The following is a 283,865-nucleotide window of genomic DNA, read 5'->3' as shown; positions in this document are numbered from 1 at the left end:
CTCCTATAGTCCTCATGAATTTCAAACCACCAGAACAATCCAGGGGAGAATTAAACAATTAGAGTTGTTGTAGTTAACAATTAAAATTTGCAAACTCTTAATGACAAAGACACTGGACAGCAGCAGAGGGCTAAATTTTGCAGAGCAGTTATGACACAGACATGTGGACGGACAGATAGATAAATGAGAGTTGTACCTCCCGAGCCCAAGTATGCTAGTAAAATCAGTCAAGTTGCTGCCGTGTGAAATGAAAAAAAAAAATGTTGTAATGGCTACCCTGACAAATTGCTAGATTTCAAAATGTCATTATAAATGAACTGCTGGTTTTCCAACATCTTGGACGGCAAGACAATATGGGTAGAACATTACATAATTTTTTTTTTTTTATTATTCAATACACGTATTCATGAAAATGGGTCCAGGTCCCGTGAGAATTAGCTTGCTTTCAAGTGAAGAATTATTCTCTCGGCTCATAAATTTTGTTCATGATAGGTAAGTTAAAAATGGAGCCTTACATTCAAAGTTGCAACGGGATCATAAACTTCGAGAATGGAACAGAATGGCTGGTGTACTTTCGCCCCCACCGTTCTTATGTAGCGCAATTTCTAGGCATTTTTGAGCATCCCAAGCCTACCTCGCAAGGATTAGTGCAGCGGCACGACGTGCATCCGCTGCGGTCAACAATTTCAGTCTTTCCAAGAGGACACCTTAACTCATCGCAGTTCGATGGTGGACACGCGGAAGCAGGCGATGTTGACGAGGGTACAGATGGCTGTGTCACGGCTGCTGCAGTGGTCAGTCTGTCGACATGTTCATCAGGGTGTGGCTCCTCAGGCACTTCCAGCGTTTCTTCCATTTCTTTTTCTTGCTCCAAATTCTCTGCGGCACTCACTACAGAGACGATTCCATATATGATTACAACACAACTGCAGACTGTCAATTTACGTGGGATGTTTAAAACAGACACCATAATTGTAGAGCCTGAAGTCTTAGGGTTTTACGCGATTCTTCCCCGAATTTGCACCCGGAATTGAAGGTTGCCTCTTTAGGGTGAAACCCGATTTTTTCCCGGCACATTGCCCTCACTTGGGATGTCTGTAGGAATGCACCGACTTACTTGTTTGGCTGAAAAATGCAGTTACATCACCATTTGTACCAAACCAGTGCAGTTAGTTTCAGTAACTGAGCCCGATTTCTCCCTGAATTTAGCATACTGGAATTTTTTTCGCTCGAATTGGCATGAATTTAGTGCACATGCTTGCTTACCCAATTTTTAGCCCTCGAATTCAGAAAAAAATATTTCCCGAAAACTTCAGGCTTTACATATTTGCTTGCACAATTAACACACTTTTTTTACTCCAAAAAAAGAACATGGCATCATATTGGAAAGTGGGGGCATTGACCGTGTGAGAAAAAATTATAGCTCTACAGTCTATGTATTCAGAAGTGTTGTGGTCACCGTTTATAGAACCATGTATGCTAGATACATGCGTGGAGTTAATGCCATTTCGGCGCTCAACTTGGAGGTGCATTAGTTATGTGAGCACACACAGTATGTCGGTATTTCGTTATGGCAGTGAATGGTTTGAGAATACTCTGGATAGTTACGACATGCTCACAGGTTCCTGCTGAAGAGTGAGCGCCATTTAGATTTCCTTCAACTCACTTGTCACTCCAGAGCAGAATTTCATGCAGACCTCTGAGCTCTTGAAACGGTTTTTGTTGCCACCGCATCCGCTGTACACGAATGGAAGGCAGACACCGCTCTTTGCGTCGTAGAACCAGCGGGCACGGCTTTCCTGGCAAGATCCGGGATCGGCCATTCTCTTGCACACTTCTGAATGTTCACGTTAGTTAGGACAAGTTAATCAAAATGAATCTGCGCAATATACGTGTTAGGGACAGAAGAGAGCAATATATGTACAGCAATCAAAGTAAAGCGCATACAACAATGCTTAATATAGCAGAAAAAAGTCATTGCTATAATAACGGGGGTGGGACACAATCATGTCTGCAGTACGTGGGGGCGAATGGGGAATTTGTGAGTGTTGTTGTTATTGTTTTTGTTAGAGTCACTGACCAATAATTTGGACTCCGAAAATTCTGACCTTATCAGTTTTTCGGACAAACTGTTGGCACAGTCAAATGCTCCAAACCAATGTATATTTCTGCATCCAATAATATGTACCGTTCCTCGGAAGACGTGCTTGATTATGAATATGATAAACGTATTTTTATTCGTGACATTAATTTTTTCATGAATCGCGCATTCAGTCATTTGTGAATTTATTTGTATTTAATTTCACGATTCCAAGGCTATTTCCTTTTGGGGTATAAATGTTAAACTGTGTTCGCAAGTAGAATTTTTTGCAATTTTTGAGTGGACACACAGTTCGCTAAAATTAATACATCGCAAATAAAAATATGTTTACAGTATTCGTACTCAACTCGCTTCAAACCTGCATGGTTTATGAGACTTACTCTGTTATTGCATCCCCGTCCACAGCGGCAATTGTTGCTGTGGTGACTACACTGATGATTACCGCGACTGAACAATAATTTACATTAATTTCGTGGCTCCTAGAAACCCGAAAAATTGGTCGGCGAATGAATTATGGTAGTCATCATCACCATCATCTTTGTCCAAATTCTAGAAGCCAATTTTTGCAAGTTTCTGTTAAGAGTTTCAGCTGCAACAATAAAAGCTTATTAGGCAAGACTTTAATAATGAAGGCACGCAAGTCTGCAAAACATTCTGCAAGCCTCGAAATAATCTGCATGTTTAGTCCTAATGCAACGTGTAAGATTTTCATGATTACAGTTGAACCTCTATATAACGAATTTGTAAATGCTGGCTCTTTGTTTCGTTAAATCGAGATATTCGTTAAATGGAACACGCCAAGTTAAACAAAGATGGCCGCCGCACTACCAGCGCCGCGCGTACCGCAAAACGTCATTTGTCATAAAACAGGTACTAAGGTAAGAAGGGCACAAAATATCAAGCTTTATTCATTACATAACGCTAGGTAACGCGTAATTTGTGCACAATATCGTTCTGAGCATTCATAACCTTCGTAACTCCGGATGACCTCGACTGCTTTCTCCTACGCGATCGCGTATCGAAGTTTCGTGGTTGGTTCACTTGCACTCATGACGTCCGGAAAGAACAACCGTACACCGCCGAAAAGACCGAGAAACGGGTACATGTCACGTAGACGTCTGCGCCGATGGAACCTTGAACGGCAGCGGCCCATTTTACCACCGTCAGCATCAGCGGCGCGAACAAAAACAAGTAATGAAAAGGCACAAAACCGCAACGTACTGTCGTCTTCATCAACACAAGCAAATTAGACTTCGCGAGATGTCAGCAATGCATGTTTTCTTGTCCGAAAACAGGTGCAAAGAGACCCTCGCGCCGGTTTCGAAACAGCGTCGGCGCAACGATTACCGGCGGCGGAGACGCACATGTCGGCACGCTCGTGCCTACAGCACGTGACAACCGAAGTAACCAATGAAAACTCGCGTAAGGACAACAGAGAGGGAAGGTTTCTCCTCCTTTTCTTCGTGGTGAAGGGGAAAGACACGCGCAGAAGAGCCCAGAGATTTCGTTAAATAGAGGTGACCAAACGAATGTATTTCGTTAAATCGAATGCAAAAATACATTGGCGTCTATAGGGATGCGTTCGTGCAACGGAAATTTTTCGTTAAACAGACGATTTCGTTAAATCGACGTTCGTTATTGAGAGGTTCAACTGTATGACCATAGGCCTTGGGGGTAAACAGGTACAGCTGCAAGAACTTAAGCAGCTGAAGTATATGCATAGGCAAAAAAGAAGATGAAACGGCAATTATAGCTTCCTGAAGAATCTGCACTGCACAAGCGACAGTTAAGCAGAGTCAATCTAGCAGGGTACAGATCCCGACAAAAGTTCAAGGAACACCAGAGCTAGGTATTTCTTGAACTCAGGGTCACCCTAGCCACGAAAAGGGGTGGGCACACCTACAAAGAGGTACGTGGTCATAAGGACCTCAGTTTTCCGCGGTTCAGCGATTCCATGAAATGTCGCGGATCGGAATAAATCACGGAATCCTTCATTCAGCACAGAATTTCACGGAATCCCTTATTTTTATGAGTGCGCGGTTATTCGAGTGCTCGAATTCGAATCGAATATTAGAATCACTCGGAGTATTCGATTCGCGAATAGAATCCCTTATTTTTATGAGTGCGCGGTTATTCGAGTGCTCGAATTCGAATCGAATATTAGAATCACTCGGAGTATTCGATTCGCAAATCGAATACCAAATACGCGGTTTTCCGAATATTCGACTATTCGCCGAATATGAACGACACCTCCCGAAAGTGGGCTTCACCTGACGCTTCCCTGCTTGAGGTGAAGCATGGTTTACAAAATTGAAGCCTGCCTTACGAAATTGTCCATGCTGCAGGACAAAAGATTGTAGTTTAGCTTAAGATAACGTTAACCCAAGTTTATTGTGCATACTTTGCCTAAGGAAGGTGTGGCGTCCCTCCGGTGTGCAGTTTAGCGGTGGCAGTGGGGGATTTTGACTTGTTGCCTTCAAAAAGTTAAGACTCTTAAATAATGCCTACAGTCCAAAAACAAAAAAGGGTGTCCTCAAAAAGCAACTTCCCCAGGGCTTGTATTGTAAACTCCTTCCTAGAGAGTTCCTATAAACTCTGTTGATCCTGAAAGATCTTTCCGCAGGTATGATTGTAGGTGACAGACAGCGTCAGAAGAGAACACAAGATATAATATTGAGCCACAACAGTGCTTTGAATCTGTAATTTTATAAAATATTTCTTGTTCCCACATTGTCCAAGAAAATTAATTGTTTCCTATTTCAAGCAGCTGTTGACTGCTGTCGGGAAAAATCGCAGAATTTACAAGTCGGTGCCGCGGAATTTCGAATTTGCCACAGCAGAACACCGAGGGCCTTATATACCTAATCACCTGTCTGTAAGTCTATCTGCTCCTGTCTACCACAAGAGTATCACTCCGATGACTAAACACTCCACTCCAGTGTTCCGTGAACTTTTGTCAGGACCTGTACATCGTACATAGCAGTTCTTAACCCTGCTCGTGTGGCATGTTTTTAGTTTTTAAGCAAGGTTACGCAGAAAGTGCAAAACAACTTTGCCAAGTTTTGTTACTCTATTTATCATTTGATTTAATGTAGACTAATGCAAACTATAATGTAAATTCCTGCAATAGTGAGCATGTGGTTGAGAACTGCTGGATTATAATTGTTGGGCAGACCGCCACCAGTGTTACCTTTGTTAGTGATGACGTGCTTATCAGGTTTAGGTCGCCTCTCAGGCTTGGGAGTAGCTGAAGATGCATAACAGAGTGAAACAAAAATTAGCAGGTATCATTTAGGCCACACAGGGAAACCTTCCATAACCGGGGTACAAAAGGGTACTGACACTGTGGCATAGATGCAGGGCGAGTGGTGAAAAAACTTCACAGTGCAAAAGCCTGTGTCTGGACACCAGCACAAGACTCGAGTCTCAGTGTCATCATAAGACTGAAGACGCAGTGTCGCCCTTCTGTTTGTGCTCAGACAAAGGCTTTCGCACAATGGGGTACAGTGGGTACGCCCTTCATAGCCAGTTAGTCGAACTCACGTAACATACTATGAACTGAAGGATTAGCAAGCAATATCAGCATGGCTGTACGCAGTACATTACAAGCTTGATAGCTAAACATTACTTCTGCTAATAAGATCTACGTTCTTTGACTTTTTTATGGCAATTTAGCTCGGGAGTTGAGAGCTGGAGCTGAAAATTGGGCTCAAAGAATGCATGGAGGAACTAAAAACATTCACAGGCTCTTTTCTTCAGAGCACCGTGAGCTTCAGGCCTCCCATGGCGAAGAAATATGCTCATAAATTAACACTGCTATTCGTCCTTTTACCACATTTATATTATAATACGCAGCTTAGAATGGTCAACAATGATATGTGATAACTTCCAGAAAGCACACATTCACAACAGGCCACAGCCCCGTAGTGTCCCTGCTTTGAATCCGCGCTTTCTCTGAGTTGTGACGCATTAACCAACAAGCGCAACTTTGTACTCTCTTACATTTATACATTTATCCTATTTTGTATTCATCTCTCTCCGTTAGGCTTTTTTACTGCAGCATCGTTAGACGGAGAGATCAGATGCAGTAAGATAATACGTCATATAACATATTTTGTCTGAGCACAGAATGTTTTAGGGGAAACTAAAAAAGGCAAACCTGGCATGTCCTTGTGGCAGCGTTGTTCACAGAGTGCCTTAGACTCAAACCTGTTGTCATTTCCTTCGCATCCACCATATTGGAATGGTTTGCATTCATTGTCTTGCATATCGTAGAACCACATCTCCAGTACTCCATAACATGGTCCAGGTTGTTTGGGTTGTCTACAGGCATCTGCGTGATAGGTGCAAATGAAGGGCTCACAGCCTGCTCCATATTTAAGGATGGTGTTGTGCGCTACAATACTTGCATAAAATTTTGGGTCATTAATGTTACGATTTCACGGCTGTTTCCATACGTGGTATATCTGTTGTTCTGCTAGTAAATATCGTGCACATAACTCCAAGGCAAATGCATTCCCAAGTAAATACTTCCTATTTGACTCACAAAATTTGATTGTTATTTATTTTGTTTTAGCTGCAGCCACGTAGCAGCGGACCTACAGGCAAAAGGTAATCTTGTCACCTGACAATGGCCCAAGCTCCTGATAAAACCATGCAATATGTAATCACAGTTAAAACACACTGGCTAAAAAAAAAAATTTTTTTTTTCTAATTTTTTGGGGTTTACAGATCGGGTAAATAAACATGTGCTCTAAATTCATGCAAATTCGGCTGGAAAAGCTTTTCTAAATTTGGGGAGAAATTGAGCTCAGTTACTCAAACTAACTGTACTGGTTTGGTACAGACAGTGATATAACTGCATTTGCCGCCAAACGGCTTAGGTGTGTACTTAGGGCAATTTGGTGGGTAAAAACCGGGTTTCACCCTGGAGAGGCAACCTTCAATTTGGGGTGCAAATTTGGGGTAGAATCGGGTTAAACCCGACAACGTCAGGCTCTAATATCTGTAGAGCTAGAGCTATTGCTTCAGTTAAATATAATTTTGCAATTTGTGTAAAAAGCAGAGACAAATAACACTGCAATTAAAAGCACAGCTTACTACAAACACATCTGTACAAGCCAAACAAGGCATGCGGACACAAAAGGGTTGATACATGACAGTCTTACCCAAATGCGTAACTGCACTGACAGGTGGTTCAGTGGGCCGTGGTGCACCCTTGCGGCACTGGGCTTCACAGCCGTCCTTCTCATTGAAACGGTTAGCGTTGCCCTGACAACCACTGTAATCAAATTCGTGACACTCGTCTGTCTCCATGTCATAGAACCACTGCGTAAAGTGACCTGAACACGGTCCCTTGACTCTCGGTAGTGTGCACAGATCTGTGTTAAGAAATTAAATTGTTAATTAGTTATCTTTTTATTGCATATCATCATATTTTCTTTAATTGAAAACAAAGCACACTTGTCCGTAACCTCCCGCTCATGGTGGGATGATTCCCTATTGGCAGTGTCATACACAAAGGAGGCTAGTATACCAAAACCAACTTGGAGGTGAGGTCAGCACAGAGTAGAGGAGGCGTTGCAAGCAGACGACACCCAAATAGTATACTTTTCCAGTTTGGTTGCACAGTGCGACGCACGGTACTGCATTGGCTCTCACTGAAAACGATTTTAGCTGTTTCTTCCAAAGATGCGCCAGGTCCTCCTGTACTGTGTGTCACACAGTGCCACCAATCGTGAGAGTAGGCTGCCTGCCTCAGTGGTGGATCCAGGGAGGGGGAAGCCAGTTGGGCGATCACCTCCAAAAATAATTGAATGAAATTATTTGGTTGAGCATTAGCTTTCCCCGTTTCACTTCCCCAGTTATGTGCTTCAGCAAAGAAACCCTCACCCCCCAAAGTGAGGGTCTGGATTCGCCACTGGTCTGCCTGCAACATCTGCACTGCCTCTACTGTGTGCTGGCTTCCCCTAGGAGTCGATTTAGATATAGCTGCTTTGTGTGCAACGCTGCAGATATTAATCATTGCGCCACGAGTGTGTTGTGCGTCACAGACAAGTGTGCTGCAAGCAGTACCAAAACTTGAGCAAACCATCATCAGGTACACCTGCCAATGGTTCACTCAGGTTGATGTACTGCTTGCAACACACTTGTCAGTGTATGCTCCTACTGAAAGAAATATCTCGCTTCCACGCTGCTGCCCTCCCATAAAACACTCACACAGAGTGAGAGTACGGCAGTTCAGTATTACAAAATTGGAGCACAACGGTATGGTTAAACACGTGGCCTTTTGTTCTTACCCTGTGCACGTCCGCACTTGGTTTCACACTCCCGCCTTGTACGGAAGCGGTTTCCGTTGCCGAGGCATCCACCATAATGGAACTCTCGACACACTCCGTCAGACTTATCGTAGAACCATCGGGTTACTGTGTTCAGGCACGGTCCTGCTTCACTGGGCATGAAGCAGAACTCTGCGTAGCAAAAGTACTTCTATATTAAAAATACTTCTATAAAGTGCTTCTACAGGGTGTCCGGTGAGAAAGTGTGATTAAATTTCTAAAAATACGTCTAACTTCAGAAAATTATGAAACTACTTGGAATACACACACACATACTTTTGCCACAGATTCGGGCCTTTTGCATTCGCGTCACACATTAATTAAGCTAATTTTGCTAATTGAACTCGAAAATTAGCCAACAAAAGTTAACGTTTTTCTTGATGAATTCGGAAGCCCATGGCCATAGCACACTATTCCAAATGAAATCACATTTTTTTTCTGAAGATTTGTACAAAAATTTGACAGCCGCAAAACCTCGTGCGAGGTGCGCTTGCTGACATTTACGTTTGCGGAACTTTTCGCTCCATCCAAATACCCTCCCTCCTATGCGAACAAGAACATAATCACGCCTTCCGCCCTTATCAACGTGCATACCGCCAGTCCCAAGCCACTGATAACATTGGTTACTGCGGTAATGCCCTCGATCGGGTGTGGCCGTTTCCACTTTGTCTCGATAAAGGCAGAGCCAGCATTTACGCACACGCAAATTTCATGAAACACGCCTTGCCAAGTGACAGTTTTGCGGCTCCCAAATTTTTGTACAAATCTTCAGAAAAAACCTGTGATTTCAGTTGGAATAATGTGCTATGGCCATTGCCTTCCGAATTCCTCAAAAAAACGTTATCTTTTGTTGGCTAATTTTCGAGTTCAATTAGCGAAATTAGCTTAATTAATGTGTGACGCGAATGCAAATGGCCTGAATCTGTGGCAAAAGTATGTGTTTGTGTATTCCAAGTAGTTTCATAATTTTCTGAAGTTAAACCTATTTTTAGAAATTTAATGACACTTTCTCACCGGACACCCTGCATATTTTAGTGCTGTATATTCACCATGTGTGAAAAATAGGTTTACCTGTCCTGAATTCTTCTTCAGGCTGCTCTGTGGAAACTGGATGACCACATCGTTGCTCACATTCGATATGAGAGCCAAAATTGTTTTCGTTGCCATCACAGCCTCCGTAATAGAATCGCCTACACCTTCCTTCTTCTGCGTGGAAGTACCAGCGTTCGCGGAATTCCACGCAATTGCCCGGCTCTTGTGGAAGCAGGCAGATATTTGTGTCTGCGCCAAAATTCGTAAACTGTAAGCAAAATGAGCCAGCACGCTTACAGGTATGTGTGACGCTCACGTACCTGCTTTTGAAACACACGCTCTCTCGCAGTCCCGCCTGGTTTCAAAGCGATTCGCGTTGCCCTCGCAACCACCATAGTAGAACTGCTCACATCGTCCAGCACCCATGTTGAAGTACCAATGCAATATGGCTGCCTTGCAGGGGCCTTCTTGCTTAGGCAGTGAGCAGACATCCTTGGTAACTGGGAAGGCAAAAGAACATCAAGATCCTCACCTTTGCCAACCTGGGCATATTACTTTCTTTTTGTTTTAACAAATGTATTCCATCTTTATTTGATGATGATTCCGATTTAGACACTTAGCAGATATAGCCATCTCTTCGGCATTGGATAAAATGAGATAAGATACAATAAGAGATGAGGTACAATGAGAGGGGGATGAGATGTGATAGGAAGAAATACAATAAGAAAAGATAAGATATGATAAGTATAACTTCTGCATAAGGTAATAATAAGTAGTCCAAACTTAGAGCCCTGTGTTTTAGGGTTAAACCTTGTAAAACCCATTTTTACCTCGGGTTAGCATCATAGCTACTTGGGGTAAAACCCGGAAAACAAAACTCGCAAAAGCGTAAATTCAGTCGCCCTTACATGCACTAGAGAACGGTAAACACTTCGCACTCGGCACTGCTGTTCGGCAAACCACTCAGCCTGTCTGAAATGTGACAAGCACTCTTTTTATTTTCCACTGGAGAGTCTTCTCTTTCACATGATATTGCCTGATTTTACCCTATTTTTCAACTCCTGAAAAAAATGTGCAAGTTTTTCCCCCAGATTTTCAAAAGACACAGAACCCCTGGAAACACAAGGCCCTATCTCTACTAAATAAACTTACCAGCAACTGTGGTAGAGCCACACTGGCGTTCACATTGCTCACGAGTGTCGAACCTGTTTCTGTTGCCTTGACAACCAGTGTAGGTGAACTCCTTGCATTGACTGTCAACGTAGTCGTAATACCATTTTTGTTCACGTGCCAGACATGTACCTTCTTCCTTTGCCATGCTGCAAATCTCTGTGGAGTACATTAGTAATCACTTTTAGGGCATTAACAGAATTGATCTCAGCAAATTTTAGACTATCAACAGCAATGCAAAATGTGGCATTCGCAATCACTTGCTGGCCAGCTAGAAAACAGCCTCACGGGGAAATAAATTAATCACTTGCGCTTCGAGAACGGTGTGCTTTTAAGGCTCGTAAAACATATTTTTGCAGAAAAAATAAAATTAAATGGCTAGGGTTGGCACATAAAATGTGCCAACTGAATCTGCAAATCCTCGAATCCTAGACCGGGATTCAAGATTCGGGAATCCGAATCCCAGTGCCCAAAACGACGAATCAAGTCTTTCGAATCCACCAACCACGTTTGTTTGTTTCTTTTTAAAATTGGCGCCGCCGAAGGCCTGATTGGCCAGCGGATGTTTTCTTGTTTATTTGTTAACATTGCTCTGGACTGAAAGAGTTGAGGCAGGAACTCTCACATTACAAGCTTAACAGTAACGTGGATTTGCTCTTGATTTTTTTTATTGTTTCTTAGTTTTATGGGAACGATTCAGACATAGGAATTCATGTGTTTCATGTGTTTAAAAAGAGTATACGCACAAGTTTTCTCCTGAAAGTGAAGCATTATTTCATTTGTTCTTCATTTAACAAACATATCAGATTCTGCTTCAAAACACCTTCCATTAGAAGTGTTCGTTCCCCTACAGTTTTAAACATTTTTTTTTTAACAAAGGGTTCAAAAGATCCGTAAGATTCGTGGACAAAATTCGTAAGATTCGTGGATTTGCGGAACCTTCCTTGGATTCAGATTCGGAAAATTTTGGATCCGTCCCATCTCTAAAAAGGACCTACCATGTGCGGGCAGAGTTACGCAGCGCTCAGAACATTCGTGGTCCGCTGCAAAGTTGTTCGCATTTCCTTGGCAGCCCCCAAAGATGAAAGGTTTGCAACGGTTCTCGTATCGATCATAAAAGTAGCGTGGGAAAGAGCCACGGCACGGACCAGCAACGACAGGAAGTTCGCATGGATCTACGAAGCAAAAAAAATATGATGAGTCAATCGGAGACTATATAGGTGTGATCCAGGTTGGCCGACTTACTCAAATCCTCCTGATGAATACACGTCTGTTCGCAAAGCTGCTTAGTTGTAAAGCGATTATTGTTTCCAAGGCAACCGCCGTACATGAACGACTCGCAGGACCCAGTTTCAGTGTTGAAATACCAGTGCTCGTACTGGCCCTCACACGATCCAACAACCTTGGGCAGCCAGCATGCGTCTGCAATCACCGAGACATCAATCACCAGGAAGAAATCACAAAGAAGTCACAGAGTGATAAGGGAACTGCAACTCCGCATTGTTCATGCCCCTGCCATGCTTGTTAAGGTATGTGCAGCAATGGTATTTACCTGGACCTTCGGGTTTTGTGCAGCTGTCCTCACATTCCTCCTGTGACTCGAACCGGTTTTCATTGCCTTCACAGCCACCATACCAGAACCTGTTACAGCGACCATCTTTTGTGTTGTAAAACCATTTGACAGTGTAGTTCCTGCATGGTCCCAGATCTTGTGGGTGGCTGCACACACCTGCAAGTTGCCACAAATTGTTCTATTCATTGAAGCACATTCCTGGTTCGAGAGTAAAGTTCGGTTTGCTACAACACCACGGTACTCAATTCTTCAAGACTCACTTCCTCTTCTGCTAGGGGGAAGACTAGGAATGACAGTTGGAGCATCACGACACCCATCGAAGTTGGGACCCCTGGCCGCAGTGCGGCCGTCTGGGCAGCAGCCGAATCGAGTGGTAGCACATGTACAGCCTTCTTGGTTGGGACCTCGAGCAGGGGTGCGTCCGTCCTGACAGCACCCGTAAGGTTGGCTGTCGCAGGGGCAACCCAAGTTATTGGGCCCCTGAGCAGGGGTATGGCCATCTGGACAACACCTGCAAAGGTTTCCACACAAGTGAGCTAGCCTTACACTGATCCTCAAGAGTTCGAGTAGTATTTCCGAGCGAGAGCTAAATGCCGTACCCATAAGCCATCCTTGCACAATCACAGCCCCTGCCTCCAGGTCCCTGTGCTGGCGTTCTTCCATCTGGACAACAGCCGTATTGGAGCCCCTCACATGGGCAACCGCCAAAGTTTGGACCACGTGCCGGAGTAGTCCTATCTGGGCAGCACCCATAGGGCATCGTCTGGCAAGTGCATCCCTGGTAGTTGGGGCCAAGAGCAAAATGCCGGCCATCTGGACAGCAGCCGAAGTGGGACGTGCCGCAGTGGCAGCCATAATAGTTTTCACCGAGAGCCATCGTCTTGTTGTCAGGACAGCACCCGTAGAGCATACGGGAGCAGATGCAGCCATACAGGTCAGGGCCTGCTGCGGGCGTATACTTGTCGGGACAACATCCATAGGGGTAGTGCTCGCAAGTGCATCCAGAATACCTAAACAATTATGAAAATGAACGGTCGTGGATCACGGGGAAAACCTATTGTTGTGGAATCTAAGTTTTGATGAAGAAACACAGCTCCAGACCATTTTGAAAAAGCATCCAACAAAAATTGTGCGCAACAGTTATAACTAGAGGAAGTTCAGTACTGAACAGTAGAAGAACTACTAGAACTACTAGGAAGGGAGTTGCGTCAGGACAGGAGCCGCCGATATTTCGAACTGAGACTGTTCTTCTTCTGGGCACCGTCCTCATCATTGGCAGGGTATTTAAAGGGTTAGGTGTGACATGTTAAAGGTTCATGCGAATTGTGGGTCAACAGCCCGGAGGAAAGAAAGTGTCTGTACCGGCCTCTACGGCCGGAGTGAATGGCTGCTTTGTTAGAGTGCGGAGGGGATTATGTGAACGGAGTGATCTTGGCTCCAGACCGGTTACAGAAAAATGGGAGGTTCACGAACACGTGGACGAAACGGGACAACAGGCAAGAATTGGTAAACATAGCGAAAGATAAGGAGGTTAGTGGTTACGTGGGGAAAATTCCAGAGCGAGCAAAGTATTTTATATATATATATATATATATATATTTGTAATACAAAGTTGTGGCATGCAATAAAGAAAGCAAAAAGTAGTGGCCATGCAGAACATAACAGATGATAATGGGGATAGAAGGGAAAAGAATATTTTATTTGTGAAGTGTTTCTAGGGTTCCTTGTGATTTGTTGATACCGGACGGGTGAAGAGTGTTGAACTTGTATATGAGATAAGACTCCCTATCCCGTCTGTCACGTGTGGACCTAAACCCGGTTTCTAGAATATATAATATAATGATGTCAAAATTGTGACCAGGAACGTTAAAGTGTTTGGTGACTGCTTTGGGGAGTTTGTTGGATGTGTCGGTTCTGTGTCCGGTAAGGCAGTTGTTCATTTGTTGGCCGGTTTCACCAATGTATTGCATAGAGCAGTCGACGATATGTAATTGCTCGCAGTAGAGCCCTGCGCGGATGAGATTTTTGGCATCCGCATCCGACCCGCATCCGCGCACACGTTATCCGCATTCGATCCGCATCCGCTGCATACACGACCGTTTACATCCGCATCCGATCCGCTGAGTAAAACGCAATATCCGCATCCGATCCGCAAAATCTGCAAGTTTCGAAGGACGCGTAAATACCACCGGAAGAATGTTGATATAATTTCGGATGCCTCCATGCTGTCACGGAAGGGATCACGACGATAAGCAAAGGTAAACCTTTCAACAAACGCAATATGGAGAGACTTCTGGAACGCGTGGAACGCTACCTCGTCGGTGCTCGCGTGGACGCTACAATGCCTCCTCTCCCGTCTTGGCCGTGCATGGTCGAAGGTGAACCTGAGCATGCGTTCGCTGTCGGCTCGCAATACAAATAAATTGCTAGTGGAAAAATTACAGCACGCGGTATATCCGCATCCGATCCGCTACCGATCCGCTGCCTTCGCATCCGCATCCGATCCGCATCCGAGCTCGAGCCATCCGCATCCGATCCGCACACCGCAGAAAGTGATAAATTTTCATCCGAATCCGCAAGTATCTTGCGGATATCCGCGGATATCCGCTTCCATCCGCGGATGGTGCAGGGCTCTAGCTCGCAGTGCTTTTGATGGAGTTAACACGTTGAACGTGCTTGCATGTTTTGCAGCGCGGGAGGTTGCAGGGTCATGTTCCAGTGTACTGGGTGCTCATTTTGCTGATTTTGGCATTGACCAAGGAGTCTGCTAGGTTTTTTGCACGTCAGTATGTCACCAGTATTGGATGGGTGAATATATTGCTAAGTCGGTCACTGCTTTGGAGGAAGGGCTCGTGCTTCTGTAGAATGGCTTTGATGTTTGGAAGTGTGTTGGAATATCTTGTGATGAAGCTTATTTGGCACGCGTCAGGATCTTTTCGGTTTTCCAGAATCTCGTTTCGATCGAGTAAGAGTGCCTTGCGACAGAATTCGGTTAGGAGGGAGTCTGGATAGTCCCTTTGGGCAAGTGTACTGCAGAGTTCGTCAAGCAAGAAGCTCATTACTGAACGATAGTGTATGCCATGTCTGTGTCAAACTTTACACCATCCAGGTGCAAGATTTTGACACATACCTACTCCACTGGTCCACCCAGACATGCTAATTCAAGAAAAACTTGATTTTAGAAGAGAAAGACTCAATTTAGGAAAAAACGAGAAAGAACAAACCACCATATACCTTTGTTTTACATACTATGTCGAACAACTAAAAAACATACAAAAGAATATCTGTGACTATAAACGCCAAAACAGATTACACCCTTTAGCAAAAACTGAGACGGAAAGCATACCTGGGGCCGATGGCAACTGTCTTATCATCAGGACAACATCCGAAAGGTGTGGTATGACAACTGCACCCTGCAAAGTCTGGACCCAGAGCTTCCGTCTTGTTGTCTTGGCAGCATCCAAACTCTGTGTGGTGGCAGCAACCTTCTGCTTCAGGTCCAAGTGCAAATGACACATTGTCTGAACAGCATCCATAGAGTGAAACAGTGCAGTTCTCGCAACCTTCAAAACCCGGGCCCATAGCTGGCGTCATGCCATCGTGGCAGCAGCCAAATTCAGACGACTCACACTTTGGCACACAACCTTCAAAGTTCTCTCCAGTGGCTGCTTGTTGACCATCTGGGCAACATCCGTATGTTGTGTTGGTGCAGTTGGCACATCCGTCAAAGTCAGGTCCTGTTGCCACAGTTAGGCCATCTGGACAGCAGCCGTACGTTGTGTTTGTGCAGTTGTCCGCACAACCCTCAAAGTCAGGTCCGGCTGCAGGAGTTACTCCGTCTTCACAACAACCGTAGGTGGTGTTGGTGCAATTGATGGCACATCCCTCGAAGTCTGGTCCAGTTGCTGCAGTGACTCCGTCTTCGCAACAACCGTAAGTTGTGTTTGTGCAATTGATGGCACAACCTTCAAAGTCAGGTCCGGCTGCGGGAGTTACTCCGTCTTCACAACAACCATAGGTGGTGTTGGTGCAATTGATGGCACATCCCTCAAAGTCTGGTCCAGTTGCTGCAGTGACTCCGTCTTCGCAACAACCGTAAGTTGTGTTTGTGCAATTGATGGCACAACCTTCAAAGTCTGGCCCAGTTGCTGCAGTGACTCCGTCTTCGCAACAACCGTAAGTTGTGTTTGTGCAATTGATGGCACAACCTTCAAAGTCTGGCCCTGTAGCAGCAGTCACCGCATCTTCACAACAGCCGTATTGTGTAAGTGCACAATCAACAGCACAGCCATCAAAGTTTGGTCCAAGCGCAGTGGTGACTCCATCCTCACAGCATCCGTAAGTTGTGTTTGTGCAGTTGACAGCACATCCTTCAAAATCAGGCCCCATAGCAGCTGTTACGCCATCCTCACAACATCCAAAAGTTGTATTTGTGCAGTTGACGGCGCAACCTTCAAAGTCTGGCCCTGTTGCTGAAGTGACGCCATCTTCACAACAGCCGTACGTTGTGTTGGTGCAGTTGGTGACACAGCCTTCGAGGTCTGGTCCAGTGGCAGCCGCGATACTATCGGGACAGCAACCGTAGAGCGTATTCTCGCAGTCCGGCGGTTCCATGCCACTGCCTTCGATGGAGTCTTCGTCACATCCCAGATAACCAGGTCCCATTGCAACTGTAACATTATCCGCACAACATCCGTACGTCGAGTTCGCGCAATACTCGACCGTAAGGGGCCCTGCGATGTCCCAGCAGCCTTCGTTACCTGGACCCGTTGCTTCCTTTATTCCATCCGGACAGCAACCGTACTCAGAGTCCATGCACGAAACCACCTCGCCAGATCCTTCCAGGCAATTTAGTCCGCCCGGCCCATCAGCAGCGGTCGTGTTGTCTGGACAGCAGCCGAATCGAGACTCCCAGCATTTCGCGCGGATGCCAGGCTCGCAGCTGGTGTCATTCTCGCTCTGGGCTGGAGTTATGCCATCAGGACAGCAACCAAACTCTGTCTGTGCACAGTCATCAGCGGGGCAACCTTCGTTGTCAGGGCCAGTAGCAGTTACATTGCTGTTGGGACAGCATCCGTACAGTGTGCCATTGCAGAAGGCAAATTGCTGGCAGCCCTTTCTGTAAAAGATACAGAAAAACATGACATTCTCCAAGACATATCACAAACAATGCAATGGCTGTCAAGGAAATTGGGTCTTTTATTCCATGAGGATGCATTTTTCTGCCTTAAAGGAGTACAGAGGGCCATCCAAAAAAATTTCAGATTAAGACGTCTGATGAAAGTGTGTGTGTCATTTTACCGAATAGCATGAAAGGTTTTGATGTGTGCAATTTGTTTCCCAGAAAAAGCTCACATAAACATGGCTCCGCGCGTTCACCCTTAACTCGCCACTCCAGCTATAACGAGGATGAGGAGGTATGATGCCACGTCACCGATGACAGTATAAGGAGACTCGTTCTGGTTCGCCGGTCAGTGGGGGCCAGCACCCTTTGCCGCCGTAAACCTGTTTTGCCAGTTTTCCTGGAGAATTGGGGATAGAAGGAGCGGCCGAAGCATTACCGAGCAAGGAGAAAGGCTTTATCAGAACCCCGAACAGCGGAGTAGCAGACAACATTTCTCTAGGCCAATCAGCGAGCGTTCTCCTTATAGCGTCAGCGCAAGGTTACAGGCAGATCACAAGCTGGTACTGCTCTTCGCCACTGTTGCGCACGGTCGCTTTTTGCGGCATATTTTAAATTCAATTTCTGCGATAATTATGACTCTGTGGTGTAAATTACTTCGCATGGTGCATCTTACTGGCCTACCTAACAGTTTTATAGGAAGAAAACTGGGTGTTAAAAATGACTTCTGTGCTACTTTAAGGCACAGAAACAGTGAAAAAAAAAAAAAAACTGTGCCATTCAGATCTGTCCTACAAATGAGATACACATTTTTTTCTGCCTACTTAAATGGCCCGTAGGCAGGTGTCACACCATCAAGGCAGCAGCCAAACTCAGTGGCGTCACATCCGCCATCTGGCAAGGGTACAACTGGGCATCCTTCGAAGTTCGGTCCCGCTGGGGTCATCCCGTCTGGACAGCATCCGTGTGCACTGTCCTTGCATCCTCCCAGCACCATGATTTCATCTTGAACAGAAGGTAGGGATTAAAACGAAACTTATCAACCCCTCCAAACTCACAACAAGTCATAAAAAAAATAATGTCACCACCTGACAGTAGGGTTGCCACCTTTCGGAGTGAAAAACACCGGCTGATGGAGAGGAGGTGGAATAGAGGGAAAGGACGAAAGGCTCGTGGGAGAGGGAAAGTGGGTGAGGAACGTTGTAGCTGGCTCGACACAACCACCAACAGCTTTGCACAACCCCTGCTCTTGTCCCATCCGAACACAAGACTTAATGAATAACAATGATAATAATAACAATGAATAATTAAGAAAACGACTGGTTACTGCGGAGTTGGGTCTGTGCTCCAGATTTATTCAAGCTGTAGTCGAATGTTGAAGGCAAAACACCACAAAAGCCCCTATGAAAGGTCTTGAGCCACAAATACCGGCAAAAGGCTGCCGGTATCACCTTCCTACCGGCAACCGGCAGAGAGCGCAAATAACCGGCCGTGCTGGTATAATACCGGCCTGGTGGCAACCCTACCTGACAGTCAATAGTGCTAATGCTAATATAGTGTTGTGTTCTGTGCGGAACATGTGACGCTCGATTACCAGCATTCCAGCGTCATACTCACAATGAAGATATGACCCTCATAGCGCAGCTTTAAAGGGACAGTCCACTCTCCGAGCATTTCCGTTTCCACAGGTAATGCAGTTCCTTATTTACAGAGTCCCTGCTTCGCCCTTCGCCAACTCAAGAGGTATAGGGTAATTTATTGGCGGCATTATAACCAAGGTTCCGCATTTTTGCCACCCCCCAAATATTTTTTTAAATATTCTGCATGATCCAAAAAACTCCCAAGTTATATTCTTCCATACGGTGGTGCATGCCGAAAATGTCAGTACCCATTGCATTTTTCTTCCTCCGGGGCGCCACATTTTCATTTTTCTTTCACCTCGTTTCTCTTCTGCAATGCATGGAATATCACCCTGCAGAGCCGCTAGCTTCTAGTTCAGGGAAAACCCTTCTGATGTTGCTGAAAAACATAACCTGAAAAAGTCAGGCTCTAATTATAACTAGAGCCTGAAGTTTTAGGGTTTTATCTGAGTGTTCCCCGAATTTGCACCCCGAATGGAAGGTTGCCTCTTTAGGGTGAAACCCGATTTTTACCCGGCAAATTGCCTTCACTGGGATGTCTGTAGGAATGCACTAACTTACTTGTTTGGCAGCAAAATTCAGTTACATCACCGTTTGTACCAAACCTGTACAGTCAGTTTGAGTAACTGAGCCCGATTTCTCCTTGAATTTAGCATACTGGAAGTTTTTTCGTCCGAATTCGCATGAATTTAGTGCACATGTTTATTTACCCAATTTTTACCCCCCAAATTTAGAAAAAAATATTACCCGAAAACTTCAGGCTCTAATTATAACTCATTGGAATCTAGATAGTTCCGACACTTCCGTGCGGAGAGACGTATGTGCGTTGTCAGTGCAACGACACGGGGCATTCCTTTTCATGTGGCCCCAACAGTGGAAACGATTTGCTTCAGTCACTCCTGCAGCAAAGAATACGTGAAGACGAAGCTCACACCCTACTCAAGCCCTTAGCTTTCTGCGGTGGAAAATTCACATTTCCGCGAAGTGGGTTTTACAAATCTGCGGGTTTTTGCAGGCAAAAGAATACAAGCAAAAAAATGCTGCAGCATTCTCCCAAGATTGTTTACCAACTCGCCCCGCACGCTTTTCCCGGACTTTCATAACTTTTCAGTGCACAAAGAAAATCAGACTCAACTCTGACAATATGTCTCCGGGTGTTCCAGTCATTAAAATTTCTTTCAACGTGACTTGTTCAGCCATGTAAGTGCTAGCAGCACCGGTCATGTCTTGTGTTGCAGTTGCGACTGATCGAGTTTAACTAGAGCTCTGTGTTTTCTCGTTTTATGTTGTTTGAAAATTGGGGGGTAAAAGTCGGTTTTATTTCAGGAGCTGTAAAACAGGGTGAAACCGGGTGATACTGGGCGGAAAAGTATATCTTCGGGTGGAAAATAACAAAAGAAGAGCTTCTTTTATACGAACACAAGATGCAGAACTACTGTGCTCAATGCAGTCTTTAGTGCTCTCCAGTGCCTGTACTGGCACTTTGCCAGGTTCATTTTCAGGTTTTTTCCAGCTTTTACCCTAAGTGGTGATGATGCAAATCAGGAGTAAAAATGAATTTTACCAGGTTTTACCCTAAAACACAGGGGCCTAAGTTTAACCTGCAAAAATGTTGCAGACTGATTGAAACTCTTACATGGTTCTGTAACATATAGAATAATCTGCAGAAAAACACACGATTATGCTGGCTCCTTCCCGCAGGTGGCGCCTGCTGCTAGCTCGTCCAATAAAATATATACACTATAACTCTGGAAATATGTCAACTTTGAGTGAAAGGGCAGTTGGTTGTGGTCACATGCTCCTGCCAGACATATGCACTGGAGAGCAAACTTTCCCTTTAGGGATCAAGCGCACAATATATCGAGCAGCTTTCTGGTTTCCACACTCATAATAATAATAATGTGAAATGTCACATATCCTCTCCCTATAAATGGCTCCCCATTCCCCAACATTCCCCTATTTCGATATTTTTACCCCCCATCAAACCGCATACCTTCGTCGCACGCGCTCATCTTGCACGGCTCATTGTCGAAAGGCTTGCTCGCTGATTCACACTGGTCATGCGGGCCCGGCTTTCCGCCGACGTAACAGAAAATTTCCCTCGAACGAGTTCCTCCACCACAGGGCGTCGAACACTGCAGCGTTGAAAAGCGGGGACATTAACGAAGTCCCGCGTGGACGAGGCAACAATAACAGCTTACTCTGTCCCACGGTGCTACGAGCCAAGTACCGTTGCACGGATCCAGGTCGCACGCTTCAGACTCTGCCAGTTTTTCCGACGCGTCGCAGTTATCCTCCGTGACGCTTCGAAGGCCGTTTTCGTCCCATGTCCCGCAGAAGACGTTTCGTGTTTTCATGCCCTTGCCGCATCCAACTGAGCACTGTGAAACATACACTTGGATTCTTGACATCTGACACTGTCACGTTTATTATTCAATATCCTAGCAATTTTTCAACAAAAAATGGAGAAGAGTAAGTAAGCCCATGCCTGCTAGTAACAGAAACGTGGGGAAATTCCATCATCCAAAATCGAAAGAATAACGGCTAATAAAAATGCACGAAAGAATTTTTGGGTTGAACCAAGAAGGAAAAGGAACAGAAGCAAGATAAATTGCTTAAGTAGAGACCAAGTATGTAACTAGCACTGTTCCTAGATACTTTGAATATTCGCATATCTAGATATTGATTGGCCGCACATGAGAAGCATTGGCTGGTAAGAAGAGTACAAACAACAACAACTTTATTTTAATGATGATTGGGGATTTTCATCACCAGAGGTGATACTGTACCCCATTGCTGGCAATAATATGGGTAACGTGAAAAAATGGAATAATGGGTAATGTGAATGTGGTAATGTGAAAAAATGGAATAATGGGTAATGTGAAATGGAATAATGAGTTGGCTCACAGTGAGGACCGAAGTCCTACGGCGTCTAAAAACTTTAAAAGTGCCATCACGGCGAAGCGTGGGCTGGATTTGGCCATGCCGCAAGCAATTTTGATATAGTGAGAGGGCGAGAGTCTAGCTGATGAACTGCTAGCTGAGACACTGAAAGCATGGATCTGAAGCAATGTGTTACACGATGATGCAATTCAATGTTCAATTGCTGCTAAGAATATTGTCTCGTACTTTTCAAGCGCCGAGACCCAATAATCAACAACAACATAAAACATGCAGAATGTCAGAGTAGTCAACAATGGGAACAGAAAGTCACAAGTAAAGGGCAGGAAGATGAACAGAAATCAGGAGCAATTTTCTTTCCCACCCAAAAAGGGTGAAAAGGGAAGTGATTCCCTAACAATTCACTATTCATCCTTTCCTAGCCAGTTCTCACAATCTCTTACAGCTACCTCTACAGTACGTGCAACAGGGCGTATACAACGGGACAACGTCCCACTCACCAAGCTCCACTGTGACGCGTACCACATGTAATCACAAGGGATGTGTAGACCTCCTCCTTGTAAATCACAGTTTCGTGATGTCTCGGGCTTCGAATTTGCATCGCACTCGTCGTCTGGATAGACTAAGCCATCCTCAGACACACACATGGCTTCTCTCGTTTCAATGATGGAGCCACAAGGGCCTTCACACTAAAAGCAGACAAAATGAAAATTGGAGTCGCATACAGTGCAATGGAACAATTCAAAGCGTCCATCAAAGCACTTACCCCTGACCACTCGGACATAATCCATTCGACACCACTGCACGGCTGCGCGAGACACCTCGTCTCATTTTCAGGTTTAGTGCTTTCATCGCAACCAGACGGTCTGGAGCAGTGCACTTCCCGGGACTTCATACCTTCACCACATCCCTTGTCACACTGAAAAGTGAATGTTCAATGTGAGCGTGATTAACAGGCAGCCGGGAAACGATAACATGTTGCAAACCTGCACTTTAGTCTCAAACATTAGGGCTTTATCAGTAAAACAAACGTTTTTGTAAGTGAGTGTAAAACCCGAAGAAAAAAAAAGAGAACTAAACTCGCTAAAATGCAAATTCAGCCGCTCATACAGGCAGCAGAGAACGCTGAATATTTCCCACTCAGTGCTGTCTCTGCAGATTTTTACCACATTTTCAAAAAACATAAAAACCATAAACGCCAGGATCGAAGAGTGAAACACTTCACCTGCGATCTTGATTGGCAGTTTCCTGTTTTTGTGTTTTTTTGTAACACATATTAGTGGCTATAGAGTGAACAACAGTTTGTAACTCATCCAACTTAGCTATACTTACATCTGCCCATTCGGATACAATCCATTCTGCTTTGTCACACGTCATTGCACAGCTCTGATTGGCTGGAGGTTTGAAACGCTCGTCACAGCCCCAGCCCTCTCGCACTTCTGCTGACTCTTCGCTGAGAGACTTAATGCACTTAACTTCACGGGTCTGCATGCCGCTGTCCAGGTCACACTAGCATAGCACAGAAAAAGTTAATGGTGCAAAAGAAGTATTCACTACAATCGTGGAAGTGAAACTTAATGATATCATAAACCATAATTAGAGCCTAAAGTTTTCGGGAAATATTTTTTTCTAAATTCGGGGGCTAAAAATCGGGTAAATAAACATGGGCACTAAATTCATGCGAATTCGGGTGAAAAAACTTCCATTATGCTAAAATCGGGGAGAGATCGGGCTCAGTTATTCAAACTAACTGTAGCGGTTTGGTACAAACGGTGATGTAACTGCATTTTTCTGCCAAACAAGTAAGTTGGTGCTTTCCTATACAGACATCCCAGAGAGGGCAATTTGCCTGGTAAAAATCGGGTTTCACCCTAAAGAGGCAACCTTCAATTCGGGGTGCAATAGGGTAAAGAGAAGGGAAGAATACGGTAAAACCCTAAAACTTTAGGCTCTGACCATAATGCATAATGGCCTGCCTCGGCTGCTCCAAAATGCTCGCAAAGTAGCTCACCTATCAAAATGAAATGAAAAGCCAAGCTATAGTGAACCTCACCTCACTCCACTCACCGACTTCCCAATTGGCACAGTCGGTATCAGCACTGCAGGGACGTAGAAACTCGGGTTTGGGACCGACATCGTCCGTACATATGGAGTCGTTTGCAAAGACGACACCATTCTCCGTCACGTGGTGGCAGAACACCAAGCGGTACTGTGTTCCATTTCCACACTGAATGTCGCAACCCTCCCAGGGCCCCTCATACCACCTACGGAGGAGACAGAAAAAAGCTTTAGCCGCTGCGTTATTGAAATTTTAAGTGTCTAGAATGATTGTCCTGACTCACAAAACAACAAATCCTGCGTAAAACATTATTAATTTTCTTTTTAGACATCCATAAGAATATTTACAAATATGTATACCCAACCACGCCTCAGGGTATGCATAATTGAATTCCAAATGAACAGTAAAGACGCTTATCAGGCAGTTTAGTCGATAAGATTTCAAATGCTAGTTTTTACAACAATCAGCTCAGCAGCGTTATTCAATGTCTTAGTCAAATAGTGCTTGTAACGCATGAAACTGGATTCCAGCGAAATGCACAGTGATACCAGCTTAGTGGTGTTGAAAGCATATATGCTTTGAATTATAGCGATTCATAACACAGAGATAAGCTATTCTTGCTTCGACGCTGATAAAATAGCTTCCAAATTTAGTTTTACACTCTATTGAAGAGACTCCTCAATAGGGCAAGAGACCTGTTCTTATCCAAGCCGTCCACCGCATGTTTGAATCGGCAACTGCGTTTCACTTTAAGATAAAAAAAGATAGATGTAAAAGATAAAGAGAGCTACTCACGAAGCAGCACAAGCCACATTATTGCACGGCTCTGTTGTTTCCGGCTTCTGTTTCGGATCACAAAGCTCGTCTGAGACAACCTCAAAGGTCTGCTGACTTTCGCAGTACGCAACGCGGGTCCGTACACCTGGATGAACAAAATGCTACTGAGGTGAAAATTTTCAAGTAGCGCTTGACAGGGCACTTTCTTTGTTCCCCCTTTTTGTGAAGGAACAAATCCAGTACGTTAACGTTCTCCAAAATTAGCGGGTATTAAACGAGACTGACATACCTCCACCACAAGTTCGGGAACATGCCGCAAAATCTCCTATGTTCCACGTGTAGTTCCCGGGTAGCTGTGTTTTATCGCCAGTGGGTATGGAGTACTCGTAAACAATTCCCTGGTTTTTCTCTTGAAAGAGTAACTGAAAATAAATATGGAGTGCAGTTAAAAGTCATTGCTGGTTTGAGTCCCGTCCCTTGTACTCCCCAGACTCCAGAGTCGTTTAAGGGAGAGTTTGGCCATTAGGAGGAGCCTAACTTGAAGCGCGTCATGCGACGTCACGGCTAAGCCACCTCCCTCGCCGTGCTCTACTGTTGTCCCGTTGTCAGCCGGTCGCCGACGCCACATTGATGCTGATCGTTGTTTACGATGCAAGGAGGGAAGACACGTGCGTACATTGTCCTTCCAAAGCCCTTCGTCCTTGAACTCTTTCAGTTTGGCAACAAAGCCCCCCTTATCACAGGTGGCTGTGGGTCATAAGCCGGTTATTCCTGTAGATTGCATTCATTGCGACAACAAAGCTGACGGACAGCATCAATATGGTGCGCACCAGGTGGCTGATAAGCGGATTCTGCTTGGATTCAGGCTTTTTGGGCGGTGCAACGACGACTCTGACGTCAAAATAGGCTCCACCCACGAGGCGGCAAAAGATCAGAGAATGGCCAAACTCTCCCTATAAATGGCTCTGCCAGACTCAGGGAAATGTTGCCCTCTACTGGATTACACAAGCTCGCTCGCATTCAGTCATTACGTTCAACCGTATTAACGAGGCTGCACGTTTACTGCCACGTCCAATCAGCGTCGACAGACCTACCACAATGAGAAGTGGTTCGGTCGTGGGGCCGAGGGCGGCCAACGTCTCCGGAGTGTTGATCCCGTGAGTGTCCCTGTCGTACTGGAAGACGGTTCCAGCGAATTTCAGATTGCGGGGGTACTCTATTCTCCAGTTCCCATTGAGGTAGTAATGGCCGCTCGAGTTTCTCACGGCTGAAACGCAAAAGATACGGCAAAACGATAGTCAAACACACGTCGCAACGTGGCAGAATGCCTTACCGAGATAATTGTGCGTAGGCACTTTTTCTTCTATCCTGATATTTGTCGCGCCAACAGGAATGAGCAGAATGTCGTGGTAACCTGAAAGTGCGCAACATATATTTCTTTTTGCATGCATTCCGTCCGTGCACGGTGCACACTAACAGAACAAACCTTCCTTATCTGTTGTTGTTGTTGTTTTTATCAGCATACCATAATTTTCTGTGTATAACATGCGTGTTATATACGAAAAAAATTGGAAAAATAGGCCGTGAGTGTTATTTGTGAGTGTGTGCTAACATCGATACAATTCCACATAGGACCGCCAGTATATAGCCTTGTATAACACGCAGGGTGATGACGGGCCAAAATTTCGTTGCAATTAACGGGTGCATGTTATACACCGACAATTACGGTATTACTATCCTATTTTATCTTTATCAAGGTGCTCTAGACAAAGTATGGCCAATTTGGCACGCTGTTTGCTTCATGAACAGTTCCCACAACTTGAATTGGTTTTGGCTGGATGTGTTAGACAAATCGCTCAAGCTCTCGAGTTCATGTCGACTTGTTCGAAATGTTCATGTATGAGTTGGTTGGCTTCACATTAAGGCACAGTCACGTAAGAAATAGCACCAGTGCATCCTGGAAACTTTGCTGTTATGACATCACAGCCCGCCTCGCTGCCACGCGTGCTGCAGCCTCCTCTCACGCAGCCTTGAGAAAGGATGCATGAGTCAGAGAATTAACAGGGTCGCTTATACTCCGACGCATTAATTGATTAGGAAGGGTGAAGTCATTTCTCCACGGAGCACCATGACCAAGAGGGTATATCTTGTTAGGATTCTGGTGAATACTTCTTGTTAACTAATAAACGTTTTCTACATTGACTGTGCATGAAACAGTAAAAACAAACACTTTTCCAGTTCAGTTCCCAAATCTCTTCTTTGTGCAAATGAAGCTAAAAGCACTGAAGAGCGAGATATCGCTGGCAAGAATTAGAGGGATATAAATAATTGCTCGTTTTTTCATTGCAATGTACAACTTACCTACTTGCAAATTTTCGTCTGTAAAGACGCCTTCTATGGTTTCGCAAGATGAGCCGTCTCCACGACACTTGCGGCACTTGTCTTCCTTTGCATCTGAGCCCAGCATGTGGTCGCATCCCACAGGCTATATGCACACAGAATACGTATTTCAAATTATTGTTAATTTTCCCACAATGTTATGGACAGTAAACCAGCCCAAGGCCAAGATTAATCAGCAATGCCAACTAAGGACTGCTTACCCCAAGCAGCACAACATCTTGGCCCAATATTGAACCAAGATTGGACCAATATTGGACCAATCTTGGATCAATATTGGACCAATATGAATTGAATTGAATTTATTCAAGATATGCGAATGTAATTACACAAGTGATGGCCTAAAAGCAGCAAGACTGCTGCTTGACGAGGGCACACCCTCACAATATTGGGCCGGCATTGCCAATATTGGTCCAAGATTGGGCCAAGATGTTGTGCTCGTTGGAACATGTTAACCAAATAAGCCTTTAATGAATTTATTAACTTAATAATAAGTGAGTACACGTTACTACACAACTCTTAGAACTGATTTATGCAGAGTTTATGCAAACTGTGGAGGAGAAATGGACAATGTGTTCAGCCGGATAATTTGAATCAAGGGTTAATGTGTTTAGGAGACCATCTTTTTATACAAGATGCCCAACCATCAAAGTAGTCTCAATTCTCTCACCATACACGCCCCTTCAACGCACACATCGAGACTACCATCGTCGTAGCAACGTGTGCCGTCAATCGCTCTTTCGGAATGTTGGTAGAAGAACCTCTCCTGTCGAGGCTTGCAGTAGAGCTTGCATGTCTCCTCGACTGGTGACAAAATGGTGCATGTCGCGCGTGAGCACACAAAACAGGCTATGTTTTGTAACATTATGTACCTTTATAATATGGCACCCAGCTGTAATGTTTACCGCCAAAGGCAACGCTGTTGAACCGGGCACATTGCTCTTCTCTGAAGTCCTTTGCATCAAAGGGACATTCCTGAAGAAAGGCAGGATTTTAGTTACACCTACCATGTGATACAGCGGAGAGATCAGCGCCAAAAGTTGACAATACCCACTGATCGACTATAGCAACATCGCGTGGATGTGATAGATTTTGTATACTTAAATGCCGACACCAGTGATGGTACAACACATAACATAACACGGCACACAACATTAGGTACCAAGAGCTGTGAATATTTCATGTACTCGCTGCGGGTTATCTTATCGAGGCTGCGATAGGGACTAAAAGAAGTACCCGCTGTGTCTAAATTGCCCTCCAAACAATTTGAATTAATCTGAGATTTTAAAAAAAGCATAGAAGAGTAACTGCACTTGAACACACATTTCTAATTAGGCAAGAATCACACACAAATTAAAAGGCAGAAAAGTTTGCAAACATCTCATACGCAGCTCAGGTCTACTAGAACCGTGTTTTACGAAGGGGTATTACATTTGTAACTTTTCTTTTCTGAGCATAAAAGTAATTGTGCAGACACACAAGGTGACAGAAATGGAAGAGACCTCCTTTATTACACCGATGTGCTAGAAAAGCTGTCACGAAACAGTCGTGAGAAATTCCAGTCACAAAAACAAACAGGGTTCGCTAGCCTTCAGCTCTTATGCACTTTTCACAAAGCCTTTCCACGAGAGGCAGTTAAAAAAGGATGCTAAAACGTGTAAACCCATCCCCATCACTTCTTCCCCTTCTTTCTCTTTTTTGTCCTCCCTTTGCCGATACCGCTGTCGTACTCCGACACCTCCACCATTTTCTGCCTCCGCTGTTTTGGCTGCAGCATAGCCTTCTCTTTGTGACTACCATGAATTGGGGCCGACCTGTCCGCTCCGAGTACTTTCGGAGCCTCTCTCAAACAGTATGCCTTCGCCAAGTGGCCCAAGTGCAGCTGCTTGAACAGCACAACTTCTCTCATTGCCTTTGGATACGAAGCGTACGACCTGACGTGGCTCAGGTATCCCTTCTTCGCCATGCCCAACAGGTCCTTGTCGGTGTTCACTTCATGCTCAAAAATTAACTGCAATGCAGTCACGTAGTCTTCCATTGATCTGAGCTTGGCTCCCTTTTCGGTCCTTGCGTCTAATATCTGCTGCTTTATGGCGAAGACGCCCTTTAGAACGTCCGACACGTCCATCTTCTTCAGGGCTATGTGACGGTCTGCCAGGACCTGCAGGAAACGTGTTTCTGACGGCAGAAGCATCATGACGACTTTCCCTTCTGCGCCGATACGTGCGGTCCGACCGGCACGGTGGACGTAGTCTTCCGCCCGCAGGGGAACGCAGCACTGCACGATGAGGTCCACCTGCGGCACGTCCAGGCCCCTCGATGCGACGTCCGTCGTGAACAGCACGCCAGTGCTGGCCTCTCTGAATTTCTTGAACACTTCTGCACGGTCGTGTTGCGACATTTCGCCGTGGAGTTTAAAAAAATTGATGCGACGACCCGTGTCCTCAAACATTGATCCGAGAACAGCCGAAAACGCGGATTGCTCAAAGTCGACTACGTCCTGCGTCGCCATGAAGACGATTATTTTGCTCCTCTTCTGAGCATCTGCTACGCAGGCTTCAAGCACGAGACATGCTAAAGTCATCAGCGACAGTTTTATAGGGACTTGTACGTAAAATTGGCTCAGACCGGGCGGCAGGACTAGTTCTTCCAACTCCGCAGCACCGGCTTCGACGGCGACGTCCAAGGTGACCGGGTCGTTGAGTGCAAGTCCAGCGAGCCTTTCGACGCCCTTCGACAAAGTTGCGGATAAAAGCACGGACGTGCTGCACACTGTTGCTTTCTGTTCTTTCCAGACTGTCAGAATCTTGGCTACGGATTCTTCGAAGCCAAGTTCCAGCAGTCGGTCTGCCTCGTCGATAGCCAACCAGGTGGCGTTGCGAAGCGTGAATGATTCCGTGTGTTCCAGATGATCTATGAACCTGCCGGGCGTGCCTATAACGATATTCAATCCTTTGCGTATACGAGCTTTTTCAGATTTCTTCTTTTCGCCGCCCATAAGTACGCCCGGTACAATCCATGTGCATGCCTTCGTGAGTTTCTCAAAGCATTCGTACGTCTGCAACGCGAGCTCTCTCGTGGGTACGATGACGACGGCGTAGATGCCTTCATTCCGTGATAGTTTAGGTCGAACTTCTTGCAAACGTTGAACTATGGGTATAGCGTATGCGAGTGTCTTGCCGGACCCGGTGTGAGATTTCACCAACGCGTCTTTGCCTCTTAAAAGAACTGGTATGGTTAGTTTCTGAATTTCCGTAGCTGTGGTGATGCCAAAACGGTCTGCCAGGCAGGAAACGATGTGAGGGTGAATGTCGAATTCTGTGAACTGCGACGACGAGAAAACAGGTTCATTCTTCGTATCAGTCACTTCAACGTCCACGTCTGGTAGATATGTATCGTGATCGAACAGTGACGAAAACTTTTCTTTCTTGCGCGGAGGACCGTCGAGCTGGTCCCGTCTCCTAGAATCGTCTGCATCATAAAATTCGCGTTGACGCTTTTTGATCGGAGGTTTTTCAGTAGTACGATGGTCAGCTGACGTGGATTGTTTCTGCTCACTCTTTGCAGGTCCAGCTTTTTGCACCTTGCTTCCCTTGTCGTTTGGAACAACGCTCGTATTTATGTTCAACACGAGGTTTGGAGTGTCCGTATCAGCATTCATTGCAGTGTGCGCAGGTTACCACACAGACGAGATACGTTCCGTAGACAGGCGGATCACTTGTGTCAGCCAAATAAGAAACTACGATCCTTCACATTGGTTTTGTCTCCGTTGGCACAGTAAATATTAAGCGCGAGTAACGAACACATTTCTGAAACGTCCGCCAAAGTAACTAGCCACACGACGCACACGAGGCTTAGCCGGAAGCAGAAGTGAGAGCCTTGCAGATTGTCTCATAGATGGCGGAAATATCGCATCCGTTTCGTGGGGCTCATGGCGCTGCGAAGCGGCGCAAATACGAAACGCGGATTTATCATTCGAGTCTAAGCCGCACAATCACCTCTCTTTCCGCTGTGCTTCCGCTGTTCCGCTGCATGCAATTGCATGGATTGGTTGTAATATTGAAGTTACAGTTAGCAGTTGAAGTTAGAATGTTGAAAAGACACGTCAAGCTACATAACGTACTTTTTTTTTTAGCAGCCTGGAGTCTGTTGTTTCCGCCCGTAATTTATGTGAGCTAAAATGAAATCCAATGAAAGTTTGAAGTCTTGGCAAAATTTGAACACACCACTATACTATCACCGCGCCGTTACGTACTCCAAGACAAAGCTTGGCCCGTACGCCAACTACGACGGAACGCTTTCGTGTTTCCACAGACAAGTTTCGCAGGCTGTCTATATACAGATACAGGTCCGGTAACAATATCACGTCTGTCGATAGGGAGCACTGGAACAACATAACGAGGACCACCCACGACACGCTCATCGCTTACGTCAGGGTCATGTCCTTCAGATGCAAAGCAGACGCTTCCTTATACGCCTGTTAGTACTGTGTTAGTATTCAATCTCACGCCCAGCACAAAAAATACTATTACCTTGATGACATCATTTCCGTGCAATGAGACGGTATACATTCTGTCCGCTCCTTTGTTATGCTACTTGCATCACATCCCCGCAAAGGAAGAAAGCGAGCGAACTAAACAAACTGCTCCGTCTGCCTTTTCTGTCTCACTTTACCGCTCTTACGCATATTTGCGTCTGGCACACAAATTACCCTGTCACTTTCGCTTTGACCTGCCTCAGCTTCTCGCGCAGAAGGGCGTCAGCAGACGGAACACCCGCGGGGTGGCAGCACCTGCCACACGCATTAGCCACCAGACGACGCGCTTTGACGAGCAGACGACGATGTGTGAAAATATGCAAAAGCATTTTATACGCTACAAATTTTTTTTATTTGTGTTCTTTCTTGATATTCTTTAGTCCCTCGTCTTGCTGTAACACTGTTGCAAAGTAATAAAGAAGTAAAAAAAATTGGTTTTCCAGTTACGCGAGAGTGAGAAATGACCGGCAGCCCCACACGCTTTTCGGCGCAGACGACCTATGATTATCTACGCCGGTGAGAGGTGTCAGGCTGTCTGCTTCGCGGTGGGCTGTTATGGTTTCACTGGAATTCATATCCGCGCCGCTGAATGACCGGCATCGCGTGATCTCATGGAATGTGACCGATAAGAAGAAACAAAAATGCTCACCTCGATGTTGCAGGAGAAGTACCTCTTCGACGGGCCGACGCAACTGTGCGTACCATCCGCCCTGGAAAGTATGGCGGATATTTCCTTTATCTTTGACGAGACGCTCCCTTCTCTCGGAATGCACCAAATTAAGCGCTTATTATGCAGCACACGCAGATAAGGTAATTTATAAGCAGGGTGAGTACGGTACTTTCTAAATGAAAATGGTACGAATCAGGGTCATTATCAGCACCCTCATCATCACGATCGTCATCTTCGAGATGCTAGCATATGAGTTCCTCGGAACTGGCACAACACTTTAGGCCACAAAGCACACCGTTCGACCTCTTTTACTGTCACCATTTCATACATAACGATATGTAGAACAAGCCTTAGATCGTGCCACAACTTCACAGCGTCAACCCTCTTCAAACTATAGCACATAAAGAATGTTAGACCCAGAGGCTTGCCCCACACTTCGAGGCATAGAGGAATCCATCATTTCGCAATCTTTATCAAGATCAAATATGTTTGCGTATTATATTTGCACGCCTCTTATCTCTGCAAGAGCATCGTGTACCACAGCCCAGTGGGATAAAAAAAAAACAAAAAAACTTGAACTTGACACGGAGGGGGGCTTTCAATACATACATCGAGACCGCATGCGGTGGAAAGTTCGTCAACCTTGGTGTTCTCATACTCAGATGAGATTTGGAAGGGGCAAGAGGGGTGCGAAATTCAAGGAGCGAAGAGCGATGTATCGCGACAGGTTCAAGCCCACCCCCACCCCCTTCACGAGGGGCCCCACGCAACACACGACTCCCCACACATGCACGCTATTCTGTCACGTGACACGAGCGACGCTTACTTTCACCTTCGCTGTTATGTGAAAGCCTCCTACGGTGGCTGTTACGAGAATGGACGGGAAAGACAGTAATGAACTGTATTTGCGGAGGAAAAAGTTGGTCACATGGAATAGGATAGGCAGTACGTACAATGGATAATGGCTATTTTCAGCGTGGAAAAAAATAAAAAAATCCGTGCCGACGAAATGCTTGAACGCTGATGCCACAGCGGGACAAGAACTGTAAACTGTACAAAAAGACTTTCAATGATGGCATATTACCAGAGCAGTCCCAAGGCGAGCTCCAGCCTGAAGCAGGATAAACGTAAAGTCCCCCCCCCCCCCCCGCGCCCCCATGAACGATGTATGAAATTTAACAACAAGAAGAAAGATGATGGCAATTGATGTTCTGAAGCTGGAACACAGAATAAGGGACAACAACACAGAAAGGCTCAAGCATCACCGGCACATACGAAATTAAAAAATAATATTGACTCAAGCTTTATTGTCCAACTTATATAATTCCTGAGCCCTGCGCAATCTGAAGCACACAGGCACCCGTCGTGTGATGTTGCGTATACAACAAAGTTGTATACGCCTCCTCAACTCCCTCAACGTAGTACTCCTCAACGGAGCTCGAGTAGAAAAGTCGCAGGAATACGCGTCATGATGAGCGCGACTCCTCTTTCGGATGGGGAGCGGCATTTTTAAAAAAAATTTTACGTTATTTCCAAATGAAGTCGACGTACTGCAGCTCGAATTGTATGCGGTCGTTCGCAAATAGCTTTTAAAGTTCCGACAGCCAATGACCCGTAGGATATCCTTCCGGCGACCGTGATGGTCAACAGGTGGTGGAAATGTGGGCCATGGTCGTCGGTCACTGTGGCAATAAGGTAATAGACTGAAAAAAAAATCAATAAACAGGACATATTCTTACTTGACGTCATCGCAAGTCCTGGCCTGAAAGGAGACTCCACCTCCACAAGACCTGGAGCACTCGCTGGCCAATGTCCAATCACTCCATGGCCCGGATTCCCCCTGGATCGGTTCAAGACCCAAGGAGATGTTCTGAGGGAAGTGGTACTGCCGCCGCTGTCGTCCAGGCCTGACCTGCTGGTGCCGGTGCCTGTGATGCCGACCCTAGACACACGGGTCAAACTCAGTCTCCTTTAGGAACACAGATTACGTGCGGTTCTTCAAAGCGTAACCGTTTATGTCAGTCTCTCTCTATACTGACCGAGAGATGTATAAAAACCTCCACAAAGCGAACGATAATTTTGATAAATCTTGCGGTAGACAGATAAGGGCTTGCCCTCTCGGTCCTGTTTCCTATGTACGAATTCTTTATTGTAATGAATAAAAAAAAACAAAGAAAGGGTATGCGGAAGGTAGAAGACACAGGGTCGAAGTGCTAGGGGAAACGACAAGGCAGAAACTAATATCCGACGCCTTGATAATATACTTTAAAAAACTTTCGAAAAAAGGATAGGTAAATTTTAGAAATAAGGGTGTTGCTACTGATTCCTCCGTTGTACAAAAAAGACGTGGAGGAAAATTGGGCCCGCGTCTGTTTCGCACGATTACTTAGCTAAACAGGCCGCAAAAGAAAACACGAACACACCGCTAATCCCCATCCCCCCCTTCAAAAATAAATAAATAAATAAAATAAAATAAACACGACTACCAGCGACGAGAAACTACTATCGTCTTCCATTACTCAATTTTTTGACAACCGAATCTCTCTAACGAGCGAACAAACATTATCTACATAATCTTCCTGACCGCTAGTCGCCGCAGAGGAAGCATCCATCAAGAAACGGCAGGTAACAATGCTGCATAAACAAAGAGCGGTGACCCAGTGCTGTAGTACAGCGGGGATATGACTCGCGAAACGTAATAAATAGCAATCGCCGGAACCATTTTGTACGTATATACATTCTCATTTTGCCACGGGCCTTTCTGAGGCATATATCCATGGCAATGCACGGTGCCCATCATTAGGTGCATCCCACATCATATACGGCTCCGGCATTGGCTAAGTACGGTGGCCATCATGATCCACTACCATTTAAGAACGCATCACCGCTTCAAACAGTGACCGCTGCCGAAAAAGGCGCACCGCAGGTTTCTTCTCTCACCTTCTGTTCTTCTTTGCGAACGGCTGTATACATCCCTACAGTGTTCGGAGAAGGCAAAGAAAAAACAATATATATAAAAAAAAAAGACAGATCCCGACGAGAAAATATACACGTTCTCCTTCGCCCGTGGAGAAATAAATAAAGAAAGAAAGATAAAAAGAAGTTGCGGTATTTGAGGCATTCCACTTCTCCCCGTGTTACGCCAACCAACGTGAATATTACTCCTGTTGGCGAGAGAGAGAGAGAGAGAGAGGCAAAGAGAACAACAGACGTCTCTGTACGTCCCATCCCTCCCTCCCACACCCCCCGAGAACCTCAGCACCACAGAGCGCATGCAGTATTTTTGCTGTGAGAACATACATGTATAGGCGTCGTTGAAGAAGGTAGAAAACAATAAACCGCGTGTTTGTGCACGGGGCATTTTTGCGGATGTAGGTCCGAGGGGAGGTGTATATTTTAGTCTCGCGGCGAATCATGCGTCATTTATTTATATTTATTGGTTTTGGGTGTCCGCGGCGAACGCACAGGAGATTTTGATTTCGTACGTGGGTCATCGACGTTGGGAGTTTTGTTTTTTTTACTTTTTTTTATAGACTCACAAAACATAGCTTTGGATTCTCTAACAGTGGATGACGTCGTCGAGCGCTAATAGGACTTTAGCGTCTGTCGCCTAGCAACATCGCCGCGCACCTTCCCGGTCTCCGCTCTCCGTCTCACGTTGGAAGACTCCGAGAATGCGCCTGCAATAACGTTGAGAAAATTCCCCAGTGGTGTCCTCAGTATAGCTTCGATAGCGCTTCGGGCACGCGCGCTACAGTCCTCAACGCTGCTTGTGCGAAGTTACTGAGGAATTTCCTCAAGGTCGTCCTGATCCGCACACTCTAAAATATCCTCAACTCCTTCGGAGGGCCCGTAAGAGGATGAGTGAGGGTGATCATCGGATGGATCTCATGGATCTCTCACAACTGCTCGCTACGCAGCTCCTACGTCACACTGTGCCTCTGACGTCACAGCAGCAAAATGGGACTTTGTTTTCAAGGTTACGTCGCTCCGTGCGGGGCTGTTCCAGGGGACTTTTTGTAAATTCGAATTGCGCAGTCATAAGGCAAGGCTCGGAGAAAATATTTTGCATGGTTCTTCCTGATAGGATAATTGATTAATTAGGCAGGGTTCCGAGCAATTCTAAATGCCATTCCACTGCTCCTTTAATAGTCACTCATCAAATTTCATTCGTGTTGCGTGATTGTCCCGTCGTCAGTATGACGTCTTCCGCGCCCTCCACCCTATTGGTGCTATCTTACAGAACGATTCCCTAGACCAGAGGCCCTGAAGTCGGCCCAGGAGGCACGGTAAGGGCCCTTTCCCCATCTATTATTCCTGCTGCCTTTTGTCCCCCTGTCCAGGGCTGTACAGCGCTCCTAGCTGCAGTTGCTTCGTGGTGCGAACGTTGTCCAGGGTTAAGTTCATCGAATAGGTGGAACTTTAACCCGAGCTCAACTTAAGAACGGCAAGAAATGTAGTCCGTCAGCCGTAACAAAGTTAATCCGCCGGCGAAATTTTTCTAGAGTTCCGCCTATCGGGCTTCACTCGCCGCACTACTCGTCGCGACGCAGAGTGGTGCGACTAATTAACAAGCGAAGGGCGGGGCTCAAACGTCCTTAGGATGGGTCCTTCCTGGGGTCCTTCTGTGTCCTTAGGATGATTCTTTTTAAATACCGCGCGAGCGCCGCGCAGCAACCGTAACTACAAGCGGCGTCCAGATGTGGACACATGGTGACGCAGGAAGGAGTGTGGGACAGGGGGAACTGCGCCGACATTCGTCCGGAAATTCTGCCGGAAAAACCATGGAAAACCTCAGAGAGCACAGCCGGTAACGGGATTCGAACCCGCTTCACATCAGAGTCATGGCGGGGGAGGCGATCATCCTAACCACTACGCCACGCGAGCTAGTCGCTATAAACCTCACCGGGTAACCATAGGGTAATCAACACGCATATAAATTGCATAACACCAAAATAACACGCATCCAAATTCATTTCTTCGCTTTGCTAAACAAGTCCAAGACGAAAAAGAATGCGTGGAACCTAGTGATGCAAAACTATACTATCAATAGTAAGAAAACTGTCGATGGCACTTTCGATAGTAATATCGAAAGTACACTAACGGAAAACTATCGGGAAGCAGATGAATATAGAAAGAGAAAATGCCTCGCTCCTACAGGTTTTACTCAGAGCAGCTTTCCCTCCGACGCTGACCCTTATAGCTTCTCATGGAGCTCAAAACACCGCAAGGTCACGTGATACTATGCACTGGATTGACTGTCATTGCAGTCTCATGAGTGCGTGCGGTACGATTTTACGACGAGCATCTTCTTTCGCTGCTTGCAGTGCATCATTCATACATTCAAACGGATAGAACTTGTGTTGCACGTGATCTGTTTTCGTTGTCATCGTGCCAGCACAAAAACGAAGACGGGAACGAAAGCATCCATAATGACAACCAAATCTAGCTATCGATAGTAAAGAAAAACGAAATAACAGTACTACCGATAGTCAATTCTCGTAAAACAATCTACAGTTTTTCAACACTAGCGATAGTCGACTCATAGTCGATTTATCGATAGTTTTGCATCACTAGTGGAATCGAGCATATATACCCGAGAAGAGGTCAACCGCTTGGAAACGTTTACGTAAGCCACCTGTGTAACCGAATCTACGGAAGACGTTAGTGACACCCCGCTATCTAGCAACCCGGAAGGGCGGGAGGCTCCGTACAAGGTTCTTCAAAACTGAATACATAGTTCAGACGCGGTTGGGAGTGATAGCTTTCACGAAACCGGACGAATTTTTGTGACTTTGATGTGGTTCGCCTGTTTATCGTCCGCTTTTCCATTTCCGCTCAAGTTGTATATATACGTGGGCCTGGCACAATTTGGTATCGGTACCTCTTCAGTGCGCGGAAGCCATAAATTCAATTCGGGATTACGTCCGAAGTGTCTAGCAAAATTTCGACGTGGCTGTGGGCTCAAGATTAAATCACTCTCACGGAGATAGTACTGGGATAATTGCTGAATATCGTGTAGCGGTAAGCGGAGAACTCGGAATTAATTTAATTAATTTGACGCGAGGCTAGACGAGAGAGATTCGGGCTGTACTTTGTTTTGAGTGTCGCCACAGCGGAGAAGCGGAGCTCGCGTAAGTACGTTGTCGCGAACGGAAGCAATATTTCCGTGGCTTTTCTCGTCAATGGCGGGTATTCATTGACCAAACCTGCCCAAAATTCCGGAAGTGGTTATCGCGGAAACTGGAACCTCAAACTTCATTCTGAACTCAGGTCCATGTACTGCTCTTCGTCTGCTGTACTAAAGCCCCCTCGGAACATGTCGCCACCCCCCTGAAGGTCGCGACCCACAGTTTGGGAACCATGCACTGGCGTATGGTACGTGTCGCGTGGCAGAGTACATGCACTCTAAGGGAAAAAAAGGAGTACTTTTACTCCTTTTGGGGACTAAATGCATTGCCACAAAAAATAGTCCCCTTCGGGAGTAAATGCACGGGAGTAAATGAATGTCACAGAGTGGAGACTGCATTTCACGCGCTGTTGTAAGAGTCCCAGGTACATAATTCGTGTCCATGCATGAAAATACTTTGAACCAAACCGTCAACCGTGATATAGCGAGTTATATAAAATCTTGCGCCATACATAGGGCACAATTTGCGAAGAAAGATGCGCTAACTGTTTCTTACTCTGTGTGGCTGGAAAATTGCTACGTTGGCTGAGTTATACAGCCTTATGCCATCAAATTGACCAATGGCACATATTTACGTAGACTGTTGCATTCAGGAGACCATTCGCGAAATTGAGTGACAATTTGCAGTCCTGGGGAGCAAATCCCGGGACTAAATATCGGGTTAAGGGACTAAAATGGGGAGTAATTGCAATCTAGGGGAGTAGAAGCTGCAATTACTCCCCGTTTTACTCCTTTTTTTCTTAGAGTGTGGAGGCAGTGGCGTATCCAGGTGGGGTGTTGAAAACCCCCCGAAATCCTACCTTTGGTAGTGCATTTGGGAGAGGGTAACAAGGACAAAATTCTCCTCCCCATGTAAAGTCCCCATTGAACCCCCCCTTCTCCCCCCCCCCCCCCGCGAGATATTTTTCTGGCTACAAAACTGCATGGAGGTTCTACCCAGACTTCTTGCTCCCACCTTGCACCTTCCATGAGAAGTTCCGGCTGGGGGGGTGGGTAAGACGAAAAGGGAGAGGAGGATGGGCACAGGAATTGGGGAGGAAAGTATATATATATAGAGAGAGAAATATAGGAGAGACAATGGCGGAGGGCGAACGGAGAGGAAGCATATACTGTTTGTTCCGTTTGGACTGATCAAAGTTATACGAGGGGCTCACGGAATTTCCCTTCCGGTAAAGGCACGCGAAACGCAGTGTCTTTGTTGTTCCTTAATGGTTCCCAGACTTGGTACGCCATCGCTCGAAAGGCAGAGCATGAGAGTGAGCAGCACAATGAGCAGCGTTTCACTTTTGCAGAACCAGTTAGTCTGTATCCGTAATGGTCAGGCGTGGTGCCCATGCGTTCAACAGAAAGAAGAAAAGCAGAAAGTCAAGCCAACCCAAGCCAACTTACGAGTTTTCTGGCGTTCGCCGCGGTGACTGTGACGACGAAGAATATCGCCAAGAAAAGAAGGGTGGATCCCCTGAAAAAAAAAAGCAATACATTCAATCAATTAATCCATTTATATCGAGGGCATTTTGATCACTTTCGATATTTGTCTTTTTCGAGGTCACAAAATGATGCCGACAGAGACCTAGAAGTATCAGCGATAGAATTTAAGCCCACGAGGATTAACAGCATGCAAAAACATAACACTGATAAGGCAGAAGAAAGATAAATTATGCAAAACCCCCGATAATCTTCACCCCAAAGACACAAAGTACCCCGAGTCACATATGAACGACGAAAAATGATCATAAATTACGCAGGAAACAAATCCCATGATGGTCGTGTACAATTTGATACCCTTGAGAAGGAGCTTCATACGACCAAAAGGAATTCCCCAGAAAAAACATAATCCAAAAGCACGCAATCCGAAAACCGCAATACCATGGCATTCTATCTCTTAAGATTTCAGCTGCCAGTTGGAGCTGCTTCAAAGACTAAAGCGCCGCCAAAAAAGTTGATTCTAAATACAGATAAATAAAGAGATAAAAATAAGTCTCGTTAACAAAAATGACACCTATAGACAAGACGGCGAATACGAATATATGTATATAAAAAAAAAAGTAACTAAGCACAAGAGAAGAAAAAGCAGATTTAAAAAGAAAACTGTAAATGCCGCTTATCACGCAGAGCCTCAAAGGTGAAAAAGGTGAAATTCTTCCTTTCAGAAGCCGTTCGGAACCAGTCGAAGAAAGTCGGATGGAATATATATGGCAGACAAACTCCAAGTAGGTCAGCGTGATTTTTGATGGCAGTCGCTTGTTATGCTTCATTTCGTATGGTTCCGTTTGTGGCGATGCGCAGAAAAAAAGACACGCGTTTTTCTTTGTCTTGTTTTGTCTTCTTTTTCTTTTTCGTGTAAGATACCAAGGCTGATTCCTTTTACAACGTTTCTGGCATGCCGCGCGAACCCTCAAAGCCAGCTGACGGAAACAAGCGTGCACATGTACACTCGATCTGCATGCATGGCATAGTCCCATTCTGGACTAAATATAGGGAAGTCTGTGCGAAGTTTAAAATGCAGTTTAAGTTTTTATGCCGCCGCATTCCGACCTTTAAGTTGTATGATTATAATAGTTTGTTGAACCATTTCAGCTTGCTGCCACTGACTTGCACGACGTAATATTGCTGATGCTCAGTTCACTTATAAATGTGTAAATTCATAAATTGATTCTTCGTTTCTTTTAAGTCGTCCGATTCTTCGTCTTCCCAGAGGTGCGTTGCGTAATAAGCCTTCATTTTATCTAAATAGTTTATGATCCCACTGTACGTCGTCAGATGTTGGTAAATTCAATTTCAGTGTCATGCGATATCTTTTCTCCTTCGACAGAGAAATTACCAAGTGCCTATCGTAACAACTGCTACTCTTATGTCTCTTTTTCGTACATTTTTTTTTAATTTAACATATTTTGTGTGGATTTTCCTCTGTATTGTTTATAACTTTCGTTTTATTCATTTCTCGTACTTTGTTGTACGCTGTCGTCTGTGTATGATATTGATGTGCCTGATGTTGTGTATCGCCGATACTAAGGCCCTTGAGGCTGTTCTTGGGCACTAATACAACGCAATCTTCACTCTTACACTCACTCTCTCTCACACGCTCTCAACGCTCTCTTATTTGCAGTGTTTGGGATTAAAGTGTTGAGTACGCAATTAAAATCCCAGAGTGCTTAGCGCCGCTTTGAACTGTGGGAACTTGCTTATCAGAAAGGAGGAGAGGATCTCGATTTCCCCCTCTCTCGGTCCACGCCGTGTCAAGGTCAGCGAAAACGAAACGTGCAGTGCCATTTCCCTCCCTCATGACAGTTATCTCCCAGGATGCAACGCGCGTGCGAAAGTAGCGCTGGGATTTGCTGAAATCGGGTAATTTGCTTCTTCTTTTTTTTTTCTTCCTTATTGTGTGGACTTTCACTCGAACTCGGACTGGTTGAAAAAAGAAACAGCGCGCAATTCGCCAACTATTAAGGCTTCGTATATTAACAAAGTTCGCAGTAGTGTCCATCTTCGTGGTGAGATCCATACCAATATTTCGCCACCTTTCTCACATGGAGTTGTGTACCCGAAGGTTACACGGCCTTGCGGCATGCCCACATTGCATGAAAATGATCACTCCAATCACTCCAACAGATTCTTGTTTTGCCCACACCAAGCAGACGATCTGCTGACTGACTGCAGCGCCACCGCAAGAGTGTGACGTCAGGCGCGCAAACTGGTCTATGCACGACAGGAAGGCGACACGAGCCTTCGTACGTCACGTCGTTTTTCTGTTGCGTCCATAACGCCGGCTATCCCATAGTATGGATTTCGTCCATCATCTTGCCTGCCTATATATGCCACCTTATCCGTTTCGTGCTGACAGAGAGCCGTGAAGTTTAGTGGATTATTCAGCAACACATATTTGCAGGCAGCACTGCAGTATTGACAGCTTCCTCGACAACCGCTTATGACATCGACTTGGCAAACACGGAGCGCGAAGACCTCTTTTGTGCCACCGTGCCAGAAACGACCGCAAATCTTGGCGGGACGACATCATCATCTAGCAACCAAGGCCATATCATCATCTGCCGTACAATCGCGCGCGTAGCGGACGAAAAAAGAAACTGCGGGTCGTAAATTTTTGGCCGGCCACGCGAAGGATGGAATGAATGATGTACTGTGGCTTTATTACGTGGCCTACATAGCAAAGCCGCAAAAGCAGACGATGGGGACGTTGAAGTCGTCCGGATAATGATGAGTCATAAAGGCCGCTTTTTATTGGCTGCCAACTCGCAAGGCGTAGGCTGCCGTTCGTTGACTTTGGTCCTTGGCAGGCTGTAGGAGAACCCTTACAATGCAAGGAACGAAGCAAAGCAATTGGAAAGCGGAGTTCTATGCTTCCTCCTCACTTGATGGCACAGCGTTGCCATGAGTCGATCTTTGAAGAGTTTATAGCAGTGCTCTCTACCTAAGAGCGGCACGTTTAAGCTCCGCCCTACGCTCGTTACTATTGGCTGCAACAGCTAGTCGCGTCACTCTAGGTCGCGACAAGTAGTGCGCCGAACTGGTGGACGAAATTCATACTAAAACGCGATTGAAGGAATGGGCGCCGCCATTAGTTCTGCCACCCCGTCGTATAGTCACAGGAACTGTGAACGTGTGGACCACGACCATCTAGATGGTCGTGGTGTGTCCTGCCGTTTGCCGAGTTGCTTAATTTTCCCGTGTGTGTTTTCATTCATTTTCGGGTTCATTTCGTGCCCGTTCATTTTCTCGCGCTCGGGAACCAGTGTAGAAAAGATACCGCATCGGCCAGCACTCTTCACGTGAACAACTGCGTAATCGCACGCGGAAGCAAGCAGTCTTCTTTTTCCTTGGTCTTTCGAACGTTGATACGCTACTCAGATGTTTACCGGATGACTAGTTATATGGAATGTTACGTTATCGTCAGTCATACTCATTGAAGACGGCGGTCACCAGTATTCATTCCAATGGGAAAAGCGATTTTGGCAGTCCACCCCTGTTGTGTCGTCGCTGGGAACGAGGTTAATTAGCACACGGAGACTGGTGGTTTTAAGAGTAACGCGACCAGGTCTTGTAGACCTTGTCGCGTTACACGACACTAAGGCCCAAAGAACCGGTATTTAAGCCTTTGTGTGGTGTCGTTTCTTCTGTTGTGCTCACAGCATCAGAGTCCTCTATATTGCGTCTGCCTTTCAGGAAAAAGAAAAAGAAGAAGAAACTGGGCACAGTTCTCTGTGAAATCGACGCACGACGTACAACCCCACCCTCGTTGCAGACCGTCATCTATATACGCTCGTTATCCAAACGACGCACACCAGCACCGTACTTTTCAATGACGGTTATTTGCGGGGTTGCGGAGTGGGTTGGAATGACTCCGCACTCTAAGAAAAAAAGGAGTACGTTTACTCCTTTTGGGGATTAAATGCATTGCCAGAAAGAATAGTCCCTTTCGGGAGTAAATGCACGGGAGTAAATGAATGTCACAGAGCAGAGACTGTATTTCACACGCTGTTGTAAGAGTCCCACATAATTCGTGTGCATGCATGAAAATACTTTGAAGCAAACCGCCAACCGTGATATATCGAGTTATATAAAATCTTGCGCCATACATAGGGCAGAATATGCGAAGAAAGATGCGCTAACTGTTTCTTACTCTGTGTGGCTGGAAAATTGCGACAGTGGCTGAGTTATACAGTCTTATGCCATCAAATTGACCAAGGGCACATATTTACGTAGACTGTTGCATTCAGGAGAACATACGCGAAGTTCAGTGACAATTTACAGTCCTGGGGAGTAAATGTCGGGACTAAATGTCGGGTTAGGGGACTAAAATGGGGAGTAATTGCAGTCCAGGGGAGTAGAAGCTGCAATTACTCCCCGTTTTACTCCTTTTTTTCTTAGAGTGCGGGATCATTCCTCTTTTATAGAGCCCGGAATGGAATGGAATGGCAACAACGAAATTATTAGTGGAGTGGGAACGGAATCATTCCGCTTTTTCACCGGAATGGGAATGGCCAGGGTGATCCTGTGAAAGTCTTCCGGCGCACGTCAAAAGAACCATAGGTGGTCCGAATTACCCGCAGTCCTACCCTGCGGCACGTGCCGCATATCGCCACACAAATAGGCGCTCTGCACGTTAGTGACTTTAACTTGTATAGTGACTGTAACGCCACCCAATCCTGCACTGCTCGTCTGGCAAATAATCACGCTATCTTACTTACTTCATTTATATCGCCTCGTTTATTCTTTCCAGAATTGAAGGAATGAAATGGGCGCTGCTAAGCCATCCCGGGAATGGGAATAATCGACCGCACAGCTCTCCATTCCTAGGTATTAGGAATGGAATTAGCACACATCTCCATTGCTCGGAATGAAATTGGAATGGAATGGGCCACCTAATTTCCTGTTTGGGACACTGTTCTGATTTTACTCTTGCCATTTTCAAATAGTGGCGGTGGCGATGGAACTGGTTGCCGTAGTAGGACATTCTTAAGCGGGTAACGTAGGACTATCGCAGAGGAGGGACAGTGCGTCCTGGGCCGACTTCACAGGGAACTGTACCGACATTTGCGTCAAAGCCTTTCAGGCAAACCCAGGTAAAACGCCCAGACAGCACAGCTGGGCGCACGACCAGCATAATGGTTAGGATGACCATTTGTCATGCCGAGACTGCGGGGGTGGGGGGGAGATGCGGGTTCGAATCCCATCACCGGCTGTGCTGTCTGGGGTCTTCCCTGGGTTTTCCGGCACACTTTCCAGACGAATGTCGGCAGAGTTCCCCTTGAAGTCGGCCCAGGACGCATACTAACCCCCCTGTCCCCCACTCCTTCCTGCTGTCCTCTCTCCCTCTGTCCACGTCTGCACGCCGCTCATAGCCACAGTTGCTTCGCGGCGCTAACGCGCAATTAAAAATTCAATTCAGAATGCAATGTGTTGCTTTTAAATTACTCCTAAGTGTATTCCTTTTTGTTCCTTTTAGAGTGTGATGTCGTTGCAGCAGCAGCAGATTTTCCAAGAATTTTTTAGTTGGCGTATAGCAGTGTATGGTGCTAAAAATAAATTCGGTTAGTATTTCACCCGACCCCCACCCAATGAGGATTGCATAGGATGGGGGGGGGGGAAATAGATATTTCCGCCCGGATATCAGTTCCTCTACCACCTCGTGAGTGAGGGCAAGTATGCGAAAGAAAGACAGTACCGCCATTACACGTCAGATGTGAATGGCGTACGCAATGGAAGGCCATTCACTCCTGAATCACCCACGAGTATTTCCCCGAGATCTTACGCCCATTGGCTGAATTTGTAGAATCGGTAACCTAGATTGATAAAGAAGGGCTACGCATGCCAACAGGGGGCGTAACAACGCCATTGACGACTTAGGCACAGCCATTGTGGAGTGCCAACCGGAAGCAAAACCTCTAACCGGATATCAATTAGCAGTTTCCTGGCTCCGGAAGTGGATACCCCGGCTGTGAAGCCCGCGCGCTACTTGGTATCAATACTGCATGACGTCAGAAAATGCGGAAGCCCCATGAGCAGAGAGCCTGAGTACTTGCGACACCAAGTGAAATGGACTGTGCAGAAGATTCTATAAAGTATTACACGTCCTGTGTGAAATTCTATGTAACTCGTTGCAATGTTCCATAACTACAAGGGCCGTTCGAAAAGTACACACGGTAGGTCCCTGAGCCCTGACATACAGACACGCCAGACACACCGTATTACCGTACCGTACCGTACCGTACCGTACCGTACAGACACACCCAATTATTTGGCACATGAAACGACCACGTGTCCTTATCATATGACACTCTCAAATACACGACGCAAAAGTAAATACAGAGTTTCTGTTGAAGAACAAACATCGAGACAGCACCAGAAAGCACTTAAACACGTGTGCACGAAATGGAAACTAACGTTATATCACTTCATCTGCTCAACTAGGTGAAAAGCGGGAGGAAGAGAGAGAGAGAGAAAAAAAACGAACACAAAAGCACCACTCATAAGTACCTATCTCAGCCCGGACCACCAAAACTTAGCGGCGGGTCAACATCAAATAGAACCCTCCCTCTCTCCAGCATTCTCCCACTTTATTTACTTTTACATATTTACTTTGAAAAAGTAGCCTCAAAAGAATGTTGAATATGGGGAGACGCGGCATCTCGAGACAGGTATCTCGTCTGTTAGGCTCATTCCAAGAAACAAGCGCCATTTTTACACCCTCTCTCTCTCTCTCTTTCTTTCTTTTATTCCCTGGTATTAATTCCGCTTCCTGTCCGTAAAAACGCACAAGAAAAATCCAACTTCGTCCAACCAAACAAACTGTCCAAAGACTGACCACCCCGCCTAGTCCATGAAAAATGATAGCAGGTGAGACCGTTGCAGACGATGTTTTCTTTAGCAGACGACGCACCAGACGCGGTGTTTGTACAAGCCGGCACACGAAGGGACGTTTTGGCCCGGGAAAATTACAGTTAACTGCCGGCTCCCGCGTGATACTTCAAGTCATTAAGGGCATAGAGATAGTGAAAGTGTCCGGCAGCAGGTTTGGGGGAAGATACTGAAAGCATCACGTGGCTGGGACGAAGACCTGGGGGCCGAAGATACGCACGAAGGTAGAAGAGGAGTTGCAGACGACGAATCTCGTATGGTGCAAACACTGCCGTTCTGTTTACTCTTTCTTCTGCTTTCTTACCTATATTGCAGAACAAGACAAGTATAGAAAAGAGGCCTATTCCTGGAACGCAGTATAACGTGCGGCTCTATCGTAAATTTCGGGATTCGATCTTGACGCACCACCTTATCAGGTCTTTGATTGATGAAAGCACATTCTAACAGAGTCAGGTTCGTTCTAACCCAAGTCAATTAGACGGAGTCCCACAGACACACTTTACCGATTTATACGTAAGATTAAAGATCTCTTCAATTCTCAATTACCAGCACCTGCGTGCACTTGGGCCCCCTTACTGGATAGGCCCTGAACTTCCTCGAAACAGGTCAACCGATAAAGATCGACGTGGACCCACGAAATACGAAACTTTCACTGCAACTACGCGAAATATCCGGTTAATAAATCACGGCAGTCTCGCTACTTCCAAACGAACGCCCGGTATCAAAGCCATTTGCACACCTCGCTTCACCTGTGCGAGGGAGAGTCAGGGCGCCGGGAATACACATTAGACAATACACCTTCCGATTGCATTGAAAAAGTACTGTATGTATTGTTTTGCGTGTAAAAGTATTGGACGAGAGGTCCTATGCACGCTAAAACCGCACGCGTGTCTTTTGTTTGTTTGTTTTTGTGCAGTTTCTTTGAAGCTTTTTTCTGTTACGAAAAGTTGCAAACAATACAACAAAACCAATCCGTGAGACAAACATTCTGAAGAATATAGCGGTAAAGAGAACTGAACCTTGAATGTAAATATATATAAAAAACTAATGACTGTGGGAAGGGAGAACTGAATCACGAACTCGGGTCACTATTTGCACAATACAAAATATTCCAACCACGCAAACTCTCAAACCCCACCACGCACAAAAAATAATTAAAAAAAACGAAAAGCAAAAAGGACGGAACACCCTCCCTAAAAACGCAGCACCGAAGTCACGACACCGAAGCGCTATGCTGTACACGGTGTCACATTATGCGACGTCACATTAACGGGAATGTTTACAATGGACGAGCAGACACAGGCGTTACGTCAATTACAGCACCCTGCAACGACTACCAATCCTCTTCTTCTTTCTCCCCTACTACGCTTGATTCCTAATCCTCGTGTACAGAACACGTATTTGCGTATCGTTAATACTACGCCACGGATATTATACCGAGAGGTGCGACGTTGGGGCCTCAAGGCGTCGCTTCACGCTCAATTTTAGCGGAGGCCATCACGTATCGTTTGGGACGCGGTCCGAATGCATAAACAGGAAGTCTTCGTATCTCAAAGCGTTAGGGGGGAAGTGCAAATCTCAGTTGGCAACCTGTGCGGCCGGAAGAATTGGGCTAAGTTAAAAGTCGGCAAAGTCCCATGTAACCTTGTAACGTAAAATGTGAGGCAATCTTATGAGTCACGCATAGAGCTATGACAGATGAATTCAAGATAAATGTAAGAATGTAACACGAGGAAAATGTGTACAATAGAAGTACTGCGGATAGAACACAGGGACAGAGCAGTAAGTCGTAAGGGTAAGGCTGCCCTCTGCATTTGTGTTTTTGCCAAGCTATAGATAATATAACACAACAAGCTATAATATAACATCATAAATATATATAACTATAACAGATAAACGTAGAAGACGGATGATATGCATCGATGTGAACCTGCATTCCAAGTGACTGCATGATGAAGTGAAGCACATCAGTCAAAATATGACAACCCCTTTAGTTTTCGAAGCGATTCCGGTAACGAGGCTTATCACCAAAGGAAAGGCAAGTAGCCGCTATCGAAATTGCGAGAAGCAGCTCTTGTCTGCAAAATGAAATGAAAATAACTGAAAGCATCCATTTACCAATGCGCATATAGCCGTGGTAAATACAGGCAGTCCTCGTTATAACGAAACCGCTTTATTAGAACCATCGCTTTATTCGAACCATCGCTTTATTCGAAGTTCTACGCAGTCTCTGCCGAAATACGCGCGTCTCGAACCGGAATATTCGAATTGTACTGCCATGTGACTCCCCGAAAGCTTAGCCAAAACCACAATCGTGGCCCAAGCTGGCGTATACGGCAAAGCTAGTGCTCGTCTTTTCATTCTTTGCGCCTAAATTAAAAGGATGCCAAGGTGCTCATCGCCAAGATATGTTTCCTTGGTCGAATACTTTTTGAAAGAAACTCCCGTGGTGTTTCCGAGCGCTTCCGAGGATCTGTCACTGTTTTGGTGGGACTTCCGCTTATATCGAATTCACCAACCTCCCCTGTCCCGTTGCCTTCGTTATAACGAGGCTATACTGTACGCGAGAAAGAATGCCAATAACACAACATTGTTTGAGTGGTAAAACATTAACAACAATGGATGAAACGCCCGAATCCGGTAGTTGGGACTTATGTGACATATAGTACAAGTTGCTTATGCATGTCACCGACTTACCCTGACCCCCGATGTTTGGTAACACTCCCTCATTTTTTGCCTCTGTACTTCTGTTACAATTTAAACTGCACCCCCAGTTTTTTTTTAAACACCTTACGAGCTTACGGTTCTGGATAAACTACTGCACGTCACATTCGGTGAGAGGATACCCTATGTGTACTACGGTTTCGAGGCACGCTCAAGATAGGGCAAAATTAATGAACATATCAGCTATTCTAGAATAGCTGATCCATTAGTGGTCTACTAATTAATAGTGGTCCACTCCGGAGTGGACTGCTGTTATAGTTGTCTCAGGACGCAGGGCCCCAAACTGTTCGATATTAAACGAAACGTTCACTACTCAGTGCCGACAGCTCGGTGGTGGGGCACGTGATGCGAGGAATCTCCAAAGAAGGCCATCCGTCCTGAAAGCACCGCATCCATCTTCACCTGCGCGATCGATTTTCGATTCTTATCTTCTGTCATTCAACTTCATTCAGCAGGGAGACAAGACAGCAGGGAGCCCCGGCATCCAAGTATGGTCTTTCTTCTTCAAGGGCTTTCCGACAACACGTGGAAGCCTTACAGCATGGACACCAGCGCGGACGGACTGAGTGGACGTATATACCTTCATCATTGTGGTCGTGTTCATGATATATCATGGTGTAAGAAGTAACACTCCGTGGCTACGAAATGCACCTCTAACTGTGTATTCACACGAGTGATATCCTCAAGGAAGATTGTAGCGGAAGAAAAAGCGAAAACGCTGCTCACAGAGACGAAGTTCCGTCCTATGTTATATGTTGAACATTCACACGGTGCAGCATATCGGGAGTGGCGTACTGCGCACCTATAGCAGACGACACTTAGCAAACGACACCGTCAGCGTCTTTGCTGTCGTCTGCTACGGAATATCTTCTGGCTGTGTCGCAGGATATTCCCCACGGTTAGCAGTGTACGTGGACACTGGACGTTGAGCGCTCAGAAAGCTATGACGTTCTTCGCGTCTTCCGCTTCTGCGGGGAATATCGCTCGTGTGAACACACGGTAACATACCGGAAAGTGCCGGAAGTTACCTTTGCCTTCGCTGGTTGCATCAGGACAACCTGGATATCCCTCTTCTCCCCACTTTTTTTTTCCCTGCAGAATACTTCTCTGCTATGCTGGCGCAGGCTGTTAATAAAGCTGCTGTAGGCACTTAAAATAATAAAATAAACAGAATAAAATAAGTATTTTTGCCGGAGGGCGGGGGACAGGGTTCAACACCCCCTATATATTCCCGCTCATTACAACCAACTATGCAGAAGGTTCTCGCAGATCTCCATCTATTGCACCATTAGTTTGTGGGAGGTGGGGTCTGTGTGTGAGATGGTCTGTGAGATGGTTTGTTCCGTTTTGCCTCGATATAACCTTCAACTTATTGGCCCACACGACCAGACAAAGAAAACAAAACCTCGATATTCTCTTTTTCGGCCAGGATCCCTCCTGGCATACTTTCGCAATAAAGCCAGACTCTCAAAACATCTTGCTTACCCAATTACCGGAATGGGCCACACACACGCAGTTCAAGGCCCATCCCGCGAACTGAGAAACAAAATGACAAAATAAAAATAAAACTCCGTCACACCTTGAGAAACAATTTCCCGGTCTAGGCTATACGCAGTAAGACGTACAAAGCGTTAAAGCTTCCAGACACATATATATAGCGGGCTTCCACAGCAGGAATTTGAACGTTTGTCAGCGGAGGGCTCCTTGTAGAGTTGAGAGGACATGAACTACGATGTACCACCACTCTTTCCCTCCACGTGGTCCTCAAAAAAGGCAACGTCTGGGAGTCTCTTTGCATGACGTGAGTGTTCTGGAAATACGCGGCTCGCTCCGGTCTTCAACTCCGGCGAGGACCAAAGACAGGGGCTCTGTTGCGGAGAAGGTGGCGGCGTGCTGTCTCAAAAGGGTCACAAGGAAAGGAATGTGCGCAGGCGTTTGGTTACCGATGCCCGTTCAGGACTGGGTGCTCTACATATTTGCCAGGACAATTTGCGTGAACATGCAATTGATGTTATAACACATGTTGCGTGTGATGTTGGAACACATAGAAAGGACAAAAGACATCATTCTTATTTCATCTTTAATTTCTTAGGCACTTGAGGCTTTGTATATATTTCTACGTGTTCCAGCCTCAGAACATCAATTGCCATCATGGTCAACAGATGCCGCTTGCGTCAATCCCGTCGTCTGAATGTGTGTATGAGTGAGAAAATATGTAAGAGTGAAAGTTGGATTAGTGAGAGAGTGGTTGGTTCCTCCATTCAGATGACGCACCCTTGGAAGTCACTGGTGAGTGGTGAGACGTGTTAGCTTAGCTCAACTGGCAAGAGCCCTGGACCAGTAATCCAGAACATGTGGGTTCGAGTCCTACAGCCTGCCTAACGCTTTCAGTGACTTCCTTCTTTCATCACAATTTGTTTTTTCGTTTCTTGTTTTTGCAAAGTTTCACTAGAGCGGCCATATTCTCCTCTTCCACATTGTGACAATAATCACGATAGTGTACTAATGATAATTTGTCGCGAGAGGACCATGACAATGGTGGTTTAATTTAGCCCACCTAAAGGTTATTTAACGTTTGCTGAGATCTCAGCACCCGGCACATCATATTTAAAGGAGCAGTGAAGGTCTTTTTTTTATTCGTTTTTGGCTGCAGCGTAGTGTGCAACAGGCACGCTTTTGCAGGCACAGGCAGGTGCACTTTTGCGCACGATGGATGATCGTGCATGACATCTTAGCGAGAGAGAGAGAGAGAGGTCTTTCATCTGCACACACCCTCTAGAAGCTCCTTCCCCTCTTTCAGAGAGCGCGGGTAATGCTGACGTTATTGTGTGACGTGAAGAGTCCGCCGCAAGTAGCGCCACGCAGTGTTCGTAGCAGGGGGATTTTCAGTGGCATATAAATGATAACAGAAAAGATTAGACCACATAAAAAGCTCTAGAACTGGAGAAGCAAGGTTGTTAGTTCAAAAGCTTGTGACTCTATCATGTTGATGTGCCTGGCGTAGGCACAGTATACTGCATGCCAGAACATGACATGTAAAAACGGTTACTGGGTCACGTATAATCTTATCTAGTATAATCTCACGTCATAAAAGTCCTATGATGTGATGTCGCCCACCATGTCGACATACCTATTGGTGCATGTTAGCGTGTTATAGAAGCCTGTCAAAACCGGGTTCGCAGTAACATCGGGTTTGTGACATCAGTGCGCGCTCTGGCGATGAGTTCTATTGGTTCCTTGAATCACGTGACTTCTCCCATAATGGCGCTACCTGTAGAAAAAGTGATCCTGCTCCCTGTACTACATAATTTAGATTACAGGTACGATGCCAAAGGTGCATTTGTCTTGTAGAACTGTATACAGGTTTACACATTCCACGAGTAAAAGAAGCACTACGTACATCAGGTCGTGTCCCTTTACCTCTCAAACTCCTTGACATGTACGGGGCCTGCAGTGCATAAACTCGACAGGAATTCGTCCCATTCATCAAAGTGCATTCACATTAGACGGATGCGCCGCATAATGTGACAGTAAACGCGAGATGCGCGACATTCCAGCGAAACCTGACACGCAACAGAAAACTTGGATCTCTTGTACGGACGCGCGACCACCGCCTGGTGTCGTCTGCCTTGGCCACGTGGCTGACACTTGACATCTTCCTCTGTCTAGTTCCCTCCTGTCACCCGCTGCGACGATGCGACCCTTGTGACAGTTTACGCCACAATCGAGCACGACCAAACAAGGCTGGCTATGAGACGCATGGATCTGTGAGGCGCATCTTGTGCAGGTCCGTCTTTCTGCCGACTAGATTCTGGTTGCGCCAGGCGAGAACAAAGGATGGTACAGGGCACTCCGGAATAACTGCTGGCTGTCGTGGGTTTAAACGTTGAGCATTACGTTGATGCCTCGTTGAAAGACACGCACTCTATGTACTTTCATCCGGGCCGATTGAATGTGGGAGTCGTTTAACGCAACCAACCGAGATTCACTGATGGACCTTGCAGTGAGAAGAGGTGTCCGCTCAATAGACCTCTACTCGAGAAACGTCGTCATGACATTGGTAGACAGGCTGAAACCGAAACAAATCGGAAGAGGAGGGCTGAGTTCCACGCATGGGCACTGGTTCGCTGCCTCCTATTGAAAGAAAAGTAGAACCGAAGGTCGCATCCCTTTCAGGGACTATCGTAATCCCCTCAAGACCGTGGCTTTTGGGCGCCACCTTGTTCGCCCCTATAGCTTCGAGCGTAGTTCAACTCTACCAAATTGGTGGCGTTGTCGAACAATATGACGTCATTTGTTTACAAACAGGGAGAGGTCTACTCGAGTGATCCCCACAAGGGAAAACCAAACAACACAAACAACATAAGAGCTACAGTCACTAGAGGTATATTTCCTCCAGCGGATAATATTTATTGCTTGCACATTGGGAGATGGGGCATACGAGAAGACAGTGGACGCCATACAGACGGGAAAGCAGGCATATATATTCCGTTAATGCGAATATATTGCGTATTTTGCGTGCTAATGTGCTCCAAGTGTACGTCGTCCACCGTGCACTACGTTGTGACTCGGAGGCGTCGTGCGCCTGCCTATAAGCCAATCACAGACGTCGTTATAGATTTGTGGGCGGAGTTGTCTTGTAGAAGTTAACTTGTTCCGAAGCATATACAGTAGTTGCCTGCACCGCTTCGGGCTAACCGTAAGACGCACAGGTACACTGCCGAGTTACGCCAGCGCCGTGCCAGTCATGTATGGACTTGGTTCCAGCACGGTAATAATAGCATACATCTATTGCGTGTGACGAGTAATACGACAGAGAGGAAAATTCGATAAGAATGCACAGCCACCTCACTCTCCAACAAGACCAAGCGGGAAAATGTCACCGCAAGTCGTGGGAAACTTCAAGGTCAATGCCACCAACTCTTTAGCGCGGCGCCCACCAGACACGGACACTAACAGAAGCACTTAATATCAATGACAAAATAAACAAGGCATTCAGGTCACGAGTTCGTGTCGCCAAGGAATTTGTTATTTAGTGTTGTTATCTGTCTATAATCTCAAAAGCTCGCCAGCGATAACGGCTGTATGCCTCTATAATCTGCGCAACCTGTCGTTACTCAAGGGGCCCAGTGTGTAGTGCGCCCGCATATTTCGAATTCTCCGTATATCGATGAAAGATGAAAGTCACTGAAAAGGTTAGCCAGCTGTAGGACTCGAACCCACATCTTCTGGATTGCCGGTTCCCTTCAATGTTGTTCCAGCCTCAGAACATCAGTTCTTTCCAGCTCCGTATATCGTTTATTACGTTCACATCCAGCCTGATATATACTTACGTGACGTTTCTCGGGAAAATTCTTGGGATTAAATTTTTGTGAAGAATGTCTGGGATTAGGACATTAATATTTCAAGAGCAGAGCGGCCGTGTCTGAAGATATCACTGGTTGTCGTCGAGAGGAAAAACTCTTCAGATAAGAGACGTCGTGCTGTATATACATTGACGTAGTACGATTACGTGTTGCACCCGAGTATGACAAAGGGAATGCCTTGCTTCCAGCTTCAACCTTCGACCAACAACCATCGTTATAGACGGACGTTCGACAGAGTCACAAAGCCGTCACTCGACTGAACAAACAGTTGACTGATGAGTGGCATGGCAGCGCCCGTTAAGGATTCAAGGAAATTCTCGGCTGCGGTAGTATTTCCTGAACGTCGACGAGAGGGAAAAAGTCATCTGTATCGTGTCACCTACACCTCGGAAATATAGCGCGTTATAGGTGGGCGAAGCAGAGGGAATTCAATAGTTAAATCTGGTGGCTAGGCCTAACGCAAGGCCGAGAAATGAGTGTCTTTGCGGAAGTATGTTATCTTATTGTTACCATCCGGTCGGCGAGTAGTAAAAGCGATAGGGGGCGCTATACCTCATCAAAAATCAGGTCTGAGGCGTTCCCATCATGCACGGCGGGGGATTAGCAGCGGGGACCACCTGCTATGAAAGACATAGTGGCAGATGCGGCCCCCGAAACGGATCTGGTACGAGGCTAAATTTTTGCTCGGAAATGTATACAAGGAGCATTGTATTTTCTTCGTCGTATTTATTAACCTATTGTGTGGTGTCCTTATTTGCACTTTGTCTTGTGTCGTCCGTTATGCTTCCGCCATATCGATTCATCGTCTGCTTGTCAATCACTGCTTAGGTTCACGCTGTTTCTCGACACAAATCTGCCTGATTGAATAGACGTGAGTTTCTCCCACGTGCGGATAGCGATACGGTTTCGAATCCCATTTTGTACGATCTAAATGTCACCTCCATCGATGACAGAGGACAGCTTCGTCGCGGATGTGACATCATCGCGCTTCAGACCACGAGCCAGTTTTGGCAGATTTCACGAAAAAGAAATCGTGTGTCTGTTATCTATAGACGTAGCAGCAGAATTCCCGTGAATTTCCAGACATTTGTAGGCATCAGGACGCTCGCTGTCCATGCACGAACGAAGATGAGAGTGTCCTGCGACACTCTGAGGTGCGCCTTAGCTGACAGCACGTCGGAGTCTGTTGAGATCACTGGTTGCGATGCAGACTTCACGATGCGCGCTGCGCGCATTTCGCTACGGCCGCTTGGTGTCGCGTCCATCGACGTACAATCTCAAAGCAGACGACACACTCTTCTGTGCATCGTCTGCAAACGTGATGGGCCAGATATGGCGCACAGAAAGACGGCAACTGCAGCGCACAAGAATTCGAACGTGGTCCTAGTCGTCGCCCTTATGGCTACGACGTTGTCGCTCCGACAATCCCATTGCTGATTACACTTTATTTTTCCATTGTCTCCACTCAGGGCAGGCAATGCACCCTTTTGCTGTCCTTACATTCCTTCTAAAAAGTGACGCGAGTAGCCACCTGGAACAGCTCAACCACAACGTCCCACCCAACAGAGAGGTCCCATGCATGAAATATGTGTATATGTAGCAGACCCTAACTGAGCAGCGACCGCCCACTGGGCACAGCAGCAGCGGTGCATTTGCCATTTATTTATTTTTCTTCGCTGGATCTCCGTGTTGCGCGTACAACGTACTACGGTATGGTGGAGACCGTCTGGTAAAGCGTCTGTAGTACAGTCAGTGTGTACGCCGACGAGTGACGTGAATGTGACGTTTGAGTGACGTCAAGGCCGTTGGAAAGCCAGACGGTTACGGTAATTGTGCCATCTACAGTCATAATAAAAGAGGCGCAGTCCGTCGTACTGCAGCAGGATGTGGTATAATGGATGTGGATGTGATCAGGCACGTCCTATAGGAACATAATTTTTTCAAACTCCCTTTGTATCCTTCCCTTAGTCTTTTACAGTTACAGCGTGCGTGAGAGACGCGACACGAACGCCTGAGAAAAAAATAAAGTAAAAAATCCTGAGAAGTCCAGTTGCTGGGCGAAGAAAGAACTGTAGCAAAATGTTATATAGTTTATCAAGATGTTCATTCTGACTTCTCTTGCACCATGTTGGATTTATTGCATTAAATCGATAGCTTTATAGAAACAACCTCCTGTATGTCCGTCCGTACCTTTAGTACCACGTGACAGTGACCACGCGACCAAAGATTTATCCCCAACGACGGACATATAAAGCGAAAGCTACCATATAGAGCAAAAACTAAGCACCTTACATGTTTGGTGTCATGTGAGAGCTCATGGCGAATTTTCTTCATTCATCATCATTAATTTATCCGTTGTTGTTGTTGTTGCTTATAAATATCTCACAGCATAGCACACACCTCATATCTCTCTCTCAAACTTTTAAAACTTGTTTTGGAAATTGCGATAAAATCGGTCGAAGTGCATGACGCCTGGTGTGAAAAAAAAAAAAAAAACGTCATTTTAGCGGGCAACATTGGCGCTCATGTATCCAGCGACTTTATCGCTTTAATAGAAGAAATCAAACATATGCTTTCTTCGCCCAGCAACTGGACTTCTCAGGATTTTTTTGTTGTGATTTTGGTTTCCACGCGGTACGCCGACCCAGTGTTGTGCGCATGCGATGTAGTTTCACTACCGTACTTGACGGAAAACGCGGAGATGGTGTCTACTTCGGTCAGTGTTGCCCGAAAATTAAAAATTTTTATTTTCTTTGTAACATATGAGAGTGATTGAGGGGGAAATTGTGACGCTAGAATTCTGAGGGCTTACGATTTTGAACCAATTTTATAAGATTGCGGCTCAAGTGCTTTACCGTACGTGCCCAAAAATGCTTTTTTTATGTTTTTCTCACCATTATTTTTCTTTTATATTCACAATTATCGTCTCTGACGTTATTTACTATGGTTTACACCGCTAGATTTCCATTTGCATACAACAACAACACATACACTGATGATGATCAATGGGGAATGACGGAATACAAACGAAGTAAAAAAAAAGTAGGAGAAAGTAAGTGGTATATGCAGAGCCATACAGAATCCTCCAGCACAAGCTTTTCATACACTTTTGGCAGAATTCAAAGAGAATATCACGAGTTCCTTCAGTTTCCCCCTTGCCACCTCTCGGAATGCTGTTGGGTATAACTATAGTCTCGTTGAACATATAAGAACGGCACTGCGGATGCCTCTTTCTCTCCCTGTTCTATTCATAACCATAACATTCATGTAACCATATTCTCTCTCTCTTTTTTTTCTTTTTTCGCGTGGACGATTTTTCGCGAATCTTCAAATTGTACCCTCTCGTTCGCGAGTACCTGACATATCGCGATTGGCCCGTTTTTAAAGAAGCCCCTCCAAGCGGCGAAGTCTCTAAACGCGAAGATATACGGTTCGAACCTGGGTACGTCCAAGCGGGACTGGATCCGGCCGAGGGCATGGGATTCACAGCTCAAATAAAGATATGCGTGTCTTAGCAGCCTATTGCGGAATCAGTCAAGTACAATTTTTCGCGATGATATCGTCATCCCGAATAAAAATACGTTTTAACCAACCAGAAGATGGCATGGCGTTTGAAACATTGGACGTGTCATTTCTTCGTCATATGCTGACGTTTGACGAGGCTATATTTTCGTAGTCTAACGCAATACGAATAGCTTACAAAACTCTCCTTCAGCACCAGAAATGCAGTTCGTTTCACTCGACTATAGTTTGTTTGCTTGTTTGCTTGAGATCGTGTTGTGTTCGTCTTTTCTTCTTTTTCATTTTTCCTTGTCTCGGGCTATCCATCTCTCACCATGCATTCCAGCACGCCTGCACCCTTGCCCTTTTGCCATTTCATACATACACCAGTCACACCTTCTTCCCTACATATCTACCTGTCCAACAACGATCGCACGAAGCCAACCTCTCCCTATTATTTTTTTTTCATCGCCATCAACATCAACGATCGCACGTGAGAACCAATGCTTAGCACGAAAAGCATAGCAAACTATAAAGTAGGAAGTGATGATTCTGTACTTCGAGTGCCATGTATTCGGTCTTATAGAGAAAAACATTGACCCTTTAACCCTGCCAGCGTGAAAACTTTAAAAAAAGAAAGAAAGAAAGCGCCCTGATCAACCCTCTCTTGACGAGGACGACTCGGAAAAGAACAAACGTCCAGGAAACGAAGAGAGAGGCCTTTCGAAGGCGGAAACGTCCCGCCACTTGAAAGGGGAACTAATGGCAAAGACAACGGGTGAACTCCGGAAGCTGCATATATCGCCGACTGCTGTACGAATGCTGACGTAAGGCGGCAACGTTGGGCACGCATAACGGATTTTCATTACGTCGTTGGAACTCTCCCGTCAGACTTTGACGCCAGGGTCGACGTCCTACGACCGAGACCTTACAACGGGAGAGAGAGAGACAGGAACGACACGAAAAGAAAAAAGAAAAATGACTGGTTCGGAAGATTTTTTTTTTTTTTTTTTACTGGTGCTGAGTATTTTGGGATCCGTATCATCGACACGGTGACGTCTGATCACGGTCGGTAACACGGCACACTATCGAGAGTTTTAGTGCATCGTACGCTAACCCTTACGTACGCTATCGCCTTTGCGTACGTAAGGGATAGCGTGGTGGTTCTGCGCAATGCACGCGGAGCTCTCTATACTAAAACTCATATTAAAAACTCTATATAACACTCATATAAAAACGCTATACTCACTATTCGTGACTTTTACGCTGTCTCCTTTACGTACGTAAGGGATAGCGTTGGTGGTTCTGCGTACGCGCAAGACATAAACAGAGCTTCGCGCATTCCACAGAACCACCACGCTATCCTTTACCTGCGCTGTCACCTTTGCGCACGAAAGGGATAGCGTTGGTGGTTCTGCGTACGCGCAAGACATAAACAGATCTTCGCGCATTGCGCAGAACCGCCTCGCTGTCCCTTACGTCAGTGTTTCCCGATCTGAGGGTCGCCACCCCCAGGGGAGTCGTGACAGATTCAACGGGGGCTCGCGAATCGGCTCAGAAACTATAAAAAAAGAGGTGTCCATAGACCATGCTCTGCCCAGTATTCTGTGCCCCCCCCCCCAAGAAAAAAAAAGCTCGTGGTAGCGGACCAGGATGTCACACTGTATAGTATTTGTGCTATACTGTATTGAAAATGTGCTGCACAAGTGTACTTTGACACAAAACCTATCCTGAACAGGAACTGTCATCCCTGCTGTCAGGTTAATTTTTCCGTCTGCGATGGTTTCCAGTGCGCCTTACTACCTGTGACGATACCAACTGCCACATGACATTTCAGCGTCAGTCTTGCGTGCTACTATTCATGCGCTGAAATCGAAAGCTTGTGCCGTTGCGACATCGGGAGGGTGGCGCGACGCGATATCTTGTAGCTATGAAGGGTAGCAAAGTTTGGGAACAACTGTCTTTACGTAGCACCACACGTGGTAGCACTAAAACTCACTAATGCTCGTATTCACCAAGCGACTTAAACCATTGGTTAGTGACGCCGGGTTTAAATCGATCACGTGGTCTCTCCGGCTGTGAAGAACAGTTGACCACAACGCATGCGTATTATATTATTCACACTGTCACGAGATGGTTGAGGGGAGGGAGCAAGTAGCAGACGACAGAAGGACTGCGAAGAAGGCTCCCGTTTGCTTTTTACTCTTCTTTTCTTTCTTATTTTTATTTATTTTTTTGAGGTTGTTAACGGAAAAAAAAGTTCAGGCGGCGCTGGCGCTGCTACAGGTGGTTGCGCGCTGCGGGACGGGGTCTTGGTAGTCGGCGGTCCTACCTCTGTGTTTGTTCATGAAAGGCTCATCCACATATGATCGCAAAAACAATGTACAAATAGCGCGTTTGCCAAAATACTCGCGAATAATTTCGCAAATGACTGAAGGCGCGATTCGCTAAAAATTTATAGATCGCGAATGAAAATATTTTACACTAACCGTAATGGATGAAGTGATTTCCACAAGTGTCGATTAAATCATACTTGTTCGAACATACTTTATTCGATGTACTCTATCGTAAATACTTTTCGGAATAATTTGGTATTTTAGAAATACTTTTAAAAGGCAGTATTTAGTACTTTTTTGCAATAACGTGTACTCATTTCTTAAGTTACACATAAGGTACTCCCTTTCACTTATTATTATTATCATCATTATTTATTTATTTCTGGGGGGGGGGGGGTATCCTTTATCTAAATAAATAAAAAAATAAGAAAGAGGGGGCGGTCTGCCTGCCGGGACGGGCGGCAAGTTGCCACAGAGAGAGAGAAAACAAAAAGGCAAGAAAAAAATAAAAAACGGGACACAGCAACTAGACACACGACTCATGGCGATAATACATTCAGTGCAAAGTTCAGTGCCTGTGCCATCTGGTGGTCACCTTCGGCTCACATCATACAGTTCACCATAATCACTTTCAGTTGGTCACAGGTTCGTTGTTTACAGTTGTCATAGGTTGTTGGTAACTCAGTCCCCAGCGTTGTCTATCCAGGGTGTCGGAGCGGATCGAAAACCGGAACCGAAAACCGAAAGAAAAAACGCTATATTTTGGTGCGAACCGGAACCGAATCGAAACCGGATATGTTTTTTTCGCTCAGGAGTGAAACCGAAAAATTTATTTAACGGTTTTCGATCCAAGCAAAAACTTCGCCGGTTTGTACTATGAGTAGGCGAATGAAACTGTCGTCGTGTGTTCTGAAGTCATGTCATGGATACTTTACGAGGTTACGGTTACGGTGCAATGTATGTCGGTATACTATGACACTTAGGGTCTTAGCCTGTAACGTTTCATCGTTCGCGCACATAGACTTAGAGGTACATGTGACCGGTTGTGACTCTCTACCAATGTGCCGTAGTGTTCGTTTTAATTTCATCTGCCCAAACTCTCCTCAACTAAACCGCTACCCAAGGGGGCTGCGAAACGGCTTCTCTATCGGTAATGTCGCGCAACGTGTCCCTTGTTTGAGAGCAGCGAAGTTGATTACATTTACGTATCCGCGAGGCAAGCGCGTGCGAATTGGCGCCTCTTTTGTGGACGGGACACGAAGAAAAGAAAACGAAGCCGTCGAGCGCGTTTGTGAGTGAAGGTGTTCCTCGATTTGCGTCGTACTCGTGCGGTAGTGCTTGCTGGCGAGGAAGCAGCAACGGGCATTCGGATGGGACGCTATCGCACCAATCCAGCAAGAATCACGACAAACAAGTCCGACTGTATCATGCGCTTCAAGAGAGGAGAAAGCCTATTTGAACAGACAGACCTACAGGAACCAGGAGCATATCAATTTCTCAGCTTCCTATTAATATTAAATACCATGTATGCGGAACAAACGGGTTTACATTTTGCAACATTGATTTTTTTTCTTTTTTCTGGGAATGAATATGCCCACCAGAAGCGAAACCGGTTAAAACTGGTATGAACCGTTATTTTTTTGCTCCGGAGCAGAACCGGTACCGGACCGTTTATGATAGAACCGGAACGGAAAACGTTTCGGTTCGACACCCTGATTTCTTCTTTGTTGTCAGAGAATACCTAGGAGGTTACTTTCCTTCATGAAATCTAGCACTATTGTTTGTGTTGCCCGCCGCGTTGACGTTGGTCCAGTAGGGTAAACGAGTGACCCCAGAAGGGGGTCTGGGTGATCTAGGTTCCTCATTAGGCGTTTCCTTTCCTGTTCGTATGTTCTGCAGTGAAGCAAGATATGCTCTATATTTTCTTCGACATCACAGGTGTTGCACAGCGCATCTTTACTTCGTCCTGTGATGCAGAGGACAACCTTAGTCTTATTTCTGGAGACAGGAAAGTCGAGAAAAAGATTAACTTGGTCTCGGTTTTCGTTGGGCGTTATGCCACTTACACGTCTTCTTCTTATCTGTTATCTTATCACGTTATCTGTCATCTCAGATATTCCAGGTTACCCCGGACATTCTGCGGCGTAGCCTGCAAAAGCTGTCGGCGCCTTAGGTTTAGTGTAGACGCGGGGCAATCCGTTGGCTAGAAAGTGCATGTTAGTGCATGCTCTAGTCTGTCGATGGCAGGCAAGAGGAACAGTGTTTCATGAAATAATAGTAAGCACAGCATCGGGCATCTGCGCAACATGTCCGCCGAGGAGGGTATGTACCAAGAAGGTACCGCAGGAAAACGATACTATCCGAACGATATTCATTTTTATTTCCCCTTTGTTTGTAATTACAGTAAATTTCACAAACCGTAATTTGATAATATCTTGAAACATGATACCCATTGAATTTTTGAACAAACATTCAATTGTCTCTCAAGAACATTTTAAGCATAGATCGAGAAGTTGCCCGTCGAAAAGAAACCCGTGAAAAATGTAACTAAGTTAATAACGAAGTTCTTCAGGCTGAAATATAACTTGCAGTTACGGAGTTACTTTTAAAAAAAAAGATCTCAGTTGTCTCGCGACGTAAACGCCCAATTACATATATTTAAAAAAAAAAAAAGAACGAGTTACTTCCAAGTTAGTTCGGACACAATAGCACTACACAGGTGCAGCGCGCGTGAGCAGTTGAGCTAGACCTTGAGTTCCCTGCGGAGGAGTGCAACAACAAACTTAGATTGTTTTCGTTTATGTCCAACAATTCCGGAACGCTTTGCATCTTACTCCCTGTGGGCGCACAATGGTTCAGCATCATTTCAATGGCAGCGGTTCTTACTTCCTAAATAGAATACTGTCACTGATTCTATATCACGTTTTATGGCATAAAATGGCATGAAAAACCGGAGAGAAAGCAAGAAAATATGTGGAAGTGAGTGAAAAGCGAATTAAACGTAACTTGGAACTTAGCTTAAGTTTCATTGGCAGAGTTACCTGAAAAAAGAAACGGGTTCTTATGAAAGTTGCCACGGCGCAAAAGTACCGAGTTAAGTTACAAGTTACCAAAAAAAGGAACTTAGTTACAGTAACGAGTTACCCCGACCTCTGATTTTAAGGCCCAGCCTTCATTTTGTTCGCGGGATGTAAAACGTAGTTTATGGCCAGGGCTTCAATATTTCGGTAAAAATATTCATAAGCTACACGTATCACGTGAGAGAATACACGTCGACTGCACAATAGTGATCCGTTCACAAATGTGACTGGCGGCTTCTGAATGTTAAAGATCGCAGGACAGAAATGAAAACTGATTTCCGCCTGATAATAACTGATAATCCCTGATGATCCTGATAATCCCTGAAGAGTGCTAACTCCTGCGGTTTCGAAACTATATCCGGGTAAATGGAATTTGCGCTAGCTGCCCCATGAGAACCAGGAAAAGATGCAAAATTAAGGGTTTCCAGGGTTTTCTCGACCTTGAAAATGGTACGTATTTTCAAATTCCAGGCTATATTCGAGCGTTTCAAGGACCAGTGGGAACCACGTTGAAAGTAGCGAGCTACTTTTGTGAGTATATGTATATGGTATTCTACTCTGAATACTTTTCAAGGTTGAGTATTTATACTCTACTGGGTTACTTTTTTGCCTGGTATCAGTAACTCAGCTTATACAGGGTGTTTCATTTAAATTTAACTCCCCACCCTAAAAAAAAGAAAAAAGAAAACGAAAAAAAAACGACGCATTGCACTGGAACGAGGCCGTCTGCATAATGTATTCGGCAGATTTTTTTTGTTTCCTAATTAATTAACTAAAATTAATTCTTTAACTTCAATTAATTATCAGGATTAGATAAAATTGTTCAATAGTGAAATTGTGGACGCTGACATGAGGTGACGAATGCAAACGGGTACAACTCTCTACCTCTTACGCGTTATTATTATTATCAATATTTATTTCTTTATTTATTTTTCGTGTCCAAAAAACGTGCACAGACTTAAAAAAATACCGCGTGGCGTCCCGCTCGTTGGTGTCAGCAAAGGTCGTGCTGAAGACTGGGAGGTGGTGGGTTCGATTCCTACCACCGGCTGAGGTTTTCCGAAGACTTTCCAGACGAATGTCGGTACAGTTCCCCCTGAAGTCGGCCCAGGACGCATACTAAACCCCCTATCCCCCCCACTCCTGTCTGCTGTCCTCTCTCCATCTGTCCACATCTGTACGCCGCTCATAGCCACAGTTGCCTCGCGGCGTTAACACGGAATAAAAAAAATAACGATACCACGCGACCTTTCTCCGTCGCGCGAAAGGTGCGGCCGATCGAAGCGGTCTCTGGCGCCCACTTTACGAAAGAACAAGCCAAGAAACAGCGGTTATGTCATGCTACCAGATGTCAAAGCTGTTTGTGAAGGAGGAAAGGGCGTGTGACCATATCTGTTGAGCGATAAGAAGGGCACGAAGAGTTCGGACCTTGCTTTTTTTTTCTCTCTTTTTTTTTTTTTTTATTAATTCATGAATAGCACAACTTGTTACGGTTGGGCAAAGTAGATTTTTGCTTCAGAGTGTAGCGACCGTGGTATAGACTTTATGTCCCCGCAAAATATGCTCTCTTGAGGTCTCCTTCAGCAGCTACACGGTACTGGGACCTCGTGATCACATTTTCTTTCACCCTCCTTAATACAACTTCAGTTATCTCACGGCACACTCCCGAGATTTTTGCCTCGAGTACGTCTGCTGTTATCGTTTCGTCTCTGTACACGCGGTATTTGATGTGTCCACACACACACGCGAAAAAAAAAAAAAAAAAGAAGAAGAAGAAGAAGATAGAAAGAAAGAAAGAAAAGTCCAAGGGTGTCATGTCTGGGGACATAGCAGGTCATGGCCGGGTTCTTAACTTTCCAATTCACTGGTTTCGGAGGACGCTATCGAGGTATGCACGAGCTCGGCGGCAGGAGCGCCGTCGTGTCGGAACCACACTCGGCGAAAATGTTGATAGCGGAAGATTGGCACAGAAGTCATCTACATCGTGGCCTGAAGAAATTCGCGCGCATATCGATCTGCAGTCAACGTCCCGTCAAAGAAGACGTGACCAATGAGAGTTCCATCAAAAATACCGCACCAAATGTTCAAATACGCGCGAAGCCCGTGCGGATTTACCTGCGGATTTACCTGCGCGTCCCGAGAGAAGTTTGCCTCGTCGATCCAAATGACAGTTCTGAGAAAGCTTGTCCGGCTTTTCATCGCCGTTTAGCAAAAGCCCGTTAGCAAAAAATCCGCTCTGCTTTGGAGATCCCTTTTGTGCCAACTGTTGGTACAGTTGTACAGGTTGGGACAAAAGTTCACGGAACACGGCACTGGCGTATTTCTCCATCGCGGAGCGGGCCCCTGCTGGCTTTCAGGAAAATATCAAATAAGAAACGGGTGACAGGCCCAGAGCCGTAGCGAGGCAAGTTTGCGGCCAGGGCAGGGTAAATCTGAAGCACCCCCCCCCCCTCTCACTGGCATCCGAGGCCCTGTAAACGAACGAATGAAAACGAGTATTTGCACTGCCGATATCGTACATTGAAATGTTCTTCGTTCCCGCTTTATTCTGTCCAGCCAACCTGCAGACTGCAGACTGCCAACCCCAGACAGCACAGCCGGCACAGGGATTCGAACCCGGGTACCTCCCGCTCTCCACATGACATGGCCAGCACACTCATCGTGGGAGTATGGCATTATTTGCTCTATTCAGCTACATAGCCTGTCCGAATTGGAAGTCCATAAAAGCGATGCACGACAGCAGGGATGCTCAGCGTGCAAGCGTTTCCTTTATGTTCCTGTCTTTCATTGAAAAAAAAAAAAAGAAAATGAAAAGGTGTGTATACCGTCATTCGTGTCAAGCTTATCGTTCAGCCGATATCAGACGTGCACTTCTGATATCTTAAAAGCAGTTGGCGGAATGGTGCCGAGATCACTTGTCCGTGAAGTGGGCGCCAGAGACCGCTTCGATCGGACGCGCCTTTCGCCCTGCGGAGACAGGTCACGTGGTACCTTGGAAGCCCGCGCACATTTTTTGGACAAGTGAAAAAAAAAAGAAAAAAGAACGCGTACTGGGAGAGGACTATACCCATTGGCATTCGTCACCTGATGTCAGCGTCCACAACATCTCTATTGAACACTTTTATCTAATCCCATAATAATTAAAATGTTAAAGAACTAATTTTAATTAATTAATTAATTAGGAAACAAAAATATGCCGAATGTCTTGCAAGGCTGGTAACATTATGCAGACTGTCTCGTTCCAGTGGAGATGCACCGTTTTCTTTTCTTTTTTCTTTCTTTTTTTTTTAAGCGTGGGGTTCAACATAAATGAAACACCGTGTAGAACTTCTTTTAGTATCTTGTACAAGCCTGGGTTAAATCGTTTAGGTGAAACGGCTGTCGATAAAAAGTATTTTATATGGTGTGGTATGGTATGATAGCTCGTCAAACGTCTGCGATCGGGGGAGGGGTAATTTTATGGCAGAAAAAAAAAAAAAAGGAAAAGGAAAGATAAAAAGGGGAAAGGTCAGCCATGCTGCACGCCGGCTTGCTATTCCATAAACAAAAATAAATAAATAAAATAAATAAATAAAATAAATAAATAAAAATAAAGAAATAAATATGACTGAATGACAAAATAGCTAGGCTATATATACACTGTCCGCAGCTACCTCTTCACATGGGACAATATTTGTGGCTTTCCCTCTGAGCCACGACTCCTGGGTCAATGTACCGAGTCTTTCGCGACCAGATCGGCAGTCAAGGGGTTACGGTGAGTCCCAAATAGAATGTCACCCAACTATGTTTGCGTATCATGGTGGAGTGTGCTTTTATTTGTGGCACGTTCCGCCTCTTGATATGGTCTTAATGTCTGCGTAGAAAGACGCATCGAGATTTGAAGGAACTCCTTTAACCCGGCTCTGTGGAACATATTAGTCACGCGATTCGGACGAAAGTTAAAGCGGTTTGTAAAAAAAAATTAAAACTAAAAAAAAGCAAAGATCGGTATCCGTCACAGAAGAGGCGTGATGTGTTGAACCGCAGTATTCCAAATGTAAAACAAATTTCATACTGTTTTTGTTTCAACCTATCTACAAGCGATGCTCAAATCCAGAAACACGAGACCCAAGGCAGACCACAATTAGGGACGACACAAACACGGGTAAAAATCCAGCGAACCGGTAAAGAAGAACGAAGGGAGTTGCCCCAGGGCAAGAAACGGCGATATTTCGAACAGAGACTGTTCTTCTTCTGAGCACCGTCCTCATCATCGGCATAGTATTTATACAGGCTTTTACTGCCGTAAAAGCCTGTACGGACTCTTTCTTCCCTCCGGGCTGTCGACCCACAATTCGCATGAACCTTTAACACGCCACAGCTAACCCTTTAAATACTATGCCAGTGATGAGGACGGTGCCCCGAAGAAGAACAGTCTCTGTTCGAAATATCGGAGTCTCTTGTCCTGAGGCGACTTCCTTCGTTAATTCGTAGCGTTGTCACGCGTATTTTTTGCTTCAAGGTCCTCCACATCTTTGCAATTTTTAAAATTTTTGTTTCTTTTTAGTATCATCCAATGACTTCATACGGCACAATCCCGACGACTACGATACGCGACTGCTAACAAGATGTTGGTTGATCCGCGTAGAGAACTTCGTCTTCTTCTTCTTCTTTTTTTTTTTTTTATCTTGGTTCGTGTTAGGCTGGAACACCGAGTACGTACTACAAGCGGGTAAGGATGGTAGGAGCGGGATATGATTACATGGAAATGGTATATTTATGTAGATGTCACCAGGTATGACATGCATACCGTTCAAGATGCGTGTACGTTTAATGGCGACGAGTCTGAGGGGCAACCGCACCCTGTCGCTAGGGGTCGCCCGATTCCTAACAAGGTCGTCTGCATACGTTCACAACGCCCACAAACGCTCGGATGGAGCAGAAAATGAAGAAAAGCATTCCTGGCGATACGTCCGCCCTACCGTTTTCGCAAGATCGCAGATATTGCTGTGACATCACCACTTCCCAGTGCTCATTTTTTTGTCGTCTGCGAACTTTACACGAGTGGTGTCTGCTTTGCGCTCTTACATAAGCAGTCCTGCGATAAACTTGTCGATAAAAACAGTATGAATATGAATACAAGTGTGGTTTTATAATATAAGCAGGTCAATGCGATGTTCAAGTAAATTGGTTCTCTTCAAACGCGCTCCTAAACAATAACATAATGCCAGGTCTCATAATCTGTAGTTTCGAAGTTGAAAACAGACGTGCACAGCACAAAGCTATATTACGCGAGGCACGCCAGTGGCATTTCATGATATCATGACTAACAAGCCTGCCAATAGCACCCGCACGAAGTGATCGAATTATGTAGTGGTGATATGCTGGTCTGGGGATACTGTGCGTCCTGGGCAAACTTCAGACAGCAGACGGCACATTCGCGACACAATTACCCTGGCAGACAATAATGACACCAGACACGTGACGCCAGGGAAGCACAGATAAATGGTCGGCCACAGTTTATTATTATTATTATTATTATTATTATTATTATTAACTTTTCGCCTACGTCGTTGCAGGTTTTCGCCGCAGGTCCGAAATTCCGGGCTTATGCACAATCATCTGCCAACTATTGAAACAGGTCAAGAACGGTCTTTTCCTATGTCACTAACATACCATGATACGCAACATGGCAGATGAGTGCGTGAAAAATAACCGCTCTGACGGCACCTTACGCGCAGACAATAAAAATCCTCCTTCGAGTCCATAAAAAAACTAAAGACCTACACAGAGATAATAAAAATCACGTCGAGCTGCCTACTAAAAAATAATACAGAAAACAAACAAAAAATGTGAAAAGGAAACGATGCACACTGGGGGCACGCGCGTTGGAAACCTCGCGCAACACAAAAAAGAAAAGAGGGCTCTCCGCAGACGAAACGGCATGGCAGACGACACTCTTAGCGGCTCCTAATCCATCACGTAAAGATAAAGAATTCCCCCACCTTACTTTTACGGTACCGACTGACCGTACCGTCCGTTATTTTATCGCGACGTCTCATCTCAGAGTGCAACAATATGTATCAAGAAAAAAGAAAAAGAAAAAAGCTGTAGCTTTTCCACAAATCACACGTCGCTCAGCCCGACCGCGCGCGTCCCATGTTTACAAGGCAGAATGGCGTCTGTACGCTGACGACCATGGCAGACGACAGACGAGAATCCGAAACTTCGCTTACAGACAAGCAAAACAAAAATGGCGGCCTCCATGCGAGCGACGCGTGTTTACCTTATTTGAGGTCCTCTCGGCGTACTGCATGCGGTAATACCCTTATGTGCACGTGATACACATGACGTCATCCTTGAGTAAATATTGTGTAGCGCAATGTTAAACATTGTCTAAGGACAGGGAACACGGTGTAATAAACTGTACGAGACGGAAACGCAACATCTACCCACGGCTTTTACAGCAGACGACACACAAGAATAATTCGACGTTTGTAACACAAATAGGTTACGCGTAAACGGTGCTCAAGCTTTTTAAGTTGTCTATTTCGGAGTTAATAAAAAAAAAAAAGTGAGGCGAAATGTACTGCGTGCGGCTTTGGAAAATGTCGATAAGGAGACACAAAACGAAACAGAAACCAAGCAGGGCTTTTTCTAGCATCCCCGCAACACCCAAAGATTTTGCAACAACCCCCAAAATACTAGTAAAAAAAAAGAAAAAGAAGCCGAGAAGTTCGATAAGCTATCCAGATACAGATGTCATCACCACCTCTTTGACGGAGTTCCAACATCCCACGAAAAAACAAAAAAAAAACGCAAATCCTTGAAGCAAAGTTTACCGAGGTGTTTTTGTCGCCAATGCTTGTTACCCCGTCACTTTCTCCCAACTACATTCGGAAAGACACAGGGCGATTCGCTTTCCGTACTCTACCGCGACGTAGGACGTCCTAGTCGACATCTCAGTAAAAGTAACAAAACAAAAGGAGTACCACAGGGAAAGAGAAAAAACAAAATCGCCTAATAAAAGATTCACAAGCGCCAACCCATTACGTGAGCATCGGTTCTTCCCTCCTCCTACGTATGCCTGGTTTATTCAATTTTATAAAAAGTAAAACAGGAAACTCTCTACGTTAAAACGACAGCTCATGTGTCATTCGACGCGCTCGCTCTCAACCCAACTTCGTATCGTGTGCATAGAGATACAGCACCCAGGTGCCAGGCACACGCACAAACAATAAGTAAATAAAAAATAAACGGTAACATTTGTTTTTCCGTTACTCGCTAATTTGTTATAGTAACATCGCAAAGCATAGCACAGAGGAAACGCTGTCGTCTGCTTTGCAATTTCTGCTACGTTTCCCAGACAACACGAAATGGTCCGATAAATGTTACTGGGATGTCACATTGGGGATGTTGCGGACATCCCGGGGATGTTCCAAACACAGCCTAAACTTGTCCCAAAAATGAAAAAATGAGACACCGAGAAATGTTTCAGGGAGATCCTGTGGATGTCCTCGAGGGATGTGCATCAGACATGAATGGGATATCGCTGAGAAGCCCCTCCCCCTCGTGCCGTCCCCGTTTTAGTGCTGTCCTTTCCACTTTTTAAGCTATATAATGTATTATAAGCACTGCAAGCAACATGCACACACCGTGAGTAAACATGACAACATTTTATTGTTCCTTTGAGTTACATCTGTCATCATCCAGCACGTTGACCATTAATACTATGAAGCTAATAAAACATCACAGTTCAAACAAATACTAACACTTGTACGGGGTTATAACTATTCCCTGTAAACACTAAAGAATCCAAATGAGGGGATAGCAGCTGCCGCTTCTAAAGAAATTTAAAGCTCCAAATAGATTGTTAAAATTGCCCTCTGTAAAAACACTAAAGGGTTCCCAACCCGAAACGGGTCAAATGGTGAGGTAGCAGAAGTTTAAGCTCATTATAAGCAAGTATAGGCATTATAATATGCAACTGCAACATTCATGAAATCCCTTCTGCATCACACCGCAGCGTCGGACTTTGATAATGCAACTCGCAACAAGAAAAGGCAGTGCAAAAGTTCAAATAGGATGTTGTAAGTAACGACAGGTACTGAACATATTTTCCCTGAAATTTTATTATGTTACCTCGTAGAGGCGCATTTCTGGCTTGGATAGCTGAGGAAAGAGCAGAAGCTGAGGCAGAGGTATGGCGAATACGGCTGACTGCAATTCAATAGAGAGTTTTAATGCACCGTACGCTATCGCCTTTGCGTATATAAGGAATAGCGTGGTGGTTCTGCGCAATGCGTGAAGCATTCTCTATGTTGTGGTCGTGCACAGAACCAGCAACGCTAGCTCTTGCGTACGCAAATGCGTTAACGTACGATCCACTAAAACTCGCTATTTATACAGAGGAAATGAAATGTACAGGTGAATATGCAACAATGGTATAAATGCAAGACATACCACAAGCCCGTAGACCATACAAAAAATTCAGTGAGTGTGCAAGGAAATTGTCCAAACGAAACAACAAACAAAAGAGTCCAAACTAACAAAAGAGCACAAACTGGAATGTTCCTGGTACAGGATGTGGGGCAGTTCAACTGCGCTTCTGGTCTGGGCAGCCGAAGGAAGAGCAGAAGTAGAGATGGAGCGAATACGGCTCACTGCAAGACAACCATACAAAGGGAGTTAAATGTACAGGTGAATATGCAACGGTGCCAAAAATGGGAGATTAATCACAAGAACGTGAAACTTGCTCTCAAACATGATGTGGCAGAGTATAGGCCAAAACTGATCTTTTGTCAGCGGAAGTCCATTGACGTTCATAATTATCGCAATTTCGTATAGTATTTGCATGACTTAATCCCTCCAGTGCGCACCTCTTGCCAAACCGAAATGGCAATATTTTCCATCTTCCATTCCTTCCACACCGGATGCAAAACGTGGGGTTCGTAGCAGGACATTGCTACCACAAGCTGGGAGATCGATAAATGATGGCTGCGTCTTCAGCAATTTCAACACTTTTGTCAGATCTACATGTCACACAGACGATGCAAGCGCCCACAACCTCGGCCGCTCTTCAAAGTTAGCATGCAGAGGAACACTGGATGGGGAAGCGTCTCCCTCGTATTCTTGGTTCTGACAACTCGATTCCATGGATGTTTCACTCAACACGGTGTCAACTTTGTGAAAGGGTAATAGACTAGAAACCGCGAAAATGTTAGCTGGCACAGCTGGGTTCTCAACGGACACAGAACGGATTTCATATCTTCGAAGGGCACGTTTTGGAGGAAGTAAAAGCAGCAAGTGAGGGCACATTAATTGCTGATAAGTTTCCTTGCACCGCTTTCCCTAAGTGACGGTGAAATATTTGTCTAAATTTCTTCATAGTGAAATACCTCTCAAGACTATGCAGCCCACACATAATCCTAACACGTCACCTCGTCTGCAAAGAGCAAAGCAACCGGGAGACGCGCTTTGTGTTTCAGCTGCATCTGCCTGACGTGGTCATGATGGGTCTGCACCCGCAATAGTAGTCACATATAACAATGCAGTTCAAGAGTGCAGAAAGTTTAAATATACTTACTTTTGCTTGCCATTGCTAACTACAGTTCCGTAGCAGAGTCGCATCACAATGGACGCCCGAGCGGCCTCCTTCCCGCTGCTCTCGGTACTGCTCATCGCCGAACGTCCCAATTTGGCATCCACAGGGCGATTTCGCGGATTTCAAATGCTGCGTTTCAAACGCACATCCTACCAATGTACTAGATACATCGCCTGTGGGACTGCGGATGTTGGGACCTGTTTGGGATGTCCCTACAAAGTTTCGTGTTGTCTGGGTTCATTCTTTTGCGGTTTTCCTAATGCTCCCCGAGAAGTCCAATTCCTGTCTCAAGTATGCATGTTGTCGCACTTGTTTCTAGGAACAGCTTTGTCATCTGTAACTGTCTTCAACGTTACCAGGAAAAGAGGGAGCGAACCCTACAGTGTTCTTCACCTCCCCCTCTCCGAGGTTCCAGCCCGTCGTCATTGTCATCGTAAGTCCAGGTAAGTATTTGCCCAGGTGCAGTCGAAAGACCGCGTTCGCTACAAGTGCATCTAATCCCACACCTCTCACGTAAGATGAGACACACACACACACACAAAAAAAAAAAGGTAATAAAAGAGAAAGTATGCTCTTCAGACATGTAGGCATTCTTTATATTCATTTTACATGTCCTTGCAACGTGCTCCCTCCCCGTAATAATTCCAACCGAAAGTGTGCGACAAGAAGATTAGACACATTTTTGTTAAGCTTGCAGTAGAAAATATTTTTGTTGTGGATTGGGAGTTTACGGTACTAGCTCGAGTAAATCCCGGCCTAAATCGTGAAGAAGAAAAAAGAAAAAGAAAGAAAAATACTCCGGCTGAACATACTATAAGCAACCATAGTCCCCTAATAAGTTCTCCCGTTATTGATGCTTATATGTAACCAAAACATATTCTGAACGTGCACGACCATGAAAATGGATTGGATCAATACAAATTTGTATACGCGTGTCCGGATACATAATTAAACAATAAAAGCCCCCTTTTCTTTTTTGTGTGTGAGTATACAAACTCTTATCAACTTTCATGAAAATAACGACACGAATACAAGAAGACGAAAGTTAGCAGACGACATAAGGGGGAAAGAAGCGACTACCGCACCCCGCCACCAGCAGCGCGAAGTCTCAAGCGCGATTGAAAAGACTCGGCTAAAAGCTTCACTAGACCGGCCAATCAGTCCAAATCGAGCGGAGTTCTATGCGCTTTAAAGGCGGACGCTCGGCTCATTCCATTCACAAAGTACGAGCCCTGTTATCTTTTCGCCTTGCTATGGTTTCCCAAACCCTCCGGGCATGCGGCGAAGAAGAGTCCAGCTTTAAAAAAAAAAAGAAAGAAAGAAAGAACACGCGAGGGCTCGGCCGGTCCCTCGTACCACCCCCAAAATCGTGTGAGGCGGAACAGTTAGCAGAAGACGAGGAACGAACGAGAGTACAGAGAGGTATCGCGCGGCAGATGATACTTGGCTGTGGTGGCAGAAACAGCAGAAGGAAGCATGCGCGTACACCTATATATGTGAATGTGAAAGCAAACGATATAGAAGCACATCTGAATTTGACACCTTCTCAGTCACGGAGAGTTCGGAGTGCGGCAGGGATATGTTGTCCGCCGGGAACCAAAAAATGCACCGCCGTTCAAAGCGAGAGTCGAATGACGGTGTGTCAAAGAAAGCAGGATATAATGGGGGGGATCAGACTGCTGACTGATTGGTGTGGTTTAGTAAAGACTATTAAAACACAGACACAAAAAGAAGACACTAATAGTGCTTCATGAGGGAAACCCGTTAGCAATGTCGGGCATTTCTTAGGACATTTTCATGTTGAGGGCAGTGCGGAGAAATATGTTAGAAATGATTACGACAGTGGAGAAAGGAGGTTTGAAAAATTTACTCAAATTTACTCCATGAACATCCTCTTCCACTGGTAAAGTTATTACAGTGGAATAATAATCGGTTCAATGGGGAATTAAGGAACCATCGCCACATCCCTTTTTCGTCAAGCAAAATTAGCGGCAATGTCGCGACCGCGGGAAGCGCAGAGCGCGAGCGACATAATTTACCGCGCTCTAGAAAATAAAGTAACACTTCTAAAATTCAGGTATTCTTTAAGAAAAAATGAAAAAAAAAACAGATGCACGTTCATTTAGTGAGTAATCACAAGCATTCCCTTGCACGATTTCAGTTTTACGCGTTGATTCGGTATTCTCCCTTTCCATTTTATGTTTCTATTGTCCAACGCTTCCTCACGCTAGACTGCGACCCAATCACAACAAAAAAGAAAAGGAAGAGAAAAAAAAAAAAAAAAAACGCGCATCACATTTCCCCATTGGTGAATTTATAAACTCGAGCAGCGCGATCAGATGGAGATAAATGATGCTGGGCAAAAATAAGATTGACAGCTTACCTCATGAGAAATCCCAATAGTATTCTCTCAGTATGAACGGAAAGGAAACTCAACTGAATGACCACATAAATAACCAATATCCACGCCGGCTTAGTTCATGCACTGTCTCGAATGGTCACGCTGGAGTCGCAGTGCTAAAGGTGCTGCGGCGAGTAGTTTGTAAGAATTTATCTTCCCGCATCACGGAAGCCGCCAATGAAACTCGCACAGGGGGCACCACTTACCGTTGTCTTTGCCATTTCGCCCTCTCACGTACCTTTTTTTCTCTCTCTCAATATATTCCAGTTACGCTGTTTTATGTGGACCGCTTACAGCAAGCTTTCACTTACTCAGAATGAATTAGAGCGTTAAATAATAAGAATAATACAGCACATAATACGTTTTTAAAGCATAAGTTCAGAACGTAAAAAAATATATATTATGACACATATGCAGCGCTACGCTTCAAATGTAGAAATCGTGAGAACAGGCCTACGTATCTTGTGTCTTCTGTGTTTTTGCGGGACTTTTGTAGGCAGTTCAATTAGTTCCATTTGAAAAAGCCTTTGCTCTCGTGGAAGTGCACAGATCTGGACGTTCAGTATGTTAGATCAGTTTTGCAAGGAGATGAACGAACGCTTAGATCTACTGAGGGACAGCGCAGAACTCCTGAACTTGAACTACAGTGATAAAGGTATGGTGAAGCTCGCGACAGAAAAAGCGGCTGCTGTCCTTGCTTTGGCAGAAAAAACTCGCGATCAAATGCAACAGCTGGAAGTGCTGAAGAGCAAAGAACAAGAATTAACCGAGCGGTCGCTAGCACTTTTCCAACTTGCAGCAAGTTTAAGTTTCAACATGATTGTCAACATGCCTCCGGCGCCTGCACCTGTTGCACTGCCACCACCATCACTTCCACAACCACAGAAGGCACCAGAAGCTGTGATTCGGCGAAATGGCACTGCAGTCAGCTACATCGCCGGCATCACGACGGAGGAGTTCGACGCTATCCCGAAGTACATGAGAGGATCGAGCAAAATGACCAAGAGCGCCATCGACAAGTTCATTGCGGATTTCAACAAGGCGGTCGCCGCGAAATACAGCTTGCTGACTATGCCCAAAAACGAAATGAAGCCATGTGACAAAACCAAATGCCAGGAATATCGTCGCCAAGAGACTCCGGAGACGAAAGGAAAGACGTTCGTTACAGAGCAGGACATGCTGGGACCACCGATGGGGAAGAAGCTCCAGGACTTCTCAGTCGTGTTGCGACATTTGGGCCGAACTCGTGAGGTACGCGGCAAAGGACTGGTTAGGTATGTGGTGGTTTGAGAGCATGATGCTCGATCACTTGGATTTTTTTTTTTATTGGTAAGAATGTTTTTAATAAAGCAATTACAATCTTGTGTACACTGAATTTATTTTCTTTGTGAACAGGAGATGACACTTCACCTTCGCAGACCAGAATAAAGTCTGACCCTTCCCAAACTTGTAGGCATGCAGTCAAGCACTACAGCCCAGCAAATTTGACTATTTTCTTTGCAAACAAAACAAGAAATTGTTTAAGCAGTGCAGCAATGCATCTAGTATGGTAGGTATTGGCACATAGTGGATTTTATTTTTACAGATATGATTGCACATATTATGCAAGACAAAAAAAAAAAATCTAATTTCGATCCTGAAGAACAGAAATAGTTTCCTGCACAGACACACAAACTCATGCACACACACACATACGCACACAGAATCCATTGTCTTGCTGGTGTAGTGTCATAAACCATAAATTAGACCAGCGTGTAAACTCTTCCATATGCATGGGCCACCGAAAATGGGACACCCATCTTTTTTCAGTTTGTTACATGGTAAATATATCAATATAGACTAGTGTACGGTTAAGAAAAACACATTCTGAAATAAAAAGAAAGGCTCTCGAATTCCCTCATTTCTGAGAAAAGAAAAAAACGAAAAACTTGGGCTTGAGGAAGTCACAAAGTGTACAACGGATTTTACGTTCTACCCCCCCAAACTATCGTAGTGTATAAATGTCCTTAAAAAGTCCGTCGGTAAAAAGTCTTTAGAAAAAGAAGGTGCACTTGCGGTAGACTGCTTGACGTATGTGTACCGTGGTCGACGAGATGATTTGGCAGTTGTATTGCTCCAGCACCCACACACACACGGCAAAAGATATTTTGAAGATGCATAGAAGCCGTCAGCCCGGATGCAAATTTCATTGTGTATTCTCACGTGTTCTTACAGGTAGCCTCGAACACTCCACATAAATATCGGGTAGAGAAGAAAAAAAAAGCAACAACTGTTTGGTCAGTCTAGCTATGGGTCAACCCAGCCCAGGTTCACCAATGTCAATTGAGGAAGGTATAGTTTGACATCCTCAAAAGCTCCTCACAAAACAATGCATCCAGAAGGTTCACCGAAAGCAGTTATGTACCACAACAGACGCAGCTTTAGCAGACGACGCCACAACCAAGAGACGTGCTTCGGTGAACCTCTGCCCAATGTCATATTTGTGAGAATTACCATCTTATTTTAAACTTTGTTGGAGATTTTGCTTGTCAATATATCAAAATGTATTCGTACCAATTCGCTTAAATAAGTATCGCATTCCCATCTCCCTGGAGAACCTAAAAAAAAAATTATTTAAAAAGCAGTGAAACTAGTAACTTTCGCGGAGAACGCCCAACTCTAGGAACAGCTTCCCCCCCTCTTCTTCCGACCCAGAGATGGGAAGTGTGGTGGTAAATAAATTAGCGCTAGTCGTACTCCAAGGTATCTTCTGCTTAGAGATCGCTCTCGCCGTAGAGGGCTGTGGAGAAGGACATGTAGTCGAGAGCTCCGGGGACGCTTCCATGTCCCCTGTAGGGGGTCATGCGTTGAATACAGTACTCCGCCTGGTCGGGGGGAAGCTCACGGCGCAGCTCATCCGGCGTGATGTACGGCTGCAAAAGCATCGCGGTCAATACAAAGACTTAGCGGGCGATGGGGCAGTAGCCTCACCTTGTCTCCAGCAAGAATCCTGAAGGAGTCGATGATCTGCTCGGCGGTGTCCCTGTCAGTGCTTTCCCGCGTCATGAAGTCCAAGAACGCGTCGAAATGGACGTAGCCAGTGTTGTTGGTGTCGACGATGCTCATGATGCGGCGGAAGTCTGCCTCACCCTACACAAAGAGTAAATGGATGCGTTAAGTAGCTGCTCTCGTGCTCCTAATCGGGCGTCCGGAGTTTCGTGCTCCTGGAGCAGCTATTAAACGGCACTTGGACGCTTGAACACGCTCGCTGTGCTGCAGTTTCTCCCTTTCTCTTTTTTTCTACTCCCTCTCTGCTCTGCTGCCTCCCCTCGTCCTGCGTTCTCTTTCTTCGCTTTCGTGGAGAGGAGGTAAGAGGTCACGTGACGGAGCGTGACACCCACTTTTCGTGCACCCTCCGGAAGCAGGTGCGTGAAGAGCGGGCTCGCGTACAGAACTCTGAGAATGAGCGTAGCCACCTAAAGGTACGAGTGCCAAACACTCACGCTCCGGCGCAGCCACTTAACACGCCTGATGTTCACAATGCTGATATACCCAGTAGTTTGTGTGCCATGGCGCTCTTCACCTCCTACAGTATTCAAGCAGTAGAGAAAAGGTTCATGGAATGCAATCCATCACTACATACTACTACATTAGAGACCAGGACAGGCGCAAGGCTCCCAGCACCGCGGTAGTAGTTCTTGCAGTCACCGCTTCGCTATGGCATTTAGCACTAGTTGACATCCACGATTCGTTATCACACAATGTGCCAAAACCGTAGCAATGTATTGTGGGCCATAGGCCCGTTTACAAGGAAGAAGAAGGCCCCCCAATACAGAGCCGTATATTAAAAGGGAGTCTGGCCATTGGGAGGAGTCACAAAAAGAGGCTCGACCTGTCAATCACAGTTTCGCACCTCTGATTGGTTTGCTTTTTACCAAGGGGGTCGCCATGACAGCATACACTGCCACCCAAAATGGCGACGAAAACAAACACAGTGAAGCGGGGATTTCATGACAAAAAATATTCACAGACTAACCTGATTTTACGCTGCAAATGTACATCCTAATATAAATTTCTCGGAAATCAGTTTCAAGTTATGCTGATCCATCGATATCTAACTGAAAATAGTACGTTTTGTCGCCGGTGTTAGGCCTAGTGAACACGGCGATCACAACGAAATCGAAACAATAACGGCTCTGTGCTGTACAATTTTATTTTTAACAGCTGGATTTCATGGATATAAACATTCTTGCCTCTTATGTTCCAACTATTCATGTAGATTTGTTTAAAAATCATACCGACAACAGAATGTGTCCCAGCAGGTGGTTCTGCCGGCAGCGGTACAACGACGGAAGCAGACGACAATTCCCGATGTGCCTTACGCTCCCTAGGTGGCGCTTATCAAATTTGCACCAACAATCCACTACTTTTGCAGATTGCGAGAGGTATCCATTTCAATCCCATCCAATCCACTTGCCACCCAAAATGGCGCTGCCCATGTTGGATAGTGGGGAAAATAGTGAGGATAGGCTGATTGATAGCGCCCCATATTTCAAGACTTCATTGGTCGGAAAGCTGAAAAAGTGGGTGGAGCTTCAGGTATAGGCATGACCCATTAATGGCCAGACTCCCTTTTAATATACGGCTCTGCCCCAATAGATCTAAGTGGTGCCTCTAGTGGCCACTAGCATGACTAACCCTTGACCTGGCTCTCCCATAGGCGACTGCCGTATCTCCAGGTCTCTAGTGTACAGTAGTAGGTCGTGGATCCATGACCGTTGGGTGCTCCAACACCATGACCTGACATGTTTGACACATAGAAGACTGCTGTGAAATTACCTGTCTGTCATTCCTTATGCTGTAACCAAGGCTGACCAGGCAGGACTTGAACTCCTCCGGAGCTAAGCGTCCCGTCCTGTTCTTGTCGAAGTGGTTGAACGAGGCACGGAATTCGTTGAGCTGCTCGTGGGAGATGCCCTTAGAGTCCCTCGTCAGAATCTGTCGATACAAAACTGTGCTGTGAGACTTTATGCACGCGACAGAGTGACGGCGGTACTGTCAGTGTTGCGAGCTTCACAGACCTGGTTCTCGACTTCATTGATGTTACGGTGAATAGAAGTCAGCAGCTGCTCCCAGCCTACTCTCAGGGTCTGGAAATCATTGTACACAATGAGAAAATGTCCATTTTACGTGTACCAGCCAATTAAGTGCGATAGACAGAACTGAACGTGTGACACCAATCCGCTTACCTCCATCGTGTACTGAGTGTATCGGTTTTCGAAGATCATGGCCTCTTGAATTTCCTGAAAACAAGAAAAATAATTCTTACAAGGGTAGCACGTATCGATGCAAATATAAACAAGTACACTTCGCATGTACACATTTCAGATTTTTGAAAGATTTCATTGAAATAGTACATTAAAAAAAAAACTGAAACAGAAATTGAAATTTTGGCCTTTTTTTACAATTTTACGAGCCACAACTCTCCTTAAGCAACCACAGGTATTAAGTGTGACATTCGAGATGAGAGTGCATCGTGTCTAAAACCCACCTGGTGAGTCTTCTCCAGTTCATCCATGTGTGGCTTGTACTGGACGACAGATTGTTCATACTGGTGGAGACGACGCAGTTGATCTTCGAGTGATCCCTGCATGCCCATGCCAATGGCGGCAACAGCATCCATTTGGCGTTCAATCCAGGGACCCACAGCATTGGCTTTCTCAGCAAACTTGCGACGCAGCCTTTCGTTTGCTGCAGTTTGCCACGTCAAGGACAAATGCGGATGCTCTCAACAGTGAATGCTAAATCCTTCATAACTAGACCTACTAACCAACCTGACTAACTACTAACCTACTAACTAACCTGTAGTTCCAGATTTTATGTTATGTTATAGTTATAGATATTTTTTTATTCTGCTAAATAACAGATTTTCAATGGAAGATAAAAATTTGCTTCTCACATTTCACGCTGAGTGCGCCTCCATCTGCAAGTGTCAGGACTAAATCTGCACTTTGGTATATTTTGGTATGCTTGGTTCTTAGGGTTACCTGGGTTCTACCAGAAATGATGATTCAAATCAGGGAAACAAGTGCACCGTAACTGTTAACGGTGAACCTTGTCAAGTGAAAGTTTTACCGGGTCTCTGTGCTTTATCCAGACCCCCTACACGTCCTCAATATCCCCCAAATGTTTGACAACACCCCCTTCCTTCCTTACTTTCTTTCCTTCATTTGCTAAGCTTTAGACACATGTATGGAATGATGCATGAAACTGTTACGACGTGACTGTAATAACGACCCCCTTCCCAATTTGATCCCCTCGCACTGCAGAGCTTAACCGTAGAACACGATACTCTAATCATAATAAGAGTTCGACCTAGAGCGTGTGGTCTTGTGTGGCATACAAAAATACGTTCATCACACACTCATCTTTCTTGGAGTGTTTTACGATCGACACTGAATGCGAGATCTTAAAGTGTCTCCGAAGTGATGCTTAATATTGTCCGTGCTCATTTTATGCTGATCACTGATGGGACAACAGGATATGAGGTAACAGACAGGGCTGCCAGACTGAGCTATATGCAGTCAACTTTGCCTACTTTCAGTTTCAGTTGGCCTCTTCGTATCGGGGTAACCTACTTTTACTACTTTTCTCTACGTCTTCAAGTAACTACCGAGGAAGCGCACGGAATCGAAGAAGAAGAAAGCTCCCTTCCGCTTCAACCTATGCTCGAAAGTTTGTTTATGCTTCCGCTCCCAAAACAAGCCAACGTGACACGCTGGATGTGACACGTTATCAGAGGAATGGTACAGCAGAGTTCATGCATGCGCACGATGCCATTCGACATTTGAAGTAAGTAGACAAGTATAATTAACTGCTGGCCGGCTCTTTTTTTAGCTGCAAAGAGAGCCTTGCTTAGTCGGCTACATTTTGGCTACATGGGCTACACGATTGGCTATATGTGGCTTTTGTCACCTGGCAGTCTCGGTAGCAGGTCCGTATTGAAATTTATGCATACAAATACATGGTGAACAATGATAACCTGTAAAGGATACACTGCTGCCTCATCACTTCAGTCTGCAGAACCTGATCCCTCTTTGGTACCAGCTGCTTCACGTCAGTCCACTTGTTGGTAATGACCTACACACGGAAAAAGGCCTATCAGCATTTCGAGGAACTACATTTTCCCTTGATTTACTTAATAATACCTGCGCATTGAGGGTAGTGTAGGGGTTCTCAATACCACCTGGCACGTGATACTGGGTGGCAATGCTCTGCACTTCCTGAGCAAGACCAGCGATGGCCTTGTGCTCCTTGTCAGCTTCACCCAGTGTCTGCTTGAACTGCTCGTGAGCATTGATCAGGCCCTGCAAGGTAAAGTATCACAGGAATAAACATGGGAGACTAATAAAGACAGGAGGAACATGCATGTAGCAAATTACTACCTGAATCTCTTCCATTGTATGGACAATGAACATGTCAACGAGGTCTTCGCGAGCTCCATCGAGCCAGTTGTTGAAGGGCTACAAGGATTTAAACAGATGCGGGGATACAGATTACCGAATACCATGAATTTTGGCAACTCGTGCTAAACACAAACTAGGCTTTGGAAGTGCGATGTTAACAATGTTAACCTACAGCAGCCCTCTTGGCAAACTCAAGGTGTAGGTGATCGATCTTCTCCAGAACACGTTCGGCTTCCTGCAAGAAGAAAGCAAGTTTAGAGAACTGCAGGGAAGGTGCAAGAGAAGCATTTCACGAGCTGGGAGTCGCACCTCAAGAGCACTGCGCCTCTTTTGAGTGAGCGTTCCAAGACGGTCCCACTGGTCACAGATTCTCTGGCAGCGAGCATTCACAGACGCAGCATCGTGGTACCCCAGGGCACTGAAATAAGGACAAGCCGAAAGTATGAGTACCACATGCAGAGGCAGACCGCCTTCATTCAAACTTACTTGAGCTCCTGGGCAATGGCAGCGATCTGTTCCACACGGTCCTGGTGAGCTGCCAAGTCACTCTCGAATGCCTCGTGCTTCTTCTTCAAGGCCTGCACAAAAGGAGGAGATTAGCAGTGTTATCCAAAGTTACACATAGGGTATGTCTGAAAGGTGTAAGGCTTGCAAGACAAACCTTCACTTCGTTGAGCTTGCACTGACGGAAGTCTTGGCTCTGAAGCATTTCTTCCTTGCCGCGGGTCCATTCCTCGTGGATGTCTGCCTTGTGCTTGAACTTCTGAGCCAGATGGTCCAGGCGCTCAAGCCTGGACAAGTTAATAAATTGCCCATCAAAAGAAAAGTCACTCTTAAAGTAGTAGACACAGTCAAACCTCGTTACATACAACGAAATTCGCAATACAATGAAATAATTTGGATTCCTCAGCAGAAGGCCATGGAGACCAATGTATTTTAACTACCGCTACAACGAAATACTTTTTAGATACTGCCTCGATACAGCAATGAATGAGATAAATCCCCCTCCAAGGCTTCCAGGTTACGAAAACAAAGGGCGCAAACAGCATCCTGTTCCTGCAGCGAAGGATGGTACTCACGATTAGGGTCGAGAGGAATCTGTGCCTACAAAAGAAAGTCCGAGTCATTGGAATGCTCGGAATTTAACTTTCGAGGTTTCTCCTTTCTTTCCGCGCTGGTTTTGAACTCTCTTGTTGCAGCCAAGTATGGGACGAAGGTAACAGCAAATTACAAGACGCTAAGCGCCATCACACGCACGTGGGAAACGCTTCGTTCATGTGACGTCGTACGTGACGAAATCAGAATTTTCTTTACGGGGACAAACATGGGGAAAAACTCTTCCGGATCGTAGCGGGAGCTATCGGCGCTTGCGTACTGCACGTGGCCTCGTGATTAGAATCGAAGGTCGCGTTTCACGACCTTCAATTCAATACAATGAAATGTTCGATATAACGAAAGAAATCGCAGCCCCTGTGAGCTTCGTTATATCGAGGTTTGACTGATTCTGTCTGTTCCAGGATGTAAGATTCACGAATATAGAGCAAGTGTTTAGGTTAGCCGTCTATATTAGAAAGTGAAATTGTTCCGAACGGGCCTTCGCATGCGCCTTTCTGCTACCGTTCGCACCTCATCATCTCAGACAGCAGCCACTCTTCGAATCCCTTCTCAGCGGTCTCAAGCCCCTTCCATGCACTGGCAATGTCCGAGACCATCTTTCCTTCGGAGGGCAGATAAGCGGGCCGATTGCTCAGACGCAGTTTCGTCTGCAACGTGTTGAAGTTTGTCTCCAACCGGGCCTTCTGTTCGACCCTCGGAGGCTTGTGGGTACGGCGATACGCACGGAACTCCTCCAGCTTCTTCTGCACGCCGGGAAGGGTGTTGTCCGTGGTGCGGTTCTCCAACCACGGGGTGGTACGGCGGATCCAGTCCAGCAACTGGACCAAGAGTAGTTCGTTGGATTTTTAAAGTACTACGTATAAAGTTATGAGACGAGTAAAAGACACAGTTACGGAGATACTTACATCACTGGCAAGACGTTCGTATTCTTCCATCAGTCTTTCGTTCTCCTGGTTCACCTTCAGAACCTTGCAGATGCGGTTAGCGGCAGTTTCAGCCTAAGAGAGTTTTTACAGGCAAGTGGTGACGATCTGTTATGTATTTCCATGTCTCTCTACGACATTTTTCCTTTTGTCAATACAAATTAGAAATATCAAGACCGTCACATTTTACAAGCAATAAAAATATCAGTTCAAATCTTCAAAAAATAAATTCAATTTGGACAAGCATGTTTCGTGAGGAAGCCACGAGCACTTCGGTTTTTCTGTCTTCTTCACGTTGCAGACATACCTGCAGCAGTCACAAACTGTATCTTCTTGCAAGTGATTACAGTCAACCCTCGATTTATGAACACCTTCGGTTCCCCGAAAAATCGTTCATAAATCGAGGGATTCATAAATCGAAAATTCCTTTAAGTGAGTACTATCGAGCAAATGGAACAGTATTTCCGAGTTGGTATTGTGTTTATAATACAATATATTGTGTAATTTTGCTTTCGACCATGCCTTCTGCTGTATCAATCTCACAAAGCACAGATGTTAGTGCATTCACACTCTGTTTATTATGCAATACTAAATAGTGTAATTTTGCTTTGGACCATGCCTTCCGCTGTGTTAATCTTGGAAAGAGGCGATGTCAGCACCATAACTTAAAAACCCGAGACTAGGGGACAAAAAACGACAAACACAGACTCTGTGTTTGTCGTTTTTTGTCCCCTAGTCTCGGGTTTTTAAGTTATGGATCTATACCACCAGCTCGCTTGCTACCTCTCTATCCTCTCGATGTCAGCACGTTCGCACTCAACTGGTCTCGGCTTCCTCTGTGGTTTTTAACCTACCTTTATTAGTCTCCGCGTGACAGCGAACACCTTATTCATGAATTGAGGTCAGGAACACTTCTGCAAAAACCCGTTTGTTGTTCGGATTTTGAGGGGTTAAGAACCGAGGGTACAATACCTGGAAAACGTTTTGTTTGTTCAGGCGTCATTCATAAGACCACGAATAATCCCTTTGAAGGTTTTTGTTGGCCTCGGAACGACCCGTTCATAAATTGAGGGTAAAAACGCTGGGCAACTCCTAGTTGGTTCCCAGAAATTCCATTCATTATTTGAATATCGAGGTTCATAAAACGAGGGAAAAATGCATGTAAAAAGTTTGGTTCCTCGTGCTAGTGTTCATAAAACGAGGGAATTCATAAATCGAAGGTTCATAAATCGAGGGTTGACTGTATTTTGAAATGCCAAGGCTTTTTAGCACTTAATCCTAGTTGCTTTTTGCATTTTTTTTGCAAGCAAGGAGACACACACAATGAATAATGTAAATATAACCGACAGGTATTTTTCCAAAACACCTCCGAGGATTTGATAACACCCCCCTCTCAACATTATCTGATGTCAATAAACTATATGTCCTCAACACTACTTGAATGACTCATTGAATATACAAGACTGTGGCCAAGTGAGACGGGTGTCACATAAACCTTACAGGTGTGAAACACCATGATCTAGAGTGAATATTTTGTGCAAATCCCTGACGATCACTATATCAGATTATTGCTCCAAAACTAATCAACTGGCGAGGTCATAGTCATGTGAAACAATGATGGTAGGTGCACCAACATGTTGCAGTCTGTTACGACAGAGACTGTCAGGTAGGCTCTACTTTTAGTACACGCTTATTTTAGCTTTCAAATAAAATTACGAAGGAAGACAAATATTGCCCAACCATTGTATGCAGATCGTACGCGGAACATATTGAGACTGAACTGAAAACTGTCACAATAACAGCACAAGCTTTGAAACTGGGACTCAAAGTAGACAGAGCAAACTTAATGCAACATGCTCTTCACATGCACGTCACGAAACACCACTTAATATCACTGGACACAAGCCAGATCAGTGTTACCTGCTGTGCTCCCGCAAACGTGTGGTAGTAGGAAGAAACGTAAGTCATGATGGCGCGTTCGTCAGGCATTGCTGTGCTGTTCATATCTGTGCACACCATTCCAAGGCAAATGGGAAGGCAGGCAGGAGAGAATAAAAAGACAACATTCGCAAGGCATGAGTGTCGTGGTTGTCACTCTATCAACCCAGACACTGAGGTATTGTCGGTCAAGTTAATCAACAAGATGATCCACACTCAGGGGCACCATCATGGGGAAGCAAGGAAGGGCAGTTGCCCCCTTACCCCCATGGCTTCAGCAAGTAAACATTGTCGTTGCAATACCATAACAAATTATTATTCTTTTTTGTTTTTTTCTCTACGTTCCAGAAACGTAGGGTTTCTGAGCCAAGACAATGTAGTTGCGGGTGCAGTAGGCACAAAGAATTAATACCATACCACAAAGATCATACAATCTACCTTGGCTGCGTCCCGTCCCTTCAAATTCCTATCTGAGCTGTCTGTTTCTAAGTAGCCCTCTCATGCTGTGTCTTAGGTACAACGTTGTGCATTGGGATGTTAGGAAAAGTGGCGTTACGTTTAGCAGAAAAATTTCAACTTGTGATACGTCTGATTTTAAATCAGTCCATGTACATCGTGCATGCTGTAATCATCGATTGCTAGTTTTAACACAAAAAATAGATACTTCATGGGTCCTTTGTAGAAGCTGATACGATAGAAACTGAATGGTGCTCAATTTTAAAATACGATTAAGCACAACATTAGTGCATGAGCCAGAGTAACCATGATCGTGCACATTTCACGCATGTGTTGACAAACCCACTCAAAGAAACTGTCCACAGAAGGTCAAATTTTAGGGACGGACACGCTCTACATGTTAGCACTATTATCGAGTATGTCACAGCACTCTGTTATGGTGAAAACAGTAAATGCACACTGGAGTAGTACAGGGTTGTTCAGCTACACATTCCTCAAACTGCCAAACCTGCCAGTTCATTCTTTTTACCTGTTGGGCACCCTGGAAAGCATGGTAGTAGCATGACACATATGTCATGACAGCCCTGTCATCAGGTTTGGCAGTGTACACCATGTCTGAGAAGAAAAGTTTATCACCACAACATGTCCATAACTGTGTACATCACTATACTTCGAGACAGAATAGGAGGTACGGTCATACAAGTATATACCTCTGCCATCAGAGGATGTAGTCTAAATATTGAGTGTGTGGCATATGAGAAGTTGGCGGACGACAGGCAGACATTTCACGTCTCGCCAACACGAATATTTTGCGTGTTTGCTCTAAAAGCATGCAACAACAAGTTTTCCGCAACGTGATCAATGTACAGCTTGAAGCCTGCAGGCACTTGGTGTTGTGACTCTGAGGCATCATGTACCAGCCTAAGCCAATCCACCGACACCCTTAAACTTGTGTGTAAAGTTGACTTGTCCCGAAGTATAGGGGTGTAATGCCCTGAAGGCATGATGAGTGAAGGTGACTTGTTGAAAAGTAACCATCATATTGTGGAGAAAAGGGTGAACTTAGAAGAAAGGTAAACTCGGTTATGTCAGCAAGGTAGGATAAGGCAGGGTAAATAATGTATAGAGCTTGAAGTTTTCGGGAAATACTTTTTTCCCCGATTTGGGGGTAAAAATCGAGGAAATAAACATGTGCTCTAAATTCATACAAATTCGGGTGGAAAAACTTCCAGTATGCCAAATTCGGGGAGAAATCGGGATCTATTACTCACACGAACTGTACTGGTTTGGTACAAACGGTGATGTAATTGCGTTTGCTGCCAAACAAGCTAGTGTGCATTCCTACATACGTTCGAGTGAGGGAAATTTGCAGGGTAAAAATCGGCCTTCACCCTAAAGAGGCAACCTTCAATCCAGGGGTGCAAATTCGGAGAAGAAACTGGTCAAACCCGAAAACTTCAGGCTCTAGTAATGTACAATGGTTGGGTTGGAGGGTTGATAAGACAGGGGGAAGTAAAGCACTATGCCAGTGGGTAGGTACTATAGGCAAGAGACAGCGAACAACAAGATAGATGTGTGTAAGACAAAAAAAAAGAAGAATGATGGTGGTAAGGTAGAGAGAAAGGAGTGCAGAGCTAAGAGGGCTAGTTTGTCTATGCTTGGACAGTTTAACTAAGCTAGAGCAAAACAAGGCAGAGTAAAGTATCATTTATAATGATATGCAAAGTATGGAGTCAAATGAGGTTGAGAGTATAACAGCAAGAAATGTGTGACGCAGTTAAGGTAGGTGATGTTGTGTTGCGCAGTCGTGAAGTATCCCACTATAATGTTATGAGCGGACAAACTATGTAGAGCATACCTTCGGCATCCAACATCCTGGGAATGTTCAAGTGCTTCTCAGCAACATCGAATGCCAGGTTCAAGTTCTCGAGGGGGTTTTCCTGCGCAACAGAGTAAGGTGGTCCCAGCGTTATCATCTTGCCGGGCATATCAATGCTTGTACACTTCCCAAACAATTTTATTCATCGGTGGCCTCACCTTCTTCAGCTTTCCGTAGTCCAGCAGGTCGGGCCTATGCCTGTGGATGAGGGCACAGAAGGCCAGACCATCCTTCCAGCTGTATTGGGAAAAATTTGATTAAGAAACTGCTGTCGGCAGTGTTACCCCAATTTAAATGTGATCTGATCCGCGCAGTCATACAAGCAACATTCCCCAGAATATTCCATGGAAGATGCACAAAATACCACAGCATTCAGCTGCTATGCGAGTGTGAGCTCCTGATGTCAAATCCTCTCCAGTGACTCAGCGACAAGATACCCGGCAGATGACGATAACGATGGTGCTGTTCTTTGCTATGTGCACAGAACGCCACTCCTGATATTTCAGCACCATGCAAAAGTAAACATGAGAAGTGGCAGAACTTCCACACTATGGGTAGTTTTTTTCTTCCAGTAGAATATTCTGCAGGGATGTCGCTCATGCGAATACACGGATAGGGTATAGAAGGGGAAGATGCTTGCCTGAGATGGAAGTTCTGCACATTGACGTTCTTGTAAGGAGCAGTCTTCCTCTGGCACCACAGCAGCAAACCTTCCTTAGCAGTCATTTCTGTCGGCCAAATTGAGACCCCAAAAATTAGACACAAATAGAGAAACCATTTTTGGACAAACCTCCTTCTTGAGGAACATTGCGAGCCCCAAGTGGTTTAGACACTTCATACAATATCTATCTCTTTAGTTTCATGCATGAAATACTAGATTATAGCGACCATGTCATAATCAGCAAACCCAATGAGGAGGCCGTCCGCACGATCTGCTTGGAACGCTACTCATCGGCCCGCGAGATCTGCATCACGATTGGATGATGGGAATTTGAATTTTGAACGTGCAGAAGTGGACGAACGATTACCGTAGCAGACGACAGCAACATGAAGACGCGTAGAATGATGATGATAATCAACTTTAAAAAGAAGCATCTCTCGTGGGACATCCACCGCTTGTACAAAAATACTAAGGCACGCTAAAGTACAGAGTACTGTAGAAATTGAGGAAGCAATAACCGGGCCGATGAGTAGCGCCACCACTAGCCTCCAAATGCGGCACTGGGAGGGGGTCCGTATGACATATGGTCGCTATAATCTAGTAGGTCGTGGTTTCATGCATCCAAGAAATTTCTCTCGGAGATGTTATTGTAGCTCCGGCATTGTTCTGGATCTTGTGGCATCTGGTTAAAGCCTGCGGCTCAGTCTGTGGAACACTGAAAATGTGTCAATCGTGTTATGAACTGTGTTCTCAAAGAGTCATATCTTCGGGGGTTCGCACGTTTAAATAGCCATAACAGATTTGCCGAGCCGTACCTTCAACAGAAATGTCCTGAATGGCGAAACGCAGAATGATGGTCCATATGAGGCCGAGGGTCATCTTGACGTTTCCGTCGACGATTTCCTCAGCACCGATGGAGACGAGCTTGACGCCCTTGCTGGCGATGAAGTCGAGCGCCTTGTTCACGTTGGCGATCTTGTGGAACCGCATCTTGCCCCTGTCGGGCTTGGGCAACGTTTCACCGGAGATCACCTCCAGGAGAAGCATCAGCTTCAGTCCATTCCGGAAGTCCTCCTCAATGTTCTCGATCTGTGTGCCAGCTTTGCGCAGGTGAGAGTTGCACCAAGCTGTGAAGGTCTGGACAATAACAAAGAAAAAAAAATATCAGCACACATCACAGAAATGCACATTAGCGACACTTTCATAGTGTTCGCTTTACCTTCCCTCTTTCTTCTTCTACAGAGCTTTTGTCACTTCCCCCTCCTGAACCACCTGAACCATACGTCACATATCTTCTCGCGTGTGCCCTACACAGCGTCGCCACTGGAAGATTCCGCTCGTGCGGTCTGCTAGCAGCATCGCTTGGAGAGCCGCCTACCCCTCATCTGCATTTTTCCAACAAATCTTTTGTAATCTCTCCAGACGTCGTTCGAATACCCGGCATATGTATCGCGACACGGCATCACCAGCTCCGGTGGCGCAGCGGTAACGCGTGCGCTTGGAGACTGGGAGGTCAGCGGTTCGAATCCGCGGGCCGGCTGTGCCGTCTGGGGTTTTTCCTGGGTTTCCCTCAGATGTGTAATAGGCGTATGCCGGCACAGTTCCCCTGAAGTCGGCCCATGGACGCAGCTATCCTCCCCCCGAGCGGATTCCGCTCGGTCTTCCACTTCACCCTTTCCTCTCCTCCTCTCCACCACCTTTCCCTTCCCGAGAAACATGCCGCCTAATCAGGCAGGCAGACCTCTCGGGTTCCTCCCAACGACACTCCTCCTCCTCCTCCCCTCGACACGGCATCTACGCGCGTGCTTTCCTTCTCTCCCTTCTCCACAAACATTTCTCCCCATAAAGTCGCTCGCGCGGCACCCCCATGCCCACCGCTCCCTCTTCCCTCCCTTTTCTTTCCCATTTCCTTGCCTGTATCGTCTGCCCGTAGTCTGCCCCACACCTTTCCCTTCATTCCTTGAGCAACCTAGTCCAACCAAGGTAGTCCAACTGTACTCCAGATAATAGTCACTTCATTCGTATTCAAATACCATTCCCCCGATTACAACCTCTTCTTGCAACTGATTGCACTCGCGAAGCCTGGAAATCAACCGTCAGTTTTAAACCTCCCTCGACAAGCGTTCTGTCTGGACTGCATATTATGATTTGAAACTGGAAATCAAGTACACGTGTACGAAATGATATGCATGGTGCTTTTTGTTTTTCCTCTTTTTCAAAGAGTTAAACGGAACGGAAAAGCTCATCGACGGAGAAGCCACTCGGAAATGCCATATTCAGTAACGGTGGAGATAAAACTATCCTTGACATTAGGGAAGAGGTTTTTTGGTCGCGTCTATCTGCGGTTCCAGATGGACAACGGCGCACGTGGACAATCGCCTTGCAGGAAGCTGACCAGCTGCCCCGCGTTCAGTCATCCGATCACCGGAGCAGGGTGGCCATAGGACATCGGTTTATTCTGCTGTATCGAGACGAAGGAAGGCAGAAGAGCAAAGGTACTATTCATCAACAAGACCACTTTAGTCGTTCCCCAGAATACTCCAACGCAAGATGCGCGAAACGTCATCGCCGGTGATAGCTTTTGGCTGCGACGTGAGCGTTCCAGGTCACATCTTTTCGTGTTTTTCTAACCACAGCTATGCAAGTAGGTCAGCTGTTTGCGCAGCTCCTCAATTTTCCTCTCTCCCCTATTGCGTGTGGAGCGACATCATTGGTCCCTCTCCCAAATAAGGCGAGGGGGGAGATTTGAAGGTGAAGCGCACAGGCTTTCATCTGTCGACCTATGCAGGTCTATAAGAATGGCCCCTTATTATTGCCGTCTTGTGAGTGGACAGACACTGCGTCACGTGATTTCTCGAAAATTTACCCTCTCCCTTTCTCAGAGGCAAACCGTCATAGCGTATATCCTGCGGCACATTCGCAAGATATTCCGTAGCAGACGACACCGTGCTACGGACACCTGTCGTCTGCAACGAAATGTCGTCTGCTGTGTTCAGTACGAATGCTCAACATAAGATGCGTGAGCAGGTTTTGTGGCGATGTTGCGTAGGTGAATACACGGTAAACCACATTTGTTTATCCGGAATTCACTTCCCGTCTGTTTTGTACCTTACGGTACCAAAACAGCTCTATTCAACACGCTTGCGCGTTCGTGCCGAAAACTCTTCGAAATAACCCGACGCTAAAGTCGGGGTGTAACGCTAGGACCACCGTTATTTCAGGAGCGAGGTCCTTGCCAACTCGTAGGCAACAGATGGGAGTGTACACGACCGACCACCGTTGCCTTTCCCATGGGCACGACAACTATAACCAAAGATACTTTTTTGGTTATCACTCTGTTTATGTTAAACTTTTTAACGCGAAGCTGTGCGCTAGGTATGGCAATAGTGAAAGCAGTCGCAGACTCTGAGCAAGCTAAAAATAGGAGGACAAGGTCCACGAGGAACCCGAAGGCTTATATGTACAGTGTCTAGAAAGCGACGAATCGAACTTGTGTACTAAATATGAGAAATCCCGTTTGGGGCGAAAAAAAAAAACGGGTGCGGGCATTCAAAACTGAAGATCATTATTTCTAAAAATAATGCATAGGCTAGTTTACAAGTGTCTTTATCAAAATTCATAATCCGATTATTTAAATGTATCAAATTAGTTTGCACGTGCGTAGCGTGTATAGTGTACATGCTATCGTACACGCAGTTAAGTACTTGAAAGGATAGCCTTCAAGCGCAGATAAATTATAATATTAATTCATAGCAACAGCTATTTCATTTGATTTTTTCCACGAGTTAAGGACCCCCAATGGGGGTATCGTTAAATAAGAGGTACTCAAGTCAACTTAATGACGTAGCTTCACAGAGTTACCAGCACGCGACACCGTCCACAAGAAAGGATTTGAGGCTCTTTGCAACTGCAAGACACACACAAAGGAAAGCAGGCTACTCAAACTAGTTCTTTAATTTTTTATTTTCTTAACGCAGATAAATTCTCAGTGACTGATTTCGATGCAACATACCACTCGGAATGAAAACTTTTTCCACATTGTAATTCGTAATTCGAAACTCACACTAGCAAATCAAGAAGACGACATTCAAAGGTCGGACCACGATAACGACACGAGGACAAATGGCCATCTTGTTATTTTTAAAACAAGTGGCACAATTATCAATACGGCAACAGAGACAATTAGCCTCATTTCTAAGGTCATTCCACTTAGCGGAGTCAAAAAGAGATTGGTCCAGCATGTTTTTTTTTTTTCATACATTTTCTTTTTCTTTTTTTTGTGAAAAAGGAACAGCCAAGTTTTTGTCTGACTCATGGCTAGGTCGGGAAGAGAGTGGTGAAAAATAAATCAACAGTGGGGCATCGGGCAACCATGGGCGGAACGGCGGGTTATTTAAAGCGCGAACTTTCTCGTCATCCTTAGCTTCTTGTGCATGAAGTGAGCGTTTACGAAAAGCAGCGGCAAAGCAAACAGAAGCAGAAGAGAAAGAAAACGGAGCAGACGACATTTTTAGACAGCCGAGTGAGAGGGGATTGGAAGAGCGAGGGGCTCTGATTTGGCCTCCAGACATCTTGGTGACACCGGCTGGATACCTGTTCCGCTTTTTAGTGTCCGTGTTCTATTATTACGTTACTGTAATGATGCCTTGGCGCGTGGCGACGTGTTCGTTACATAATAACACCCTGAAACGCTACAAGATAAACTGTACTACTTTTTTGATAGCCTGATGCCCCAGTTTTCATTCAGTACGTGAGCTCTATAGCACAAATTTTCAAACTGCACTATTCCGTGCGCATGCACCGCACTTTATTCTCAGACAAAGACGATCCTTCGTATTTTGACTCCCTTGTTTTCGGCAATATAACGAACCCACACAGCTTCAATAGTACAGTTCCATGCGCCACGACATCTTGATCCGCGTTGGATAACGCGAAACAGTGTGTTCTTGAAGTCATCAACTTGCAGCACTGACAAACGCGACAAAAGCATACAACGCAACTCGTTCACTCTGGAGGCTCAATTACACTCTGACGTAAAGCAGTGCCCCCTAGTGTGTTGTAGAATACTAAAAAGAGCGACTCTAAAGACAACCGCCCTTTCCAGAGTTGTTTGAACGCGAAACGTTGGTGACAGTTTGTCGTCTGCTAAATAGCAGACAGCCATTTCATAGCAGACGAGAACCTTTCATGGCAGGAGAGATGTTGAAACCAGTCTATTGGAGCGTACTTATTACATATAACGATTCGTCGAGCCCCTCATTATCAGTTTAGTTTTGTAATGCCGTATTCTATATAAGGAAACTGTACCTCGGGGCACCCGAAGAAAACGTCATCTGCTACGCGTCTCGTGCATACGAAGCAGACGACAACGCATTGCGAACTTTTCTCTGTCGTCTGTCAATGATAACGCAAAAGCCGGAACAGCAGAGTCATCTATCACGACGCAATGCCGCGTCCCTGTTTTCAAATTACATCTATCGCAATAGACAATTGTCTTTTTGCACCTGGGGACGTCTGCGTCGAATTGGGGCCGCCATAGAACCAATCGCGCGCGAAATCGAACAGCACCTCCCCCCCCCTTCCTTTATCAAGGCGGCTTCTCATGGCATGGCATGAACAATCAACAGCTAATATAAAATCCCGTCTAACAAGCATACCGTTCTGATTGCAAGATTGAAAAAGGGGGCCATATAAAAAGTATGCGCAGAATCCAGTTTTGTTGGTCCACTTCAGCTGTTTTGAAAACGGATCGTGCGGAAGTACCATAAGGATGATTGAAAGGGTCAGATTATCGGACCGCTCCGGTGGTCAAGGGTTCTTGTGCGGACCCACTGGAGTACAAAGTTCCGCTTGATTGCGTTTTGCTTTGTAGGGTCACAAGAAGCGGTTGCTGCGCCGGTAGGTAGCGATAGTAGATAAAATACCCCTTCGATAAAACGTTATGCCAATGCTGCGATCTATACAAAATTACAACGTTCTTCAAAAATTGCTACAGTACTTCCGACACGTCTTCTCGCTCACTTGTTACCCTCTTCCCTTCCCCTTTCATCACGGAGACGAGCAAGTCAACCAGGAAGAAGCTATCGCCAGTGTGTGTCACACTCAATTACATAAACGGAAGCTGGCCCAAAATGAAATCAATTTCTTATCGCTTGTTCCAGTGCCATTTCTGCTCGTTGTCTTTCACGAACGATTCTCCCTTTCTCTCGTTTTCTTTTATTTTCTCTCTCTCTCTCTCTCTCCTTTCAGGTAATTTTGAAAGAACGCTGATATACTAGAAGTGTGCACTGTGATCTCGCATGAGATAGTGATAGCGTAAGATGCACTAGAACTCACTACGAAGAAAACACCTGTGCACCACTACCGTATGTGTGGGAGGGGGAGCGGTCTCCGTTGGCGGCTCGCATTATAATAAACAAGGTCGTCCCAGTTAGATCGAGGGCTGCATGAGAAACTTCCAAGTGTAACGCAAAGAGTGCCACCTTCACCAGGAAAATGGACGATATTGAATGGCGTACTCCTGTCAAATGCTTATCGACTGAGTAGGAAATTTTTTGTTGCAAATTTTTTGTATCGTGCCAAACGAGTTTAAATGCAGTAGCTTTATAGGGTCCTCGCTGTAAGTTTAGGTGGAAATTCTTTTTACAGTCTTTCAATTACGCGGTTGTGGCACTGTCACGTGACCTACAAAACTACGGCCGGGCTACACGGTGGTTGGCTCTTTAAAGTTTTCCAATGAGCTAGAAATGGCCCGGATTTGCAATTTTGTTGTCAGTTTGGCGTGCGATAACAATAATAATAATAATAATAATAATAATAATAATAACTTTATTTTTGTTCAGGTGCCCCAAAACAACCACTAGGGTCTTCTTCTAGGGTGATGGGGCTCGCATGAACGCCGAAACCTCAAAGTGATGCTTCGATCAACTGTTTTATTGTAAAGGTAACGACCACTAACACTTAATCAAATGAGAATAGCACATACACAGTTTTTAATATCATTAAAATATTTTCAATTCGATATTTCACTTCGCTTAAAAACATAAAGCGTGAAGGAATAATAGAAAGGCTGACGTGCTGCTATGCCGGATATGCGCTCTCACGCTTCAGAAAGTCAGCCAGACAACCCTGTACACACGGAAATCGCACGCGTCCACCGGCAACAGCCTTTCGTCAGTCAATCATCAGGGACACAAAATGGCGTTCTGCCAGAGGAAGAGCTAGGTTTTCCGAACGCAAAGCACATTCCACCGCTCACAAATACAAGGTTCCTTTCAAATGAGAACACGAAGAAAAGTTGTCAACCAAGCCAGTCTAAAACGAGAGAGAGAGAGAGAGAGAACCCCCTCTTTTATCCTTATTTTCTTCGGTGAAAAACAACGGTTACCGAAAGTACTGATGAGGATTTTTGTGCAAATGACACACACAAGAAGACATGTCGGTGCTCTCAAACAGTGGATTCGTTGCAAAATTCTCATTTATGACTTTTTCTTTAATTTTACTTTGCGTGACCAAGTACAAACACGACGTCAGAAAAGTCTCACAGCATGTGGATACCGTTCAGTTTTCCCTTGAACACAGCCAAAAGACAACACAATACACCGGAAGAATATCGATCTCATGGCGCCATGTACACTATTTTTAAGCAGACGACAAGGAACCACTTTCTCCGAACCAACATCTCCAAACACAGCGCGTATAACATACTTCAGTGTAAAAAGAAATAAAAGAAAAACACACGCTACACTTGAGCCGGATAAAAGTGCTACACATACCGCGGAGGCATACAGCACGCGGAAGCAGATACTGTATCCTCTGCTCCACGACCAAAGCTTCCGCGGTTGAACGTCGTGCACTTCCGACTTGTCTTTTCTTTTTATTTTACAAGTCTGTTATTTATAGCAAATGCGTATTTGCAAAGATTCCGCTTACGATAACGCTTTTCATTTGCTCTCTTGTTCGTGTGAAGTGAAGGATGTGATCATAGTTGCGCGAGGTTTCATTATCGCAGATATAAAAGTGTGCCGTTTGCAGACGACAACACCGAAACGGACGACCGTCTGCTTCGGAAATTCCTGGTCACGTTCGCAGAAACGCAGAAGGGCGTTGCTTTGACTGGCAGCTTTTTAGCAGGTACTGCCCAAAGAAACTGCTCTAGTTGAGAAATTAGACTACCTATGATTTTATGAGGCGGTGAGAATGTTTCCAACAAGCAGAATACACGCTTTTTTGCAGTTAAGTGTCCACATCCAAAAGCAATAGCAATTTACGAACGTTCTGGTCCGTCGTTTCAAACATTTCACGAGAAGACTGGTTATAATAAAACACAGGTTATTAAAATTACGGTGTTTTATTAGCAAGCATGAACAGAAACAAGCTGTCGGCACAAAAATATTGCAACATATTCTTGAGTTCGAGGAAGGATCATCACCTTAGGATCTTTCCACGGACTCGAATATATGTTGCCATCTTCCAGTTCACACCACCTAGCTTGCTCCTTCTATACGACTTCCTTCAAAATATCACCGTTGCTGCACATTGCATGGACGATATGACGCTTTTACGAGATATCACCCCGACGACCGGCAAGATAACCCGTACACAAGAGGCACTTATCCTGAGATGGAGATAAGCAAACATTTTTCTAGCTGCATACCCCACACGTTTGTGTTGACACATTTTTCCAACATATTGCCGGGCGTTCTTTTTGTTCAACGTACCTATGAAAGGGCTGTCTAAAATTATCCTGCAGTATGTGGTCGTCGAGAATCGCACTTCATTCAAGAAAAGAGCGTGGTATCGTGTGCGGACACTAACGCCGAAAATAGGTGGGTGATTGATACGCCAGACGTCACCCATAACAAGTTTGCCCAGCGAGGGCCCAAGTGAAGAGTAGCTGCAACACATGTCACGAGAAAAAGGTACAAAGATGCAGCTGTCGCGCTTTTCCGAAATATCTACCTTATTGGGAATGAAATCTAGAATTACGTGCTATCGTTTTCAACATCTGTCCCTTTGAGTGGGTGAGATAAATTGTCCGACTATTACCCTTATCAGAAATGCACTCACAAGTAGTTTCTCCAGTTAACTGAACGGTCCCAAAATGGTCAGTCGTTTGACCGAGGCAACAAAACGCCGAATTATCGTCGTCTCATGGTCCGCAATCGTTATTTTTGAAGTACGGGGTTTATTTGCATGGCGTCACCAGCACGAAAAAAAAAAAAAAAAAAGGGGAGGGGGGGCACAGCCGCTGGCAGGCTTGCTGCCATAATGTTTAGTTTTTGGTGTCGTACTCACTGTACGACATTCATTCATTTCATTTTATGGAATTTCTTGTACTGTGTGAATATTATTTTCCAATTCCGCGTAAATATCATGTTGTCTACTTCTAAACAGCATATACGGCAGCGAACCGAAACCAACTACGGTGGACATGGCTGCTGTGGATGTCTTCGGCGTCATGCCCCATTTCTTCAATTGATTTAAATTTGTCAATTCTGTTAAAATAATGCTTCCTCTATCTTTTTCTGTCCTGTTGTATCGTTTGCAGGTTGCAGCTGTACGGAAAATTTGTAAAAAAAAAAAGAGAGAGAGAGAGAAAAAGACGCAAATAACATCTAGCACACCCGACGCGCCAGGCTTTTAACAGTGTATCTCGTGTCAATCATTGTTACCCAGTGTTTAAAACAGCCATCTTCTTTCCATTTTTAATGGAAACGAAACCATGTAGCTATAAATAGCCGGAGGGAGAGAGAGAGAGGAAGGCACCGCGCACCCTCTTCTCCTGGTCGGAAAGGGCTGAAATAGAGATTCTCCCTCTGGCAGTGAGCGAAGAAAATTTAGTGAAAGTGGGGAAGGGTGTCGAGAGAGAGAGAGAGAGGGAGATTGGAACCCGAGCCAAAAAAGGAGCCCCACGTTGAACAGACTGGATGAAACCTTCAGCCACCTTCCGGATGCAGTGAACCGGGTGTGTACGGCCGTACAGGATGGTTTTTCCTTCGTGCGAGAGAGTTTCTGCCCGGTGACCTTCCTCTCCTGATCAACTTTGATCTCTTAATACTTTACTGTTTATATTGATACCGGCGTAATGTCTTATATTATATTTATTATATTTTATATTTATTCTATATTCAAGACTTCTCTTTTACCTTTCACGATTTTTTTTTTTTTTATGAAACAGCTACGAGAGCAATATAGATGTCGTTTTTGCAGGTGAGTTATATGGCCAGGCGGTCATCCTCTCGAAGGAACTATATACGACTATAATGATAATAAATTTATTTTTGCTCGGTGGCCATGGACAACCGAAGGTCTAGGGAATGGTCCACCGCGAAAGAGACTACAATAACTATAAAAGGCAATTCAGTGTTCTTAATAATGTATTAACACGTACTGTATTGCGTTTTTCCGTTCGTAGTAATGTAGTACTTTGTGTTCTTAATGATGTATTAACATGTACTTTTTTGTCTTTCAATTTTGTATAACGCATGTAATGACCGTCACGGTCCTTTGGAATTCTGAGTAATAAATAAATAATAAAGGGGAGACATTTCAGCGTTACATCAAGTGATGGGTAGAGCGTAACAAACTAAAAAAGTTACACCAGAACTAACAACGTTGAATAAATTGTTATACGGAGCAAATACTTATGTCTATGGTTATCACAAAGTCGGTTGACACATGTTCACAGAAACCGACACTGAAGATTTTTGTTTAAGTTTAATTTGTACAAGCTTTCGCGTGGAGGTCCACGCTTCCTCAGGTACCTGAGGAAGCGTGGACCTCCACGTTGTATTTTGTTTATGTGATCTACAGGACTTGACTCCACTCTTCGTATACGCACATGTTCACAAGCGAGAAATCCGACAAAACTTCATAAGGCGGTCTATGAGAGGACTAATTACCAAAAAATTCATTAATTAACCCTAATTAGGGGATTTCGTGCAAAAGCAAGATAGCAACATCGGAGACAATCCTCGCTGAAGGTCACTCCATGTTCTAAAAACACACGAACCGCTCACATGCGTTGAAATATCCGCCGCCGAATCTTGATACGCAAAAGAGACGAAACCGAAACCTCCGCGACCGGGAGCGCGACGAGCACAACCAACGCCACCTAGATACAGAAAGCCTGCGCGATCGTCGAAATGACGTAACAATTAAGAGTCAGCCAATCAGGATCGTGTTTTCAACGGCCGTAGCCAATCACGAACGTGCTTTCAGTGGTCGTGGCCATGGAGCAGAACCACTGTCGTCTGCGAGTTATGATTGAACGTCCCCGCGTGCTAAATGGGAAAACTTGGAAATAAAGCGCAAAACGGTCTCAATCGTTCTCAAAACTGATTTTCTGAAAAGCGTCTTGCACTTTTTGTCTAAATATTTAGGTCTGCAGGATCCAGGTGGAGCTGCGATCATTTGCGGGTTCTTGAATTCGCAGAACGGTGAATCGCAGTAGCAAACGAATTCTGACTATATGTGTCCACGTGGCGAAGGAGGGAAAGGAGGCAATGCGCAGGCTTTCTCTGTCTAGGTGGTGTTGGCACAGCACTCACTTCACGTCAGAGGGCCACGTGCTTTGGAGCGACGGAGGTGACTGGAGCAGGTGTCGATCTGCTGGCTAGATCAACCGCTTTCCGGCCCAGATAAGCCTCCGTCGGCGAAGGTGAGCCGCGCTGTTTTGGTTTCAGCGATGGAGATATTCCACGGCACGCGTTCGATTGAAGATTTTTAAAAGACGGAATGGCTTTCAACCAGAATTGTCTCCCCGTTCGGCTATCTCGCTTTAGCCTAAAATTCCCTAAACAAACAGTCATTTGTTTGTGACGTCCTTTGTTTACAAACAGGGATGGGTCTATTAGACCTATCCCTGTTTGTAAGCAAATGACGTCATAGTGTTCGACAGCGCCACCAATTAGGCAGAGGTGAACTACGCTCATCGCTTTTATATATATATATATATATATATATATATATATATGTATATACATATGCTGGAAGAAAGGGGTTCGGGCGACCGCGAAATTAAATAGGTACTAACAAAATATGAGGCAGACAACGAAGATGTAGGAAGTAGAAAAAGGGGGAGTTATTTATTTACTAGTGGAAAGTTAAGGGGGAAGTCAACGTTGCGGCGGAAGCTCCGCCTTCGTCAGGACGCTCCTGACGAAGGCGGAGCTTCCGCCGCAACGTAAACGTAAACGCAACTAGTAAATAAATAACTCCCCCTTTTTCTACTTCCTACATCTTCGTTGCCTTCCTCATATTTTGTTAGTACCTATATATATACACACACATATATATATATATATATATATATATATATATATATATATATATATATATATATATATATATAGGGGAGAAAAGACACCAGAGACTGAAGTAGGGAGTAGGGGAAAGTTATTTATTAAGTTGGCATTTAAGCTAAGGGTCTGGGGAAGTCTACGTTTCGGCGGAAGCTCCGCCTTCTTCGGGATATATATATATATATATATATAAATCTGTAGATAATTTAAACAAACGCTCTGTATAATAGCCTCATAGCTAAAAGCTAAATATCCGCATAATATATAATAGCCCAGGTTATATAAATAGTCAACCCTCGATTTATGAATGCTTAACGTTCCTGGAGGCATCGTTCATAAATCGAAGTTTGGAATGAGGAAGAGGAAACGTATTGTCCCGGAGAGCACCGTTCATAAGGCGAGGGAATTCGTAAACCGCGGCGTCATAAATCCAGGCTCGCGCTAGTGTGATATAAAAGAGATGGGAACACGAGAGGTAACACAATGCACTGGAAGTTAAGTACATGGAGGCGTCTTATCAGTACGGTGCTTCGGGTCTTATCAGTGCGGTGCTTCATTTCGCAAACCTGTCCATGGAGGGGGAAAAAAATCTCAAGCACCCTGTTCACATCTATGTACTCGCATTTTCAGTGCACTGTGCGCTGCTCAGGTGTAGAAATGCGAGGACACGAGAGAAAAACGGAAAAACTGGCGAGAAAACGTTCCTTTCCAGCTGTTTTTTTTTCTCTCTCTTTCTCTCTCAGCGACGGACGAGGCCCAGATTGCTATTGCACTGGTGCTTTTGACGTGACTTGACTTGATGATATACCCTACATTTCGCATTTTTGAGTTAGACCAAACAAAGGCTACTCCACTTTCATGCGGTAAACGCTCATAAACCTTATATAGTCTCTTAACAATGAAAAGTTAATTTATCCGCAGTTTTTCTTTTTATATTTTCAATTCTTTCTGAAAAGAAATTCCCAGAAAGCCATTCTTCTCTTTCACCTATAGTCAAAAGTACGTGAAATTTTGCATCTCCACATAACTTTATGTGTTCGTTAGTTATAGTCAAGCCTTGCTTGATTACACTTATCTAAACTTGTCATACTTCATATTTGTATGCTAAGCAATTTCTTATTTGTGTTACACTATGACATGTTGTCTAATGTTCGCTAATAAATCCAGGGCGTGCAGAAAATGGAAATTTCGTTATTTGCCAATTTTTCCGACAAAAACAAATAAGAAAAATAAAAACTCGTTTCTTCCAGCTGTTCAAACTTTCTGGACATCTTCGCACATTCTCTTTTACCGACAAAAAGAAGCGACACGCTTCGTTCTCGCAAGACCAAGGTCAACTTTCGCACATTACGAATACATGCACACTCCTCTAGCGCTTCTAACACAGCGCATACAAAAAATAACAATAAAAAAATCATGGTTAAACGTAAGAGAAATACCTATACGCGTAACACGGCCATCCAATCCAAAGTCCTTTGCCTTTTCCCACGTGGTGAGGAGAAGACGTTTCGAAGAAAGGCCATCAAAAGTCAGTTCTGTGTCACCCTGATTACAGGTTCTGCCCGTTCCCCGTATCATATTAGACGTTACACAGCCACACCGGCATTGTAATGGAGGCGCGCGGACGTTTTCTTTTTCAATCAGTCGCGACAACAGTTTTATGCCCGCTCTTTTCTTTATATTTTATATATACGTTTCGTATATATATGTTTTGTGTGTATATATATGTATTGTTTGTATATACTGTACGTTTTCCGAGCTGCGCTGTCTGTCAAACTTTGCGCAGCATTTGTCTGCTGACAACGGGCCGTGGATTGTTATTTTTACCGGGCCGTAACGTGTGTTTTGTTTGAAGGAATATAAAAGGTACATAATTCGAAACAAAAACCGTCGCTGTGATAGGACTGGTACAAACAATCGGGTTTATTAGAACACGAGCACAGCTACAAAAAGCTGAAGTGTAATAAATTTCGTTGGCGAATTGACAGCACACTTTTTCATTACGGATATTCCTCTTGTTCAGCCGCACTATTTGAAAAGAAAGAGAGAGAGAGAGAGAAAAGAGCAAATACGGGGGAGCAATTACAACTTCTACTCCATTAAAGTGAAATAATTCCCCAGTTTAGTTCACTGAAACTGCAAGTAGTCCCTAATAAGTCCCTATAGTACCGAAAAGGACTAGAGGACTGTCTAAAGGACACCTTTTTTTTTAGAATGTAGAACAAGTTAGAACTTTGAGTGATATATTTTGTTCAATATGTCGTTTTTGTTATTTCCCGTTAGCGCCGCGAAGCAACTGTAGCCATGGGCGGCGCACAGACATGGACAGATGGAGAGAAAAAAGCAGGAAGGAGTTGGAGACAGGAGGGTTAGTGTGCGGCCTGGGTCGACTTCATGGGGAACTGTGCCGACATTCGTCTGCTGGAAAGTCTGCCGGAAGACCCAGTGAAAACCTCAAGACAGCACAATCGGTATATAGTAGGGTGCGAACCCGCAACCTCTCGGTCTTCAGCACGACCTTGGCCAATCTGTCGTAATCTTGAGTTTGTGCATGTATTTCTTATCAGTGATGACGTATATGATTGTGCTCTGCTGTAAATATCTTTTCCATTCAGTAGACTTGCACCTCCTCCCAGTTTTTGTATGCTTCATTATTTTTCTCACTCCTGCTACAGCAGTTAGTTTCGATTAGATAATAAATGAATGAATGAAGTCCCTATGTCTGTGCTTTTCCACAATTGTGGCCAACTCGCTTTCCGACGTACTTTTCCTAAAACAAACATAAAAATCAAGATGGCAATTGACGTTCTGAGGTTGGAACAGAGAGAAGAGAACACATAGAATCCACACATAGAAGGTGTGGGTTCGAGTCCCATACAGCCTGCTAACCTTTTCATTGACTTCCTTCTTTCATCATAAAAATCAAGTTACACCCACGAATCGACAACACACTGAACCCACCCTCTCCACCCATCATTTTTAAAAATAGATATAAAAAGAGAGAGAGAGACACTGTCGTGCATAAAATCTCCCCGCGTGCGAGCTTGTCAAAACCTGACCTTCAAAAAAGTAATAAAAATAAAAACATTCATCCGAAACCTCAGCAGCATCGCTGCCGTAATCGTTTTTCCACCTCAGCGACCCCTTTCAAACCCTTTCCACCCCCCTTCTCGTTTTTATGAATCAGCGAAATAACACCGTCGGGGGAAGCCCTTCTCCCATACCGAACTGCCTGTATCACGAGGATAGAATTTAAATGCCTTCCCGGCTCTGTGCACCTCGAAGGTTTTACTGTTGTTGTACCCTTTATTTGTCTTGCGGGCAATTTTTAGACGGTGACTCAGAGCATTAAAAGAAGCACAGCTCCCGGAGAAAGGGAAGAAGGAGGAGAGAGGGAGAGGGGAGGAGGAGATGAGTCTGTGTCGAGAGCTGTGTATGGCTCTAATGAGGAAGATTGCGGTTTTTAACCCTGACAGTGCAGCCATGTAGAAGCACGCCTTCACAGAAGGAAGTGATGAATGATGATTACCCGCTACCCTGTCGGACACGCGGGAATTGTATTCATGAGCTTCAGTGTGGTTTGCGTGAAAGACGGAGTGCGCGGAATGTGTACCCACAAACGTCCTGCCTGTGACCTATATACGAGCCGCTTTCATGAGCGATATTGATTGGTTTTTGTTTTCTTAAATTGCGCGTTAGCGCCGCGAAGCAACTGTGGTTGTGAGCGACGTACAGACGTGGACAGATGGACAGAGGTCATCAGGAAGGGGGGTGGAGGGGGTAGTATGCATCCTGGGCTGACTTCGAGCGGAACTGTGCCGACATTCGTCTGAACAGTCCGCCGGAAAAAACCCCGGGAAAGCCTCAGACAGCGCAGCCTGTGGTAGGATTCGAACCCACCTCCTCCCGACCTTGGCTTACCACCATACGAGCGGAGGCTGCTGAGCGATATTGTGGTGGTGAATTAAAATAATGTGAAGTGCGTGTTTTAGGTTCATTTGAAATGCGAAACGTTTTCAAAGTGATCCGGGGGCAGGTGTCGCTGTACACGAAAATTCGCAATAAGTGTAAGATTCGATATGCGTGTGTAAAATTCGATATATTTGTGTGTAGAATTCGATGTATGTGTGTAGAATTCGATATACGTGTGCTTTCGCGTGAGATTGTCTCCGAGAGTTATTATGGCAAATGAAATGTGTTAATTTGTAAAACAGTCCAGTCTCAAACATGCAGATAGGCTCACGAGACGAATTCTGCGGCAAGACTATAGACGTATGGATCCCATGCCTCACGCATTATAATTCTGTATCTCCCGTTTCTTTTTCTTTCTTTCTTCTTTTATTTATTTTATTTATTTATTTTTTTAGCAATGCACAATTGCTAAACAAGGCTATTCGATTTATTTTGTCCAAACATGACCGTTTTTTTTTCTCTCCTATTGCGGCTCTCACAGAGCGAAACGACATTTCGGGTTAGGCGCCGTGCGTTCCGTTTAAAACAATTTCAGGCAGGCGTCTAGGAAAACTTGGAAAGTCCTTTTGAATCATTCACCTTTTATTCGCACTTCCTCATTAAGGAATATTCCAGAGATCAGGCACTGTACCACTTTCTTTTAAAGTTGACTGTATTGCTTCCTCCCACATTGTACATCAGTGAGTGTAATTCCATTGCTGGCAGCGTTCGTCACGAGAATGAACCCCATTTGCGACATTTGTATAATTGTGTTCAGCATGGCAGCTTACCCAATGACCGAAAAGAGGTCACTCTTAAGACAGCAGTTCGTACGGCATATTCTTGCTTCGGTCATTGACTACAAGACTTACGTATGGGGCGTTCCACTTGACGAATCAACAGTTCGTACGAAAAAAGGAAGAAAAAAAAGAAAAGGAAGTCGTCCGAAAAATATGGGGTCAATGGTAGTCGTCTTAGAAAACCGGAACTACGTTCTGTGTGTCATTACATTTTTAATTGCCATGAGTTGGATTTTAGGCGGAAGCCCGAAAATTACGCGCCCTGGTGCAATGGTATGCGCTCGAAAAATATGAGGAGCCGTTGTTTGAAGAAGCGCAGTTAATCGGTATATCGCATTTCTTTTCCTCAAAGATACATGACACCTACTTTGTACCCTTGAACATGTGTAGCTAGTGATACCCTCGTTTTTTTTTTTTTTCGTTTTTTTTCGAAAGCGCTGACTTCCCTGTGCTGGCAGTCGTAGGACTAACAAGTGCTTACACAGCACATACAGCATGTTACACAACAACCTAAAAGCACGGAACAGAACGTAACAACATTATACCAGTAAATAATTACAAAAAAAAAATAAGTTACGTATGAGACGCTCACTGTATCAAGAGCGGTTAGGAAGAAAAAATATAATGTTTAGGCATTGGTAATTTCCTGGCCTGAAGCATTCCGCTCGTTCAGAAATTATTCGACGTTATTATTCAATTTAATGAATTACAAACGTTTCACGTTCCGGTAAGCTTCAGCCTCAGACTGACTCGTTCATCGTTCCTCAAAGAAAGCGATTACGAATGGGAAGCAGAATGAGTACGAGACGGATTCTCAGTGAAGCAAGATAAAGCAAGCTAGAAGAAGCTCTGGCTCACGAACGCTGACTTGTCATCGAGAAGACGAAGGTGGCGGTACGGATGGCGGCAGAGTTTCCGCCAGTCGTCACGCCGAAGAAAAACAGAGTTAATTGCGCTTGACTTTAACTCTTTCGTCGGTGTACGACTGCATGGTTGCAGCAGGGGCCGTTGCCTCCTTCTGACATGTCGTGAATAGTTGAGGGAGAGATAATGGAACTGACTAACGAGCGACTCAGTCACTGCCCATTCGTTCTTTTGCTTTTCACAACAGCTCAAAAGGGGAGAACTAAAAGCCACACGAGCGACGTTCCCCAGAATACTACGACGGAAGATGCGAAAAACGTCATAGCTTTCGGCTGTCACGTGACCACGAACGCTCAACGTCGTGTCTTCACGTACACTGCTAACCGTGGGGAATATATCCTGCGACAGAGCCACAAGATGTTCCGTAGCAGACGACAGGAAAGACGCTGGCGGTGTCGTCTGCTAACTGTCGCCTGCGAAGTGTGCAGTACCAACGCCACCTAGATGCAGAAGGCATGCTTATTGCCTCCTCTCCCTCCTTCGCTACGTGGGCATATAAAGTCAGAATTCGTCTGCTACTGCGAATCGCCGTTCTGCGAATTCAAGAACTCGCAAATGATTGCAGCTAACTTTGAACCTTTAGACACGAATCTGTATACAAAAAGTGCAACACGCGCTCTCCAGAAAATCGATCTTGACAAATATATGGGACCCTTTTGCGCTTTATTTTAAAGCTTTCCTATTTAGTACGCGAGGACGTTCAATCCCCATGCCCAGTTAACCATGCAGCAACTTTTTTTTACCCCTTTCAGTGTGTAAAAAGTCTTGTCACGTGGCCCACATCTCCGCGGTGTAAGTTTCGCATCACGCTAAATGCTGTTTCGTAAAAGAAAAAAGAAAGACAAAAAAAAACCTTCTAAACGGTGTATTCTACGAGAGGCACAATTTCAAAGTGCATATTCTATACAGAAAACGCCATTTCAGGGCAGTTCTGTTGCACGTAAGACACTGTTTCAGGTCGGTATTTAGCAAACACAATCTTTAACACCGTTATGACGCCTTTCAGTTGAGCCCGCGGAATAAAGAGACTGCGTTTCTTTACAAAAAAAGTGCACCCTTTTTTACACGTCGTAAGGTGTAAAAATTTCCTGCGCAATATCACAGTTCACTGGCACAGAATTGTTGTCATACACAGCCATTTCCCACTTTCGTTTTACAATATTGTAGCCACTCTTTTTCGCTTTCTCGTGCACGAAAAAATAGTTCACAGAAATACCATCAACGATCGCTGCGTGGATGGTAAAAATGCCTTTAAAAAAAACGACCCTTCTAAGTTAGGAGGAGTGGCGCTTTCGCATAGCAAGAGTAAGCTTGACAAGCTAGTGAATGGGAAGAAGCCTCACGCACGGATCATAAGCACCGCGTGAGCGTCTATACCAAACGAAGCGTGTCGTCATTGTCACGTCCAGCGTCAAAGAGTGGGAGGAGGAATGCCGAACGTTTCGTTTCCTCGCATTGTTGCCAGTCACGTGCGATGAAAATGTTCAGCGACGCTCGAGCTTCTCAGATAATATAGCCTCTTTATATTTCAATTACGAGTTGGATGTCACTTTACTCGATATCTAGCTGTTTCCTGTGTTACACAGGAAATAGCCGTATCAGAGGGTAGTTACTGCGTTTTTCGCAGGGATAGTGAGAGAGAGGACTCAATAATAAATACACTATCGTTGTAACGTCGTTTTTTATTATTTTCTGGCTACGCTATGTGTGTATGGAAACCTCCTATGCGATGTAGAAGGTCCTTTGGGGTCTAGGAATATTCAAAGGATTTTCGTTTCGGGGGGAGGGGGGCTCTGTGTGTGGGTGGGGGGAATGGTGACACCCCTATTTGCTGTTTTTCTGACTTTTTTTTGACTTTCTGACAGGTATTTTGGGGGACGCAGGAGTTTTCGGGAACATTAGGGGAGTACGGGTGCTGGGAAAATCCCTGCGAAGAACAAGAAGTAAATATACCAAATATTGCTCTTCAAACAACCCAAGAAAAGTTCCTTCTCTTCCTTCCTGGTCCTCGCCTGTTCATCTTCGCAGGAACTAACACACCAGGAAGATATATTTCCTCTTCTTCTTTAGATTTGCATAATTCGGCAAACGGTATTAATAGCGTGGAAGCAATCAATCAAATCCCCCCCCCCATCTCGGCGTTTCTTCCAGGTGTCCCCTCTCTGCGACCATACACCGCTTAAAGCCACAGATGCCTCGCGGTGCCAACATACATTCCGCTCCAGGTCGGATTTTGGACGAGAAGCCGCTAAAGTTAGCGTTTTCGGTGGGTGGCGAAGCGAGCAACGTTGGTGAACCAGTCTATCGCAGAAAAATAGCATAGTAGTTAAATGCAACAATATAAACACGATACATACATAACTACTGCCTGGACATAAGGCAAGCCAACGTGTTTTTGCCGAAGCGCCCGCGCGGAGCTGCTACACGTCAGTGTGTAGGCACCAGGTGTCGATGGACGGCAGTCAATATCCCCGTGGAGAATATTCTTTGTACGGTACGCGCGGTCGACGACCTTTCAGAATCGTTCAAGGTTCACAAATAAACATCCAAGTAGGTAAGACACAGAGGAGGTTAGATTCAGCTTGAATTACGACCAGATGGGGGTCCACCTATTCGCTTTCTTTTTCTGTTCTTTCAATCAATGGCGTGCTTCATTCAACCTATTGCAGAGTGCATGTCGTCAAGCAACACTGGCAAAGCCTTGATACTCAGGACTCGTAAAGTGGTACCACACGTTCATCGCCATTGTTTTCACATTAAAAGAACAAATGTTCGTAAACAAACTGACAGTTCAGGGATTTTTCTAGCAGCCCCTAGCACCACAAACCAGGGAAGGATAACGGACGTATTTTGGTTAACGTTTCCATTTTCGTTACTGCTATATTTTCGTTTCCGTTATCCGTTTCTGATACCGGCCTTTCAATTTCGTTTCCGTTTCGTTTCCGTTACTGTTTCCGGTAATGGAATCGTTGTTACAGAGATGCGGGAGGACAGCCTGTCCGGCTCTATCAGCGCCCTGTTTTCCCCAAGTGCAGCTTAGGTGTCACGCGTACACACTACACAAGTAATTTTACGTCGTTGGGATGCGCGCATGTTGCAAGATAAAATATATATATGTAGGAACATGTTTTCAGTCTTCAATCACTCGGAGTCCAGCAGCTCAAGACGGGCTTAACTTTCATCCAATGTCGCGTTCATAAGCGGACGCTCTCGATAGTAAATAATACTGCCATGACCACAATGAAAAGAAAAAAAGTACAAGATAACTAAAAATCATAGGCTGGCATCCTCACGCTATGAAGGAGTATAGTCATGTGTTGATGTCATGGAGGTATGAGGACTGGGGCGTGCTAAGTGAGGGATGCACCCTCGAGATCCAATTTGCGCTTTCTTCCCATGCTCTCGAGTAGTATTTAGAGCATTACAAGGAATGAAGTCATCAAAATACAAAAGCAAAAAAATGAAAAGTCGCTCAAATGTCATCGCATAACAGGAATAGCCATTACCCGGTTTCAATACCGGACGATAAATTCGTTTCCGTTTCTGTTTCCGGTAATGGAGGACCGTGGTATGCGTTTCCGTTATCATTACCATCTCCAATTTCGGTAATATACCGTTTCTGTTTCCGTTACCGTTACCCTTCCGTGCCACAAACACGCACAAAATTGCAGAAAGGACAAAAAAGCCTCAAATGACGGCGCTAACTCGACATGTTCTACTATGAAATGAAATATAGTACGAAGTATGAAGCACCTCGAAGAAAACTTTATATAAAATACTATTATAAAATATACAAGCATTCGCGTAGAGCCTGCGCACCTTCAGATATAGGTTCTACGATTGCACGAAGTCAGTGTTGTTGTCCCAATTTATTTTTAGGGTCGCACATTTATGGTTCCTACGAATTAATTCCGCCACTTTATACCGGTTATTTGGCTTTCGAAAACAAGGCTAACACGTAAAAGCCAAGCTGTGCGCGTCCACCTGGAGTGGCCGCACGCCTCGCCTGGGAGAAATCTGTAAAACGCTCGCTGGCCATGAGGACAATGGCACGTGCTCACGCACGCAACGCCCCCTATATATACAAATGTAAAAAATATAAAAGAAAAGCGTGAGAGAGGGAAAGGTGCCTCCATTGCAGCCTTCTCCCACTCATCCCATAGGCGTCAGAAAGTAAACAGTGAGGAATGAAAAAACAGTGACTTAAAAGCTGTTTGGCGCCATCGCAGACGAAACTAGCAGACGACACCTGAGGTTGCACGGAATACTGCCAACCTTCCCATCGAGGAACATGCATTGTCTTCTCGATAGTTTATAAAAGAAACAAGTTACGTTGGAACCCTTCGCATGGGAGTGCAAAACAATTTGAAATGTCGTCTGCTAGGTAAGGAACACAGTTAAAGTAGTGCGCGTTGGAGTACCACTCCGCGTTGGAGTGCAATTCGTTCGAGGCTGACTGCAGCGGTTTATTACTATTTCTCGTTGCTAATCGTGAGCAGCGCAAGGAAGTTTCAGGAAGAAGTGGCGAAACTTGACAATGACATCACTTCCATCGATAGTCATCGCACCATTTTGAGGCGGCAATCAGAATAACGCGGCTGGGATTCCATAATCTTTCTGTTCGATCTTTGCTGTGCATAATATTTGAGCGAGAAAACTAGGTTCCAGCAAACGCATGACAACCCATCTGTGCACCGTCAGTTTGTTCGTCCTTGACATACAGTTACGATCACCTCGGAAATAAACAGCACAATCGTGCTCTGTAATCTTCGTTGAACATTCCCCTTTTTATAGTGAGTGCATACCGAAGTTATCCATCAATGACAGTTGATATATTCTACGATCCTGCATTTCCTCTGCCTCCAGGGTCATTAGGGTAGGACGCTGGAGACGATCGATCTACATCGAACGTAACTGGACGACGAGTTACGAGGCAATGTTACATAACAACGAAAAGTCACAAGGGAACACAACTAAGGCGTTGTCCGATCATTACAAATATATATATATATATACTGCGGAGCGTATTCTTGGCTATATCGCACACATCTGTTACTCCTTCTGAAGTGTCCCACCAATCACATTCACACAGACAGCGAGTGGAGCAAATTCATTCTCCGAGAGTAAGCGACAAATTGTGTGGCAAATGCTCAGAATCAGTCTCGTGCTTCGCTTTTTTTTATTACTTTCTTTTGATTTGTGTGAAAAACACACTGAAATGCACATATATTATACTACTTACGTCAAAATGACATGTGTCTATAAAATGCCCTCTCCCTGGTCTCAACAGCGTATTCTGTTGTGCAGGCAATGCAAGACAGACGAGGGTGAAATCTTCTTTGTGCTAATAGAATCCCTTCCCAAACCTTTTTTTTTTTTTAGCTAAACTACTGCCTGCGCGTACATTTGTTATCGGATCTTTACTCAGTTTCGTTTTGGATATCAGGTAAACCCCGGCCAGCGCAGCAGTTAAGGAACCACCGAGACAAGAAACAAGATGTGTTAAATGTAAATTATGTACGCTGCGGTTCCTGGGTGTTTTCAAGCAACAGTGAAGTAGCCTTTGATCCGGGTGCACCGCTATCTTTGTAGGTGGAAACAGAAAGCAACAAAAAAATATTACTTGGAGAGGAAAAATGAATCAGAAAAAGGTCCTCTCCAAGCGTTTGTATTTATAAAGCCTGGAGGACATCCCCTCTGACTCGCTCTTGAGTTATACCAGACGAAAACCGGAAGAGGACCTGGGTGACGTCACGTTCGTGGTGCACCAAAGCGGAAGTGGATGCAGCCTAAGGTGTTCCAAGTACGTCGACCGATGATGCATCGGATACAAGGTTCAATGTGTGCAAATTAGTATATCCCGATCTCTACGTCCGTGGCACTAAAAACTGGTGGCAAAGTGAATCCCTCAAATACGATGGTCTGAAGCTAGAGAGATACCTGATATCGAAGAAAGGATATCCTTTTCTCTTCGTAGCAGAAGCGCGACAAGTAAACTCTCCTGTTGTTCGGCTTTTTCTCCCTCTCTCTCCAAGAGAATAAGAATGATTTAACTTCGAACTTGCATCACGTACGGCAAGCTATCCAATAACTGGAGTGCTTTTCTTAACAATACCCAAGAAACGCAAATATTTATCTGGAGAAACTAATATGTATGCAGGCCGAAGCCAAGATGCTGACTTATATAAACGAAAGCACAATTACGCGGGAAATGTAAGAAAACAGAAGACAGAAAACCATAAGCTCGTGGATGAATCAAAGTTCTGCTTCCTAGCTGCTTGATGTGCGGAGCAGACGGAGGTCATCTGTTCTCGTCCAGTAATAGTCGGAGGTTTGGATACACTTGACCTTCAGCAGTTTAGTGCCTTTTGTTATCTATGTACTTTAACCCGATCGGATGATTTCATTGACTCTCAACGGAATATCACCGTTCGAAAAGCGAAGTTCGAATCACCTTCACCAAAACAGAAACCACTGCTCTCGCTCTCGTCTGCTATACCCACGGCGGTGATTTGCCCTTGATCCAAAACAGACGAAAGATCCGTGAGGGTCACGCATGTTTAGCAGAGACTTTCGTTCTCTTTTTCCAACGATGAGCAACGAAGACTGCGCGTAGCATTTAAACAGCTGCCCCCAAGCCTCACTGTATGCCAAACGTTTCCGCACCGTCAATGGTACGCTCGTCAAGTGCTGTGTCTGCTGTCACCCGACCCGCCCAACGAAGGTATTTGACTCCGCGCTCCGCCAACCTAAATAGGGCACGGCTCACGAGCAGTGCTCAGCCAGTCTCCGCCCGAGTTGGCAGACGACAGGGTGACAGTAGCGATCCCCAGATCATCGGGGAGCGGCATACAGTCACAGTAACGTGCAGTGCATCACACGGCGAAATAAATCGTTTTCCTTCCCAGATGCACAACCATAATCGTACAAGCGCCGTCGTAGTCCAAACAACGTCTGCCAAGAAAAGTGATAGCAGATGCCGGTTTGACCGGCTGCACCACTTAGAAAAAGTGTATCACACAGTGGGGGTCTCCCATTCCCGTTTCGTTTCCTCGGTTTCCTCCGATAATCCACACTAGACGTGACGCTACTCAATTAGCAGAACTGGGACAGCGGTGCTTTTAACGGAGCATCCGACCGGCTACTATGTAAACAGTAGCAATGACATTACGCGGATGTATGCTTTGCGGGAAACTGCAGTCCGGATGCTGACATGCAGCGACAGTATATCACGTACGAAACTGCGATTTTGTGAACTGTGTCTGTTTACATACCTTGCGCTGCTGTTTTTCCCATGCCGGGTCCAGAAGCCCTTCTCGCTCCCACTCCTCTTCCTGTTCCATGTAGCCATCGGCGTGTGCCCCGACGTCCCCCATCATGTCGGTTCGTTGCACGTCGTAACGTGAAGGTATCACTAATTAAACGCACCGGTGTTTTCTTGCTGCCGTCTTCGTAGCGTCACAGCGAGTCGGCGGTGTCGTGTTCGATGAAACGTTTAGCCGTTGGATCTTCGAAACGTGATAGTCGCAGCTTCACCTCCTCGGTTTCGATTCCGCACGGCGGTTATCGTTTGGGTCGGAAGAAGTGGGGTCTTCGTCGGCGCCTACACCTCAACGGGCTTCCTCGATACGTAACCTTTCGAAGCACACCACGGGGACAAGTATTTTTAGGATTTTCTCGCAAATGTGATAACGCAGCTCGCGTCCACCAATGGGAGTGAACAAAGAAGGGATCACGTGGTCAGAATGGGCTTCGCCGTCTGCCGTCTGCTACGTACATCAGTCGTGCGCTTGTCATGCCATCTAGGTGTCGCTCTCGGAAGTGCTCACCTCAGCTCCTAGCAGACGATATTGCACCAGTTATAAAAAAAAAGCTTGCGTTCTGCTACCATGTCCTACGATATTCCTATTTACGTGCCCCTTGAAATTTTCTTTTCTACGTTGATCAAGAAAGTAATAAAAAATGTGTCGTCTTGGGAATATTGTGCTTGTTTTTGGCCCCTACTCCTTCGAAAAACGGATCTGCAGTTATATTAAAGTATATATATAATGCTCTAATTAACCGGTACCAGTGTTTATTAACTCGTGCAAAGACGTGAACAACATCCAGTGACAACAATGCGTGATTGAGTGAGCTTCACTTTTCGAGGAAGCTCAACAAAAGGAAGTGCACTACACTTGGGATGATGAAAGAAAAATAATTTCAAACTGTAAACCAACCATGGTTCAAACATGCTGTTCTGTTCTTTAAAAACAAGGATGTAAAATGTTGAACGCTATGCTACACAAGGTCACCTTTGGACATCACAGACAATACTGCCATGAAAACAAAATGACAATTTACAAAAAACAAAAATATCTCACTGCCCAAAATCTATTAAATAAAACATGATGAAAATGAACTCTCAATAAAGGCAGGATTTGCTCGCAGTCCCAAGTCAGATTCGCTGTACAGACAAAAATCACTTCAAACAGCTGCACAGCCTCAGAGATGAGCAGACATCTTGCCCCCTTGACTGCATCTGCAATGAAAAATCAACCCCCCTTTGCCACCCCCCTTTTAAAAAAAAGAAATAAAGCCTCGAAGGAAAATAAGTATCAAAACCCTGTTGCATCCTTCGAATCCACAAACAATCTTCCCTTTCAAGATTTGTACAAAGCAAGTCCCAGACGCTCGCTCCAGTGGGCTCGGCCGAGTTTCTTTTAAAAAAAGAATTTGTTCTTTCCGTTACCCAAATCCCGTGAGAGACGAGAACTCTGAGAAACATGCGCAGAGCCACTTTATACTCTTTTCACGTTGAACGCTGCTTTGGTCGGGTCGTGGGCTATTCCCTAAACACGGAGAACAAGTAACAATGGCAGAGAGACGTCTTCACTGCTTGCATCCTCTTTTTTTCTTCTTTTTCTTCTTCTTTTTCTTGCAGGCGGCGGCACGCACACAGTCTCTGTTCCTGTTTCACATTCCTTCGACCAGAAGACCACTTTGAAGGGGAGGCAGGGGGGAAACTATGCAAGACGAGCAATCGATGACGTAGGTCCATTTATAAACAGTGTGTGGGAAGGGGGGGGCTCTTCTATGAATGTAGGGGTGTGGACCCAGGGCTGGATTTGAGCTTCTTACGGCTGCTACGGGAGGAATTGTCGGTGTCTTCCGAGCTTTCGGAGCCGGAGCCTCCGTCGAACGCGGAGATGGAGTCTCCCTTCATGTTCATTGTGTCTAGGACCGACCCAGATGAGTAGCTGCCACCTGACATCTTGGTCTTCTCCAACGATCGGACTGCAAATACATAAACAAAGACGGACCAGTCAGCCATCATGGGGCAAAGGCAGGTGCATCGGTACAGTAACATTAGTCATGTTCCGCAGAGGGAGGGTTTAGACAGTGGCGAAAGTTCACGACGCCGTTTTGTGCTTCAACGAGAGGGTAACATAAAAATGCTGCGAGGTGTCATCCAGCTAATGAGAACGGCAAATAAATTGGATAAATTAGACGGGACAAGGTAAAGGAAAATTTAAGCAAAAGCCTCTAGCCAGAAGCCACCGATATTTTGAACACAGACCACTTTTCTACTGTCAGCGGAAGAACAGTATCTGCGACCTCAGGTCCAAGCCTTGTGTTTCAATCAGGATTGGTTACCATAAACGGTAATGGAAACATTACCTACCCCAAATTCTGCAGCAAACAGAAATAGAAACAGAAACAAAATTATTTTAGTTTTTGTTACCAGAAACCAAAACCAAATTCAAGGGTGGTAATTCAAACAGAATTCACCTAATGTAATCCCCTTTCTCCATATTTTAAAATTAATTAGTTCATGTATTAATAATTTTCTTATTTAATTTTAAGTTAACGAGTTCATGTTTTAGATCCGTGACGTCTTCAATCGTCATTAAAGTGTTCAGTGTGCTGCTTCAAGCACCGGGGGCCAAGTGAATCGACACCGTAATGCCAGAACAGACCAAATGATATCAAGGAAACAGAAACAGAAACTGGCATCGAAAATAGTATGGAAACAGAAACGAAACTGTGCTACGGTAACGAAAACTGCTACCTAAAATCGTCCAGAAACAGAAGCGGAAACAGAAACAAAAAGTTGAGTCTCTTAGGTGCCGGAAACAAAATCAGAAACGCTATTATTTTTCGACAACCAACCCTGGCTTCAAACGACCTTCACCAGTTTTTTGTGTTTTGCACTTTTCAAGGAAAAAGTAAGTGTGCCATGGCTCTAAGTGAGCCATTTTATATTACTTTGCCAGCACAAAGTACAGCAAACACAATACTGCAAGGTATTGTGCTGTTGCTAAGAAAGAGTGCTTGCACAGAAATAAACACCTTATACGCGATGAAACTCCCCATTCATCATCTCGCAATAAACTTGTTGTTGTTGAACATCGTATATCAGTTGCTTCTAGATGTTTCGGAGTGAGGAATCCGCTCTAACACAGCTTTGACGTCATGTAATGCGACTGCAGTGATATTCTAGTTCTCGAAGTAGGTCAAACCTGCTTTGTGCATGCTGCAGCTGTTGCACTGTAGCTTGCACCTGCCATTTGAGATAGCCAGCATAAAAAAGCAGGAATAAATAATGGCCATGCCCATGTCGTGGAAGAAAACATGTGCTCCAATGCCCCCCACATTCGACTGCGATTCCAATTTCTTTACTTTTATTTTTGTTCCACGCTGTTCTAACTGCTGTGAAAAGAAATGCAGCTTGAAACTTTTTTTTTTTGCGACTGCAACACTGACCTTTGTGGCTAAGCAAAATAGTAAATAAGATGAGTGTTTCCAAAAATACTGCACCCAACCGCAAAAGCAACGGCATTACAAGGTAAGCAAAATCCAGATCAATGTAACGAGATTATAAGTCCCAGCGATTTTCATATCTGTTGAACTTACTAACACAGGCATACCTCCACAAAACTCACTCACGAGCTGTGATCCAACCAGCAGAGAATGAGTGAACATGAATGACACCATGGGCTGAACATGCCCACCCATGAGCCCCGAGTGAATGACCACGTACACGCGTGTGTAAGCTAATGAGAATGAGCGTGACTCAGGAGTGGATTTCATTTGTGAGCGAGCAACAACTCAAAGAGATAGCATAGCTCAGAGACAAAACTTGCTGTAAACGGTGAGCACCAGGTATTTGTGGTCTCGCCCTCAATTGATCCCTATCGCATCATCTTCGCGCCCTTGGCAACCTTGCGATGAGCGTGACAAGGCAGTGAACGAGGATCTGAGCAGGAAGGGAGTTCACACGAGCAAAAACGAGCACCTGGAGAGCAAATGGAAGACTGAGCGGGGAGTGAGCATAACTCTCTCTCTTTCTTATCAGAACCAAGCTACACCACAATGTGCCCCCGTTGAGACAAGCTGAGGTGCGTGTGGAGTACTGGGTGTGGGAATATCGGCAGTGACTTCGTGGAGCAATACATCGTTGAAGCCACAGCGTGCATACGAAATGGAACATTGCAGACCTTTGGTACAGCTTGAACGTGCAAACTTGTTTTTGTAAGGATATGGTTTTTAAATGGAGATATGTGGAAAATTTACCTCACTTCCCGACACTGCAATAAATTAATGCATAAGCATCCTGTACTTTGACTGGCTGATGGAGTGCGACGTCAAAATGATGCGCGGCTATTATCGGCAGGGCATTGCAGTGCGGGGCACGAGCACGAAAAAGCACAAAGAATATTGTGTCAGTTTTCCCGCATTATGACATTTTTGCACCAATAATTTTTAGAAAATGTTCACCGTCAGCGAAATAGTACGGTGCATTAAAAAAGGTGCACTTCGTATACTTGTTTAGCGCCCCTATAAAGAAGAGCTACGCCCTTTTAGCATTTTTTTGTTATCGTTGTCTGCGACATATTGTGTAACATGTGCTCTTGCACAACACTGGTGACCGTAGATGACCCATTGTTGCAAAGGAGATGTCTCTGATCTGCACACCTGACTACATCCTGCCTGGAGGTCGGACCTACAAGGTCACGCCGCACCACTCGTGCCTGCTTTATCAGGGTGTCTTTGTAGGGTGCAGGGACAAGATACTGTGCAGCGAAAATATTGTTAGCCGTGGCCCCTGACAGACTGCTTCGAAGGAAACAGGGCTTCGAAACAATGCTAAATGTCACATCCTAGCTCCTTTGAAGGCGTTGTTCTTTATTTTCAGATTTCAGGGTCTATATTTTCACCCCAGCGCACAAAAAAATGACGCAGGACAGTACACCGTTAATCAAAATCAGGAGTAATCCTAGGTCCATCTATCTCCTTAGCCACTCGTGTTCAGGGTACAGCTCTGCTTGATGTTGTGGTCTTTCTATACCTCAATTTTGCCTCACTCTTTTTTTTTCTTTCTTACATGACATGACATGAGAGCACATAGACAGCTGCTACACTGTTAAGGCGATGTAAGCAACAGTGTGCACACCTTTGTTCATTGCCAAACGGGACCAAAGAATGTTTTGGGGTGCACAAAATTGCCATCAACGGTTTCTGCCTCAAAGAGGGTAACGGAAGCGCTTCAAGGGGGCAAAAGTCGGGGACGACACCGCCACGGAAGCTGACTGTAAAATTCAGTTACAAGTGGTTGGGCACAAATTTCACTGAGTCTTAGAGTGCCACAGCGTGAGTGTTGCACAGGATCAAGTTCTGCCAGTTCGAGCTCAAGTTCAAGTATCAGGTTCAGCCATGACGCTTGAAGGAAAATGATGGACTAAGCCACCTACTCTGCTCTTCAAGAAGCTTGTTCTGTTGCTTGAGGTCTTCAATGTCCTGCAGGTGTGCAGTGTTCTTCCGGCGCATGGTCTGGATGTAGTCGGCCGCCTTCTTGAGGATCTGGGCGCGGGAGGCCTGCGCACGTGCTGATCCATCAACCCTCTTCACACTGCGGCCCCCAGCAGAGTACTGCAGGGCAGATGCCACTGCCAGTTGGGCAACAAAGTACAGACACAAAAAAACCTCAAACAATCCCTCCACATGCATGTACCATCTGCACGTCCCAAGGCGTTGGACGGAGTGTGTACTAATGGCCCTTGGCATGCTCAACTGGGTTCGAGGGTAGCTATAAATAAGGAGAGTACCTTCTCGCCCTGCAAGGATGGTACAGCATCCCGTAGACTGCTGAAGCTGTACTTGATGTGGTCTCTACGCCGCCGTTCCAGTGCATTGTGGTGTGCTCGCTTGTCTGCCTGCAGTGAGAAACAAAGAATTTAGCCTACGGTAGTGCGGAAGTTTGAGTAGTCGCATTTTTCTTGTTGAATTTTCTAGTACCTGCACAATCGGACCACACTGCACCACAACGCCAAAAAAGCGAAAAATGGAAAGAATGGTCATTGTGGTGATATCTGATGACAGGTGGCCAGTAGCGATAACAAATGACACGAAACTTTTTTATAGTTTGGTTCCTGTTGTTATTACTACTCATTGCAGCCTTTGCAAAGCCGACAGGCAATATGCGAGCACAAAGAAAATGGAGAAGCAAGCAAAAAACAAACACGGAGGTTTTCAATTCCTGCACATGTAAAGCTCACGTCAGAGCCCAGAAGTTTTCGATAAAAGCGTGAGACATACGAGTATTTCTCTTTCGCGATAACTCTGAAGCAGAGGCTAGCGTGCGAATTCTTATCGGTCGTAACGCGTCCGGTACGAAAACACATGACTGTGATCTGTCATGGAGCAATGCAAATCATCGTCGTCTGCCACGCGCCAATCGCAGACGACACTTTACGGATCACCACATTCGCTTTCGCAATACACCGCTGGTATTTATTGTTTGTCCGACGTATGCATAGTGCGGAGCGGATCATAACTAGCGCTTCATCTGCACCTATCCGTGCATCGACCAAACACAAACAATCCCAGCACCATGCCTGCAAAGCAAGCATGGCGTTACTAGCGTGACAACAGTGACCTCCCTCTCTCCTCCTCCTCCACAAAGCTAAACCCCCCCGATTCACGTGAACCTATCATGCCAATCGCTTGGCTGAAAAACGGGAAACCGCATCGCGCTGAAAACAGGCTACCAAATAATCGGTACCTGGTTCAGGTATGGAATACCTCCGTGCTTATTTAGGCTTGTCCATATATCGCCCGAAGTTAGGCCTAGCTCTTCCTCCTGTAATGAGAAAAAAATATAGAACACCACCAAGTTGAAAACAAAACCCAGCGGCTTCATTGGGAGGGAGGGCTGATTATCTAGGTGGGTACCTCGGTGTGAAGTGAGTTTAGGCGATAGATAAGTACTCACGTCACTTTCGATGTCCACGTCTCGTTCTTCATCGCTCATTTTTAGTAAAAACGATCACCAGACCGCCGTACTCCTGTCCCAATCCACTCCCTACGACGACCCAGTGAGCAGGGGAATATGGCGACGCCAGCGCCACGCGGACAAAACCCACGTGCTTTGCACGACGTCATGCTTTGCTGTAAACATCGCGCTGCCGACCGGTTGGATGCCGCCAAAACGGCTTCTTTGTCATCGCCTTTCGGGACGGTTTTTCGCGTCGTCTGCGAGCTGTGTGGATGGGAAAATAGCAGACGAATGAAAGTCGCGCCAATTACGTAGCGAATTTTTCTTCTGCGCTGAAAGGTTTCTCTTTTTCACCTGCGTTTGTGTGTCACGCATGCGTGCGTACTGGTTTCATCGACCCATTCAACCAGTGTCGCAAACCCACAAGAATGAAAGCAATTTCGGATTAAGTGGAAGCTGGCAGTGTTTAGGGGGAGGTATTTAACCTCACATTAATCGATACAGACGCTCGAAGCGAGCGCTTCTCTATCCGTTACTCGAAAATTATGGAAAAGAAATAAAATGTGTCTTCTTTTTTTCTTCTCTCCGTCTCTCTTTATTTTGAGTATTTAGTTTGGTATGGTATTGCCCGCGTGTGGTATGCCATCAGTACTCTTCAAACTTCATAGGGGCAATAAAAGAAAAATACATGTGTCGTCGGTTTATCCTCCCCGCCAGCTCTGAGCTTTTTACTGCTTTTAACTAAAAACACATGTGTTCAGACTTCAGTGGGCCGGGGACGGGGGGACAAATTCCCTCCCCATGTGGTACCTGTAGTGCTTTGGGAAGAGGGAAGCGAGAGCGAAATCCTTTTCCCCCTCAGAACTTCCCCAAATAAATGTTTTGGCAGAGTAAAAGTTCGTCTGAGCTTTTATTTTTCTTGTTAGCTTTATTTATTAACGTTCTAAAAATAAAAATAAATCCTACTGCCTATATTTCGTGACATGGACAAGTGCAATGCACACATAAATATACATACAGGGTAAAAAAATCGTATTAAAAATCTAATTGTCTGAACACTATGGGGTCACGCGATTTATCTCGGGGGAGATTTGGCCATGACTTCTGAGTACTTTTGTCTAATTTAGTTCGCGAGAAATGAAATTTTCCCAATTGAAATCCGAAATTTGCCAAGTCAACCTTACGGTTTCTTCTTCGTCTTTTTTTTTTTTTCTTTTTTTTTGTGTGTGTTTGCGTGACGGAAACAGAAATCGCATGCCGGATTTCCTCCATTCCATTGCAGAATACATTCACTACTGCTTTGGTAACAACTGAAAAAAAAAGAAAAGAAAGCGAAGAACGTCATTTCGAGGAGCGCAGATTGCCGGCCGCGCTAAGAAGCGATGCGAGCAGGCCATGTTCCTGTTCCTGGCCATTCACTCTCCCTCTTCCAAGCTTCTGCCAATAACGTAAAGTTATTTGAAAGAGGAGCGAGAAGGAAACAGGAAAGGGCGGGTGACCGTTTTTCTTCCGCCTCATCTGGCCGACAATTTTGCGTTCCCCGAAACGACGTTTTTCGCATTTTTTTTCGTCTAGTACGAAAGCAGTAGGGAATGGGATAAACTAGCAGTATTTTATTTATTTATTTTTTGACGCAATGGGGTAAATCCGACGTAAGCTTTCTGTTTCTGTAAAACAAAAACAAAAAATAAAAAAACGCGGGAAAATTCAATTTCTCTCGAATTAAGTTTGATAAAAGAGCTCAGCAGTCATGGGGAAAAATCCCCCTAGATAAATAGCGTTGACTCCATATTGTTCTGACAAGTCGATTTTTTAATACGATATTTTTTCACGTTGTGTGTTACGTTTCATGTTATGTATATATTTATGTATAAGTATTCGTGCGCAATACTGCATGGAGTTCTGTGATCCGCAAGCAGTAGAAGTCTGGAAAAGGACTATTCATAAAAAAAGCATGGTGAACAGGAAAACCGAAATAAAAAGAACAACCACCGAGCGATTTGTTCGCACTACATCCACTTTAATTCATCCGAAACATATCGACTAGCATTAACACACACCTAAATCCGTCATTCTACGTTACAAGCTATATTATGAATTGTAAACCTATTGTATCATAGGGCAAATTGGAATGAATGTTCAAACGAGTCCTTCGGAAAGCAGCTCTCCCACTTCACTATACATACAGGCAGCTTCCATGTCCAGTATTAATGACGTCACACTAGCTATACTTGGTGTACGATTCCTGGCACCACGCGATGTCACTGTGTGGTCGCCAATGGCGGTCGGTTGTGTGTCGATAACAGCCTCCCATTGGCTGACCTCCCTCTGGTTAGTGTCGACGTCATTCCATGCCGTTGAGGGCGTTGCCAGCACCGGATTGGACCCTTCGTTCGATGACGTGCTTTCCTCAAGACCTACCACGTGCAAGCATTGAAGCAAAATTTTACCAAACAAAGAAAGGAACACATTTCAACTATGTCTATTTTCCTTTTTAATTCCAACTCCATGGCTCGTGAAAAAGTCAATCATACGCAGGGCATCTCATGCTGCCCACACATGCTCAGAGAATTCTAGTAGCTTCGGTAAATGTTATAAAGTTTAGCAATTTAAACTGAATTCCGCAAATTTTTGGAAATGACCAACCTACCTGGGTTAAGCACAAAACAAGAGTTAGTAATCCCTTTATATTTGTGTGTATAGCACTTCACAGATAACATAGAAGAATGTAACATATCCCCAAGTTTGACATGTCGCCCTCTTCAATCACGCTCACGCAAGTCAGCATGCCATAGCCGTACCATTATCGAATCGATTCAGAAATGAACTCCCTCTGCAAAATACTAACCTCCTTCAAATCCTTGAGCAAATACCTCCGTGCTACCAAGGTACGTGTTCCACTGATTGCCGTAACTCCGATCATAGCTTGCAACGCATTGCTGTGGACGCTGAAGAGGCGCACGCTGAATACCAGCATAACTCTCTTCAGCTGAACTAAACGTGAACGTTGGAATGTCCGCCTGTTGTGAGCAGCTCGACTGAGGATACCCGTACGCATCTTTTTCTTGGGTCACACTGTACTGGCACGTGTTTGAGTGAACAGGATCGAAAGAACCGCATCCTTGCTGAAAATCGTACCGGACGTCTTCAACGTCCGGGGTAGCATTTTGCCAATGTCCTCCATACTGGTCAGCAGAATAAGCGCGGTAGTTGACGCTTCGCATAGGCTTCGCGCGGTCTTCGGGACTGCTGTCGCTACTGAAGTACCTGGAAGACTGCCCAAGTGACTCACTGCTGTGTTCGGGACTGGCTGACGAAGGCGAAGGTAAAGACGTAGGCGAAGGGGTGCGGGAACACGTTGGTATCGACAGAGAGCACGGAGAAAGCTTGGGAACGTAGCTTTTGCCCGCAGCTTTGATGGCCTTCCTACGTATTTTCGCTCGCCTATTCTGGAACCATGTCTGGATGAGAAGAGGAATTGAATGGGAAAACAACGTTAGGAACGCAACGCGCTGGCATTTGACTGGACATCGGGCCACCTGTACGGGAAATAGTATTGATGAACAAATTCGTACCCGAATCTGCTTCGGAGAGATCCTCAGTTCTTGAGATAGCTTCACTGTCTGGTCGCAGTCTACGAAAGTGTGTAGACTGAAAACGTCTTCCAGGCGACGAATTTGGTCCTTCGTGTACTTAAGACGTGCAGACGAGTCCTCCATTCTTCCTTGCCTGCAGGCAATCATATAGCAGACGTCAAAGCACGATCATTGCAGACGATCACGGAGAAAAACCAACATAGCAGACGAACTTCTGCGTGGAAGAGGGAGGAACTGTCGTCATGTCCGGTCAAGCGAAGGAAATTGGCGGATATTAGGTCTTCCCTGTAACTCCTTATCTACACCTTTTATTTTCCTTTTTGCTTCCCGACATTAGGTTTCGATATTGTACAAACGGCCGCGCGGCACTCCTTTGAAACTTTATCTCTTGTGCCAAAAACCTTAAACTGGGCACAGACATGATTCCCAGAATGGAAGAGACATTACCAAAAACATATAATAGTAAAATATTGTGACTACCTTCGTGGACACTACCAAGATGAAACGTCTGCATGCTGGCACACGGCGGAGTTACGTAATGTACAGCGGTACAATTTGACGCAAAGATCGAGAAAGCTTGTCGGACACTACAATCGTGGTTAGACATGCGAGGCTATGGTAAGTAAAAAAAAAAAAAAACAAGAATTGAATGAATGAATTGTGGAAAAGTATAATATGTACATAAACGAAGTCGAAGTATACAAAAAAGCGTTATCTTGAGAAAGAGGAAATAAAAACTACCCCACTTTGGCGAGCACTCGTATTCGTATGCGTTTGGCTAGTTCATTCGATTTGTTCTCGTGTGTTCACTAATAATTCTAATGAAAATTTAGTTTTTAAAATTTTACAAAAATAATTTTTTTTAATGTTCAAGATTTCCGGAAATGTTGCATCTCTAATCGCGGTAAATGTGAAAACGATTGAAAATGCGAGTAAAATTGAAAGGGCATTATCTTTCTCCCACCAGAAAGGAAAAATAAAACTTGAATTGAATTGAAAATCTGGGAATCCTGTACATCGATAATGCTAACGATTTGTTGTCATCAGATATATTAAGAGAGACTCAAAAGACACAAAATTGCGAGATTCAAATTCTACCTACATTCAATGCAGTCACTTTGCAGAAGGTTCTTCGTTCCGAGCTGTCGTCTGCTATGGCACGCAAGCTGCTTGTCTTCAAACTGCGATGACTGGGCGCCCTTTTACTGACCACAGTCCACAGGTCGTCACGTGACAGGGACATTAAAGACGCCGCTTTCTTTTGAATAAGTAAACTTCAAAAGGGCCTAAGGTACGGATAAGTCTTAAAACCACGTGACTCATAAATGTCCTGGAGGTATTGGGTATTGGTGACAATGACTGAAGGACAGTCAACTTGCACCCTAGTTTGAAATCGCCGGGTGTCGGCAGATCTTTGATCCATAGTGTGGAAGGGGGACAGGAGGAATGGGTATCTCTTCCCTGTCGCGTGACAATGCAAGCGGGATCCACTTGTGAATCAAAGAATGATGACTCCAGAGGCAGATGGGTTATCTGGTCAAAGCTGTATGGTTTTTCAAATGGACTGAGAGACGTTTTCGGTTAATTGGTACGTTTTTTCCAATCGAATTGGCTCTTCCAATCCCTTCTTGAAGAAAGCATATAAAATTGAACGTACAAAAGAGTAGAGTCAATGGAAAAACGATCGAGCTACCCGCTAATATGTAATGAGATGCTGAACGGAAAATTCCACATTCATAATGGTATAGAGCCTGACAAGTTCCATTTCATGTCGCCTAGTCACCCCTAATCATAGTTGTTTCGCGACGTAAAGCTACGAATCATCATATCACAGCGAGCCATCAAATTAGAGGTAACACGCCGAGGTCGAGGGAACTGGTAGAATGGCATAGATGCACGCTAGCTGGAGGAAAGGGCGTTGTTATCATTCCTGCATTCGCGTTGCGTTTGTTTCGGTTTCGGCTGATTTGCATAGCAATATTTCGCGATTGATATATCAAAGTATGTACTCGTTGCATATACTCTCTACGACAGAATGTCCGCCTGGCTCAAAACGAGAAAAACGGCGCCTATGCTGCTCTCGTAGTTTTTAAATAAAAAATGTATCCAATAATTACTATAATAAAAAAAATACAGCTATGTATCTGTCAAACATCACAGTCCGTAAATCAAAGATTAGGCTGACTGTGTTCTTTATGGCGTCAGCTGACGCCATAAAGAACACAGACTGCAATTTATCTGCCCACCTGAAAGATTGTAGGTGTTGCGAGCCATATTTGTTTTCTTAACAATTATTTATAGAATTTTTATAATAAAACTACGATAGCTAAGTAGATGCGGTTTTCACAGGTGAGTTATGCGGCCAGGTGAACATCCTGTCTGAAAGCACATGTAACTACCTAACAGCAAATTACCTAAAATTCGTTAATTAGCCTATTAATTACAAGTTTTCGGGAAAGTGCGAAATAGCAGAATTGGAGCCAGCCATTGTTTAATTAAGCCACCTTCGTTTTTAGACATCCTGAAACGAGCATAGACATTGAGATATAGACCGGTAAACTTTGCTATGCAAATGCACCATTTGCAAGCATTGACTGCAAGACAGAAAATCATGAGCAGCAAGGCGTTTCCTGCAAGAAGCACCCACAGCACACGCTGCCTCACGCGACGCTTCCGCCATGTAAAAACGCATGAGCTTTGCTGCAGAATGACAACACGTATAACAGCACGAAGAATGCTATATGTACGCAGGGCTGGCGAGAGGGGCCGGGGCCCGCGGGACCCAAGGCCTGTCAATCTTGGACTGTGTTATCGCGACGTGGGGAGGGGGCCCGGGCATGACCTATTCCTGGGGCCCGTAATTTCCCTCGCCGGCCCTGTATGTACGTACGAACAGAGGCACTTTCTTCTCCATGGAGTCGTGCCTTTGGCGACACGAGTCCCCCGAATCAGTACCGGCGTCTACTTTTCGCCTCCGGGGAGACAAATGGGAACTTTGCCCCCCCCCCCCCCCCCCCCCATGTTCTTGCTACCCGAAAGGTACCTTTTTTGCGGTCGTTTAGGTATACATGTTATTCCTAAGCACACTCTGTGCAAACCATGGTATTCAAGTTTGCAAAAAAAAAAAAAAAAAAGAAGATAAATAAAAATACGAGAGTAGCCCGCAATCCCGGCGTGCAAGAAAGCTTTCAATCTCACGGGTCAGAAAAACTCCTCCACTCAGCTGCCAGTGTGTGACGTAACGTCTTCTGCCCAATAGTGAAGCGCATACCTTTTTAATGTGTTCGCACTAGAGTCCTCTCTAAGAAAGAATCTCGGCGTGGTCTGTCTGTAGCCACGGCACGGCGCGCATGGACGGCGAGTGGAGAGAAAGTAGAGGGCGCGTGGAGAGCGCGATGCGGCGCCGGCAGTGCAGCCGTGGTCGTCGACAGATTCAGAAGTGTTTGCGCGGGCGCACCACGGGTTATGAAAGCTGTGCGGAGGAGCGGCGGCGAAAGAATAACGCTGCAAGATGGCGCCGCCAAGCTGAATGGGAGGAAGCCCGAAAGACTCGTCTGGCAGCGGATGCGGTCTTGTGTTAGCGTTGTGTATAGTCGTGTGGACGGTTGTGAAGCGTTGTGAAAACCAAAGGGTTTTCAAGTTTTAATGCTCACGCATTTCCGTCGGATCCACCGATCGACCATGATGTCTTCCCTTTGGCGCCGCCTGTCCCGCGTCTGACCGGTCACCTTTCTCCCTCGCCCTAGGAGACGATTCTCGTGGCCAATAAAGGTGCTCGATGATCTGACGCCACAACACGCCAGAAGGCACAGGGCGAGATTGCCGCCCATATCAGCTAATTTCCTCAGGAAATGCAGGCTTCCGAAAGGGAATGTTTTGCATTCATCATCTCACAATAAAGTTGTTTTGTATGACAGCCCCTGAAGTTAGCTAATATCTCACAGGGAAAAAAAAAGTTCAAGGTGCCCTCCATACTTCTTTAAAGGGGAATAGTTATCGAACCCCCTGCCTGCTTCACTTTTTGCCGAATCCCACTTTATAATTTATTAGCTGCATCATAAAACAGTGAAGTCCACATGATCGGAAATTCCTACATCAGAATCTTTTATGTCCTGCGGAAGAGTATACATGAGGAGGAGGTGTGAGAAATGACACATCACAGAAACGTAACACGAGACAATGAGATTTCCCGGTTGGTCCTCTCCGTAGCTGCAGGTCCGCCGCGGACTGTCACGACATTACACAAATAACTTCGGAAATGTCGATATTGTGCAAAAGGGCTCGCAGGAGAGCTGTATGGAGACAGATGCTTCCTGCTAGACATATTTATTTCAACGACGTCAGCGAGCTAGATTTCCCTTCAAGTCAATTCCAGTTGAACAGATGGATGCCACAAGAGACATTTTTATCTCACTGCCCCTTTATTGCCCTCCATAATACATAGCCCTTCAAACAGAAATCACGTATAGCACGCAATCTTGAGACAAGTGTGATAATGAACATGATGTGTATTGATACATTAAGTGAAGCCACAAGGGATGACATGCACTTTTGATACATATTGCCATCTCTATCCTCCGCAGAAACACACAACCGGAAGTGACGCGTTGGTTGTCGTCCACTTTGGAACAAACTCTCGTCAAAATTTTTAAGATATGGTGTATTTACAACACGATGAACAATGAACATGATTACCTGTATGCGATTAAAAATTTGTTATACAAACAATATAATACTTTCGCGTAAAGAGCAGCTAGGCATGCGCCACTGCTGCTGTGGGATTTACAATTCATTGAAGATAAATTTAAGCGATGAACATGAAAAAACAAACACTCGTTGTTCGACATCTCTAAACAAAACACTTTGACGATTAAAAACTCTTAGTGGGTTTGGCTGAGGATGATCAAGCATCCACGTCATGAGATGTGATGAACCTTTAAATGAATGTTTTTTAGTGAATTTTTAGTGAATTGAGCAATCTTATAACAGTCCTCATTAAAATTTAACAACGTTCACTAATTTTACAGTGAACGCAACACTAGGTGCTTGTTGCTACCTTCGAGGATGCACCTCAAATAATCGATATTTCATTTTCTCGCCAATTTCCCAATTTTTCTTCTAGATCCTACCAACTATCTGCAAGACTTAGCCCCATGAGCATGACAAATCTCAAAACACTGGGTGTTGTTGGTCACTTCTTAAAAACAATCCAACGGTGCAATGTCACCGAGCATGAAACGATGCACTTGTTCTTTAAAAGACATATGGGACGATCCGGTACTTGACTCGCTCCGTGTACTTTCGCCACAGATCACCATAGCGCTCCCTGCACTTGCGCTCAACCTCATACGTTCGGACAACGAGGAAAATGGCAGTTGCCAGGAGGCCGTAGAAGGGGAGAACATGCTTGAAGCCTAAAAGGGAAAGATACACATGGATGTAGGAACGACATGCCCCGCACAGAGTGCAAAGCGTGCCTGAAGGGAAAATACACATGGTGGTGTGCACCAATAAATAGGGCACTCTGTACAGGGTGCCCAGGGTGTCGGAGCAAACCGAACCCCCCCCCCCCCCGCTATTTTGGTTCGAACCGGAACGGAATCGACACCGTATACCTTTTTTTCGCTCGGGAGGGAAACCGAAAAATTTATTGAACGGTTTTTGGCCCAAGAAAAAACTTGGCCGGTTTGGACTACAAATAGGCGAATGAAACTGACGTCACGTGTTCTGAAGTCATGTCATGGATACTTTATGAGGGTTACGGTTACGGTGGAATGTATGTCGGTATACTATGACCCTTAGGCTCCCTTTGTAACGTTTTATCGTTCGTTCACATAAACTTAGATGTACATGTGACCGATTGTCACTCTCTATCAATGTGCCGTAGTGTTCGTTTTAATTTCATCCGCCACAACCCTTCTCTCTGGTTACGTTCCCCTTAAGAGGAAACACACTCAACTAAACAGTGGCCCAAGTAGGCTGCGTAACGGCTTCTCTGTCGGTAATGTCGCGCAACGCGTCCCTTGTTTGAGAGCGGCGAAGTTGAATACATTTACGTATCTGCGAGGGCAAGCGCGTGCGAAGTGGCGCTTATTTTGTGGACGGGACACGAAGAAAACAACATGGAGCCGTCGAGCATGTTTGTGAGTGAAGGTGTTCCTCGACTGGCGTCGTACTCGTGCGGTGGTGGTTGCTGGCTAGACAGTAGCAACAGACATTCGGATGGGACGCGATCGCTCCAATCCAGCAAGAAAGTACTTTACGTATGACATCACGACAAACAAGTCCGTCTGTATCATGCGCTTCAAGAAAGGAGAAAGCCTATTTGAACAGACAGTCACCTACAGGAACCAGGGGCTACCAATTTCGCAGCCACCTATTAATTTTGAATACCATGTATGCGGAATAAACAGGTTTACATTTTGGAACATTGATTTTTTTTCTTCTGGGAATGAATATGCACACCAGAAGCGGAACCGGTTAAAACCGGTATGAACCGTTATTTTTTTGCTCCAGAGCAGAACCGGTACCGGACTGTTTGTGATAGAACCAGAACGAAAAACGTTTTAGGTTCAACACCCTGAGGGTGCCTACCAAATTGCAGCCTTCAAATTAACGGACTTTTCCAGGTGTTCACGGATTATTTCAAGCGAATTCCCTGACCAAAACAAAAGGGAACTTGGTGCCTCCTGCTATGTTTTGATGTTAGATCTCTCATAAAACTGATAATTTATTAAGTATATTAGTGAGGCTGCCCTACTTTTCTGCCTCAGAGCTTTCTCGTATTGGCAAACTGCTACCTGCGGCAACTTTGCTGCAGCGTCGCCTCTCAACCACTGATCGGCATTGCGATTCACTGCGAACATCATCATGGTATTTGTCCGCGATTTTCCTCGACTTCTGCTTTTTTGCCAAATTCCTTGACAATTCCCTGACTTTTTCAGCCACATCAAAATTCCCTGACAATTCCCTGTTTTCCAGATTGGTAGACACCCTGTCTATAGGATGGGAAACTGTGGGTATGAGTTTCATGATGTGCTTATCTTACCTATCACATTACAAACATGTGACCCGACCCAAACTTCCTGTACTGCATTTCCGTTTTTTTGGCGTGTCAGATATAATAAAAAAACAACCACTTAAAAAAAGTACGCAGCTCGCATGTTCCGTAAATGTTTGTCAGGACCTGTGCCCTGATGTTGGCCCACACCAACTGATAATTCGCTAAGCACACAACATTGCAAGGTCTACTGCATTAAAGCAAACGAGATCAAAGAGGGAGAAGAAAACATCTTTCACTCACCGCATGGAAGAGCAAGAGCGAGGGTGCATAGAAGGTCGCCAAGGTAGTTGGGGTGACGAACAAAGCCCCAGGTGCCCGATACCAGGAGGCGATTTCCAGACTTGTCGGTCAGATAGTCCAGTCCTGAATTTAATGGGAAATAAACGATTCAACCACCCTCTCCGAGAGCTAAACCCTGTCTAAAATTACCTACGTACAGTGGACTCCTCATAAACAGAACTTCAAGGGAATGAAAGTATTGTTTGAATAATCGGAAGTTTCATTTGAGCAAAAGTACAGAGATTTCAAGAAATGCAACTTTATTTCAAGATATTCAGGTTCCACTTCGGTGCGCAGCAAGGAAGAAGGGTTAATGGCTATTCGCATTTTACGATTGCTTTTTTAACGAAATATGCACGCATGCCTGAGGCTGCGAAAAAAATACATGCACAGCTCAATCGTCTACAATGAAGATTATCGTTCTGTTCGGCCAGGCAAACTGCACATCCTCTTCCCGTATCCAGGTTTCCGATATTACCTGTCAGTGTCATTGGCCATATCCTTATACAATGCACGGCCTGCTATGACAACAGCGTTGACTTTGGCATATCAAATTTCACGGTTTCTAGTTTTGATTTGCCCTCACCGATCATGTCCCCGAATTATCCGCAACATTGACGCAAGCAAAACGGCTTTACGTGGCTATTTCTTGATAGACTTTATGAAGACACATGCGGACGCGAGCTAAGCCTAATGTTGTACGAGTGACTAGTGGACTGGATTGCACGACTTCGAGCGGGTTGTGAAACGTGAATGGTAGTATATTCCAGGTTCTCCGGCATCCCGGTGCCTCCACTGTGTTCAGTTTACCAGAAGTACACAAAACGGGTTGGTTCAATTACCCGAAGATTTTTGTCATTGCATATACAGGGTGGTCCACCAACCATGATAGAAATTCATAGTAAAAAACGTAGGCCCCAGAGAGACATGCGGTCGAGGAATTTTTTCTGCCAATACTTTTGCCACATATTGGTAACATTTTTATTTCATTTCAATTGACAGAAAAGTTAATTTCCTGAATTGAACTCCGAAATTTCCCAAGGCAACATAACGTTTCCTTTGTGGAAATGGGTTCCCAGTGGTCATTTGTCAGTATAGCACATAATCCCACTTGTAATGCAATGGGAATTGCAGAAATAAATTCACCGAAAATCCGTGGAAATGAGACCTTGGCTCCACCTCTTTTTCGACAGCTCGTAGTTTGAGCGTAAAGCTGCGAAGAAAGGAGGTTACATTGACACGTCACACCAGGAGGGAAAGGGTCACAAGCCTTACCCACGGAACACGCACGCACGGTGAGTGCAGGAATCGGCTATCTTATCAAAATGAGGTCACCCGACGGCTTGTAACCCTTTCCCCCCTCGTGTGGCGTGTCAATGTAACCTCCTTTCTTCGCAGCTTTGCGCTCAAACTACGAGCTGTCAAAAAAGAGGCGGAGCCAAGATCTCATTTCCATGGATTTTCGGTGAATTTATTTCTGCAATTCCCATTGCATTATGAGTGGGATTATGTGCTATACTGAGTAAAATGACCACGGGGAACCCATTTCCGCAAAGAAAACGTTAGGTTGCCTCGGGAAACCTCGGAGTTCAATTCAAGAAATTAACTTTCTGTCAATTGAAATGAAATAAAAATGTTACCAATATCTGGCAAAAGTTATTGGCAGAAAAAAAAAATCCCTCGAACGCATGTCTCTCCGGGGCAAACGTTATTTTTACTATGAATTTCTATCATGGTTGGTGGACCACCCTGTATAGGAAACCATCCAAAGGTGACCCTAATGTTCCGTTTATCCGTAATTTCTGTTTAACCGAGTTTCGTTTAGTGGGAGTCTACTGTACAGAGCAAAGCTGAGCCACAAACCCACCTTGTCCACGCGCCGTAGGGTCAGGCCAGTTACGACGGAAGCAGTACTTTCGTTTGTTCGAGAAGTGAATCAAGGCAAGTCCGGCGACTGCACAAACGAGTAGAAAACGATTATAATCAGCAAGGTGGCACAAACGCCTGGCTCTATGGCTGAGGGTCACAATGATAGTGTACTTCCTTACGAAAGAGTATGACAATTCCTGGCAGGCAGTAGATGGGCAGTACTTGTTTGTGTTCCAGAAGGAACTTGGCTGGAAAGGCAAAGACAAAGGGTAACGCTGCCAGGTTGCCAGCCGTTGAGAAATAGCCCAGCCCATCCTCGGTGATGAAAACGCTGCCGAGAAAATATTCCTGCACAATTTAAAGAAACAACAGATAAATGTGCAGCTCATATGACCCGAAGTTCAAGCAAACGAAAGAGCTTCTCTGCGCGACACTCCTGCCCTGCAGAAAAGCTTCCATATCAATGTTTGTGCTGGTTACGAGTGCTACTCGAGTGAAAAACTGCGAATGGACAGCAAAAGCTTAGCAGGGGGGCATGGAGGTGTAATCCATTGTAGAAAAAAACCTTACGCAATTTTATCATGGTAGTGCAGGACGGCAGTGCTGGAGCACCCAGAAGATCTAGCCACCCTGTCCCCAGGCAGCATGACAAGACCACTTGAATTTGCTTCTCAATTTTCGCACGTTTGGCCAGAAGTCAGATGAATTCTGATCACTATATGTGAGCAAGCCCCTTCATGACAATCGTTACGTCGAAGTCTTGCTTACGGGTGCCTCAATGCCGAGCTAATGGGAACCAGCAATTTCATCGTAATATCAGAGTTATCGTTATACAGTCAACCCTCGATTTATGAACACCCTCGGTTCCCCGAAAAATCGTTCATAAATCGAGGGATTCATAAATCGAAAATTCAGTTAACTGAGTACTATCGAGCAAATGCAACAGTATTTCCGAGTTGGGATTGTGTTTATAATGCCATATATTGTGTAATTTTGCTTTTGACCATGCCTTCTGCTGTATCAATCTCACAAAGAACAGACGTTAGCGCATTCACACTCTGTTTATTATGCAATACTAAATTGTTTAATTTTGCTTTGGACCATGCCTTCCGCTGTGTCAATCTTGGAAATAGATGTCACCACATTCGCACTGGACTGGTCTCCGGGATTTGTAACCTCCGTTTATTAATCTCCGGGTGACATCGACCACCTTATTCATCAACTGAGGTCAGGAACACTTGGTCGCACCTTGTGCGACCCCGGAAAACCCGTTTGTTGTTCGACTTTCGAGGGGTTAAGAACCGAGGGTGCAATACCTGGAAAACGTTTTGTCCGTTCAGGCGTCATTCATAAGACCACGGAATTATTCCTTTGAAGGTTTCTGTTGACCTCGGAACGATTCGTTCATAAATTGAGGGCAAAAACGCTGGACAACTCCTAGTTCGTTCCCAGAAATTCCGTTCATTATTCGAATATCGAGGTTCATAAGAATAGAGGGAAAAATGAATGGAAAAAGTTTGGTTCCCCGTGCTCGTGTTCATAAAACGAGAGAATTCATAAATCGAGGATTGACTGTATATTTATTACATAACATATGGGCTCAACTGTACTTCATGCACGCAGCCTTTAGCAACGCCACCGCAAGGCGATGGCCACCTCAGTGTAGAGCAAGTGCAATTTTCCCCACTGTCCTTTAAAGTTTTCTGCAGGCCAGTGAGACTATTATGCTTTTCGTTTAAAACTGTCACACACTCGACCCAAACCTCATACCTCATCAAGTACGTAGAGCAGAACGTACAGCAGCCCACAAAAAGCAGAAATGGCAAAATTGTAGTTGAGACCCCTCTGCTGTAGGTATTCGTACCAGGTCATGGAGCCCAGAAGCACTGCCTGTTTACAATAAGAACCAGCTTGTTAGATAATCAACCGCACGCATCCTTTGCCAACTAAGACGAAAGCAACTCACCAGGCTCATAAACCCCGTGCGGAATAGAAGCACGGACAGGTCGTACATTTCGCCGACACGTGGTGCAATTTCCCGGCCGACAACGAAGTCGTTGAGCACGTTGCCTAAAAATGCAAACACGGTTCATTGACCTGCGGAAGCGAGTAAGGATGCCAGCCGAGCATACCAGTGTTGCCTGCAGGATTCCGATGGTTCTTCGGCGCAAAGTGACCCTTGATGTAGAACACCACAGAGAGCACGACCGAAGCGGCAAGTGCTGTAAGGAGGGTTTGGAAGCAGAAGCGGTAGACGACCGTGGAGGGGAAGCCATAGTGGGTCAACGCGACGCAGACGACAACTGTGCCGGTCAAGTTCAGCCATCCTGAAGGGACAAAGAGTAAAATTAGGTAACTACACCATCAGTATCGGGAATGTACAGAGTACGGAGAAGGATGCCGCATAACTTCATTACACAAACACCAAGGATGTTCTGTAATTTTGGGATAGCCAAACACTTTCGACGGACCATATCTTCCCGTTTCTCACCAATTACGCTTAGACCCTTGTGTTTCCTGGTTCTGCCCCACTTTTTTTTTTACAGGTATGGAGTAAAAATCAGGTGCAGTCGCCGCCCGTTTTTTTTTTATTGCTAGGAGCCATGAAACCAGTCCTAATTTTTACTGAATAGCATAAATTCACTTCATTCATTTCAAAAACCTTCACTCAGAACATTCAAACTGACTAGAAAAAGATAAAAAATTAGGGGTGTGCAAATAGTAATTTTTTTAATACGAATCGAATATTGAATCATCAGCATACAGTATGTGGAAATGCACACAGTAGAGTAGACAAGAGCATTTGTGAACAATTTTATTTTTCTGAGCTGAAAGAATGGCATAACATAAGAAACAAACAGAATCAGTAATGTTTGCAGTGACTAGTGAGTGACAGAAACACTGTTCTGGGGATCACAAGTACACAAAGACTAGATAAAGTACAAGACCAGATGAGGCACAAGTTGCAGGTCCACAAGTTATTATTAAGGCCCTCGGTTTTCTGCTATGGCAAATTCAAAATTCTGCGGCACTGATTTGTAAATTACATGATTTTCCGTGGTGACCAGTCAACAGCTGCTTGAAACGAGAAACACTTTATTTTCTTGGATAATATGGGAACAAAAATTTTACACAAATTCAAAGCACTGTTGTGAGATGATATCTTGCGTTCTCCTCTGATGCAGTCTGTGGTCTGCAATCATTTTATACCTGCTGAAAGATCTTTCAGCATCTACAGAGTTTATAGGAACTTTACAGGCAGGCGTTCACAATACACGCCCTGAGGACACCCTTTTTTGTTCCTGGGCTGTAGGCATTATTTAAGAGTCTTAACTTTTTGAAGGCAACCTCCAAGACATCAAATCGAAGTCCCCTGCTGCCACCGCTAAGCATCACACTCGAGGGGCGCCGTTCCTTCCTCAGGCGAAGTATGCACAATAAACTTGGGCTAACGTTATCTTAAGCTAAACTACAATTTGTCTGTGTTTGTCATGCAGCTTGGACAATTTCGTAGGGCAGCCTTCACCGCATGCAGGGAAGCATCGGGTGAAGCCCACTTTCTGAAGGTGTTGTCCGTATTCGGCGAATATTCGCGTGTCCGGAAACCCGAACATTGGATATTCGATTCACAAATCCAATACTTTGAGCGATTAATATTAGATTTGACTTCTAGAACTCGAATATCTGCAAACCCCTAAAAATAAGGGATCCCGTGAAATTCTGAAACGAAGAATTCTGCGATTAATTCCAAATTATGCAAAATTTTGCGTATTCGTGGAACACTGAGGGCCTTAGTTACTCTGCAAGAAGACGAGTTGTTGTTCATGGTCGGGTAACAGAGGTTCCCTTTGCGTGCACACCACAGCCCACGGCTGTGACAATGCCCTCTCACTGGGCACTGAGGTAGCTGGGATCGCTAGGTAACAGTAGCGAAGTTTTGCAAGGTTGGCATACCTGTATTGACCAGTTGTCTGCCACCAGCAACAATGGCTCAAGTCCCGTTTTCCTGGGACAAGTCCCGTCCCCGTCCCGTTTGTTTGCACCTTGCTCATGGGCACCCTGTGAGGCTTTCTTGAGCTCTGACTTTACCTCGTTTTGGGTGTTATCATAAAGCTGTGGCACCTGATCTCGAGACGACATAGATCTGCACGGCAAGCGGTAATTCGGGACAGCATCTGACATTATTTGCTTGAATCCACAGTTATCCACGATACTATATGCTTGAGTCAAGGGCCAACACCACCGTAAGCTTGCCATCGAGAGTGTGTGCTTCTTCTTCGCCAGCAGAGGCTCCGACCTACACAGTTCGTCAATAAGTGTGGGCTGGTCTTTCCTGGGTAGGTTGGCATTGATATGTCGTTGGTATTCCCTCAGAAGGGTAGGTAATGCTTGAAGTGGTTCACGAGAGGCGCCGTTAAAAACAGCGACGAAGAAAGTGATAAATAAATTGTACGGTGCATAGTTTCCAACTGTTATACAGTCGACGACCGATTTTTCGGACTTCTAAAAGCCACAAAATCGGTCAGCATTATCCAGCGGTCCAAATTTTCAGTCAATGACACAAATCTCTCCCAAAATGATGTTTATTCAAGAAAACTCAAAAAGGCACAAAAACGCATCAATGCGCGTCTGCTTTGCTCCGCGTATGCAAGAAATGGCGTACGGTGACGTATTTCGAATAATGTTGCGTTGTCACTGTAGACATTTCCGAGCATATCTACGGCCGCAGGTATTGCTGCCATTGAAGGAGTAGCAGCAGCACTCGCGTCATTGTCGTCAGGGCCTTCCGCTGGCAGGTCGAGGACTTGTGGAACTATTCGCCCATCAGTCATTTCGGCACAAAATTCTGCACATTAATCCGCTTCAGCTTACGTTTCAAACATTACACTTGCAGGTACAGTAAATCTCGGTTATAACAGCCCCACTTATAACGAATGCCTCACGAACGACCGTCAAAATTTGTATTGAGTCTATGGAAATTGCCCCCGCCTATTATGAACGAATTGCCGGGGAGCCTTCGGTTACTGCGACCGAAAGAGCTCCCTCGACCACTGGAGAAGGCGAGCGCACGACGTCAGACGCCCGCGGATTTGTCAGGCGCCGCTTGCACGTGACCTCGCTTTGCAGCCAATGCGCTGTCACCATCAGCGCGCGTTGCACGTGCACCCATTTGGCCGATGATTAAGGCGTCATGGATGCAGGTGAAGCGGGAAACTTTGCAAAACTGCTTCAGAAAAGCTGGATTTGTTCATCAGGCACTGGCTACAGATGCCGATCGTGAAGTGGACTTTGGTGTGCGTGATACCGACACAGAACTTTGGGACAGAGCAACGGCTGCGAATCTGACTGACGGCTGTCAGTCTTTCGAGGAGTTCGCGGCAGCAGATGACGACGCACAGGCCGTCGCGGACTTCAGTGATTCGGACATCATTGCCAACGCCAAACGAACTTTCCGATGACGATGATGATGACAGTGTCTTCCCCTCCTTACATTTTAACTACAGCGGAGGCACTCAAGTACGTTGCTTCGCTCCGCGATTTTGTGTACGCGAAGGCACTCGCCGCGGCCCACCTGGACAACCTTGATGACTTAGAAAACGCCGTGATCTCCGCAACTGTGTATAAACAGGCGCCATTAACGATGTATTTTCAATGAACAGCATACATGACTCATGTTTCTTACACTGCTGGCCTTTTGGATCAAATTTTTTGTCCATTCCATTTATAGCGAACTTCGGATATAATGAACGGGTTGCGCGCGACCATCGAGTTCGTTATAACCGAGATTTACTGTATTGTCATGTCTGAGCTTCGGAGGTCCTCTACTAACGCCCGGCCGTCGTTGAGGGCGATACCAGCTGTGCTCCTACTCCGTACTGTCTTTGCAAAATCCGGCTTGACAAAAACTGTTCGCTGTAGTGCTCCCTTTCACTGCTTCCCACGAGTCGGCAAGAATATGAAGCGCGGCGACACGCGCAACGTTATAGCTAGTTTCGTTTTCGTAGCACAGCACAACACGCCAGGGCATGCAGGACCGGTATGTAGGTACCGGTAGGTACCTTCAGATTTTTTATGGTTCCTTGGTCCATGGGCTGCAGGACACCTGTTGTATCAGGAGGCAAGAACTCTAAATGTATCGCCTGGAGGTTCTGTACTGCGCCACGTGCCGCGCAGTTATCGATGAACATGATAACACTCCTCTTGCCGACGTGCTCGAGTCTTCACTGCATTTGTCAGTATTCACGAAGTCGATCGAGACGCCCTCAGAATCACTCGAAGGCGCGGACATCATTTCGTGGTTTCACTTCTCTCCAACAATAACATGTTTACGGGCTCGTGCATAACCTCATCAGTGGTGCGCGCGCGTAAACTCCACCTCCTGCGCGCCGTCAGCAAAGGCGAAGGGAAAGAAAAAAAAGAAAGAAAACCGAGGCGAATACGTACGAAAAATCGAACCGTACCTGCAAAAAACAGTCCGAATTTTCGGATGTCAAAATACACAGGCTCAATGGGGCATCTGATAAAGCCACAACTTTTGACCTAAATATTGGAAAGTCCGAATTTTTTTAGTCCGAAAAATCGGTCGACGACTGTAGTGTCTCCCAATCTCCATTTACCCCCCCCCCCTTTTTTTCAAACCCGTGTACCCAAAAGTCGGGGGTGGTATTCCGTGCTCAACAACACACAATTGTTTCGACCCTGCTAAGATACTGTTTATACGTGACAAAATCTTAGCCTTTGCGCACTCGAGTATCAACCCACAAACTCACCGTTGAGGCGGTACCTGTAGGCAACGTGTTGCTTGAACAGCTTGCAGGGGAATCCGTAGACTGTTCGCCCGACGGGAATGGCCTGTAAAAGGGCCTGAAGCAGGAAGAAGATTCCGTACCCTATGGCAATCTTCCAATGTAGGTACGAATTCAGTGTCTTGGGCAAGGTGGGTAAGGTTGAGATGGAACATTGACCCTGCAAATTGAACAGCAGCACTATTTCAGAAATTGCAACAGCTGAGTGCACATTTCAGCTCAATGATTACTAGGGGCACATGAATATTTGAGTTATCGAATTCAAATCAAATATCAATCCCTCCGAACGTTCGATTTGGGAATCGAATATCTAGTATTAGTTTTTCTCTCTTGAATATTCCACGAATATGAACGACACCACCCCGAAAGTGGGCTTCACCTGATGCTCCCTTGCATGAGGTGAAGCCTGCTTTTGCAAAATCGCTAGTGACGAACACAACACAACACGTTGTTTAGCGTTAGCCCTTAGAGACAAGACAAGACAACGTTAGCCCAAGTTAACTGTGTATATACCTTGCTTGAGGAAGGGGCACACTCCCGCATGCACTTGTTTCGCAGAATGTTCTAGAACAATGGTGAACTCGTTGCCGCAATAAAAACTGAAGATGTTTTCGCCTAATACTAACACAGGAATACCAGAATGGCAACACCTGCTAATAGAAGCCATTTGTTGCCCAGACGGGTCTTGGCATGATTTGCGTGTAGCTGTGAAATTGAGAGGAGGGGCATCTTGGGATGCGAGAGTACATACAGCACAAACCTACTTTTAAGAAGTGTTTCTTTCAGCATAAGGAGCCTCGCGCTATACTCGGTGAACACCGTAAATGACGTGGGCAAAACAGAGGCTAATGAATACTTTGGGCTTACCTTTCCACACAGTAGGTACGAGCCAATAAGCACAGTAGGTATAAGAACCAGCCACAGGAGAGCCGTGATCGTTGGAACCCATCCAAAGGAATTTACCCGTTGCAGCACTGACCACATTTTGGATGGCCCCTGAGCTTCTGATGTTGTCTGTTTTTCCTTCTCGGCTACCTCCTCCTCTTCCTCCTTCAGTGGGAAATGGAGGAGTAAGCAGGAGTAACTCGGCACAAGGTGTCAATAACTAAGATGAAACACCACTGATGTGATGCTTCACTCGATAGCTAGAGTTTTGGCTCGGTCTGGTGTCATCCACTAACCTACAGAACATTTTCAGGTCTGCACCTTAATCCATTTCATGAAGGTACAGCCCAAGCTGTCGCAATCAGACAAAGGCTCAACTCCGTCCGGTTGACGCACATCTGAATGTAGCCAACAAAATTGTCGATATATCACTCACAACATCAAGCGGGGAAGATGCATCGAAACGTCTTATGCTGTTACAAAAATTGGCTGCATCTATGAGCATTCTGCTAAATGCATCTGAATGCTACAGAGTAACGACACTGAGTTCCACGGGCGAGCAGGAGGGGCCATTTTGTTTCTGCGCCATGCTGGCGGTGCTCATGATGTCATCTATCGAGCATGCTCTGAAATGTTGCTCACGTTGTGAGCAGCTCACCAAGGTAGATACCTTGACATCCTTGAGCTCTCCTTGACCTCCTCAGGGATGCTCTCGTGGCCAATACATAGACAATCACACACGCTTCCCTGTACCCACAGCCTCCGCGGTGAGTCTTATGTTAGATGTCTCTCCTCCTCAACTGGGGATGGTGTCGGTGTGCAGCTGAAACAAACTGGCTATCCCCGCTCGCCTGTGGAACTCAATGTCGCTACTCTTGAGGAAAGCATATATAGTGACTGTAGGGTGCCCGACGTGACAATTAAAATTTCAGACTAGCTACCATAATGTCAACAGTCTGCGGCATAAGCAAGCATGTCAAGATCCTTGAGTGCATCAACAGTCCCCACTGTTTGCGCTGACAGTGTCTTAGACAACTGCGGTACTACAACCACTAATAAAAACGAGAGGAATGTACTCAAATGAGACCATAGCGGTAAGCAGCGCAAGACCTACGACAGGGAACAGGAGCGCCCCCACAGCACTGATGTTACACGTTCCTTGGTGCGTTGTCTTACATCACAGCGACTAACACACTGCACTCCTCTTTACTCACAGTGCTGCTGCATGTGGTCAGAGCATTTTCACGACCTGACTGTCGTCTTAGATGCAATGCTGCAGTCGCAGCGCAAAGTACCGGCACTGGGCCTGTCGTGCCATCCTGAGAAAGAGGAATTGTTCAGCCGCATGTTTCTACGTAATCTCTATGTGCGTGCGCCCTTGTGTTGCTCAGCACGGCTTTGTACATTGGCGAGAGCGTTAGTGCCTTCCCAACAAGAGCCACTCTTTAATCTCTGTACGTTATTGTGCCTTTGAATCGCCCAAGATGCAACCGTATGCCGTTTACTATTGCGTTTCTCTGAAGAACCTAAGTATGGGTAACCATGTATTCGAACGATTGACATCCCCGAAGAATATTCCAGTGGAAAGAAAAGGAAGAAGAAAAACGAAAACAGAAGGAAAAGGAGGAACTTCTGCTGTGTCGTCTGTTGAGCATTCGTACAGCACACATAGCAGACGACACGACACGTTCGTTCCTGTCGTCTGCTAAAGGAATATCTTGTTGCTGGGGCCACAGGACATTCCCCACGGTTAGCGGAGCACAAATGTGATGTTGAACGCTCGCACTCACATGGCAGCAGAAAGATACGACATTCTGTGCATCTTCCGCTGGAGTATTCAGTGTACGGTGGCGTTCGTGTGAACACGCAGCAATGGTGAAGCCATGCCACCTCGCACCGAGATGGTGAAGGGTACCTCGATTTTCGTTAACTTCGCAAGTTACTTTAACACCATATTGCCATTACACAAAGCTCATGATAACCTAAGTATGCATCGTAGCTTGCAGGAAGGCAACCACACCAAATTATTTCACCGTACGCGGTGTCCTGATGGCTTCCGAAGATATATTATCGCCCTGCCTAGCTACACGCATTTAAAAAGCTTGCACTAACAGTAACTTTTAGCTAACTAAATTATTCAAACACAAACTATGAGCCTCAATGCGTAGCAAATGATACACGTGCTTTTTGATAAGCACGCTAGCAGATCGGCGGCTACGCTCAGATTAGCGCAACTTAAGTTCGGTCGTAGTGATAAATACTGCCTATATGTTTTTCCATAGACATTTCTCCGTTTTCGTACACAGACACCTATGGGGCGTCCGAGGAAGGACTTCCTGCAGGCTTTCATTACGAAGTTCGTAGAAAACCACAAACATGAAACTACAGGTTTTCCCGGCGATTTTAATCCAAGTGCCAGCCAAATTAATCCACGTGCCATGCAAACTTTGTGGGCAGAATGGCGTAAATGCAGGCTAGCTGGTGGATGAATTGGATAAACAGGCTTGCCTATCATGAAACTTTATGGGGCATGGATTAATTTAGCTGGCACTTGGATTAAAACTGCCGGGAAAACCTGTAGAATGTAAGGACACCCTGAAGCATCAACAACGTACAACTGCTAGTACTTGCCTTTGATGCCTGCATGGAAGCAATTCGTGCCGACATCCTGAGCGACCCCGACGGCACGTCCGTAAAAGATATCGTTCCTTTCTTCTCAAACACGGTGGCCGTTCCTTCGAACAACCCCTCGCGCTTCCCCACGGAATTGAGCGGAGTTCCGCTGAGCAGCGAAGAGCGTTGGCGCACGGCCATCGGAGATACAACCGCATTTGGTGTGGGTTTCGAAACTGAAACTGCCGGGGAATCCTTGACACCTGCGAGGTTGTTTAAAAATTCTACAAACTAATAAAAAAAAAAAGGCAAAAGACTTACTGGCGTCACCTCTTGCACGAGCATCAACCACACTTGTCACGATGACGGGCGTGCGCGCACGCGATGGACTCTTTGACTGCGGGCGAGCTGCCTTTTTCGTCGGACTCTTTGGACGATCCGGGGTCTTCTTAGCTGCCGGACTTCTCCCCCTCGTCGGAGAGGCCCCCTTTCGTGTAGCGCTCCTTCCGCGAGCTGGCGATGAGGGCTTCTTTCTAGCTGGGCTGCGTGCCCGAGGCTTGGGGGACGTGGTCTTCTTGGCTGGACTTTTTGCTCGAACGGGCGACGCGGCCTTCTTCGTCGGACTTTGCACGCGTGTCGAAGAGGCTGCCTTCTTTCCCGACGTTGCCGGACGACCCGGAGAAACTGCCTTCTTTGCTGGCGTTGCGGGGCGAGCAGGGGAGACTGCCTTTCGTGCTGGACTACTCTTGCGCTCTGGAGACTTTGCTTTTTTTACTGGGCTTGGGGGTGACTTTGCAGCCTTCGGTTGACGGCCTCTGCTGGTACTCCTGCTCGCCTTACGAGACCTTGAACTCGATTGAGTTCGCCGGCCGCGAGTCTTGGATTCTTCGCGGGCCATGGTCACTTTTTCCCAAGCTCAGCAACAGGTTCTGCTTCAGTTGCCTGCAGTGCGAAAATGAATAGTACACGAATAAAACGCAGAATAGAGGCATGAACAATGCATGCACGATATAATATTGCGAGCCTGAAATGGCTGTACCAATCTTCATACTGCAAATTGGGAAACAACGTAACATTCAGGCTACTTTAATGCAAGAATGTGCACAATCCTTTTTTGTACGGGTTACTTTGGCTCCATTTGTTCTCTGGCCAAACGGTTTGCTGTTAGCAGTGGCGAATCCGAAGAAGGGGGGGGGGGGTCGCCACAAAAGCAATAAGTTACCCCCACCTCCAAACAAAAAAGTGGGTATCTGGATCCGCCCCTGGCTGTCAGTCTCTGAAATATGTCATGGCAAATAATTCAATAAAAAGTTCCTGGATATGAGGAACTTTTCACTATCAATAAGTAGTGTTCGGAAATGTGCATCCTGGGTATCTTTCAAACTGACCCGAAAATGCCGCCACATCCGCTGAATTTTCCTCTCCCTCCGCCGCGGGAACGAATCAAAATGGCGCCATCTAGTAGTATGCGTGATGCTAGAAATCAGAGTTAGGCCTAACAGACCGCGCTGGCTCATTTTACGTTTAACGAAAATATCTTGCGTTTTGACTGCAGCAACTTGGCCGTGCTGCATTTAATGTCATTCTAAGCTGCTTCAGCTATGACTTATTGTTCTGCTCAGAGAATATACAACGAAGTTAATGCGTGTTCTGTAGCGTGTACTGCTGGAAAGCATGAACCAGAGCCGGCTAGTATGAGTTAACTTTTTCACATACACTAAATCCATATGGCGAAGCATGCTGCGATTTTATAGTGCAAACCAAGGTGGAATACAGTTCGAAAACATGCTTGGCAGGACTCCGCCTACCGATTTTGCGTCGTCCTGTTCTCAGGCCACGACCGTTATCAACGCCGCAAGCCAAATGAACGTGATACAAATACAAACGCACCAATATCGCTTAAATCACTAGAAGTAAGGATTAACCGTAACTCTGAAAACCACCACACGACATCGCATACACCGTTCATAAAAAAGCATTTCTGCATTTGGAGAAAAGCAACAAGGTGCAGTTTGAATACCCGCCACTGCTGTGGCGCGGTCATCATACCTTGTAGTCCGCAAAATCGTATTTTGCGGGAAAACAAACCACGCAATTGTGTTTGTTTGTATATATACCCAGATGATAACATGTATTAACCATTTACCAACAAACATGGATATTGTAGACACATGAATTCAATACAAAAATCGCGAATAAATATTGAAGCGTGGCCTACCTTCAAACATTCAGTCCGAACCGACGCCTTGTGCCAGGGAAAGAAGGAGAATGGAGCCATTGGCTGCGAGCCTGAAAATGCGCCTTCCTATTGGTCAATTTTACGCGTGTTTTTCAAGTCTGCAGCTCCATTCGTCGTTGTGAGATGACGTCACAGTATTGTTGTCATTGTTGTGCACTAAACAACGAGCAACGATTGTGTGTGTCTGCTCCGAAGTTTCGTCGTTTTGTGGGGTTTTGCTTGCAGTGTACTTTGTTGACTTAATTATTACCGAACATTTCAAAAGGAGGTGAACAAAATCACGATGGGGAATGCTACGCATCGAAATTGCGCAATACGAAAACTGCGCGGGAACTTACTTCGAATAACGCTTCCCGCCTAACTTTCCGGAGGGCGATGCCCCATCCAGAATGTGATTGCTAACGGCGGTACTTCGCGCGTGGTCAATTACCTTTTTTCGATTGCCGTTACGGATGATCAACCGAGATCTCAAATGTGGACGAAGCTCCTCAATTTTCGAGGGGCCATCACCGGCATCGTGCATGCGCCGGTCAGCTGATGAAAAACAAAACAAGGAAAAAAATCCAAGCGGCAATTGCAAAATACAGGCTACAAAAGAGGGACGTAAATGTCCCGAAAGGCTGAGGGAAATGAGCACAGGGCCTTAGGCAGTGCGTTACACAGTAATGTAGATATGTATACGTTGCTCAGGACATCCGATCACCACAGGTTTCATGCACATCATGGGTTGTACTGCGCTAGGTGGGAGGACAACAAGACTGACGAAGGTTAGAGTGGAGTACACCACAAAGTGAGGACTATTATTATTATTCTTGCGAGTGAATAAGCACAAGTACGCAGTAGTCTTATACTCTCCAATTTATTCACACATATCAGTTCATTAAAGATGGGTTATAACACTGGCTAAAAAAAACAAAAAAAGAAAAAACAAGAGGACGAAAAGAAACTTGCACAAACCCAGATAACACTGAGGAACATTTCCACACTTCCACACTGCCAGGGAAAAAAAAAAAAAAAAACAGGACAGTTGCGTGAGCATTCTCATTCACGCTTGAAATCACGTCACGGAAACAAAACGTGTTCCAGATGCATAGCTTCTCCGAGGTACAAAAGATCCTTTGCTCAGAGACACAGACTGCAAACTTTATACAAAATTGTGCTATTAATATCAGCTGTTATGGCAGTAAATAATGCCAGAGACTAAAATTTTACATCATTAACAACACCATACACATTCCGAGGACTCGCGACATGCTTATCGACTGCACTCAACAGCGTATATAAGTGGGGAGGTTTGAAAAAGAGACGTAGTACCTTGATATGTAAGCAGCCTTGCCGTTATATTTCCTAAACATGTGTGAAATCAAGGGCTGAAAAAAAAAAAAAAAAAAAGCACATTCTGCAAGTACAAGAAATCGAGTCATTTTGTCTCCAAATGAGTCGTATCGGAATGTTCGCACACAAACTCTTGCCCACAAGAAGGAACCAAAGGAAAAAGCATTTGAAAGAAGGAGCAGGAGAAAAAAAAAAGCTTTGGAGAAGAGACTTTTGTTGCCCAGCCATTAAAGGTCACTTTGAACTCCTTGAGTTCTCCTGCGAGTTTAGCACCAGCACCGTTTCTCAACTGTTAAGAGTTTGAACTAAATGAGGAAGACAGGTCACTTGGGAATTTTTTGTTTGTTTGTATATTCATGAAGCACTTTTGTTTGAGCACAAGAAACGAGCACATTGCACGGGTGGTATAATTAGGAAGCCAAAACCAAATTGCACGAAGGTTAAAATGTCAGCCGTCTTTTGTTGTGTCCCACCGTCGATCGAGCAAAGTCGGCACGGTGAACGCACTAAAACTTGCGCAACGTCTCTCCACTCTTACAAAGAACAAACGGTTCATACTTCACGTGCACACTCATTCTCACAGGAAAAGAAATACATTTTAAAAACAGAAAAATGTGTGGTATAAATGCACGCCTCGGTGCGAAAAAAAAAAAAAAAGACGCGCACGCTCAACGTAGAGTGAGCGGGGAGCGACTTAAGTAAAAAATAAGATCACCCTGTGTGTTCGACTGCTCAACATGTATAACTACGTGGCTAAGGAATTGTCCCCCTTGTCTAATCAAAAGATCGAGCTTGACATTAGTATTGAAGCCACCGCTAGTACTTGAGAAAATACACAGTACCAGCTGACAAGAAAATAAATATAAAAGAATATAAAGGAAAGGAAATATAAAGGAAAGGAAAAAAAAAGGAATAAGTAGGCTTACACACACAATAAACCTGTGACAATGGCAAATGCCTCGATCCAGCGAGACAGGAAGCAAGATATACACAGGGTAACTTATTATTTAAAAGAAAACTCACTTGAGGAATTTTATCAAATTATGCTCGAGTCTGTTCAGAACCAACCTGGCCAGTTGTTGATTTTGAGGAAAATCAACAAAAAAACTGAGGACAGACTCCTGTTACAAGAGGGTGCATCTTATAAACAAATGGAACCTATCTGAATGTGCACATGTCTCAGATCAACAGATGTACAAGCAATAAATTAAGTGCAAGAACACGCAGTGTCTCATTTACGGCACAGCACATGCATCATCAACCGAGAGTTTCTTCTTTGCCTCTGGATTACTTCTAAATTTTTGTGCTTTTGGCATAAATTCGTAGTGTGCACATGGTATTGTATGTCATTTACTAGTTTGAACTATTTTCTCCTTCTGTACGTATTTCCTTGCGCTACATAAAAGCGAGCAAAAAGAAAAGCTAAATGTACACAGCACTGCACTCAAGAAAAAGCCATTTTGGCAACAATGTGCTGGTCTCAAAAACTTTATACATTGTGCTCTTACTTACAGTTTACATATATATTAAAAGAGAGGGGTGTAGAGAGAGAGGAGAAAAAAAAAAGGAGGAAGCAGGCCACAACACCAAGCTGCTAGCCACCTGGCAACAACAACAAAAAAACACACAAAAAAATCCCACATTTCTGCTTGGCTCAAAAAACACAAAGAAAATTACCGTTACTCTCTCACACTGCACGACCATAAACTTCTTAGAAACATCAAGGCATTCCTCGAAACACATCTTCCACACATGACGCACGTGCAAAACACACGCTTCCTTTCCAGCACCCGAAGCATTTAAAAACATACCACGGCTTGTGATGGAAGTCTGTTTATGGCAAGTTTATGTAAAAAAGTCTAAGAAACATTCTAAAAGCAAAGAAAATGTGAGGCAAATAAACACCCTAGAAACTGCATGGCTACGTAAGACGCCACTCTTTTACACTTGCGGACGCCATTATCAAATGTGGTGGACGACCGACCACCAAGTGTTTCAATGTCTCCATGTAGGTACAAACTATTCATAATGAACTAACGATAACTATCGGTGGTGACTCCCCCCCGTGGGGGCTCCCACCGGTGATGCACATAAATTATTGGTGATAATGAGCTATTGAATCATCAAATACTGAACGATGCTCGACATGACTGTAATCCATGTCCGTACCAAAAGAAATCATGCGACGCTATGACTGCCATCTTTTCGGATCATCTTGCCAGATCAGATGCATTTCATTCTGTGTAAACAAAACAACGTGTCACAAATCAACAAAGTGTAAAATAAAATCCAGTAAACGGTTCACGTGTGCCAATCAAACATCTTCAGAGTCCCCTCTGGAGGCCACACTGTCCAGTGGCTGTTGGCCGTCTTGGATGTTGTTGGGCGAAGGCCCCCATCACAGTTCTTATCTCCGGTTCAGTTCCATTCTGATAGCTGTGGGAGATTCAAAAGTTGTTCCTATTTTTAAAAGATTCTGCCCCAGTTTGAGAAGGAATACTCGAGTAGCTCATCATCTTACAGAACAGCGTTATACGGTGCACCATCATTAATTTGTCCACTAACTGGGTGATTTCATGCCGGATCAGGCAGGGTGGTCCGGTCGACCTCTCCCAATTTTTTTGTCTCAAACATATATTAAAGCCTTGTCCCTAGGAGGTATATTGGCGCTGAAAGCAGTTGAAAATAATTGGTGGTTATTTTTTAATGAATTATCATTCAGATGTGGGCATTTCGACCAGTGCACTTCCTACGCAGTTTGACGCCACGTATCATCATAATTATAATCAAACCTTAGAATCTTCAGAACTTAGGATGCAATGCTACCCACCCCAGACAATACGTGGAAAGAAATTCAGCTGAATATGTCAAATAGTTGCGAAGGTACGTGGCGTCAAACTGCGTAGGAAGCGCAGTGGTCGGAATGCCCACATCTGAATGACAACTCATTAAAAAATAACCACCAATTATTTTCAACGGCTTTCAGCGCCAATATGCCTCCTAGCTAGGTAGCTCTGTGTGAACTAATTTTGCTTGCATGATATTAATTGGAACACAGATTTTCATTTGAGAGCGAGTCGTGTTTGCATTTTAGTGCCCTTGCAAACATGCACCAGGGGGCACCGATACATCTGAAAACAGCTGCTGCTGGATTACTACGAGACAAAAAAAAAAGACACGAACGTGAATCGATGTGTAAGGAGAGAGAGAGAGAGGGGCCTGTGGCTTGGCTTTCCTTCTCTCTTTGGCTGGTGTGGGGACACACTTGGCTGTGCAGATGCAACACACAAATGGCTATTTTGGTACTTTTGTGACACAATTACAGATTGCTTTTCTTTTTAGCCCCCTGATCCTTTGGTCCAACTTTTGTGCGCTCTGTAGCGTGCATACATACACATCAACTGTGGTCCAATCATCCATGGTGGACAACATTAGTGTCCGAACGAACTTTTTTATTCGCACAAGTATATCGTAGCTCTCCAAGACACTCAAACATAAGCACATTAAGCGAGAAAACCAAATTACCCGTTAGAATGACAGAAGATTCATGCATTGCTCCTTGTAAAATTTAGCCTATAAGGCTTCTCTATAGCGACGGCCACCTTCGCATCCATAGCTTCCGAAACCATGGCGGCATTCATACCGTGCTAACGACTGTCCGCGCACGGGGCTGCCAACATTGCTATATATACTGGTTGTTTCAGTAAGTCCCGTCGTGGCACTACAGTAATGTCAAAATGCTTCACAGCTTGCCACAAGCTCCAGTTGCTAGTGTACAATGTTTTTCAATATTAAAAAAAAATCCATGTTTATTATAATCAAATTTTTAAATCCATAACCAAGTCTTTAAAAATCCAATGCGATGGTTCTTCAACTACAATGTTCTACTTTCCTGACTCAGTTGGGCATTGAGGACTGACTTTTCAGTGTCTTAGTTTGGCAACCATGCACGCAATCTATGTGAGAAGTCTAAATGAGAAACTCTACATATTATATATAACACCCTAATGGAGGATGGTGGTGTTGGGCAGAATTGGGAGGCGGTGTCTTCATGTTTGGCATTGTGGCGTGCCACTCACCTTCAATGATATCTTGTTTCAGCTTGTTGGCTTCCTTGCGGAACTCGTTTAGGAGCTCATTCTTGAATTTCTCCAGGTCTAATGGCTCCACCCCATTCACTCTTAAGGATTCAATGTCTCCCAAGGAGCCTATCCTTTGGCTGCAAAAGTGGCACCATGCTATCAAATCTCTTTTTACACCACAACTGGTTGCAGTTTACAGCACAACCCAAATTTGGCTTCTGCTTTGAAGGGAGATATTGTAACACAATTGCTCTCAAACGAGCCAATCAGAATCCAGCTCTAAAACATGATGACAATAAACCAGAGCGAAGAGCAAAGTTGCATACAGGACGAGCTGTAAACAATGAATGTGTCTGACAGAACTCGGGGCCCTCCAGTATGCAACACGGCATCATGTTGCACAGCCCATGCTGACGTGTTCAGAGAAAGAAATTTTTGCATAACATTTTCGACGTTTCATTTTTAGTCTCGACTGTCTGGTACTTGAGTGTAACAAATTGCGCAGAAGAAAAACGGAGCCTAAGGCAAGTATTGGGGCGTGATAACGTTCTCAGACAACATCATCATCATCATCTTTATTTTTAAGACGATGAATGGTACTCAAACTGTTGCAAAGCCTCCCTTTTAAAGTAGCACAGAAGTCATTTTTGACACCCTGTTTCCTTCCCATAAAACTGCTAAGTAGGCCAGTAAGATGCACCGTGCGAGGTAATTCACACCGCAGAGTCACAATTATCGCAGAAACTGAATTGAAAATACGCCGCAAAAAGCGACCGCGCGCAAAGGCGGTGAAGAGCGGTGCCAGCCCGTGATCTGCCTGGGACCTTGCGCTGACGCTACAAGGAGAATGCTCGCTGATTGGTCTAGAGAAGTGTTGTCTGCTACTCTGCTGTCATCTGCTACTCGGCTGTTCGGGGTTCTGAAAAAGCCTTTCTCCTGACTCGGTAATGATTCGGCCGCTCCTTCTATCCCCAATTCTCAGAGAGAACAGGCAATACTGGTTTACGGCAGCAAAGGGACAAGGCGCTGACCCCCACTGACCGGCGAACCAGAACGAGTTCTCCTTGTAACGTCATCGGTGACATGGCATCATACCTCCTCATCCTCATTATACCTGGAGTGGCGGGTTTAGGGTGAACGCGCGGAGCCATGTTTATGCGAGTTATTTTCTGGGAAACAAATTGCACACATTAAAACCTTTCGCGCTATTCGGTAAAATGACACACACACTTTCATTAGATGTCCTAGTCTGAAATTTTTTTTTGATGGCACTCTGTATATTTCCCATTTTCTACAAACATTTTCACATTATTTTAACATTTGCTATTGCTGCACACCAGTGAAATCACTGACCATAGGCTGTGCGATCCCTTGCAAAATATATTATGAAAATGGGCCATCCTGAGTTGAAATAAATGGGGTGCTCCTTTGTATAATACCTTCAGTAATTATGAATTGCTCCCATAAAAGAATAATCCAAATTCAATCAATCAATCAATCAATCAATTCAGTAGTCAATTACAAAGTCTAGCTGATGCTTGTACTAATAATGTCCTCACCCTCTGCCAGATCGCGGAGATTCGGCGCCGTTGCTGCCTGCTTTGCTTGGGCTGTTCCCATTGGTTGTGCCCTGTTTCTCCCAGTTTTTCCTCTCTGCGGAAGATTCGCCATCCTGAAAGAATTGTTTTTGGCATCAGGACTGTCCCAACACCCACTGGGCTTGTAGTTACAATTTCCCACACTCTCGTTCGTGGATTGGAAAGTTTTCCGTTCGCGGATTGCAAACTTACTTTCATGGAACTCTGAAATGGAAAGATCACCCCCAGCACATTATTGAAATATGTATCAGCATTAATAATGAGCCTTCCAAGGTATATTTGGGAGCTGAGCGAGAGGCGGAGATAGAAAAAAAATAGATAAAAATCCATGGAAAGCACCCATTCACCCTGTTGCAATGCTGATTTATGCCAACCAAAGGCCAGAGCATGTGTTCTTGATCTAAGTCGGGCATAAAGTGATACACTGCCGCAGTTCTTACTTCAATCAGCTGCAAGAAACAGCATGGTTGCATTCTGTCATATGTGGTTGTTCCTTGTAAGCTTTTATCTAGGCCACTATACTGCCACATATATGTCCAACTTTGTACCCAGACGGAAACTTTTCTTTTTGTATTAATTTTCCAAAAATTGCTGCAATTTCGTAACAAATCAGAAACCTTTCTTTTTCGAACATTTGTCTTACGAGACACGATTATTCCCGACCCATATGCAGCAATATAGAACAACTTTTCAAAAACTTTTTTTTTGCTCCTTGGACCTACCTGGCTATGGCTATTTTCTGCTTGGGCTCTTCTGCAAGAGAGGAAGGAATTTAACTCATTTGTGGGACTCAACCAGGTTTTGGAATACTCTTTTTTTTTTTTTTTGCAGTACAACTCAAAACGTTCTCGTTACGCACCTCCTGGCCAGAGTGCCTTTCATCTCGTCCATCATAGATGCCATCGTAGGGACCCCTGCACTGCTGCCCCCCTGCGACGACTTTCGCTGACCTTCTGTGCCATCATAAATCTGCAATGGAAAAACGTCCCCATTCAGGCTTAAATGGACCACACCACAGACAGTGGAACTTTCAGGTGCTGCAGCAAACGGGACTAGTGCCACTATCTGGGCCTCCACGTGTTATACACCATGGGCTCGATGCTCAACTCTTCGTTATTCCGTCGTGCACAATAAACGCATCACCTCCCTGTGATTCATCAAAAGCTCCTGCGTTTAGGCCTATTGCAACGCTTATTTACTATCCCCAGCCTAACAGCTGGTTTTCACGTAGTGCGACGTTGACGGCGTGCAAACTTAAAAAATACATATAACAAATGTTGTGTTCAGTTCGGCGTCGCGCTCTGGGCCCGGAAGCTCTCAAGAAAAACCTGCACCACACTAGCGCTGTCCGCATGGCCCGAAAGAAAGCAGACCATGATCCGCGACGAGAAACAGTTATAGTGTACCCCTTGACATAGGCCCTTGCAATGGCGTGCTGCAGCTTTCTCCCAGCGTGGTTTCAAGGAGTGCGCACCTTCCACGTGTGATTTGTTGCCATCGTGTCTTTGAGTAATACCCCTTCCTGCCACACGGGAGATTTGATGGTCAGCGAAAGCGATGACCATCCGACATTTCGCTGTTCATTGACACCACACAGGTGATTAGATGCACATTAAAGATGTACATGCACGTAAAGCTTTTGTTGGATGAAGCATTGAGAGAGAAACAAAACTGAATGCAAAAGATGATTTTCAAGCTTGAATTGTGTGTTTTATTTGTTTGCATTTAGCTTCTTTTCGTTGGTGTCGCGGAAGCAGATAAACTTTCAGACAGCTCAACGGGTGCTCTGTGCATGCACGACGTAGCAGGGCGCTGTGGTGAAGAGTAAAAAAGTAAATATGTGATATTGTATTTACTTATTTTTGGCACTTTGTGAGTTTTTGTTTACTGCTTGCTTGCTCGCTGAGTACGAGACTGCCACCGGCAGTTTTTTATGGTCATCGCTAGCTTCAATGATGTATCTGGACCAGTCTTGTACGTAACGGGTAACGGGTAATTGCGTTACTAGTAATCAATTACTTTTTTTTAGTAATTTGTAACGTAATCGATTACTTTTGGGGCCCAGTAATTTTTTGAGTAATTCAATTACAATTTTCAGTAATCGATTACCAAGTAATCGATTACTTGGAAACTAAAGAATCCACATTGTTCGGGACGACGCACACACACATATATATGGGATGATTCACCGCCGCGAGAAGACAAAACCAACTGCCCTCTGCAAGTTCGGTGCAAGGCAGCTGTCTTATCTCTAGGACTTTTCCCGCAACAATTACTTACCCGAGGACCCCGAGGTCAATTGCCACAGTGTTCCGCACGTGTAGTGTATTTTTGAGACCACTGTCCTCTCCCCATTCATGTGTACTATCTATCCGTAACCCGACCCTGTATGCAGTAAGTTGGACTGTAGGTTGTACCGTGAACCTGATGAGTCATTTGTGGGAGTTCCAGTTGGGACTCTTTTCACAGAACTCTCAAAACTCTCAACCTCTCAACACATTTTTCGCAGAACTCTCGACCCCGATAACCCAATGCCACTCTTGTGACCATGAGCCCCTGTCAGTCTTGTGCGGAATACTGTCGATATCACAATGATGTCGACACTCAGTTTCCTTTTTTTTTTGTGGATATCATTTTTTCTATCTTTTTCTATATCGTTTTCTCAGATATCGAAAGTAATTGGCAAAGTAACGCGTTACTTTTCAAGGCGTTAGTTCATTACTTTTTCCGGCAAGTAATTTGTAACGGTAAAAAATTACTATTTCATACAAGGTAACGGTAACGGTAATCAATTACTTTTTTTTAGTAACGTGTACAAGTCTGATCTGGACCCTCAACTGCATTGATGACCACCTAGTTTAATGGTAATCCAAAGTGACCATGTAGCAGTGTCCGATTATCATTCAGTTCGATGACCATCAAAACGCTCGTGTGGCAGAGGTATAGCCTATCTTATATTTATTCAACTGTGAGGCAGTATATTAATTCAAAGTAATTTATATGCCATCGACCCGCACGTTCTGTGTGAGCAGATTACCATAGCAAACGATGCTACCCATCATCAACAAACTATTCCACTACATAATCATATGAAAATTTATATATATATATGTTTCCGTATTGCCAACATTTAATTCTTCAAACTGCGCGCTCCAACGCGCTATTTCATTACACTTACGTATATGCATTGTCACATCAGCACCAAGTGCCTGTGCAGTAATTAATTACAAGTAGCCCAATTAGTCTAGTCAGTTACATTCTCAGTAACTAATTACTTCCAGGAACACTACATGATTGTCACTGTAGCTTAATTATGTATTGAAACAAATGTAACTCAGGGCAACTTACTTACTTTTTTAGTAATTGTAATTAACTTACAATGATGCTTTTGTAATTGTAACTAATTTAGTCACTTGATGAGCATGTAATTGTAACCTTCACAGGTGTGCTTTGCACCATCCAATGACAAGTAACTAACTAAACACAAGTAATTGTATCGTGGCAAAAACATAAATTTAACACAAGCCTTCAATGGGAGGGAGAATCATGAGGTTTTCAGGCCTGGTGTAACACATGGAGCATCCACATACACATGGAGACCCCCACTGCATCGTAACATATACCTTGTTGGAGGTTTTCTTAAGCTTGGCGCCCGCAAGCGCTGCGGCCAGTGACATGGGTGCGGCGCTTTTGTCTTCCTTGTCTGCTCCTCCACTGGGGGGCATGGGAGGGGGTGGCGGGGGTGGTCCGCCACCCATGCTTGTGGGTGCGGGAGGTGGGGGAGGTGCTGGTGGTGCGGACACAGATTGAGGAACAGAAGAGGACGCGACGGGCTGTTGCTGTGCTAGGTTGTTGCTTGGTGCCGACGAAGTCCTATGGTGGCCCATGGCTACGGGGGGTTGTGGAGGAGGCTGAGGTGGGGCAGGCGGAGCGCAGGCCGGAGATGCCGGGTGGCTCATGTTGCCCACTACTTTAGAAAGTATAAAAGAATGTTTAGTACCTTAGCTTCACTATGCCGCCGCCATGTCTACCTAAATTAAAAGCTACGTTCCCAAGAGCAATTTTAAGACAGAAGTGCTACAAATATGGGAAACTTCTCCCTCACATAATTTCAAGCTTGCAAGAGGTCTTTCTTCTTTCCTTTTTGCAAAATAATAGGGAACACAGAAGACAATACAAGGTTGTCTCACTGCAGTTGCAGACTGCTTTCTGGTAGAAATGGGCTGTTCTGATGAAGGGAACAAAGTAAAATTGATTGATTGATTTCTGGCGCAATAGCAGCGAAGGTTATAAGGAACAATGTAAAAAAAGAACTAGGATCATGTCTTGGGAGAGCAGAAAGACAAACCCAAGAGATCGTGTTGCCTGTCACTTTGTCATACCTAGTATTGGGAATCACAGGGTATTTTTTCAGTCCTGGGATTTCTGGTGGTCGGGATTTTTGCCAACCAACCCCAGGATGCAATTGAAATCAGACAGAGACAGTGTGCATGCACACCATTTGAATAGTAACCATGATATTCTCTGTAACTCTGACTGCCCAAAAGACTGTGGATTAGCCTTTATAAGCTGGGACTTCGTTGGACATGTCAGACTAAACTACTTTTTCTATTTTCTCTGTGCTTTTTTTCTGTTCTGATGCCGTGGTACACTATTTATGTCTGCTATAGTTCAGTGCTTTGTTAAGAAGCATGGCATATCAAACTTGATGGATGGCTCATTAGGACGATATGCAGTGGTGCACAGACAGCGATAAAGAACTGTCCGAGAGCTACGAGGACTAACTCCGGAGCAGAAATGAACGTCGCTTCCAATTTGTGCACAAACTTTCATGTTTTTGCAAACACAAAACACTGAGTTTTGCTTTGGAATCAGGTAAACATGGTACCCATTCTAATGAAAGTACAGTCAAACCTCGTTAAGATGACACTCGTTAACACACATCCCCACTTTACGACACTTTTTCTCCGGAACCATTCCTTCCCAGTGAACTCCGCATGTAACTCTTGTTGTAAGGTGACATTTCGTTAATATGACAATGACCGGTATTTTCAGCACAACTAGGGGGCAAATACGTGTATTTTACCATAATTGCTATGACCTTTAGTCACTGAAGCGACGGTTCTCCTGACCTATAACGGCCAAAACGCGGGTGCGCTTTCAGGGGTGATTCATGATGCCCTTGTTTGACATGCTTAAAAGAGCAGTGTCCTTGGTCATAGTGACCAGCTGCAGTCGAACGGCATTCACCGACCATGTCTCAGAAGAAGCACAAACGAATGGAGCTGACTTACGGAAGGAAGAAGCATATACGAGTCAGATCAAGAATTAGACTAAGCAAATGCATTTGCAAGACCTTTTAAAAAAAATCAAAATTGTCTCATTATTCCTGTTCCGTTACTTATGTAACTTTCTACTTTTCAAAGCATACGTAAACTGCATCATACGATTTGAAACATGTCTTATTTGTAGGGGTATGCGAATCCAAATATTTAAAGTCGAATCGAATATCGAATCGAATGGAGGAAAAAATTCGGAATACAGAATCGAATATTCACGCAAAATTTACAATATGCGACTTTCGCACTAAAAGTTTCCATTTTGTAGCCCATGGCTTTAGTGTAATTTTTCTGGCATTAACTGTCACAAGAGAGACGTGCAATTCTTCTGCTAAAAGCCCCTACTCTTTAATTTTACATGAGACTGCTTCCTGCTTTTCAGGTGAGCCCACACTTACTGGAGTGGTTACCTTCATTTCAAACTTTTATGTCAGGCAGTAGCATGTTATGCGGATGGGGCTGTAATTGTTTCAGACAACCACAGGCCATTTGTGAAACAAACGAATTGGCATCCTGCCTCGGCTTTGCCATGAACACCCTGTAGTTTCTTTGCACTCGCCCTAGGAAGTTGCACTACTGAAATTTTAGACTTAAAGGACATCTTTATGACACCCTTCTTGTTCGTGGGCTGTAGTCATTATTCGAGAGTCCTAACTTTTTGAAGGCAACCTCACAGATATCAAATCAAAGTCCCTCGTCGGCACCGCTAAACTGCATGTGGGACGGGCACCACCCCTTCCACAGGCGATGTCTACAAAGCTAACTTTGGATAACGTTATCGTGAACTAAACACTGTCCCGCCTGTGTTGGTCCTGCAGCAAGGGCAATTTCGTAAAGCAGGCTTCACCTCATGCACGGAAGCATCAGGTGAAGCCCACTTTCAGGTTGTGTCGTTCATATTCGTGGAATAGTCGAATATTCAAAAAATCGAATATTGGATATTCGATTCGCAAATCGAATAGTTCGAGCGTTTGATATTCGATTCGAATTCGAGAACTCGAATATTCGCACACCCCTACTTATTTGTTAATATGACTAACGAGTTTCGAATGCACACATAAAAGCCGTAGAGCGATTCAGGTTTGTATCTGTTACAATTTTGACTGAATTTCATCCAGCAAGAAAGTTTTGTTACCTCGTACTACCGTGCCTCTCTCGCCCTCCGCGATTACCCACACCACTGTACTAAGCACTAAATTTCCTGGGTCGCATCACCCACAGAAAGTAAGACAGGTCAGTGACGAGAACTCACCGGCGTTTGTGCTCATATAGTGTTGCTGCTGAGACTGTGGCGTTTGCCTGCGCAGATACAGAAACAAGAATGAATGGTGCAATACAGGAAGCATTCCTAAAGAGAAACCGACCAGCCTCTCTGGTGGTCTGGCATTTCATCTTGGGACGATGTGACGCTTCCGATCGTTTGGTAGATGGGCTGCACTTGGTGTTGAGGCACGGGCGGTGGAGGCGCGGGCCGAGCACTCTGGGAACCTGCAACGAACGTAGGGGATGACAGTTCTTGATTTTGTTCTTTTATTGTTGTTATTTTTGGATTCAGCGGATGTTTTTCGATGTTCATCGATTTTCACGCAATCGGCGTTTTTCCGCGTGTTGTTTTTGTTTTGGCACGTACGTTTTGTTTTGGTACGCATGTATACACGCCGGAAATGTTTTTTCCGGCGTGTATACATGGTTTACCGGGCATTTATCGACGAATAAAAATCACAATGTAGGTAATTTCCGCACGACGCTCGTTCGACGTGGTGTTGATGTTGATCAAGAAAAACAATAGGGAGAGATTGAATTTGTCGTACGCAACATGGTGTTGTTCGCTGCGGTGGCATTTTACGGCTTACAAAAAGTAAACAGACATTTTTCGCAACCATCGTATTTCCGTATGGCTTTCTGATCCGCATCAACAACGGGCTGGGCATCTGCAGCAATTTATCTCTGTCCTGGAATGCCCTTCGTATTCAGAGTTTTTCGATTTAAACTGAATGAGGGAAAATTTACCCGGCGTATGTTTTTCTATTAAAACGAAAAACGCTGAACCCTATTTATAGCGTGTTGCGGCAGCTAGTATCTACTGGCTCAAGAAGGCAGTGTTGCAGAAGTAAAGACAGAACAAGGAACACGTAGAGAGACAGTGATATTCTTGGGAGGGGATGCGCATTTGGGACAATACGCGTTTGAAACAAAATATCGTGGGACAATCGAAGTAGTACCCCTAACCATATACTATTGATGAAAAACAAAGCAGAGTGAGATCACCTCTCTTTTTCTTTTTCCCTTTTTTCTAGCCAATGGAAAACTGTTGCCTCTGGCAATATGGCGAAATGCCTGCCTGGGGTTTCGGAGCTGCGCTTTCTATCTCAAGTGCATTTTACGTGCACCGAAAATGGTTCTGGTCAATTCTTCTGCTGAAAACACGCTATCAGAATTTATTTATTTATTTATTTTGGTACCCTCAGGGCATAAGCTTTACAGAGGGGAGTGGAACAAGAAACTAAAGAAGAAACGACAAGCACATACAAGGCAATTTCAATCATAACATAACATAAAAATGCAAAAAAAAAAAAAAAATGAACACGCAGACAAGGTGGCCTAACAAAACTAATCACTGACAGAGTAATGAATTGCTACTGATTTCTTGAAGAGTGTAATGTCAGTTATTGATGATAATGATGATGGCAGTTGGTTCCACTGAAGCGATGTTCTAGGTATGAAGGACTCGGAAAACGTTGTGGTTGCACAGCGATGAATACCCACTTTCTGGCTATTATCGACGCGACGCGATATGTAATGAGGTGGGAGAATGAGCGATTCCTTCAACGAAGGGTTGTGGTGATAGATTTTATGAAAGAGGTTCAGGCGACTCAATTTACGGCGTACAGACAGAGGTGGGATATGGAGGCTACTTTTCATTGATGATACACTATTATTTCGGACACAGCTCCGCAGCACTACTGGCAGTACATATTTCGGGGATATTTCATTGCGATTCAACAGCACTGAATTCCAAATACTTTGGTGCGTTCATGTAGTCGATACACCGCAGATTTGGCTAAGTTTTGGTGCAGATTCCCTCGCGTGCATGTTCCATAATCCTGTAGTTGACAGCAAGAAGCACGTACTGTTGTGGTTGAGCATCTCGATGGCCCTGAGCATGGCCGCCGCAAATGTGTCTGCGTCGTCCGTGCTGCTGAAATTCAGGCCGTAAACAGTGCGGTTGTCTCGCCATTGGTGAAAGGTTGCGGTTGCCTGGCTGTACTTCAGGCCCTTGAGAATCGAGCAGTTGATGACTACCTGCGGAGACAACAGTGGTTGCGATCACCTTCGAATCATGACAATGAACATAACAGGAGTGCAATAGGCCTGTGTGTCAAAGCTTTGATTGATTGGTTGATTTTGTCCAGGTGCCTGCCAACAACCAAGTCGTAGCACCGAGAGAGTAAAGTAGAAACAAGACGCTGCTAACATGTGAGCAGCGATCGCTGTACTTTTCCTGCAAACTGAACAAACCAGGTTCTTTACGCAGTCTACGAAAATTCAGTTTGTGAAGCGTGTAGTAACACAATTCTTTATCGAGCCATACTAGATAAGACCTACAATGCTGTTTGTCTCTAGGAATAAGCAGACACGTGGCATCATGAACAATAGTTGGGCACATTTCAACGTATATCAAAGGAAACTTTGATGGTGACACTGTTGTAGGTACAAGCACTAATAATTGAAATGCACTCTGTGTGGTTCAATATTTCGAGAATGGCTCGACAGAGCCCACCGTAAAGTCATGCAAGTCTCTCTGTCGACAGTAGAGTGTATACAGTGTGACAGGGGGCTTCCATTTTATGGCGAGTCAACAGAAGGTTTCACATTCCATGCGCATTTTTGTAGAAATATTTGTTGCTGTTTGTCAGTACGGTAGAACCCCTTTATAGAGAAGTCGTCTGGACCACGAAAAATCTTCACTATATCAGGGTCTTCACTATTTCAGTAGTTCACTTTTGTCTGGCATGTATGACCCACAGAATGCCTGTAAGCAGCAGATATTGGTTGTAATGGAATACACACACTTTATTTACATGAAAACACACGATAGCAAGTACATTTGGAACTGGTGCTATCTGAAGTGTTGCAGTAAGGTGGTCTGCACAAGATTTTGCCTGGAGAATGTTAAGGAATTTTCAATCCCCCCAACATTTTGTACTCATCCTCCCAACATCCTTAGCATTTAATGCCCTTCTAATAGCATCAAGTGCTGCTACAACCTCATGGTAACTAGGGGGCTCTTGAGGCCCTTCACTGTCTTCCACTTCCATTTCCCCCTCAGCTTCTGAAGCATCTAATACCTCCTCACAGAAGATCTCACCGCCTAACAAAAGACCCGATGTTTGCACTTGTCAATATCCACCTTGTCAATATCCACAAAGTCTCCAAATGTACAAGGCGCATCCAGTTGCAGTTGTGTGGCTAGCAGCACAAAGTCTTCATCATCACTGATGGTAACATCACATTACTACGGGTATTACTCACCTCATGGTCCTGAAGTTTTCGTCCCACAACTCGGAATGTGCCGTTGACTGTGTGCTGATAAATGTGCACTCTTGAGAGACCGCTTGAGGACCCGCTTGGGACCCACTTCTTGTTGTGGTCATCATACACCAGCACGGAGGCCCGTACTGCTGCCACGGACTGCTCACTGCATATACAATAGAAAGTAGCATCTTAGAATGCGGATATATTGACAAAAATCATCGTAAGAAGAAAGTGGCGTCGCATTAAAAAGCACCAATATAGCGACTGACCACGTGCTACAAGAGCATGCTCCAGTACCACAAGATTAACGCATCAGAAATACCGTCACTTATTTTCCATCCGCGGGAAAGCAACACAGTGTGCATGCACATCTCATTTCGTACTTCCTAAAAAGTATATGTGCTGCTTTGAAAACCAAATAAACAGGTTATCCCTAAATAGTGGAATATATATGTTATGTTTGCAAAACTAGAGATATACAAGTAGCTCCTTCCCACCAACATCTGGCAACCATCAGTACACAGCCTTCAAATGACAGATAAGATAATCATACCATGGATCAATTATGATGAAGTCGTTCTTAGACTTCTGAAAATTCTTGCGCATTTCCTGAACTCTGGATGTCATGGGACCATTCCTTCCCACGCAAGTGCACACAAAATCCGTTACGACTCTGAGTTCCTTTACGACTACCCTTCCGACCACAACGTCTTGGATGGTTGAGTCGATGCTGATGAACCAATTAACGGGCTCGCCTCTACCTTGCGGTTACGCCTGAGCAGCTGGGACACATACGTGTGAGCCTTCATCAGGCCTTGATAATACATATGCTCTTGAAGTTTCCAATGAGTCAGCTGATTGTGTCCAATTTTAGTTTTCCCTCTCCCTTTGCCTGGCCCCCCCATTTATGTTTATTTGAGTAGTGTTTCTAATATCTGAGATGAATACCGTCACAAGCCAAGCCTCAAACAGGTTGGTATCTCGAAGACACTGCGTTTGCACTTGTACAATCCACACAACTTTAACGGCACAGTGATTTCAGAAACTACGTATTGTTGTTATTTTGTTATTTTGCTCGAACGTTTGGTGCCAGAGAAATATCGGCCTTCTGGTTTCCTAGATTAGACCTATAATTCAATTCAAATTTGGTTCTTACACGTATGGGCTGCAGGTAGAAAGCAAACAGAATGTGGAAGTGAATAACACTGAGCAAACAGCAGAATGGTTACAACACAGAAAAGAACACGCGTATAATACATGTGATGTCATGTGTGGGACACAGTGTGAACCCTAAAAGCTGTGTTCGATCCCCAGCTCATTTGGCCGCTCACATCTGTATAGCTATCAAACATGTTGGTAAACTCTCCATATCTACGCTTTTCTAGTACATTTACGAACAGGACTGGGCTTATTAACATGACTTTAATGTTTCATCACAATATTTACTGCCACTCTATTTTGACTCATGTCTGGTTTGAAGAATGGCAGAAGGTGACAGTCGGGTGGATCTAGGCCAGGGGTACAGATGTCCTGACCCCCTCAATTTTTGACATCACCAAGTGCTTCAATTTAGCTTATGGAACGCATGTACCATGCTGTTCACGACTGAACCCCTCCTGAAAAAAAAAAAATCTTGTGTCCACCTCAGGTGACAGTGGCAAGAAGGCATGTAAGTACCTACATCTACAACTCAGGTATGCTTCCCACTCATGCATTTGGGGAACATGACTGTACAGACTTCATAGGAGAGATTACTTCTAAGATTACTTTTAATTCCATTGTCACATTCCATTAATGCCCCCCCCCCCCAATTTACTTGCACTTCACGTACCAACAGTATTTTTGGGAAAGGGAAAGAAATTGAGGAAAGATAGCACAAGTAGTCCAATTTCCCCTTACCCTTATAGTGTCACGCACGTAGTATATAAATGCTTCAAATCGGAGGGAAAATGATGGCCTATCTCGCAGAAGAATCTGACATTTCAGAGAGCACTTCGCTGCTGAATTCAACGTGCCTCCATACGCTAAGCATCGTAATAAGCGGAATCATCAAACCGTAACGGCCCATCAAAAAAGTGTAGCGTTATTTCGAACCGAGTTAAAAGCAGTAAAGAGAGTAAAGGCATCGCGTTTCCACTCCAGAATTCGCGCTCCTCGCTGACACAATGCCTTCTGCGATCGATTTAATCGAATACCTCATCTACGACGCACTTTCGTGCCCGTTTAATATCAGGTTTCACATGAAAACGGGACTTTTCTACGGGGTAATTTGCATGGCGATAAGAACCGAACATCGATACTCACTAGTTTGAGAGGATGGACTTGACTTTGCCCTGCGACACACCTTCGCAATTTAGCATGTTGTTTTGTTGATTTGGACTAAAGTTACAGTCGATACGAATGAAGGTAAAAAAAATTGAATAATTTTGTACAACCGCTCACCGGTTCATCCCGCGGCCGCTCAAGCAACGAGCCCAAGCCAAACAAGCTGAATGGCGCTGCGTACGCTTACTTCTACGTCGTCTGCTATCAATGGCTTTTTGTCTGCTAAAAATTGATACTTTCGACTACATTAATCGTGCTGACAAGTATCATGAGGCAAGCGTGAAGTGAACGCGACCAAGCACAGACTAAGAATATGTTGCCCAAACCAAAGGCTCCATTTTTGGAAAGCAGAAGAAGGTTTTGACACATATGTATGGGGGCTGTCGTCTGCTACTCCGCTGCGTCTGCTATCGTGCAGCTATATGTGCGACACGATATCGCATGCGATGTCTAGCGTAACTAAAACGCATTAACGACAAACGACCATGTCTCCACGTTGTGTTTCTAATGAATTCAACTCTCAAGTTTATAAAAATGCACGCGTCAACAGGGACGCATAAAGATCAGAAGCGGCGTCCGAGTAGACTAAAAAGCGTTTCTCTAATTTCGGCCAAGGAAGGAGCTGTCACATATGTGACACGTCGCAACAGCTAAGTGAGCGCACTCAACTCTACCGACGCCCTGAGTGCTCTGAACATCTGCCTCCTCCTTCGCGCACATAATCTCATAATCCCGTTCGCGCGCGCGCGCGCTCAAATGCTCAAAAACGTCGTCTGCTTTTTCCGTCCACATCCGGAAGCTCACAACCACACCCCTCAGGCGTCATTAGCGCTGCGAAAGTTAGTGCGGCAGAAAAACTGAGCACCAGCCACGACTCCTATCGCCCTTGACACAAAGAACAGCAGCTGCGGCTATGGTCCACCTCCAACGTTGTAAACGTCACGCATGATGGTTCACGCACAACGAAAGATGAAGACACAATAAGAAGCAATAAAACAAATCCGTCTAAAAAAAATAAAGTGTACAAAAATCGGAGCAGGAGCGGCATCGTTCGTGCAGACCGTGCTTCACGCACTGTATTGCTGCGCCTTCATCTGCTAGCGTTTATCGTCTGCTTGTTTTGACGCACCTGATGCTTGCGGTCAGATTTTAGCACGAAGATTCGTGCGCGAAGGGCCGACGCTTGGACAGGAGCTACTAAAAGAAAATACTGTGCTTGATTAGCATTATTCCAGGAAATGAAAAGGTACAATTCCTTTCAAGATATGGAAATCGGAAGTCGCTAATTTTCCGTTGCGTCCCCTCTGGCTCACAAAAGATTGGCTATGTTCCAGGTAAACCTTCATGATATTGGCTCGATATACCTTGTTGTCCGAGATCACAAGACGGCTGGGTTGGCAGGACGTTTCGGTAAACAAGGACACACATCAGCACCGAGCTTTCGCAAGATCCCATGCGCATGCGTGATGGATCACCACAGGCTTTATCGCTTCTCGAGCTGGCCAATCGCTCGTACGCTGAGCAGAACAAAATTATTTGAAGAGAGAGAAAGAGAGAGAGATAGAGAAAAAAAAGCGTGCACTATGCGTAACTTACATGGGTAGCGGTTCATATTGTTTCCTGTCTCCAAAGAGTAGTTAGTAAAGTAAAAGTAGTAAGTAAAAAAGTAAGCAAAAGAGTTCAATTTCCCACGTCTCACCAAACAACAGGCGCGAGGGCAGTACAGGAAAGAGAGAGTTTTAATTTAAAAAAAAAAAAAAAGCACGGGCTCTAAAAAGACGATCTTGCACGCAGTGAAACTGCCGGAACATTCAACAGCTGCCGCCTTACCATTACTCGGTTAAAAAACGAGAAACTCAGCAAAATGCGGAAAGATCGACCATATTACTCTCATTACATAAATGGCTACGACCAGAGACACGAAAGATCATATTCGAGACATTACCATTGGGGATCATATCCGGGAACGGAAGTCAAGTTCGAAGCAGACGACAGCATCGGATTGATTTCCATTTTCCATCTGCTCCATGCAGTTGTGGAACGTTTTCTGCTAACTGCGAAGCTCAAACTAGAGCAGCGCACGTTTAAAAAATGTACCTACTTTTAGCCTTCCACATCATTTCCGCTCTTTTTCTTCGTTGTTTTATTCGTTTGTTCTCCCGCGTGAGAAAGTATATTCGGCAAGGCGTCCAAAAAGTTCGCGACGTCATTACAGCGGGCGGTAGCAATGCGAAAGGGCTTCACGAAGATACAGTGGCAGAAGAGCCTCGTCAAGGGAAATAATGATCATGTGACCGAGCCTTCGTGCGCGACAATATAACATACAACAAGGGAGGAATTCATGCCCAAGAAGAAGAAGAAAAAAAAAAGGGGGGGGGGACCTGGAGGTATGTCACCTGGACTGATGTTAAGCTAGAACGCAAAGCTGTCCCTATGCAAACGACGTTGTAATTGCTCGTGCCACACAAAAAGCAGAAGCAGCTACAAAAGGAGGTACGTGTGCGTCATTCTAACACTGATACTATCAGTCATGTCCATATAATATATACTAGCATATGAAAAAAAGAAAAAACAGTGGGCGCTGTAAACGAACAGAGACAATTCGGCGGGTGGTGATTTTCCCTGTTTCAAGTCCCCGATTTTACGATCCTGCCTCAAGGAAATAATTCTGGATGTACTCAAAAAAAAAAAAAAAAAAAAGAAAAAAGAAAAAAAGAACCGGGTCAGTCACATTTGCAACTACCAGCGAAACAATACAAAAACTTATGAAGCAAAAACAAACACTTTTTCCAAAAGTACAAATATATTAAACGTATAAACGCCACCCGACCTTCCGATACACTTTCCCTCATCCCCATAATAGCTCGGAAGTCACAACTCAAATTCGCCCAACCTCAACGAGTTACACCAACCTCTATCCCCCCCAGAAGCCCCCCCCCCCCGAGTTCTCCTTTCCTTTCCTCTTCCCCAGCCGACCCCATTTCATTAAAGTCCACGTCACTAATTTCTCCACATCGAAGTCACCCTGAACAAGGGGGAGGGGAACACCCACGTTGTTTTCTGCGCATACCAACGACTTCTCCCCCTCATACACGGTATATTCCAAAGCAGACGACACACACGTGTTCCCCTACACTGACGTCACAATGAGTCACAGTGACCCTCCATACCCAATCAATATACGCTCACGAACACCCCGTAGTCCTCCATGAAGCGAGTCCTAGCGAAAGCTAGTCGACTAGAACGAATGGGATGTCAACATTGCAGTCCGACTGCTGCGGACTACACGAAACGTCATGTGGCCTCAAAAATTCATCTAGGAAGACATAGCGTAACTTTCCGTGTATTCACACCAGCAACGTTCCCCAGAATATTCCAGCGCAAGATGCGAAAAAAACGTCACGTCTTTTCTTGCTCTTCTAACCATCAGCCTTCTCGTCTGCTACGGAATGTCGATATTTCATAGCAGACGACAAGGCCGATGGTGTGTCGTCTGCCATGTGCACAGTAACGGAACTTCCGCACCGTGAGCAGTTTTTTTTTTCTTTCTTCTTCCACCAGATATTCTGTAGGAATATCTCTCATGTGAATACCCGGTTTATGATGTCTTACAAAAGAATAAGTTAGACGAATGACACGTACAAGCCCTGGAATCTCGCATATCTACCCATCTGCAACGCCTCTGATGTCAAAGATAAAGTTGTCACTGATTGGTCGCGGTAGAAGATACTGCGTCATTAGAGGCGAGGGCACGAAGCCACGCCAGCGTTGAGGTCACAGACATTTTATCCATTTATCGAAGCGAGCGTGCAGAGCACTTTAAACTGAAATGGATCGCGATTTGCCATAATATGTCTAGGACTGAAACGATTTAAACTAATCTAAGCCAATAAATTTGCAGAACCTAAAAGGTCTCACGCTAAAAGGCTGCTTCAGCGCAACGCAGTAATATTTTTTACCTCTTTCAGCCTGCAAAAGGGGCGCTTTTATAAATAAACACCATTATTTCCAAACAGGCTCAACTGAAAGGTGTAATAACAATGTCTCAAATGAAATACACCCCCTGAAATGGTGTTTTCTGAAGAATATGCTATTTGAAGCCGTGCTTTTAGTAGAATACACTATTTCGAAGGGTGTTTTACAGAGCACCTTTCTGTATGGTGTGAAATTTACACCACGTGTGCCAATAAGGCCCAATTCGGACATGACATTTACACGCAAAGGTGTAGAGAAGCTACTGCGAAAGACCGTTCATATAAAGACGTCAGAGTTCAAGGATGAGGTGAAGTATTATTTAATTAGTTTTTCATTAAACAAAGATATCAAATTCTGCTTCAAAACACCTTTCAGTAGAAGTGTGTTTTTTTTTCTTCCTCGCTTTTTCATATTATTGAACCGCTTCGTGAACCGAACCGTTTAGAATTATCCGGTTTGAACCTTTATGGTCGAACCCGGACCGAAACGACAACATTTTCGGTTCGACTCTCTGCTACGGACAAAACACGAAAACTTCTGGGGGGCTTTGAATTCGCCGGACAATATACCCAAGAAAGTACCCCGTTGACTATTAAACTATCACTGAAGGAACATCAGCTCGTTGCTGTTTGTGACACTGCGGTATATACTTCAATCGCACTCTTGTGTCGAACCCTGCACGAACGCAGTAATGCTCTATTTTCAGAACCTTTATATAAGACACTAACTGACCACACACTCCGCAAATGCTATATCGGTGTTATCTCATTTCCCTCTCCCCATCTGTCTCTGATCCCTTAAGATCTATTCGTTCATACTCTGCATCAGACACTAATCCGAGTAAGACATCCTCCTAAAAAGCCTCCTACAAAGTGGCTGTGTAAGGCCAAAGAGCTTCGGCTTAATCCGAGAGATATCGCGTGACGACCATATGGAGGCTCGAAAGCTCTCGTTTGCTTGTCACGCGCCTGGCCCGCCTCCTTGAGGAGGACGTCTAAGCACCAGAAACCGAAGTAGTGAAAGTAAATATTTTTATATATTATATACACGCCTATATTACATATATTATATATACGCATAAATTTCTTAAATAATGCGGATAATGTAGAATATTGAAGCCCGAACTTCGCGTGTGGAGAGAGTATGACAGTCATTCTTTCGATACAACATGATTGCAATGACAGGTCCGCATGAAAATCAACGTGATATTATCATATTTCGAAATATGAAATGCATCCGCAGTCTGTAAATACGTTTTATTCTTAAGAGAGTTGCATCACGTGAATTAAACTTTACTGAACGATGGCGTTTCATGTCATTAACAAGGAACGAGCTTCGTACAATAATGACATTCCGAGATCCGAATGACAATAAACGATAATAGCGCGTTTTAGTAGATTGGAAGGAGTTTACGACAACGATCCGGAAAACGTGATAAGCCAATCACTCTGTTTCATTAGAAGCGGGTGACATCACATATTGCTTAGCTTCGATTTTATAAACTTCCTTTGTCGTATCCTTTTCGCAGAGTTTGTCCGATGCGCTAAAGCTCGCTATTAGAGACTTTTTAGGAAAACGTAAAGGTTTCACGATAACGTTTCCGAAAACATGATAAGCCAATTGCCGGATTCCTTTGGAGTGGCCGATGTCACGTTGCTGATATCTGATTGACTGACAGCGTTATACGGCATCTGAGGGCTCTTGCGGTTTCCTAAAACTCCTTGTCATTTTTCGTGCCGTTTATCACAATGCTGGTGACCACCTAGGTCATACCACACTCTAAGAAAAAAGGAGTGAAATGGGGAGTAATTGCAGTATCTTGTCCCCTAGACTGCAATTACTCCCCATTTTCGTCCCCTAACCGCGACGTTTACTCCCCAAGACTGCAAAGTGTTACTGAACTTCGCAAATGGTCTTCGGAATGCAACAGTCTACGTAAATATGTGCTCTTGGACAATTTGTTGGCACAGGGCTGTATAACTCGGCCACTTAGCAATTTTCTACTCACGAGAAGACACAGTTACAGTAAGACACAGTTAGAGATTCTTTCTTCGCAAATTGTGCCCTATGTATGTCGCAAGATTTTATATCACTCGATATATCGCGGTTGACGGTTTGATTCAAAGTATTTTCACTCATGCACACGAATTATGTACTTCGGATGCTTAGAGCAGAGCGTGAAATGCAGTCTCCATTCTGTGACATCCATTTACTCCCAAAAGGGAGTATTTTTTTGTGGCATTGCATTTGGTCCTCAAAAGGAGCAAAATTACTCCTTTTTCTCTTGTAGAGTGCAAGACAAGTCTCTCATACCAAATGTCTCGCTACGAATTGTCCTGCGTATGAGTTGAGGGCATAGGAAAAGCGGGACGGTTGCCTAAGTAATATACGCGACAACAAGATTAAAAAACATCGGTAAAACATCTCAACCGCAGTCCGTTATCACCGGGCATATATATCCACCCTTCCTACACAGGCATGTCGCTTCCACGCGCAAATTCTTATCACTTCTCGTGTATACACCACATCCTGTCGTCTGCTATACCGCAACACAGGAACACCGGAAACCACCAGTCGTTTCCGGGTGGATTTCCTTCACTTCCGCCACCTACAACGGCATCCAGCCAATGCTCAATCACTGTCTCCGTCCGTGCCATGAACCCACCTTCGACGTGCTCGCGCAACTCAAACAGGGGCTATGAAAACGCCCTTCACGTATTAACGTCCTTACCCTTCAGGGGCGCTGTGCCTCCGTGGTAGCGATCCCGTCCCACTGAGCACCGTTAGACAGCAGAACATGGTCGGCGCAAGAGTCACTCGCAGTTCGTATATACAAACCAACGCCTTAACCGCGCAATAAATTGTAGAAAGTTTCAAACATTTATGTTCAACAACGTTCTTGAATTCCTCCTGAACGGGGTAACGATTGCAACGGAAATATCGATTATTTCTTCGACAGGGACGTTTGTTGTCAAAGAGCAGCTGGGCTGCTTTTTGGAGATGTCTGGAATGGTTGTTGTGAACGCGTAACAGGAAGTCAACAGTACTTTAGTAGCTGCAGAAGACTCCAGTCTTTTCGTGCCAACAACGCTAATAACTACGGTATACCTTGATCCTGCAGCACTTGCAAGTTCGTTGAACTGTACGACACCACAATGACTTCATCCAACGACTGGTATCTAAAAACAAAAGGCTAATTTTCCTTCGTGTCTCTCCTGTTCAATGTGCTCAAGGTAGCTACATGGCTGTTCGGGAGACGTCAAAGGCACCAACTTTAAGACAAGCCTTCCCTTCTGGAAAGACATGTCCGCAAAGCTGCCATGTTGAAACACGTGGTCTTCCTTCTGGCACTCAACGGCTTGCAAAGTATATAGCTCACTCTCTCGTATCTGATGTTTCTCTGCATAAACAACATCTACGTCGACGCAGCGAACTGCTGCTGATGTCATCTAAGACTTCAACCTGCGATCTTGTAAGACGTCTTCCTCACGAAGCCGTGCGTATCGCAGAAGGTTCGACTTGGTCATTCGGGACAAGGACAACCTTCCGCTATACCCTGGAGACGTTACCTTTCAAGCTTCAACATCACACCTGTGCACCTTCACCTCACCTCGTGTATGACGTCATCGACCACGCCCTGCCACTATCATCTTCCACAGACGCGCGTTATCACCAAAACCGTCGCCTCATTTTCGAAGACGTCGCGTCGACACAGGGCGCGGGACAAGCGGGACTTCTGGTCAACTCGCGTGAAAACGTCCGTCACGCGCTGTCACGCAATATCACGGCGCCGAGCCGCACCCAAATCTTGGGAGTCGGCCCGAGAAGACTTGGATGAGGAGATGGGAGCACTCGGAGACTGCGCACAGCTTGAGCTTCGCGGATGTGGATCCTCACGGGTTCATTGATTTCGGAGGACCCCTTCGCTTCCCCTTTCGTTCCTGTGCATGCAATACATGTACACAGTGATTTTTTTACACCTTTCGGGTGTAAATGTCTTGTCCAATAGGCGCACACCTTCATGGTGTAGGTTTCGCATCATCATCATCATTGTTTGGTAAACCACCCTTACCAAATGTTGCGTCCTATATACAAAAAGCACTATTTCAAAGGGCATATTCTGCAAACAACACCATTTCAGCAAGAGTGCATTCCATTTTGAAACACTGTTTCGATAGAAGTTTTGCAAGCACCTTTTAGTTGAGTCTGCGGAATAAAAAAGAGGTGGTGTTTATTTATATTTAAAAAAAAAAAAACACTCCTCTTTAGCCTTGAAAAAAAAAAAAAAAGATTTGTACGGCTCCAATTGTGTTATAAAGGTCCACCACGTGCACGCGTAAAATTTGTCGGCTTTCTTTTTTCTTTCAGTAACCAGCACTTTGACACCTTGCCCATATCTCGCGTCCGTCCCTCTGGTGTCTCTAGAACCAGGGACACGTTTCCGGAGTCTCTGTGTAAGTCCGGCAGCGGCAGTCATTGTTTTTACGTACGATTTGTCCGCAGAACCCCCTGCAGGATGACCGTGGGAGATGGGACACCTTTCGAAAGTACAAACCACATATAGAAGATATCATGCAGAGGTCGCGCAAGAGTAGGATCACGGACAGAAATTCGGTTGGACATGAGTTATCTGAACGAAGGTGAAAGGAACTACCCCCAAGATACGTCTGACTAGGTAACGTTATCACAGTCAGCGAGAAACGCTGATGGTGGTAAAGCGCGCTCTAAATTATTGACAGTTGATCCTTTGATTCCGTGGCAGGAGACAGAAAGATGTAGACCAACGAGCTGTCAAAAGGCAAACGTCAAAAAAGAGTTGAACGTTCCGGACCACTTCTGGCAAAGGCACGTTAGACGCAAAGCGAAGTGCCATTCAACGAAGAGAAAGTAGGCGGAACAGCAGGAGGAGGAGGAGGAGAAGGAAGGTCGTTCGCCCCAGTCGAAGAGCGAGCCTGCAGGATTTTTACCGCTACCATATCGTTCACATCCAGAGACAAACAACACAATCAACGACTGTCACGTGGGAACCAAAACGTACTTATATGCGTCTATTCAAGAACACTCCTTCAACAAATGCGAAAAATAAAAAAAAGGAGAAGTACACTGTGTAAAATGAGGCACTTTGACGAAGATATTTTCGCTTTTCAGTTGATAACCACCAGTGTGTTTCTTTCGCTGCTTTTTCCGCCCCCTCCTTTTCCTCCTCAATCGGATAGCAAGTTGACCTTGAGTTTGACGCTCTTTTTTTTTTTTTTTTGCTTCGAATATGCATATGTACCCCTTCTCGCGTTTCCAAATAAAACGGATTGAACGCGTTAATCCGTGCTACGACGGAAAGGACACAAAGTACAAAGAATATGCAGCATCTCAGAACAATTTTGATGCGTCATAGGCAATATCGTGCAGCGTCTGCACTTCACCGGGTGAAGAAAAGCCGACTCTGCACGAAAGCTAGTCACTCGCTCAAACTGCTTTGGAATCCTTCATTCCTCGTAGTTTGTGTCCTTTCAATGTCTCCCATTACTAGCATCAAGCTATACCAACCCCACCTAGACAGCGAAGTCCCGCTTCCTCGTCGACGTGACGTAACAACTAAGAGTCAGCCAATCGGGGGCCCATTTTCAAAGGCGGTAGCCAATCACAAACGTTCTTCCAGCGGTCGTAACCATGGAGACGAGCCACCGTCGTTTGCGAGTTACGACTGAACGTCCCCGCGTACTAAATGGGAAATCTTTAAAATAACGCGCAAAACGGTCCCATATTTTTCTCGAGACTGATTTCCTGGAAAGCGTGTTACACTTTTTGTCTAAATATTCGGGTCTACAGGTTCCAAGTTATAGCTACAATCATTTGCGGGTTCTTGAATACGCAGAACGGCGAATCGCTGTTGGAGACGAAGTCTGACTTTATATGTCCACCTAGCGAAAGAGGGAGAGGAGGCAATAAGCAAGGCCTTCTGCATCTAGGTGGCGTTGGTACTGCACACTTCGCAGACGACACTTAGCAGACGATACCGTCAGCGTCTTTCCTGTCGTCTGCTACGGAATATCTTGTGGCCCTGTCGCAGGATATATTCCCCACGGTTAGCAGTGTACGTGAGGACACGACGTTGAGCGTTCGTGGTCACGTGACAGCCGAAAGCCACCTTCCATATCTAGGTGGATTACGGTACGGCTCGGATTACGGTAAGCAGCTTAGATAACCTTCGTGACACGCAGCTTGGTTCCCTCTATTTTTTTTCTAAGTACACATACAGTCAGGAAAAAAAAAAAGAAAAAAGAAATCCCTCAGGTACGACGAGTGCGTAACTGGGGGCAATTGCTCACTGGAAAATTGAAGAATGTATTGTCATCAAGTGGGAAAAACTACTCGTTGTATTGTCGTCAGGTGCAAGAGTTAGATTTGTAGATGCACTGTATGACGGCGTACATTAAATCTACTAGTCGATACTTGAAAAAAAAAAAAAAAAAAAAGGCCAGAAAAATTAAATAACCACGACGGGCTACCACACCTCATGCGACAGGAAGGCGCACAAGGTCCGAAAGAACAATGAATACAATACTAAGACAAAACACTACATGTACACCTCGTGCTCTCAGTAAATCAACAATGACATGTTCACACAAAGATAATGCGCCAGTAATGCTTGTCCTATGAAAGTCTGAGTGCTCCGTGTTGACACGATGCAGGGTGAAACATTGCATGGTCAACGATTTAACCAGACCCCCGCCCCACCCCCACCCAGGGGGTGGGGCGGGGGTCTCATTAGGGGGTAGGGCAAGGCAGAAAAATATATGGGGAGGGGTTCTGTGGGAATTTTACATGGGGGAGGAGGATTTCACCCTCGTTTCCTTCTCACAAATGCAATACCAAAGGTACGATTTTGGGGGGGGGGGGTTGAACCCCTCAAACCCCCTCTGGCTACGCCAATGCACCCCTCGCCCACTACACCACCTCCCTTCCTTTTCTGTGTACCCCCTCGGAGGTGGGGTGGGAGTGGCTTTGTTATTTCAGCTCTAGACAAATACCGGTAATGATATATACAGCTGATACAACGTTCACGTAATTTTAATATTGACACGCCCTTCCCCCAACGTTTTACAACCCCTCTCCCCCTCGTGGTTGTGGACAAGTCACTGATATTGGCCCTCGCAACAGCAGGTGTTACATAAAACCCCTCTCCCCCTCGTGGTTGTGGACAAGTCACTGATATTGGCCCTCGCAACAGCAGGTGTTACATAAAATAGATCTATCTTTCGTTGTTCTCACACAAGGTACTTTACTCTTCTCTTTGCTTCTTAACAAACACTTGCGAATTAAGTCGTTAATCCATTATGCTATCGTTCTATATCACAGAGACGTATCTTACTCGTAGCCAAAAAAATGACAAAGCCCCGTTACCTGTCAAGCAAGAGAGGGAGCGACGGACAGGAGACATATTTGGACAAGCCCTGTCCACTCTTGAGGAGACGGCACCTTCCGAACGTGTTGTGGCCCACATCCATAACGGAACGTCTCAAAAGGCCTATACGTATTTTCCTCGATCCAGGCTTACTCCCCCCTGTACCGCAAAAACCTCACGCTCAGCGGATGTTTGCATAACTATATTTCTTTGCACTCCTCCCATCTCGGTTGTATAAGACGGTGACGTATGGCCAGTGTGCTTAATTGGCGTAAACACGAAGCCTACTTCGATGCCCATGTAACGGACTGCGCGGGGGGAAAAAGTCGGTGGGTGTGTTAACCTTACGGTTTGCGGAACAACGTAATTATCAATCACTCGTTACAAAATAGTATTGATGTTCGCAACGTATTTCCGAGTTTCGGGAATGGGCAGAACACAGGAACGAACAGTACAACGGAAGACTTGCTCTTGTAACGTTCGGTCTTCTGTCCATTCGTCTACACCCCCCCCCCCCCCCAAAAAAAAAAAGGAAAAGAAAGAAGAAACTCACGGATATGATGCTGGCGCAAGAGAGAAACTGATGTTCTGAGGCTGGAACAACATAGAAGGGACAGATACAAACAAAGCCTCAATTGCCTAAGAAATCAACGATGAAAGATTTAGAAAGGTTTATTAATTATTATTATTATTATTATTTATTATTAAGAAAGAAAGGTTTATTCAGACTCCGAAGCATGCGTGGGGGAGGGGTCATTATTACACTTAGGTCATAACAGCTCAACGTATCATAGCAGGCATGTGTCAGACCTTTCCATTCAATAAATATAAATCCCCCCCCCCCCCCCCCCCGCGTGTGTCTAAAGCTGAAATATCAAGCACCCCCTCCCTTTTGTAACGGGTGCACAGGTTAAAAAGTTGGGGGTGTCGCCAAACGTATGGAGGTGTTGGGGGGGGGGGGGGGGTCTGGATAGATCACTGATATGATGCTAACGTCAAGTATGCAACTCCCCTCCAATTCACTTCTCTGTCCTACGCAAAGGTACTTAATCTACTATTGAACTAAAATCTTTGCTCTGTCAGGATCCATCCACTGATTTCGCCACGCACTGGGAAGCGATTGCTGATTGATCAGTTAAGTGCGGCGCCCCATCTGGGGAAGGCGCCCGGGGCGGCTGCCCCCTCCGAACGGATCTGGTGAATACACGATTGCTAGCTGTTGTGCGCAGGAGCAATGAAAGATGCTGAACAGATATAAACCTTAGCATGTCGATGCTTCGATTGTTCAAAACAAGGATTTTCTCAGAATTTTCACATCGGGGTGGGGGTGCATGGAATGGGTGACACCCCCATCGACTGCTTTTTTTGGGGGGGCACATTTTTTGCCTATTTTGGATGTATTCTGGCTTTTTTTTTTTTGCTGGTATTTGGGGGAGGGGGGTTGGAAGATCATTCGGGGTATTCTGGGAAAGTCCCTGGTTCAAAATGTTCTTCTTTCAAGTTGACAGAACGCGTAGATGAAAAGGAAAAGCCTGCCGTGCCTCGTGACGTCTTGCGACTGTAACTCCGACGTGTGACGTCACACCGAGGGCTTCAAAGAACGATTGAACACAAATTCGCAGAAAACTATCATGAAAACGGACCTAGTCACCTCACGCATGCCGAACAGAGCGCGTGTCTCGCATCGAACGAAAAAAAAAAAAAAAACAGCAGGCGAAAGAAGACGTAAAACAATGAAGTTACACAGAAAAAGGTGGCATTACATGCTCAGCATCGTGTGTCAACAAACCAGCAGATGGTTACAACGTCGGATGAAAATGTCATGTCCTGAGGGTGCTCTTGGCATTCTTTCGGAGATACCTGAGCTTTCGATGCGAGAAAACAGGAGAAGGATTCGTGACAGTAAACACAGCACCGCTTTGTCGACCAGCGAGCGAAGTATCCGATGACCTTTGTTCCTCAGGTGTCGCTTCTCTTCCTTCACACAACATTGCCCCAGAAAGAAAGAAGAGATCGTGTTATCTAATCACGGCGATGGAGCGCTAAACATTACGCAACGACATAAAAAGAAAAAAAAAAAGAAAAAAGACCTCTCCCCGCCGGGATCTTGTTGCAGAGAAATCTCAGGGTTCCAACTTCTCGAATATGACGAATGAAGTGTGTGGTTATATTGTATTGGACCGAATAAATTAACAGTTCGATTTTCCGTGGGCACTTCGAAATCACAAGGCTGTTTATCACGGAGACACACAGTCAAAAGTAATTCAGCGGCAGACACTTGTGTGGCATAGCTCCGGCAGCGGGCTCACCAGCTCCAACCGATGGACAAAGTAAACTCCGTTGAAACCTTATGTAAACGTCGATATCTGTGCGCATATCTCACGCGGTTCAAGGGGAACCTGAAACCTCCACAGACCATTTGTCGCATGGCTCACGAGATCTGCGGAAATGAAGCAACACAAGGCTCGAGGCCCGCGCTTATCTTATCGTTGTCATAATTAAAGAGCGGACTGTCACTCGGATGGAACGTCATAGTCGTCGAAAGATGAAAGAAACGATGAAAAGGCTTGTATGTGTTTGTCCCCTGTATGTTGTTCCAGTTCTCTCATATGTTATAGTCGTGTTAATACTGCTGAACTGTAAGAACTGTTGTAAGCAACTGCAACTGTTGGCTTGCGAGAAAATACGTTCGTTTATTTCGTGTAATGCTCGTCTTTGTATACACGAACAGAAAATACGGGACATACATCCGTGCTGAAATAGAGGCAAAGCATTTACACTAACATAAAGTACCGACATTCAGCGATAAACTTCAGAGCTGCTTCTTCACGCCTGGATGATTTTCAGCAGACGGATGCGACGAAGCAGACGACAGTTGTGTCGTCTGCTACGGAAACTGTGGTGAGTTAAAAGTAATTGCGCCCTTTTGCTGGAATCCCAGAATGGTGTTGCCCATGAAATCAGATGTAGCTACAAAGCAGACTCGGTCTTAGGGTGGTGACAAGGTGAAACCACCCAAGGATCCTCAAACGCATACGAAAGTAGAGGAAAAAGTCTTCCTACCGAGTTTCAGAAATATTGCAGGAGGTACAAATCAGTTGAAAAGTTGATCTTGGAACGCCTTGTATATACCGTTATATTAGCGAACCTGAAAGGATGGAACTGCACTCCTTCGAGACCAGTCCGGATATTTAATCGAGACACTCGAGTGTCATTATTTGTTTCGGATCGTGGAAATCGTACGTTTGAAGACACAGTCGAAAAAATGGCTTTCCCACCGTAAGGCCGAAATCAGAAACCAGGGAGGAATACAGACTTGTTTCGGGCAAAAATGACTTCAAACAGTCCCAAAAGTACCGCGGAGAGCGATGGATTTTTTAACAGGACCAGGAATGAAAAGATGGTTTTGCCAAGAAGAGCGGAGCGACAGGATGGGTCATCGCATTTTCCATGACTCAAGAGAAGGGGGGAAAACATACAAGGCAGTAAATTCACTCTCCCCGCATCCAGTCAGCGTGATATAACCGACCGGTCACTTTGACTCATGGGCGAACATATTCACTACTCCTCGGTCGGACTTCCGATGGGTATTTATTAGTAGCGTTAATTAACTAGCAGCAAACGTGTGCTCCACTTCGATCGGGAGCCCTAGGATTCATAGAGTCATTTTGCTGAGTGACCACCCTTCTCACCTTGAGAAGATCGTAGAACCATTCGCACGTTCGAGCTTTTATCGGCCGTTATCTTTATGGACACTTGACACAGAGGGCACAGAATAAACAGTCGTAAGGTAATGATATGGCAACGCACATAGAACAACAACACACCTTAGGCGGAACAATCGAGCCTTATAACGTGGTTCGGTCGTCTGCATGTTTTATGACCGCAGACACCGGCGCATGAAAAGCAAACCCTGCGGCAAAACACACAATATTTACAGCCCGAGTGTACGAGTTGCAGAGATTGTTTGAACCCCACGACAAGACGTGCAACTTGTTCGCGCGCATTGCTGTCCCTGATGATGCGAGGTCAATGCTACGAAATCTCGCACAACAATAGCATCTGTCAACGAGGGAATTTTCTGAAAGCATGCTTTCTGTGCCAGACGAATTGGCAACCAAATCTACGACATTTTACTGGAAATTTGCTCTCAATTCCCGCAAAGCGAAAATGTCTCCAAGGTTCTCTAAGGTAGTTGTAACGATAATGCGGCTCGCGACCGAGCTGCAGGTCTCGCAACTGCCTGCCGAGTTGATTGAAAGTGATCAAAATGGCAAAAGTAAAGCCAGTTATTCACTCACTTCATCTTTCCGCTTACTGCGCGTGGCTGACTCGCTGAACAGTTGATGCACAGTCATTTAACCTTTTGTAATCCACTGAAGCCCTGGGCTGCGAGCTTCTCTACAAAATTAATGGGTTGAGGTGTTTCCTCCCGCTAGTAGCTTTCACGAGTTCACTGTCGCCATGATAACAACAACCAAGCACGCTGGGATGTCTGTCTGTGTGTCTGCTAACTTTCACTGATATCTCGGAGCATTACAGTTTTATCTTTTATTTCGTTACAGTTATAAGGAAAAGTAGCTAGTAATTAAATCGTTAGGCATTACCATTTTCGTTCAAGCAATTTTTTCTGCTTCATCTCACAGAGGGCGCTACGTGTCCTTCGACAACGTCACGGTAAAGTGTGACAGGGCATGCGGTGGACGATTTTGTGTGTGTTCGCTTAGTTCTTTTTTTATACAACTTTCCAATCATGACTTATCTAACATCGTGGGAAGAGTTTGCAAAAGCTGCAGAACGACTATACCTAGCAGATCCCATGAAGGTAGGTCAGAGTCTGCACGGACACGCAAGTATCTGCACCGTGTCAATTATCGTCACAAATTGCAGATACCTGTTACATTACCGTCAAAGAACCTGAATGCAATACGAGAAAGACATTATCAACGCGAATCGTTTCCTGAAGGCGTGATAAATTAGTTTGTTTCAAATGCCCTACATCGCTAACGTAGTAACCATATTTCATGTTCCAGGTCCGGTGCATCATGAAGTACAGGCATTGCGACGGCAAGCTGCAAGTAAAAGTTACGGACGATCAAGTAGTAAGTGTCTACCGAAGTTAAGAGGCAGGCAAAAACAAATTACATTCTCTTCTGTCCCACATTTCTTGCAGTGCCTACAGTATCTGACAGAGCACACACAGGATTTGAAGAGGATAGAGAAATTAACCAACTTATTAATGAGACACATGGCATCGAAGGAACGATGATCTGCCACACCATCACCCAGTTTTCCCATCCTTGTACAGCTTATCCTCCAATGCACTGTTACAACTACACCTGCACGTCGCTGGGTGCAGACTATATATGCCACAGACTGCCGTTATCTTTGTGCGTCATTTCTTTGCATTATGTGGGCAAAGGCCAAAAATGCGCAAATGGAAGGTACATATGATGTAAGGACTAATCAAAGACACGTTTCGGTGTGAAATGTTTTCTCGATTCAATCTTGTTTTTTGCTTCAAAGACCTGCGCATCACTGTGTTTTATGTTTTTTAGAGCAATGTGACTTTGAATAAATGGTCTGCACGTTGGCAACGTGCCGCAGCTCTGAGGTGTACTGCGGACAGTGGGGCCTGTAAGGCTTTCACACGATTTTTAAAAATTATGTTCCATGTCAGTGGGGAATGGGGTATGATTAGAAAGAATAAACACTGTCTTTCACACATTCCCCTGTCCATCAAGTAATTACTCAGCAAAGGCATCTAGGCAAACTTTTGCATTTTTATTGCACAAAAAAAAATTGCCTTTATGTCGCACTTTTTCAAACAAAAGCTCTGTTATGACGTGGATGAGCTGCAGCACACACACACTTTTCTACAGACATAAGATACATTTCTACTGTCATAAGCTCTGTTAAAATCATGGTAGAGAGTTTAAAAAGCTCGACGCACTACATTGCACCGGTATAGTAGCATGATATCAACAATGTGCAAGCACCTCACATATGTGAAACATTAGCTGGGGTGGCCCAGTGTCCCGAAATTGAGCAGAGTAAGAGTGACATAAATGCAATCCTCCGTTGCATCACAACGCAAAAGTTTTTGCCGACACCTACACGGGTTATAGAACTGTGCTCGATAGCTCGCGTCAGGGTCCGAGACTTGCTTTGCTGCACGTGGAACGACAATTTGTGCAATCGCAATATATTAGCACAATATGTAAGTTAACACACCTCAAGGAACAGCATTCGCCTTTCACTGTACAAGTTCCAACTTTGACTGTACGAGGCACATCCAGAAAGTAAGTTCCATTTGCAAATAGTGGCCCTGCCAGACTGCAGTCTAGAGCACTCTGTGTGTGAGCTCGTTTGTCCACTGGGGAGTCACAGGCACCATTTTGAGACAAAAGGGCGGCGTTGATGCATCTTTCTTCGTACTTAAAATGTTTAAGGCAATAAAGCAGCCCGCCGCATCTCATATGTGCTGCGTGCTGTCAGACAAACATGTTTTGTGAGAACAGATGACAAGAACATTTTGGTCTCAGCAGGTGTTTTCTCAAAGATGACACAGAACATGAACGAGTAGGCACGAGCAAATAATTATTTTAAAACAGAAGCGAATAGATGCAGAGCCAAAGCCAACACGAAACAAGCTGTTATAGAACCGAAGCGAATACAGTCAAACTCCTTTATAGCGAACACCTTTTTAACGAAAATACCACTACAGCAAATTTTTTTTGCGGTCCCGCTGGAGCCTATAGGTCCAATAATGGACATCCTTTTTAACGAAAATACCTTTACTGCGAATTTTTTTTGCTGTCCCCTGAGTTTCGTTGTAAAGGAGTTTGACTGTGGTTATAAAGCTGAACCGGATACACACGAGGCACATGTACAGACATAAACATCTGTACGGCATGTATACACAATATATTCAGACGAATCAGAATATGAAGTAGCTCTCACTTTGACTTACGTGCGCAGCTTCAGAACTACTCCAACATATTCGGTTTGAAAGAAAACCATTCGATTTGAAGTTCGAATATATACAGAGTTTTTTAAATTTCTTTTCCTTTACAGATTTGTTATTAGAAAGCTATAATAGCAGCAGAGGTGTCGTTTTTGCAGTTGAGTTGTACGGCCAGTACGGAGTCCTCTCGAAGATAATGTGTCACCTAAATTAACTGATTAACTCCTTAATTAGGTAATTTTGGACAAAAGCGAGATAGCAGAATGGGAGGGAAATCCTTGTGGAAATCCATTCAATTTTTTAAGACTCCTGAAACGCGCATGTGCGTTGAAATATCCCTGATATTTAATAAAATATGCCTGGAATTTCTGAATTAAATAGTTAATGAATGAATTTTGGATAATTATTTGTCTTGTAGTTACATACTCTCTTCGAGAGGATGTCCGCCTGGCCGTACAACTAAACTGCAAAAGCAACAACTATGCTGCCTTCTTGAGCTCTTTTATTACAAAATCTGTGAAGGATAATATATATATATATATATATAAATGCCTTGAAGAATTCCATATTCGACTCACAAGTTTAATCTAATATAGAATTATTCCCTTCGGTATTATGTTCGCACATGCCTACGAAAAAGATATAAAGGTGAAGTAGACCGCCATACTTTAGTTTCATAACAGGCGGCATCATTCCGCGACGCAGGGGTGCAACAGCGGATTCCTTATCATGACAAATGTCTCAATAATGGTGGACACTGTGTAGAAACGTAGCTTAAAGATAGTAATGTCAACTGTAGAGGCTGAATCAGCAATTAGGACGCACACAACACTTCAGTCTCGCCAACGCTCAAGCAACATTAGTGAGAGTGTGATGTCGGCGCATCGTAACCTGACTTAACTGACAATCAGATACATATGGGGGTTGATTCCCGCCACAAGCACTCACTGCCTCTTCATCAGGTTCTGTCCTAGAGTAATTCAAGATATGCGGAATCCAGTGCAAATAAAACATTTCTAAATAAACTGCAACACACTTTCTGGATAACCCTCGTATCTCTCGGAAAGCTCTGCGTTTCGAGAGCTTAGAAATGTTGTTCGAAGTGATTGCCCTGCAATAATCTGCAGTGTAGAATATTTGCGATTATTGTATTTACTAGCATTACTAACATGCTTATGTAATTCATGCACCCCACAACTTCGGCTCTCAAATGTTGGTATGTCACGCACCACGACTTCAGCATCATCGCTGGCACTACCACACGATGTTGGCCGCCATGACGCAGAATGAGCACAGGGTTTTCTTGTGTTATTAGCACAACCCTCCGTGGCACCTTTTTATTTTAAAAAGGTGCACTGTTTATGCGAGCAAATACAGTTCTTTTTTTTTTTTTGCTAGGGTTTACCTGCAGAAATATATCCAGGAATTTTCATCATGTGCTCACTGAGGACAATGGCATGCATGGGCACTGTGCATGTAGTATTGTGCAATGTTTGTGGCTGATCAAAATGCTGACGAAGTACCACTGTCACAGAGCAACCGCGTGAAGAACCATACGTCAAAGCAGCCCTACGTATTTTGTTTGCTAGTCACACCACATTCTCAAAACACAACATCGACGACCACCTTGCCTCCTGGAAGTTCTTGAGGAAGTGAGAAGCCTTGCATTCTACTGTGTACAAAACGTGAAGCGATAAGAAACTGGACTTTTTTTCTTTCCCACCGTGCCATTTGTTTGCTGGTAATGTGCTGTAGACTGGGGCAGGAGCCATTTAAATTTAATAGCATTACTAATGCGGAAAAGACATTTTGATAAGTGGAGAATACCCATCAGCAGACGATCTGTTATCTACATGCCCTTCAAAGTAGTTGTCTGTACATCAGGGTCAATTTGTTCACCGTGATGCTGAAAAAAAGAAGAAAGGTTGGAATTCTTATGAAACAATTTAGTGAGCATACCAGATCATGTGACAACGCCAGAAGTAACGTTACCTCACATGACAACAGGCTAGTTCCACTTCAAATCAAACAAGCCAGTGCATTCAATGTCTCGAATCAACAGGAAAGAAATATACAGGGTGTCCCAGAAAACGTGTCATTGGATTATAATAAAAAAGCTACACCACCTAGAGTCATGCGGTCAATGGCATTTGTTCTTACTAGGTTTTTGCCACCTCCTGATGTGAATGTCATGTAACGTAAGTTTAATTATGTAAATTTTTGCGAGCTTAAGTCGGAAATTTGTCAAGTAAAGGGCACTTTTTTACCCAACCAATGTGAAGAGCATGTCTATTTACTCAAATTAATGTTAATTGACAGGGATATTCAGGAGCTATCCCATCAGAAAAAATATCCTAACATCATGCTCTACGGAGCTCCCCCAGGATAGCGCGCGATGAATTTTTCAGCGCCATCTTTGTCAGTCCGACGAAAGGAGGTTGGAAACCCAGCCCACCCCGGCATCGCAGAAACAGATAACACAGACACGGCTTATCGCGTCCGACTTTCGCTGGGATAACACTTTCCCTCTCCCAATTTTAGGAACCGTTACTTTTTTTACTATCACTCTGTGGGCTGGCTTTGGAACTTCCTTTTGTTTGACTGAGAGCGATTGCGCTCAAAGAGTCATAGCACGTTATGGTCCGCTGCTGCGAAAAGCATGATGTTCGGCTATTTTTTCCGATGGGATAGCTCAAGAACATCACTGTCAATTATCATTAATTTGAGTGAATTCGGCACGCTCTTCATATTGGTGGGGTAAAAAAGTGACAATTTTTTGCAAATTTCCGAGTTAAGTTCGCAAATATTTACATAATTAAACTTACGATACATGACATTCACATCAGGAGGTGGCAAAAGCCTAATAAGAACAAGTGCCGTTGACCGCATGATTCTAGGTGGCGTAGTTTTTTAATTATAATTCAATGACACGTTTTCTGGGACATCCCGTATGCTGAAGCCATTGGTGAGTTAGGAGAAATAGACGCCTTTAAAATTCTCTGCACTACGCGGTTCAGGATATAGGAGGGGAGGAAAAAACTGCCTCTCAGAAGACAATGTCATCGCACGCAGGTTTGAGTGCCCCTGCAAGGCTATTTCTTGTCGCATTATAGTGATATCTTACTCTGGCTTCAGACCACCTAGGGCGCAACAGGCTCCTGCATTGGCAGTGCTGTGTCAATTTTTGTTTGTCTGGAAAAAACTATCAAAGTTAACTCAAAGTGCCAAAAAGCACCATATTTACTGCGATTTTGCGGGCAATGTACACAATAGATAAGATTGAGTTTGATGCCATTTAATTTGTCATTCATGTGGCCGTCGAACAATACATAGTTTGTTGCTCTACTCTATCAGGAATGCAAGCGATACTTCTTTTGAGTAGTACCATACCTCCGAAAAATGACGAATTTCAGAAGCCTTTATCCAGAAAACCAGAGCTGTACACGTTACCCAAAAAAAGGAACTAAATACGTTACTCGTTCCTTCGAAAAAATAGTAACTTAATACGTTACCCGTTACTCACAAGTAAAAGGAACGCGTTCTCGTTACTTGGAAGCAACGAGTTACTTCTATACGTTACATTTGCCTACCAGACAGCAGAAATACGAAAGCATCGCCTATCTATATCGCCTACATATGTTGTCTTGTATGTTGTATTGTCTCATGTACACTGTCGACTCGCGCTTGCATCAAATAAGCCCAAGGCTAAATGTACACCATACGGAGAACAGGGTTGAAGGCGGTGATCCGTAAGAGGGATTTTCAGGGAAAAAACTGAGTTCATTCACAAGGAGGCCTTCACACGAGTTCCCAAGTAGGGGACAGAGAGACAAAGCACTAAACGCCCTGAGCACAGTGAATTCTTGAAAGAAGGAACACACTGAGCGTGCTGAAACACTGTGGACACTATAGAGTAATGAGAAAGGCGTTGCTCCCTGGTATCCTTTTCTCTTCGCTGGGGATTTTTCCGCATGCTTGAGCCTCGTGGTATACCACCATGTGCGCGGCAAAAATCATAACTGGCGGTCGTAGTTGGTGAGAGTGAGCAAAAAGGAAAAGAAAAAAGGAACGAGTAACTTGCAGTAACACGTTACCAATTTTTGTAACTAAGTACGTTCCTAGTTATATTTTTTTAGAAAGTAACTAAGTCGTTACTTAGTTACCAAAAACAGTAACGCGTTCCCTGTAACGCGTTACGTACAGCACTGCAGAAAACCCCACCAAAAACTTGCCTAGAAAAATTTGATATATTGTAGACAGACGCTTAGACTACAGACAGAAGTAATATAAAAATGTGGACTTTATGGGTAGGTGCACTGTGGTTTTCTTTTATTAATTAAAAAAAAAATTAATTTGGGACTATCTACTATCAAGTTTTCAAGGCAAGTTTTGCTGGTTTTTTTTCAGACAAAGGCTACCGAAATTCATCATTGTTCAGAGGTATGGTGCTACTCAAAAAGGTATTGCTTACGTTCCTGACAGAGCAGGGCAACAAATTATACCGACCGATTTTTCGGACATACTCTATTATTCGGATACGTTCACGGAACTGCGACGAGCTTCATTAAGTAAATGCAATACAACGTCCAAAATTTCGGATGTCGTACAGCTCCGTTGCTCGATATTTCGGACACGGTTTGCCTAGCCCGCGAGCGTCCCCAGCTGTCGCCAGCTCAGAACGTACGCATGACGCAATGCAAAGGTCGAGGAAACCAAATATAAAAACTGAGGCAAGAAAATAGCCAGTGACTTGAGAACATGAGAAATTGATGTTCTGAGGCTGGAACACATAGAAAGGACAAATACATACAAAGCCTCAAAGTGCCTAAGACTGTGATTTCTATCTTTCATCATAGCCAGGCAAAGCTGAACACGTGCTGCCCTCCCCCGAAGTAAAACGAGCTTCACCTAAACCATGCAGGCATTAGGCGAAGCCGACTTGCGGAATGGTGACTCCTAATGGTGCCAGAAGTTGTCCTGATATGTTCCCTCCACGTGTTCGGGATATAGACGACTTACCATCTCCCAGCGTATCCGTCAAATTCGTAACTAATGAAGGCGACTGTTGGCACTTTCGCCAGTATACAATATTGCTTCAGGTAGTAGAAGCTCTAGAATGTAGATGCAGATAAAAGTCGAAGCCGATGTTGTCAGGCAGAGATGGAGACTGCCCATTAGGAAAGCTTCAGCAACTTTTTCCAGCCTACTAGTACTTAATAAAGTTGACTCCTGAAGCGAAATTCATTTTTTTGGAGAGTCCAAAAAATCAGACTGCGACTGTATACCATTCGACAGCCCCATGAATGAGAAATTAAATGGCATCAAGCTCAATCTTATTCGTTGTGTACATCATCTGGAAAGTTGCACTGAATATGGTGCTTCTTGGTGCTTTAAGTCACCTTGATCAGCTTTTCCAGATAAACAAAAACCGACAGAGCACTGCCAATGCAGGAGCCTCTTGTGCCCTGGGTGGTCTAAAGCCAGAGCAAGAAAACACTACAATGCAACAAGAAATAGCCTTGCAGGGGATGCTCAAACACACGTGCGACGACATAGTCTTCAGGGAGGCAGCTTTCTTCCTCCTCTCCTATTCCTCGAACTGCGAAAATTTCGAAAGCATTTATTTCTCCTAACAAACCTTCAACATAAATTTTTTTCCCGTTCACTCGAGACATACCAGCTTGTTCAATCTGAGATGGAACTAGCCAAGAGAGACACTTTATAGCATGGACAATACATACATATATACATACCACATAATACATACATAGAATGCATAGCTGCAGAACATGCAGTGATGCAATATAGGCAAAATATGCGTGTACATTAGTAAAGACAAAGAGGAAAGTAGGAAATATGAACAATATAACATTTCCTTGAGCTTGAGGAAGACAAAACAAGAAGTACACAGGACAGGACTGTGTTCTGTCTTGTGTCTTCCCTCAAACTCAGGGGGAAATGTTACCTTATTCAAATATACACCATCTTACTTGCATACGACTCAAATGTTCCACGCGGGAAATATGTCACGCGACACGGTCTTTTATGAGCATACAAGCACTCCACAGAAAGCAAGCTACAGTATAAAAGATAGTTGCGAGAAGATGCAAAGTGTGTTGGTTAAGTAACATTCCGTCCGTGTTTTATTTGCATTTATCCACCATAACAGATGCACAAACAAAAATAGGGCCAGAAAGTAAGGGATAAGTGGAGTGCAAAAAGAGAATAGAACAAAAGAAGCAGAAGCAGTGACAAAGCAGGTCACAAGTAGGGAACCAAGCAATGGGGAACACTAACGAATGGGGTAAAAGGCATTTCATGGAAAAAAGTGCAGACACTAGAAGCTACAATGCTTCTCATTTTTCACATATTTTGCACATAGCTTGGACTTCATCAAGAAAAAGGAAGGGTACAATGGAGCAAGTCCTAACCTGCAGCTAAGGGAGACTGCTGGGTGCCACCCTGTCGCCACTTCTCGACCGCCTCGCGCCGAGCGTCCGGAACGAGCTGGTTTCGGACGCCTCCCAGAACGTTAGAGGTGGCCTCGGTGGCCAAGATGATGGGGCGGACCATTGTCGGGGGTAGCTGACGCAGGACCCCTCCCACCGCGCCGCTCATGCCTTTCTGGCGGTGCTCTTGAGACGCGGCATGCACCAGAGTGCGGGCGGTAGCGCCCAAGCCCTATGTAAGGGAAGGATGGAAAGGGGGAAAACGAGTGAAATGGAAGTAGGTGAAGAGTTTGCACAAGTCTGGGCATCACCACAGAACATGCTCCTCCAGTGAAACGAAACTGTGCAGATGCATGTGAAGTGACTCGCATAAACAAAAGGTCGGAATAACAGCACTGCTGACATCCTGTCCGGTCCTCTCCTTTTTTTTTTTTTTTTGGCAATACCTGGCAGCGTTCGTTTGAACCATGCTAAGAATCCCTAATGAAATTCGGGTCTTGATCCGTATTGGTGGTACAGACGACCCAAACACCGTCTTCAAAAAAAGTCTTGTGCATTACTGACAGCTAAAATGTAACAAAGAAGAAAACAGTGTCCATGTTTACAGTTCATGTCATCTGATGTGCCTTTGAGTACACTTCTAGCATTCTAATGCGCTGCCTGAAATATAGTATTGATTTTGTCAGATTTTTTTTTCTATGTCATGTACAAACACAATGTAATGCAAAGATCTGATATTCTATGCTCTGACGGGGCGTTTACTGCTCCATGTACCTCGGTAACGACGTGGTATGCATTCGTGACGCCTTCCCTGATGTCAACAGGTTGGGTGTTAGGGTAGACCCTATAATTCTGGTTGTGAGCTTCCGCCTTGAGGCTTGGTCCTGGTGAAAGCATGTCGTACGCCAACTCTGCTGCCCCCTGTGGAGAAGACGTTGCTTTCAAGCTCGTGACCGTTGCACACCATGCAGTAAAGAGTGAACTATTACAACATCGATTATGATTACGCTGCATTCAACGTACTTGTATCGTTTGCACCAGTTTGTTTGTTAGCTCAAGGCACGCCATGGCAGTTGAAGTCGTGAAAGAACTCGCACCCCTCTGTAGTCCACGCACAATTCTCCCGTCCTTCCTGTATTGTTCCACGGGCAGCCACAAGAGGTCCTTCACGCCGTTGACTGATTGGACAAAATACGTACTGGTTTTTGAGTTGGCAGTAGTGCTGTTGACCTCAAATAGCAGTGTCAGTATCGATGAAACAAGTATGAAAGAAGCAAAGAAATGGCGACCGGGATCACTGAAAGCCTCATTCACTGTCCAGTCTATTAGGAGCATGACCTTGCAGATTATAGAGACCATGTCACTTGCGCCCCTCATCAGCATCGCAATTTCGATGCTAGCAGCGGCGCGGGTCATCGGTCCATTTATTGCTTGTTCGGCTGCTTTGATACCTTGTACTCAAGCCTACATTAGGATTTCTGTACAAGCAGTGCATGCCACATGTTGTTATAACTGGATAATCGTCATTATTCTATGTGCTTTGATGGAAGAATGAGAGCTGTATCGTTGCTGTCGTCTGCTGCAGCGGTGTGCCTGCTTCTGCCATTGAAAATACAAATTTCAGCTCTCCAGTCATGATGGTGATCGCAATAGCTGATATGCAGCGCCCGTGCAGATTATGCAGATGGGACCACCCATACGAGCTGCGTATATAATATTGTGACATGTTCAGTTTAGGTCATTTAAGTAGGTCATGATTAGGAGCGGCCATACAAGCAGCTTCTTTGTTTTCCTATGTACCTCACCGGCTTTGCACAGGGCTCAGTGGTGAGCCTCTCGCCCTGACAGGAGGATATCGCATTCTATGTGATCTTCTGACGCCACCCACTCAAATGGTGCCTACCTGCACACTGCTGATGATGGCCCAATAAGACCGAAACAGCTGTCCAGTGCTATTACGGCAACGTTTGAGTCATAAATTCATACACTACAAAGAGTTTCTGCTCTTTACATTTACAGAAAAGTTTCTGTACATTTGCCAAAGGGTGCTCCCATTTGCCATTGAAATATTGTCTGCTACAGACATGGTGTAGTGCAAAGCGTTCGCTTGTCTTCAGACACACATGTCCTACAGCTGTACATGTCCTACAAATGTTTTTGACATCCTTCTGTTTTTGTCTTCTTAGATTCAGTAAGAGAGCCCTGCCAACAGGAAGCTCTGCAGAAATAAAAAAAAACTATGCTACCACACAACGTAAGAGCTAGAGTAACAGGAATATCTCCGCAAGCGGATAATGTAGTCCATACATTGAGAGAGGGACACATGAGAAGGTGGCAGACACCTGGCAGACGAGGAGAGCAACTCACATGTTTTGTTAATGCAAATACATGTTCCCTTTAGAGGCATGTAAATATGCCCTAAGTCCGTAGTCTTCAACAAGTGTTTTCACAACATGACCAGTGTACAAGCAATAGTTTGAAGCATGCAGGCACAATACTTTATGACTCAGAGGGATCATGTGCCCACCTAAGCCAATCATAGCTGTCTTTAGATTACTTGGTGACCTATAAGACTTAACTTGTCCCGAAGCATACAATGATCAAAGAATGATAATGATATAGAGATAGAGAATTAAAGAATGAGATGGAAAGACGATGGTGAACTCACAAAGCTGAACAAACGAGTGCATGGGTCCAACACCACCTAGCACACTTGGCACTTGGTTCTTCTTTATGTCATTGAGCCATTCATTGCATGCATACGCCAATACCTTGTCAACACCTAAGAGTCTGATGGGACAAAACAAGAATAAGAGACACCATTTTAAAAGCTTCTTTGTAAATAGTGTACGTACCCATGCCTATAACTGAGTGTTTTTAGTGTGACCTCGAGACAATTCAGCTGTCCTAGGCCCATTAGTAAACCAGCTAAGGCACCCTAAAAGGAAAGTAACCATCGCATGTAGGCATTTTCTCTTCTTCCCCGGTGTCAGGCACGACACTACCAGGCACTTACTTGGTCCATTGCAACTCTTTTTCCATGGTAATCCACACGAATTGGAACATCAGGTGAAAAAACAAATGACCTGCAAAAGGAAATGAAACCGGTATACTATATTTACTCGCAAAATTTCTGCACATTTCCCCCCCCCAAAGAAGTCGCAAAAGTTGGGGATGCGCAAACTGCGCTGGAACGTTTGTTATGATATCCAAATGGCGCAGAATTTCAAAATTTTAGTATGGCGGTCATGTGGCTCCCGGTAGAGCCGATACTGACGTTATCACTGCAATGTGCAAGCACGAAAGATGTGCCAAATACCGCACAACCGGAGACGGTCGAGGCAAAATGCCGGTCCCCCTACTGCTCTTTCTCCCGCTGAAATACATCGAGATGCTGCTAGTCGTACTTGACAACCGAAAGCACGCTAGGTTTGCCAACTTTCTCATGTTGTGCTGTAAGTTCATACCGTGTTTGTCTAGCGTTTCCTTTCGTGTTGAGTTACAGTATTGTCCATCGCATCAGTGCACCATCACCCAAAAGCGTGCGCAAATCAAACAAAAGCGCCACAGTAACTTCGGTAGCACTGACGATGCTGCAAAAACAGTGTGGTAAGCGAAAAGCAATTGCTGCACTCGGTGAGACACACGGGCCAGATATTCACATGCAAAAACGTGGGTGCGCAAATTACGTGATGTTTTATTTTCTTGTAATTTTTCGTGGCAAACTAGGGGTGCGCAAATTACGCGAATATGTGTGATCTCCTGCACTACACGCAGGTTGACCCCAACCTTGCAATGTGCAGTGTGCATAAAATATGGTTCATTACATGCCCCAGTATTGAACCAGCATACATCCAGTACTTCCCTACAATTCGGGATTCCTTACCTAATAAACAATGGGGATGTACTTCCTGTTGGAGGCGATGTTCCACCAGTAGAAATGAGATCTTGTGCTTCCAGTGTTTCATCTTGAAGCACAATGAATAGCTGCCCAGGTTCCGTAGGAGTCAACCCGCAGGACGAACTCGGTTCAAGTGACGACGGTGAGGCATCCGTAAAATGAACGTGCCGTTCTTCCCCTTCATATATTAATAAGTTAAACTCAATTTGTATATTCCCATAATTTCTCTATTTAAATTAAAATAAATATATCCAGAATGATTATGACCACCTGTGTCTCTCGGTTCCGGTGGTGTCCCTCCAGAAGCTACATCAGAAAAGAAGCTATACAGAAAGAGTAGGGCGTCCTGGAAGAAAAATAAGACAATAGTCAAACTTCATTCATTGCATATTATAAACTCGTGTTATTACCTGGTCAATGTTGAATCGTAGAGGCTTCAAAGACACCCTAATGCTGCATTCCTGAGCGGGACTCTCCGGATCAGGACGAATGTGGACCATCTTTAACACTACCTGTACGCAGTACAAATAACATCACGCCACATTGCTTGCCCGTAAAAGCATTGTATAGCATCACATTGAATGCTACCAATACCATAGATTATTCCCCTATATATAGGTCATCCCGGATCCCGTTACCCTCAGGAGCACACGATCAAGAGGCTGACAAATCTGAGGTGGACCAACATCCACAGACTACCTTTTTTATTTTGCATGAAGCATAACATGCTTCATGAGGAGTGCTGCTAAGGATAATGCTTAACATAAGGAGGCAGTTGACTTGTCAGAAGCATGGAAGTGATAACAGGATTTGTCTATGCACACAAAAATATGACATAAATGATGTAGGCTTTGTAAGCATTCTGTACATGAGCAAGGTTTTCTAATGAGAGGCAAGATGTGGTAACGTCCTACATAGGTCTCTGGAACACGTTCCGTCAAAGCCCCAGTTACATACCATGTTAGCGTGTGCTTGCCGTGGCATACTTTCTGAAGCATACTGATAGAGGAACTTGTTGATCTCTGATGATGCAAGGCGATCTCTGATTTCGACGTCATGAATCAACAGGACCTGTCGCGATGCCTGAACAGTATTCTGGGGGTAAACTTCATGCTGGAATCTTATCTGAGAAAATAAACAAATGTTGATTGTTCAGTGCAAAATACAAGCATATATTCATCATCACTGTTATCATATGTGCAGTACAGTGATGGGCAAAGTACCTCAAAGTTGTACCAAAGTAAAGTATCAAGTACCTAGCACATGTTGCACTTTAAGTACAGTAAAAAGTACCATACTACAAATGTACTTAAAGTAAAGTACAAAGTCCTTGGCAAAGTACTTTAGAGTACTCATCAAGTACATTACAAGGTTAGATCGTATCGCTGGACGTTTCAACACTTGGCAGTGATAAAACGTGAGGTAATTATGTTTCGACTGTTATACTTAGAAAGCTTTTAGCAAGCAGTTTTGGCAAGTGCTAGTTAGAAAGCATGGATAGTTCACAGCTGACTCATTAATGTGAACCGAAAGCAATGTTTTACTACATCAGGAATTTCTTCATTTACGAACATGATAGAAGACGAGCTGACACATGCCTCGCCATGCTTTATGATAGGATGCGCTTCGACCTCCTCTCTAGTGAACTGATCTATGAGAAGAGCATGGGTCGTGGTCTCGTTAAAAACTGGTTTGCAACCACTTCCCAACAGTGGATCGGTAACTCTTTATTCAGAGTGCTTTAAAAACACGTCTTTTATGTCATTAAACTTCAGCTGAGAGTCAACAGTCGTCCTTGTTGGCTGTATGCTCCTTTTGCTCTGTCCGTGTTGCGCCTTGCTGTCGTTCCTTCGTCAATGTGTCAAGTTACCAATTCACCCGCCTTTCTACGCTATCTACTGCAAGTGTTTCCCCCCCTCAGTTTAGCTCTGGTAGGATGATAGTAATTTTTAGTAATTTGAGAGCCAGCTCACAGAAAAATCAAATGAAAGAGGTACACCCTGAAGTAACCACACTTTAGACTCTGACACTAGTAGCATTTACTTTCCTTCCTTTTTCCTGATAGACCTGTCCAACAGCAGTAGCCACAGAAGCTACACAGAAGTAGCCAAACAGTAGTAAGCACACAGTAGTTAGAACAAGCAAAAAAAAAAAAAAATTAATGGAGTGGTACAGAGAAAATCAAATTGCAGTGAATGTAGAAAAAAACTAAGATGGTGGTCTTCAGATGTTCGGGAAAAATATTTAAGGAATTACCCATAAAAATGCATGGTGACTCTTGTAATTCTACTAATTGCCCTCTTATCGAGTATGTGGATAGTATAAAGTACCTTGGGCTGTACCTAGATTATAATATGAAATGGCAGACGCAAGTTGATAGGGTTTTTAAGAAACTATGCTCCATCTATTTTGCCCTGGGTTAGTCATCATTAAACTACGGAATAACATTATATAGAAATTGTGCGCAATACTTAAAAAATAAAATAGAGTCAGCACATAAGAAAATGTTAAGAAACATCGTCACATACCACTGTTACAATGACGCAGCTCTATATATGTAGAGTTGGGAATATTAAAGTTTAGCGATTTATATAAATATAATATTTTATGCAAACATTACTTTTCAACTGAATTTAAGATATTGGAAGAAAGAGGCATAGCATTAAGATCTGGTACACAAGATAAGATTCCCTTTTGTAAAACAGAATACAGTAAATGTACCAGCAACTATACCGGGTGTTTCAGTTAAATCCCCGGGCTAAATAATTCGCGAACCGGTGCAATCGAATAACTTTCTTTTTTACAAGTATCTGTTCAATACCGCCTACAAGATGCGCACAGCGTGAATGAGCGGGAGGCGTCCATGATTAAATTAAAAACTCAAATGAGTTTCGTGAAAAAAGCTAACTTCTAAAGCAGGGCGCCGTCGGCATTAAAATGGGTACTACCCCTTTTGGGACCTTCAGTGGACACCTTTTTTAGAGAAAAATCTGCCACCAAAGCGAGTCATTTCTTGCAGTAATTAATTGGTTTCGGTTTACGTATTTTTGTCGCAGCTGGTCACGGCGAAGCGCAAAAGGACGGAATTCATTGGTGGATAAGGGAGTGGAAGAGCATCCTTTTGCGCTTCACCGTGACCAGCCGCGACAAAAATATGTAAACCGAAACCAATTTATTGCTGCAACAAATGGCCCACTTCGGTTGCACATTTTTCTCTAAAAGGTATCTACTGAAGGTCCCAGAAGGGGTAGTACCCATTTTAATGCCCACGGCGCCCTGCTTTAGAAATTGGCTTTTTTCACGAAACTCATTTGAATTTTTATTTAAATAATGAGCGCCTCCCGCTCATTCACGCGGTGCGCATCTTGTAGGCGGTATTGGACAGATACTTGTAAAAAAGAAAGTTATTCGATTGGTGCACCGGTTCGCGAATTATTTAGCCCGGGGATTTAACTGAAACACCCGGTATATTGTTCCCCATGAGTTTAACGAAGTATCTGATCAGCTAAAAAAATGAAATCTATGTCAAGCGTGCATAAAGAAATAAAAAAGCGGCTGTTAAACTCATTACGAAGCTCCTAGCCTTAATATTCTATTTTCGCTACCATACGCTTTTGTAAGTTTTGAGTAGTTTGTGTATTATGTTAGCAGTTAGTCTGCATGTTAGTAGTAGCAGTAGTGGCATGTCATTAGTGTCAGTAGTGTGTTGTCTATTTGTGTGATACATTAGTTATGTTATTAGTTAGTAGTAGTTTATTTTTGTGATACATTAGTTATGTTATTAGTTAGTAGTATAAGTTTGTGTGTTACATCAGTTAGTTTGTACATTAGTAGTAGTTTGTTGCTGTTCCTGTGATCTGAATTTTTCTTTTGTCATGTCAGAAGAATCTGGCAAAAATGTTAAGTATGGTGCTGTTGTCTGCAACCTGCAAACAAGCCAATTGGCTTAAGCACGTGTTACTGCATTATAAAAGTCTGTAGGAAATATGTTGTTATTATTATTATTATTACAAAAGTAGTAAGCACAGCAGCCATACAGTAGTAGCCACTCTTTAGACCCTGACAGCAGTAGCATTTGCTTTTCTTCCTTTTTCCTGCCAGTCCAACTGCGTACCTTGTTCATTTGCAGCTCCATTAAAACATCAGTCCTTCTTCTCGGTCCACCTTCTTTCTCTGCGTGGCGCGTAGGAGTCGGCGGCTGCTGCGTGACATAAGTGGGCGAGTAGCTCGCCTTGCTGAATGTCACACCCCCGTGAGGCTGAAAAACCACACCTCCACAGCTGCGAAAGGAATGTAGCGTGGAAGCATGTTACTTTCCCTTTCTTTATACTGTGCCTTTGTCCAAGCAGTGACTTACTTGTCAAACATACTGTCATCCTCATCGGGGCTGTCTGAGGATGCATCACTTCTCCTTTGGGTTTCTGAAGGAATGAGAAATTTTGTCTTAGGCCAGTGCTGGTAAGACTGGTGGTCAGCGTAACTGCATGACCATGTAACTGCAAGACACTGGATGCTTCGAACAAAACTGGCTATATTTTTCCATGGTCCCCTATCGGATGCCCTTGTAGTAGATGTAGGCCCGTCCATGGCTTTGTGGCGCCATGTGGCCTGTCACGTTGTACCGTCACATGCCACAACCACTTGATCACCACACTGTGTTGGCACAGTGTTAATGGAAAAAGAAGAAGAAACAAAAAGGACTACACAAAACATTAGGAGGCTTCCAATAAAAGTTTCATACTTTTGAAAAATATCAAATAAAAATTTAGTACCTTTCAAAAATACCAAACAAAAATTTATTACTTTTGAAAAATATAAAAAACATGTAGTACCTTTCAAAAATATCAAATAAAAATTTATTATTTTTCAAAAATAGCTTTGCCAAAAATTTTGCTCCATTCAAATGATCCTTGGTTTGTAGTGATTTGGTTCGAGTGGGAGTGATGATTAACAACCAACCCTGACGAACATGTCTCGCAAAAATCTTCTTTAAGCTATCATGTTCGCTTTCCAGTCAAAGACATCCTTGCTCTCGTACTCAACTGAGAAATGTGCTTGGAACTCGGTCAACGCCTACCACTTACTCGTTTCTGCTTTGGACGTTCCAAAGTCACTCCCTCCATACAGGTGCCATACAAGTGACATCTCTCGCAGGGTGTATTTCTGCAGTGCCCGAGGGAAGCCCTTAGGTGTTCGCAGCTGGTCAGTTTTACGCAGGGGTATGGAGAAATGATTCTCAATCAAACGTATGGGTTCCGATACGAGCAGACGAACGTGCGGTTCTCCGCTGCGGGGCTATCGAAGCACAAAAGGCAGGCACGTAAGTTAAAACAGCATCTGTTGAGAACGCAAAAAGTCATCCTATAGTACACTCACGATAATTCCGGTTCCAGGGTCGTTTTCCAGAATGCAGAACTCCTCGTCCGAAAGACGTTCGGTGGTTCGCCTTGAGCTGCTCCGAAGGCTTCCTCGACGCTGCTCGTTGGGCTCCCTAGGTTTCACGATAGGAACAACTCCAGGGCCTTGGGTCTCTGCATCGTCGTCGTTGCTGTCGCTGCTGTTGATGCGCATGAGTGATGGCGGAGAATCGCCCTCTGAGGTAGAAAGAACTGACGTTTATTAAGTTTATGTCCGTTTCGTATGGTGAGAGAAGAAAGCAATTCATGTTTTCGGTATACGCATGTCGCCATTCCTTACAGTTGGCATACGCATGTAAATCGTGGGAACGGCAGGTATGATCGAATTGAGAGAAACCTCGTTAGGTCATAGCTTGGTTGGCGCAAAGTTGTTGACACCATTAATCTGATATTGCTTAACTCAAGACTGCAGTTTTCGGTATATGCATGTCGCTATTCCTTACAGTAGGCATACGCATGTAAACCGTGGGAACGGCAGGTATGAGCGAATTGAGAGAAACCTCGTTAGGTCATAGCTTGGTTGGTGCAAAGTTGTTGACACCATTAATCTGATATTGCTTAACCCAAGACTGCAGTAAATTAAAAATTATTAAGACTTCAAGTCACACTCTGAAAGCTGTGCGATTATTCGAAATTTCAAATATGAAACGAATATCTGATGCTATTCGAATGCTATTTGCAACCTATTTTCAGTACTAAAAAATTTTGAATATTTTTGAATAGTGCTGACGCGAGGTATCGTTAACGACAGTCTGCAAGTGGGCTTCGCCTCATTGCATCCAGGAATTAGGTGAAGCCCATTCTGCCAGCTCCATTCTGCAAGTCTGCTTCACCTCATTGCTTTGGAGCGTTAGGTGAAGCTCGCTTCACATTGTTTACAATATTCTGTCATTAAAGTCTACAAAGTTTGTGAGCTCATTGTCAACAATATACTCTGGGCACTGCATGTTCCAGTAAATGTACTCCCAACTTTGAGAGTTATGTTCAGCAACAAATAGAAATCTGTGCAGTTTCTAAAAAAAGATACAGGAAATTCACAATGTAAACATAGAAATAAGGAGATGCACACAAAGCCGACTGCATGGAACATGTTGAAAAACTCTCAATTCAGTTCATCCCACTAATGCAGTCTATTATACACAACACAGAGGGACCCTTCTCTCACGAGATGTTATGCTGGGTAAAAAGGCTCACAAGTTTGGAGCAGAACATCATCGAATGAGCACAACACCACAAAATATTTCACTATTTCATTTCAGGTATTTAAAATTATTCAAATTGGGCCTTTCTGATTATTTGAATCCAATTTGTCATCCGAAGAAATTATTCAGGTTTGATTCGCAGTGTAAAGGAAATATTGGTAAACTCTTCACACAGCTCTAATCATAACATATTTCGCAGTGAACAGAGCAAGCAGGCTGGTGTAGCGATGTGGACGGTATCATTCCCTTGAGCTTGAGGAGGTGGTAGGGACAGACACACAAAACAGAAGTAGGCAGGACAAGACTCAGCTTGTCAACCTAAGTCTTGTCCTGTCTACTTGTGTTTTGTGTCTCTGTGCCTACCACCTCCTCAAGCACAAGGAAATGATACCATCCACATATTTAGCAGACTACACTTGTAAAGGAGACTCGTTCCATTGTCTGATTCGGAGACTGCCGAGAGGACGATTATGAAAAGTGGAGTGCACAGAAATGCACCTTTGCATCAATAGATACACTGTAGCTAAATAATCATTAGACTCGTTCTACAAATTTTATGAGATTATGAGATCGGCCTGGATTTTGACTGCTACGTAATATACTGAAACTCGTCCTTTTCCATCGCAAAGGACTCATGCTTATGGAAAGTCATCTCTACGGCTTACTTCTGTGATCTTTAAAAACATTATCTCACCATGCTCACCTGTGCTCGAGCTCTGTGAGCCACTCAGAGATTCTCTCATTGCTTCTGCCATTAGGCTATGGAAATGGTCAACTTCGACATTTAAGAAGCTCTTATTCTCTGGGCTTGATGGCTGAAAAGTAGACGTCACCGATGTATAGATTTACTGTAGAAACACACGGGGTTACATTATGAAGTTGGAGTGTGATGAAGCTGAAGCAAATACATATTGGAATTAAAAGTTTCCCTCAGCGTGACATACAGCAGCAACAGTGTGGGCTGCAGAAGGGACGTCCCTGAGGTCACCGTCGCTCGCAAAATATGTCACTACACGCTGCAGGGCTCGACAGGAATCGGCACACGTCCGGACATGCACAATGTTGTTAGAGGCACAAAGGTCCACTAGCGGAGTGGGCTGAAAGCAGAGCAAAAACGTGTCTGTTGTAATCCCATTGTGTTCCCACGATCAATACTAATGGTCGACCAAGAAAAATCTTACAATGTTGGGGTCCACTGTAGTCCGCAGGGTGAGGTCGAATAGGCCAGTATCAACGACGCATACATAATCTGTCAGAATGCAATAAGGATGCATATATCACATTCGTATGCAGTAAAGTTCACTAGTGTTCTATCAGGACCTTCTCTACTTGGCTATAAGAACATATTTGTTTTACTTCTTTTTTCTTTGAATGGGTTTTTCCCACTGGTTATCTAACTGGCAAAGTAAAAGTAGCTAAATCATTTTAACAGATATATATACTGTATTTACTCGAATCTAACGTGCCCCCGATTGTAGCATGCACCTACCAAAACGCGAAAAAAACTCGATTCTAACGCGCCCCCGAATCTAACGTGCATCATCCTTGAGGGTGCAAAGATACGCCGTAAACACGAGTGATAAAGTAGATAACGGCGAGAAAAGTACTTATTTATTACACGCAGCCGTTAAGCGCGTTCGTAATGCAACATTTCTTAAAAAAGAGTTCTTGCCACCATGATTCCAGTTTTCTTCGGCAAAGTCAACGACTTTCTGTTTAAACGCGGCCCGCCCTTGCTCCATCGTAACGGATTGCAAAAAAGAGGCAGAGGAGCAGGTCTCGATCGCTATCTTCGTAGAGAACGGGGAACGTAGATCGCTATCTTCGGGAGAACTTCGGGACGCGTGGTCTCGCTTTTTGCCACGTGACGAACGCAGTACACTGGGAACGGAGATTGCTATCTTCGAGAGAACCACAGGATGCGTGCTTTCGCTTTTCACCCAGTGAATACGACCAAAGTGCGGGCGCTGCGTCATCTCTCACAGTCGTCCCCAATTCTAACGTGCACCCCTTAGTGGGGAAAAAAAAGTTGGAAAAAAGCGCACGTTAGATTAAACTAAAATACGGTATACATAGAGCCTGAGGTTTTCGGGAAATATTTTTTTCCTACATTCGGGGGGTAAAAATCGGGTAAATAAACATGTGCACTAAATTCATGCAAATTCGGGTGAAAAAACTTCCAGTACGCTAAATTCGAGGAGAAATCGGGCTCAGTTATTCAAACTAACCGTAGTGGTTTGGTACAAACGGTGATGTAACTGCATTTTTCTGCCAAACAAGTAAGTTAGTGCATTCCTACAGACATCCCAGTGAGGGCAATTTGCCGGGTAAAAATCGGGTTTCATCCTAAAGAGGCAACCTTCAATTCGGGGTGCAAATTCAGGGAAGAATCGGGTAAAACCCTAAAACTTCAGGCTCTAGGTATACAGTAGGGGAGCTTCAAGATCCCTTGTGACTGTTACAGGGGTGTGGCATGGCACAGGGGAAATCCCTGTCGCACATTATGGGTGACAGGGCAAGGAAGAGGTGCACGACAAAACGTCCGTTTCGTCCCTCAAATAAGTTTTTTGATTGATCGATTGGTTTTCGTGTGACAAGAATGCCAGAATGCTAGTATATACCCGGAGCTGTCTTTACCTCTAGACAAGTTAGGTTCTTCTTTTGAAACCTTATCAGAGATATACAAGCAGACTTCTTCAGCTATGATTCTAAGGAAGAAAAGATTGGACTTAGCTACACAAACACACCGAAGGATAAAAGATATAAATGCTCGCAAACAGTGCGAGGTTTACCTCAGTAATGACGTTGGTGTCTTAGCTGCTATGTTGCTCGAGATACTAAAGTTCTCCATGGTGACAACAGCACGATAGGGGATATACTTGGGCCTGAAACCCAAGCATTAATACATCTAATGATATTAAGTGGTTGGGTATAGTATTAGCTTACCTATAGTCAATGGCACAATCGCTGAAGCCAAGGTGCAGTTCCGTAACAACTCCCAATGGAGTGTAGCCCATGATGGGGTAATCCAGGACATCGAAGAAGTCGATAAATTGTTTGACCCAGTTCTGAGAAAGCGGTGCCATACGATGACGCATGGTTGTGCCATTGATGCCCACTGCAACTGTGATCACCTGTACGACATGCCAGACAATGCTTATAATATGCTCTTAGTAAATCATCTCCTGACAAGTGTTTCCGCAACATGATCAGTGTACAAGCTGCAATTTGAAGCGTGCGGGCGCATTACGATGCGAGTCGAATGAATGATTCGTCCGCCTAAGCCAATCACAGATATCTTCAGATTTGTGCACGGAGTTGACTGGTCCTGAAGTGGTGGTACGGCTTGCATCAAACTTAACTTGAACACTGCTCCAGCCTGCAAGGCGGGAAGGGAGCCACCCTGGCAGCGCCTAGCCGAAAACAACGCCTCCATAACGAGAGTCACTCCTCTAACTGTAAATAGATGACCAGAACACGACCACTAGATTATAACGACCATGTCATAAGCACCCCTTCCCAGCTCCGCGTTTGGAAGCTAGCGGTGGCGCTACTCGTCGGCCCGGTTCTTGCTTCCTCAACTTCTACAATACTTTGTACTTCAGCTTACCTTAGTATTTTTGTACAAGCGGCGGATGTCCCACGAAAGATGTTTCATTCTAAAGTTGATTATCATCATCATTCTACGCGTTTTCATAAAGCTGTTGCTGTCGTTTGCTACAGTAGTTGTACGTCCGCTTCTGCGCATTCAAAATTCAAATTTCCATGGCCCAATCATGATGCAGATCTTGCGGGCCGATGAGTAGCGCCCCTAGCGGATCGTGCTGAGGGGCTCCTCATAGGGGCTGCCGATTATGACATGGTCATTATAATCTAGTAGGTCGTGGACCAGAACACCCTCCGCATTTATTTCTACTAAGCACCACCAGGGTCTGCAGGCCGGAATGGCGTTAAAGTTAACTCTGATGTGAGCCGTACATTAAAAAAAATAAAAAATACAGGAGAGGAACACGACAAACCTTGAGATCTTGTTTACGACTGGCTTCAATTTTAATCACTAGGGAAAGCGCATCCACATCTTCCTGATCTGGCGTGATGCCGACGGGAGGAGACTTTGGCAGGATCCCGACTGGCGATTTTTTGAGGACTACCTCGAGATTGTGCGAAGGAGCCAATGTTCTGGGTTCCAGTAAACGAGCCTCGGGTACTCCGGATATAAATCCTGGACAAAAACCATATTTGGAATCAGCTATACGTCATACCAGAGTGACAGCTCTGTTGCTTTAGGAACAGGACTCCACCAGTTAATCATCAGGCTGCATCCTAGCACTGACCGTTATGGTAGAGCTCCGCCGCAGCCGAAGTCACAACAACGTAGTTGGTATCTGGATTTCCGCAGTAGCACGACGCTACGAATAGCTGCGCGTCTCCGACTAGCAGCTGCATTTCACCGTGCGTCTGAGGCACAACGTTGCCTTGTGCATCCTTCGGGGTCAAAAGAAAAGCTTTCATCAGACATTCAACATGCACCCAGTACAGGCTGCGAAAGGATGGCACATCAAGAGATGTAACGTACAGGACGTAATACATAGGGACAGTAGACCCCCATTTATCCGGACTTGACCATTCCCAGAGAAAATATGTGGATAGTGGGGCATCCGGATAAGTGAAACATGGTAGTTTGAGCTACTCACAAGGCTCGTATTTATTTTGTATAAGCATTTGCATATGAAACTGTCCATACTGATTTTTGCAATATTACTATAAGCTAGACCTGTGCACCAATGGCGGTTTGACTGGCGGCAGGCTGGTTTTCCGGTCAGCGGCAAAGTGAGCATGCAAATGCTAACACATGGCATACAGCCACACCATTGCGGTGGGCGAAAGGTATCTAACATGGTATGTACACAGTAATCGCCTGGATATTTGCAAGGAGCCACCAAGGGCATGAACACGTGCAGTTTGTTATTCCGTAAAAGCAGGACTGCTGGACACCATCATGATCTTTTTTTTTTTTCAACACCCGCCATCCATCTCTATGTCTGGTCTTTTGACACGCTCCCACAAGTACAGAACCCTCCAAATGGATTAAGCCCATCGGTGCGCCGGGCTGGCGTCAGCGGCGGCGACGGAATGAGGCAGATCGCCAGCGCGAGTCGATTACTATAATCACCAAGTTCTCCTAAGTCCTTAATTATGGCACTAAGCTGGAGAACATTATTTTTTTGCTCGAAATACATCAAAGCAGTTCCGAGTTCATTACGGTGCCTCTTCGAGTGTCACCACATGTGGTTCTTCAGTGTCATTTGATTCATGGCTTTTGTCATTGCAACCGACAATATCAACGACATCTTCATCCGTGATGATGGTGGCATCACATCTGTTCATATCGAGGTACTCGAGATCTGCTGGAAGTCTTTTTTACTGTTTTTCAGACTGAAAGACCTTCCTCTACAGCATCAAATCATTGGATTGCTAATCGTCCCCACATGAGGACAATGAGAAAGGTGGAAATCCTTGAAGCAGAGTATAAGTGTAGTTCGCTCTACCCTCAAGGTTGTCACCCCCGCTGGAGAAAACGTAGGTGGTACACTGACTCTGACCCAAAACCGGATAAGTGAAGGTTGTTGGGTACTATGCTACAGTGGTTCCTGGAAATTATCTTCTGGATCTGGAAGCTGAAGCCCTGATAAACGAAGCTATAATGCATGAACTGAAATCTGTCCCCACGATTTTTGTCCGGACAGTGCGGCATCCAGGTAAGTGAAGCCCGCATAAACGGGGATCAACTGTAATATGACTCCTGTGCTGCTGTGCTACTTACCCTGAGCGGTGTAATCAATGTTGCCAGTCCTTTCGTAATATGAACATTGAACACCAGACGAGTCTGTGACCCTTGACTAAGCAATTTCTCTTTCTTCTGTTGAAGTTGGTGACGGTGACGGTTTTCGTACACAGAATGAAACATTGACGAGGTCTCATCCGATTCATCATCCGATTCTGTCCAGTAAGGCAGATTACGGCACATGAAATCCAGTGGACAGCATTTGGCTACAACAAAATGGATGGCGAGACTCACCCCCACGCAATCCCGATCGACACATTGAAAAGGCTTGGAAGTAGGAACTCTCTTGCACGAGCTGACTCGAAATGTTCAATGGACCTGCCATTACTTCGTTCTTCCAAGTAGGTTGCGGGACTGCTGGCTCCCATAATACGAGGTCCATGGTAAGCCTGAGAAGTGTGTTAAGACATGCTAGTTCAGCTGGCTTTTTGTGCGGAAGGTAACGAGATTCGGCTTATACCTGTTATAGATGACCTCGTAGAAGTGTTTGTCAGGCATGTACAACTCAACAAATGGTAGAGAGAAGTCAAGTGACATGCGACAGTTGTTGCTCGCTTTCTCCACAAAACTCTTCAGCTGAGCTTTATCTGCCGGTGTGACTACCTGAAATCAATCAATTAAATTACAACAGGGGAACAATAAAGAGAAACAACAATTAAATAAACTGTGCACTTTTAATGTAAAGTTCACAGGCTTTCTCCAATAATGTGCATATTCACCAAGCACAGAGGATAGGACACAAAGGTAGGACACAAAGGTAGGACACAAAGGTAGGACACAGTAGTAGGGTACTTTCCATCATCTCTGCGGAGGACATTCTATTCACTTAGAACCCAAACACAACAGAAGTAATGTTTCTGGGTTTGCCAAACTGGAATCAGATTTTTGCAGCAAAGCCTTACAATGAGAACAATAACTTTTAAAATGAAACTGGCATTGAGAATGGCTTGAGTAAAGAGGCTACGATGGGACAAGGTCTTTCTTGTGTTAAAGTGCCTTGCTTCCCCTTGTGTTAACCTGGTTACCCACTATTAGAGCAATGCCCTGTAATTCGACATTACGTTGCAAGGTATTTCCATGTCAGACAATAATAAATTAAATTTACAAGGCCATAGCAATAGTTTTAGCACAGCTAGGATCCTCAATTAACCAAGTTCGAACTGCGAGGCAGGAAGGAGTACCGTGGGACGCTAATGGTAGAAGGATGACAAATAGCCATGACTAGCACCAGGATACTGTCTTCTGCCGAAGTCTACAAGTAGCCCGAGCAAAAAGTCATTACCATTTAATGATGGTGGAAGGTATTTACAATCATAATAACTTAGGGGGTAAATAGCCGAATAGGTCGTCGCAGATGGAAGGACATAGTGCAATGACGGATGTCAGACAACGTGCCGCACTGTCATTAAATGCTACTGGGGTGATGGGCATGTCAGCTCATGATGAAACGAAGTAGTATTTCAAATTCACCGCCCAGGCAGCACAACATGTCACCCAATATCAGTCCAATCTTGGACCAATATGGGGCCGACAATGCCAATATTGGACCAATATTAGCCCAATACTGGTCCAATATTAGACCATATTGGACCAATATTGGCATTGTCGGCCCCATATTGGTCCAAGATTGGGCCAACGTGTTGTGCTGCTTGGGCATTAATACGAGCCCCATTAATCCCCATTAATACGAGCTCGCGAGCTCGTATTAATGGGGATTCACTATTTCGTCAAACTAGCATGCTCACTTCATCCGTTTCATTAGCAGACTCTTTCGAAGTTTGGCTGCCAGGTACATTGCCATTCTCTTCGCGGTAAAGAACCTGCCGCGTCGTAAACGGGGAGTCGTCATCACGGTCCACGTCCATCATCATCATCGTCTCGTGTAGCATTGAAGGCATCATTCTTTCATCTTTCTCTTCAACTTCCAGAGGTGATGGCTTATTGGCTGGGCTGATGCACACCTCCAACCTTAGAAAATTAATGTTATTTTAATGCACAATTTCGTGCTGACTGCATGAGGGCACGCACCTTGGCCAATCAAACCCATCTTCCTTCATGTTTGGATCAAGAAAGACACGAAGGAAAGATACTGGCGTTGCTAGTGGAGACTCGCGGTATAGAGCTGAAACAAAAAGTAATTACACATTTTCAGGGCTCTTAAATATTACACACAGAGACGCCAGAAGTGTTGTCACAGTCAACCAGCCACAATGCAACGTGCAACATGCATGCCATCACGAAGCTTATACCTGTCAGTGTCACCATAAAGATTTACATTATGCTGCTTTTTTTTTTTTACACTGGAATGTTTCCACAGATGTTGCTCGTGCGCTTTCAGCTAAGCTCCACCTCATTATCTCTGGCGCTCTCTAAGGCCACAGTGTCCCAAACTGTCTAGTTTGCCCTCTTAACCAAAACATACTCAATCAAGCCATAAGGAACATGGTTTGTTCCATATGGTTGGCAACTGCAGGAAACGTTGATGAAAATTATATGGGTGACATGACTACGGGTTGTAGTGACTAATGAAGACAATTATTACGGGTATTTAAATGTCACATGTCACCAAAAACAGTCAATATAAAAAAAAGTAGCATGGGTAGGCATCGTCATCATCACCATCATCGTCATAATAGTATCCATCACATGCAAATGCAGAATTTATTTATTCAATTTATTCGAAATACCCCAAGGGCCCAAAGGGCATTACATGGGGGGTGTGATGAGGAAGGCAGTACTACAGAACAAGCAACTATGAAAGAATTGTACATACAGAACACAAAATTACAACAATTGCTGCGACCACAAGCAGCCATGAACACAATCTGGACAGCGGAAAGATAAGCGATTGATTATGACAGTGTGGTGATTATGAAGGATAGGATAAGCATCTGACAAATGCGGGGTGATCCATTATATTGGCTAGTTGTGAAGGCAAGTTATTCCAATCAAGGGCTGTCCTGCAGAAGAACGATTTAGCAAAAGCGTCTGTGTTGCAATTGACGCAGTTGACTTTGTACTGATGATCGCGATGGGGAACGATTGTTGAGGAACGAGATATGGGAGATATGTACGAGGGGATAATGTGAAAAAACCTATGGAAAAGTGATAACCTTGAAACAAGGCGACGATTTGCTAATGAAGGAAGGCCATGTTGGTCCTTGACACACAAGATAGAGGAAAAACGATAGTTGTCGTTAACAATGAACCTAGCTGGACGGTTCTGAACAGATTCAATTGCTCTAGACAAATACTGTTAATAGGGATCCCACAGTGCAGAGGCATATTGTAAAATATCACGACCAAACTTTTTTCGCAAAATTAAAGTTCCGCTAAATATAGCAGTCATTTGACACAACTTTCGAGGACTGCAGACTGTGAAAGCCTTCTGTAGCTTCGTGTGCAACTCCAGAAGTTGCAATTTGGAACTGAAGGGCATTCTTCATTGTAAGATATATATTTTGAAAGCCAAGCCTGACAGAGCAGTATTGTAATTTCGGAAGTATTCGGAAGAATTAAGGAAGTGTATGTTATATGTGGTATCTTCTGTTACGGCAGCAAGCTTTAATTCATACATTGTGGATTCAAGCCCAGACAAGGATGACACTAACTTGATGGCCAATTGCTCAGTCTCCCATGAGGAGCTTTAAATATGATGTGCCCTCTGCAGAGATTACGGTGCACGATAAGCTCTGGCATCACTCATGTTTGTATAGTTGTCTTGTGACGTAAAGACACAAATTATCATCATGCGATAACTGACCTCAAAGTGATGCTGCCTTGTTTTCTGAGCAAGAGCACAGACTGGCTGAGCACGTTATAACGTGGTACCTTTATTTTCGAAGTGTAAATGTCATTTGCAGTGCGGCCAGGAAAAATTATTATATCGCAAAAACCATCAATACCCAAGAGAATTTCAACCCAAACGCATGTATGTATTACACTATGCCAGACAAGGGACTTACCATGCGCGTCCTTGCACTCGAGTACAAACTTAAGATCTGGCTCCGAATCTTCCAGCGTCATCGTTAATTTCGGTTCTGTGAGCTCAAGCGTGAGAATGTCCGGTCGAACATTTCTCTGCCACCATGGAAGACGTTCCATGTCATGTTGCGGGCGCAAGTCGGGTATCGGAAACCTGCATAGAATGCAAGTATGTTAGAGCAGCTTCACAAATTTATCATCAACGGAATCAACAATGAAACCAACCTGAGGTTGACTTGAACGAATGGACTATGCAAAGTTATGTTTGTTTTGCAAGCTGACAGACTGGTGTGTCCTCCGTTTTGCTAACCAGAAAGAAAGAAAACAGTCTTAAAGCCATTCAATATGCCTAATGAATACATTCTTTGGACAACTTCTACTCTCCAAGGCCCACAAGCAGGTGAACACATTTAGGGCACTTGGAGGCATGAGAGTAGTACGCTGGAGTATTCATACGTCCCTGTGTTTTCAGGTTTTATCATAAAACCCGAAAAACTTGATTTTCAAAAATCAATCAAAACCCCCCTGATCAATCAAAATCAATCAATCAAAAACCCTGATTTTCAAAAACGATAAAACTTTTATGGTTTTTCAAAATCGGGGGTTAAAAATCAGGTTTTATTTCAGGAGCCGTAAAACCGGGTTAAATCAGGTGGAAAAGTATATTTTCGGGTACAAAATTAAAAAAAAAAGAGCACTTCTCGCATTTTAGATGGACAGAAGATACGGGACAGCTGTGCTGAGATACGGGACAGCTGTGCTGAGTGTCCAATGCTTAGTGTTCCCCAGTGCATATATTGCTGACTGAATTGGCACTTTTGCAAGACCATTTTCAGTTTTTTTCGTGTTTTCCCATATGAGATGATGATGCAAATCGGGAGGTAAAAATGGGTTTTCCCCAAAAACACAGGGTATACATTTCTCTGGAATACCTTCAGAGCAAGTAACATATACCACTTACAGACATCTGCCAGATATCCACCTGCTTCTTCTTATTACTTGACAGCTGCTGCGGAGGATGAAGCAGAGCGTAGATGCGGTCGACGAGCGAGCAGTCAACCTCCGTCTGAGCAGGGCCGAGCTCGATGTGTATGTTCGTCACCGGCTCACGAACTCCTCGCACCTGACGTTGAAATCACGAAATTTCGATGCGTTACTTATCTTCCTGTTTCTGCATACGACTAAGTCTCAAGGCAACTAGACGATCAGGCGAATGCACGTTGGACAGACGACATCGCAACAACCTGAGATATAAGGTGTCTACCTTCGCATAAGGTGTCTACCTTCAACAGCGCTGTGCCCTATTCTGCGTCAACGTTCCTATCAACATTCCTATCCTATCAACGTGCCTATCAATGTTCACTGTAACTCTTCTTATGCTATTCCTATCAGTACTCATACTAGTGACAAGAAAACCTTGGTGGTTAGCACTTACAGCTATCCAGCGTTTCATCTGCGTGGAAACCATAAAGGCTTCAGTCGTCGCAGGCGACGCTTAAGAAATACAGAACAAACTTTTCCGACTGTTCTGCCGATAAATTACCTGCGAGGTCCTCTCCAAGTGTTCGCATTTCATTCTGAGGAACGGTGAAATTGGGCAGGTGGCATCCCCAGCTTTGCTGTACGATGACAGGATCTGCATAGAAGTAATTCCGTGTGTTCTGAAGCAAATCACACATAAGAGGCTGTGCAATCACAGAGCAATTCCATTCTGCGTCTTGCACATCAGACTCATCAGTTCTCTATCATACCTCGCTGTACTGCGCATCCCTCAGTGACGAGTCACTGCTTTCGACACCGTCGAGCAAGCACTCGAGCACTTCGAGGTTGAGTATCGACATCGAGATGCTCAACATCCACTGACACGGGGAGGATTTCTCGGTGCCTTCGAGGGTTACTGGTGTGGCTGCAACGCTAATGTGATAAAGAATTATTGACTGTGCCAGACTTAAATTCTTGAAACAGAAATGTCTTAGTGATTTGCCAAGGGAGATGTAAGCAGGACATCAGCACGTTGCACTTGGCGTAAGGACATTTTTCAGAAGATGTAGGCTACACGGTATTAAATGTGGTATACATATTGAGAAAAATATGCACCTCAAGTGGCTGGAGCGACATGTCCGGACAACTCGGTTGCGTGTTACTGCAAGATCACGCAGATCACACCCGGAGAGACCTTTGAAGAAGTTTTCAGCTAACGTATGCATCTCAGCTGCCGTATTTGATGAGGGGCATCCAGGTTGAGCAGCGCAGTGTGTTGATGATGGTAGAACATCATCGTGGAGAATGACAGCATATACGGCGCTGCAGCGCACAGTGAAGTGGGTTAGGTCCATCAACACATCTTCAAAGATGCCTTGAGCAGTACCTGAAACAAAGGAATTGAATATTTGGAGTCCTGAGACTGTATCCTAACAGACGACAACAACTTTATTTTTAAGATGATGAATGGGGAGTTTCACCACCAGGGGCGATACTCTACCCCAGATCCTAGCAGACCCTCATCCTAACAGACGTTTCACACAGTGACAATACAGAGTGGTTAGAGTACCAATTGTACCGCACTGTTCTGCACAACATTTTCGTGCAACTTGGTTGGTTTTCGTTGTTGCATGCGACATGCTTCATCCAGGTGTGAGCTATAGCATACTTACATTTCGACTTCGGTTTTCTCCTCTGTTTTGCTGACACTATGAAATAAAAAATGGAGGCAAAACATTACTACACATATTTTTGAAGTCATTCTGTTAGAAATTAAGCCCGTATATCCTCTTCATAATTCATCACAAACTCTTTGATTTACCCGGGTGGTACGTTGAACTCGAAGTAGACGAGTCCATATCAGACGTCACACTTCCACTCAGATGTGACGCACCACACCTTGACATGGGAAGGTACTCATCATCAGAGTCAGCTGCAAGACAGGAAGTACAGCCACTTTGGTAAGTTCCCTTCTGGTAACCCTTGGAGACACACACATGCCATACAGGGTGCCCCAGCTAGTGTGTACCAATGTTTCAAAAAAGACTGATGGCTCTATACAGATGAAACCAAATGGATGATGTTAGAAGACGAGTTACACTATTACATTATTTTCACATTTATTTTTATATTATTTTCAAGTTACATTTTTTTTCTCATTGTGCCTAATTCATTAATTAGATAAAATTAATTAGCTAACCTTTAAAATATGGGTTTAAGGGCCGAGGTGTCAACTAGAAAGGTTTGGAGCGCATTGAGAAAGATAGCATGTGACAACGCACCTTGCAATCTCAGCGCACTCGCACGAGTTTTTTTCTTTCTTTTTGTTTATATTTTCTTACAGCAAAAAGAAGAGAGTGAAAAAGCTACACAAAGTGGACTTTGTTGGAAACATTTCTGTCCCAGTTGACACCTCAGCCCTTAAACCAATATTTTAAAGGATTAATTAATTAGGCATGATGAAAAAAGCCTGGCTACTTGGACACATGACGGGTAACAACATCCAGTTGGTTTCATTCGTGTAGAGCGTGCCGTGTTTTTAAAAATCTTGCTGCATGTTAGTTAGCCCGCATATTAAAATGGCTGAAAATTTTTTGGGTAATGAACGGGGTATCCAAGCTCATCTCTTGAAGTGCTGTTTGGAGTTACCAAACCATTCTTCCATGCAGAGAGTCATGAGCCCATATGTGTATATATATATATATATACAGGGCATTTTTTTTACCCTTTAAAAATTTTTACAAAATCTTTATTAAAAAATTATGAGGGCAGCATAGACGTTGTTTTTCCAGTTGAGTTATACGGCCAGACCGACATCCTCTTGAAGATCCTATGTAACTAAAAGGTGACTAGGCAATTAACTAAAATTCATTAATTAACTATTTAATTTTGGCCAAAAGTGGTTCTCCCAGTTGGTGCAGTTTTGGTTTCTGTGCAGTTGTATATCAAAATTTAACTCATGTGCACGTTTCAGGATTTAAATTTTTTTTAATGGAATGGTTTTCAATGAGGATTGTCTCCTATTCTGCTATCTTGCTTTTGCCCAAAATCCCTTAATGAAAGAGTTAATTTTAGGTAATTACTTAGACATCCTGTAGTTACATACTCTCTTCGAGAGGATGTCTGCCTTGCCGTACAACTCAACCGAAAAATGACACATACACTGTTCTCGCAGCTCTTTTATAAAAAAAGGATATAAAAAACACACCCTGTGTATTTTAAAATTCTACCACAGTGGGTTCTCACCTAGTGAGTGCGTCGACCACCCTGCGACACTGCCCAGTGCCTTGGACGGCAGTGTGTGGTTCGAAATTTGCTTCTGAAGGTCCTCTTCGATTCTCACATAATCCTTCCCATCCATTGGCTTCCCTTGAGCTCTGATGTGCACGTTGTTCACTTTGAGATTACACGTCTCACCTGCGTGCAGTAAAACCGTAAGGATTCAAAGAATAGAGAACGGAGCATTTCTGTCGTGGTTTCACCGGGACAGAGCGAAGAGCACGACATCTAGACAACCAACCTGGACAATAAAACCCTTCTGCCAGCTTGTAAAGCAAATTTACTTGTCTCGGTGACAGGAAAAGGGGCATCTGGCCGAGGTTGAATTCAACGTCGACCTGAAAGAATTGTAAAAAAAATTTTGACTGCATGCCGCATCTAAATACAGCAGGTGCAACTGCAACAAAGAAAAAAACAGCAAAAAAAATAAAAAATAGTGGAGAAACAAGAAGTATGAGCACTAACATTGGGACCGGCAAGTGATTCGTTCTGCTTGAGCGTCAACTTAATTTCCTGTCTTCCAGTTAGCCTCGAGATGGGGATTGGATCTGAGTCTAGGTCAGGTGCCACAGGAGAATCTTCCTTGACAAAGTTGTGCTGTGGTGGAAGGTCTGGTGATCCGACAACAATGGTCGGTGTGCTATCTGACGAACGGTCATTCTAGAAAAGGAAGAAAAAGTAACCAACAGGGTTTACAGAGGCAGGAGGAGAGGGACGGAAATGACCACAAATGATGGCTTGACCTGGAAACAGCCCAATCGCATTGCATGCATTGACCCTTGCGTTATCGAGTTTATGCGCTTTTTTTTTGTTGTTGTTTTGAGCATACATAAACCGGGCTTTTGTAGTGAAGCTGTACTGAATAGATTATTACACAAAGTTGCACACGCCCTCAAGTGAGCCGCGCAAGGCACTGTGGGTATCTTGAGGGGCAAAGAGCGTCGTCTGCTTGCCGTAGTCAGCCATGCTCACGTGACCACAAGCGTCAGCCACTGCAACTATCGGCTAAGTGAATGGGCGGGCTCTCCCCCTCAAATATCCCACAATACCTTGCTCCGGGCACTCGCGGCGCTGCTGCATGTGAAATCGTCAATTAACGGGACTGTGGAAAGCATTTCAATGAAGTGGGAAGCTAACTGAGATTCCAAGGTGAGCTCAAATAATGAGGTTTCTTAATTATCCATATTACAGTTAAGACTACAAACACAAGCCTTACTGAAACTGTGGGATGGTTCATGGACGACCCCCTGTGGAAAGAAAACTCGTCCGTATAAAGGCTGGTGCCCTCTAGGAGTATCTTCTTCGTCAACAGGGCCGCTGGTTCATGCACACGCTGCGCTATTGTCTCTCCGGCAATTTCTTCGTCAGTCAGGGCTTGGTCGAAATAATCGATGCTGAAATAAGATTACATCGGGGGGAGTCATAGAAATCTCTAACGAGGCAGTACGGCACACCGCCAACAATCCATCTGCGCTCAAGAGAAACTGCTTACCTTTTGACCCGGATCTCCAGCGCGACGCCACTGCTGCCCGTTGGATCTGGCACATGCTCCACTCGAATAGTTGTGTTCGTGAGCCTGACTTTGATGCGGCAGAACACTAAAAGAAGGCGGCTTTTCTTGTGAATTTCATAACGAAAGTCAGATGCATTTTATGCATTGCACGTAATGTTTGCTTTACACTTCTAAATGAAATTCACGTATTGTCGGGGAAAACCCGAAACCACCTGCTACGTCCATCCTAACGATGCGGAGATATACAAGTGTTTTACATCAGTGGCTTAACAGTGTTATTATTACAGCCTGAAGTTTTCGGGAAATATTTTTTCCTAAATTCGGGGGGTAAAAATCGGGTAAATAAACATGTGCACTAAATTCATGCGAATTCGGGTGAAAAAACTTCCAGCATGCTAAATTCGGGGGGAAATCGGGCTCAGTTACTCAAACTAACTGTAGTGGTTTGCTAGAAACGGTGATGTAACTGCATTTGCTGCCAAATGACAATTTGCCGGGTAAAAAATCGGGTTTCACCCTAAAGCGGCAACCTTCCGCTCGGGGTGCAAATTCGGGGAAGAATCGGGTAAAACCCTAAAACTTCAGGCTCTAGTTATTATTAGAATCATGTTAAAATTTGTTCATTGCTTAAAGTTCAGGTGAGTTGGGATTCAGCACGTTCCCATATGTGCATAAGAAGGACATGATAACCAATTTCAAATACAGTTTGTAAGTTATTTCTCATATCCCAATTCGTGGATGGTAAAAATCACCCCATTGTTCACGTCAAAAAAGGAAAAAAAAAAAAGACAAGGCACAACAAACGTCCGAACACATACCAGTTTCGATGGCTTGTGCAAACTGCTCCAATCCCGCCAAAGGCTCCGCAATGTTGAAGTCCTTCTCGGATTCCAGGGGGTCCTGCTTGAGGTACTCCTCGGCAAGCTGCATGCTCGACATCATGCTGCCCCACATGGATTCAAACATGGAAGCTAAAACGATCACGGGTTATAGTCACGAAAACCTTTGGTGGGACATGTCTGGTGGATGATCACAGAAAAAGGCTACCGTCATCTGTCCTCTGTTTAGGTTGAACAGTCATCATGAGTCCGTCGACCTCCACGATTGTGTTGTCCTTGAGAGGCCTGGACCAAGGGATGGCCACATTGATCGACGATATGAAGCCATCCACAAAACGGATTGGAAGGTTATATGTTTCGCCGAGCTCATTGAGACCCTAAGATTGGATACGTGGATTTAAAGACGTGCACTTCTGAAAATAGCTCTTATTTTGCACCCTGCTGTCGTATCATAGTCACTCATGTTGAAACGAAAACCAATCCGCTACTTATCTCCATTTCTCTGGAGCTTACACCAAGAAAGGTACAGCCTAGCTTCCATGTAACAAAAACAAGGAGAGAGGAAACACGTAGGTTACTTCGTAGGTTATAAGATGTCGCCCAGAGCTTGGGCTTCTTCAGATGTTACTACTGTATCCTTGCTGTATCCATACCTGAAGAAGCTCAGGAAAGCGAAAACCTGGGCGAAAGCTTGTAACTTACGAAATAAATAGATGTTTCATTTCTTCTTATTTTTGAGTTTACACCACAGTTTTTTTTCCTCCCCCTCCTCCCCCATTCATAATATGTGGGAACAAATTTGTCTAGTATAATTCAGCGTCACCAATTGCGACGGAACTGGGTGCGATTTTATTGTGATGCATATCTGGTGCATGGTTAGATAAGGGATTGGCTACGCATCCTAATCGAAAATGGTTAAAAGGAATTTGCTGGCGCGAGTCCACGCAGTCGCTGGAAGAATGCCCAGTTCAAGCTAACTAAAATTAAATTGAAATTAGTTAGAAAATGAACCATGACCTATGTAATTACGCGACAATTACGCAAACAATTGGGTGGCAGGGGGGGACCTGCGTTGACTAAATGAAACTAGACATCGTGACGATTACATAGCTAGTTTCAATACAGTTTGGTTCGGATATAAACTTTGGTATCGTTTCTTCAGAAAAGTAGTTAAACAACATAGCAACTCGATAGATAAAATATTTTCAGCGTTTTGCTTTTCTGCATGAATGTGATTATGCAAATCTCTCGGCAACACGCACTCATCAAAAATGTGTATCTTGTTCAGACACGAACATTTGTCAAACACCGTTACATTTTCGATAATCTCTAAGAACGGCAAAAGATGCCCCAGAAACCCACCCAGCACATGCCGTAGTAAACGATAACGATAGCGTTACAACAAGGGCAACTAAAGCGAAACAAAGAAGAGCATGTGAAAGTATGGCATCCGCTGCTTTGTAGCGTTACAACATCAGTGGCACTTCAGTAAAATCGCTACTTCGGTTGCACAAAAGTTGTAATAATCGTGAATCGACCTTGACATCCAGGCAAACGTCCGTGATTTTGCCTTTGCCATTGTAAAGATCGACTGTGAGTTGGTCCAAAGTCAGTTTCTCTTGCAAGAACTGTCCAAGATACCGTTGCAACAGATAACGACAGGCCCGTTTCTTGATAGCATCGGACCAGTTAAACCAGGGCATCTTAACAGAATAGTCTTCTGTGCAACATATTAGAGACTAGAAAAAACACGATCAGCTGTGGACCACAAAACAACGTAAACATCAACACGCCATTCTGGTGTGACATCACTGTGTCGTCACAGGTGACGACCGACAGAGCCATGACGAGAATGTTTAGAACTATGGAATTAAAAAAAAAAAATTAAAGAATGCATAAGTGAAGTCATGTATACACAAATTATTGTTAAACTAACGATTTTGAAATTAGACAAACACTATGATAAGCGCAGATTTGTCATTACCAAAACCAAGGCAACCAGCGTTCTAGCGGTTCTAGCAGACGTTTTTCGACGAGTGGAACGATGCACGTTCGCGAGCGATTACCGGTGACAGATTATCGTTGATGAGAAAACTTTACCCAAATGATAGGAGACTCCTGAGCACCCTTTGCAAGCACGCGGTGTTGAACATCAGCGGTAAACCCATATTTTAGTTTCCTTCTCTCGTCTTGTAGGAAACTGCACGATTTACGCATGACCGGAGTTTGACTTTGCCTTGCGTCGTTCACATTTCAGATGTCTAGAATATCGAAGTTTCTGCCTGGAGACCTCAGGTTGGTACTAAGGGGTGCCGAGAAGGTCATCAGGGCTCTGCGAGAGCAGCAAAGCGAGGAATTCAAGAGTGCATGGAACAATTCAAGCATCAAGGAAGTGGCGACCAAAATCGCAAGGAGCGCTGAAGATGCTGTTAGCACTGGAGTTGCTCATCCTGAACAAACAGTAGTGAGTGGAATGGCGTGGAGATCTAAATATTGGAGCAAGTTTACAATAAGGACGAGGAAATAAAGGATCGTTTGTAACTTGCGCATGTCCCCTCTGCAACGCCGTTCGCAATTCTGTTCACATCATATTTGAGCGCTTGTATTGACAGTCGTTGGAAACCTGGAAACCAAATACCTGAGAGTCGGACGCAGTTCTGTATCTGTGCTATCTGTACTTATGTGGCTTCACACACAACACTTAATTGCTGGATGGAAAAAACATATACACCTCAAAATTCGCCTTAAAATATTTTCTAGTATTTGTCACCCACCGGTGCACTTCACAAGACAACGTCTTTAAGAGAAAGAAAAAAAATTGTTTGCATTGTTTCTACCATGTACCTGACCACAGTCAACATGATAATTTTTCCCCATTTCTCTCCCTCTTTTCTAATTTGTAGTTAATATTTTTCAATTTCTTTTCCTTTGCAGAAAGATGCTGCACGCAGCGTCGCCGAAACATACGAGCGTCTCTCCATGATCCCCGAGGGCATCAAGCAATTTACAGTCTCTTCTCTCCAATATGCACGCCAACATACTCAAGAGGCTCCTCCATCATATGGTTCTCATCCAATAGAAATCCATCGTGAAGAACACACCAATTCTAGCACTAACACATCTTACAATTATGATACTCCGATTCAAGCAAAACCCGACGTAGTTGAAACCAGCAAAGCAGCATCACAAGCTCAAAGAGCGGTACCAGTGGCCAGTACTGTTGAAGAAAACAGCTCTACAGTAGTAAATCCCTCCATAATAGAAGCAGAGCGCATGGTTGATTGCACGGAGCTGCAAGATCCGATAGAAAGCTTCCGTCGGGATGACATTGCTGACGTTCCAGTGAATGTCGAAATGGCGAATGGATTGGGTGCAGCGTCGGTGACAGTGAGCGCAGCAATGGCCAGTAGTCAGCAGCAAGCTGGAAAAATAACCTCTCAGAAAAAAGTGGTTCCCAAACACATGGTATGTGTGTTGCTTCATGAAATTGCAGTTAACAGTTGTTGCAGCCAACGTTAATTATTTGGTCTCAGCTCACAGGACAGTCAAAAGCAACGAAGGTTCCTGCATCTCGCGTTGGGAGGCTTATGTCATATGGAAGTAAGTTTTCTAAACTGAAGCTTGACGTTTCACGAAAATGTGGTAAAACAAAATAGTGGGAGAAGCCACGTGTGACAGAAAGCATAGCAAAAAAGAAGTAATTAATAAATTAATATGAAAGAAAAATAAATAAATTTAATAAATTATAATTTAATAAATCAATAAGAATAAACAAATTTAATAAATTATAATTTAAATCAATAACAATGAATAAATTAAAAATGACCATTAATAAATCAACAACGGCAGTAAAATTTTGTTTTCCACATTCGTCAAGGCCTGGCAGCTGGACTGGGACTTGGGGCACTGGCTGAAGTGACCAGACGGACCCTTGGACTCAAGGACAGCACAAGCAACAGCGGGGCTGTCCTGGGATCTAGCCCGTTCCTAACTGAGGCAAATGCTAATCGCATTGTTGAGACACTGTGTAAAGTACGAGGCGCCGCACTTAAGCTGGGTCAGATACTCAGCATTCAAGGTAAGCAATTAACTTATATTTGCTATCACGGATGAAGCTTAACTAGTCCAAGTTTATTTGCAGATAATACTTTGATAAGTCCACAGATGCAATCTATCTTTGAGCGTGTCAGGCACTCTGCAGACTTCATGCCAGACTGGCAGATGGAGGTACCGTCAATATGCACGCATGTATATAATGTTTGCTAGGTCTTGCAAACAATTTAAGACCTCACTGAGCAACATTACACAAGTTTCTTTGCAACACATTTCAGAGGGTCTTAATAAGAGAGTTTGGCGAAGACTGGGCTCAAAAGTTCTCCTCATTTGAACGGAAGCCCTTTGCAGCAGCCTCAATCGGACAGGTTCACCAAGCAACACTGCACAATGGCCAGCAAGCTGCTGTCAAGATCCAGGTAAGAGATCTCCTTCCATACTGACAATTAACGGCACAACCACACGCATCAACTCCTCCGACGGCACTCTAGTACCCCGGTGTCGCCGAAGGCATCAACAGCGACATTGACAACCTCATGGCTATCTTGAAGTATTGGGATATGCTACCAAAGGGTACTATGTGACGCACTGCCTGCATGTTAGCAAATTTCTGACGACAGATCCGTACGTACCAGGTATGTACATCGACAACGTGGTCGCGGTGGCGCGACGTGAGCTCCGCTGGGAGGTCGACTACGTCAGGGAAGCCGAATGCGGTCGGCGTTTCAAGTAGGAGTCCTTCAAATTGTACATACAGGGTGTCCCAGAAAACGTGTCATTGAATTATAATAAAAAAAACTACACCATCTAGAGTCATGCAGTCAATGGCATTTGTTCTTACTGGGTTTTTGCCACCTCCCCATGTGAATGTCGTGTAACGTAAGTTTAATTATGTCAATTTTTGCGAGCTTAAGTCGGAAATTTGCCTAGTAAAGGTCACTTTTTTACCCCACGAATGTGAAGAGCGTGTCTAATTTAGTGAAATTAATGATAATTGACAGGGATATTCAGGAGCTATCCCATCGGAAAAAATAGCCGAACATCATGCTCTACGGACGTCGCACAGAATAGCGCACAATGAATTTTTCAGCGCAATCTTTGTCAGTCCGACGAAAGGAGGTTGGAAACCCAGCCCTCCCCGACATCGCAGAAAGAGATAAAACAGGCACGGCTTATCACGTCCGACTTTCGCTGGGATAATGCTTTCCCTCTCTCAATTTTAGGAACTGTTACTTTTTCTACTATCACTTGGTGGGCTGGCTTCGGAACCTCCTTTCGTCGCACTGAGAGCGATTGCGCTCAAAAAGTCATCGCGCGCTATGTTGCGGTGCTCCGAAAAGCATGATATTCGGCTATTTTTTCCGATGGGATAGCTCGTGAATATCACTGTGGATTATCGTGAATTTGAGTGAATTCGACACGCTCTTCATATTGGTGGGGTAAAAAAGTGACCTTTACTTGGCAAATTTCCGAGTTCAGTTCGCAAATATTTACATAATTAAACTTGGAGTACATGACATTCACATTAGGTGGTGGCAAAAACCTAATAAGAACAAATGCTGCTGACCGCATGATTCTAGGTGGCGTAGTTTTTTTATTATAATTCAATGACACGTTTTCTGGGACACCCTGTAGAACTGCAATGTGTATTCTATGTGTTTCCTCTTTCGTCCTGCACCTCTTTCAAACGTCGTTTCAGGAAGCTGGTCGAACCATATCCCGAGTATTATGTGCCGGAAGTCTTCGAAGATCTTTCGTCCAAGTACGTCCTTTCCACCGAGCTGATCGCTGGAACGCCCGTCGATAAACTTGTTGATGCACCGCAAGAACTTCGGAATAGGGTAGTTAGCTTTTTCTTTTAATTTTTTCTATTATATAGGCAGAAAAAAAATGAATTGCAGGTGATATATGTTTTTGTGCTTTTTTTTTTCTTTTCAGGTTTGCTACTTATTACTAAAACTTTGCCTTCTGGAGTTATACGACTTCAACTACATGCAGACGGATCCCAACTGGTCTAATTTTTTCTACAACGAAGAAATAGAGAAGGTGAAAGCTTCTTTGATTCGTAATGTTCCTTCTATAAAGGCTTTTGTTCCATTAGGTAATGCTTCTGGATTTTGGTGCCTGTCGCGAGTACGACAAAACGTTCGTCGACAAGTACATGAAGGTCATCAAAGGTGCAGCAGATCGAGATCGAGAGAAGGTCCTGCATTATTCCAAAGAACTTGGATTCCTAACCGGATACGAAGCCAAAGTAAGCTACTGTTTTGGAAATATACTGGGGATATCACTGAGGAGGATGTAGTCACCAGATGTAGATGTAGTCTCACAGCAAACCAGAAATATCCCAGGGACGTCCCACAAAAGTCGCACACTCGGTGGAAGGGCCAAAAAGGGAGTCTGCCATTTGCTAACGCGGTCTGCATTTGTGGACAGTGTCTTATTACGACCGAAAGGTCGCTGGGCACCCCTCCTGCAGTGGGGTTACTGCATTACGCAGGACACGCAGTGTTGCTGATAAATATATTGCATGCATATGTTAGAGTGCTGCCAAAAGTAAATATTTTTTGTTTAATTATGGTGGGCGCCATTTGCTATAGTTGACGATCAATTGCAAATTGATTCAACACAAAAATGGCACAAATATTAAAATATCCCCTGAACATCCAAATATCCAAAATAGATGTCCATGCGACGGTTCTGGGATGTGAAAACAGGAGGAATCTAGCAGTCGCATGGATGTACTTCCTGCGGGCTCTCCGTGAAGCTCCCATGGATATCCTAACATCCAATTTGCAATATTGCCAGGATGTACTTGGGATGTATGTGGCTTGCTGGGTTACGTACCACAACTTTCTTTTCCAGGTCATGGAAGAGGCCCACATTGATGCTGTGATGATTCTCGGTGAAGCCTTCTCTGTAGATGGAGGGTTCAACTTTGGCACGCAAAACACGACGCGCCGCATTCAGAACCTGGTTCCAGTCATGCTCCAGCATCGGCTAACCCCGCCGCCAGAAGAGACCTATTCCCTGCACCGCAAGCTTTCGGGAATCTTCCTTCTGTGCAGCAAGCTCAGAGCAAACATCAACTGCAAGGAGCTGTTTGACGACACTTACGCCAGATATAAGTTCAGCAGCTAGAGACAGATGTTCGTAAGGCGTGGGGGGGTTCTGCGACACGAATGGATAGCAGACGTGAAGGGGCGAATGCCCATGTGGGCATCGTGTGATGATTGTATAGTACGTTAAGTAGCCTAATTGTAGACAAATGTAAATGGTGATAAAGTGCCTCTCTTTTTTAAGAAAGGAACATGTTAATTAAAAGCACAGTACAATGCAACTAAATCCTTGTGACTTCCAGTTACTCCAGCTATACTCAGAGCTCAAATGTGCACCCGTTTAGAACGAACAAGACACGGAAATACCATCAAAGGTATATTTTCACAGGACAAGGCACGATTCCACTTCGCTAATTGCAATAAATAAAAAACAACAAAATGGAATAAATAATCTGCGAAGCTCTTTCAAGGTCCACAGTGCCGTGCACGTCGCCACACGTCGAAAACTTCGGGGCGTAACACCCGCAACCCCTGTAGGAACCTCCTTGCAGTGTCAGTGCGCTGGTTGTACAGTTCTTCGGATATCCTGTGCCTCTCGTTAAATGGGGGGTCCTGAAAGTTGCAGTGATTCAGGTGAGGATCTGAAACATACAGCGTAAGACCGTTGGCCACCGGGAGCGATTCGAGGCGGGCGCCGTTGTCCTCGAGGGTCGCTGCGACTGTTCCGTCCGCTCGTCGCAGCTCGAGTTGCATGGAATTCGTCGAGGCTCCTGTGATGAGTTCGAGCCTCATCTTGAGGTTTGCGACCGTAATTGTGGTAGGAAAACGTTTTTCTCTGAGGACTTCCGTACCGTCTGTGGCAATGACAAAACTGACATAGTCTGGTACAGGGCTACCCATTGGAGACATCTGGAAACAAATAATAGAGCGAATGGTAATAAATAAAAGGCTGCGTGACGTTACGATACCACGGAGAACCTGAGCCCAGTTCTATTAAAGCGGTTTGTGGTTCTTTTTATTCCTGACTGGTGTGCAGTGGGGTATGTTCCCCCGTAGATTGTTCTGTAATTGGTGTCTACAAACGACTCGAAGTGCTACCCAATACATAACTTCACACGACACTGGAGTAGTCACTTTGTCTTGTTTAATTACTGAACTGCGAGCAGAGTCGTATTTTACAGGTTGCCTTGGGATGTGGTCAATTGCGCCGCCCTTCACTTGTTTTTGTGTGATGTGATATGAATGCGCTGTCAACAAGGGTGGATCCAGGGTTTTCCTGAAGGGGGGGTGGATCTCGCCTTGGACAGCATGCTACACACCAGTGATTTATCCAAGCCCCCCTCCAAAAACACACACACACACCACCACCACCACCACCACCACCACCACCATGCTGCCAAATGTTTGACAACACCCCCTAACTTTTCTCCTGTGCACCAGTCTTTGTTATTTCAGCTTTAGACACAGGTAATCTGTTATGACATAATACTATGAGCATCCCACCACATTTTTGTTTACGATTCTGGATACTGTACGGCCCAACAAATTGATGCACATGAGACTACAAAAAGAAGCTGGCGGATTCCCCCCCCCCCCCCATAGAAATCGCTTGAGAACGAAAGTCAAGAATAAAGGCGGGGGGGGGGGGGGGGGACACACAAATTTCCCACTTGTCCCTCCAGAGCCGAAAAGTAGACGCCGGCTCTGAACGTTCTGGTAGACTTTTTTGTCTGTATGAGTTTTTGACAGCGAACCAAACTATATGGCGAACCGAACGATATGGTGACATACTTACAGCGAAATGGACTTGAGCAGATTCTTTTACAGCCACAACAAAATCACGCCGACACACGACAGATACCGGTACCGGTTCTGTTGCGTGCGCGCACGTGGAACGGCCAATGGGCGCGAGGACACGTGACGTATTTCTTGTTGTCTGGTTCAATACGTCATGCACACGCATTGTACTGCACGTCAGTGTTTTGTGAGGAAAAAAAATTCTGAAATTCTCTACGTGTCGCAGTTTTCGAGATGCAAGCCGTAGAACAAATTTCCGCGCCAAGCTCCGACAGCGCCGACAGCTAAACCCTCCACCATGCCTATTGGTTCTCGTAAGCACGTGATCTCTCCCGCTGCCTCTTACTGGCGGGGATGACCAGCTCCGGTGGCGCAGCGGTAACGCGTGCGCTTGGAGACTGGGAGGTCCGCGGTTCGAATCCGCGGGCCGGCGGTGCCGTCTGGGGTTTTTCCTGGGTTTCCCTCAGATGTGTAATAGGCGTATGCCGGCACAGTTCCCCTGAAGTCGGCCCATGGACGCAGCGCCACTTCACCCTTTCCTCTCCTCCTCTCCACCACCTTTCCCTTCCCGAGAAACATGCCGCCTAATCAGGCAGGCAGACCTCTCGGGTTCCTCCCAACGACACTCCTCCTCCTCCTCCTGGCGGGGATGCATGCGGTGGTATGTCGGAGCTGTGATCAGTTTCGGTATTCGCTGTGCTCTAAAACTTGGCATGCAAGTTCGCATATTCATCGCAGATCCGTTAACTTGCGGTTAACCAATGCTGCTTATTACACCCCTTGAACGCTACGACAGTACGTCTCTGCGCATGAGAGAAAGAAAAGGGTTGGAGAAAGCACGTGACAAAGCGTATGTTGACACAGAAAGCAACAATTAGGGGGCAGACGCACACGGGCCACAACAGAAGCGTGCTGGCCATGTCACGTCGGGACTGTACGTCTGTGGGTTTTCCTCGGACATATGTCGGCAGAGTTCCTTTAGAAGTCAGCCCAGGACGCACATTCCCCCAAGGCGCTAGTCGTGACGTTGCCCACCTCTGTGAGGCCGACAACGGCGAGCCCTTTCACAACCACCACCGGGTCACAACGCCATGGTGAAAAAGATGAAGCAGCATGGACCTCACTTGCAGTTGTGGTATTTGAGAGACCATGCACAAGGGGAAAGGGAAAAGCTGAGGGGCTGCGCGAAAGGCTGACCTACTTGAATAGCGTACACACGGCACATTGCAACGCGATCGTTCTACCTGAGCTGAAGATATTTTCTGTCTATGTGACACACCAAGATTTACAGATTTACAGCAATTTTACACAATTTGACACAGCAAGATTTACAGATTACAGATTTACAACAGACAAGCTTTACAGCAAGATGTCGTTCTTTTCACATAAAAATGACGCAAGCTAAAGAAAACATTATTTAGCTACCAGTAGATGTCACGTGCGATACACAATGACATATATCTAGGAAGAACAGAAGAAATATCTGCGCAGTGTGGGGATTTTTTTTATTCAGAGCACAATAGGATACAACTTCGCCATGACTTACCTATGGGCTTCAACCATATTCATCTCACCTCTGTGGAATGTTTAACTTGTCCCATTCGACATAACACATTAAAATATTTACGACAATGCAACTGTAGTTTTCAGAACAACAATGCCAACCTTTTTTTAGACAGCTGCTGGGCTCATTAAAAGCTTCATGATACGCGATCATATTTTCACCATGTGCATTCCACAGGTTATGCTCAACACTCGAGCTCAAACATTCAACCTTTACGAGCGTGCACACATCGGATGCATGCACAAGCGCGTACAGTAGCGGCAAAAGCTTCCTTGCATAGCACGAGACTTCATTCCACTTTGCTACCTGTGCTGAAAATGGTCCTCAGAACTAGTCAAAGCTTGACAACCCAGTTTATGCAATAAATAATTCGGAAGGAAAAAATAAAATAAAATAAAAGTTACAGCTCCTCCAGATCCAGCTCACCGTCTATATCATCGTCCGGAGGAAAATCCCCAATTGTCAGGTCGACCGGCCGCACAAATCCGCCGTACTTGGGCAGACATTCAAAATATCTCTTGCCGTTGACACTCCCGTCGTTCTTACCCAGCGGAAGGTCGTATTTTACGCCCACCCACACCCCCGGTTTAAAGTCCACCTCCCCTACAAACATGACCGTTCCATGTCGTGCTGGCTGCTGTTTGACGCCGTGCACCTCGCAACGATTGCCGATCTGTATCACTTTCAGCAGCTCCTTTTTCTTCTTTTCCTTTTCTTCCGCAATCTTCCGCAGCATGTCTTTTTGTTCTTCGTTAAACGTACGAAAGCCTTGTTCCTGGAGGAACTTCCGCGCAGACTCGTTGAGCTGGTTGTACCGCTCCTCTGAAATCTTGTCCCTCTCATCCAAGGAAAAGTCTTCGGGTTCTCCGTGGTTGAGGTGAGGGTCCGAAACGTGCAACGTGAGACCGTCTGTGATGGGGAAGGACTCGAGGCGGGCACTGTCGTCCTTGAGGGCCGCTACGGTAGTTCCGTCCGATCGTCGCAGTTCGAGTTGCATGGAATGCACCGAGGCTCCTGTGAGAAGTTCGAGTTTCATTTTCAGGTCCGCAATCGTACTTGTGACTGGAAACTTTCGGTCCGACATGAATTCTGTGCCCTCCGTGACCACTGTGAAGCGCACGAAGGCTGGAACAAAGTCACCCATTGCCGACATCCTGAAGGAAGAGAGCGCAAAATGTTTCATGGCTTTCACAGTAATCATGGTGCACTGACATACCATAAGCTGATTTACACGTATGCATTCTCTCTTTGACTCAAGAAAAATGTGATTGGTGCAAGATTAGATTCCCAAGAAATATCTGATGCAACATTTTCTTACTCACTGAACATAATACAGCAAGAAACTTTTCAGCTTTTGTTCAATCAAGATGCGGAAAGTTTTTATTTATTTATTTTTTATGTCAAAGTGTCCACAGTAAAATACCAATGACCGACAATGACAAGCAGTGTATTCGTGTCCTTGTTCATGTCACTTGTGACAATTTCATACTGTAAAGACGGTCTCACTGTCGACCACTGATTAACAGGTCACACTTTTCTCCTTATCTAGTGACAAATGTTGCATATGCCACTCCCATAGCCTGTTCCATACCTGTTCTACATTCTATTATTGGGCTACAAACGACCTACATCGATTTTCACCGCTGCTAATACACCTTTGAAAGTGTTAAGGGGCTAGACGAGTTCTATTGGTTCCGTTGTCCGTCATGCCGTGGGACGGCCAATTACCATGATACGCGTAGGTGTGGTCACAGCACGTCGTAGCGGGCGCGTATTTTCCTTTTAAGGAATTTTCGTGCAGACGACCACATTTTTCTAGAAAGTACTGTTCTATTTTGCTCAACTTCATACCCGGCGCAAGTTAAGCACAACCTGACGTGCGTTCGACCGTAAAAATGATCACACGTGCGGCACAAATTCCAATATTTTTCTTGTATCAACGAACTTACGTTGCTGACTGAGAAGGAAGTCTTGAATAAAAGCGGGCGAATGAACTGCAAAACAGATGACGGTTACTTCAGCATTATTACTTGGTTATGACATCGAGTAACTCCAAAAGGGCAGGTAGCAATAAAAACTAGGAGATCCAAGTGACCGCGAAAGTTCTAGATTTTATAGACCGGCCGACGCGTAGTACGCAGTGCCGGTAACTCTGACAGCCTTATAACTTTGCTCTACAACCTTCATAAGCCTCATAAAGCAATTGTAAACATAAAGATAAGCAACCCAAAGGGATTAATGCCATTTGGGAGAATTAAATCGTCTGATTTGAAACGCCTGGTTCAGCACGAAAGGCGTGACACAATCACGATGAGCCACTAAGCAAACTAACCGCGTAAAACAAGTAAACCAAGTCCGACCTCGACAGCTGACGACAGAAACTACCATGGTGATATACTTACAATGAAGTTGTCTGTACAGTAATTCTTGACGGGAATTTATACGTTTTTTACAACTACAGCAACGATATGACGCCACAGCACGCAGTAACGACAAGAACAGCAACAGCCTTGACGCATGCGCGCACCTGCTTGGATTGGATTGGATTGTTCGAGGACTTCAGGAGCCTTCTGTCATGGCGCCGCCCACACTGAGTTCGCGATGTCGGTAAACTTTTCAGCTCTGCCTGCTCGTTTACAAGCAGCGAAACGTCTGATATCAACTACCGTTCCTCAGCGTACCTGCCAATGCTCCAAATCAACCAAGCCTCCAAAAACGTCAGTAGTTGCAGCACGGTACGATGGCAAGACTCGCGTGCCCGTAGAAACTGTGAACTCTGGCGACGCAGTGAAGAAAATAAACTTCGAAAATTTGTCATTATTCGGACCGCTTTTAAAATCGACACCAGAACAACGAAAGGATGAACAAATGGGTTTTCGCATGACTTATTTGGACGAGAAAGTTCCACGCCGTCTAACGAAACCGAAACTGGCTTGTCATGATCCCGCCGTCAAGAAGATAACGGTGAAGGAATACGGATACCGTACTTTACCGGACGTCGAATATTCGGATGCCATACAGGCTCCGCAACACGATATCCTTAAGCTAAACGAAGGGAAGATCAACCTTGGAAAACTTGAAGATAGTACCAGGGGGGAATCCTGCGAAGTCTCCATCAACATTCCGCAGTACGAACCGGACCTGAAGGCTACACTTTCATTTCCCATTTTTAACTATGCTCGAAAGGACGGATCCGAACGGGACTCGAATAGCGCCCCATCGTCTTTCCCCTTCACGTCTAAAAAATATCCCAGCGTTACCACCATTTTGAAAGAAACCATGGATGAAATATCGAAGCAGAGGCTGGAGAAATGGAAGCAGACGATGATTGCAGAGCTTGGCGAAAAAGGTTTCGAGAAATACCAAGAATGCAAGTACCATTGATTTTTTTTACTATGCCGACGTAAAAGGTTTCTGTTTGTGGCAGTATGCAATTCACAGTAGTATGTCTGCCTCTTTTCGCCAAATCCAATTTATCATTTGGGCTGTTGTGGAAGTCCTCCCACTCTACAGGTAACAAATTCACAGATTTTAAATGCTTTCCCACAGTGTTGCTGACACGTGGACGTACCTTGCACCAGAACATATGCGATTTCCTCCGCGGCCAACCTGTCGGCGAATTGGACATCACCCCGGATAACCAAGGCCACTGGGAGAGTTTGCAGAGCCTCTTACCGCAGATACAAAACGTCCGATTTCTCGAGACCTTCGTTTCGCATCCTCACCTGCAGTACCAGGGCATAGTTGACTGCGTCGCTGTTTACGAGTAAGGTTGCTACTTTACCAAATTATTGATTATGTATCATTTATTTTATGTGCCATTACTATTGATTGATTACGTGCCATTTTTGCAGGCAGGTTACGCGGCCAGGCGGACGTCCTGTGGGAAAGAGCATGTAACTACTGGACAACTAATTACCGACAATAGAAGAGTTCAGAAAATCCCAGAGTGCTTAGCACCGCTTTGAACTGTGGGAGTTTACTAATACGAAAGAAATGGGTGGCCTCCAAACTGTTCCGATTTCTCCCGTACCGGTCCATTGTCCACGACGTGTCAAGGTCAGCGAAAGCGAAATGTGAAGGATCATTCTTTGTTCCCCGGTCAGCAAGTGCCCAGGATGCAATGGGTGTGCAAAGAGCACTGGGATTTTCTGAACTCGTCTATTGATTAAGTAACTTTTGAATTAGATGTTTTCGCAAAAATGCGAGACAGCAGAATTGGAGGCGACCATTATTTGTATCCACCCCTTTTCTCAGAAATCCACAAAAACGAGTATGTACTTTGAGATATAAATCGCCAAGCTTTGGTATGCAAGTGAGGCAAAACCAGAACTACACACTTTTCGAGCGCCGAAAAGACGTGGCTGGGCCGGAAAGCAGTCTATCTGGCCAACTGATCCGCGTTTATTCCGATCAGCTCGATCGCCACAAAACACGCGACCCTCTGACGTGAACACCGTTTCAGTCTTTTTGTGCTCGAGAAGCGCGTACTTCTGGTTTCATCTCATTTGCATACCAAAGTTTGGAGGTTTGTATTCCAAAGTATGTGCTTGTTTCAGGATTTTTGAGAAAGAGGGCGGGTTCAAATAACGGTCGTCTCCAATTCTGCTGTGTCGCATTTTCGCAAAAACAGCTAATTAAAGAGTTAACGAATTTTAGGTAATTGGTCATCCAGTAATTACGTTTTTTTCCCACAGGATGTCCAGCTGGCGATGTAACCCCTCAGCAAAAACACCCGTGTGTTGCTGTCACAGCCTTGTTTAAAAAAAAAATCGAACAGATAAAAAAAATCTAACAGATAAAAAAAATTGAACAGATAAAAAAAATCGAACAGATAAAAAAAAATTGAACAGATAAAAAAGGTGTCCTGTATGTTTTTCCAGAGGAGAACTCATTCTTATCGACTGGAAGACGTCCAAGAAAACAAAGTCGCGGTTATCGCAGACGTACGATAACCCGTTGCAAGTCGCAGCTTACGTAGGGGCATTGAACTATGACGACAACTACGACGTGCAGGTAAAGAAACACGTTTTACGTATACGTACGTTTCGTGCACGCGTTCCTCTCGTTATTTCAGGTGAAGAGTGCGGCCATCGTCGTAGCTTACGAAGACGGACAGCCGTGCGACATTCACCGGATGGGTCCCACAACGTGCGAGACCAACTGGCACAGGTGGCTCAAGAGGATCCGCGTTTACTGGCAGAGCCTTGGAACGCCTGATTAGTTTGCACAAACTAACACTTTTACCAAATCGTGGCGCTTTATTGTTAATGAAGCAGCCAGCATAATTTCGTTGTGCCTAATTAGCCAACTTCCGTGGCTTCCAAGATGGGCGTAGGCAATAAAAGGGGGCGAGAAGACTTCGTTCGAGTTATCCATCTTTATTACCAGTGCATTGCAACCACCAATGCATAAACCTCTATTACAGCAACTAAATCTTTTACAACTTTGATCACTCCATCGTTATTACACTGTTTTTCTGCGTGATCGTACCGTTCTTCTTTGCCAAACATTCTCTCGCAATGGGGAAAGGGAGGGGAAGGTGGTTGGTAAGGGGGACTCGAATTCACACTGAGAGGCGAAACAAACAAAAATTACAGAAAACTGTGTGGGACAAACAAAGAACACTGAGAAGCTTGATGATGTACTTTGCACTGCAGTACAAACATGCACGGTCGTCGTGGGAACGCAACCTCGCTTGTAAAGTCCACCGTGCTTGTCTGTGTGCATCAAAACAATGTGTAGCAGTTGTAGTCCGGCACTTCATTTTTTTTTTCTTTGCGGGTGTGTCTTCGTGCGAGAATGCTTCTTTAGTGCCATAATGTTGTATCACACATTGATTTGTATCAGGTACCATGTTACACACTCAGCCAGACCAGCAGCTGCGGATGTTTTGGCCGCTGACGCAATTTACGCTGACGCAAAATACGACCGACTACATTTTGCACCGAGTGGATGCTGCGTGCGTCCGTAGGCTTCCCTGGACATCGATCGGAGGCAAATAACATGTCCATTCTCGGGAATTAAGATCGCGACGAAAAAGAAAAAAAAAAAGGTTGCGATCTTCTCGAACAAACCCCACGATTCGACGCAAGACTCAGTTTTTTTTCGCTTTTTTTTGTGATCCTTGCTTCGTCGAACCGGAATGCAGATTACAAATTCGTGTGCGGGTCTCAATGCCGAAAGTTGATTTTAAAAACCAGGACCCCCCTTTCTAGCAGCGTTTGCCAGGGACACACGGTCTGGCAGTCCGAAGCCTACAGCACATTACCACAAGCGAGAAATGGATGTGCGTGCGTTTGACTTTGTGACACACAGAAGCCGAGGTACGTGTACGAGGCAAGTGCACTTGATTCTCGTTATGAACATGAAAATGCTCTTTGTACACATTAACCTAGTCGGCAAAAACACGGAAACCGGTCGGCAGAAGCTTCTGCCATCAAGATTTTCGATCTTACTTACTTGAGGCGGAGCAACGCGGCAGCAACATCGCTCCGCCTCGTGCACGAGAAAAACCGCACGTTTCCTAGCGCTTCCGTACAAATCATTTCCAATGTTTGTCGCCGGGTCGCATTTCAAAGTATGTGCCGGTTTCTTTCGTTTTTCTCCCGGAAGGAGCGAAGGAGGTAAAAATGATAGCAACAGTAATAATAGTAACAATAATTATAATAGTACAACACTGGGATGATGGAGAACAAGGTATGTGTGCATGCAAGAACGTCGAGATGATTTTTTTTTTCTTTTTGCAAAGTCTCTGCCTTTCTTTTTGCTCGCACTCACTGTGGGACTTCTTGCAATTGATCACGGTCTTCCTGAAGCTGGTTCCTGTCCTGAAAGGAAAAGATCTCTTGAGCCTCTCGTCGAGTGTTGCAGACCAAACGTACTGCGGATGAGCTCGGCTGATCCGCGAGTACTTTTTGTGTCTCCCAAAGTCGAATTTAGCTCATCTGACCCGCTCGCCGCTCTGAAGAGACTGCAGAACTGCATCTGTTTACTTCTCACTATTCTGACATCTTTTAGATAAGTAGATATGCGCAACAAACAATGCAAGCGCTATTACGTACACGAAGATATGTAGATACCTCACTGAAATAAAGACTAGAAATAATAGCTTTCATACTTGACGACACTGCAACAAAAACTGTGCAGCAAAATAATATGTACTTTTAAGTAGCTTATCACTTAAATAATGTTGGTCATAGGCCCGCACTTCTCTAGAACCTCTCTCAACTGGTTGTTCATTCAAACCACTACAACTTCAAAACCCCTCACTGGAAGTCAAGTTCAGCATCACACCACAGGCCGTCGTTCAACATTGACTTCGACATCACATCATGCTGCAGCCCATCACTCAACATCAGGCCATCAGCCTGAAGTTTTAGGGTTTTACCCGATTCTTCCCCGAATTTGCACCCCGAATTGAAGGTTGCCTCTTTAGGGTGAAACCCAATTTTTACCCGGCAAAATGCCCTCACTTGGATGTCTGTAGGAATGCACTAACTTACTTGTTTGTCAGCAAATGCAGCTACATCACCGTTTGTACCAAATCACTACAGTTCACATGAGTAACTGAGCCCGATCTCTCCCCAAATTTAGCATAGTGGAAGTTTTTTCACCCGAATTCGCATGAATTTAGGGCACATGTTTATCTACCCGATTTTTACCCCCCGAATTTAGAAAAAAATATTTTCCGAAAACTTCAGGCTCTAATCATGAGTGAATGTGCTGACCTATGATTGTGGCACGTCAGAGGTAAAGGACCTTTGACATTTGCTCTCATATTTGCACGCACATTCTACCGCATCAATAATACATTCCCATTATTTGACATTCAACACATACAGATCCTTTTTCTTAATTAGTATGTCTTAAAAAAAAAGGCGATTCCAATGCCAGTAACTGTGACAAAACTTCTGGACTTGTTCCCGAATTAGGCACTACTGCACGTACAAGCCAGTCGGTGCACAGCACTAGATCATGCAAACTATTAACGTCGGTGCAGGAAGGTATGAACCGCCTTAGGCGGCCATGATGAGACAGAAGTACGGTCACCTTAACGACGAGTCACTAGCACCACATCCACATACAACAGTGTTCCATTGCAGCACATGAAAGTAAGTTGCACACAAAAACGAGGGACCAGTCAGTCAGTGAAAGACACCAATAATGAGAGCGAAAGCGAGAAAAAGTATCATAAATAAAATATATGTAGATATTTAAGAAGGGCATCCTGAACCAACTGTATTCACACAAGCGACACCCTTACGGAATATTCTAGTGGAACAAAAAGCGAAAACACTGCTCACAGAGACGAAGTTCCGCCCTGTGTTATGCTGAGCATAACGTGTGGAACATCCGGAGTGGCGTACTGCACACATAGCAGACGACATCGTCAGCGTCTTTCTTGTCGTCTGCTACGGATTATTTTGTAGCCGTGTCGCATGATGTTCCCCACAGTTAGCAGTGTATGTGAACACTGGACGTTAAGCTATGGCGTTTTCCTCTTCTGCAGGGAGTGTTGCTCGTGTGAATGCACGGTAAGAAGCATCTAATTAGAACATAGTTTATGGTGCAGTTCAAGTAATTCAATGCAATCTCTTCAATGTCTAGCCCTGACATGTTTAAAATTCGTACAAAATAGTAAGCTTTTGAGGTTGCTTTCGCACGATTGTTGTAGTTTGAGCACAGTCGAGAAAAATATGAACGAGTTGCATTTCAAATCCTGAGAAAACCAAATATTAATAGGGTTGCACAAATATTTTGATTTTTCAAACACCGAAGTGAATAACTGTGTACTCGATTTGAATCAAATATGGAATTCTATATTTCAACTGAAGGAACGTCTCTTTCAAACAAAACATGTATACCTGAATAGCTCTGATGCTGCGAGTGCAAGCCCAGACATGCCACTAGAGAATGTACACAGCAAAGTGACTGCTGCTTCATGCGAAAATCTGTGTGCATATAGTATTACATACATATGCTGTATGTGGTCTGGTAAAACCTTTTCATGTCATATTCACTTTGTATATTTGCTTTCTTGCTTTAGTTTAGAACGACTATTTCCACAGCCCTAGCTAATAATAATAATAATAACAATAATAACAGGAGCTTTGAGATTTGGCTGATACTTTGAAACAACAAAACAAAACTGTATTCACAAACTCTAGGGGGAAAACGAATGTCCTATTCACTTATTGTTAGGTCCCACAATTTTAACTCCTGCTAAGAAAGAAAGAAAGAAAGAAAGAATGAAAGAAAGAAAGAAAGAAAGAACACTGCTGTTAATAAGTGCGCCTCTTTGAAAGAGTCCTGACAGTTTGTTGCTGGGGGGGTCCTGCCAATTCCGAATACTTCGATAAACAAACAAACAAATGATCCATCACCAGATGCCAGGTAAAAGAGTTAAAATAGGAACCCACCACTGCTCCAAGAAATTTGGGCCCGGAGTCCCCGCACGATTCATTAGCCCGTTTGGCACTGATCCCATTTTTCACAGTGCTTCACACACACACACAGCAGAGCTACAATTAAACGAGAGCTAAAGAACACACGAAAAAAAGAAAGATGCTGAGGGCTGGAGACGTGGAAGTTCACCTGCTCACAACTGTACGGGCAACTTGAAGGTCGGAGATGTTAAGATATGGCAGATGCAGCACGTGGGTAAGGCATGAAAAGGTTCTAGGGATCAGCCATACATACATACATTCCTAGAACCGTTTTATTCCATACCCACGTACACATCATATCTAGAGCCTGAAGTTTTAGGGTTTAACCCGTTTCTTCCCTGAATTGAAGGTTGCCTCTTTTAGGGTGAAACCCAATTTTTACCTTGCAAATTGCCCTAACTAAAGTGTCTGTAGGAATGCACACTAGCTTGTTTGGCAGCAAACACAATTACATCACCATTCCTATCAAACCAGTACAGTTTGTTTGAGTAATTGAGCCCGACTTCTCCCAGAATTTAACGTACTGGATTTTTCTTCACTCGAATTCGCACGAATTTAGAGCGCATGTTGATTTCCCCCCCGATTTGTACCCCCAAAATTTGGAAAAAATATTTCCCGAAACTTCAGGCTCTAATCACATCTGCATCCCTTTGTGAAGTTCGCACTAGCTTTTACGTGACGTAAGGGAATGAGCAGGTCATTACTGCGTGGGTAATTAATTAGGTCATCGTTGCGGACTCCTGATTATTGAAAGAGGCACCAGATTTATTCACCTGGCCAGCTTCAGGCAGTCACAATGCGACTGTTTGCTAAAACAAAAAAAAAAGAACAACGCATGTTTTCTAACATGGTAAGGTGAGAGGAGGAGCCATGTGATATTAATTTTTTTCTTCTGAGTACATCACATTCAAAATTTTAAAAAAAATTCTGATTTTCTAGACACAGTCACTCCACATTTGCGATGCGTTCCATACACACTTCATGATAGTTCCATACACCCATGCCACACTAAAACAAACAAACAAACAACAACACCTTTTGTCATACTACATATTACAACTGTCAAACTGGTGCAACAGACGACAACAAAAGGCAAAACAGAGAGCAGCAAACAGTGCAGCATCTTACCGAGTCTCCCGAGGGGGAGGGAGGTTTTAATTTGCTATACACTTCCTCGATGAAGCTCCTCCTGTTTTAAACGAAGAAAAGCATCAGTCGGGCCTCAAGATCCAGGTTTACTTTCAAGAGGGAGGGACTCACTTGGCTAAAATGCCACCCCCAGGTGGTAAGCCCGGGAGCTCTTCGTCCGCTAACGTCTGAATGACGGTGTTGAGCTCAATGTCTTGGTTGTCCAAGAGAATTTCTGCAACAAGGAGAACACAAATTATGCCGATATAACGCTGTACTCCTTTCCAAAATTGCCTAAAGCAGCAGTTGAACTGGCCTCTCGACACACACTCTACATATAATCCCATAATGCATTTTATCGTCCAATAATTATAGCCTGAGGTTTCAGGGTTTAACCCAATTCTTCCCCGAATTTGCACCCCGAATTGAAGGTTGCCTTATTAGGTTGAAACCCGATTTTTCCCAGCAAATTGCCCTCATTGAGACGTCTGTAGGGATACATACCAAGTTGTGTGGAACCAAATGAAGTTACATCACCATTTGTACCAAACCAGTACAGTTAGTTTGAGTAACTGAGCCTGATATCTCCCCAAATTTAGCTTACTGGAAGTTTTTTTGAAGCTGAATTTGCGTGAATTTAGAGCACATGTTTACTTACCCAATTTTTATGCCCCGAATTTAGAGAAAAATATTTCCCGAAAACTCTACCAATAATGCAATATCACAATAATGCACTGGTGCATCCAGCAATAATGCACCAACAACAGAAATTATGAGCAGAGTGATATTGTACTGGGCTCGGCACTAGAGCACTGCACGGGCCGACTTTTCCGGGCCCGACCCTGCCCGGCCGCATCGAAAAATGGCCCGGCCCGACCCGGGCCCGGACCGGCCCGGCCCGGTGACCCAGTGACTAGAGCCCAGCCCGGCGTCTAAGCAAATAGAGCCCGGCCCGGCCCGGCCCGGTGACCCGGCGAGTAGATCCCGGCCTAGTATTTCCAGCCGCGACGTACGCGTTTCTGGCGATTATCAAACAAATTTATAAGTAAATTTATAAGGAGAGAAGACAAACATACAAGTGATGGCGGTTTAACACCGTAACCGCACGAGACCAAATTAAATCCAGAACGCATGGGGCGTTATCGTTACACTGTCAAGATTTTGCGGAGATAGAGCATGCTGTCGACAAACTGCTTCTCCCAGTCCCTATCCCTCTCACCAAGCTTTGCCAAAGTGATTGTGAAATATGTGAGGAGTGAGGAGCAATGTAAAGTGGCTTGGAGAATGTTCTAGAGGGTCGAATCATATGCATAATGCAGTACCCTTTGCTTGTCTTTGCAAAATATGCACAGGAATGACGCAAGCGCATGATGATATGAACTAATGCATCTCCAATGTGTGGAATTAGCTGCGTGGCACGGCCGGGCCTGACTCTCGGGAACATATTTGTCGGCCCGGGCCTGGCCCGGCCCGTGGTGCTGGCGTATTTTGTCGGCCCGGGCTCGGCCCGGGCCGGTGCACACAACCAATAACAAGCCCAGCCCGGCCCGCGGGCCGGGTCGGGGGCCCGGGCCCGTGCAGTGCTCTGCTCGGCACTACCTATGGTTTGAGGCAACAAATGGGAAAATCGTACCGTGCAACCTCTTGGTGATGAGAGCGTTGAGCTCCTTATCCTTTTTCAATGCCTCTTCGCTCACTGAGGGTGCTCCAGGGAAGAGAACCAGTACTACGCTCATGTTGTCCTTGCTTCCCTGCGTTACAATGCATCAACACGCAAATAAATGGCACACAACCTTTTTCTCATCGTCACTTTACATGGTCACTTGTCTATAATCCTGGTGTCATGTCAGTCCGACTCGAGCCCATTTCCGCCAACGAGACCCACATGACCTCCCCTCATCACTTTTCAAATTTCCTCTTTCCACTTTGCCAGAGCAGTATGTGCCTATTTATCTCTCATTAAACTGTGTACACACCACTCACCAAAAATATAGCACTACAAAGTTACTACTAGAGGAGGCCTAGTATTACTACAAGAGCGCTGTTGCTGAATGTGTCAGAGACAATGCTTCAAGTTCTTCATGACATGGTCCAGTTCGTTTAAAGAGCTTCCCCGTGTAAACATAGATCATGCGAAGGTAGACAATACGACATAACTCAGTCACCCCTGAATCCTTACACCAAAATCTGTCTTCACAAAAGGCTTCGTTACTCAATACATGTAAGAAAAGGGATGAAGATTCATTTGTGATGCTCATGACATGCACACTTCACTGGCAGCTGTTCCAGTCATACTCATCTGCACAGATGATCTTAGTCATCCGCCATTAATGGTTTCCTATACAGCTTGGTTCCTTCTCCTTTCCAACGAACACATAATATATAATTAGAACAGCGTGTGCAGATAATGTTGCACGTGCTGGAAGGTGGGACTGCAGATAATTTCGGCCACCTGGGATTCTCAAAATTCTACCTTCCATATTGTTGTCCACTGCATGGTTTCACGCATGTGTACTGCATGGCAACAATTCACTGGCAGCGATACTCAAAATAACATTTATGTTAAGCAGTGGCCAAGATGTGGCAGCTTCACACTGCCATGTTCGGCAGGACATATCAGTCGAATTGGTCCTGTAACACTTTTTGTTAGCCCATGTAAAACCCCCAACAACACAGAATGATATGATGCATATCGTCCTGATGGATATCCATCAGACGTACGAAGTCGTTAGGACATCATTCGTACATCCTGAGGATATTTGGTGTCCTTGGGGACACCAGAGCACGAATAAGGACACTGCGAAATGGCGACTCGTCTCCGAACAGACTTACCCTATAGAGGCAGATGTCAATGACTGAGGCACAGACAGCCTCGAGGCTCTCCATGAGTGTTAACTGATGCCTGATAAACTGGCAGAGCTCCTCGTTGCTCATGACGTCCCAGATGCCGTCGCAGGCCAGTACCAGGAACTCGTCGTGCGTCGTGTCCCTCGCTTGCACGGTCACCTCAGGCTCCGGTGACACCAGCTGCTCCGTTGGACCCCTTCCGACCACCTGTCCACAGACACACAAGTCACTGAGTGCGCCACCAGGTAGAAAAGGTTGTTAAATGTATTAAAGAGGTGAGATATTTATTTAGTGGTGGTGGCTGCCTGACACTCTGGGACATGTAGAACGAGAAAGGACTGCATGTCGGCCATCGTACTGAAGGTGAAGGCGGTGAAATCTTTGACCGTTTTTCTCCAGTCTCTTATAAACAAGCACACCCGGGCATGGTGACAAATTGAAGGGCTTGAGCGGCGAGTTGTAACATATAGTATGACACTCGTGCTTTGAGGTTTTATGTTGTTCCCAAATTGAGGGTAAAAATTTTGTTTTATGTAGGGCAAAATAGGGAGACACCTTGCAAAAAAAAGCAGGTTTTTAGGTGAAAAAAAAAATTTAATGAAAACAAGAGGTGGAGAGAGGCCAAGCAAAGTGGTCATATTGTTTGGTATTTTGTATTCTATGTATTACCTTATGTTGTATCTTATTTTTCACATTGTGTTACTGTGTTTTAACATGTGTTAAGTAGTAACGGCCCTCATGGAAGTATTTAGTTTTCACCAGAGTCCACTTTCACCTGAAGGGTACACCACATGTTTCACCAGGAATAACCCCAAAACACAAGAACTGCACATAGCCCGTATCTCAATTTTAAAACAAGCGGAAAGAGGAAAGGGTGTCATACTTGAGGCCACATAGAAAAAAAGAAAGAAAAAAAGAAAAAGAAAAAGAACTAGCTGTATTCAGTGATGCTCATGTCATGTTGAAGAAGCAGAGGTCACACATGTTCAGTATTTTCTATGGAATCACACACGGATTGAAGTACTGCTTGTGACACGGTTGTCCAAAATCAGCACCCCGTGATTTATCCCATCTCAAATCACGAGGTGTTGAAAGATTATTTATTTCGAGTAAGAAACACGCGCAGCATATGGCCCACCTTTAAATACGATACTGGAACAACATGTTCGATGGCAATCGAGGAAATATGGTCTGCGGAACTGTGACAGGCAATTTCAGACAACAGTGTCGCGAGCAGTACATCCACTGGATGGCCGTAAACAGAAATTATTCCCCAGAGCCTTTGCAGATGTGATGTAGCTCATGAAAACTAAAAGTTTACTGTCTGCTAGCGTGTGCTCTACGGTTTCCATTGCACGCGGGCGAACACTTAGTTTTGCACAGGGCTACGCTGCTTCGTATGGGCTTAATGGACACACCGATACCTGCCTTCTCATTAATTAACCGATAAGTAAGGAAAGACACTATCTTGTACAGTGTTTTGCCATCACCCGGTTACCTGAACTCCTCATTTAGCGGACCCTGTTGGTACAGGCACTAAATGACACTATCGCAACAGCAGGAAGTTTTGTCACAACCGATGATTGATGGAAGAGAGGTCTTGGTGGCAAGTGAGTGCTAAGATTATTATTATCAATTTATATCTACAAACTACCACCGATAGGCAACGATACAAATGAAAAGAGACAAGCCACATGCTGATACCACATAACAGAACAAGTACCAACTGAGGTCCTAGCGTAAACTTTTTTTCAACAGGTCGACTAAAGTCTGTAGAGCTTACATGCACATATCCTATGTAAACTACACCCCCCCAAAAAAAAAAGAAGAAAAAAGGCCCTTCCACTGCCTTTGAAACTAGGGATTGCCGGTAAACCCTGTAGCTCTCTGTGGCTAAACAGACGTATGGTCTCGACCAAAATGCAGGGATGTGTCGGCTTAGCTAGAACTTCGGAACTCTGACCTTAAAAATGCCCCGAAAGGGAAGCTGGGGGAAGTGTTGCGTTTGACCCATGTCAGCACACACTGCAAGCACGTAGCTGAACCTTACACCCCCAGCCACGTGTGTTCCTCCACTTCTTCCCCAAGCAGCACAACATATTGGCCCAATATTGGGCCGACATTGCCAATATTGGGCCGACATGTTGTGCTGCTTGGGTCCCACCGTATTTCCATCATGGTAGCCTCAATTTTCTTTGCCTCCAATATACTTCAACGCACGAGCACACCCCTCCCCACTTCCACATCAGCAAAGACATAAAGGACAAGAAACAGTCCACAACACGCCACTGCACCGACACACAATTGCCCCAGCGCACCTGCTTGTACTCGTAGTCCCCCAGCGCCCTGGACACGGCCAGGGACCCGTTCACCCTCTGGATCATCACTGATCCCCCTGCCCTCTGGATGCGCTCCTTCTCCCCCGGGTTGATGGGCTTGTGGTCCCGCGTCGTGAACGTCGCCGTCCCTGCCCTGCACAGCACTCCGCGCGAGTCTCCGCAGTTGGCAAAGTACAGGTGCGTCGGCGACACCAGGGCGCAAACCGCCGTCGACCCACTCTTGTCTTCGCCGGACGCCACTTCTGGCAGGGCCCGCATCTTGTCGTCCAGGTAGAGAAAGCCGTTGCGTATGCCCGTCGCCACACGCTCCTCGTCGTGCGGTTCTGCCAGGGTCTGCGCAAATTCGTCCGTGCCGATGATGGAGTCCAGGAGATGCTGGGCACAGTGGGCAGAGACGCGGGCGCCTGCGTGCCCATCAAAGACGGCGAAGAAACTCCACTGCTGGAGGCCGCATGGAAGCCCCACTACGGCGCAGTGGGCGTCCTCCATTTCGACACGCCAGCCCTGCATGCTGGCGAGGGCATAGCGCAGACCGTTGCCGCCGCCAGACTCAGTGTGTTTGTCCACCTTTGGCTTGTCTAGAAATGCTCCCATCCTGAAGAACCGCCGCTTCGAGGTGGCCCTGCGGGGTGACGGAGAAAAGTAGATGCTCCTTTAATTGTGGTGGAAACAACCCAAGCAGCGCAATGTACTGAAAGTCGAGTGCAATAGGGGTGGACGGGTAGGTGGAAGGCCTTGAACAGACTTGTGAAACTAAAGAACATTGATAAAACACATACCGGCCACCCCTATTGCACTCGACTTTCAGTACATTGCGCTGCATGGGAAAAGCTCAAAACTCTTTTTTTACCGCTAACTATTGCCCTCTGGAATAACCTGCCGAACAACATAGTGGCGATCGCAGATAACACACGCTTTCAACTGCCTGACATAACACCTGAAAGATTAACACTGGGCTAACTTGTTAGAAGCTTCATTATCGCTAGACTTATCTTGATAGTTGCGAAGTAAGTTGTACACTAATAAGATGCCAATCATCATCATCGTCATATTGTTTGGTATTTTGTATTCTTTGTATTACCTTACGTTGTACCTTGTTTTTCACATTGTGTGTTACTGTGTTCTGCTTCGCTTATGTCCCCCCCTTATGTAATGCCCTTGGGCCTTTAAGGGTTAAATAAATGAAATCAAATCAAAAGCTGCACGTGAATGGAGCTCCTCAAAAGTAAATTAATTTGAAAAATAAATAAATAAAATAAAATAATAATAATAAGAAAATAGAAAAGCAAACAGGCTGCAATTTAACAAACTTTGCATCAAGCAGTGCAAAAAACCCACACCAGGCATCAGCAATACCTACTCGGGGGGACAAAAAGGATTTTTTCTGGTGTGGCCCGGACCAGGACAGCATAAGCTCAATTGAAACACACGGTGACAAGATAAACTGTGGGAGGGTCAGGACACCCATATGCACATACAAATGTGCCCGTAAAACTATGTATTCCATGTTATGACTCAGAAGCAGGGATTTCAGCCACACAACCCCCTAACACTCCCTAATACTTTTTGGACACAGCAGTAACCAGCTGATAGTAGTACCAAACACACAACACTTTCCAAGATGAAAACGCTGTACAAATCAATGCTCACAAGTGGCACTTTGCCTGTTGTACTACCACGCTTGGCGAGAGATTTCAAATAAACCAGCTGCCCAGAAATATAGATTTTGCCCTTAGCCATAACACTTAGCCTCATGTTGTTGGTATTTGCTTGGAGATGCAAAAAACCACGTCCTAGACAGTGTTTTTTTTTTTTTTCGAAAATTCAATGTCAAAATAATGTTGCTGAAAAATTTTGAATGGCTCAGCACCTGCATGGCATCATACCACATGATATCAAAGGATACTCACTACAGGTTTTCCCGGCGGTTTTAATCCAAGTGCCAGCTAAATTAATCCACGTGCCATACAAACTTTATGGGGCATGGATTAATTTAGCTGGCACTTGGATTAAAATCGCCGGGAAATGTAGTCTGCGATCACAAAGATGCCATTCTCTTTAACAGTTTCACAGAACAGTAACATTATCTGTACTTCTGTAGAAACTACTGAATTCACCCCCTCTCAGTTTCGGACCCGCACTCCTCCAGTCAGAAATCTCGCATGGCAGTACCATGAAATATTCCCTTCATGTATATGCAATGGTGGTTGCTATGTGAAATTCACTGTGACCCGTGAGTGTAACGAGCATTGGACCCATAAAGGTTCATGTGTGGAATAGAAAGGAATTCATCCATGGTGGTCCCAATGATCTGCGTTCCAAATGCAAATTTCGATGCACATTCATAGAAAGGCACCGCAAAGGTGTACACAGTAACTGGAGACTAATGTACCGAAGTGTACACAGGCTTACAGCCTAAGTACAAGACTGAAAAGGATGTAACAGCTCGACTCAAGTGTGCTTTCAGGAAGATATTGGGGGGGCACAAAAGTGCAGGTATCTGGAAAGCCTCGCAAGGCACACCCCTCAAGGCTACATTATCTGCAACTTGCCAAGAAAAGTTGGTGGTCCCTCACCTTCCAAGAAGAATTTGAACAAAAGAGCATGGATTTAAAAAGGTTTGGCAACTGTAGTTCAACCTGAACCACAGTATTCGATGCCACTGATGGCTCACGTGGTTCGTCAACCTCACATGAAACTTTTGCACGTAAGCATGTGCAACGACGCTGGCAGCGCATGCTGGGAAGCATCTCGGAAACAGAGAACCTACTTGGCCTGTCTAACACTCACCCGGATTCACTTTGTTTAAGGCATGCCAACAGTGCTTTGAGTGGCTTCAGTATGACAGCAGTCAATATGTCTTCACAAAGCTTTACGAACGCTGTCATCACTACCCACAGCGATGGCAGCGCTCGGCTGAACAGTCCACTCATGAACGTGGAGCATTTGTAGAAAGCTGCTTCGTTCAAAGACACAACAACTTGCCATGCCACTCAGTACTTTATCTGACTAGAGCAGGAGGTGAACTCTGACCCACGGCATGGCCATATTTGTTGCACCAATTGTCTGATAAGAGCAGTCGTCTGCTACCAATGTCTGTATAGCTGATTATACCCCCTGCAAACTCTGTCGTCTGCTACCGACGTTTGTAGCAGATGACCACACGCATATTTCTACGTGTTTGCAAAACTGCTTCGTGTACCGAAGCCGCAGGTGATGCGAGCCTTGCCGTCGGAAATCACGCCCAACTTATCAAACCGTGCATGAGCAACCGCTCCGGAGAATGAGTCACAATCATACCTATATTTAGCAAAGCGTGGGATCGTTGCAGAGCCTGGCTCGAACTCCTTTCATTATTTCTGCCAGCAAACTCGTGCTGCGAAGCGACCGTCTCCTGCTCACCGACGTAACTCACGTAACCCACCAAAACAAACAGGCGCGAATAGCAACACACCCCTTGTGCCTAGAAGCTGAGTACTATTTCGTTGCGTTACAAATCGCGCGATGCGCAATTTTTTTCTTCTTCAGTATGTTTGGAAGCCTAGTTATACCTACGAGACTCAGCAATGCGCTGCACCGCTTTTAGCGTGACCGCACATATAGCCTTTTTGGGCCCGCGCTTTGGCGCCAAGACGAAGTTCGAGCGATAAGGTTTTTAACGGACAAGTGTGAAACCTGCCCGTAACGGCAGGATGACTCACGGAGTTTCGCCTCGATCAATACAACGTCATCGGGACATCCACAAGATCAACACTAGTATTAGTCATTCCGCCAAGAAGGGGGAGGGCAAAAACTTTTTCCCCCACAAGGGACACGAGCGATTAAAAAAAACTCTGCTTCTTTACAGCCTCTTCACGCACGGGGTCTCAAGTTGCTTGGCTACACGACACACCACAGGGTGTTCTCTTATGCGTTTCACATTTGTTACACGGACTGATGAACAAGGGCGAATGCCGAGATGACGCACTAGGCCTAACTTGGGAAACTGGGTTAGGTACAGAAATGAGCGGCACATCTTTAATTTGTAGCGTCGTTTCCTGTGCTTGTTCTCATACGTACCTTCTCACAAACTTCTGCGGGCGAACGTTCCACGCGAATGTGGTCGCTATGTTCTTCAGTATCCTTCTCGTGTTGTCATATCTGCATTGTGAACTGCGAAAAACGATAACTTCTCTCCCGCATCTTCACCGGCAACGGTCCCTCCGAGCGTCGCCTGGTTCAGTGCGTCGTTGCAGGCATCAATATGAACGTATCAGTTCGATGCACAATTCACGAGCAAAAACAAATTCCGCACATAGGTGTCTCGGTATCACATCACGCACAGCGGCGTCCCGACGGCCGAGGAAATCCCCCACACGGTGACTGTCTTCCGCACCGAGGGTGACGTCACACAGGGGAGTGCGATATGTAGTTACACACGTTTTTTGCCATTTATCGCCTTTGATATCACGCACAGTGAATGTTAATGAGGCCGATAACAGAGTTCTCTTCCTTTTTCTGTGGAGTTTGCTTCACGTGCTTGCTGTGAGTCGCGGGAAAGCAGAAACCGGTGTCGTCTGCATTCGCTGCGTCACGCGTTTTTTCGGGGGCCAATTTTAAAATAACGTCAATTCGATTCAGAGTGCCAGAACAACTTGGGTAGCAACCGTAGTTCAACGAAAGAAACATATTAGGGGGCTCATCGACGGAGAGTTTTCAATCTGCCGCAGGAGGCTGAGCCAGCTGAGCCCCCCATTTCATGAAGGCAGAGATGAAGCGGGATATGTTATATGAGACAAATTTTTACGGGATTTACATGTTGACTCGCATGAAGCACGCGATTCTTAGGATGCCCCTCGAATATAGAGTTCATCTTGACCATCAGACTGGCAGACTTGTGGGCCTTGCCCTACCTGGAAAAGTTGCGGGGGGGAGTCGACGCCTATTACTGGGGCCCCTCCAACAGCACAACGGGGGTTTCGGAGGTCCGACCCTCTTCCCCTCTCCCCTGAGCTCATTCCTTTGGTAGTGCACTTGGGAAAGGGGACAACAGGTGAAATCTCCCTTCCAATGTGAAGTTTTTTTTATTTATTAATTCCGTGTTAGCGCCGCGAAGCAACTGTGGCTATGAGCGGCGTACAGACGTGGACAGATGGAGAGAGGACAGCAGGAAGGAGTGGGGGACAGGGGAGGTTAGTATGCGTCCTGGGCCGACTTAAGGGGGAACTGTGCCGACATTCGTCTGATAAGTCTTCGGAAAACCCAGGGAAAACCTCAGACAGCACAGCCGGTGACAGGATTCGGACCCGTGTCACCTCCCAGTCTCGGCATGGAAAGCGATCACCCTAACCACTATGCCACGAGAGCTGGTTCAATGTGAAGTTCCTCCCGTAGAACCAACAGAACCCTTCCAGACAAATCCTGGAGAAAATATGTGCAGATGTCTAGGCACACACAGAGATGACCGTTTGTAGGAGAAGTTGACTTTCCAAACCAAACTTCTTGGTATTGCAGAAATCGGTCACTTACGGTGTTCGAAGCAAAAGCGACAAAAATTAGTTATTGGAACTTGCAAGTTACATAGGAGTATATTTGAAAATGTGAGAGACAATATTGATTGTAGCAGGATTACAAGCTCAATAATATGTGATGTTAGTGTCAGGGTTGCGGAATGGTGTCCCCCGTTCCATTCCAATTCTATTCCGAAGAATGGAGATTTGTGATGATTCCATTCTGTTTAATTTCTCGGAATGGAAAGGTACGGTCAAGGCCCACTCCTGGAATGGCTTGGCAACCCCCATTCCATTCCTTTAATTCCATCTATAAAAGAGGCGACCGGTAACCATACTTGGCTAGCCCAGAAGTGCTAGAGGATATTGACATTACCCAGCACGAAAAAAAAACAAAAAACAAAGACCGTTCGATTTTTACCGTGTGCAGGTACAGTGCGTGCTTGCAAAAGGCGCCAGAGCAGAAACCAGCGGGGTTGTTTTAATTTAACTTAATTTTTTGTTGGAAAGTACAAGATTAAATACATAACAGAAATTATACAAGATGGAGGAACCAGGGGGAAGATTGGGTTGAAACCAAAACTACCACCGGGGCACCGAGACCATTCCAGTTCAATTCCATTCCTAGGACAGTGTCTGCCATTCCAATTCAATTCCGGAATCACTCAGACTCCGGGGTGGCAACTCCACAACCCTGGTTAGTGTAAACCGCACTGTGACACTAGCAGTGGCAAGCAACCTCACGATACCCATAGTGATGACACAAGGGAATATAACAAAATATTTTATTTCTCAACAGTTTCATGAGCATATCTGAATCCCAAAAATATTGCATAAACATACCCCACACCCACATGATGGCAAAAAAAACTGTGCGGCTTATTCTATTGGTGCAGAATGTGTTGAAAAAAAAGAAAATGCTGCTCCACATAAATGAGTAATTTGCAAACATGCAAAAACAAACTGGAACGCAGTGACACATACATCATTAACAGAAACAATACTAAAATTATTCACAGCACACCCCTAACTCTGCATTCACAGTACGTATCTTAGCATAGGTATAATGCCCTGAAATGACGTACATTCAAAGAAAAAAAAAAATCATAATAATTGCAGATTCATCATTCTGGTTCAAACTTTCTCTCACAGAAACATGTACATGTTGACACTCAACAACCATTTGCATAAGTTTGGAATGTTAGTGGCAATTACCCACACGGATATTCCTGAATCACAGAGCTCATGAGCGCCGCTTATATTCCGAAAAAAAGAAAAAGAAAGTACAGCACCTTCTCCATGCAGAAAAGAAATGACGGCAATGCTGTCACGTCACAGTTATATAAATCACATTTGTTATAATGTCCTTTCATAATGTCCTTCGGATACACCAGGGATGAAATTGTACCAAATTCTGCAACATCTCCACTTAACATTACGTTCCAACAAACAATGGCGTTCACTTTTGCGAATGCCCAAAGAACACAGACGTAAGAAATTAGATCCTCCACCCAGTATCAGAGCAAATAGGTTCTTGACCTCGTGAGCTCCTGCACAGACGTGTCACCCATGTTTTGATGCTAGAATAACATGCATTTGAAGTAGAAAATAGAGAGGTCACGTTGAATGTTGCCCCATTTTCTACTTTAAAGCATAAAATACAAGAGGATCCACTGTCCCAAAAGATTATTGCTGTGGTACCCCATCCACTTTGCCCTCCCATGTTCACACTGATATGTGTCCGCCGTTCACTTTGGCTGCGGCAACCGTAAAAGTTAAGATTTCGCCACAACAATCACAAATAGGGAGGTCCGATACAATTGTGCAAAGATGCATACCAAAGCCACATAAAAAAAAAAGGAAAAAAGAACATGGAACAACAGAAAAGTCACAATGGGAAAAAGCGAATTCGACACAAACGGATGAGCACTTTCACGTACGTGAGGAACACCGCTAACACCACATACCGTAGACAAAGCATGGCCTTGTGCAAACGATGAGCTACCCGCTCACCGTGGATGAATCTCCTGAAATTTCCACTGCTGTCCCAACGTTTCTGTGTTGCAGTTGACCAACTTCAGGTAGTTCTCCTGCTGGTTATACTCAAGACACTTCTTGAGATCCTTGTGAAAAAGTTGCTTTGTCTCCTGCAAATTAATGATAACTTTTTTTTGCAAAGGATGAAGGAGGCTCGTATGATAGCTAGAAGATCCGGTGAAGATCGGCCGTCGTCTGTCTGACCCAGGCCCGATTTCACGAATGCCAGTTGACACACACACCGAGACTAGACTTTCCTAAACATGGTGCTGATCGTCACCCCTGCATTACCAATGACTCTATGTGACCTTGTTTGACAGGAAATATCACTCTCCCGCCTCGGTGAAACAGAGCTGGCGAACAACGTCAAATTTAGGGAAGTCTAATCTCGGTATAAGTGTTAACTGGTTGGTGAGACCAGGTCTTATGGGATCAGTCAAAAAATCAGTCGCGTTCCCAACTCCGCTAGCTTTGACGCTACGTAACTGAAGTAAATGATGAAGGCTAGAGATGGGGGGGGGGGGGGGGGGGGGGGGGGGGGGGGGGGGGCACGGTGAAACATGGGTGGCAAGCAAACTTTATTAAAACGAAATTTCGAGCTTCTAGGTGTAAAGCGAGAGAACTTTTGAAAGTGGAAGTGGTGGAACGAGAAAAACAAACAAACAAGGAGACGAAAGCGTGGGAACCCAGCGCCACCAAGAGCCGGCCCCGTAAAACACATGTACACATAATTTGGCGCTACTAATTGATAACTCCATTTGGTTGCGTGGTGCATATAAACTAAAATTGCTTCACGCCATGAGGGGTTACGTAGGGAAATGCAGATTTTTTTCCCTGAAACGTTGTTATGCAGCTCTCATGAAAGCTCGCTTGTGTCGCTGCCTAAATGGATCGGGAAACAGCAGCACTGTTATGGGGCCCGCACTTCACGCGTAGGGTTCTTCGTTTTCGGGCTAAACCCGATTTTTCACAATAGTTCCCCCCCGAACAAGTGTTCAAGAATTCAGGTAAAACCCAACATCTACCCGAAATCCTTCATTCACTTCAACTTGTCGTCCGCAGTAAACCGTCGGAAAAGTGAATCGTAATATCAGCAAAGAGAGCTATTTGTGACGACCTATTTGTCCTCCTTTTACAATCCCCTTCCGGAGGAGTCAAAGACGAGCTTTTGTGTAGCTCGGGGAAGTGTTTGTATACCGTGGTCATTCACTGGCCCGAGTTCCGAGCGGACACAAAGATTCTTGTTTCTCGTCCCAGTGTCACAACAGTGGCCTGTTTCGTACGCATTTCATTTCACCCGAAAATTCCCCGATTACATATCAAACAGAAATTGTAGCGCCCGATTTCTCCCCAAATTCTCGTGTGTAAGTAGCACCCGATTCCCACCCCCTCCCCTAATTTGACAAATCATAAAACCCGAAAACGGAGAACCCTATTCGCGCTCCGGTTTGCAGGTCGGAGAGCTTATGTGCTGCTCCTGCTCCGCGACGTACGAAGGAAGGGGAGGCCGGAAAACCATTTCGCCAGGGCGCGTATCACCCTCATGACTCTGAAGTATGAGTAGAGCCTGAAGTTTTAGGGTTTTACCCGATTCTTCCTCGAATTTGCACCCCGAATTGAAGGTTGCAGCTTTAGGGTGAAACACGATTTTTACCCGACAAACTGCCCTCACTGTAGGAATGCATAAACTTACTTATTTGGCAGCTAATGCAGTTCCATCACCATTTGTACCAAACCACTACACTTAGTTTGAGTAACTGAGCCCGATTTCTCCTCGAATTTATCATACTGGAAGTTTTTTCACCCAAATTCGCATGAATTCAGTGCACATATTTATTTATCTGATTTTTACCCCCCGAATTTAGAAAGAAATATTTCCCGAAAACTTCAGGCTCTAAGTATGAGCCAGAGTACGAGGGATGGAGTAGACCAAGCGTGTTGGGTAGAGTCACCACGTAACGCGACCCTCGTTTCTCCGACTATAAAAGCGGGGGAGGACGAGATAAAAGACAACACTCACGGCAAGGTATTTCCACGGTCCGTGAACGGTTCCCAGTGAGCAATAGACCAGCTGCATACTGTGGATGCTGGCATCGATACACCTCTCACCGACTCCTAGCTGCCCTTCTGCATTTATCCTGAACACCTACGTTGCAAAAAGTGAGTGATCTATTATATTGCAACAATGATAAATGTTGTCTCTTCTCAGAAACCAAGCACTCATACGGTGCAGACCAGTGCATGTGGTAAAAATTTTGGATGAACGATCTCTACTCGCGCATAAAAATGCGCACAATTATGCGAAAGGTGACTAGTGGTGACTACAAGTATTGTCGGTATTGTCACGGATCAAGGTGCTGTATCTCGGCTGAAACCTTAGCCGAAGTGGCAAACCAGACAACAGCGTGCAATGCTCAGACCTGTTGCTGGGCTGATAAGCACAAGGCATGCCCTGGTAGTCGTGCTATGGCTTGTCCTCTGTTTTTTGAAATGTGAAAATAATGTATAGTACCCAACTTAGAGTACCCTCATGTGCCCTTACCGAACATATGCATACAAATACAGGGCGCTTTATTTTTAGTCCTTACAGAATTTTTATTTAAAAAAAAGGCTATGAGAGCAGCATAGATATCATTTTTACAGTTGAGTTCTACGGCTAGGTGGACATATATCCTCTAGAAGAAAGTGTGCAACTGCACCTAAGTGTACAGACTAATTGCCTAAAATTCATTAACAAACTTTTTAATTCGCACATTTCGGGCAAAAGCGAGATAGCAGATTGAGGGACTATCCTAGTTGCAAGATGTTTCACGTTTAAAAAAAATCCTAAAACATGCACGTGTGCTGAAATATCCATCCACGAATTTTGATATGCAAATGAGGCGAAACTGAAAAAGCGCATACCGAAATTTGAGTGATGGATATTTCACGGCGCACTATCTTTTCTTGATTTGTAAAAGACAGAACGGCTTTCAATGAGGATTGTCTCCCGTTCTTGTGTCATCTCGCTGTTTTCCGAAATTCCTCAATTAGAGAGTTAATTATTTTCAGGCAATTAAACTAGTCATCTCGCGTTCACATATCCTCTTCCAGAGGGAGCCCACCTGGTCGTATAACTCAACTGCAAAAACGACATCTGTGCATCTCTCGTAGCTTTTTTATAAAAATTCTGTAAAGGCTAAATGAAAAACACCCTGTTTTAACAAAATGTCATTATAAACTAATGTGATTTACAGTGATCCTGCTGGATATAGTAATGCTTCCTGTGACTCCAATTATGCGTATTATAAATGGTATGCACAGTATTAGGGTATTGCAGTAAAAAAACAAAACAAAAAAACAGCAAGGTGGTACCTGATTACCGCCGGTTCCGTGGCAGGGAGTTACGGACACTGTCGATGGCGGGTTTGAGTTCATGGCATCCAGGCAGTTCCCAGACACCATCGTACGAACCTATAAATCACCATACAAAGTGACGTTGCTATATTTTCCCCTAACATTACACATTTAAGTTCCACTAAAACATTACTGAACACAGCAGCAAAGCCTCAACATAGGTTCATAATTCTTTTGACAAGTGTCGGAGTCGAATGGGCATCTTGTTGCAGGTGATTTCCTGTTAGAATCATCTGTCAACATTACAAGTGACAACGTTCATTACATCTAACATTGTATTAAGCTGTACCATGCTGTCAAACCATTCCAAACGGTGACACATTGTGCAACCGTGCATAATGTGCCCACGCGACTGCAGATACTGAAAGAACTTTACATGTTGTACTGTACAGGAGGTGTCAAAAGGGCTACCACGTGCCATAATTTTGACACCATTCAACCAATCCAATTATTCCGTACAATGATGCGAATTATGCATAGAGCTGTAGGTCACGCAATGTGACTAGAGATGCAAAATTTCCGGAAACTTTGAATCGCTCGAAAAAAAACAACAAAAAAACTGTTTTCGGTTTTTTTTCTGAAAAATTTGAAAAAATGGAAACAAACGTGGTTACTGCTGAGTAGAAGCACTTCCGGCCAAACCACAGCATACAATGAGCTAGAAGCTTTAGTGATATTCATCATCTAGGCATAAATGCAGAGCAGAGCATCCCATGAGACTGCTGTCTACTCAGCGATAGGTAATTAGAACAACCCGTCCACTCCGACTAGAACTCCGACATTATGTGAACGCGATGACGATCGTTTGGAGTGTCAGATGGAGCTCTAAGTTGGTGATAGTTGGCAGATTAGAGGAGCCCAATGCACTGTTGGCGGGTTGGAACGCATCAAAGGCACGAAAATTTTATATTTTGGAATTTTGTCGCCTGGAAATTTTGGTTGCCTATTTTTCCGGAGACGAGGAAAAAAACCGAAGAAAACTGGTCCCCCCCCCCCCCCCCAAATTTTCGTGTTTTTTTTTCCGGGACTTCGCATCTCTAAATGTGACAGACTCTCTTGCCGTTTCATATTCGGATGCTGGGAAGCCCACAATATCACGTCAGAATCAAGTGCCCAACCTACCTCTCCCCAGTAAATGTTCTTTGGGAGAAGGGGGAAGTTCTTGAGCACATCATAGGCAACATTCTCCATGAACCACTTGAAGCCCTTGCACTGAAGGCGATTGCGGAGGACAAGCTGTTCCGAGACGTCGCCTGCATCGTAATACTTGGCCAGGGGCTCCCTCGTGTAGAAGTACTCTTTATACTCATCCATCCACACTTCCACTACACGCTTGTAATTCTTGATAACAAAAAATAAAAGAAAACGAAATAGTAAAGGAAACAGTCAGAAGAGAATGACACATGTAATTATCAGTGTATTCTCACGAGTGACATCCTGACAGAAGATTCTAGTGGAAGAAAAAGTGAAAACACTGCGCACAGAGATGAAATTCCATCCTGTGTGATGTTGAGCAATCACGCAGTGCAGGATATCGGGAGTGGCGTACTGCGCACTTAGCAGACGACACCGTCAGCGTCTTTCCTGTCGTCTGCTACGGAATATCTTGTGGCTGTGCCGCAGGATATTCCCCACAGTTAGCAGTGTACGTGAACACTTGACGTTGAGCGCTCGCGCTCAGAAAGCTATGACGTTTTTCGCATCTTCCGCTTCTGCGGTGAATGTCGCTCGTGCGAATACACGGTATTGGCTATGGAAGCATAGGTATGCACAAAGAGAACCCAAAGAAAAGATACACACTTCATCCCAATCCATAAAAAAAATTATCCTTATTTCCAATGCATAAAGCAATATCGAGCATAAAGAAATCGCTCCAGTCCCACTCCGGCAAGGTTCCTATCTTATGTGTTTGAATTAATCCAAGGACGCTTCAAGGATTTGGTTTAAAGCTACCAATTTAGTAACGTAGGTACCACACAGAGCAATTAATTGTCACGTTGTTGGTACTAGTTACTACTTTGTAAGTTTGTTACAAATGTGATGTTGGCAGCTTACTATAATGGTGCTAGCGCCAAACTCGGAAGAGTAATGTAACAGAAACACCTTACCACGGTGATAAGAGGTCCTTTTCGTTTTTGAGCCAGCTTTCCAAAACTGTAGGGCATGAAACCTCTGTAGACGTGCCCGACCCTGGAACAAGGAACCCATTCGATGCTGCCACCGCACTGCCAAATCTAGAAAGGGTTCAAAATAACATGTGTTATGTTGTGTTCTCAATACAGGAAAGAGAGTCTCCAACCCCCAAAATGAGCATCGTACACTCTCCTCTCCATCTCCTACAACAAAGAAACTACAGTTGACACCAGTTTAGCAGAGTCTCACTTATTCGGATCACATCTATATGGACAAGAAGAAGGGGGACGGACTTGAATCCGTGCAGTTCCTTTAATTTATCCTATTTCAGTTCCCAGAACGAGACGGAAACCACTCTGTTAGCAAACATCCAGGCCCCCTACTGGAGTGTTATTTGCCATTAACAGACATACAGGATGTTTCAGCTAAATCTCCGGGAGAAATAATTCGCGAACGGGTGCACCAACTGAACAACTCTCTTTTTTACGAGTAACTGTCCGATATCACCTACAAGCTGCGCACCATGCGAATGAGCGGGAGGTGTTCATTATTTAAATAAAAATTCAAATTAGTTTCGTGAAAAACATAACTTCTAAAGCAGGGCGCAGTCGGCGTTAAAATGGTAACTACCCCTATTGAGACCTTCAATGGACACCTTCTAAAGAAAAATCTACCACCGAAGCGGGTCATTTATTGCAGTTATTAATTGGTTTCTGTTTACATATTTTTGTCACGGCTGGTCGCGGCAACGCGCAAAAGGACGTAATTCATTGGCGGATAAGAGAGTGGAAGATCGTCCCTTTACGCTTCACCGCGACCAGCCATGACAAAAATGTGCAAACTGAAACTAATTAATTACTACAACCAATGACCCACTTCAGTGGCAGATTTTTCTCTAAAAAGTGTCCACTCAAGGTCCCAAAAGGCGTAGTACCCATTTTTATGCCGACCGCGTCCTGCTTTAGAAGGTATGTTTTTAGAAGGTACGAATGGAACCAGAACTGCTTCTGAAACGTAAAGTTTTGATGCTGTTTTTATTGTTGCAGTGCCGGTGTGCCTTTTTAGTAATAAACGTGACTGTTCCCGACCTGTGGACTACGTTTAAGACATTCCTATGTAACGCCCATTGACCGGTCCAGTCATCTGATGCAGTAAGAAAAGATCATTTAGTAGCTTTCGACGATCTTTTTGTGCATGCACTCCCCTTGTCAGCCAAAATGTCTAGGGTTAACATCATCAATGAGGGATTATGGGAGTTGAAATGTTTAGTATTTCTAAGCGTATGATGGCAGAGAGTTTCCTATGAATTCCATAGTAAACCCAGGCTCTGTTGACAACAGATGGTTTCTGTGCTCTCAGGTTTCGTTTATGTGGATAATCTATGATATCTCGACATTTTCGCTGGAAACCGCCTTTGCCGGATAGGCGAGGGGTTGTCTGTACTTCAGTCACACATAGAAACTGATAAATTTCTGAACACATAGAAAAGGAGAACTGGCATACATGCTGGTATAAATGGGATCAACATTTCCTGAGCCAGGTCCTCATGCCTAGATGTGAATGCTGCACATGCAGTATATGCAAATGAACCAAAAACCGTGAAGGATGGCAAAACCCACTTTCTGTCATCTTGGGAAAATGCATCTGTTACGGCTCACTTTACCTTTGACTGCTTTGACTACTTCCTACAGCAATGCCTGGGAAGTTCATCATCATGAACAACAACGTTTCAGTTTTAAACAGATGTTCCTAACATCTTGCCCGTTTTGTTTTGCGTGTGTATTACGACGAGTCAAATAAAATGGCACGTTACGAAGCGCAAGTACAAAGTGCGAAGCATCACACATGGAAAGAAATTTTTGTAGGCTCAGGTTTCAAGGACAGAATGAGTATTTCAATTGCGACAGCTGTATTGCTGTTAGCAGTATTGTACCCCCAGCTTGCAAAAACGTTTCTATTGTTGATTGTATCCGAAACATGTGTATTTCTATTGTTACTGTTCCAATACTTCAGTGGAAGGGTCTGGGCGAAATCAGCATGCCCTAACAGAAGACTCCGTCAAAATTTATGTCTGTAATGATGAAAGATGGAAGTCACTGAATAGGTTAGCCAGCTGTAGGAGCTGTGGGCTCGAGTCCTACAGCTGGCTAACCTTTTCAGTGACTTCCATTAATTTCTTAGGCACTTTGAGGCTTTGTATGTATTTGTCCTTTCTATGTGCTCCAGCCTCTGAACATCAATTTCTCATGTTTTATGTCTATATTTAAGTTACTTTCTGCTTGAACGGGTTGCGACACTTCGTCCCAGGTTACACTGAGCAAACGTGAAATCCAGCTGTTTGCATCAATGTGAGCCTGTACTCCAAGTTCAACAGTAAAAAGGGTAATAAACTTCACTAACACATCCATTTGGGCCTGTTGGTACAATTCCTTGATGATAAAAGCGCTAAAAAGACGAATACAGGCGACACAGCGTAGAGCACCCACTTTTCAACAATTTAATGGGGACTGTCAAATACATCCTTATCACTGCAGCAGGAACTCCCTTTCCCTCTCCGATGGTATGGTACTCTCTGTACTAAGACATGTATCACCACCTTTACCAATAAGCAGGGGTTCCCAAATCTCTCTCTCTCCCTCCGTTTCCTTTTGTAACGCCCCCTTACTGTCGTTCATTCCATACATTCCTTCGTACCCACAGCCTCTGGGATGTAAAAAGAGATTCCCTTGTCTATTGTTTTTGTTGTGGTGGTACAGAGGGTATCATCCTATCAGTTCCTGCGGCAGTGATAAAGATGTATCTGACAGTCCATTAAATTGTTGAAAGTAAGTGCTCTACGTTGTGTCGTCTGTGTTAGTCTTACTAGCGCTGTTATCGTCAAGGGTAATAAACCCACGGAAAATCGGCACCGCAAATACTCATCCACATGTGACATCACTGCAGGAGTCTTCAACAACACCATGCACAAAGCCTGATTGCCTAAACGACATGACGTACTCATTCAGAGTCTGCCAACCGTGCGTTTGGTTGCCATAGCTCGAGGGATAACCACCGTCAGCTGCATAGTGGTTATCTCACAGAAAGCCTGTGCTTGAAATCATCTGCAGCTGAAGCAGACAATATGCTGACTTGTTCATGCAGTGGAGGATCAAGAGGGGGCATTAAAGTGGCGCTAAAGTGCAAAAATGTCTCTTTGCCGTATGAAAGGTCCTGTCACCATGACAGTAACGTAAAAGGAACAGGGTTCATCCGTAGAGCCCTTTGGAACTCAAACGCGAAGAAAAGTTCGGAGGTTCCTCTTACCTTCTTCCGAATCGGCGAAAATGTCAAAAGTATGACACCTCCAGAGCACCCAACTATTGAAGGAAATATATTGTAGGGAACAACCCCTTCCCGAATTTCTTTGTCCAATCAACACCTACAAAGGGAGCTTCGACTTTACTGCGACATGATACACCTCGCCGAGACGCATATTCCGAAATAGAGGCAGCCAGAGCTGCTGCCCGCTGCGAGCGGAGCAGTACAGGTCAGATTGCACGGATGCACGGATGCATGTGCACCAGACATTGAAGCAGTGTTGAGACTCTTAGAATACAGCTGTTGTGTGATTGTGAAGTCGTTGTAGAACGTATAATATCGTACGTTCTACAACACTGTTCATGACAGAAATTTGATTTCAAGTGGAACTATTCTTGTTACAAATCCTTACATTCATGTATTCATGTTACATGTATTCATGATGGAAGATGGAAGTCACTGAAAAGGTTAGTTAGCTGTAGGACTTGAACCCACATCTTCTGGATTACCGGTCCAGGGCTCTACCAATTGAGCTAAGCTAACACACCTCCCCAGCGACTTCCAAGGGCTCGTCATCTGAAGGGACAAATCAACCACTCTCTCTTACTCATCCCCCCTTTCACTCTTACATTTTTCTCACTCATACACACAATCATACGACAGGATCGACGCAAGCGGTAGCTGTTGAACATGAGGGAACTGGTGTTCAGAGGCTGGAACACATAGAAAGGACAAATACATACAATGCCTCAAGTGTCTAAGAAATTAACGATGAAAGTCACTGAAAACGCTAGCCAGCTGTAGGACTCGAACCCACATCTTCTGGATTACCGGTCCAGGGCTCTACCAGTCCTACAGCTGGCTAACTTTTTCAGTAGGGGTGTGCGAATATTCGAGTTCTCGAATTCGAATCGAATATCAAACGCTCGAACTATTCGATTCGCGAATCGAATATCCAATATTCGATTTTTCGAATATTCGACTATTCCACGGATATGAACGACGCAACCCGAACGTGGGCTTCACCTGATGCTTCCGTGCATGAGGTGAAGCCTCCTTTACGAAATTGCCCTTGCTGCAGGACCAACACAGGCGGGACAGTGTTTAGTTTAAGATAAAATTATCCAAAGTTAGTTTTGTAGACATCGTCTGTGGGAGGGGTGGCGCCCCTCCCACAGACGATGTCTACAAAACTAACTTTGGGTGGGAGGGGTGGCGCCCCTCCCACACACAGTTTAGCGGTGCCGACGAGGGACTTTGATTTAATGTCTGTGAGATTGCCTTTAAAAAGTTAGGACTCTTGAATAATGACTACATCTCACAAACAAGAAGGGTGTCTTAAAGATGTCCTTTACGTCTAAAATTTCGGTAGTGCAACTTCCTAGGGCGAGTGCAAAGAAACTAAAGGGTGTTCATGGCAAAGCTGAGGCAAGATGCCAACGTGTTTGTTTCACAAATGGCCTGTGGTTGTCTGAAACAATTACAGCCTCATCTGTATAACATGCTACTGCCTGACATAAAATTTTGAAATGAAGGTAACCACTCCAGTACTCCAGTAGGTGTAGGCTCACCTGAAAAGCAGGAAGCACTCTCATGTAAAATTAAAGAGTAGGGGCTTTTAGCAGAAGAATTGCATGTCTCTCTTGTGACAGTTAATGCCAGAAAAATTGCACTAAAGCCATGGGCTACAAAATGGAAACTTTTAGTGCGAAAGTCACATATTGTAAATTTTGCACGAATATTCGATATTCGATTCGGTATTCGGAATTTTTTCCTCCATTCGATTGGATTCGATTTAAAATATTCGGATTCGCACACCCCTACTTTTCAGTGACTTCCATCTTTCATCGTTAATTTCTTAGGCATTTGAAGCTTTGTATGTATTTGTCCTTTCTATGTGTTCCAGCCCCAGAACACCAGTTCTCACATGTATTCATGTATGTATTAATGTATTCATGTTACAATCGTATTCATGAGTCATTCTGACGTGAAACTCCTCGTTCCACAAAATTGGCACACGTCACAAAACAGCTCATAATGTCAGTACGAGTGTATTCTGGGTACAGAATATACCAGCTCCCAGTAGCCTATGAGACTCACAAACACAGAGCCCCTTTGGTGCCCCTTTAAGCAGACCTTCTGTACCTAGGTGGCCTTGCCTCTGCTAATAAGGCAGTGTGAGAGAGGTCACATGCTTTTTGAGAACCAACAGAAAGGGCCAGAACACTCCTCTGATGTAAGAGCCTGACGTGTACATATGTTCAAGGGTTTCTACGTTGCGAACCATGACACATATAAAAATAATTACATCTTCCCCAACCCTCTGGCGAACAGTACAACATGTGCATCGTGTAATGAGCCAAATGCACCAAAACTATCACAAACCCCTTACATGGTTCCCGCTGAATTTTGAACAAAAAAAAAAAAAATCGAGGGTTTTTCCAAGGGCATTTTAAGGTTCAGACGTCATTTTGTCTGGGACGTAAAACACAGTTTATGACCAGGGTTTCAATATGTTGCAGAAATATTTACAAGCGACAACTGCCGCAGGAGAGGATACACAGGGACTGCACAATAGTGATCAGTTCACAGATGTGGCTGACAACTACAGAATTTTTAAGATTATAGGACAAAAAGAAAAGTGAATTAATATAACAGAGGGTGCCGTTCATTTCTTGATGCTGGTTCCTATTGCATCGGGTGCTAACTCCTGTGGTTTCGAAGCTACAGTTCCAACTCCGGAACGGTGTAATTTGCATGAGCGACTCCATGAAAACAAGGAAAACACGCAAAATAAAAAAACTATAGGGTTTCTGCAGACAATGAAAATAGCACTGTTGAAACTGCACGGTATTCGAGGGTTTCAGAGACCCACGGGATCCATGCCTTTAACTCCATGGGCGTGGTACAGCATGCAAGACGCGTGCTTACTTTGAAAGACAGCTCAAAATTTTCTCCTCCCCAGACGAGAAGGCCCGGATCGTAACCTCCCAGCGTGAGGAAGTAATCTCGGTCAATGGCAAACAGGCCACCGGCATGGGTGGGGGACCTTCAAAGGAGAATTACATAGAAACACACATAAGCACCTTTTCTCGAAACAATATTACTCCGAAGCCTCACTTGTAAGGTTCGCTCTCGTGTTTTCTGCGGGTGACTTCGCTGCTGGGGATTTCAATCTCTTTGTACAGCATGCCCCACTCGAAGATCCCACGGAAAAGTGTTCCACCGTGGTACACTGGGCGGTACTCGAAGGTGTCCTTGTCGATGCCGTCGATAACTGGTACTGTCATTGTGGTCCTGAATGTAACAAATGCGTTGTTAGCAGGAAATACTTTTTATGAAATTGAAAAATTAATTGGATACCGATTGTAATATATAGGTGCTAGTAGAGGGGGAAGCCAATTAGGGCCAACTTCGCAGTGAGCGTCGAGAAACAGTACGACTTCACCACGGGACTGTTCGGCACCGTAGGTCCTTGACCGGATTAAGCCTTCCCGCTCCCTGTTGCGCAGCAGACGCACTTTGGATCGGAAATTTCTTGCTATGTACGTTTCTAGCTCACCCTTGAGATTTTCTGCAAGCGGCGAATGCCATGGCTGTAACTGCTGCTCAATATATTAGAAAAGTATAGCCACCTTTATCACTGTAGTCATCAACAAGAACAACCTCCTTGAGAAACTGCGGTGGAGATCTGTTGATGACGCTGTGGATCGTCCTCATCAGCACTGAGAGGCCTTCGTTGTGGAAAACGATGACAACACTTGTCGTGGGAAGATCCGTCGGGTACTGCCAATATTTACACCTGCAAACACAGTAAGGTTTGATCACGAGTTCCGAGAGCACCGAGCCTGAAAATGGGGTTAACGGGGCTTACTCTTCCATTCTCATGTCTGGCACAGAACGGTTTGGAGAAATATGATCGCTGACCACCATGTTCATACCATACTCCATTTGAGCATGTGCCACGTTGTTTTGATCTTTTGGCAAGAGGTGAAACGCCCTACCCATTTCACCGGGTTTCTTGAGATCTCTATCTTCTTTCGGAGGTTCGAAGTTACCAAGAACATCCTGCTTAAATACTGGTAGGGAAGGAGATACCCTTTGTCTTGTATAGCGCTGAAAAAAGGTACAGAGACACAATTATACGATTCATCAACGATGAACGTGAACTTCGAATTAAGTGACACTCACTGTGAATCGTTCTTTCATTTTACCCGTTGGACTTGGCAACAGGAACGTGATGGTGAATATTACTACTACCCCGACTAGGGTGAGTTTCACTAGACGACTTCGTCGTATGTTGATTAGCTTCATCTCCAACTAATTCAGTGTACAACCGGTTCTTTGACACGTTTCAAATTCCCTTTGCAACTACGTGAGCAACGATGGAGCTGTAAATATCAGCCTGCAACTGTACGTACTGCCTACATAATGTGACGCCTAATTAATCAAACATCACAAATATTCATTGCGATGCACTGTTCTTTCACGTCCTCTTTCTCGACCGTACACATCACACGAAAACAACGATGCACTATGTGGCGACGTCTGACGACAACAAACTCCGCATACACGCATACACCGTCCCTTCATTGCCTTCATCCCCAGAGTTTCGTAGACACACACAAAAAATAAAATAAAGTAAAAAAGCTGTAACTTTAAAATTTTACATGGCACTCCATTTACGGAACGGTTGAAATTCCAAGTCTAAAATAGGGCTAAGCTAATGTTGCGCAAATAAATTTGGGGAAAAAATTCGCTACTTCTAATCCGTCTAAACAGTCTAATCCGATCCAATCCATTAGCAAGCCAGTCGTCAAATCGTTCATTAGTGCGTTTTTTGTTGCAATGAAATGAACGTGTGCGCTCGTTATCGACTTTGGCAATCTATATTGACGTTTTTCTTGTGCATGTGAACCTCGTATTCAATCTTGCCGTGTTTATTGACCTCCACAGTTTGCAAAGTGACTTAACATGAAGATCAACCGCTACAAACGTGTCCAGAAGCATCTAACCTTCTACAAAAACGTGTTCAGCTTCCGACCCCCTTACCAAATCCTCGTGGATGGAACTTTCTGTGCAGCTGCGTTGAAGTACAGAGTGAACATTCGCGAACAGATGCCTAAGTACTTGGGTGACGAAGTGAAACTTTGCACGACGGTATGCGCTATTATGGAGACCGAAAGGTTAGGTCCACCGATGTACGGCACGATGCTTGTCATCAAACAGTTTCCTGTCAGAATTTGCGGACATGAAAAAAATCCGATTGGAGCTGCAAGTTGCTTTCACAATATGGTACGCAAAGGGAATCCCGATCATTACATGGTAGCCACGCAGGACCCAGACTTCAGTGAACGAATTCGAGCTTTGGCCGGCGTGCCCCTGCTGTTCATGTGCAACGCGATAAGCATGGAGAAACCGTCAGCAAAATCCTTCAAAGTAGCCGCTGAAACTGCGCTGGAGAAGGTGAAGACACCTGACTACCAAACTCAGGTCCTAAATAACTTGAAGAAGAAAGAGAACCTGGTAGAAGACGAAAAGACGAGGAAGAAACGGAAAATCAGCGGCCCAAACCCGTTGTCTTGCAAGAAAAAGAAAACGCCGAGAGGACAACCCAAATCGGAAGATTCGCCCCAAAAGAAGTCGAGAAGACACAAGAGAGTCAAGGTTGCCAGGCATGTGCATGAAGAACTGCTCAAAAAAGTCATGGGATCTCAATAATGCTCTGTACATTCATGTAAATATATACTTCATTTGAGACTGGAATAAACTTCACAAAATTTTATTCAGATGCACGCACAGTGACTTCTGCTATAAATAGTTATATACATCAATGCCTAAGTACATCTCTTGCCTACAGTTTCACATAGTACAAAACACGGTTTATAACATGAACATAAGCTAAGACAACCATCTACAATACCTCTATATGAAACTTGGTTTAATGCTGCCAGAACAAAAGAACAGATTCAAGAAGCACCTTCTGCTCAAAATGAGGAATTTTGATCGTTATATACATACTGAATGGTGCATCTGAATGTTTGTGTTAACTCCCTGTGCAACTGGGTTGCATGAAGCAAGGGGGTTGTATAGCACAACTTGGAATGAGTATTGCACACACAGTTGGGGATACACAGTAATCAGAAGACAGAGACAAGGCTTAAAGACAGAAAATGTATGGTGGCAGAAGAAAAAGGAATGTCCTGTGACAGTTACTGCACTCTTCAACTTTCACTCCAGTGAATTGTAGACTAGCAGCTGCTTTAAAACTTTTGTTTGGCTCGTTTCCCGGATCTCTCCGGCAAGAAACATCTCATCCACGACACTGTAAACCTGGGAGGAAGCAAAACGTATAAGAAGAACTGAACAAATGCATTACAGGCACATCTTTTTTGGTAATGTACAGCCACCGCCATAACACACACAATTACAGGGCTTGTGCATGCGCCAGTTCCGCAAAGCGTGGGCCGCTGTGCTCGGGACTAGATTACACCATCCGTTCAGCACGCCAGCAGTGAGCGCGAGTGCGAAGCAGAGATGGGTTGCAGGTGGCCCTGTCTCGGCCCTATGTCTTGGATAGAGTCTTAAAGCCAGAGACCAAACGCTTTCATGGCGCTGGTGCCTGCACAGGCCATACGCATTACAGTTAAGTCTGATGGCGGCTGTACACGGTGCAGAGTATCGGCAGCACAAAATTAACCTTGTAGAAGTTGAACACGAGGTCCAGCTCGCAGACGTTGTGGAAATACTCGTTGAGGACTTCTACAAAGTTGTGAATCGCTTCGAGGTAAGCCAAGTTGTTGTCGTGCACATCCACGCAGATGCAAAAGTACAGGCCCGCATAGCGACGGTACACAATTTTGAAGTTGCGGAACTGAAAGAGTGCGTACGCAAATAGTGAGCATGAAGCAATCATGGTGCTGTGCCGCCACTTGCTAGTTTGTTCAAAGTCTACAAGAAACACAAACCAACATGGCAACCTGAACTTTGCATGAAAATTGCTAAAATATTACACACTGAAGCTCCTAGATGTGCCCAGCTGGGCCACATTTCTCCCAGGTGACAAATAATTTGTCAGTCATCCGACAGGATCTGTGATGCGTGTGGCAAAACGAGCAAGATCTGTTGATTTTGGGCAATTAGACCAGGCAAAGGGCCATTTTGGTGCGACAGTATTTTGAAACAGTAATCTTTACACATCCAATCTTTTGTGAAGCCATCATGTTACACCAATATTGGATGGATCTGCATTTATCGTCTCCCAGATGTCACTTTTTCACTACTACTACTACTACTACTACTACTACAAACAGTTACGAGCACTTGTAACCGTTTGCGATCATTCCTGCATGAAAGGATGTGTAACTCCTGCAGCAATATTGACGTGTGAATGCTTTGTTTTTAACTATCAAACAGCATGTTTGTTTGCAGCTTTGCTTATACTTGCTACTCACTTAGCTTTTACTTGCGTCATTTCATGGCCACTCGCTCACACATTCACATATGTATGGTGGCGAATGCGTCAAACTGAATTTAGTATTATGCAAATTTTTTGTGCGTACAACATTCAAGCATGATGAAGTGAATCTGAAACAGTCGGGTTACATGCAGTTACCTCAACGAAGTTTGTGTGCTTAGCATCACGCACTGTGACCACAGCGTGAACTTCTTCAATCAATTTTTGCTTCTCGTCGTCGTCAAAGTTCATATACCATTTCGCAAGACGAGTCTTTCCAGCTCGGTTCTGGATAAGGATGAATCGTATCTGCAAAGAACAGGGACAGCAACCTCTAGGTGAAGGTGCTTCATGAGCATTCAGGCCTAATGAAAGCGGCCTTTATGAGCCGTTTTGGACTGTTTAGACAAAAGGTACATCGAGTACCCGTCTACGAGGCTTCACATACGCGAATTTACTCACCATTATTTGTAAAAACTCTGTTTTGTGAAGCACACCGGCTAAAATTGAACACCCACCGCCCCCAGGAACCGGAATACGAAAACAGACAGGGATAGGTGACGCTACAGTCGCCGCGCTCTAGACTGTTAAATACTATACCCATCCCAACAACATGTTTTTTTTTTGTGTTTTTTTTTCACCGGGTTTTCCCTCCTAACTATATTTATAGGTATATTTCTAAATATATGTATTTTAGTAAGAAAATAAGCTGCTGCAGCTGATCTAAACATGGTCCGTTCGTGAAATGAGTGTACATTGGTTCTCTATGCGTTGGTTACGAAGTTACGTTTACTGGCGGAATGATACATGCATGAATATCAGGGCTGAAATTATGTTGCTGAAATCGTCTGCACACCATGCTGTTTTGAGCGTTCTGTCGCTACCTCCGTGGTCGTTACTGTTTACAAAGTTCTACAATAAGCACTTATCGTGCATTCATACTTCAGTGTGTTGCAAAAACACAGATCTGAGCATGGATCACTTGCTTAAACTGAGAACTACTCTAGAAATGCGCGAACATGACTTAATGAATGTGAGTAAACACTGGAACTCATGCATGTTACACCATTTTTACTTGCGCAGTATATCTGAATACTTGCATCAAATGTAGCCAGAGAGTTCAAACAGTGATGTCCAGTTCTTATACGCTGTATTAATTCAATCTCAGACAGAAACGTCGGATTATCCTGGCACATTTCACGGAGTGGATGACAGCTGGAGCCAGAAAAAGTTTGAAAAGGTAAAGGACACTTGTGTTCCTCAACGAAATGGAAATGTGAGCAGCAAAGATCGTATTGTTGCACACGGAATGTTGAACACCTCATTTTTTTACATCGTATGTAATGACGCGTTTAAACTTTTTTTCCCCTTCTTTTATACAGGCATTCAAAGTGGGCATTGTATATTTGGATGACGAAAGAATGGAGTTCGACATGATTGGCCTAAACCCGGCGATTGCAAATGCAATACGGCGGATACTCTTATCGGAGGTCTGCTCTTCATGATGCTTGCGGCAGAAAAATCGTGTACTGACCACATCGCTTTCAGGTTCCAACAATGGCTCCAGATAAGGTGTACATGTACAACAACACAAGTATTATTCAAGACGAAGTGCTTGCGCATCGCATCGGGCTCGTTCCGTTCAAGATTGATCCACGCATGTTTGAGTATCGCGATAAAGGTCAGCAACACATTGGTGTTGATGAGCCTCAAAATGAAGTGTGAGAGCCTTCATATTTACTTTCAGGTACCGAAGGCTCTCCCGAAGATACCGTAGAATTTGAACTGAAAATAAAGTGCACCAAGAACCCTCATGCTCCTAAAGATGCGTGTACACCAGATGAGCTCTATAGGGATCATATTGGTGAGCAGTTTGGCATCTAAGATGTTTCTTATTAATAAAATAACATTATTATTGTCAGTCTACACAAAGCACTTGAAGTGGATACCGCTCGGCAGCCAAGCCGAAATTGTAAGTAGAAATTTTCACTACTCATTTTCGATAAACTCCCGTTGTAAGAGGCGTACAGGGAATCTAGTAGTTCACACATCACACACACAATAGTCCATACAGACATCAGTAGTCCACACAGTCTTGGCAGAGATTGGCCATGAGGCGAGCTGTCCATAACAAACCCTCACATGAAAAAAAATGTTCCTGTTATAATAATACATGAGCTGAAGCTCTGTTATGATACCAGGAAGAAGCCTTAAAGTTGTATTCTGTTCACAGTTTGCAAGCTGTCCTCCGAAGCCAGTTCATGATGATATCATCCTTGCGAAGTTAAGGCCTGGCCATGTAAGTTTTTTTTTATTTTTATGTTGGTATTTGAACACTTTGGAGTGTGTAAGTCTATTTTCCTGTGACTATCAGCCCACTAGCAATCAAGGCCACAATTTATTGAAATGACTCATCATTACGAAACATTTTCGTGCAGGAAATAGACCTAAAATTACACTGTATGAAAGGACTAGGAAGGGACCATGCTAAATTTTCTCCAGTGGGCAAGTATACAATTATTTTTGCACTTGCGTACAATGCTTTGGCAACACTGCGGTATGAACTATGCTGCAAATGCATGCGGAATGGCTGTGAAAGCCCTGCTGGCATTTGTGTCCCTTGATATTGATTTCTGTAACGTTAATGTAACACATATTGCTTGTATCTTGAAACAGCAACAGCATCTTACCGTCTGCTCCCACAAATCGCACTGCTTCGAGAGGTCGAAGGCGAACAAGCAGAACGTCTGAAGGGCAGTTTTTCTGAAGGAGTTATAGATATTGAGGAAACAGGCGATGGTAAGTAATAGCATAAATAATAATAAATAAATAAAATAAGTAATAAATAAAATGGCGAGTAATCCTGGAGTTTGCGCGCCACCACGAATGTTTCTTGAAGGTAGGAAAGTCGCAAAGGTGGCGAATGCTAGAGTGGATACATGCAGCCGAAACGTGTTCAGGTTCGAGGACCTGAAGGATGCAGTGGAGCTGACCCGAGTCAAAGATCACTTCATCTGTAAGTAGAAGACCCTCATGCCATAGTTCTGTTGTGCCCATTTGGAATCTCCTTATAATCTGCTGTATTCACGTTCTAGTTTCCGTCGAGTCTACGGGAGCTCTCCCCCCGAATGTTCTCGTCACAGAAGCAATTAAAGTGCTCATGGGAAAATGCCAGCTATTCCTCGGTGAAATAGAACAAGTTGAATCAGGAAGTTAACTTGGCCCCAAGCTGTGAATAAAAGAACTGTTTGCAAGTGAAAATATTCTTGCTTTGGCTTTTCTTCTGCATTCGAACTTTCAGACGCAAAATAAGCCGAGAAATGTCAGAGAATTTAGACCACATACTTGTTACCATTTCTTATTTTAATGCTTCTGCTACAGCAGGCCTCTATGCCACATGTTTGTTCCCACTTACCGTATATTCACACGAGCGACATTCTAGCAGAAGATGCGCAAAGCGTCATGGCTTTCTGCCGTCACGAGAGCGCGAGCACTCAACGTCATGTCTTTCACTGCAAAAGATATTCCGTAGCAGACGACAGGTCCGACGTTGTCGTCTGCTAAATGCGCGCCACCCCCGACATTCCGGAGCCGCGCGAATGCTCAACACAAGATGCGGCCGAGCTACCTGCCCGTGAGTAATTTCTTTCGTTTTTTTTTCTTTTTCTTCCACTAGAATATTCCGTGGACGCCGCTTATGTGAATACGCGGTTTTGGCAGAAATCTTTCTCAGAAAGAAATGTCTTGTCCAAATGCAACCGTGAAAGTGTAAGCCCTCTGGTGTCATTCTTGGTACTCTAGAAATGCTATTTGTTTTATTTTGTAGTATAACTCATACCCTTGTCACACTGGCACATTTAGGGCCTTTTATCTCAACTGCTTTAGTAGATAGAGCAACAAGTTCGATGCCGGTGAGAGCGCGAAACGGTGCTGCGTGAATGTTTTCTGTGTCATTTGTGGAATTTCCAAAAGGCCTTGAGATAAGAGGTTCTGAACGTGCCCGTGTGTCAGGGGTATCAGTCGTTCAAATGATGTGCACGCAAAATACGAATACAGTCAGTGAACACCACGCGCTTTCACAAATGTTCCAAAGAACCCGCAAAACTTCAGGTTCTCGGATTTTACTTTCGGGTTGTCCGAAAGTTGATAATGTCACCATGAGCCCCTACCTGTTTTTCCTAATAACAGCGCACGCACCTTCCTGTTCCCGCTCTCAATTCACGTCGAATTACACGCACTGAACCGGGTCAACGCCTAAATAAATTAAACGAAGCCCAAGACAACCCATGATTGTGAATGAAGGCATCGGCCCGTGGTTTCCTTTTTTTTTTTTTTCTTTACCTGAGAGTACATCAAGGATTTTCCCAGCTCCTAACACACCATATCCAGAGATCTCGCAGCACCTCCCCCCCCCCCTCCTAAAAAAATTCCCTGCCGTTTCTCCCTGATTTTCGTGCGGTACATTCCTCTCCTCCAGGGAGGGAAAGGACGAAGGTGTGGCTCCTTCCTGAAAGGTGTGGATGAGTGCAACGAACACGGTGTTACAAGAAGAAGAAAAAAAAGAAAAAGAAAGAAAAGGAGCAAACGCCAGCTACACTGGGAATCGGCCTGACGCCAACCTCTTGAGCTCCTCCGCGTGATGCGGTGATTTTATTTCGTATACAGTCAACCCTCGATTTATGAACACCCTCGGTTCCCCGAAAAATCGTTCATAAATCGAGGGATTCATAAATCGAAAATTCAGTTAACTGAGTACTATCGAGCAAATGCAACAGTATTTCCGAGTTGGGATTGTGTTTATAATGCCATATATTGTGTAATTTTACTTTTGACCATGCCTTCTGCTGTATCAATCTCACGAAGAACAGACGTTAGCGCATTCACACTCTGTTCATTATGCAATACTAAATTGTTTAATTTTGCTTTGGATCATGCCTTCCGCTGTGTCAATCTTGGAAATAAGAGATGTCACCACATTCGCACTGGACTGGTCTCGGATTTCCTCCGGGATTTTTAACCTCCGTTTATTAATCTCCGGGTGACAGCGGCCACCTTATTCATCAACTGAGGTCAGGAACACTTGGTCGCACCTTGTGCGACCCCCGAAAACCCGTTTGTTGTTCGGATTTCGAGGGGTTAAGAACCGAGGGTGCAATACCTGGAAAACGCTTTGTCCGTTCATGCGTCATTCATAAGACCACGGAATTATTCCTTTGAAGGTTTCTGTTGACCTCGGAACGATCCGTTCATAAATCGAGGGCAAAAACGCTGGGCAACTCCTAGTTGGTTCCCAGAAATTCCGTTCATTATTCGAATATCGAGGTTCATAAATCGAGGGAAAAATGAATGGAAAAAGTTTGGTTCCCCGTACTCGTTTTCATAAAACGAGGGAATTCATAAATCAAAGGTTCATAAATCGAGGGTTGACTGTATATGGCGCCTATATACTTGACTTTTTTATGTTAGCCGAACATCTTTTTTAGCTTTCTAAGATTGCTTCGAATAGATATAGGAAATCCACCAGCGAAGAGGGTGAGACGAGAGGTCGCCCACTTGTAGGAACAGCGTTTTTGTCGGGACTATACCTGCGTCACCAGGATCTTCCAAACGGTTCCGGAACATTTGATCGAACGTCCTTTGGTCGAAAGCCATTTGATCGAACGCGGGACATTTGGTCGAAAGCCATTTGATCGAATACCGTTTGATCGAAACCGCAGCGGTCATTTGATCGATTTTTGTTTTTATTGATTCGCTTGGAGCGTTGATGAAACAAAAAGAAGAAAACAACAAAAGAAAGCTTCAGTTCTAAATGCTGTTATCCTAAGGAATATTTCACTCTGTAATCCGCTTGGCCATAAAAACATTCCTCATCCTAATCCACTTTTTCGCATCCAGAAGGCGATCCAATGGCCTTGGTTGTTCACCCTATCCCGTTCGACAACTTGATAGGTTTTTTCCTTTCTGACAAATATAGTGACTAAACATGGCATACATGCCTTTCACCCCTAGTCCCACTTTGCCAAATAATAATTGATGTCAATTGTCAAATAAAAACATTTTTGACAAATAAATAAATCAAATAAATAAATGATATTTTTGTATGAGTTATTCGCGTCGAACGTGGACAAATTTTAACAATGTATTATTAATGTTTGAAGTTAACTGACCATTGGTTTGGAGAAAGAACAGTTTTAGTTTATTTACTACATCACCATTACTTATTGTGGTTTAGTCTATTTACTTTGCGCCTATGTGCAAGTGAATCTAAATTTGGTTCTTCCAACATACGTGTAACCGAAGAAGTCCTTCAAAACCTAGACATTATAAGCCGGGGAGCAGATCTTTGTACTTTGTCTATCTTTTTTATTATTATTTTTTTTTCATGGCGTGGATGTGTAGGTATCTCAGACTGCAGATGCATACTCTAAACAAGGTTGAACTAAGGTTTTATATGGCTGTTAACATAATATATTTATTTTATACTATGGCGAAATTTCCTTCGTAGCATTCACAGAGTGCCTTTCGTGCACATATCACTATCCTATTTCGGATCGTCACCTTTAAATTTGTCGCCAGCAATGAAAAGGGTGCCCAGAAGAAGAACAGACTATTGGCTGCTTACAACTTCAGGCCATTTTCTTCAATATGTGTCCTACTGGTTCGCGGGATACTTCCGCATTGTTCTATTCAATTCAATTCAATTTTATTCGATTTTATTTTCCTTTCGGATGGGATAGAGTAAAAAGCCAGAAGGCTGTGCTGTTCGTGGATGACAAAGGTCTGCAAATAACCAGTAGTCTGCCCTCTTTAGCTGAAAAAAAAAAAAAAGCAAGACGCAAACAAACAAAAAGGCAGAGGACACTGATTGCCTGCTCCGTATGCTCGAGTCAAAAGTCACAGAAAAAGAGGTGCTAAGGACACGCTGCGAGCTTCGAACTCCATTCGAACAAACGTATTTCGAACAAACGGCGTCGATCAACCGGCTTTCGATCAAATGGCTTTCGACCAAGCGGCGTTCGATCAAACGCCTTCGATCAAACGGCGTTCGACCAAATGGGCGGACACCCTTCCAAACGCATAGAAGTCGTGGAGGGTAGCACCCCGATTCGTCCAAATGTTTATTTCGTCCAAGTATTCACAACGTCCAAGTACTCAGCACGTCCGAAAAAAATTGGACATAGTGGGCATTGGACGAACTGAACCAAAGGGGGGAAAACTTGACCAACCCGTCCAAATAACCGTACCGTCCAAATGCTTGTTTCGTCCGAAAAGGGAGGGGGATCTCCGAATGCGAGTGAACAATTGCTTCGTTTACGATTGAAGGTAGGATTTAAACATTCACACCGAAAGATGCCGTGCCATACACCAAGTAAAACGAAAAACAAATGCTCAGCCTGCTCTGTTTATTTATTTTTCTTTCTTTCTTTTTTTTCATTCCAACAACTGACTTATTAGTTGAAGGTAAGATTTAAACATTCCCACTGAAAGATGTTATACACCGAGTAAAACGAGAAACAAATGCTCAGCCTGCTCCGTTTAGTTTTTTTTTTTTTTTTCCTTTGAACAACTAACTTATTAGTTAGCATGGCCCAGCAAGTGGGACATGCGCTGCAGGTATGCCTTGATGACATGAGCAAACTGCTCTGTTACGTCTGTGAAGGGTGCTTCGTTTCCAAGCATCGTTTCCCCTGAGCTGTATTTGGTATCATCTCATATGGCCCAAGTGTGCATAAGGCCCAAGTGATCAGAACGCCCAAATGTTCATAAGACCCGAAAAAATGTTGGGCCTTTTGAGCATTTGGGTCAAATGCGAAGGGCAGGGTAAGGTGTCCAGAAGGCCAAAATATTCATATGGCACGAATGCTCATATGGCCCGAAAACCAGGAGGGAAGACTAGGAGTGACCTAGATACTGTATTTTCTTTGCACATATGCGCAATATTAATTAAATGCTGAATGCGACAGTAACTGAACTAAAAAAAATTAATAAAAGTAACTTAACTAAAAATATTAATAAAAGTACTGAAATGAAGAAAAAAAATTTCTAGCAAATAAGATATAAATGTGACAAAAAGTAAAATACAAATAAATATTGAATCCTTACAGCGTTCAATATTTCGCTCGGTACAGATTGGTAAGCTCTGTGCCTAATATATTTATTGAACAACTGATTCGTTTGCCGCATTAAAAGCTTTTCAACTTTCGCTTGAATACTGCTATGACGCACAATATGTAGCGCTTTTTCTGCGAAGGTATCCAAGCCGGGCTCGGCAGTAGCGTAGCTAGAAAAAAATATTTCTGGAGGGGTTCAGGAGGAAATTTGCATAGGAGATAAGGGTTTACTCCTCGTTTCTCTCTTCCAGATGCGCTACCAAAGGTACGATTTCGGGAGGGGTCTGAACGTCGCAAACCACGCCTACGCATGGGACCGTTTTTTCCGCTCTAACCCATCGGTGTAATTTTTTTCGAGACCATTTGTTCCGTCACCAAATTTTCCGGGGCCATTTTTTCGGGGCCGTTCGACCAAATGGCGCTCTATCAAATAGGCGGACACCTTCGAATTGATTCTGTAACTGAACTCTTTGGAGACTACATTTCACAAAACGGAAGAAGCGCATTGTTTGTGTTCACGTGAGATGCGCGCTGCAGAAGGGGCATATTCCACTGAGTGACCGAGTGCAATTGTCCAAAATGGGCACTGCTTGATGAACATAATAAATCTCAGTCCCGAGCAAAATACCAAGCCGTAGCGATTCTCGGCAAAGTGTGGAATTCCTGCGCAGTCACACATGAAAAGCGATTTTACAGAAAAATATTTCTCGCATATAACTCGCACTGATAAAAGTACCGCATTTTTCTGTGTACAAGCTCCGTTATATATAAAAAAATTTCTCTGAAGAACTCCTGCGCAGGATGATGACGCGCATATGATGACATTAGATGACGCGCAGGACTTCTTCAGAGAACTTCTTTCAATGTATAACGGCGCTTATACACTGAAAAATACGGTCGAAAAAATACACTGTGAGTCTTCCTTTCTGGTTTTCGGGCCATATGACCATTGGGGCTTCTGGGCGTTAGGGCCTTCTGGACACCTTATCCTGTCTTGCTCATTTGACCCAAATGCGCAAAAGGCCCAATTTTTTTTCGGGTCTTATGAACATGTGGACGTTTTGGTCACTTGGGCATTATGCCGTCCGTAACGTCATGTGGGGTTGGCTCTTGAATTTCATGCGCAGCGAATTATGCCACCCTTCGGCGTGATTGTTTGTGCGGAGATCGTCCTCATCCGCAAACTAATTCCAGAGATGAACGTTGGTAAGCCACTGCCGCTCGAAGTAGTCTACAGGACCGCAAGTTTCCTTTCAGATCCCTAGATGTTTCCAAGAAAGATCACTGACATTGGGAAACAACACATAGTTAACTGGACGGTCACTGTAGGTCAGCGGTCCTGTGAACGGGTTTGTGTTTTCTGTGATTCCCCGTTTGATCGATAATCCATTTGCTTTCATGAATACAGTCACCTGCCATTCACCCAGTGTCAAAACGTCCGCTTGGCCATAAAAACATTCCTCATCCTAATCCACTTTTTCGCATCCAGAAGGCGATCCAATGGCCTTGGTTGTTCACCCTATCCCGTTCGACAACTTGATAGGTTTTTTCCTTTCTGACAAATATAGTGACTAAACATGGCATACATGCCTTTCACCCCTAGTCCCACTTTGCCAAATAATAATTGATGTCAATTGTCAAATAAAAACATTTTTGACAAATAAATAAATCAAATAAATAAATGATATTTTTGTATGAGTTATTCGCGTCGAACGTGGACAAATTTTAACAATGTATTATTAATGTTTGAAGTTAACTGACCATTGGTTTGGAGAAAGAACAGTTTTAGTTTATTTACTACATCACCATTACTTATTGTGGTTTAGTCTATTTACTTTGCGCCTATGTGCAAGTGAATCTAAATTTGGTTCTTCCAACATACGTGTAACCGAAGAAGTCCTTCAAAACCTAGACATTATAAGCCGGGGAGCAGATCTTTGTACTTTGTCTATCTTTTTTATTATTATTTTTTTTTCATGGCGTGGATGTGTAGGTATCTCAGACTGCAGATGCATACTCTAAACAAGGTTGAACTAAGGTTTTATATGGCTGTTAACATAATATATTTATTTTATACTATGGCGAAATTTCCTTCGTAGCATTCACAGAGTGCCTTTCGTGCACATATCACTATCCTATTTCGGATCGTCACCTTTAAATTTGTCGCCAGCAATGAAAAGGGTGCCCAGAAGAAGAACAGACTATTGGCTGCTTACAACTTCAGGCCATTTTCTTCAATATGTGTCCTACTGGTTCGCGGGATACTTCCGCATTGTTCTATTCAATTCAATTCAATTTTATTCGATTTTATTTTCCTTTCGGATGGGATAGAGTAAAAAGCCAGAAGGCTGTGCTGTTCGTGGATGACAAAGGTCTGCAAATAACCAGTAGTCTGCCCTCTTTAGCTGAAAAAAAAAAAAAAGCAAGACGCAAACAAACAAAAAGGCAGAGGACACTGATTGCCTGCTCCGTATGCTCGAGTCAAAAGTCACAGAAAAAGAGGTGCTAAGGACACGCTGCGAGCTTCGAACTCCATTCGAACAAACGTATTTCGAACAAACGGCGTCGATCAACCGGCTTTCGATCAAATGGCTTTCGACCAAGCGGCGTTCGATCAAACGCCTTCGATCAAACGGCGTTCGACCAAATGGGCGGACACCCTTCCAAACGCATAGAAGTCGTGGAGGGTAGCACCCCGATTCGTCCAAATGTTTATTTCGTCCAAGTATTCACAACGTCCAAGTACTCAGCACGTCCGAAAAAAATTGGACATAGTGGGCATTGGACGAACTGAACCAAAGGGGGGAAAACTTGACCAACCCGTCCAAATAACCGTACCGTCCAAATGCTTGTTTCGTCCGAAAAGGGAGGGGGATCTCCGAATGCGAGTGAACAATTGCTTCGTTTACGATTGAAGGTAGGATTTAAACATTCACACCGAAAGATGCCGTGCCATACACCAAGTAAAACGAAAAACAAATGCTCAGCCTGCTCTGTTTATTTATTTTTCTTTCTTTCTTTTTTTTCATTCCAACAACTGACTTATTAGTTGAAGGTAAGATTTAAACATTCCCACTGAAAGATGTTATACACCGAGTAAAACGAGAAACAAATGCTCAGCCTGCTCCGTTTAGTTTTTTTTTTTTTTTTCCTTTGAACAACTAACTTATTAGTTAGCATGGCCCAGCAAGTGGGACATGCGCTGCAGGTATGCCTTGATGACATGAGCAAACTGCTCTGTTACGTCTGTGAAGGGTGCTTCGTTTCCAAGCATCGTTTCCCCTGAGCTGTATTTGGTATCATCTCATATGGCCCAAGTGTGCATAAGGCCCAAGTGATCAGAACGCCCAAATGTTCATAAGACCCGAAAAAATGTTGGGCCTTTTGAGCATTTGGGTCAAATGCGAAGGGCAGGGTAAGGTGTCCAGAAGGCCAAAATATTCATATGGCACGAATGCTCATATGGCCCGAAAACCAGGAGGGAAGACTAGGAGTGACCTAGATACTGTATTTTCTTTGCACATATGCGCAATATTAATTAAATGCTGAATGCGACAGTAACTGAACTAAAAAAAATTAATAAAAGTAACTTAACTAAAAATATTAATAAAAGTACTGAAATGAAGAAAAAAAATTTCTAGCAAATAAGATATAAATGTGACAAAAAGTAAAATACAAATAAATATTGAATCCTTACAGCGTTCAATATTTCGCTCGGTACAGATTGGTAAGCTCTGTGCCTAATATATTTATTGAACAACTGATTCGTTTGCCGCATTAAAAGCTTTTCAACTTTCGCTTGAATACTGCTATGACGCACAATATGTAGCGCTTTTTCTGCGAAGGTATCCAAGCCGGGCTCGGCAGTAGCGTAGCTAGAAAAAAATATTTCTGGAGGGGTTCAGGAGGAAATTTGCATAGGAGATAAGGGTTTACTCCTCGTTTCTCTCTTCCAGATGCGCTACCAAAGGTACGATTTCGGGAGGGGTCTGAACGTCGCAAACCACGCCTACGCATGGGACCGTTTTTTCCGCTCTAACCCATCGGTGTAATTTTTTTCGAGACCATTTGTTCCGTCACCAAATTTTCCGGGGCCATTTTTTCGGGGCCGTTCGACCAAATGGCGCTCTATCAAATAGGCGTCACCTTCGAATTGATTCTGTAACTGAACTCTTTGGAGACTACATTTCACAAAACGGAAGAAGCGCATTGTTTGTGTTCACGTGAGATGCGCGCTGCAGAAGGGGCATATTCCACTGAGTGACCGAGTGCAATTGTCCAAAATGGGCACTGCTTGATGAACATAATAAATCTCAGTCCCGAGCAAAATACCAAGCCGTAGCGATTCTCGGCAAAGTGTGGAATTCCTGCGCAGTCACACATGAAAAGCGATTTTACAGAAAAATATTTCTCGCATATAACTCGCACTGATAAAAGTACCGCATTTTTCTGTGTACAAGCTCCGTTATATATAAAAAAATTTCTCTGAAGAACTCCTGCGCAGGATGATGACGCGCATATGATGACATTAGATGACGCGCAGGACTTCTTCAGAGAACTTCTTTCAATGTATAACGGCGCTTATACACTGAAAAATACGGTCGAAAAAATACACTGTGAGTCTTCCTTTCTGGTTTTCGGGCCATATGACCATTGGGGCTTCTGGGCGTTAGGGCCTTCTGGACACCTTATCCTGTCTTGCTCATTTGACCCAAATGCGCAAAAGGCCCAATTTTTTTTCGGGTCTTATGAACATGTGGACGTTTTGGTCACTTGGGCATTATGCCGTCCGTAACGTCATGTGGGGTTGGCTCTTGAATTTCATGCGCAGCGAATTATGCCACCCTTCGGCGTGATTGTTTGTGCGGAGATCGTCCTCATCCGCAAACTAATTCCAGAGATGAACGTTGGTAAGCCACTGCCGCTCGAAGTAGTCTACAGGACCGCAAGTTTCCTTTCAGATCCCTAGATGTTTCCAAGAAAGATCACTGACATTGGGAAACAACACATAGTTAACTGGACGGTCACTGTAGGTCAGCGGTCCTGTGAACGGGTTTGTGTTTTCTGTGATTCCCCGTTTGATCGATAATCCATTTGCTTTCATGAATACAGTCACCTGCCATTCACCCAGTGTCAAAACGGCCTGTGCTTTCATGAATGCAGCCAGGCAGTCGCCTGCCGAAAGATTTTGGGAATTCCCCCATTTGGACGAAATGGGCTATTGGACGGTACGGGTATTGGACGCGCTGGGCAAGTTTCTCCTCGCCTGTTCATTTCGTCCAAGTGTTCAGTACGTCCGATTTTTTTCGGACGAATTAAATATTTGGACGTTGTGAGTACTTGGACGAAATAAACGTTTGGACGAAATGGGGCGTAACCGGTTCTCCCCTCCTGCTCATTTCCACCAAACGCTCAAAACCACCAAATTTTTTTCGGTGCATATGAGCGTTTGGAGGTTTTGAGCGTTTGGAGGTTATGAGCATTTGGTGCATATGAGGCACAACCCAGACGGGTACAGGTTTTGGGTCATCCAACGTGCAACTAGCAAGGATTGTCGAAAGATGGAAAATCCAGGGAACCGGTCTCGAAAAATTGGCCGTATCTCAAAATAACGTGATCGAAGTCCCCGTTGCAAAATAAACTACTGTAAATAAATGTTATCTGGCTGTTTCTGCGCGGAAACTGCCACAGCCCACTTAAACTAACCTGAACATGAAAATGCAAACACCGAACTTTTACTAACCTAACAATCAGCTAACTAACGTGCTGTTCCGTCGCGTCCGTTTCATTTATCTCCTATTTCTTAATTTCATTTATTTATTTTTTTATTTATGTATTTCCGGAATAGCAAGCCGACGTCCCGTTAACTGACCTTTAGCCTGTTTCATTTCGTCCAAGTGTTCAGTAGGTCCGATTTTTTTCGGACGAATTAAATATTTGGACGTTGTGAGTACTTGGACGAAATAAACGTTTGGACGAAATGGGGCGTAACCGTCGTGGAGAGATGCGTCCGCTTCCGAAGCCATAACGATGATGAAAATAAACACCACGTGGCTTCAAAGGCACGTTTGTCATTGGGAGCGGAACTTCGCTTTGTTCACGGAAAAGGTCAAGAACTCGAAAGGAAGCAGAACTCGCAAAATGGCGAGGAAGCAGGCGAGCTGGTGATGACGGACATCCATAATTAAAACGGAGAGACCGAGGGACACGTCGTATATGTGACCGTATCGTTTTTGTTTTCTTCAGTCTCTGGGTTTTCGTTATGGGCTTTGGGGAAGTGGTCTGCCTTAGAAGGCTAAAAAGTTCAGCAAGTTCAGCCAACATAAAAAAAAAGTCATGTATGCCATAAACGCGAAATAAAACGCTCGTTAAGGAGCCTACGAGAACGCAGGGCACTACCTCGTCAATATTGGATTTGATGTTTGTATCAAACAAGATATTTACTAGAGAAGCGGAATGCAGCATCCTTGAAGGCATATCGGACCACAGGATGGTACTGTTAGAATTTGGGACCCTTCACCAAAAACGGCAGCAGTTAACAACTCGCGTATTTAATGACTTTTCTAGGGCAGACGACAATAGTGTAATTGATGAGCTTTCCAACTTCTTTGATACCTTCAGTGCCCTAGCAATTTCATCTGTGTCAGTGAACTCCCTGTGGGACCTCTTTAAACGAACAGTGCATGAATGCATCCGGAAGTTCGTGCCCCAACGACGTAAACGGTTTCGTTCCGAAAATCCATGGATAACTCGCTCAATAATTCATAAGAAAAGGAAAGTACAAAGATTAGTTAGGAAGGGCGACAAGAACCTATCTCTTGATATCAGGCGGCTTCGTGCTGAACTGAGAGCGGATATACGGGAA

The 283,865-nt window shown here is 44.7% G+C and overlaps 18 protein-coding genes and 1 non-coding gene across 47 annotated transcripts in view; 6 read left to right on the top strand and 13 right to left on the bottom strand.

Annotated features, from left to right (window-relative positions):
- The window catches only part of LOC135397039 (papilin-like), an 85,020-nt gene extending 8,991 nt beyond the window's left edge, over positions 1-76,029 (bottom strand). The window contains exons 1-33 of one of the 3 annotated variants that reach the window (XM_064628368.1): positions 75,854-76,029; positions 39,897-39,966; positions 34,057-34,259; positions 32,297-32,357; positions 27,983-28,085; positions 27,781-27,914; positions 27,075-27,198; positions 26,047-26,127; positions 25,808-25,980; positions 25,003-25,135; positions 24,732-24,858; positions 23,931-24,141; positions 23,210-23,386; positions 22,644-22,796; positions 22,378-22,566; positions 21,178-21,357; positions 20,970-21,111; positions 18,161-18,341; positions 15,561-17,333; positions 12,814-13,224; positions 12,475-12,725; positions 12,194-12,370; positions 11,887-12,063; positions 11,640-11,816; positions 10,624-10,800; positions 9,792-9,971; positions 9,511-9,720; positions 8,401-8,571; positions 7,270-7,482; positions 6,261-6,434; positions 5,292-5,348; positions 1,667-1,837; positions 635-891 (exon numbers count right to left, since the gene is read on the bottom strand). In XM_064628368.1, the coding sequence (XP_064484438.1) occupies positions 635-891; positions 1,667-1,837; positions 5,292-5,348; positions 6,261-6,434; positions 7,270-7,482; positions 8,401-8,571; positions 9,511-9,720; positions 9,792-9,971; positions 10,624-10,800; positions 11,640-11,816; positions 11,887-12,063; positions 12,194-12,370; positions 12,475-12,725; positions 12,814-13,224; positions 15,561-17,333; positions 18,161-18,341; positions 20,970-21,111; positions 21,178-21,357; positions 22,378-22,566; positions 22,644-22,796; positions 23,210-23,386; positions 23,931-24,141; positions 24,732-24,858; positions 25,003-25,135; positions 25,808-25,980; positions 26,047-26,127; positions 27,075-27,198; positions 27,781-27,914; positions 27,983-28,085; positions 32,297-32,357; positions 34,057-34,259; positions 39,897-39,966; positions 75,854-75,858 (7,023 nt within the window). In that variant the 5' untranslated portion in view covers positions 75,859-76,029. The remainder of the gene's footprint in view (positions 1-634; positions 892-1,666; positions 1,838-5,291; positions 5,349-6,260; positions 6,435-7,269; positions 7,483-8,400; positions 8,572-9,510; positions 9,721-9,791; positions 9,972-10,623; positions 10,801-11,639; positions 11,817-11,886; positions 12,064-12,193; positions 12,371-12,474; positions 12,726-12,813; positions 13,225-15,560; positions 17,334-18,160; positions 18,342-20,969; positions 21,112-21,177; positions 21,358-22,377; positions 22,567-22,643; positions 22,797-23,209; positions 23,387-23,930; positions 24,142-24,731; positions 24,859-25,002; positions 25,136-25,807; positions 25,981-26,046; positions 26,128-27,074; positions 27,199-27,780; positions 27,915-27,982; positions 28,086-32,296; positions 32,358-34,056; positions 34,260-39,896; positions 39,967-75,853) is intronic. The other 2 variants (XM_064628366.1, XM_064628367.1) reach the window with 2 other exon arrangements.
- LOC135397042 (probable ATP-dependent RNA helicase DDX31) lies at positions 28,594-30,988 on the bottom strand. The gene has a single exon (XM_064628371.1). It carries the CDS (start codon positions 30,769-30,771, stop codon positions 28,783-28,785), a length of 1,989 nt encoding a protein of 662 aa, XP_064484441.1. The 5' UTR covers positions 30,772-30,988; the 3' UTR covers positions 28,594-28,782.
- A 289-nt stretch (positions 76,030-76,318) lies between the features above and the next one.
- On the top strand, positions 76,319-77,237 carry LOC135397038 (spindle and kinetochore-associated protein 1-like). Its single transcript, XM_064628365.1, has one exon. It carries the CDS (start codon positions 76,436-76,438, stop codon positions 77,159-77,161), a length of 726 nt encoding a protein of 241 aa, XP_064484435.1. The 5' UTR covers positions 76,319-76,435; the 3' UTR covers positions 77,162-77,237.
- On the bottom strand, positions 77,231-115,984 carry LOC135397037 (alpha-actinin). 2 transcript variants are annotated; one of them, XM_064628364.1, is made up of 21 exons: positions 115,544-115,984; positions 91,105-91,426; positions 90,269-90,356; positions 89,787-89,865; positions 89,608-89,689; positions 87,276-87,361; positions 85,338-85,430; positions 84,943-85,250; positions 83,978-84,107; positions 83,803-83,894; positions 83,626-83,734; positions 83,489-83,551; positions 83,296-83,373; positions 83,059-83,217; positions 82,906-82,990; positions 81,402-81,601; positions 81,100-81,153; positions 80,932-81,000; positions 80,690-80,848; positions 78,842-79,000; positions 77,231-78,783 (listed from the first exon to the last, which is right to left on the bottom strand). In XM_064628364.1, exons 1-21 carry the CDS (start codon positions 115,646-115,648, stop codon positions 78,625-78,627), a joined length of 2,679 nt encoding a protein of 892 aa, XP_064484434.1. In that variant the 5' UTR covers positions 115,649-115,984; the 3' UTR covers positions 77,231-78,624. The 2 variants fall into 2 exon arrangements, with proteins under 2 accessions (XP_064484434.1, XP_064484433.1); XM_064628363.1 differs by lacking the exon at positions 87,276-87,361 and adding an exon at positions 88,279-88,364 and having other exon boundaries at positions 115,544-115,983.
- A 1,047-nt stretch (positions 115,985-117,031) lies between these two features.
- Positions 117,032-122,688, bottom strand: LOC135397036 (protein max-like). 5 transcript variants are annotated; one of them, XM_064628357.1, is made up of 5 exons: positions 122,524-122,688; positions 122,314-122,391; positions 121,358-121,465; positions 121,004-121,181; positions 117,032-117,545 (listed from the first exon to the last, which is right to left on the bottom strand). In XM_064628357.1, exons 1-5 carry the CDS (start codon positions 122,560-122,562, stop codon positions 117,343-117,345), a joined length of 606 nt encoding a protein of 201 aa, XP_064484427.1. In that variant the 5' UTR covers positions 122,563-122,688; the 3' UTR covers positions 117,032-117,342. The 5 variants fall into 5 exon arrangements, with proteins under 5 accessions (XP_064484427.1, XP_064484428.1, XP_064484431.1 ...); XM_064628358.1 differs by having other exon boundaries at positions 121,004-121,127; positions 122,524-122,687; XM_064628361.1 differs by lacking the exon at positions 122,314-122,391 and having other exon boundaries at positions 122,524-122,686.
- Positions 122,689-130,207: 7,519 nt separating this feature from the next.
- On the bottom strand, positions 130,208-147,956 carry LOC135397034 (delta(14)-sterol reductase TM7SF2-like). Of its 6 annotated transcripts, none has more exons than XM_064628351.1 (12): positions 147,856-147,956; positions 145,959-146,579; positions 145,656-145,921; positions 143,007-143,189; positions 142,104-142,299; positions 137,466-137,660; positions 137,300-137,403; positions 137,104-137,223; positions 135,513-135,681; positions 135,332-135,418; positions 133,426-133,548; positions 130,208-131,536 (listed from the first exon to the last, which is right to left on the bottom strand). In XM_064628351.1, the coding sequence occupies exons 2-12, from the start codon at positions 146,533-146,535 to the stop codon at positions 131,376-131,378; spliced, it is 2,181 nt and encodes a 726-aa protein (XP_064484421.1). In that variant the 5' UTR covers positions 146,536-146,579; positions 147,856-147,956; the 3' UTR covers positions 130,208-131,375. The 6 variants fall into 6 exon arrangements, with proteins under 6 accessions (XP_064484421.1, XP_064484426.1, XP_064484423.1 ...); XM_064628356.1 differs by having other exon boundaries at positions 145,656-145,900; XM_064628353.1 differs by lacking the exon at positions 147,856-147,956 and adding an exon at positions 147,528-147,622.
- A 763-nt stretch (positions 147,957-148,719) lies between these two features.
- LOC135397031 (vasodilator-stimulated phosphoprotein-like) lies at positions 148,720-182,936 on the bottom strand. Of its 8 annotated transcripts, none has more exons than XM_064628347.1 (13): positions 182,770-182,936; positions 164,764-164,929; positions 163,362-163,533; positions 161,595-161,718; positions 161,483-161,529; positions 158,515-158,861; positions 155,751-155,860; positions 155,614-155,644; positions 155,239-155,340; positions 155,024-155,095; positions 154,853-154,965; positions 153,291-153,430; positions 148,720-151,647 (listed from the first exon to the last, which is right to left on the bottom strand). In XM_064628347.1, exons 1-13 carry the CDS (start codon positions 182,772-182,774, stop codon positions 151,619-151,621), a joined length of 1,458 nt encoding a protein of 485 aa, XP_064484417.1. In that variant the 5' UTR covers positions 182,775-182,936; the 3' UTR covers positions 148,720-151,618. The 8 variants fall into 8 exon arrangements, with proteins under 8 accessions (XP_064484417.1, XP_064484412.1, XP_064484413.1 ...); XM_064628342.1 differs by lacking the exon at positions 182,770-182,936 and adding an exon at positions 178,468-178,611; XM_064628343.1 differs by lacking the exon at positions 182,770-182,936 and adding an exon at positions 178,468-178,611 and having other exon boundaries at positions 158,515-158,858.
- A 176-nt stretch (positions 182,937-183,112) lies between these two features.
- LOC135397033 (signal recognition particle 9 kDa protein-like) lies at positions 183,113-184,195 on the top strand. The gene is made up of 3 exons (XM_064628350.1): positions 183,113-183,293; positions 183,502-183,570; positions 183,642-184,195. The coding sequence occupies exons 1-3, from the start codon at positions 183,222-183,224 to the stop codon at positions 183,735-183,737; spliced, it is 237 nt and encodes a 78-aa protein (XP_064484420.1). The 5' UTR covers positions 183,113-183,221; the 3' UTR covers positions 183,738-184,195.
- Positions 184,196-184,231: 36 nt separating this feature from the next.
- LOC135397030 (autophagy-related protein 2 homolog A-like) lies at positions 184,232-220,667 on the bottom strand. Of its 7 annotated transcripts, none has more exons than XM_064628334.1 (45): positions 220,384-220,667; positions 219,054-219,222; positions 218,825-218,977; positions 217,986-218,091; positions 217,710-217,887; positions 216,959-217,153; positions 216,735-216,831; positions 216,461-216,631; positions 215,037-215,147; positions 214,888-214,923; positions 214,331-214,601; positions 213,985-214,147; positions 213,777-213,869; positions 213,669-213,686; positions 213,195-213,356; positions 212,459-212,538; positions 212,215-212,387; positions 210,278-210,371; positions 209,995-210,217; positions 208,710-208,852; positions 208,484-208,638; positions 208,229-208,404; positions 206,739-206,889; positions 206,424-206,626; positions 205,351-205,538; positions 205,197-205,289; positions 205,042-205,112; positions 203,586-203,653; positions 203,349-203,501; positions 203,099-203,219; positions 201,162-201,394; positions 200,870-201,080; positions 200,143-200,206; positions 199,900-200,065; positions 196,743-196,910; positions 196,196-196,297; positions 196,056-196,131; positions 195,771-195,963; positions 194,901-194,970; positions 194,740-194,822; positions 194,553-194,674; positions 192,908-193,062; positions 192,659-192,805; positions 191,867-192,116; positions 184,232-187,341 (listed from the first exon to the last, which is right to left on the bottom strand). In XM_064628334.1, exons 1-45 carry the CDS (start codon positions 220,546-220,548, stop codon positions 187,331-187,333), a joined length of 6,231 nt encoding a protein of 2,076 aa, XP_064484404.1. In that variant the 5' UTR covers positions 220,549-220,667; the 3' UTR covers positions 184,232-187,330. The 7 variants fall into 7 exon arrangements, with proteins under 7 accessions (XP_064484404.1, XP_064484407.1, XP_064484405.1 ...); XM_064628337.1 differs by having other exon boundaries at positions 201,162-201,379; XM_064628335.1 differs by having other exon boundaries at positions 203,108-203,219.
- A 99-nt stretch (positions 220,668-220,766) lies between these two features.
- LOC135397029 (atypical kinase COQ8B, mitochondrial-like) lies at positions 220,767-226,243 on the top strand. Its single transcript, XM_064628333.1, has 13 exons — positions 220,767-221,003; positions 221,103-221,309; positions 221,780-222,310; positions 222,379-222,445; positions 222,723-222,923; positions 222,987-223,072; positions 223,177-223,317; positions 223,390-223,471; positions 223,534-223,627; positions 224,598-224,739; positions 224,837-224,944; positions 225,000-225,152; positions 225,764-226,243. The coding sequence occupies exons 2-13, from the start codon at positions 221,103-221,105 to the stop codon at positions 226,037-226,039; spliced, it is 2,088 nt and encodes a 695-aa protein (XP_064484403.1). The 5' UTR covers positions 220,767-221,003; the 3' UTR covers positions 226,040-226,243.
- A 179-nt stretch (positions 226,244-226,422) lies between these two features.
- On the bottom strand, positions 226,423-226,857 carry LOC135398687 (tubulin-specific chaperone B-like). Its single transcript, XM_064630072.1, has one exon. The coding sequence runs from the start codon at positions 226,855-226,857 to the stop codon at positions 226,423-226,425; it is 435 nt and encodes a 144-aa protein (XP_064486142.1).
- A 2,385-nt stretch (positions 226,858-229,242) lies between these two features.
- LOC135397027 (tubulin-folding cofactor B-like) lies at positions 229,243-231,864 on the bottom strand. 2 transcript variants are annotated; one of them, XM_064628331.1, is made up of 3 exons: positions 231,721-231,862; positions 231,268-231,312; positions 229,243-230,472 (listed from the first exon to the last, which is right to left on the bottom strand). In XM_064628331.1, exon 3 carries the CDS (start codon positions 230,469-230,471, stop codon positions 229,719-229,721), a length of 753 nt encoding a protein of 250 aa, XP_064484401.1. In that variant the 5' UTR covers position 230,472; positions 231,268-231,312; positions 231,721-231,862; the 3' UTR covers positions 229,243-229,718. The 2 variants fall into 2 exon arrangements, with proteins under 2 accessions (XP_064484401.1, XP_064484402.1); XM_064628332.1 differs by lacking the exon at positions 231,268-231,312 and having other exon boundaries at positions 231,721-231,864.
- Positions 231,865-234,681, top strand: LOC135397026 (mitochondrial genome maintenance exonuclease 1-like). The gene is made up of 4 exons (XM_064628330.1): positions 231,865-232,688; positions 232,868-233,084; positions 234,202-234,334; positions 234,396-234,681. Exons 1-4 carry the CDS (start codon positions 231,920-231,922, stop codon positions 234,540-234,542), a joined length of 1,266 nt encoding a protein of 421 aa, XP_064484400.1. The 5' UTR covers positions 231,865-231,919; the 3' UTR covers positions 234,543-234,681.
- Positions 234,682-234,683: 2 nt separating this feature from the next.
- LOC135397025 (protein phosphatase 1A-like) lies at positions 234,684-249,475 on the bottom strand. Of its 3 annotated transcripts, none has more exons than XM_064628328.1 (7): positions 249,141-249,475; positions 245,061-245,703; positions 242,728-242,949; positions 241,529-241,646; positions 240,028-240,130; positions 239,896-239,956; positions 234,684-236,148 (listed from the first exon to the last, which is right to left on the bottom strand). In XM_064628328.1, the coding sequence occupies exons 2-7, from the start codon at positions 245,673-245,675 to the stop codon at positions 236,095-236,097; spliced, it is 1,173 nt and encodes a 390-aa protein (XP_064484398.1). In that variant the 5' UTR covers positions 245,676-245,703; positions 249,141-249,475; the 3' UTR covers positions 234,684-236,094. The 3 variants fall into 3 exon arrangements, with proteins under 3 accessions (XP_064484398.1, XP_064484399.1, XP_064484397.1); XM_064628329.1 differs by lacking the exon at positions 249,141-249,475 and adding an exon at positions 248,382-248,486; XM_064628327.1 differs by lacking the exon at positions 249,141-249,475 and adding an exon at positions 247,872-248,029.
- A 1,866-nt stretch (positions 249,476-251,341) lies between these two features.
- Positions 251,342-266,010, bottom strand: LOC135397024 (N-acetylgalactosaminyltransferase 7-like). The gene is made up of 11 exons (XM_064628326.1): positions 265,625-266,010; positions 265,308-265,549; positions 265,069-265,235; positions 264,797-265,007; positions 264,554-264,730; positions 264,365-264,482; positions 258,112-258,237; positions 257,126-257,344; positions 255,962-256,060; positions 254,628-254,753; positions 251,342-252,717 (listed from the first exon to the last, which is right to left on the bottom strand). Exons 1-11 carry the CDS (start codon positions 265,745-265,747, stop codon positions 252,580-252,582), a joined length of 1,746 nt encoding a protein of 581 aa, XP_064484396.1. The 5' UTR covers positions 265,748-266,010; the 3' UTR covers positions 251,342-252,579.
- Positions 261,904-261,976, bottom strand: Trnat-ggu (transfer RNA threonine (anticodon GGU)). The gene has a single exon. It is a non-coding gene; the product is annotated as a tRNA-Thr (tRNA).
- Positions 266,011-266,130: 120 nt separating the features above from the next.
- On the top strand, positions 266,131-267,218 carry LOC135397022 (rRNA-processing protein UTP23 homolog). Its single transcript, XM_064628323.1, has one exon. The coding sequence runs from the start codon at positions 266,408-266,410 to the stop codon at positions 267,152-267,154; it is 747 nt and encodes a 248-aa protein (XP_064484393.1). The 5' UTR covers positions 266,131-266,407; the 3' UTR covers positions 267,155-267,218.
- Positions 267,200-269,465, bottom strand: LOC135397023 (AP-2 complex subunit sigma). The gene is made up of 4 exons (XM_064628325.1): positions 269,352-269,465; positions 269,049-269,198; positions 268,134-268,307; positions 267,200-267,766 (listed from the first exon to the last, which is right to left on the bottom strand). Exons 1-4 carry the CDS (start codon positions 269,352-269,354, stop codon positions 267,665-267,667), a joined length of 429 nt encoding a protein of 142 aa, XP_064484395.1. The 5' UTR covers positions 269,355-269,465; the 3' UTR covers positions 267,200-267,664.
- A 267-nt stretch (positions 269,466-269,732) lies between these two features.
- LOC135398157 (DNA-directed RNA polymerases I and III subunit RPAC1-like) lies at positions 269,733-272,145 on the top strand. Its single transcript, XM_064629592.1, has 11 exons — positions 269,733-269,922; positions 270,058-270,129; positions 270,272-270,379; positions 270,438-270,570; positions 270,637-270,753; positions 270,812-270,861; positions 271,123-271,188; positions 271,328-271,394; positions 271,566-271,688; positions 271,789-271,905; positions 271,985-272,145. Exons 1-11 carry the CDS (start codon positions 269,863-269,865, stop codon positions 272,104-272,106), a joined length of 1,035 nt encoding a protein of 344 aa, XP_064485662.1. The 5' UTR covers positions 269,733-269,862; the 3' UTR covers positions 272,107-272,145.
- The last annotated feature ends 11,720 nt before the right edge of the window (positions 272,146-283,865 follow it).

The sequence above is a fragment of the Ornithodoros turicata genome, chromosome 6 (genome assembly GCF_037126465.1).
Source record: "Ornithodoros turicata isolate Travis chromosome 6, ASM3712646v1, whole genome shotgun sequence".
Classification (NCBI taxonomy): Eukaryota; Metazoa; Arthropoda; class Arachnida; order Ixodida; family Argasidae; genus Ornithodoros; species Ornithodoros turicata.
This window is presented reverse-complemented; position numbering and strand designations above follow the sequence as displayed.

Excerpts from the sequence above, each read along its gene's own strand:
- LOC135397042 (XM_064628371.1), bottom strand. The coding sequence starts at position 30,771 with ATGAATGCTGATACGGACACTCCAAACCTCGTGTTGAACATAAATACG.
- LOC135397038 (XM_064628365.1), top strand. The coding sequence starts at position 76,436 with ATGTTAGATCAGTTTTGCAAGGAGATGAACGAACGCTTAGATCTACTG.
- LOC135397037 (XM_064628364.1), bottom strand. The coding sequence starts at position 115,648 with ATGATGGGGGACGTCGGGGCACACGCCGATGGCTACATGGAACAGGAA. Across the intron at positions 90,357-91,104 it reads TCAGGACATTTCTGTTGAAG|AAATGACTGCTAAGGAAGGT; the intron begins GTACGGCTCGGC and ends TTTGGCCGACAG. Across the intron at positions 80,849-80,931 it reads TCAATGAAGTCGAGAACCAG|ATTCTGACGAGGGACTCTAA; the intron begins GTCTGTGAAGCT and ends TTGTATCGACAG.
- LOC135397036 (XM_064628357.1), bottom strand. The coding sequence starts at position 122,562 with ATGAGCGATGAAGAACGAGACGTGGACATCGAAAGTGAC. Across the intron at positions 121,466-122,313 it reads GTATTCCATACCTGAACCAG|GCAGACAAGCGAGCACACCA; the intron begins GTACCGATTATT and ends TTCTCACTGCAG. Across the intron at positions 117,546-121,003 it reads CAAGCTTCTTGAAGAGCAGA|TCCGATCGTTGGAGAAGACC; the intron begins GTAGGTGGCTTA and ends ATGTATTTGCAG.
- LOC135397034 (XM_064628351.1), bottom strand. The coding sequence starts at position 146,535 with ATGGCCCGCGAAGAATCCAAGACTCGCGGCCGGCGAACTCAATCGAGT. Across the intron at positions 145,922-145,958 it reads TCGTGCAAGAGGTGACGCCA|AATTTTTAAACAACCTCGCA; the intron begins GTAAGTCTTTTG and ends ATTAGTTTGTAG. Across the intron at positions 137,661-142,103 it reads CTACAGGTACCGCCTCAACG|GATGGCTGAACTTGACCGGC; the intron begins GTGAGTTTGTGG and ends TTGTCCCTTCAG.
- LOC135397031 (XM_064628342.1), bottom strand. The coding sequence starts at position 178,571 with ATGGATGTGGGCCACAACACGTTCGGAAGGTGCCGTCTCCTCAAGAGT. Across the intron at positions 164,930-178,467 it reads CTCCCTCTCTTGCTTGACAG|TGAGCAGTCCGTGGCAGCAG; the intron begins GTAACGGGGCTT and ends TTGTATATGCAG. Across the intron at positions 154,966-155,023 it reads GAACGAGAGTGTGGGAAATT|GATGGCGAATCTTCCGCAGA; the intron begins GTAACTACAAGC and ends CAATTCTTTCAG.
- LOC135397033 (XM_064628350.1), top strand. The coding sequence starts at position 183,222 with ATGACTTATCTAACATCGTGGGAAGAGTTTGCAAAAGCTGCAGAACGA. Across the intron at positions 183,294-183,501 it reads ACCTAGCAGATCCCATGAAG|GTCCGGTGCATCATGAAGTA; the intron begins GTAGGTCAGAGT and ends TTCATGTTCCAG. Across the intron at positions 183,571-183,641 it reads AAGTTACGGACGATCAAGTA|TGCCTACAGTATCTGACAGA; the intron begins GTAAGTGTCTAC and ends CATTTCTTGCAG.
- LOC135397030 (XM_064628334.1), bottom strand. The coding sequence starts at position 220,548 with ATGCCCTGGTTTAACTGGTCCGATGCTATCAAGAAACGGGCCTGTCGT. Across the intron at positions 213,870-213,984 it reads GGGATGCGCAGTACAGCGAG|ATCCTGTCATCGTACAGCAA; the intron begins GTATGATAGAGA and ends ACTTCTATGCAG. Across the intron at positions 205,539-206,423 it reads GTCGTAAACAAGATCTCAAG|GTGATCACAGTTGCAGTGGG; the intron begins GTTTGTCGTGTT and ends CATGTCGTACAG.
- LOC135397029 (XM_064628333.1), top strand. The coding sequence starts at position 221,103 with ATGTCTAGAATATCGAAGTTTCTGCCTGGAGACCTCAGGTTGGTACTA. Across the intron at positions 221,310-221,779 it reads CTCATCCTGAACAAACAGTA|AAAGATGCTGCACGCAGCGT; the intron begins GTGAGTGGAATG and ends TTTCCTTTGCAG. Across the intron at positions 222,446-222,722 it reads GAGGCTTATGTCATATGGAA|GCCTGGCAGCTGGACTGGGA; the intron begins GTAAGTTTTCTA and ends ACATTCGTCAAG.
- LOC135398687 (XM_064630072.1), bottom strand. The coding sequence starts at position 226,857 with ATGGGTAGCCCTGTACCAGACTATGTCAGTTTTGTCATTGCCACAGAC.
- LOC135397027 (XM_064628332.1), bottom strand. The coding sequence starts at position 230,471 with ATGTCGGCAATGGGTGACTTTGTTCCAGCCTTCGTGCGCTTCACAGTG.
- LOC135397026 (XM_064628330.1), top strand. The coding sequence starts at position 231,920 with ATGTCGGTAAACTTTTCAGCTCTGCCTGCTCGTTTACAAGCAGCGAAA. Across the intron at positions 233,085-234,201 it reads GACTGCGTCGCTGTTTACGA|AGGAGAACTCATTCTTATCG; the intron begins GTAAGGTTGCTA and ends ATGTTTTTCCAG. Across the intron at positions 234,335-234,395 it reads ACGACAACTACGACGTGCAG|GTGAAGAGTGCGGCCATCGT; the intron begins GTAAAGAAACAC and ends TCGTTATTTCAG.
- LOC135397025 (XM_064628327.1), bottom strand. The coding sequence starts at position 248,014 with ATGAGTGGACTGTTCAGCCGAGCGCTGCCATCGCTGTGGGTAGTGATG. Across the intron at positions 239,957-240,027 it reads GGGGGTGGCATTTTAGCCAA|GAGGAGCTTCATCGAGGAAG; the intron begins GTGAGTCCCTCC and ends CGTTTAAAACAG. Across the intron at positions 236,149-239,895 it reads CCTCCCCCTCGGGAGACTCG|GACAGGAACCAGCTTCAGGA; the intron begins GTAAGATGCTGC and ends TTTTCCTTTCAG.
- LOC135397024 (XM_064628326.1), bottom strand. The coding sequence starts at position 265,747 with ATGAAGCTAATCAACATACGACGAAGTCGTCTAGTGAAACTCACCCTA. Across the intron at positions 265,550-265,624 it reads AAATGAAAGAACGATTCACA|CGCTATACAAGACAAAGGGT; the intron begins GTGAGTGTCACT and ends ACCTTTTTTCAG. Across the intron at positions 258,238-264,364 it reads ATTTTGAGCTGTCTTTCAAA|ATTTGGCAGTGCGGTGGCAG; the intron begins GTAAGCACGCGT and ends AACCCTTTCTAG.
- LOC135397022 (XM_064628323.1), top strand. The coding sequence starts at position 266,408 with ATGAAGATCAACCGCTACAAACGTGTCCAGAAGCATCTAACCTTCTAC.
- LOC135397023 (XM_064628325.1), bottom strand. Across the intron at positions 268,308-269,048 it reads AGCACACAAACTTCGTTGAG|TTCCGCAACTTCAAAATTGT; the intron begins GTAACTGCATGT and ends GCACTCTTTCAG. Across the intron at positions 267,767-268,133 it reads TCGTGTTCAACTTCTACAAG|GTTTACAGTGTCGTGGATGA; the intron begins GTTAATTTTGTG and ends GCTTCCTCCCAG.
- LOC135398157 (XM_064629592.1), top strand. The coding sequence starts at position 269,863 with ATGGATCACTTGCTTAAACTGAGAACTACTCTAGAAATGCGCGAACAT. Across the intron at positions 270,130-270,271 it reads GCCAGAAAAAGTTTGAAAAG|GCATTCAAAGTGGGCATTGT; the intron begins GTAAAGGACACT and ends TCTTTTATACAG. Across the intron at positions 271,906-271,984 it reads AGTCAAAGATCACTTCATCT|TTTCCGTCGAGTCTACGGGA; the intron begins GTAAGTAGAAGA and ends TTCACGTTCTAG.